The 204,775-nt window shown below is 39.6% G+C and overlaps 6 protein-coding genes across 6 annotated transcripts; 4 read left to right on the top strand and 2 right to left on the bottom strand.

Annotated features, from left to right (window-relative positions):
- Window positions 1-7,129: 7,129 nt before the first annotated feature.
- On the bottom strand, window positions 7,130-15,131 carry LOC122985393 (fibulin-7-like). Its single transcript, XM_044356006.1, has 8 exons — window positions 14,501-15,131; window positions 12,062-12,221; window positions 11,688-11,858; window positions 11,511-11,598; window positions 11,317-11,435; window positions 10,749-10,886; window positions 10,509-10,644; window positions 7,130-7,629 (listed from the first exon to the last, which is right to left on the bottom strand). The coding sequence occupies exons 1-8, from the start codon at window positions 14,582-14,584 to the stop codon at window positions 7,269-7,271; spliced, it is 1,257 nt and encodes a 418-aa protein (XP_044211941.1). The 5' UTR covers window positions 14,585-15,131; the 3' UTR covers window positions 7,130-7,268.
- A 6,268-nt stretch (window positions 15,132-21,399) lies between these two features.
- LOC122985367 (RNA-binding Raly-like protein) lies at window positions 21,400-91,858 on the top strand. The gene is made up of 8 exons (XM_044355965.1): window positions 21,400-21,506; window positions 35,586-35,658; window positions 58,116-58,166; window positions 79,897-80,096; window positions 82,933-83,046; window positions 85,624-85,775; window positions 87,178-87,229; window positions 89,190-91,858. The coding sequence occupies exons 1-7, from the start codon at window positions 21,470-21,472 to the stop codon at window positions 87,214-87,216; spliced, it is 666 nt and encodes a 221-aa protein (XP_044211900.1). The 5' UTR covers window positions 21,400-21,469; the 3' UTR covers window positions 87,217-87,229; window positions 89,190-91,858.
- Window positions 91,859-92,604: 746 nt separating this feature from the next.
- Window positions 92,605-97,222, top strand: LOC122985389 (5-hydroxyisourate hydrolase-like). Its single transcript, XM_044356003.1, has 4 exons — window positions 92,605-92,920; window positions 94,720-94,850; window positions 95,251-95,386; window positions 96,741-97,222. Exons 2-4 carry the CDS (start codon window positions 94,726-94,728, stop codon window positions 96,828-96,830), a joined length of 351 nt encoding a protein of 116 aa, XP_044211938.1. The 5' UTR covers window positions 92,605-92,920; window positions 94,720-94,725; the 3' UTR covers window positions 96,831-97,222.
- A 1,118-nt stretch (window positions 97,223-98,340) lies between these two features.
- LOC122985323 (AFG3-like protein 1) lies at window positions 98,341-112,352 on the top strand. Its single transcript, XM_044355893.1, has 16 exons — window positions 98,341-98,623; window positions 100,235-100,319; window positions 101,273-101,361; window positions 102,826-102,975; window positions 103,346-103,417; window positions 103,572-103,696; window positions 104,434-104,704; window positions 105,269-105,406; window positions 105,491-105,644; window positions 105,726-105,833; window positions 107,037-107,162; window positions 107,463-107,573; window positions 107,754-107,869; window positions 109,078-109,278; window positions 109,480-109,674; window positions 109,802-112,352. The coding sequence occupies exons 1-16, from the start codon at window positions 98,492-98,494 to the stop codon at window positions 110,027-110,029; spliced, it is 2,301 nt and encodes a 766-aa protein (XP_044211828.1). The 5' UTR covers window positions 98,341-98,491; the 3' UTR covers window positions 110,030-112,352.
- On the bottom strand, window positions 110,613-195,871 carry LOC122985392 (voltage-dependent calcium channel subunit alpha-2/delta-4-like). Its single transcript, XM_044356005.1, has 40 exons — window positions 195,197-195,871; window positions 184,312-184,393; window positions 176,478-176,594; window positions 175,449-175,508; window positions 172,551-172,713; window positions 171,668-171,799; window positions 170,805-170,865; window positions 169,396-169,546; window positions 168,592-168,666; window positions 167,464-167,553; window positions 167,158-167,271; window positions 166,045-166,123; window positions 165,810-165,943; window positions 165,536-165,553; window positions 163,716-163,793; window positions 163,434-163,514; window positions 163,247-163,321; window positions 161,901-161,987; window positions 161,267-161,338; window positions 160,321-160,382; window positions 159,644-159,711; window positions 158,628-158,673; window positions 158,196-158,293; window positions 157,905-157,995; window positions 157,433-157,525; window positions 156,497-156,618; window positions 156,293-156,361; window positions 135,278-135,339; window positions 131,416-131,430; window positions 130,898-130,942; window positions 130,754-130,816; window positions 120,869-120,939; window positions 119,017-119,092; window positions 118,604-118,656; window positions 117,953-118,008; window positions 117,187-117,207; window positions 116,922-117,039; window positions 115,726-115,841; window positions 114,189-114,271; window positions 110,613-113,138 (listed from the first exon to the last, which is right to left on the bottom strand). Exons 1-40 carry the CDS (start codon window positions 195,283-195,285, stop codon window positions 113,037-113,039), a joined length of 3,288 nt encoding a protein of 1,095 aa, XP_044211940.1. The 5' UTR covers window positions 195,286-195,871; the 3' UTR covers window positions 110,613-113,036.
- LOC122985347 (leucine-rich repeat and transmembrane domain-containing protein 2-like) lies at window positions 141,883-153,689 on the top strand. Its single transcript, XM_044355929.1, has 4 exons — window positions 141,883-142,315; window positions 150,385-150,524; window positions 151,235-151,918; window positions 152,258-153,689. The coding sequence occupies exons 2-4, from the start codon at window positions 150,479-150,481 to the stop codon at window positions 152,731-152,733; spliced, it is 1,206 nt and encodes a 401-aa protein (XP_044211864.1). The 5' UTR covers window positions 141,883-142,315; window positions 150,385-150,478; the 3' UTR covers window positions 152,734-153,689.
- Window positions 195,872-204,775: the final 8,904 nt, after the last annotated feature.

Below are 204,775 nucleotides of genomic sequence, written 5' to 3'. Positions count from 1 at the left end.
TTAAGGTGATCATGTGATCAATAATGCAGATATAAAGACAAACAGCTGCTCATGATCCTTTAACTGTAAAGCAGCGTCTCAGAAACACGAAGGCTTTACGATGATATCGAGAAAAACCAAAATCTAAGTTGGTCTGATGTTGTTTTATATCACTTTATCAAGTCTGCTCAGTCATATCAACGTGTGCAACGTCACACACAAGAAATAAACCGGAAACACGCGGACAAAAACTAAAGCAGCTGGTCAGCAGTAAACGAAGCTGTTAAAACCTTGAACTAGTCTGGTTTGAAGGGTTCAGTAAGCTTGAAATAAAACGTATTTCTACCTGCTCTGAATGGTCATCCTCTAAGGTGTGTCTTCATAGTCTCGATATGATGAATTGTATAAATGAGGATACCGGTGAGCGCTAACAGTCTCTTCTCAAAGATATTAAAGGTGTTGCTCTCTACTGTTCACACGAAGAATGAGGAATAAAGAGTTCAAACCCCGCCCACGTCCACACCTCCACACACCTGGCCGATTACTGGTGAAAGTGATTGTGATGGTCGTTGTTTTTTTTGAACTGTTTTGTACCGTTAAATGTGTGCTACCTGCTGCGCCGTACAGTCCAGCAGTGTCAGACGCTGTTTGCAGATCCAACGTACACTTTGTCTGAAGCGTACTGAGGGTTCAAGGTCACACAGGATGCTTTTTTTTTCTAATTATTTTAAATGAGTGAACTATTTTGTGTGCAGTTTTTTGGGGGGTTTTTTTGCACTCCAGATTACTTTTTTTTTTTTTTTTTTTTTTTTTTTTTTATCTGCCTGCTGCAAACTGAAAAGTCACATTATCTAAGCTGTCCAATCAGATGGAAACGGCGGCAGGTAGAGATGCTTCACACTCAGGTTTCCAGACTTAATACACAACTTCCTGCATTCAGATTTCGACAAACTCAAACCTCTTAACTCGCACAATGTCAGATTTTAAGCGACTGAACAATTTTTTTGAATTTTTTTTGTTTTTTGTTTTTTTTTGGGTGAAGCAACAGGAGAAGCCATTCAACTGTCTCGATCATTTACGATTGAACTGAAATGATGGATTTAGGGTTTGTCTCTGTGATTACTTCAATGAAAAAAGGAGCATTCCTGTTTCTGGATCTGTTTGTTCTGCTCTGCCTGCAGGTTAATGCCCGGAGGAAGAAGAGAGGGGTTTGTTTGTTTTTTTTGGTTTAATCGTACGTCAGATAGTCACAGTGTCGTCGAGCTTTTTGGTCTCGGTGTGAAGACATAAATATCCTGCTTGAAAAAAAAGGTCTCTGAAGACGTGAAGCGAGAAGCTCTCCTCTCCCAGCTCATGTGTACATGTGTACTATACTGAGTGACTACATACTGTAAACTACGTACCGTGCAGTTTAGACTATACTGTTTTATTATTTTTTTTCTAATTGTTGAAGCTTGGTGTGGTGAGCGCTGCCCTCCCTGCTTGTAAATGAGACGTTCTGATTCGTTGAACTGCCTTCACTTCTTCTTTTTTTTTTCTCCATCTGACGTTTTTTTTTGTTTTTTTTTTAATCAAAAGCGTGCCTACTCACCGTCCCACCGAGGGATCCCACTGTACAGAACATCCCAGAATATCCCCTCTGCAGCACCCAGCAGAGGAGCATGTGGGCGAGTGTGTTTGAGTGTGTGTGTGTGTGTGTGTGTGTGTGAGATGGATGATGTGTTTGTGTGTATTGCCCACTGATCTCGGACTGCGAGTTTCCTCCACAGGATGCTGTGCGACACTCCGGTCGGTTTCCTCGCTGTTCTTGTTGTCCAGAGTAATGATGACTAGAACGTTTGACTTTTAAGTTTGTGCTGAAACGGATCTTTTTTTGTAAACGATGTTTTGTGTCCATGGAGCTTCTGATCATCTGAATAATTTTTTTCCCCTGTCCACTTTTTTTGGTTTTTTTTTTTTTGTTGTTCTGTACAGATGAAAATCGGACAGTTTGTTAATAATAATAAAGTCTGCAAGGTTTCTATTCTACCGTCTGGTTTGTTTATTTCTAAAACATCTTAAAAGCACAGCAGCTGTTTCTTTATTGTCTGTTATACATCTTATTCCTCTGTGCTGTAGTCCTCCGTTGTCCAAAAACTATTAAACACATCAGTGAGCCGCATCGCCGCACTGGGTCACATGTTCCTTCATCACCATGAAGACACACACTGTAGTTTAATTTTGACTCAATTCCACACACGTCGTCCTGCGGCCAGAAATACTCACTAGAGCAGCAAATGTTTATTCATCCGCTGCTGAAAATAGTCCCCAAAAATTGCGCCATTTCCTCCTGTTTGAGTAACGTTTGCTAAAAACTACAGTGGTCAGCTGAAAGCATATACAGTACTGTGCAAAACATTTAGACACTGAAAGTAAAGTGAGGATGATTTGAGTAGTTTTTATTGATCCGTTAACTTGATACAAAGTTGAGTAAACGGCAGAAACTCAAAGTAAATCAATATTTGGTCTTTAAAACAGCAGCAGTTCTCAGTGTTTCAGGTTCTCGGCAGGTTGGTTGTTGCATCTTGGAGAAGTCGCCACAGTTCTTCTTCTTCTGTGGATTTCAGTGTCTCAGCTGCTTCTGTCTCTTCATGTTAATCCCAGACTGACTCCATGATGTTGCGATCAGAGACCGACTGTTGCAGGACTCCTTGATCTTCTTGTAGCTGAAGATAGATCTTCATGACTCTGGTTGGATGTTTGGACTCGTTGTCCTGCTGCAGATGATCAGACGCCTCCATGATGCTGCTGCATTACAGAGAAGAATCTCAAGTGTCTGAAACTTTTGCACAGATTTGTATTTGTGAGCTTTTTTAAAAGTTTGAAGTAGGAAGGGAAGTTTGAAAATAAATCTTGTCCTTTTAAAAATGGCATGTATGTACGTGTATACAGTATATGTGTGTATATATATATATATAATATATATATATATATATATATATATATATATAATGTACATACATATACGTATGTGACTGTATTTCTGCATGTGTGTTGTCTGTTTTCATGTGTGTGTTCTGTCTGGTCTGTGGAGGCTTCAGACTGTCTGACAGATCAGTGTTAAATTCTTCAGACTGAAACATGTCAACCTCACAGCTTCTATTGAACAAAACTACAGTTTAGGACTCATTTCAAAACACGTGAAAATACCTTCCAGGAAGATTTAACACAAGACGCAGAACAGACATTATAACCTGCACATGACACAGTGTCGGGGTAAACATGTTTATTGTACGTGTTGAACAGAGTTGTTTTAGCAATAAAATCAGAATAAAAAGTTAATCTGGAAAAAAAAACAACAACAAAAAGAGCAAATACTGACTCATAAATACTCCCAGTTTGTACCTCTGTTATTGTTATTACATTAAAGTCACAGAGCTGAGCATCAGTTTTCTGAAAGATAAATGATCCTGATGATTTTTCAAAAAAAAACAAACAAGAAAACAGGTTGTTAAATATTTCGTGCTGTTTTCCAACTATCTGCATTAAAAATCTTCAATCTACAGAACAAGTTGTGACTGTTTGCTCTTTTTGAATAAATGATTAACAGATTATTCACTCTGAGAACATTTGAGAGGCACAAACTGGGGCGAACCAGAACTACAGTGGATCTTGAGTATGAAACATCTGAGATGTTCATGGTCAGCTGTAAACACTTTGAGTACACAACAGTTAAAGTGGATTCTAGTAGTACAGAGGTTATATTGCATTCACCAAAGAAAAAGATTAAAGCAGTTTATTGAAATTATGAGAAAGCGATCTCATAATTACGAGATCTTCATTTCATAATAATGAGATGTTGAGATAGCGATGAGATTATGAGATCCTCCAAATTAAACAACAAAATACAAAAACCTGCTCTCCAGATTCCATGATTCTGATCTGATGCCTAAATCAGCAGGGGGACATTGTTTGTTTGTGGCTTTAAATCACTGTTGAGAAATAAATACGTTTCATGATGTGACAAGGCTATGGTTAGAGGAGGGGTTCACAATTTTTCAAGTGTAAAACAGCAGTCAGGTGTCCATATGAACAGTGAAAGAGGTTTTCCTCGCTGTAATCATTCCTCCTGTTCATACTGGATATTAAAAGATCCTTCAAATGTGCTTTCAATGGAAAATCCACAGTGTGTCCACACAGTCATTTAAAAGTCTCTGTGAAGCTTATATGAGGCTTCAGCAGTCTGAGTTAGTCATATCAAGTGGATATCTGACACATTTACAGTCTTTTTAGCATCAAATTCCCTCTTTGTGTTTCCTCGGACAGTGTTTCCCTGTTGAGCTGCAGGTGGAAGTATAGTAACAAAAAGAGGAACTTTGGCACTAAAAAGACTGTAACGTTGAAAGATATCTACTTGATTTGACTCATTTGGACGCTGAAGCTTCATATTAGCTTCAGATAAACTTTTAAATACATTTTTGCACAGAAGGAGGACTGTGGATTTTGTCCTCCATCACTTATGAAGGGATCTTCTAATGGTCAGTATGAACAAGAGGAATGATTACAGCAAGAAAAACATGTTTCAATGTTCATTTGGGCTCCTGTTTTAAGACAAATTTGAAAAGTTGTCTTTTAAGCTTCAGTCACCATCTTTCTGCCTTCAGTCCAGCGAAAAAGCACCACAAAAAATACATGATGTCATTGGTCTGAGACAGGTAATAAAGAAACAGCAGAACACTCATTGGTTCAGTGCTGCTGTTTTAATATTATATACAGTAGGTGATTTGAGGGGGGATGCTATCGCTCTTGTTAGCATGTTTCTGAAATATCAGCAGCCTAACTGTGCTGTGTATTGATAAATCTATGGCGCTGTCCGTGGTGCTGAAGTAGCAGACAGATTTGTATTTGCGCCTTCTTCTCTCAGTCCCGCCCTTCTGTCAGTTTTGTCTTGGATCTATAATAATCTCTAAACTATATACTATAAATACTCAATTCTACACTATATTGTAGCCTGTATGGTCTAAAGAGTAGTGACATCTTCATGATCAAAATGACAAGTAGCAACATGTAGTCATGAGAGAGTGAGAGTGCAAATCTGTCAGCTGGAGGAGAATTATCATTCTTGAATTCGTCAGTAAAGACCTAAATTGAAGTCAAAGAAAGACGGACTGGTTCAAATATGACCTTTAGTCTAAATTCTTGCTGCAGTTTACTGATTATTACCTCCTATCACATAAATGTAACTTTTACCTCAACAAAACACCAGACAGAAGCCAGTTCTCCTGACCAAAGGACAAGATTATTTACTTTTACTACTTGTGATACTGAAAAGCTTCTGTTGGGTTAAACTCCTACACACTAAATATTCTACAGAAATGTGGCTACAGTATATACAGTTATAGTTTTACAGAAGAAGTTTAACAGACACAGTAAGTTACCTACAAAGAGGCAAAAAAACACAGTGGTTCGACACCCCTCCCGCCCGCTTCATTCCCAGAAAGACTTGGTTATCCTGCCCTGCAATTATTACATAATCGCCTTCCTCTGATACAGTCAGAGGTCTTTTTTTATTCACTTTAAGATCAGAGACAGAACATTATGATATAAATTCCCACCTGTGACCTGGTGTTTCTGATCTGACTGCCCTATATTGATTACATAAGTCAGATTGTTTTTGGTCCAACTCAATTTTCAAACTTTAAAGTCCAACTGAAATGAAATAGCATGATTTTCTTATTGCTACAGCATACCTTTGTGCTCCACAAGTAACATGTCCTTTGCTCAGCTTTGAGGAAAAAGAAACAGCACAGAAGAGACGAAGAAGATGTCACAAAAACTTCAGACAAACCAAACAAAGGCGAGATCTATAGTATAGTTTGTCAGAAGTGTTTTCAAACTGTATGGTTTGGTTTTACATAATAAAAGACTTCAGGGATGAGGACTAAGTGACTAGTTTGTCCAGTTTTATAATTAAATATATGTCTGGTAAACCACTCAAAAGCTTGGAGGCTAATGGTTCAACATTTTAAAGTCTGTGACAAAATACATTTATTTAAAGTCACCCTCCACTCAGAAATATGTTTTTCTTCTTGTTTCTGAAGTTGGATGTTTGAGCTTCTCTGTGCAGAATGATGTATGTACAGAGTCTGTTTCACCTTCATCTGCTAATCTCTGTGTTCACTAGAAATCTCAGTTTAAGGCGTGCACCTTCGAGCATGATTTGTGACATCACAACTAGTTTTGGGGCCAGTCGTAGTCCTGTATGCAACTTTTATACAAGTGTGATGTGGAAACTGTGTGATGTGGAAGGAGGAGACATCTTTTGTCCAGCAGTTAAACCTCTGAAATGAAATATATTTGCATATTCATAGATTCCGAATTTTTAATGAGGGAGAATGATAGATATTATTTTAAGGATTTTAATGAGCATTTAGCAGCCCTGTATTAGCATTAGCTAGTTAGCTTGGTTGTAATGTTTGCACTTCCGCATTGGCTTGGCCGCTTGGTAAAAGCACACACAGTGGCGGCGTTATGCCGGCTTTGTTTGGTTCAGTGTTAAAAAGCAAAGGCAGCTTAATGACATATCTTCTTTATGGCTGTAATGCAGGATCTCTGTATAAATGAGACTACTACATCACCAAGATTCTGGCATCATGTATTTTCAAAGACATTTACCCTTTTTTTCTTTTCACAAATAATAAATATTAACCATATATAAAAAATACACTTTGACCTGATTTCAGTTAGACTTTAAAACTCTTCCTTACTGGGTGAATCAATACTGTATTTCCTCAAATAAAAGAAACTCCTAGTGCCTGCTGCCTGTTATATATAATGTGAATGCCAGTTAAGCATAATGTACATTTCCATCGCTTTAATTTAGCTGTAAATATTTTAATAATAGTGGCAGCAGCAACACTTCATGAGTAAGCCGGCGAGCATACATCCGTGAGCATGCTACCTGCATGCTACAGCTAAGTGGTGCACTGCCAAAATGTTCCGGGTGGAACTCAAGTGCTAGAATTATTGTTCCACACGTTGGAGTAAGTGGATTACCGGTAATGCAGTAAAAAAATGTAACAGAGCAAACAAAAGCAGATGAGAAAACATGGAAGCTTCATAATAAAATATGAGCACATATACTTATCAAACAGAGGAAACTAGAAATAAAGGCCTGGTACCCTCTGATGTTGAGGTAAATAAAGGCCGCGGACATAATTTGAGGAAACATGATATAATGGAGTAAAAAATCTGCACCAAACCGTAATCAACCCTGATGAATATGAACCCTCCACCTGCCCATCCTCGCCTTAAAACTCGTACGGAGACACGAGCAGGGTGACCTTGGTGAGGTAGCGGCCCAGCAGCGAGTGGCCCTCCAGCTCGCTCATCTCCACCTCAGCCTCCAGGGTGGCGGGACCCTTGACGGGCGTCACCAGGAGGAGGGTCCCTGTCTGCCGGCCCGAGCGCTGCACGCTGAAGTGTCCTCGCCCACGGCTGCCAGCCAGGCCGAATCGCAGTGTGTCGCCCAGCACACGAGCCGCCGACACACGGAAGAGGACGCGCGGGGCGGACATGTTGGACACCACAGGCAGGAAGTGGAAGGAGATTGAGTTTGGCGCCTGAGTGCACGCCTTGTCTCCCAGCATGCATGGGTTCCTCTCACAGCGCCTGGAGGTGAAGGAAACACAAATCAGGTGGTGAACAACAACAACAACAACACAGAATAAGCAAAAACACTCCAGGAACTGGTGCTAGTTGAAAAGCCATCAGAATGATCACATTTCTATCTAATGGGAATGTGTGAACCAAATTTCATGACAATCCAACCAAAAGCTGTTGAGACATTTTACTCAAAGCCACAAATGTCAACCTCATGGTGGTGGCATGATAGAAAAAAATCATGAGATCCCCCCCAGTCTTCAGGATTCAGACCTTGAATGTCTGCATTATATGTCATGTCAATCTATTCTGTGTTTGTTGACATATTTCAGTAAACAGCAGATTGACCCCTAGAGCCACGCTGCTAGCATGGCTAAAAGGCATTTATGAGTATTTATATACCAAAATTAATCTCTCAAAATGAAAACACTTGGGAGCACTTGGTGATTTACAGTGACTAGCTAATCATGGACCCCAGGAAGAGTAGCTGTTGCCTTGGCAACAACTGATGGGGATCCAAATAAACAATGTACAACTGCTCTTGACCTTGACAAGTCGTAGTGGTTAGCGGAGCAATATTATGGGTTGTAAATGTTGTTGTCAGTCAGCAAACAGTGCATGTCTGCGGTCGAAGTGGCTGGAATTCATATTCCTTTCTCCTTCCTCCACAACTTCCTGTCTCCTCAACCATTGAACAACTCTGAACCATTGTTATGTCAAATCCCTCAGCAATGTAATCAAATCCCTCCTGAAATTAGACTGGTCACATACTGGGTTTCATTCAGAAATAGTTCAAATTATAGAATCTAAAACGGTCATTTCATTGTGTCTTTAAGGGTACATGTTATTTTATTCTCAAATTAAAGTCCCTAATTTATACAGAGAGGCAAAGTGAAACCAGAACTTCCAGGTTCTGTTCCAGACTTAAGAAAACCTCATTTTAAAATCACACTGATGGTTTAAAAAACACAAACAACTAAAAATCCAGCCCTGGAACATGACATTACTCAACAGCAGTGGTGGAAAGTAACTAAGTACATTTACTCAAATACTGTAGTTAAGTACAGTTTCGGGGTACTTGTACTTTACTTGAGTATTTCCATGTGATGCTACTTTCTACATTTCAGAGAGAAATATTGTACTTTCTACTCCACTACATTTATTTGACAGCTTTAGTTACTTTTCAGATGAAGATTTGACACAATGGATAATATAACAAGCTTTTAAAATACAACACATTGTTAAAGATGAAACCAGTGGTTTCCAACCTTTTTGGCTTTTGACGTCTTACAAAAAGCAGTGTGTAGTCGGGGTCACATTTCACATGTCTATGAGTTGTTAACAGCTCCACCAAATAGTGATTTTTCCCTCTAAACTTCTCACATGCTTTCATTTCAATAAATGTTCAAATGATCCAATATTTCAGCAAAAATCAAAGATTAGAGAAAAAGTCCAAAAACTGAAAACAGATTTGTGTATCAGAACTTTGTTTTTTCTTCTTTCCTCTCCCATTAATCATCTCACCACCCCTCAGATTTATCTGCTGACCCTTTGGAGGGGCCCGACCCCTAGGTTGGGAACCACTGGACTAAAGTAGCTAACTGTATATAAAGTAGTGTAAACTAGCTCCACCTCCAGCAGCTACAACAGTAACATGCTGCTCTAACACTGATGCTTCACTATTAATAATCTAATGATGTCATATATAATAATATATCAGTCAGAGGGACCAAACCACTACTTTTACTGCAATACTTTAACTACATCAAGCTCATAATACTTATGTACTTTTACTGCAATACTTTAACTACATCAAGCTCATAATACTTATGTACTTTTACTGCAATACTTTAACTACATCAAGCTCATAATACTTATGTACTTTTACTGCAATACTTTAACTACATCAAGCTCATAATACTTATGTACTTTTACTGAATCTGAATACTTCTTCCACCACTTCTCAAAAAACAATTGAATATAGTTAATTCAGTATTTCTATTTTTAGCAATTTTTCATAGATCATAAATCCTAGATTGAAGGGAAAGAAGCAGTTTTTGACTTGAAGTTAGAGCCAAGTGCTTCTCAGGCAGATCGAAAACCAAACATAACCCCAAACCTGACCCTGCATGTGGTGGAGCTGCCGCCCCCCCCCCCCCCCCCCCCCAGGGGTCTGTCAGTCTGCATTACTGCAACATAAACTCATGATTCAGCTGTAGGGATAAATCAAAACTCCATAGCTGCTTTGGCAAACACGTTTAGTTCCTGTCTGCCACCATAAACATGCTTCACACCTCTTGACCACCATCAGCTGATCAGCTGACTGGAGTCTGAAAACCCCAGCAGGGCGTCTGAAGCCAAACCTCAGTCTGTCTCACAGCCCAGTTACTGTTCGAGGGAGGGAGGCTAAATGACGGGGTGAGGAGGGAAGTGGGTTATATGGAGGTAAAACTCATTGTTCTCAAATCTATCTCTGTCCCTCTCATTTTGTCTCCTGAGGTGAGATGTTTATATGTTCTTTGTCGTATCTGCCCAGTTTGAATTCCTTCTCTACTTGCTTTGTTTGCGGTTTGATTGTTTTATTCAAACTTGAGATGTGATTTCACTGTAGTTTATTATAAAGCTGTTAGCCTGTTAACTGCTAGCTCACGTCCAGAGGCTCAGTGAGTGAATCTTTTCATAAACATCTGTTGACCCACCAGGTTTTTAGGCTAATTGCAAAATTACTGACATCTGCAAATGTGGTGTAGAAATCTGCAGCGCTGCAGAGGTGAAACAAACATTCTTGTGACTTCAGTACATGATAGAAAAGGCCAGAAAGAAACAAACATCTCTGGATGAAACTACTGAATCAGCAGAGGAAAGAAGATTTGACGTTCTGCTCTTACATCGGTGATGTCTTGATGTACGTGGCGTTTTTCATGTGAGGACACTCCACCGTCACGCACCGGAAACCTCCGTAGGTGTTCACACACAGCTGATCCGCTTTGCAGTTGTGCATCCGGTTTTCACACTCGTCGATGTCTGAGGACAGAAAGACAGCAGAGACGAGAGTCACAAACACACACATACACACACACCTCTAACAATTCCCCCCTTAACTGACGAGACGAGCGTCGACCTCTGACCTGCGCAGCTGCGGCTGTCCGTGGCGAGGTCATACCCAGCTGGACAGAAGCAGTGGAAGCTGCCGGGTGTGTTTACACACTGATGGACGCAGAGCCGGCCGGGCTGACCGAGAGGAAACAGACGGCACTCGTCGATATCTGAAACACACAGCGTCAGGGTATCTGCAGGAAAAGTCTTACACAAAGCATTGACTTCAGTTCCCTCACAAAAAGTTCTTTAATATTGTCTCTGTCCTGCAGTAAACTGTAACATCAGTTGAAAGTTTTCTTGTATGTGTTTGCAGGCTGTCAGGAGACTTTCTACATCTATAAACTACAGTGAGACTGTGGATTGTGCAGCAGGAAGCTGTTCAAATCTTCATCTGGAAGTAACTAAAGCTGTCAAATAAATGTACAATATTTCCCTCTGAAATGTAGAGGAGTGGAAGTATAAAGCAGCATCACATGGAAATACTCAAGTAAAGTACAATTACCTCAAAATTGTACCCAAGTACAGTACTTGAGTAAATGTATTTAGTTACTAGTAGAAGCAGGAATTATAAAAAATGTGTTCTTATATATTTATTACCTGTGCAAATGTTGTTGTCGCGGCCTGATATGGTGAAACCCACATCACAGGTGCAGCGGGTGGAGCCCAGGAAGTGAGTGCAGTGAGACGGACGGATGGAGGAGGAGGGAGAGGAGGATGTAGGTGAAGATGCTGCTGCGGTGGAGGATGAGGAGGAGGAGGAGGAGGAGGAGGAGGAGGAGGAGGAGGAGGATGCTGACAGAGCAGCAGAGATGGGGAGGGAGGAGGAAGCAGAAGCAGCAGGAGAGAAGGAGGGCAGAGAGTTTCCGGTGTTGTTGAAGCCTGAAAAGAAAAGTTAAAAATAAAACATCACACATATACTGAACCAGTATCAGTATTATATTCACTTAATGCTCGAGTATCTTATTTACGTCTGCACATGGGCTGCTGGCCGCTCCACTTCAGAGACTCCAGGCACACCCGGGTCCTCGGGCCAATCAGCTCGTAGCCTGGCTTGCACAGGAAGTGGACCTCGTGTCCGACGTCAAACACCCGACCCAGTCTGCGGCCGTTGGCGGGGGTCTCTGGTTTGGGGCAGGATACTGGGAGACAGACAGAGACGTGTTATTTCAACTTGTGAGCTGATGTCGATAGATATCATAGATAGAAACGGCTCCAAAGATTAAAAACAGTGTCAAGTTTTCCTCTTCCTGACATTGAGTGACAACAACGCTGTTATTAGTCTTTGGAGCCCTAACCCGCTCTCTCATCAGGATAAATCACTAAACAAAGTGTCGTTCCTCACCGTTCTTGCTGATCTTAAAGATCGCCATGGTGCTGTTGTGCAGAGCGCTCAGCTTCTTCCTGAGGGAGCGCACGCCCTGCTGGTACGACGCCTCGTGGGCCGCCAACATCTTCTCCACCTGTCGCAGCGAGGTCAGCAGGTCGTGAGTGGACGGACAGTCCTGTGGGTTGGAACGAGGAGAGGTTAGAGGTCAGACTCTGATGGGTCCACATTAGGGATGTGCAGAGATCTCAGTATTTGTATTTGTATCTGTATTTGTTGAGGCAGCAAAATTATTTGTATCTGTATTTGTATTTGAATAAAAGTGGAAAGAGGCTTAAAAATCCTGTTTTTGTTTTTCAGACACTTTTAATTTTAGAAAATCAAAGTGTTACAATAAGTGTTCATGGATAAACTACCTATGAAGGAGGTCCCCACATCGGGTTTTGAACTGGAGTCTCCCAGATCATAGACGACTGCGCTGATTACTGAACTAAAACTGTACCCATCGCCTCATTGCAGACAGACCTCTACCTATTTATACACCCATAACACAGAGACAGCACAGCATGTAATGTGCAAGGAGGAACTTCAAAGGTGATTATTGCTTTGCACTTTTCATTTATTACCTATTTTTTATAACCTAACTTTGTGGAAAGGAGAAAGGGATCAACAGGTTATGGAGAGTCTCTTGGGACGCTGAAGCTTCATATTAGCTTCAGATAAACTTTTAAATACATTTTTTGTACAGAAGGAGGACTGTGGATTTTGTCCTCCATCACTTCCATTGTAAGGTCATTATGAAGGGATCTTCTAATGGTCAGTATGAACAGGAGGAATGATTACAACAAGAAAAACATGTTTCAATGTTCATTTTGGCTCCTGACTGTTGTTTTAAGACACTTGAAAAATTGTGAAACCATCATTTAAGATGTAGATTGTAGGAGTTCAAAATGTAAATCAGACTTGCTTATAATAAATCCTCGTTAAATGTCACTCATGTTTTCTCCAAAACCACAAATGTGACTGATTTACCGTCTCATTGAGGAGGAAAGACAGTTACGCACACTGTCTACATTTATTTGTATAGTTATATCCAGAAGAAGAAGAAGACGACTGACTGCAGTCTGTCTCTGTGGGTTTCAGGTGTGAGGTCTATACATAGAGGTGAGGTTTTCAGAGCCGCGGCCTGCTGCAGTAACACCTGGGTGAAAATTGGACATGAGCCCGCCGCTGACCTCACACTGTCGGATAAAACACCTCACTCAACATAACACAGCACAACGCAGCTGCAACATAATGAACTTCTGTGTTTGTGTTTTTGGTGAAAGGAGGCGTTTCTCTGTGGTTTGATACAGGCCGTCACCCAGCGGTGCACATAAAGGAGGGTGAACTCCAGTTCAACCCGTTTGGACGACTCTCACAGTACAGTCAAGCACAGTTTTATTTACTGAAGGAAAGAACAAATTAAACTACAATTAGATTAAATAATACAGCATGATATGTTATGATGTTCCTGACACATGAAACATGTTTCATAAGCCTGACAACATCCTAGAATACGTTTATATTATCTTATATCAAGGTAGCAGCATTTATTTTAGTTAGTAACATATTTTAAGCAAAAGATCACAATGGAAAGAATGAAATTAAATATAAACAATTATACAAAGAAAGATAGAAAGAAAGAAACCTATAAAAATTGAACTGGAACAAAATTTGTTTCAAAATAAATAAACTTAAAGCCAATAATAATATTAACTACTAATATGCTAATAGAAGCTACTTGATTAAAACTGGTAGTACATGGTACTTTCAAATTAATTAATTTACCATTTTTAATTGATTTATAAATATACTGTATAGACTTATAGAAGAAATGAAAAAACTACAAAGTTGTAGTTTTTTAGTTGAGTTGCAGGTGGAAGTATAGTAACAAAAAGAGGAACTTAAGCACTAAAAAGACTGTAACGTTGAAAGATATCTACTTGATTTGACTCATTTGGACGCTGAAGCTTCATATTAGCTTCAGATAAACTTTGAAATACATTTTTGCACAGAAGGAGGACTGTGGATTTTGTCCTCCATCACTTCCACTGTAAGGTCATTATGAAGGGATCTTCTAATGGTCAGTATGAACAGGAGGAATGATTACAGCAAGAAAAACAGGTTTCAATGTTCATTTGGGCTCCTGACTGTTGGTTCAAGACAGACTTGAAAAACTGTGAACCTGTCCTTTAAAGAATTTTTATTTTAATGGTCCAAAGAGCTGAAAGTATTCAGTAAAAACAGCAACAAAACTGAGAAAAGAAAGAAAATATAACTTTTTTTCTTGTCTCTTTAAATCATCTTGTAGACTCAAAGAACGTGTTGTAGGACTCAGTGAAACCACAGTAAATAAAAACTAATCTACCACTAAATATAACTGATCTCACTGTCATATGAAGCTGTTGTTCTCACCTGTGCGGAGGACAGCTGATGAAGACATGTCATTGCCATAACGACCACAACAAGCTCCATCCTGGACAAAACCTCCATCTTCATCCTGATGAACTTTTCTCAGCTTGTCTGTTTCTTCTTCAGCTCCTTCTCAGCGTCTGCAGATCTAAATCATCTCCTCTGCTTCTGGCTCTTTTCGAGGGCACTTGCCAAATTTCTCCTCCTCCTCCTCCTCCTCCTCCTCCTCCTCCAATCCTCCATCACATATTTTTGAGGCTGAAGTTTGAGGAGGAGAAGGAAGGAGGAAGAGAGAACGTCTCCCACATCTGGAACACACTCCCACTCTTTTGATCCATCAGCATCCCCAGAAATAGATTCACAAATTATAAGGAGAAGTCAGCTGACGGAGGCGTCTTTTAATCATCACCTGCAACACAAAGCAGCTAAACTTTGGTGTCTATTTCTAATTCGCTCTCCAGCTGAGGAATGTGACTCTTGCTCCAATTATAGCGGCCTAAAGTTCCAGTTTATTTTTTAAAATACTAAACCTGCCATCTTGCAGGATAACGTTGTGTGGTTCCTAAATGACAGGGCGGCCATATCTGATAACCTCGCCTGGATTATTATCCCCCAGTAGGAAAACAGCTGCAGGGATCCTGGAAGAAATGTTAGAAAGACCCTGAATGCACCATCATATAAAGTCATATATATATAAGCAGTGGTGGAAGAAATATTCAGATCATTTACTTAAGTAAAGGCAACAATACCACAATGTAGAGATACTTCATTACAAGTAAAAGACCTACATTTAAAATCCTACTTAAGTACAAATATAGAAGTTAAATGTACTTAAAGCACTAAATTAAAAACATTCATTTTGCAGAAATGATCCAGTTTGAACTAGTTTGGTCATAAGAGTCATAAAATATATCTGAAAGGTCTTGAGATGACAGACTGGGTATAAAAAAGAACAAGCGTAGCTGTATATATCTGGATTATATTTCCTTAATCTTTTGAGTTTTTGTGAAATATTGGAGAGTTTTACTTCTTTGGGCCTCAGAAAGTTATTTATTTGAAACCATGTGGGGGGAAACATCTCTTTGTAAAGGCCCGCAAGCCAAAAAGTTTGGGAATCACTGGTTTAATGTTTAATAATACAGTATATTTTATAAACTCATCATTATGTTATTATGTTATTTGTAGAGCTTTGTCTTAAAATGACTCTATAATGTAAATATACAGTACTGTGCAAAAGTTTGAGGCACTAAAAGTAAAGTGAAGATGCTTTGAATAGTTTCAATTGATCAGTTAAGTTGATACAAAGTTCAGTAAACAGCAGAAAGTAAATCAATATCTGCTGTGAGCAGCTTTACCTTTAAAACAGCAGCAGTTTTCCTCTGTACACCTGCACATAGTCTTTCAAATATACCATAATTCACTTCCTTGAAGGATTGTACTTTTGAAGACTAAAAAAGCACAATCAAAATCAATCAAAAGTTTCCTCACAGATCAGTAATCCTGCACAAAGTGATAACAAACAAGTAATATAAAAGCATTAACTGAAAGGAAGGGTTCACAATTTTTCAAGCATCTTAAAACAACAATCAGGACCCTTACGAGTCTTTTTAGTGCCAAAGTCCCTCTTTTTGTTACTATACGTCCAACAGGGAACAGGGAAACACTGTCCGAGGAAACACAAAGAGGGAATTTGATGCTCAAAACATGCTAGTAGATTAGCTTGCTAGCAGAAATGCTAGCTTGGCTACGTGGGTTAGTCACATGACCCTCACCTTGCAAGTCATAGTTGTTTGTCAAGAGTCTCCTCTAGAAATAGCTAAATCACCAGAATGATGTTTGACCTTTGTGTGTTCGGTCCAACCATAATGTGCAAAACACCAGTCAATCAATCAATCAATCAATCAATCAATCAATCCATCCATCAATCCATCAATCTGAATGTGTCACCAGCAATTGGTGAGATTGCACAAGTTAAAATATTTAAAGGCATGTTAAAATAAAAATAAATAAAATCATAAATATTTACAGTAGGTCTTGGTTGGGTTTATGTGCTAATCTCACATTTAACTCACAGTATTTTATATCATGATAACGGTTGAGTATGAGTTTAACATTTGAAATGGTTTCAGTTTGATTGTGTGGTTTCTGTGTGCAGTGTGCCGGACGTCCACCAGGTGGTGCTTCAGTCTTTCATTTGAACCTTTGTGTGTTGCAGAAATGTTTTGTGTTTTTTTTTACAAACTTTTAGCTGCTGTTTTAATCTGAACCCAAAGAACGTTTCTTCAGAAACACATTTCTTCACATGTGGCTGAGCTGTATTTAGCAAAATTATTATTTATGTTGGTGAAGTCACTAATTACAGTCTGGAGCTTTGATTCTTGATTGATTCTTGCAAAACCACATGAAAGCCGAGAGGTCTGAAAACATTTGCTGTCATGGTTCTGTCGTTGACTCTGGAGACTCTTGCGGGTCTCTTTGGATTCCTGGGTCGCTGTTGTCCACCAGATGCCCTCAGACTTCTTCTTCTTCTTCTTCTTCTGTTTTGTGTGTATTGGACTGTGAGGGACAGGGCTTATATTGAGTTGGACTTTCTGTTTGTTTTTTTAGACTCTTTGTGTTTTTGTTCTTTTGGCTTTTCTATGTTGTATTTATGTTGCCTGGTCATGTGGTTTTTCTGTGTTTTCCTTGTGTGTTTCTTCACTCCTCCTGTGTTCATGTGCTCCTCCTCTCCCCGGTCTATCAGCTCCCGGTCTGCCCGTCTGTTATGTCACCTGTTCCTCATCTGATTACTTTAGTTCCTGTTTTATTCTTGAAATGTTTTCTCCTTGTGTTTTGTCACCTTTACTTCCTGTGTTTTCCCACCTTTGTTGATCGCCTCACATGTTCCACCTGTGTCTCGTTTTACTCACCTGTGTTCAGTTTGTTAAGTCTTGTTCTCGGTTCAGTTTTTGTCGAGTCTATTGTTAAATATTCTGCTGACTGCCTGCTGTCTCCTGTGTTTGAGTCCACCTGCTCTACTCACCTTATGACAAACACAGTTTCTGTTTGTTTCTCAAGTTCATGTAGATTTGTTTGACTCGTGTTTGGTTTATTGTTGCTTCTGTTAAAGTGTTAAAAAATGACAGTCAGCTTTTATGAATACTGCTTTGTCGTCTTCCAACGTATACTAAGGTCTTCTTGTACCCAGAGTTACTTTTATGCATTTTGTTTATTTGTGCATTTTTTTTCTTTTTCTCCAACATTAGAAAATGTCTAAACTCTAAAAGTGTATTTAACTCATTTTTGCTTTTTTATGGATGCTTTATCTGTGTGTGCGATAACTTTTATACAGGTGTGATTATTCTGTACATGTGTGTCTGTCATAGGCTACTTTCAGGGACAAATTTCAGACTTCAGACCAGTTAATTGTTCTATTGGGCCTTCAAATGAGGAAAAAGCAGATTTTTTTGGGTCAGTGGTTCAGGTGAGGGTTAGGGTAAGTCTCCAGGTAATGAATGTAAGTCTATTTATTGTCCCCAAAAGTGACCTAGAACAACATGTGTGTGAGTGTGACTGACCTCTATAAGCCTCCATTAAGCAGAGGGATTAGCTGCTTGGACAGTGACAGTTGGATTAAGTCGAACGGTGGCTCTGAATTGTGTCGAAAAGCAAAATACACCTTCATCACACTGCAGGTACTGGAGTTACCACGGCAACAGGACTGATGATTCAGCTCCATCCATCCGAACAGGTTTTACAGTGAGCTTCTGGAAGATCGTCCTGTTGGTCAGTTTGTTCATAGTCAGTTTATTTATCTGAGCAAATATTACATAGACATGATTAGATTAAACTTGCGTGTTGCAACAGGACGCAACAAATAAAAACGTAGTTCTAATAAGAATGGCTTAGTTATACACTATGTTACTGTATGTATGATTCATGTGTTTGTGTTGTGAAAATTTCAAATATGTTGAACTTTGTGGACAACAAAATCACTTGTGCTTCTGAATTTCCAGAACTGTATGACAACAAATTAGCTTCAATCACCAGATTTGTAAGTTTGAGTTTCTACTGCTAGCAACTTTAGCATTGTAGCTTGTAGGTTTTATTACAAGTCGGTCCATCAGGTAATCAGATGAGATAAAGGTGAACCGTACAGAGCTGTAACTTGCTGTGCTGACTGTAATGTGAACAGACCTTTACTCTCCAACAAGTCCTCCAAATTAAATGAGCAGATACGTGGTTTGATCATGTGACTCCAGAACGACACATAGGAGCGTTTTCTAATCTGGTGCCTCTATCGGCAGTAATCAGCAGGACGACATCATGTGTCTGTGTTTTCCAAACTGTTAAACAATTATGATGTTTAATGATGTGACGGCGCTGTGGTTCAGGTCTGGTTAGGTTTAGGGAAAGATCATAGTTTGGGTTAAAATGATCACTTCGTTAAGTTTAGAGAAACATGTGGTGGGTTAAAGTTACTACTTCCTTAAAGTTAAGCCACCTTTGTCATCATGGCTACAATAATAACCACGGGGTTAAGGTTAAGGGACGATTGTAGTTACTGTGTTTAAAAAACTGTCCTGACTCGAGGTTGGAAACAGGAAACAAACAGCAGATTGTCAACAAATCTCATGTGTAGAGACAAACCAATAACTGATCTACTATCAAGTATTGTGTTTGTATTCAAAGCCTGATGTATCTTATTCCTCCATTGTTAAAAACACATCAATAAGCCACATCGCTGCACTGGGTGACATGTTCCTTCATCCCTGAAGACAACAGTTACTTTAGTTTGTTTAGAAACGGCTCCAAAGAGTAAAAAGTGATAATATAAAATATAGAAAACCCCCCAACATATCCCTCAAAGAAGATGATTATGTTTGTTTTAGTCTTCATCTCATCTGTCCAAACTTTGCCGTCCTTATTCATAAGTGCTGTGTCACATGTGATCATATGATACTACACACCATTTTAACAGGGTTTTGAACATGTAGTATCTGTTTACAAAAGAAAACAAAGTTATTGACACACAAACATGTCTGTATGCGGACTCATATAATCTGATTGTTGTGTAGGGATGTGTAGAGAGTCTAGTATTTGTATTTGTTGAGGCAGCAAAATTATTTGTATTTGAATAAAAGTTTAAATTGGCATAAAAATCCTGTTTTTGTTTTTATTACACTTTTAGTTTTAGGGTATTAAAGTGTTCATCAATAAACTATCTTCTGAGGCAGGTCCCCAGACCGGATCTCCAACTTGAGTCACTTAGATCGTAGACGTCTGTGCTCACTACTGCGTTAAAGTTCAGCTCCACACTGCTGCACAGACAGACCTATAACTATTTATACACCCATAACACACACAGCACAGTGTTTAAGGTGTAGAGAAAAGCTTCAAAGGCGATTATTGCTTTGCACTTTTCATTTATTGCCTATTTTTTTTACAGCCTAACTTTGAAGGAAGGAGAACAACAGGTTATGGAGAGTTCTTTGAAAGTACTTCACGCGTGTCTGTAGCTCAGTAAAATATTCATAAAAATCCACTATTTGTGCTTTTCTGAATACCGTATTCAGCTCCAACCCTAGTTGTGTGTGCTGTTAGGAAACAAACAGGAAATGAATGAACTACTCACAGCTGGTTTAAAAACTGTGTGCATGAGAGATCTCAGACAAACAAACGATTATTAAATCTGTAGACAAATATTCTGCTTCCTCTTTCACTTTCCAAATTTGACATCGCCAGCTGCAGCTTTCCAGAGTCGCGGTTTGATTGACAGCTGGCTGAACTGGTTCATACACTGCGAGCATGTCAAGTAATAAAAATAAAATACATGCAAATGCTGGAATAGTGTTAAATGGAGAACAGAAACAGGTGAATTTTTGATGTAAGAAACAGGATTTGTAACCTGTAAACACCTGTGTGTGTGTGTGTGTGTGTGTGTGTGTGTGTGTGTGTGTGTGTGTGTGTGTGTGTGTGGCACTGCCCTGTGGTCTGATGGATAGACCCTCATTCAAATGCATGCTGGGAAGCTGTTAACTGGCTGCTGATGGAGGTTAACTCCAAGATAAATGAGGAAGCCCAGGAGACGCCCCGGCTCTCCTCATCATCATATCTTAATTAGATAGGACAGCTTTAATTAAAATGAAATCGTTTAATGGATTTTGTAATTAAAACAGAGTTGGATGACGGCCGGTCGGTCGGGCCATCGGCGCCTTCTCCTCCTTCTGATCAGGGTCAAATAATAAACACTGACTAAACTTAAACTTGGCTTTCATCAGTCCATCCTTACCACACTTTAAATAAAAACACACTTTATTTATATAAGTTAAAATTTTATTGATTGATTGATTACTTGTGTGATTGGTAAAATGTCAGTAAATCGCACGTTCTCAGAGACCATAATTAATTTTCAAAATGTCGACCAACAGTCAAAAACTCAAAGATAATAGTTTTTTATTCAACAGGAATATGAAAACCTGAAAATTTTCATATTTGGTGAAACTGGAACCAGTGAATTTTTGCTAGTTTTACTCAAAAATAGCTTGAACTGATTATTCAATCATCAAAAACGTTGCTAATTAATTTTCTGTCGGTCAACTAATCGATTAATCGACCTCCGGTATCTCTTATAAACACTTTTCTATCAGATTATCAAAGCAAATCTAAAAGTTTTGATGTAAACTATGAAAGTCAAAACTTCAGCTTTCATCAGGGGGCTAAATATTTTTTTTACCTAACAGAGCTTTATTTCTCACCCCCCCCCCCCCCCCCCCCCCCCCATCCTGCAGATAAATGAACTGATCCCCCCTCCTCCACCCCTCTCGGCAGAGTGTTAGATGGTACATCCCACTGCCATACTCAGCGGTCACCCCTCTGCCTCCCTCTCTCCATCAGTGAGGGAGGATTCAGTCAGACACACACACTCTCTCTCTGAGTCGACAAGTCTTCTGTTCCTCCTCCTCCTCCTCCTCCTCCTCTTCTTCTGTTGTTATGACCCATTTCAGGAGCGACTGCCACAGAGACAGACGTGAGTAACACACACACACACACATACACACACACATCACAATACACTGTTAAATCCAAGACATGCAGATGTGTATGTGTGTGCCAGGTGAGTGCATGGCTGCGCCTGTTTGCAAGTGGTTTGGAGTTTTTCTTTCTGTGTGTGTGTGTGTGTGTGTGTAGCTGATTCACTAAGGCGACTTCAGCTTCATCATATGTGTAATCATGTGAGGACACAAGTATAGAAACAAGAGCTGTGTTGAGAACAGACAGAATTGTCCTTTAAGCTGAGATGTGGGCTGTGCAGAAAGAGGATCAGCTCACATGATAAAGATATTCTCAGTGTAATATTTCATTCATCAGGAGCAGAGCATGAGGGGATGTTCCTCTGTTAACTGTTGGGACCCTGCAGGGGAAAGCCACACACCAGATACTAGAGTTCTGAGGTAGATGCTTATAATATCATATGACAATGACATACTGGCACATATTAATTTTTTACACTGATGCATTTTTGATAAAGTCCAACTGAAATTAAATTGCCTTTTTCTATCAGCTCTGTAAATCACTTCTCATTTGAGAAAAAAAATCACAAACCGAAAGGTATATATTTATATTTTAAATTCTTTGATTTCATGATGGTGCCCCTTAGTTTTACATTATTTGATTAAATACCATTATGTTGCCACACCTTACGTATCTGGAGTCCTTATTTCCATTAAGCAAATCAAATCTTTGCATAAAGCGATAACGTGTCGTTCTGCCATCAGCAGAGCAGATGGTCACACTGAGCCTGATTGCATCCTGCTACTCAACACAAGAGACACAGAATCTAAACAACAACCCACATTAGCTTTCCTGCTAAAGTCTCCTTCTTATCTAACTTGCAAACATGAACACACATTCTGTCCTGCAGCTTAATTTGTTGAACAAGCCACTAAATAAACATTCACCACTGACGTCAGTTAGCAGGCTGCATAGCTAATTAGCTGCTCAGCTGCAGCACATTACACAGCATGTAAACATACCTGCAAATGTCTCGTTCTTACTCTTCAATACCACTGCTAACAACTCACTGTCTGTCCATGACTTGTAGCTACAGCAGTTTGTTTACTTTGTCTCTTTTGTGTATGTGACATCAGTAGCCTGACAGCTGCTGTCAATCAAACACAGATGCTGACACGCCCCCTGCTGTCTGAGACAAAAATGAGCATTTCTGATATTTCCCCAAAGACCTTTTTTCTTCATTCCAATAATACAAAACTATTAATAATATATTTTTAAAAAAACATGATGGCATTATTGTTGACTGCAAAGAGAGATGATTAAATGTGATTTCAATTGGTGTTTTTTTAGTCCCCCTCCATTGAAAAAATAATCTTTTTCCTTCAGTAGGATGTTTGAGCTTCGCTGTGCAGAATGATGTACTGTATGTGCTGAGTTTGAAGGATGTTTTCACATGTATCTGCTGGAAAGTTTCTCTGTGCTTATCAAAAAATCTGAGTTTAAGGGACAGTCAAGATCATTGAGATTTTTGAGTAGCACTTTGTAAACTCTGTTTTTAAAAGTGCTCTATAAATAAAGTTATTATTATTATTAATGTGTGGTTTGGAAGCCAATCCTGGTCCAGTATGCAACTTACACAACTGTGATGTGGAAACCTGAAGCCTCCAGTGCACAAACACTGAGAGTAGACTTTACAGTGAAGGAGGAAACATCTTGTGTCCAACAGTTAAACTTTTGAAATGAAAAATAATTGTATATTCATAGATTCTGGATTTTCGTTGTGTCGTTTTAAGAAATTTAATCAGGTAATTTGTGTTTTTTAATAGAAAAAAAACATATTAGACACATCTGTCTGTTTCTTTGAAGGGCTGTTGAGGATTTGGTTGGTTTCAGTAAATGAGGAATCCACAGATTTAGCATTGCACTCATATAATATTATCAGATGTACAACGAACAATTTTTAAAAAAATGATCAAAACTGATGCAAAGGTAATTTCTTTGATTAAAACTGTTCTAACCGTGATGAAGATTAGATATCCACTTCAGCCTCCACACTCATTACCAGCGAGTCAAGTTCAAGGTTCTGTTTATTCATCCATAAAATTATGGAAATGTCAGCGCACACATCCTCGTCATCCAAGGTCACAGATGAAGAACAATATCAGTGTTACAGTTTCCAAAACAGGCTTGAATGTAGCTGCTAACATTTCAGCAGAAGCTGTGATCACCGGGGTGTGAAGAAATGTCCCTGAAACTCTTTTACCGCTGGAAGAATGAATGCATCTGGAAAGTAGATCTGACAAGCAACCCTTAGGACTAAACGGTTGCTGGCTGAACGTATTGTCTTAGGTTTATTGAACTTATTATGTCAGGTTCAGTTAGCTCAGTTTTAAGAGTGAGAATGTTCGCTCATTTACAGACGGAACTGTGCGCAGGCTTTAAATCTATTATAATATAATAGTCTAACAGTCATCTATGAAAACAACGAAGCGCTTTAGTAATCAGACTGAACACTCTGGCTGCATCACTCGAGACGACGCCACAGTTTGAAAATTGCATTTGAACTTTAATTTTTGCTGGAGAGGCTTTGTGAATCAAAGCAATCAAATCAATACAGACAAAACACTACAGGACACTTAACACAGCATCATATTGTGTAAAGTGTCCCTTAGTGTCAACTCAAGAATTATGGCTGCAACTAACAGTTATTTTCATTATCAATTAATCTGCTGACTGTTTTCTCAATTAAACGATTAGTTGTTTGATGAAAAATGTCGATCACTGTTTCCCAAGATGACGTCTTCAAATGTCTTGTTTTGTCCTGACCAACAGTCCACAACCCAAAGATACTCAGTTTACTGTCATAAAGGACTAAAGAAACCAGAAAATATTCACATTTGAGAAGCTGGAATCAATCAATTTTACTATTGTTTCTTAAACAAGACTGGGAGGAAGCAAAAATTACAACAGCTTTTAGCAAAATCTCCGTCATTACTGACAGGTGGTGCGAAATGCATTCTGGGATACTTGGCTGTCCCGAGTTTAGGCGACTTTCAGCCAACCAATGGTGTAACTTCATCACTCACTGAGTCAGTTTTTATTGAACTTTTATTCGAAGAAACCTGACCAATGAACGATTTAATACAGCAGCAAACCCTCCCTCATCATCAACACACACCAGACGTTAAAAATGACACAGAGAGAAGCACATTCAAACAGCCAGAAACCCTTTATGCTGATCTTTTTAAAAGTGGAGAAATGAGTAATCTCATCTTCTAAACTGACAGACCTGAAGCCTGGCACAGAGCCTTTATCCACCATCACCCCTCAGTGGCAAAAAAGGGCAACAAGGAGTAGTTGCAGTTAAAGATCAGGGACTCAGAGGACTCTAACAGCATAATGACAGCTGTCAATGTTTATAGAAGTGGTAAAGTCATGTTACAGGGGTATCTCAAGCCTTTCCAGGACAGTTTCCACCTCTCCTATGGATCACAGACCCTCCAACCGTCTCTACCATCCCAACTGAGGAGGAGCACCATGATGACACAGAGCAGACCCTGACTCCTCCACATACGACCTCCTTTACAGACTTGAAGGAGCATTTCACCCAGTTGGAAGTAGAGCTGGTGCAGCTCAGGAAAATGGTCTTGAATCAGACAGACAAAAACTCAGCACAGCTTTTACAACAACAACAGATGGAGCAGATGAGAAAAGAGCAATAAATCGTACAGACAACCCATCAAAAACAATTACTTAAAGACAGAGAAAACCACAAGAAAGATCTATTCACTCTGACAGAACAAGTGAGAGAGCTACAGCAAGAGAAAGAGAGCCTGATACGAATGAGTGAGCTTGTTGAATTGTCAAAATATTGTCACAGGAGAGCGTTTGCTGCTCTATCAGAACTTCTGGGAGATCTGCAGCTGCAGAGCCACAAGATTCAACTTGTTGCTCTGATAAAGGAACTCAAGGAGAGAAACAAAGCACTGGATAGCTTAAAGGAGCAGGCGACTTCCCTCACTGAGTCTGAGCCACTGAGGACTGACCACAGTCAACACCCAGCAAGATGATCCCCTCTCTCAGCCAGAGCAGCCAGAGTCCAGCAGCCACTAAGATGTTCCCATTAGACCGGATGGTCCCACTGCAAAAGCAGCTATTGTGTTACTAATTGACTCAAATGGAAAATTCATTGATGAGAAAAGGCTTTTCCCCCGGCACAAGGTGGCAAAACTTTGGTATCCAAACACAGACGCAGCCATTGGTATTCTCTCTGAGTCTCACACCCTCATCCACACAGGTACAAATGATCTGAGGGCACAAATGGAGAGAGTGACCCTGTCTCGTAGAGCTGTCACTCAGAAGGCCGTTCCTAACTTAAAATAGTGATGTCCACTCTGTCACCCAGGAAGGATTTCCACCCATACACAATACAGAAAGTGAATGTCAGCATCTTTAGAGACTGTGAACCCCTTACCCCTCTCTCACTGTACAAGATCTTTATGATCATGTACACCTGAAAGACGTCACACTGAACCGAAGACGAACACTCAACAGGAGGAACAACACTCCAACAACAGAGAGGCACCTCCCAGGACCTGCCAACAGCATGCTGAGGAGAGCCTACCAACCAAGGCCCAAGCAGCAGCACCTACAACCATCACCACAGCTCAGACCTCAGGACAGCATCAGTCATACCCAGTCTGCACAAACCAACCCCAGACCAAGGACCTCGCCACCTCCCAGACCTTTCGCACCACCTCCACAGCAGCAGTAGGAACAGATCCAACCAGGCGGACTATCAGAGGAGCAGCAGGCTTGTCCACAGTGAATGTAGAGCCATCCAGGACATGCTGAGTACATTATGCTCTTATGGGAAACAGTCATGGTCAGTCTGCTGCAGTGGCAATGAAATCATTTAGCATATTTGTCTGCAATATTCAGGGTTGGCCCTAACTATAGAGAGTTTATAGTCCAATCAACAAAACTAAACCAGTCACCCACAACGGAGACCCAGAAGGAATGTTGATATGGTTTAAGTCAGAACTAGCAGACTCAATAGAAATAATGAAAAAGGGAAATATCACATTTGGTTAAAAAATGTATAAAGATATAATTTCTAGTTAGAAAACTATTTTTATGTGCTTTCATATTCCTCAAATAGAATCTCCATATTTCAATGAGGAGATTTTCTCCACCATAGAAGAAGAGATAAGTCAGTCCAGGACCAGGGATCTTATGCTGATCAGTGGAGATGTAGAACTGGTGAGGAGCTGGACTTTACTAGTCCTGAATGTGACAGTTACATCACTGGAGCCAACCTTAACTTTCCAATCCTTTCCACCAGGAATAATTATGACAAAAACAGAAACAAGAGTGGAAAACAAGTTTTGCAGCATTGCAGAGCGTTGGGTCTGTATATTGTAGATGGAAAGCTGTGAGGGGACTCCTTTGGACATTATATGTATTGTTCAAAACATAGCAGCAGCACTGATGGTTATGCTATGACAGATTTAGACCAAACCTCTTTGAGAGCCTTCACAGTGAAAGAACAAACACTTCTATCAGATCACTATCAGATCACTTTGTGTCTGAAAAGAGCAGACACAGCAAACATATGTTCTCAGCCCTTTAAGCTGTACAAAATAAAGAAGCGATACAGATGGGCACAAAACAGCCCGGAGCAGTACCAGGAAGCAATGGTCAGTGAAGAAATCCAGTCTCTTCTAGACTCCTATCTGGTCCAGATCTACCCTGAGAACACAGAAGGTGTAGAGCTGTGTCTGGTAAACATTAACCACATATTTGACCATTGGGCCTCATGATCCAACTTAAAATGCAAGACAGAACAACCAAAGAAAGTGAACAGGGAAAGGTGGTTTGATCCAGACTGCAAAACCATTAGGAAGACATTGAGAAAAGTCTCAAACCAAAAAACACAAGAATCCAGACAACCAGGAGCTCTGCCTTAGTTACTGCGAGACTCTAAAACAATATAAAAACACACTGAGAGTAAAAAAAAGAACAATATCTGCAAAACCATTTAAAATAATTGAAGAGTGTCTGGGGTCAAATAAATTCTTGGATTATTGGAATTTATTTACCAAGAAACATTACAACGAACAGTCCATCTCCAGTCCAAATGGAGATACATGGAAAAATCAGTTTGAAGGTCTCTATAGAAAACCTCCAAAGAATCAAACTCAAGAGCAGATTTCAGAAAAACTGAAAGATCTTGAAAGAGCTATTAATCTGCACTGGATTACCCAGTCACAGAATTAAAACTGGAGGACAAACTGAAGGTTCTGCAGCCTAAAAAAGCATCTTAAATCTGGCATCTTCAATTCAACTGGCCTTCCTAAAGATATTCAACTTGGTACTGAGTGTGTGTCATTTCCCAGAAAGCTGGAGTGAAAGGCTGATCACATTCATCTTCAACAATGGAGACACATTTAATCCCAACAACTACAGAGGCATCTGTGTAAATTGTGACTTGGGGAAGTTATTTGTCAGTTTTCTACATTCGAGAATTATAGATTTCCTCATCGAGCACAGTGTCTTAAGCAAAAGTTAGATTAGATTCCTTCCAAATTATAGAACAGCTGACCACATTTTCACCCCACACACACTAACTGGTAAATATGTAAATCAAAAATAAAGACACAATTCATGCATGCTTTGTTGATTTCCAAAAAGCTTTTGATTCAGTCTGGCTGGATGGATTACTTTTTAAACTAACAGAAAGTGGTATTGAGGGGAGTCTGTTGATGTAGTTAAATCAAGATATGAAAATAACAAATTGGAAATAAACACACAGACTTCCTCTCACAGAGTAGAGGGGTGAAGCAAGGCCGCAACCTCAGCCCCTCTTCAATATTTATATCAATGAACGTTGTTGTTAGAATAATGAGCAGCACCTGGTCTCACTCCTCAAGACACAGAAATCAAGAGTCTGTTTATTGCAGATGACCTGGTTTTATTGTCTCCTACTGAAGAAGGTCTTCAGCAGAACCTGGACCTTCTCCATCAGGACGGTCACACCTGGACCCTGACAGTTAATGTGAAGAAGACCAAAATTATCACCTTCCAAAAAATGACCCAACATTTAAAACAGGCAGAACCCAAATAGAACAAACAAATACTTATACTCACCTGCTGTGAAGGAACTCACAGAGAAGGCTAAAAGGGTTTTCTATGCCGTCAAGCGTTCAACTTAAATCCAAATTCCAATTAGGACATGGCTCAAAATATTTAAATCAGTTATAGAATCAACTGCATTGTATGGCAGTGAGGTCTGAGGCCCCTCACTTACAAAATGTTTGGACAAAATAGGACAAAAATCTGTTCGGCTACAAAGAAAAACCCCAAACTCTGCATACAGGCCTGAATTAGGCCAATATCTTTACGTCTAAGTATTCAAAGAAGAGCTATCAAATTTAAAAAGAGCAACCCTGTCTGTTACCATTATAAAGCTCCGGTCTGGCAAGACTTGAACATAGAAAGGAACCAACTGGTCTTGCAGCTGGCTGACCTTTCACCTTCTGACATCACAAACCACATCCAGCCTCAGATCAGTTACACTATCAATCAGAAGATTAGACCTGACCAAGTTATAACTACAAAAAAATGAAAATAAATCACTTACTGGAATGATATTACATGATCACAACACAATCTAGAAACATATTTGGCCCTAAACAGACAGTATACTGTGACTCCCCAACCACAGTAACTGATAAGAACCTGAGAAAGACACTGACAGTGACCCCAGTCTGGCAACAGAGACGAACAGATACAGACCTCAAAACTACAGAAATATTAGGGAGGGATTCTTTCGAAAATCTGGAAAAAAAAAGTCTGACAGAGGAGGGAGAAACGAGTCCTCATTCTGGGGGGAAAAGAGAGAATGTGCAGTGTTGGCTGCTAAATATGTCACTTCCTGCTACAACAAAAGAGACAACCAGCAAGACACAGACATACAGACAGACATTTATAAATATACTTGCACTTACCGTATTCTACTCACTGCCACCATCTCCTTTTGTTTTTTGTTTGTTTTTAATGTTGTTATTTATAGAGTGATGGCTGTCTTGTATCATGCCTACTATTAACATCTCATTATTTTGTTATCAGTAGATTTTCTTTTGTTATCTATTGCATAATAGATATCTTGTATTATTACCATATATTATGTATTCATTATCGGTAGATTAACACTTGCATTGTTTTTGTTTGTCTTGCATTGTTAAAGTCATGTTGAAATTGTACCAATACGACCTTGATTACCTCAAATAAGCCAATGTATGTCTATATAGTTGTTTTTAGTGACATTTCTTTCAGTTACTGAAGTGTAGAATCAAAGAAGGAAAGTGTCTGAGCTTGTATACAAGAGGTGTCTTTACTTCTGCGGTTGGTGTTCATTTTCCTTCAGTGTGTTGCTGACGTGCGTGGCTGAAATCTGTAGAGGTCAGTGAAGGCATCACTGGTGATGACTGTGGGAGGTTCATGGGTTCTGAATGTGTTGAGCTGAAGGTGATTGTCTGTGCATCAGGTTACTGTGGGACAGTGATGGAATTTAACTGAGTACATTTACTCATTTTTTGGTGTTTATACTTTACTAAAGTATTTCCATTTCATGCTGCTTGATACTTCCACTCCACTAAAATTCAGAGGGAAATGTTTTACCTTTCATCATTAGTTGTACTGTTAGTTGTGATGCGTATCATGTACTGTACTCAGTGCGTAGTTGTGGTTGCTTGTCACGTTTCAGATGTGTTGTTAGCAGTTTTTTCCCTCCAAACATCTAACATTGTTTCCTTCAAATGTCTAATTGATTCAATTTATTTCACAAAAAATCAACAGTAAGACAAAAGTACACAGACAAAAGAATCTGAATTCATGAAGCAACTTTTTTCTTCTTTCCTTTCACATCAATCATCTCATGACTCCTCAGATTTATCTTGTGACCCTTTGGAGGGGCGTGGCCCCTAGGTTGGGAACCACTGGACTAAACTAAAGCAGTTCAAACTGGCTCCACTTCCAGCAGCTACAACAGTAAAATGCTGCTTATGCTTCAGTATTAACTGTGTATTTAACACTAAATATATCTAATACATCAGTCACTGGGACCTATTTTCTCCAAAACAAGTACTTTTAATAATTTAATGAAATGCAGTGTTAATAATATTAAGTAAGTAATAAAAGATTTGAGTACTTCTTCTTCTACTGCTGTGTGGTTCTGACATCCACTGAGCTACAAAGCTCAGAGTTTTTCTGTGTTGCTGTGGAACGTTTTGACAGGTTGAAGATCAGACAAGTTTGTTCAGAGACACCATGTGGATGAACAGACATGCAGAAAATAATGAAAGCAGGATGTGGAGGAGATAAAAAAGAGTTCTGCAACAGGAAACTAAATGGATCCTAATCTCCACAGTGATTATCCAGATGGTCTGAATGATGAGCTCTCACTTTACTGCTTCCTTTAAAGGGGACATGTTCTGCTTTTTGTAATTTTTCTGTCATTTACATACTTTTATGATGTTAAACATGGTCAAACTTCCAAAATGGGAGGTGAACATATGTCAAAATGCTCCCTGTAAGACAAAGTGCAGGTTTCAGCTGCTCTGAAAGCTTCGTTTGTAATGTTATTTTTTTTTACTTTCCCCCACAAGATGAGGTCAGTGCTGAACAGAACAGAAACTTCATATTTCCATCACATTTCCACATAGTTTTCCATCGTTTGAGCTTTGATTGCCGCTTCTTTAATGACGTCGGGTCCGTCCCAATACCTACACTTATGTAAGTAGTCATGTGATGTATTTCTGGTGACTGTCACGGTGCCCAAATTCCCATTAAGACAGCGAAAAGTGTGGAGATTCATCAGAGCTCACTGAGATTGATTTATACGACTTCCTGTCACTCTCGCAAATACAAAATACTGTTCATGGCACAATCAAGCTCAGATGATTTGTTGAAGTAAGAGTACAATCAACCAAAGAGTGTTACAGTCAGATGAGTGTAAAAATAAAACACATTCAGGAGCTGAGAGATGAAATACAAAGCAATTAAATCAAGTTATCTAGAAGCACATAGGTTTCATTTAGGCTACATAAAGATAAATAATATAATATCATTTTGAATGGTTTCTATCTGGTAACATTTGTTTAAGAATGGAACATATTTCTTAAAATCATTGATATGATATTTAATATTTACCTTTACAGTGTCAGATATTATCAGTCCCATCAAGAACATTGTTAATATTACATGACACCATCAGATGTTCTGCCATAACTTAGTGTTCGGATATTAATAACAATATTCATGCAAAATCCAATTTATAAACTTACAGCTTCTTCTTGTCTGTAGATTTTTGTTGGTTCTGAAACCAGCCGACTGGCGCGCTACCGCCAGCTACTGGACGGGTGCTGCACAACATACAGTGGTGAATTGTGGGATACACTTAGAAACAGTATTAGGAGAAGTGTGCATCAAGCACGGGCTAAGTGTAACGTGTGTTGCTATATTTCGGATGTTGGACACGTTTACTTACTACCTGGCAGTGCGTGAACATGCAAGTGCTGAAGACTGCACGTTGGGATGCATCCTTCATCTCCTTTTGTCTTCTTCTTCTGCAATGGTTTAACGGCACCGATTGGACAATCAGCACCACCAACTGTTTATCCTGAAGAACCAACTCCTAATACAATAAAATTTGTGCTACATTTGGATGGAAATCTGGTCTATGTTGTACAGACAAAAGGGTCACAAACAAGACTTTCTGCTGCCACACTGATCTGTCGCTGATCCACCCACCTGAAATTTAAAATGTTGCTGTCAGTTTGTTTATTGAAAAGATTTTTGACACAGAATCAAAATACTGCAACATGGAGCCACAAAAACAAACTTTTAGCCTTTGTGCTGATGCTTCACTCGGACCAGATGATGACAATCCGTCTGTTCAGTCACTCTGAACTTTTCTGTGCATCAAAACAGACACAAATCCGGCGGAGGCGGACACATCATCATTGTCTTTGTACACCAAACAGATATTACCTGACAAACAGTTCAAAACAAACATAGATAGATGGACTGATGTGCTCATTGTGGCCTCATCCGAACGCCGGCAGCCGGCCTCTGCTCTGCTCCAGACTTCCTGCCAAACTTTGAATAGCCTGTCCCTGAAAACCAATAACCATAAGGGTGTGAAATTGTCCTGTCATCACTCTCTTTTTCCTTCCCTCCTCTCTCATTTTCTCCTTCTCTTTCTCCTCCCACATCCTCCGCCTTTCCCTCACCTCTCTCTGAAGCTGATGTGTCGTCCAAACAATGCAAAGCAATAACCAAGCAAATAGCTGCAATCACTCAGTCGAGGATGCACAATCACGCGTTCAGCACGCTGCGGGCGTTGTGGCGACCTGGCAGCCTTATCGATCTCGGGAGGGGGGTGATTAAAGGCACCCCGGCAGTTAACAGATGGTGAGTGACGGCGCTCATAAACCTCACACTAAAAGACTAATGTCCTACAAGCTGCAGCTGGCGAGGCAGCCACAAACAACCCTGCCACTGACTGTCAGCGCTGCGGGTGGGGAGAGGTGGATGATGGGAGGCGAAGGGCCAGCTGCTGCCTCGTGGAACATGGTTAGACGCGCGGGGGGTCCTCAGAGCTGCGACCGAGCTCTGATGGAGGTCTTGGAGAGACAGACTGCTCTCAGCTTTCAATTACAAAACCCAAATGGCGACTGAACGCTTCAACTCTGATTAAAGAGATGGAGGGAAACAGGCTGTGGAAAGCCTGAGCAAACGCCGGGAAAGGTTTTTTTGTGATTATTTGGAAGTCGCTTTATGATCTCAATAAAACTGTTATCATAATCTCACAAAATCATTATTTTGTGATCAGAAGAAAACCCTTAATTTACGCCATGCTAGTGGCGTGGCTCTATAGAGGTGGCAGTGTTGGTTGGTCCACTACTTTGCTCCAGACTGAAATATCTCAACAACTATTAGAAACAAACATTCATGGTCTCCAGAGAATGAATCCTACTGACATTTTCTAATTAGCACTGATCACAAAGTACAGCAGGTATTTAGTCATAAACCAAAGAAATCTGACAAGATGATGCCTCTAGATATAAAGTCAAGAGAGCAAAGTTTTTACAGTTCATATCAAATATCACGGCAGTCCATCCAATAGTATTAGTCACATTTGGTGGTGGTCCAAGAGGAAACCTCAGAGGATTCAAAGCCACTGGGATTCATCATCTTGATACCATGAATGTTTGTACAATCCAAAGGCAATCCGTCCAAAAGTGAGATATTTCAGTTTGGGCCAAAGAAAAAGCATCATCAGAGTCATTAGGATTCATCGTTTGGGGACCATGAGTATCTGTACCAAATTAAGTGGCAACCCATTGAGTGATTGTGAAATATTTCACTGGACGAGTGAAAACGTATCACCAGAGTCATTATCAACCAATTTCAATCAATTTTTTATTTATATAGCGCCAAATCACAACAAAAGTCATCTCAGGGCACTTTTCACACAGAGCAGGTCTAGACCGTACTCTTTAATTTATAGAGATCCAACATTTCCCCCATGAGCAGCGCTTGGCGACAGCGGTAAGGAAAAACTCCCCTTTGATGGGAAGAAACCTCAAGCAGAACCCGGCTCTGGGTGGGCGGCCATCTGCTTTGACCGGTTGGGTTGAGAGAGAGAAAGAAAGAGGGGAAAAAAGGGAGGAGGAGGGGGACAGAATAACAACAATCATAACAATAACAATAACAATAACAGCAGCAATAGTTATAGCTATAATAGAGGATTCATCCTCTGGTGATCATGCATGTGTAAACAAAATGTTCTGCCAATCTATCCAATAGTTGTTGAGATATTTCAGTCTGGACCAACTTTACCTTCAGACAAAGCACTTCAGCAGCAGCACATATTAGATTAAGATCCTCCAAAAGGAATTATATATAATGTTTAAAACGCTACAGCGACATCAGACTCACCAGTTAATTACTAAAGGACTTCAAGCTAAGACTGTTTTTCCCAAGATGATCTTAGAGTTATCAGGCCAGCAGGTCTTAACATCTCAACAGGGTAAATTTTGAGATAGGCATTATGTTGATAAATCATCAATATATTTGAAATCTAAATGGTTTATTTCTGGCCTAAAAAATCTAAACTTGTGGACACAATAACAAATTATAAGAGTAAGTTTGTTTGGCTCAGAGAAGAAGAACAACAGGAAATCCAACATAAACAGCAAAATAAACAATACAATTAGCTGAAATACGGCTAATGGTCGAATCAAAAACAAGACCAACTGACTATTGATAGCAGCTGTAAGAAAAACAGAATATTGAGAGAGAAAAGGTTTGAAGTTTATTTTGTGGATTATATCAGATCCATCAGAGTTAATCCGAGGAGGGTTTCCCACAATCCACCGCTGATCAATACGACTTGCCTCTACTGCTGATCAATGATCGATCCCGGAATGTACACAGTGTAAAATCAGAGGAGGAAGTGATGGAGAAGGTTCAAAAGCAGCATAGATGCAAGTGAAAGCACCATCGGCATCGGCAAAGTATTTTGAATAGAAAGTGATTGAGTTAAATATTTGAGTTGTGAAATTAATGGGTTTTTTTCACCGTTAATCATCATTAAGACTCCCAGGCTGACAGTCAGGTGCATGTTTGTTATTGGAAGCAACATGAAAGTGAAAGGAAATGAATTTCAGTCTGACAGATGGAGGCCAATTAGACTCTCAGGCCGCTCGTTAAGGTGGCCGGCTGAGCCTGCTGGGTCTGTGTGTGTGTGTGTGAGTGGAGAGGATGGGGGGGGGGGGGGGGGTTGGGCAGGGTTTTGTGAGTCATAAACCACAATGGTGTATGGGAGTTTGTTTGTTTCATGTGCAGTCGTGTGTGTTTGTGTGTGTGTGTGTGTGTGTGTGTGTGTGTGTGTGTGTGTGTGTGTGTGTGGGAGCCTGCAGCAGGGTCAGGCTGTGTTACCTGTCCACCTTCATCGCTGTCTCCCTCAGGTCAGGCGGTGAGACACACGGCGTCAGCGGCTAACCTGATCTGATGGTTTGTTTTTCAGACGCCGGGATGAACGGCGAGCTGAGAGCCGGTCGCACCACGACGACCAAGAGAGGAAGCGGCGCCCTTGACAGGTGAGTCTGCATCACGGTTCGGGTGGTAGAGCCGGAGGAGGAGCCGGTGTTGATAAGACTGACGTTAATACTGAAGTAAATGCAGCCGAACACACACAGAAGAGTGTAATTGCAGCCTGTAGTGATTTATATTTATACTGTTGAGCTCTACTACAATATCTTGGCATGATTTACAGTTGAAATAACTTTTCTGGGTTTAAATGAATCCCTTTCTGTTTCTCCAGTCATTAAGATTTTATTCCAAAGCAAGTCTTTTCAATAAAATTCCTTTCTCAGGAAATAACTATACACTCAGCTGAGCTTTGTCTCTATTTTACCTGGCACGAGTGTCTCAAACAACCTCAAACAATCTCAATCCCTACAAATGTGTCTGGGATAAATGGGATAAATCTTTAAAGCAGACTTTGGTTTGGCAGTAACAGTTTTTATTGTAGCAGCCAGACTTATTTTAAGTAGTTTGAAGAGTCCACATACACCAGCGTGTGCAGAATAGGCTCATGATGGAAACTGCTTCTTTAGAATATTTGATTGCAAGAGTGAATAATGTTCAAAGCATTAACTAACTAAATCTGGAGTGATTTTCTGACATACATTAAAGGGGACATATTCTGCACATTTCCAGCTCTATATATATATATATATTCTGGGTCTCTACTGGAATATCTTTGCATGACTTATAGTTAAAAAGCCCTTATTTATCTTCTACTGGTCCTTTATGCAGCCCCTCAGTTCAGCCTCTGTCTGAAACAGGCTGTTTTAGCTCCTGTCTCTTTAAGGCCCGCCTCCTGATGAGCCCGCTTTGTTCTGATTGGTCAGCTTCAGGAAGCTACCTCGGGCTCCAGAGGCTACGTAAACAAACTATAGTGGCAGGATTTCACTTCTTTTTCTTGTTCTTTACTTGAAATGGTAACTTCTCAAATTTATCCGTACATGTTGGAGCCTGAATCAGATCCAGAATATAAGAACAGACCATAGACTGTATATAAATATGGGCGTAGTTATCGTGACGTCACCCGTTGGTTTCTGAAGAGCGGTTGTGAAGCTCAAAGTGAGCCGCTCCGGCCGTCGCCATTTTGGCAGTACGTGACGCTGCCTAACTCCCAGCCAATCAAAAATGGGCAAAGAGGCGGGCCAAATGGCTGAAACAAGCCACCAAGCGGCTGGCGGACCTGTCACTCAAAGCAGCCATGTCCTTCATTATGCAGAACTTTACGGCTTAATAAAATTTAAACGAGTGAATTATAAAAAAATCCCCCCCCCCGTACAGTTGTCATGAAAGAGGAAATTATCTACAGAGACCAAAACCGTTGTTTGTACCAGACTGTAAACATGTTTATTTCTGCTGTAAAGTTGGACATTTTAACATGGAGGTCTATGGAGATTGACTCACTTTTGGAGCCTCCAGTGGTCATTCAAGGAACTGCAGTTTTTGGCACTTCTGCACTGGCTTCATTTTTCAGCCCTGGAGGTTGCCGCTTCGAACAGACACACATTTATGGACATGCCGTCTTACTTCAGGCCCGTTAGATGCTGGTGTGGATCTTACTCTTCAGTACCACTGCTAACAACACACTGTCTGAGCAGTTTGTTTTCTTTGTCCCTCGCCGCCAGCTGCTGTCAATCAAACACAGACACCTCCCTCCAGCTGCTGGTGACAAAATGAAACATTTCCCAACACTGTAGGGTTTTGTGTTTCTTTAATCATAAATAATAAAACACTATTATTTTGATTACAAAAGGGAGGACTATACAGCACCGGCCTGGTGGGTCTGTATAAATACACCACGTACTTGACCAAATTCAAGATGCTTTGTTTCTGTTATTGTTTAGTTATTTTTCAGACACAGTTATTTTAACACACATTTTTAACATTAGTACTCTTCACAGTAGCAGCAGTATTGTCAGTGGTTCTGCTGTTGGTGTTTGTGTGAAGCATCTAAAGCCAAACTGTCCTCCAAATCCCACCTCGGCCCGCTGCTGGACGGATTAAAGCCGGGATGAACATGACTCTGCGCCGGCCAGAGCTTGGATTTACAGCCAGGCAGCCGCACAGCCAGCCCCGCCGGGACTGTGAGGATGTGTGGAGAGAACTGCTGGGAACAGTTCACTCTGCACACATCGGCACTGTTCCTGCTTTCACATTACTCATTTACTGCAGCGCTGAGAGACAGCAGGCTCATATGAGCTTTAATTCTTGGATCATCACTGTTGTGAGAAACTGAAGTCAAAGGTCAGAGGTCACAGTCTGAACTGAGATTGTTTGTAGATGATGGAGTTAATCTTGTGTGAATCTGCCAAAATCAGTAAAGCAAAAAATTCCACCACAAATTACCTACCAGCTGTAGCACAACACAATTTATCCCATAATACTTGAAGTGGTATTTTAGTAATCTGAGCATTTTTTTTACAACTCCACCTTAGTTTTTCCTTGTTATTTCTTCTCTGTTGTGCTGAGAATTAAGGAGGCTGCAGAGGAATTTATTACAGAGAGCTCTGAGAGCAATTTGGGCACAAATTCAGAAGGCTGCTCTACGCAGGGACCCGTTCAGAGGAGAGAGCTCAAATCCACCAGAAGAGTAAAACTCGAAAAGAGATTCTGCACATTTCCAGGTCTATATATATATATATATGTATATACTGGGGCTCTACTGGAATATCTCTGTATAATTTACAGTTAAAAACCCCTTATTTATCTTCTACTGGTCCTTTATGCAGCCCCTCAGTTCAGCCTCTGTCTGAAACAGGCCGTTTTAGCTCCTGTCTCTTTAAGGCCCCGCCTCCTGATGAGCCCACTCTGTTCTGATTGGTCAGCTTCAGGAAGCTTCCTCCTACGTAAACAAACTATGAAACAAACTATATTAATAGGATTTCACTTTTTTCCCCCTGTTCTTTAATCTAAATGTTAACTTCTCAAATCCAATCGTAATATGCAAGTGGAAAACAAAAACAACCTCAGCAACAAAAATTACAGAATGTACGAACGTTTATGGACAAGCTGACGTCATCTCATCGGTGTGTGTATGAATGTCGGTGTGTCCTGTATGGATGTCCTTCATGTAGTTATGTTGTGGATGTGTAATGTATCTATGTATTCATGTCAGGCTCCGTACAGCCTGTGGCAACAAATTTCCTTGAAGGACAATAAAGAATCTATCTGTCTATCTAGTTAGCAGTTGTTGCTAAGAGTTTTGTCTGAAATTATGGACCACACTTTCCCTTTCACTTGAACAAGAAAGTGTGTCTAAACTTTTGACTGGTACTGTGAGTAGCCTGCTAATGCTCAGTGTACTTGCTCAGTATTGTAATACACTGTTAAATGATCCCTTCCTGTGTTGTGTTCCCACCCTTCATCTGTTTCACGGATCTATTCAGGCTGTGATGTATTTGCTTTTGAGCATGTTTTTGCATTCACATAACAGCTACCAACATATCCTGCATTTTTTCAGTGTTGGTTGTTCCCAGTGGTAGAAAGTAACTAAGTACATTTACTAAAGTACTGTACTTCTTGTACAATTTTGACGTACTTTACTTGAGTATTTCCATGTGATGCTACTTTCTACATTTCAGAGGGAAATATTGTACTTTCTACTCCACTACATTTATTTGACAGCTTTAGTTACTTTTCGGATGAAGATTTGACACAATGGATAATATAACAAGCTTTTAAAATACAACACATTGTTAAAGATGAAACCAGTGGTTTCCAACCTTTTTGGCTTTTGGCGTCTTACAAAAAGCAGTGTGTAGTCGGGGTCACATTTCACATGTCTATGAGTTGTTAACAGCTCCACCAAATAGTGATTTTTCCCTCTAAACTTCTCACATGCTTTCATTTCAATAAATGTTCAAATGATCCAATATTTCAGCTAAAATCAAAGATTAGAGAAAAAGTCCAAAAACTGAAAACAGATTTGTGTATCAGAACTTTGTTTTTTCTTCTTTCCTCTCCCATTAATCATCTCACCACCCCTCAGATTTATCTGCTGACCCTTTGGAGGGGCCCGACCCCTAGGTTGGGAACCACTGGACTAAACTAGCTAACTGTATATAAAGTAGTGTAAACTAGCTCCACCTCCAGCAGCTACAACAGTAACATGCTGCTCTAACACTGATGCTTCACTATTAATAATCTAATGATGTCATATATAATAATATATCAGTCAGAGGGACCAAACCACTACTTTTACTGCAATACTTTACATCAAGCTCATAATACTTATGTACTTTTACTGCAATACTTTAACTACATCAAGCTCATAATACTTATGTACTTTTACTGCAATACTTTAACTACATCAAGCTCATAATACTTATGTACTTTTACTGTGATACTTTAACTACATCAAGCTCATAATACTTATGTACTTGTACTGCAATACTTTAACTACATCAAGCTCATAATACTTATGTACTTTTACTGCAATACTTTAACTACATCAAGCTCATAACACTTATGTACTTTTACTGCAATACTTTAACTACATCAAGCTCATAATACTTATGTACTTTTACTGCAATACTTTAACTACATCAAGCTCATAATACTTATGTACTTTTACTGCAATACTTTAACTACATCAAGCTCATAATACTTATGTACTTGTACTGCAATACTTTAACTACATCAAGCTCATAATACTTATGTACTTTTACAGCAATACTTTAACTACATCAAGCTCATAACACTTATGTACTTTTACTGCAATACTTTAACTACATCAAGCTCATAATACTTATGTACTTTTACTGCAATACTTTAACTACATCAAGCTCATAATACTTATGTACTTTTACTGCAATACTTTAACTACATCAAGCTCATAATACTTATGTACTTTTACTGTAATACTTTAACTACATCAAGCTCATAACACTTATGTACTTTTACTGTAATACTTTAACTACATCAAGCTCATAATACTTATGTACTTTTACTGTAGTAGGATTTTTCATGCAGGACTTTTACTTGTAATGGAGTATTTTTACATTACTGTATTGGTACTTTTACTTAAGGGTCTGAATACTTCTTCCACCACTGATACACACACGGTATGCTTCTGTATGAAGAAGAAAGGGAGAAGAAAGAGGAACACACCTTTCCTCGTGTGTGTGTGTGTGTGTGTGTGTGTGTGTGTTTTCCTGTGGTATTTTCCCATCTGAACACACCAGGTTGTGTTCCAGATGGGTTCGGCCTCCTTCTCTGTCTTCTAATCAAAACTAACGACACCAAACCTGCTCTGAGCAGCCAAGAACTCGCCTGATATAAAAACATCCCGGATCCCAGCGAGGATCCAACATTAATCAATGACACGAGTATTTACAAGTTACAAGCAGAAACTTGTAGTGTGATGTACCAAGTTTCATCAAAGTCAAAGTTTGTTTCATGGTTTGTTGACGTTGCCTCCCGAGCGGCTGGAAGCCGGCCGGGACACAGCTTCCTGAAACTGACCAATCAGAACAGAGTGGGCTCATCAGGAGGCGGGGCCTTAAAGAGACAGGAGCTAAAACGGCCTGTTTCAGACAGAGGCTGAACTGAGGGGCTGCATAAAGGACCAGTAGAAGATAAATAAGGAGTTTTTAAACTGTAAATCATGCAAAGATATTCCAGTAGAGCCCCAGAATATAAATATAAACCTGGAAATGTGCAGAAAATGTCCTCTTTAACAAGCTCAGAACTTTTTAGAACAGTCTGTTCGACCTCAGGTCTGTAAAACTCTCATTTCCTCATAACTCAATTCATAAATTCAGTGATTATTGTGCTATGAGTTCTCCTTCAGTCCCCCACTCCGTCCCTGATCCTCCACAGCTTCGTCTCTCAGTCTGAAGCCTTCAGAGAGCCGCCGGTCGCTCCGTCCTGCATTTTAAATCTCCTTGCAGACGTCCTTTTATGTTTCTAAGAGAAGCTTTTTAAAGCAGCGTCTGCAACTCTGCGCTTCAGCCTGACTCTGAGCTTCAGAGGCAGAGACTCTGAGGAAACTGAACTCTGGTCTGAGGTGAAGGAACAGCGCTGTGTTGGTGTGAGTTACACTCAGTCAATATTTCACTGCAGTGCTGTTGTGAAGTCAAACAGCACTCAGAGAAACATCCCTCCCTTTAGCCCGTCTCTCCCCTCTATGCATCGATTTTATCTTTGGTACAGACATTTTTTGTCAGATGGCCAAAATAATCAGTTATGTATGTATCCCTCTAAACTTCTCACATGCTTTCATTTCAATAAATGTTCAAATGATCCAATATTTCAGCAAAAATCAAAGATTAGAGAAAAAGTCCAAAAACTGAAAACAGATTTGTGTATCAGAACTTTGTTTTTTCTTCTTTCCTCTCCCATTAATCATCTCACCACCCCTCAGATTTATCTGCTGACCCTTTGGAGGGGCCCGACCCCTAGGTTGGGAACCACTGGACTAAACTAGCTAACTGTATATAAAGTAGTGTAAACTAGCTCCACCTCCAGCAGCTACAACAGTAACATGCTGCTCTAACACTGATGCTTCACTATTAATAATCTAATGATGTCATATATAATAATATATCAGTCAGAGGGACCAAACCACTACTTTTACTGCAATACTTTAACTACATCAAGCTCATAATACTTATGTACTTTTACTGCAATACTTTAACTACATCAAGCTCATAATACTTATGTACTTTTACTGCAATACTTTAACTACATCAAGCTCATAATACTTATGTACTTTTACTGCAATACTTTAACTACATCAAGCTCATAATACTTATGTACTTTTACTGCAATACTTTAACTACATCAAGCTCATAATACTTATGTACTTTTACTTAAGTAGGATTTTTCATGCAGGATTTTTACTTGTAATGGAGTATTTTTACATCACTGTGTTGGTACTTTTACTGCAGTAAAGGAAGTGAATACTTCTTCCACCACTGCCTAAAAATTTAAATATATATTAGTTTTGTTCAATGAAGAAGTTTTCAGTTCTGTGATGTTTGCCGGCTGCAGCTGGTTAGTTAGTTGTGTGATACAGCTGGAAGTTGAGAGCTGCAAGATCATCAAGTGGAGTATCTGCCATATCCTGGTCTTTCACTCTTCATCACAATAACCCACTTTTCATTAAAAACACACAAACCTGGCTGGCAGCTCTGCACAAATCATATTGGTAATAATATGTGGAGTTAAAATGGCGAGATCATTTGAGATCAGTAAAAAATATTGGTGGGGATAAACCCAGATCTACGCCTCTGTGAGACATATTTGACTGAAATTAGATTTTTATGACTTTGATGCTGCAGCTGAAAACAAGCAGGCAAGTTGATGTTAGTGTAAAAGTTTTTCCTGAACATTTCACTCATGATGATGCAGGCAACATTATTATCTCTTATTGATAGGAATGACCAAATCTGCTGAAAAGGAGACGGTCGGACCTACAGTTTGTCCTTTAATATCATCATGAGGAAAAATACAAAGCATGATAAAAAAATACTATAAAAGTAATGTAACTGTACACTAATCTAAAACAACTCCAGTCTCTTTAAAAGAGCCAAAGTGAAACTATAATAAAAACTGCAGTTTGTATGAAGAAGTGTGATGATCTTGTGATGTTTCAGTCTCTTCTGTCTCTTCGTGTGTTTGTTCAGTTTGACTGAGTGTGTTTGTCATCATGTTGGATGATCTGTGTCACAGAATCCAGCAGCTGTTAGCTTAACATGACATGATGTCTTCAGTCAGAGCCGCTGCCCTGCTGAGAACACACACACACTAACACACACACTAACACACACACACACACTCACACACACACACACACACACACACTTTGTTGTGCTATGCAGTGTTATGCAACCACTCTCCACAGCTTCAATAAATCACTCCGGTATGATCGATGGCTGCGTCCTCACTGTGTTCGGTATGCAGAGAGACGCATAAACACATTTGTTCTTCTATACTTGTGAGGACCCTCACTGACAGATACAACACCGAGCCACCGAGCCCCAGCTAGCTCCATACTTTAACCCTCAAACATCTGTTTTAAGAAGTGAGAACTGGATAAAAACCTCTCAATGGGCTGAAATATCCGTGAAATATCCCAATTTTCCAAAATTGTTCTCACTTTGCAGAATTTGTCCACACTTTCTAAAAACGTTAACACTTTTCAAACGTGTCTTTAACTCTCAAGGTGTAAACCTGAAACAACACACAGAAACAATTTGGTCTTATTGGTCTTATTCTGGCTGAGAGGTTCGTCTCTCATCAGTTTCGGGGATCTGAGGACGGCTGCTGGCGAGGCGGCAGCTCAGCATCCAAACACACAACAATAGTGCGACCTTTGACCTTCATATTGCAGTTTGGCTGCAGCAGAGAGACTGAATGAGCATCTGGGCATCAGAAATATTAGTACTATTACTGATACTACAGTCTTATCAGTATCAGAGGTTATGAAATATTGTATTTATACTATATTCATATACAGGAGGCTACTGTGGATTATCAGTACTGATGGTCCATCTACTACTTTACTCACACTGTTATTACTACTGCTTCTACTACTATTACTACAGTATGATCATCAATATCTGATGATACAAAGTCTGATCCGATACTTATGTAAGATATCCATGATTTGATATATATATATATATATATATATATATATATATATATATATATATGATATATATGCATCTGACACATTGAATTAACAACTGTAGCCTTCTGACTTTAGCACACATTTTTCACCAACTACTTAATCCACAAACAATTCTCATCTTAAAATTATTGATGTGATATGAATGAAAGTTTAACTGGAAGGAAGGAAAGAGACACGATCCTCTAGAGAGAAGACGTCTCACTCTGTTGGAGTCGTTAAAAACTACTAAAACGAGGACATGGTTCTCGTTGCAGTAAACAATCACCAGTTTTTTCACGCTTGTTGTATCGATCAGACTCTGTGACCCAGACACCATCACCCAGACTAGCAGAGCGACTCACTTCCTGATGCAGGAAATACTTTTCCAGAGAGTGAAAACTTGATGCTGTTTTTTAGTGTTTGGAGCCGTTTCTAATGAAGGAACATGTCACCCGGTGCAGCGGTGTGACTCACTGATGTGTTTTTTATCGTTTTTGACAACAGCAGAGGAATCAGATATATCAGGCTTTGGATGCAGACACAGTACTTGTTAATAGTTCATTGCTGGTTCGGATCCAAACACGAGATTTGTTGACAAGAAGAAAACAGACAATCACTAACTTTCATGAGTTCACTAGTACTCTGTGTCGGCTACCAGCACAAATACATCTCCAACTATTACTTCTCATATTTTTTGTGTTTTGTTTTCTTTCTGTCGCTAAAGCCTCAGAAACATCACAGACGCGACGCCCCCACCTCACCTTTCACAGCATGCACGGACACCTGTGAGTTGCTTCCCACCGAATCCATGTGAATCAGTGTTTAATTAACTGATGAGGAAGCTTCCCAGCCTCCCAGCAGGGTTCACTTCGTACAGTTCTCACATCGATCTGCGGGTTCGTGTTCGAGGTGGACTCTCCCGACTGCATAAACTGTGTTTTTACCACCTCCTGATTAACTTCACATCAGCCGAGCAGGGATGCAGACACAGAAAAATCAAAGGAGAGACAGAGGACAAGAGAGAGAGAGAGATGGAGAGATGGAGAGAGATAACAGTGTCTGTGTGGGAGAGAGAGAGAGAGAGAGAGAGAGAGAGCGACCGGCTGTGCAGAACACTGTAATTATGTCTTCTTGTCCCTCCGTCGCCCTGCTGAGATGAGCGTTTAGTGTAAAGAGATGAATCAGCGTTTCCTTTGAGGAGAAATATAACAGCTTGATAAAGAGGCCGCGCAAAAAAAAAAAAAAAAAGAAGAAGAAGAAAACAAAGACCATTAAACCCACTAAACACACACACACACACACACACACACTCAGGGAAGATAAACTGAGAGAAAACTAAACGGCCTCCTTGTTTAAATTTAAATGAAGCCTTTGATGGAGCTGCGATGGCTGTTTTCTCTGAGTTCACCTCTGAAATGACCGAACGTGTTTACATGCAGACAAAACATGCAATTTAAATATAATTAAGATAATAACACAGACAAGGGTTGAGCAGATGCACTGTACTGTTGTGTTGCTCTTATTTATAAGCACTGCAGTCACGTTTCTCAGATTCTCCTGCTTTGAAACAACATGTAAAATGAGATTTATGTTACTTTTTTAGGGCTATATTTTTCTAATCTTTTGATAAGTAAGAAAAAAAAGGTTTCCAAAAGGTTGAATACCATCCATTCTGGATTAGCTGCAGGGGTGTGATGGCAGACGCAGGGGCTCCAGGCAGGGGAGGACGAGCGTGTCTGGATGAGCAGCTCCGTGGTGACGAAGGGCACGAATCCTCCTGATGTTGTAAAGGAGGAATGGACAGAACAGGCTACCGCTGCGGTGTTTGCCAAGAACAACTATTTGTTTTCCAGGGTCACTCCCATGTTCCAGTTGCTTCTCGTAAAAAATCCTCAAAATCCAGATGGTGTCTTCAACCTTTATGTGGAAGTGTGTTTATCCAGCTGTGCGTCTCTAAACAGCGTGAGGGTGGGAGGTTGTGCACTGACAACAAAGATAGTTAGTTATTTAGGAACTTTATTGTCCACGTTTCACTACAAGGCATTAAAAACAATATAATACAGGATTATTGACAATACAGGACAATGAAATCAACGAACGACACAAAAACACAAAAATAACATCAAACAACAAAAATTCCCATTAAATTCGGATTTAGTGACCTTGGACGAGGCGGCCATGTTTGTTTGCCTTTAGGCACCTCTAGTTTTATATGTCGGATCTTTCAGAATAATAGTTATAGTTAATAGTTTCTCAGTAGTAAATAAAACTTCTATGTTGACATGAATGTTAGTTACAAGTCTGGTAATTACAGTAACTCTTAAACCTGCATTAACTGTTTTTTGGCCACTAGGGGGCAGTGGAAACAAGTTGTCAACACAATATTGACATATAATCACCTTTTAGAAAACAGTTGCTTATTTATTATATTTTATTTAAGCTTGAACACTCATTGACCCTAAACCTGCACTGTTTTTTGCGAACACAACTCTGACTCACATATCATCAGCTTTTGAGTTGATATGTTGAACTTGTTAGCAAACAGTTGCTTATTTCCACATCCAGCAGTTACGGAGCAACATTATCATTCATGTGGAGTCGTGTTTCTGTCCACCTGGTGAATGTGAGTCCAATATTCACTCTCTTTTAGCTTCTGTTTTTACTCTCTACCAACTCCTGAGGGAAATATCTGGCTCTTTAGCTGCTAAATGCTCCACTATGTTCACCAGCTAGTCTACAGTTAACTGTGTCTGTTTGGTGCTGAGCAGGTAGTGTACAGCGGCTTTTTACAGCTTTTTCTCTGAAAACGACGCTATGAGAGCGCTGAGAGTGAACTGAAACAGTAAAAGTTGGAGCCAGACAGATAAACAACGAGCTGAAACTCACTATAAAGCTCTGTAAAGCCGAGAGGAGCTGCAGATAATTATCTGTAGGTTCATCACTACGAGAAACAACCAACACACTGTCAGTTCTTAGATCGGTATTTAAAAATATATAACACAAGTTCCCGTCTTTACCCTCTACGCTGACTCTGTGACCTCACAATGACCTCAGAGCTCGCAGCAACCTGAGGTCACCACCGAGCCACACGACCCGCCTGGACCCGCCCCCTTCGGTCCGAGCCGTGTGAGCTGAGGTGGCAGGAACACGACTGAGCGGCCCATTAACTTCCGTCTCACCGCGTCACGCTACACTACGCCGCCGCTGATTTATGACACTGCAGCAGGCTGGCGAGGGTGAGCGGTAAATCAGAATAAATGGATGTGGCGGTGCACACGCTGCTGTGAGCGAGTCTCACCTGCTGCCAGACGCTCACCCCGGAAAACATGAATATGTATGAAGACACACACACTTTGCTGTTTGGTGTGTGTGTGTTGGGTGAGGGGGGTGGGGGTGGGGTGGGGTGGAGGGGGGAGTGCTGAATGATATCATTAGTGTTGGAGGGGTTGAGCGTTAAGTAGCAGCTATATAAATGCAAATTCCTCATCATTTCCTCGCCGCGTCTCCTCTCATTTTGCTGCGTTCAAGCGAGCTCGGCACGTTTGCTCCTCTGCTCACCTCAAACTGTAAATACTCGGCTCGGCAGAGTGCGAGAGAAGATCTCCCTTCCACTGGGTTCCCAACACTGAGAAAACTCTCTGAAAAAAACAAAGCAGACTTCTCATATCGCTCGCTGCGAAATAAAGACCAGATATTTGAACAGATCATTGATTCCTCATCCCTCTCCACAAACGCTCTCTCTAAATGTGTTTGTCCGTGGTGTTTATTGACGTTTCTTGCTGCTGTGTAATTATTCCCAGCAGAGGGAGAAGCCACGAGGTTCTCTAATAACACCATTAAGGTCTACAGCAGAACAGCGCAGAGCAAATTAAAACCCTTATTAACACCTGAAAGGGCTTCTTCACTGTGATTAGTGGCACAACACTGACACAACTTCACAGCTAAAGCCTTCAGGGGTTTTTACACGGCAGCTTTTATCCAAAACAGAGATAAATGGAGGATAATTTTATTTAGGAACAGAATTAAATTGTAGAAGGAAAATTAAGGTTGTTTGACTTCATCTCAAAGCCTAATCCTGAACAAGGTTGTAGAATCGATGTCTGTTTTATTTCATCTGCGGTGTTGAATCCAACATAATTCTGCACATTACTACTCAGATAGTTAAGTGTTTACCTCCTGTTTGCGTTAATTAATAGAACAATAACAGCCTCGTCAGATCAGTAGTAGATCAGAGTGGCGCTGGAGTTAAAGGTGCAGGCTGTGAGTTTTGATTTCTGGTGGATCAAATACAAACTTCAAATTCAAACAGTAGAACTTTTTTTTTTAATAAAATATGAGAAATGCTGGATGGAATTAACTTAGACTTGCAAAATCAGTATCTTCCTGCCTTTAAATTGCTCTTGAAAACTCATTTTTATTGTATAATTTTTATTATTTATAATCTTATTTTAACCTGTGTGTGTGAGGTTGTGTGTGTGTGTATGTCACATTGTTGGCTTCTTCTGTCTGCTTTTTGTTTATTCAGACAGACATGACAGAGACACCATTGTGACCATCGTGAGCATGGGGGACGCTCTCCACAGCTCCTCACAGTAAATCCACCGATACATTTTTGGTATCATAATTTCATCATTTAACGTTATTAGAGAGCAAATTTGTTTTTGCATGTTTAAAGAGTCCCACATGCACAAACACTGGCAAGGCACATTTATCTGTATTAGCACATTTCAACAACAAGGCAATTCAAAAGTGCTTTACATAGAACATAAAAGGCATCAAAACAGAATAGAAAAGCAACACAAGTAAAAAGACATAAAAACAATTAAAAAGTGTTAAATTTGGAAATAAAGAGAAGCTAAAAGGGAATAAGACAGATAAAACAAGAGAATAAAAGTTACGGCGCAGTGTAAAATATTAACCCTCAAATTTGGTTCCAGCCCTGAACGACAGGATGTTAAAGGATGATATGGATACATCCCCAACAACTCTTGGAGAAGTTAGAATAATTAGACCAGTGGTGCTCAAATACACGTCTCAGAGGTCCACTAACCAAATTCCCTCCATATGACAGGATCAGTATGGTTGCATTACTATATATGATGATAAATTTGAATTCCAGAGGCTCCAGACCTACGTGCACAAACAACATTTCTGTATTCATGGGAGAGGTGACATCGTAGAGTAAGCAAATGCTTAAAGGACATAGAACATATTATGGTTTTTGTAATTTTCTGTTATTTACATACTGTTATGATGTTGAACATCTATGTTAAACATGGTCTAAGTTCCAAAACTCGAACGTATGTTTTCTACCTTGCTGACAAGCTGACGTCAGTTTGTTGTACATCCCCATAAACAGCTGTCCGTTCTGTAGCCTTGGTTGCTAAGGTTGTTGCTAAGGTAGTTTGTGTTGTTCACTCTCAGATTTCGGATCAGATTTTGGCTCGAAAATGTATTTGAGACATAGGACATATTATGCTTTTTGTGTTTTTCTGTTATTTATATGCTGTTATGATGTTAGATGTTGAACATGGTTTCAAAACTTGAGGTGAACGTTTGTAGAAACGCTGCCTGCAAGTCAAAAGTCAGGGCTTCAACCTGCTCTGAATCCTTTGTTTGCAACAGTTTTTTCTACCAACAAGCTGACGTTGGCTCTTCACGCATGTCCATAAATAGCCGTCCACTCTGTAGCCTTGGTTGCTAAGGTTGTTGCTAAGGATTTTCCATGTGTTGTCCACTCTCATATTTTGGATCAGATTTCAGCTCGAACATTTTGAGTAAAGAACAAGACAAAAGTGAAATCCTGCCACTATAGTTTGTTTCATAGTTTGTTGTCGTAGCCTCCCGACTCGGCCGTGACACAGCTTCCTGAAGCTGACCAATCAGAGCAGAGTGGGCTCATCAGGAGGCGGGGCCTTAAACATGGTCAAAGTTCGAAATAATCCTGCAAGTCAAAAGTCAGGGCTCAATCTGCTCTCAATCCTTCGTTTACGACATTTTTTTCTCACCTTGCTAAAGAGCTGACGACAGCTAGTCGTATATGCCCATAAACGGCCTTGGTTGCTAAGGTTGTTGCTAAGGTTTTTCTATGTGTTGTTCACGTTGTCCACTCTCATATATCAGATCAGATTTTGGCTCGAATATGTAATTATGTATTTGAGAAGTTTTTTTTTTGAGTAAAGAACAAGAAAAAATAGTGAAATCCTGCCACTATAGTTTGTTTACGTAGCCTCCAGAGCCGGAGGAAGCTTCCTGAAACTGACCAATCAGAACAGAGCGGGCTCATCAGGAGGCGGGGCCTTAAAGAGACAGGAGCTAAAACGGCCTGTTTCAGACAGAGACTGAACTGAGGGGCTGCATAAAGGACCAGTAGAAGATAAATAAGGAGTTTTTAACTGTAAATCATGCAAAGATATTCCAGTAGAGCCCCAGAATATAAATATAGAGCTAAAAATGTGTAGAATATGTCCTCTTTAAGTTGCTACTCTCATTCAGTTCCTTTTTGTTCACATATTGTATGAATGAACATTGAAAATATAAAGTGCTGGTCTGATTATTACTGTATTACTTGTATGAGGGATTTTTAACTTCTGCTACAGTCACACAGCAAAGAGAAAACTAGTTTTTATAGATTGATCTGATATGAAAAGATCGAACTCCTCAGTGCCTTAAATTTGTCTCTTTTTCAGTGTTTTCTAGTTTATTAAACCGATTTTGTGCATAAGAAATGATGATTGAGTTTACAGTTAGAACAAGTCGTGCTCTCATCTGGCAGCGTTCAGTTCAGACTTGTGTCGTGTTCAGAGTGTTACAGAAATGTTTCAAATCCGTCTTAATTAAATTACCGTCGTGACTTTTACATAAAAATGACTCCTTTTTCAGACTGAAGCCGACATGTTAAGTTGCCGTCAGGTAAAAGGATGCATGTCTGAAAGGGACTTAAGTGTATTTCTCTGTACATGTACAGTATATACAGTATGTATGTGGGAAACTTTATCATTATTTTTATTTAGTTTTTCTTTAACATCTTTCTTTTTTTTATTTTTTCCTTCTGTTGTTATTTCTGATGTTTTTTTCATGTGAATCTTGTGGGTAAAAATAATGAGATTATTACTATGTTTTAGTTTTTGGAGGAGTCATACGTGTCCCTTTGGGGCTCTATGGATGATGAAACATTTTGGTGTCTGATCAAAGCAGTCTGAAGCTGATTGTAAAATTAACCAATTCTTAATGCTGCAAATTAGGTGTTTATTTGTCAAGAAATGCAAATTACAATTTTTTTAATTCTCCTCGAGGGCTCTGGAGAATACGTCTCTCTGCCAAAACTGTTACTATTAACTCCCAAATGCATAATTCCTGTCACTTCTAATTTAATTTAAATTCGGTTCTTGACCCTGCAAACATCCCCTCAGGATTACATTACACTGAAATTCATATCTCCCAAAATCTAATTAGCTCCTCGTGGCCGGAGGCTGATCTGTCATCCAAATCTCATGAAAGCTGTTGTTTAGTTTGTGGGATTTCTCACCGACAGACAGACAGACGGACGGACGGCAGCAGCTTAACCTCCATGGTGAAAGAGGTGAAAATTACCAGAATACCTTCGAAAAAAACGGAAGTAAACCTGCTGAATACAGGGTTTTTATTTCTAAACACTGCAGACTGATTGGATGTTTAAACCCTATTCACATGGCATCACCTCAGATCCTCCTGTGATTTGTATCGACCGCAGAGGTCGAGTGAATCTGCCACGTCCACAATCAGGAAAGTAAACAGGACGCTGCAAATTATTTAAACACTGAGGCTGTCTGATAACAACCATCTGATCTGTTTATCTAAATCACAATTTATGTTCTTTTATTCTTTTTGCAGGGACATGTTTCAATATTTTTATTCTTAACTCATTCGGTTAAGTTTATGCATTAAGCTCCTGCCAGAGTCTAGTTTTTAAAGCGTCGCTATTTTCTATAACCTCACAGTCTGATGTGTCAGTGTGTAATGTGTTTGGCTCGTAGTGATGAACCTACAGAGAATTATCAGTGACTCTGCAGCTCCTCTCAGCTTTACAGAGCTTTATAATGAGTTTCAGCTCATTGTTTATCTGTCTTTACTGTTTTGGTTCACTCTCAGTGCTCCCGTAGCATCGTTTTTCAGAGAAAAAGCTGTAAAAAGCTGCTGTACACTATGATCAGCACCAAACAGCAAACAGACACAGTTAGCTGTAGACTAGCTGGTGAACATAGTGGAGCATTTAGCAGCTAAAGAGCCAGATATTTCCCTCAGGAGTTGGTGGAGACCAAAAACAGAGCTAAAAGAGAGTGAATATTGGACTCACATTCACCAGGTGGACAGAAACACGACTCCACATGAATGATAATGTTGCTCCGTAACTGCTGGATGTGGAAATAAACAACTGTTTGCTAACAAGTTCAACATTTCAACTTAAAAGATGATGATACGTCAGTGTTGTGTTCACTTAAAAAAACCAAATAGTTAATGCAGGTTTAGAGTCGACAGGTGATCAGGATTTTGCTGTAGTGGCACGTCAGCTTTGTAGCAGTTTTCCACACAAACATGTTGGTGTGTTGAGACTCAACATGTGTCTGCTGGAGACCAGAGAGAAACTTGGTTTTTAAATGTCTCTCTGTTCTTTTCAGTTATCAGACTTATTTGACTGTTTCCTGATCCACCTTCAGCTGTATCAGAGATGTGTTCAGTTACTGTACTACTGATGAAAAGCCGACATTTCCTGCTGCTGCTGCTGCTGCTGCTTCATTTTAAAAGCTTTCAACTGATAAACAAACAGGTAGCTTGTATTGTAACGACATTAAATATATTTATCACTGAATCAGCAGAGACATGTACCTTCACCACAAAGATTACGGATACGTTTGTTAGTTTAGAAACAGCTTCAGAGACTAATAACAGCGATCAAGTTTTCAGTCTCTGGAGAGTAGTTCTGTGTAAGGTGGACGCCACTGAGCATGTGCAGGAACACGGCTCTGTTTACAGAGGTTTGCTAGCTTGTTGTGCTACATATCACAACCTCTTGATCTACATTGTAAAGAGGTTGTGATATGTAACAGTCAGGAGCCCAAATGAACATTAAACTTGTTTTTCTTGCTGTAATCATTCCTCCTGTTCATACTGACCATTAGAAGATCCCTTCATAATGACCTTACAATGGAAGTGATGGAGGACAAAATCCACAGTCCTCCTTCTGCGCAAAAAAATGTATTTAAAAGTTTATCTGAAGCTAATATGAAGCTTCAGCGTCCAAATGAGTCAAATCAAGTAGATATCTTTCAACATTACGGTCTTTCCTCTTTTTGTTACTATACTTCCACCTGCAGCTCAACAGGTAAACACTGTCCGAGGAAACACAAAGAGGGAATTTGATGCTAAAAAGACTGTAAATGTGTCAGATATCCACTTGATATGACTAACTCAGACTGCTGAAGCTGAATATAAGCTTCACAGAGACTTTTAAATGCATTTTTGCTTAAATTAGAATATTAAAAAAAAACTATATAATAGACACTAAAATAGAACAATGTATGTAAATGTGGCACTAAAGGAAGAAATAAGAAAGACAAACTATTATATTTACAAGGGAGATACACGGTTAAAGTTAATTTATGTTAAATTTGGGTGAAACACAGACTTGTTTATGTTGTGTGAGGAAGTACATTTTTAAATCACATGAGGACGCCGTGTGGATACTGCTTTATTCCCAAACTGCCTGGAGACAAATGGAGTTTTTAAAAATGCAATAACTTTAAAGCTAAACAACATCTTCATTTGATTCCTATAACAGGAAGCCCTTTAAATGCTCACAGAGCTGCTGTGAGATGAGTAAGGTGAGTGGGTTTATTAAAGCGCTCCTTCAGCATTGATGGAGGTTAGAATAAAAGGACTTAGAAGTGAGTGTATGTTAATTTTCCTAAACGCACTGCAGTGGACGCGAGCCCAGGCGGTTGTATATAAAATCCATAACAGCCTGAAGGACATTTTTTACAGGGATTATGAGGACTTGAGCAGCCGCTTGTGTGGTCTGTTATGTTCCCATAATCACAGCGAGGAGTGTCCTCTCAGGTGCTGCTTCTGCTGTAATATCAAACCTAATTACACAGATAAACCAGCAGTGTGAACCATAAAAGAGTCGTTTAGTGTGATCCCGGCTCAGAGGAGCTGTGCCGTCCTGCAGATCAATAGTCATGTTTAAAGGTTTGCTCCTACACAGCTCGATCGCGAACGCACGGCTGAGCTGAAGCTCGGAGTCAGCCCCCGGATCGATACCGTCGTTAAATGCTGATTAATACCCATCACAGTTGATGAAGATGAATGGTAGCAGCAGCAGCAGCAGCAGCAGCAGCAGGAGCGACGATATGGCTGCTTACAAAAGGGTGGGAGGATATGAGTTCGGCACCAAATCCCTTGTTTCTCCACCAGAGTCATTACTTTTCTATCTGTCTCTACCTTTATCTGTTCATCCCCTGCGGCTGCCCCTCTCTATTTCCTCCTGGCTTCTCTTTATTAGTCTGAGCCCTCAGTTAGAAAGGCTTGTTTCTGCTGGATGTGTGTGTGTGTGTGTGTTCGATGGTTATTGATTTCTTCTCCTCGGTGGATAAAGAGTGCCAAGGTTTTTTTTCAGGAGATCAGTCTCCATATCTCTTTCCTGATCCAGCGAAGAGAAAGACAGTGTCTTCCTCTTTCTATTGAAGTTTGACCCATAAAGATAAATGTATATAAAAATTATATGGATACATCCCCAACAACTTTCAGGGAAGTTAGAATATCTAGACCAGTGGTGCTTACATACACGTCTTAGAGATCCTACGTACATGAACAGCCTTTCTGTATTCATGGGAGAGGTGACATCAATGAGTAAGAAAATGCTTAAAGGACATAAAACATATTATGCTGTTGTGATTTTCTGTTATTTACATACTGTTATGATGTCGGATATCTATGTTAAACATGGTCAAAGTTCGAAATAATCCTGCAAGTCAAAAGTCAGGGCTCAATCTGCTCTCAATCCTTTGTTTGCAACATTTTTTTCTACCTTGCCAAAGAGCTGACGACAGCTAGTCGTACATGCCCATAAACAGCCTTGGTTGCTAAGGTTGTTGCTAAGGTTTTTCTATGTGTTGTGCACGTTGTCCACTCTCATATATCAGATCAGATTTTGGCTCGAATATGTAATTATGTATATGAGAAGGTTTTTTTTTTTGAGTAAAGAACAACAAAAAGTAGTGAAATCCTGCCACTATAGTTTGTTTACGTAGCCTCCGGAGCCAGAGGAAGCTTCCTGAAGCTGACCAATCAGAACAGAGTGAGCTCATCAGGAGGCGGGGCCTTAAAGAGACAGGAGCTAAAACGGCCTGTTTCAGACAGAGGCTGAACTGAGGGGCTGCATAAAGGACCAGTAGAAGATAAATAAAGAGTTTTTAACTGGAAATCATGCAAAGATATTCCAGTAGAGTCCCAGAATATAAATATAGACCCAGAAATGTGCGTGATATGTCCTCTTTAAACTTGGGCTCAAAAGGTGTGATGGTGGCGGAGAAACTGGTTTGTGAGCTCTAAAGTGTTCATTAGTGAGTTCTTCACTACATTCATTGTCGAAAATGTTGTTGACTTTACAATTATCCAGCTGGAGTCCTGATATCACGATTTGTTCTGACTGGTTCAGTTTTGTGGTTCTTACCTTCGTGTTTTTGGGATATTTTTGTTCATAATGGCGTTTTATGCTCTTACTCTTCATTATGGCCGCTGTTTTATTGCAACTAAAGCACAATGGTCTCATACTTTCCTCAAGCAAAATGTGTATTTCTCAATCTACTTATCCTTAAACATAGTTTTCACATTAACCTTTCTTTTTTTTGTATCAGCTAGTTTTGAACCATTTTGCTTAAAATTTTCATTACTCTGGATTAACTTGTTATTCAGTCTGGATTTGTACCATAGTCCGCCTATTGAGTGTGTTTGATCTAGACTGTCTGCTAGATGACATCTGTCACTCAAACATAACTAAATGTTGTTTTTGGACAACTGACACTATGACCTGTTGTGTCTTTTTTCTTGGGAGGACAGTTTCCTCTTAACAGACGTTGGCTGTGATGCTCAGTTTTGTTTGATGAGAAGAGAATTAGCTGTTTTTCTGTTGTTTAAGGTGTTTCTCTGTGGGAAGACGCTGTTTTCACACAAAAATATTAGATAGATAAAAGTGTAGATTTAGTCTGAGAGTCAGACACCAAATTAAGGTGATTTACTTGTTTAGCATATAGTATGTTGTGTAATGGTAGCCAATTAGCATTAGCTTTAAAGTGTGGAAACATGAACTTGTACCAGCCGTCTGTGTTTTTATTGACCTGATAAAACTCTTTCTGGGTGAGCAGAGTTGTCAGTGTCAGTGCAGACGCCGCCGCCGCCGTGTGCTGCCTTGCCCAGAGGCTGTTTGGCACTGTGATAAGTAGGTCTGGCTGCCATCTGCTCGGTTTAGCCTGTGGAGCTGCTCCTCAGCCGCCAGACTGCTGCAGGGAAACACTACAGAGAGTTTAAAATGATTAATAATGATAATTTATTCACATAACCGTGTAACATTGTCTATTCTGGTCTACTCTTGTGCATTCTTGTTGTATTCTAGTTTTTTCTAATTGTTATTTCAGCATTTTTTAGTCTGTTTTGTTCTCTTAATAGAGTACAGCACAACAGGAAACAAAACAACTTTTACATTTTATTCAATTTTATTCTACTGGTCAACAGTAGTGTGGTTCTTTTTTCTACTCTGTATTTTATAAGCCTTTACTTGCATCATTTTTGTCCTCTTCTGCATTTAACTCAGTTCTATTGTACGAAGAATCATCACAATCATCAAGATACAAGTTTTACAGGTTTTAACCAGACTGATCTTATATAGCTGCTGGGGGGCAAATATACAGTACTGTATGTAGTTTTGAGGCGTTCTCTAAAATGACTTACTTTTTGTAAGACGTCAAAAGACAAAAAGGTTGGAAACCACTGGTTTCATCTTTAACAATGTGTTGTATTTTAAAAGCTTGTTATATTATCCATTGTGTCAAATCTTCATCTGAAAAGTAACTAAAGCTGTCAAATAAATGTAGTGGAGTAGAAAGTACAATATTTCCCTCTGAAATGTAGAAAGTAGCATCACATGGAAATACTCAAGTAAAGTACAAGTACATCAAAATCGTACAAGAAGTACAGTACTTGAGTAAATGTACTTAGTTACTTTCCACCACTGAACTAAGGATGTGCAGAGAGCACATTCGTATTTGTATTTGTATTTGTTGAGGCAGCAAAATTATTTGTATTTGTATTCGAATAAAAGTGGAAAGAGGCTTAAAAATCCTGTTTTTGTTTTTATTACGCTTTAGTTTTAGAAAATTACAGTGTTACAATAAGTGTTCATGAAGCGTGTGTCAGTAGTTCAGCTTTATATCTGGGGAACACCCCCAACTCTGGGAGTGATGTCCAAATTAGGAAATGTGCGTCATGTAGCAAGTGGATGTGACTCCCCTCACTGAGACCTGCGGATAGACGTCACAGCGGAGCAGAGGAGAGACTCTGAGATAGTGATGTAACTGACCTGCATGCTGGTATTTGACATGGTTTATTTTTCTTCCTGTTTAAAATATTTGTATGAAACAAATATTCGTAAAAAAAAAAAACAAAAAAAAACCACTATTTGTGCTTTGCCGAATAATGTATTTGTATTCGGGCACACCCCTACTGTGAACAACAAACAAACACACTGAAAAAATGCAGGATCCACTGACGTTTTATCTGCTTATCTGTGGATTTCTAACCATCGTTTCTTTCTCTCTTCAGATCTGACTATGAGATGGAGTATGACAGATACCCAGATGGCCACTATAACAGGTGAGGTTAACTGCCTGGTGCATGATGGGACAACTGATGTGATGTATTCAGGATCATCACGTCAGCAGGGTCATTTTTGGATTCTCCATCTCTATCATTATCAACATCTGAAAAGAGAAAATGTTGGAGCTGTAGGCGACAGGAAAAGAGTAAGAAAGTAGATGTATATACATAGACAGATAGATAGATAGATAGATAAACTGAGCTGATATTTTGGTGCAGGCTGCAGCTCTGACGTCATCTCAGGGTTTCAGCTACTACATGTTTTTTGAGTGACTCAGACTGCACATTTTCAGTTGAGAGGAGGAAATTGGTTGCCTTTCAAGAACATGAACTGCCTCGACTCTCCATTTGTTTCTGGCGCTCAGTGGAACGGCGATTTCCTGTTTGATGACAGCAAATGCTAGACACTGAGGTTAGGAAATGATCCTCCTCTCTCAGATAGCTGGAAGAGGAAACTATTAGTGGATACCAGTTTGACCTCGACGTGTTCAGCTTTCAGCCAGTTGAAGAGTCATTTTGTGTGGATGAGCGCAGCTGTTGGCCTCCCCTCTGCTCCCTCCATCCATCCCTCCGTCCTCGGCTCAGATTATTCTGCAGAGCGATAAAAGACATAAAGAGAGTAGTATGCATGCAGAGACAAAATGCAGCCACATGAGGAAAATATAACAAACAAATGAAGAGAAAATGACAGATATGATTCACAAAGATTAAAATAACATCACAAGAGGAACAATCTGCCCGAGGAAATCATGTTGGTTGAGTCAGTGAATTCTTTTAAATGTCTTCTTAAAACAGCCTTTTATAGGAGAGCCTCTCCTGATTTTACTTGGATTTGTATTTTCTTTGAACTGTCATTCATTTTATTTTTATTATTTTTAAAAATTCTAAATTTCTGTTTTTTTAAAATCTAGCAAACTTATGATTTTCCTGTTTTATTTTGCTGCCCCTCTGAAGCTTTATAAATAATAATAATTATTATTATTATTATCATCTCAGGAGAAACAGAAGAAGGTAAGAAAAAGAGTGATTAAAATAAAGACATATTAAGGAGAGGTATGAAGAAAGAGAGTGATGAAGATAAAAAGATAAAAGAAGAGAAAGAAGAGTTGAGATGGATACAGAAAGAAAGAATCATGGTAAAGAAAAGAGAAGCTATCTTGTGCTACCAGCAAGTCCTCCAAATGAAACGACCAAATACGTTTTTTGACAATGTGACACCAGATCGACACATAGGAGCGTTTTCGTGTGTTAATTACCGCAGTAATTAATGTGTGCATACTGGAGCGAATCATTGTCTAGTCGGTGTGGTGTTGTAATTGCTCCCCGACACTATATGTGGGCGCTGTGGACTAATCTACAGGGAGCACGCAGGACGGTTCCTGTAGAAGAAGAAAGCAGGAAAAACAGAACCTTACAGTTCTTATTTAAAGGTCCCCTCCAGACATGTTTTACGATGTATATAAAATACTCTTTACTTTGAATAATAATTTGTGTCTGATCTGCTTCTTCTCAGATTAATTACCACATTAAAATCCTTAAAAATACATCTGTTCTTTCTCCCTCATTAAAAGCTCCAGAATCTATGAATATGAGAATATTTTCCATTACAGAGGTTTAACTGCTGGATACAATATGTCTCCTCCTTCACTGTAAAGTTCATTCTCAGTGTTTGTGCAACTGGAGGCTTCAAGGTTCCACATCACACTTGTGTAAGTTGCAGACTGGACCAGGATTGTCCTCCAAACTGGTTGTGATGTCACAAATCATACTCATAGGCCCGCCCAACGTCATCTCATGGGATGGCGTATAAATAGCACACCACTTTAAGGACATTTCACATGTCATGTCTATGCATTTTAAGCTTTTAGTGTGTCATTTAACGCCGTTGGTTAGGTTTGGGCACAATGGTGAAAGTAAGTACGGTTTAAACTTACTCATCCTTCCAAAAAAAAGGCAAGTTATGAGTGAATGCCAGATAAACCAGGAACTCCTCACACATAAACGATAATATAGCCTTATAAACAATCCCACCACTCCACAAACAATTCATGAGTGTTGTCTGATCTGCAGCCTCGATGGTGGTGACATTTAGAGAAAGACTGCGGTTAAAAGACACCGACCTTGACTGTTGGTAGGAGCCGAGATGCAAACAATGTTCTATAACAATGTTACAATGACAGCAATCGTCATTTGCATGACCACAAGAGCTCGGTTATTATGAAAACGTGACAAGAGTTGTTTTACGTGATTGAATAAATGATGATGCTGTCGTCTCCCTGGTGAGGACGGCGTCAGATTGTCCCACAGCAACTGAACCACAACTAGAGCTGCACTGTGCAAATGAATCATGTGGGCTTCTCTGTCGGGGTGTGAAACGGGCGCATGAGTAAAGGAATATGTGAGAAAAAGAGAGAAGGATGACAAGTGAACAGAGGGAGGGAAGGAGGGAGAGAAAACAGTAGGAGAGAAGTTGTGGATGGAAACTGAGTGGAGCGTTTATCCGAGCGGCTGCCGGCTGCCAACACACTCGTTTTTCATGCTGTCAGCCTCTTCCTCTCTTCGCACTTTGTTCCCTCTGTCCTCTGCTCTTCTCTTTCATCTTCTGTCTCTTATTGTACAGCATCCATACAGTTATCCTCCTCCTCCTCCACCTGTCCTTGGCTGCATGCAGTGATCTGTGTTTTGTAGCCCGTGGCGGGGCGGTCAGCTGCTGTCAGTCCACTGCTGTTGGGAGGAGGAGTTTTTTTTTTTGGCATTTTAGTTAGTCATTTATTTTTTAACCTTTATCTTGGGAAAGTCAAGTGAGCAAGTGAGGTTACTGTTTTTTAAAATCACCTTGTTTCACATTCACTACGAGCACATAAAGACTTTTCCCCTGCAGAGAGTTGGTGCAGTGCTGGAGCAGGTTCTCAAATCAAACCAAGAATCATTTCCACCTGCAAAAATCTGAGACTGTCGTTTCAGCAAATGCCCAAAGCGACATCTGTTTATGTTCAAGTAACAGCGCTCTCTGGTAATTATGACAGGAGCAAAGACGAAAATGACGTTAAGGTTTGACGTAATAAATGATATTATAGAGCAACAAACTACAAGTAAGGAGGAGGTCGGGGTGGACAGATGGATCATCAAAACATCTGACATTAACACATGAGATCTCTGTTTCCAGTTTCCCACAAGCGTATATGGTAAAAAAAAATATGGATGTAGTCACCGTGACATCACTCATTGGTTTGTGGACTGCCACTTTGAAACCTTGAGTTTAGAGATTTGACGGTCACCATCTTGGATTTGACCGTCGCCATCTTGGATTTTTGGAACCAGAAGTGACCATATTTGGACGAGAGGGTGGAGCTGACCCTAGCCCTAGCTGCTAGCTTGGTTAGAACAGTACATTTACAGTCTATGGTTAACTGTGATAATGCTAATGCTAATTTTTGCCAGCAAAAAACAGGCCTAGAACCATTAAAACTAAATGTACTTACTGGAAAAACTGACCAGCTGACTCCTTAGTAGGTCTTTTAGTACAACCAAACACTGAACAAGACTTATTTAGGTGACCAAAATGTTACAATTAACTTTCATGAGCTGAAAACACACCGTGAAATAGTGCCAGCTATGCCTATACTCTGTGAATCTGGGATACGCCACGGTTACATTAAGTAATCAACGTTGTCACCATGGTAGCAACTTGTCAATCACAAGGTAGACACACCCTAAAGCATACGCTGCTTTAACGTCTATTTTACTTTAAATGGGACCATCATTTACAAAATGAACATCATGCTGTATTGAAGAAGACTTGAAACTAGCCATTGGGACCATTAACTCATTAGGAAACTGTTTACTGGGGTAATAAATATCATTGACTTCCATACAATTGGACTTCTTTTTGCAGCCAGTGGAGTCGCCCCCTGCTGGCCACTAGAGAGAATGCAGGTTTAAGGCATTTCCGCATTGGCTTCACTTTTCAGATCAGGAGCTACCTGCTTGTCTGCAAGTCATTTTTTACACCATGACCATGAACCCTAAAGCTGCCAGTATGCTTCTTCAGAACTGCTTCAAACTGGTCAAATAGCTTTAGAAACCCCCTCCCCCTACACCTGTCCGACGCTGGATTGCAAGGGGTCGTGTTCCACCATTTCTATAACTTGTAAAACCAACGATCCAACAGTCACTCCCCACTTCATGCCGTGATTAGTCAGCTGTGTGGAGGTTGGAAAGTAATCAGGGTTTGAATGTGTCTCTCGTTTTTCACTCTTTACACTATTTCTGTTACTTACATTTTATACAACCGAGTACAACACTATGAATGCCTTCCTAGACAGACTCTCGCAAAATGTGCGCCGTTATCCCTGTATTTGAACAATGTTGTGTTTATTCCTGTCTATGATTGATGACATTTCACTCCGCCATCGAGTGTAGCCATTAGGGGTGTAATGGTACATGTATTCGTCCCGAACTGTTCGGTACAGGACGTTCGGTTGGTATGTGACTTTCCTCGTCTAGGTATGCTCCATGAAAAAATAGTTTTATAATCCACTTACTCCGACATGCAGAAGAATAATTATAGAGTGCGAGTTCCATCCGAAGCTTTTTGGCAGTCCAGCACTTAGCTGTAGCATGCTCATGGACGTATGCTAGTCGGCTTAGCTGTTAGCCTTGTGACCTGGTTACCCTGGTTACCATGCTCACGTAGTGTCACTGCAGTCAATGACAAACGAGAAACCCGAGCTGGACGATTCTCCCATGACATTGATGGAGTGCAACACAATGACTGCCTTCCAGGTGAGACTGTCTTAAAATATGTGCCGTTATCCTCGTATTCAAACCTCCCCTCTCTGTGACAGTCGTCTCCCCCGTCCCCCTCCCCTCTCTGTGACAGTCTTCTCCCCCATCCCCCTCCCCTCCCTGTGAAGGTCTTCTGCCTCATCCCCCTCCCCTCCCTGTGATGGTCAACTTTTCAATCTGCCTTTGAGTGAAGCCACGTCATAAGAACCAGGTCTGAGCGACCATAAATCATCATAGAATAGCTGTCAGCGGGTGTCCTGACTCCTCGCAAAGAAACAGAAAGGTTGTTTTCCTTTTCTGCTGCAGCACAACTAAACTGTTTCAGTTGTAGTTATAACCGATGTGCCATTGTTGTTCAAAATAAAGGAAAAAAAATATTTTCTACCTTTTTTTTGTTTGTTTTCTCTGTTGTACCAATAACATACTGAACCATGACCCCAAAACCGAGGCACATACTTAGACGTGAATTTTGTGCATCGTCACCTTCACCCCTTGAAGCGATTCCACTCTGCTCCATGAAAAGACCAAAACCAACAAAAATCTAGCGACTTTTTGGGCAGACCATTACTTCCACTTCCTTGAGGGAAAAGGAGATAAAATCCCTCAGTGAACATGCTGTCATTATTTATTTGTCCGTCTCTCAATACTTCATGACTTCCTTTGCTTTTCTGTGGCTCTCAGCTCCAAGTCCATTGCTCTCTACTGAAGATGAGAATCTTTAAAAACAGCTCACAGATATATAGCTACATTTTTAAAAAAGCTCAGTGATTTCCTAAAAGAGCTGGACACTGGAGGAAATAATGCATTTATATTTAATTGCAGGCTGTGGAAAGCTTGCCTGTAACTGGTCAGTGTGTGACGGTAGAAGCATCCAAATCTGAATTCCTGTTTGTTATTAAGGGTGTGCCGCAGGGATCCATTTTGGGCCCTCTTCTATTCACAATTTATATAAATAAGATTGTCCCATCCAGATAAAATTCATCTTTATGCAGAGGCTACAGTTTTATATACGTGTGTCTGATTCTGTACATTTAGCCTCTTCTTTAATACACTTTTTCATTTTTTTTTAGCGATTTATATTTTATTGCTTTTGCTGTATGAGCAAACACAAAAATTCTCTGCTAAGAAAATCACACATAATAAAAATATTGGCAAGAGAGTAAGGAAAAAGCACTTTAAATTGTACTTAATGAAAATAAAACAAATATCCAGATCAACAGATATGAGCTGCAATAAAATAAATATTTCCACTATAACAGAGCACAAAATATCTTGGCACTTGGCTTGATAAGAAATTTACATTTAAATGATGAAAACCTTCTTGGTAAACTGCGACTGAAGCAGCTTCTGTCTGTAGAAAGAAGATTGTTGAAGAAGTGTTGCTCTGAGTTCTGGATTATGTGGCTGTCAGATGTACCGACATGCTGCTGGCTCCACTTTTAGGCCTCTACACTCCATTTACCGCTCTGCCTTCAGGTTCATTACTGTAGATAATTACCACACTCATCACTGCTCTCTGTATGATCAAGTCGCGGGTCGGGTGGTTCTTAGCTTCCGTGTCATCCATTACAATCCTGGAACATGCAATTTATATAGTATTGCTTACTTGGCCTTCCCAGTCTGAGAGACGTAATTACCGCCGGTACTTATTTATCTACGAAGTCCATGTATATCTCATCACTGCTGCTCTGACACTCGGGTCCATACTTAACCTGCTGCAGTGATTGGTTGATGCTCCTGGAGCCTCGAACCAGAACTGATCTTGGGAAAAACTGTTTGCTATTAGTGCAGTGGTCTCATGGAATAACCTGCAATGTCACCTAAAAATCTAAACCTATAACTCTTTGTAACTTCAACAACATTCTCAATAACAGTTTTCTGTCTGTGCTTGCTTCCACTCAGCCTGAACCTTGTTTACAGTCATTTTTCTATTTTATTTATTGCCTCTGACTCTATCTGTTCTTATTTTGTGCATAATTTTCTACTTAACTGCAATGCATTGCTGTAAAAGTATAAAAAGCTTATGCTCAGCTATGAATAAAGGTTAAATAAAAATAAAGTAAGTCTGTTGTGAGCTATTTTAGTTGTCGATTAAACCGCATTTGGTACTCTAGGGCATTGGTTCCCAACCTGGAGGTCGGGACCTCCACAAGAGGTCGCTGGATTAATCTTAGGGGTCGTGAGATGATTGGACAGGCTAGGATAACAAAAACATATTGTTGACACACAAAATTGTTGTTTTTTTGCAAGTTTTCATTTTTTCTTTATTTATTGTGAACTGCTATATTTTATATCCTCAGGCATCTAAAAGTTATTGAAATAAAATAAAAGCAAGTAATCTTTTATTTAACTGGTAGACAACGTAATGTGTAACAATGGGTACCGGGTAGCCCGTTGGGAACCAGTGCTGGCGGGTATTTCTGACAGGGAGGCAGTTTATGTGGGACTGTCTCTTAGAAATTACATTTATATACAACTTAATTGCAATGACAAATACATTTTTAAGTAAATGAAATACCGTCTGAATTACATTTTCTGTCCACATAATGAGAAAATGTTGTTAATTAACAAATCTAGCAAGTCACAAAAATGTTGATAGTGAACCTATCAGTAAAATGTTAAGTAACAACATGTTTTATTTGTTTAATGTCTGATGTCGAAGTCAGATATGCACCAGTAGTAACTACAGCAGTATTAAACTCCTTATGGTTTGCTTTTAGATGCTGGCAGCACTTTGTTCTTTGGAGACGTTTCTAAAAAAACAAAGTAAAAGGGGTGGGGTGGGGGGGGGGGTTCAAAAAGTTTATGTGGTCAGTCATGATCTTTCCTGCTCTCTTCAGCGTCCTGCAGGGACGGCAGGTTGCATCCGATCACCTTCTCAGCACAGCATATGATACACTGCAGTCTGCTTTTGTCCCTAAGAGTAGCAGCAGTGTACCAGATGGTGATGGAGGAGGTGAAGATGGAGGAGGTGATGCCGGTGTAGAAGTGCACTATCATTGCCTTTGGCAGGTTGAATTTATTCAGCTGCTGCAGGAAGTACATCCTCTACTGAGCCTTCTCGATGAGGTTGCTCATGTTCAGCTCCCACTTGAGGTCCTGGCTGATGATGGTTCCCAGGAAGAGGGAGGACTCCACGGTGTCGACTGGGGAGTCACACAGGATGTGATATTATAATATTATCATACTGTATAAGAATCACAGGGTTTGCAGTCTAAGATTGAGGCAAATCTAAGAGACAATTAAACAACCTCCTGATGTTTTATGGTTCACTAAAACACTTTTGTGGCTCATTTAATTTTCATTTTAGTTTCCTTCATATTCTGACTTCACAATGTTTAGTTTTTCTGTTATTCAGTTTTTCTTGGCAACAGTACTGTGCTAAAATGTAGGCACTAAAAGTAAAATAGGGATGCTTTGAATAGCTTTTATTGATCAGTTAACTTTATACAAAGTTGAGTAAAGAGCAGAAACCTTAAAGTAAATCAATATTTGGTCTTTAAAACAGCAGCAGTTCTCAGTGTTTCAGGTACTCGGCAGGTCGGTTGTTCCTGCATCTTGGAGAAGTCGCCGCAGTTCTTCTTCTTCTGTGGATTTCAGCGTCTCAGCTGCTTCTGTCTCTTCATGTTAATCCCAGACTGACTCCATGATGCTGAGATCAGGGCTCTGTGGGGGCCAAACCATCTGTTGCAGGACTCGTTGTTCTTCTTGCTGCTGAAGATAGTTCTTTATGAATCTAAATGACTCTGGATGTTTTGGCTCGTTGTCATGCTGCAGAATACATTGGAGACCAATCAGACGCTTCCCTTATGGTGTTGCATTATGGATAAGAATCTAAACATCTAAAGCGCCTAAAACTTTTGCACAGTGTATCTTTCCAAAAGAATCACTGCTCTCTTTATTTCAGTTTATTAAAATGTTTATTTCACTCCAACATTGTTGGTCACAATTTTAGACCAAGTTCAATTTATTCTCAGCAGCAGTTCATAAAACAGCAAATGCAGGAGTCAGAAAATAATCTGTTGCGGCCTAAACACATTTTTATAGGAGTGCTGCTGCTTATTCACAGCCTGTAAAACTCCCTGACAGCAGTGAAGGTGACACGGCTCTTATTTGTGCACACAGAGGACTCAGCAAATTCTAGACAACAGAGAAAAAAACAAGCAACACTCTGCCGGTGTCTGCCGGGGAAATGTGCCACTACGGCAATTCAGAGTGAAAGAGATGACAATTCATTGAAAGTGGGAGTTGAGTTGGTTATAAATCATCTCCTCTCTCTCAACCTGTAATTCTTCCTCTATCAGCCGCTCTGAACACACCTGAACTGCTCGCTGTGTGCAACTGAAATCACAGCGAGGCTGCCAGATAAACCAGAACACACGCTGAGAGGCAGAGTGATTCAAAACCACAGCTCCGCTTACACAGCAGAGACCTCTCAAACCACTGAGACGTTCAACACCTAGTGCATGCTGGGAAAGCAGGTGCAACATGAGCAAAAATACCTTCCATCACTGAGTGATGCGCTGGAAGGAAGGATTCACTATAATCTCCTCAGGATATGATTTATCTTCACAAGACACAAATGTTTCCCAATTAATACTTGTATTTCTCTTTTGTGCAAACTGGACACTTTGGGGGCTGAATAGAGAGCTGAACTGAAACCTGAACTTCCAGGTTCTGATCCAAACGTAGGAAAACCTCATTCAAAGTCCCACTGACATTAGTAGTGACCATAGCCTGGACACACAGCACAGAATCACAGCTGTCAATCAACACTCACATGGTACACATCAAACCTACTACTGTATAAATTTTAGTAACGAAGCAATAACTTCCAAAATGACCACCAGCACACTTATTAGAGGGCCTGAATTTAGAGATTGAGGCCATAATGACGTGTTTAAAAAATGATTGACTTAGTATTTCTAGAGAGAAGTTGAGGCTTTATGAATGGGAGTCAGTTGGAGCATCTAGCGGCACTTTAACGCCCTTCACCCTCAATCTGTGGTTGTTGCCGCTTTGTAGTGACACAAATAACTAAAAATCCAGTCTTGAAACTTATCTTACTCACAAGCGAGTGTTCACGACTAGGATTATTTTCATTATCATGATCTTCAGATTGTTTTTTTCCGTTAATCAATTAATTGTTTTGTCTATAAATGCAAGAAAGTGGTGAAAATACCCGTTATAACTTCCCAGAGTCAACGGTGACGTATTCAAATGTTTAGTTTTGTCTGACCAACAGTCAGGATATTCTACTGCTACCATGTATGACAAAAAACTGCATCAAATCATCAAATTTTAGAAGGTGACACCAGCAATCTTTTGCATTTTAGCTTAAAATATGACTGAAACAATTATTTGATAATAAAAATAGTTGCTTTTCTGTTGATCGTCTAATCGTTGCAAATGTTTAGACAACATGTATAGAATAAAACAATCCATTAACATTGTTTATTCAATAGTTCTGTTTTTAAAGGCCTTTAAAGAACTGCATTTCCCATAAGCACACAGACCAGTTGTACATCACAGCTTAACAAAAGAGGCGAGTTCGTGGATGAGACGTGTGTCTGATGCAGTTTGTAAGATCAGTTTTTTAATCGTAATCTTTAGTTTTGTACGTAACAGAATTTTAAGCTCTGTGTTTGAACGTTTCTTGCTGAAATGCACCTTGGGACTTGTAGTTAACTTGTACCTTGAAGTTTTTATGTCCACAGTCTTGTAACTTGTAGCAGATATTTTCTAACACAATAGTTCATCTTTTGTACTGATGATGGAGAGTTTCATGTCGATCTGAGACTTGAAGAGCTCAAACTGCGAGTCACGTAACGCTGTCTGTAGGAGAAATGAATTATTACATTTACCTCCTGAACCAGGGGAGCCAAAATAGCTCTTTGCAGCTCCACACGTTGCTCAATAATTCTTTACTGCCAAACACTGATTCTGGTTCTTTAACTGAGCAGCAGGAAACACTGCAGTGGTTCTGCTACACAAAACACACACACACACACACACACACACACTGAAACAGTTCCTGTTTGCAAACTCGACATGAAATCACATTATGTGACGATTTCCCATCATCCTCTGCTGTCAGTCAGTCAGTCCTCACATGGTTGCTCTCTCTTCTTCATTGATTTCACCTCGTTCGACCTTCTCTGTGTTTACTGCCTTTTCTTATTGATTTTTTAAAATAATTTTCCATCAACGACTAAAAACTAAACAATAATGTGAAAGACAGACGAATGGAGGACTGTCTACTCGCTTGGTGTTATCATAATGTCTCCCATTCATCTCAAAAAAATCACGTTATAATTACAATCCCATTATCCGTAGTGCTATACAGATCTGGAGAGGAAGCTTAGAGCTCTCCGTCCTTTACTCCTTCGACTATGGATGGGTGGAGCCTTTGATCAATGGAGGGAATTAGAGCCGTATAACGTTGGGGGTTTATATATTCATGGTATGTTTGTGTTGTTTTGGCAGCTTCAAGAGAAATATGTTGATAAAGATTTTTCAGATACATCCAGATGAGACACTTTGAGAGCTGAGACCTGACAAGCTGGACCAGTGTCTGAGAGACTGTATAGTAGAATATAGATATAATATTTCCTTTATTTATGACATATTGCAAAGAGTCGGAGGGTCCATGATGTTGTGTTTTTTTGTCTTTTATACTTTTTGCCCCCCCCCTCCATTGTACTCTTTGTCTTTTATTGTCATACATTTGAAATGAAGCGTTATATCCACTCCAGAAAATTCTGTATTCTTACTGCACATATGCTTCACAATAAAAAATACAGATAGATGAATGGATGAATGAACTGGTGACTATTTGAATGTGAAGTTTTATTGAAGAAGCATCTGTGGAATCAAACACTGTAGCTCCTGATTAGTAAAACAGTTTCCTCCAGCAGCCAATTATATCTCTTGTTCAGAAGTTGATTTAGCTGTTTGACCCGTTGCTTTAATAAGAAGCATCTTCATCCAATAACGTTCTGTCTGTCAGTAATGTTATCTGACGTTACAGATTTATGGACTAAATTCATCTACAATCGTCTGAGAATTAGACAAGAAGCAGCAAAAAAAATTAAAGCTGTAAGCAGCGTTGGTCGGGACCTCGCACTCTGGCCCGTCGGGATCAGATCATTTTGCTTTTTAAAAATGAGGGATATTTCTTACAAGTGTGGTGTGCTTTTATTTTGAAAGTTTGATTGACATGTGTACTGTCAGGTGTGTAGAGACAATAAGTAACTGCAGCTGGACACAGAAAAATATTTGAATGGAGAGTGTGAGCGAACCCACACGTTTTTGAACATTTACTGCTTCCACATAGTTTTAGATACAAACTTCATTTAAACTTTAAATGAGTCACGAGACTTTGACCTACAGATCTTGAATTTACATGTGCCCGTAGATTGCGTCCCCATTGCTTTACATTGTAAGGTGTGATGTGGCACTGCAACTTTCAGGGCTTATAAAATCCAAACCGTTCAAGTTATTACAAAGTTTTTACAACTTTTTTTCAGCACAGTGTCATAAGTCACGTATTAAAGTTTGAAGCCGAAACCATTAACACCCCCAAAATTGGGGCAAAGTCTTATTTTGAAAATGAGATTGCGGACTTCCTGTTTGATTTACGTCAGGGGTGTCGGTGTATAATTTGTAGGTCTTGATGAGACGAATAATTGAGTTTTGGTTTGATCTCCCTACGACATTCCTACGGGCCGTGGCGGCCATTAGGTGGCGCTAGTGAGCACATTTTGGCACTTTAGGGGTTAATTTTTATATTTTATCAAATTATTCACCAGACCTGATGTGCGTGCCAAATTTGGTGAGTTTTTGAGCATGTTTAGGGGGTCAAATTTAGGGTTTAAGTGGCGTAATAATAAAGAAACAAACAAACACACACAGCAGGGCCAAATTCATAAAAAGCTAAGATAACGTAACATTATCAAGCTAACGTTACTTCCAGTACTTCTGTTGCTATCAGAAGGAACGGGTCAGTGCCGATTAACGCTGGCAGTCGACCATCTAAATCTTCCTCAAGATGTTCACTAAAGAAATATCACAATGTTTTCCCATGTTTGAGCTTCTCCTCTCAAGATAAACCCAGATGATGAGCAGTGTTTTAGTGGACAGGTGAGTGAATGATCAGCAGCGTTTTCTGTTCAAACCAATCAGAAGCTGAAGTAAATATGGAAGCACCTTAAATTACCAACTGACTCCCATTCAGAAAGCCTCAACTTCTCTCCAGAAATACTGAGTCAGTCATTGTTTTCAATGAGTCATTCTGGTATCAGTCTCTAAATTCAGGCCCTCTAATAAGTGTGCTGGTGGTCATTTTAGAAATTATTGCTCCGTTAATAAGATTTGAGGACTTATAGTAGCTTTGATGTCTGCTGTATGTCTCTCGCCGGCTCCAGGACTCACACTATTGTTGCAATATTTAAGTAAGTTAAATGTTACTTGATTACTTGATACGTCTGGGCAAACTCTGTGGTGCAAACAGACAAAACTAATGTACATTTTTGTTAAAAGACTACAACAAAATCAAAATAAGGTGCCAAAATGAACACTAACCCTCTTTAACTCAGTTTTCTCTTCTAAGTTTCTTCTTCCTTTGTCCTCTCTCACCTCCTCTTCCTCCCTCAGACTCATTTTTACCTCCGTCCTGTTAAATCATTTCATCCCTGCAGCCGATCTGCTCTGTACTCTGAATGTCACGTTAATGAGAGGAAAGACGAGAAAATTGATTAAGTTATAAAGTTAAATGCAAAAACAAAAAGCTTTGTAAACAAAAAAAGTCAAAAGTGATTGAAGCAGCTTGTAAACACACACACACACACACACACACACACACACACACACACAGACACACACACACACATTTCTGCTTTCCCATTTTCTGCATCAGGACTATTTTAATTGAATGTAATTTATTTAAAAATGTTCAGTTAGACACAAACACACTTCATTTCCTGCATCAGTCATTTTAATTCAGTTCAGTTTAGTATAAATTCACACACACACAGTTAAACACACACACTTTTCATTCAGTTTCTGTCTCTGTTTTAACACATATTGATGTTATTTCCTCTCACATACTGCTGTACAGTCATTGAAAGTCTTGTATAATCCAGAACTTTTATTTGTTTCTTCTGTCTTTGCTTCTTTCTGGCATTGAGTTGTGATGATCTGAAGTCTGTGGAGGTCGGTTCAATATAGTGAGCTCATAGTTCAGTATGATACAATAAAGCCGTCACAGTTCAATAAACTCAGAATATTTCAAACACAGTTGAATATTGATGGTACAAATATATTTTTAATTCCTCCTTTGGCATGAAATGTACAAAAAAATCTGTTTTTCCATTTTTCCTTTTTTTTTTTTTTTTTTTTTTTTTAAGAAATAGACTTCCTCCAGTGATTTCTGTTTGTATATTTCATAAAGAAAATGTCCTCAAAAGAAAAAGATCAGTTGTTTCAGCAAATCCCCAAAACGACATCTGATCACATTCAAGTGACAAAGTCACTGCAGGAATTATAACTCTTGTTTGTTGGGAGCAAAGGAGGAAACAGTGTGACGTTGTTACAAGTCCTCAGAGGTCGGGTTTGACGGATGTGTCAACAAAACTACAACAAAAATGATCAGGCTGCAATTTTCTATATTTTTCTTCTTGTCAACAAATCTCATGTTTGGATCCAAACCAAGAATGAACTGATTTACTAACAAGTATTGTTTGTATCAAAGTCTGATATATCTGATTCCTTCTCTGTTGTCCAAAAACTATTAAAAACACATCAGTGAGTCTCACCGCTGCACTGGGTGACACGTTCCTTCATCATGAGGAGTTTGGTCATATTAGTTTGTTTAGAAATGGCTCCAAAGACTAATAACAACATCATGTTTTCAGTGTCTGGAGAGTAGTTTGTTGTACTAAATTATACATTTCTAAAAGAGCTTCAGTAGAAAATCAAGAGATATGTAGCACAGAGACTGTTGTAATATCATAACAAGTCGTAATGGCAGTCACCCAAAAACATGTAGTTACGTTTGCGTGACCATAGTAACTGTGAGGCGGAGCAGTGGTTCAGCTCAGATGACGTATATATACGTGGACACATTTCCTCATTCAGAGGAGGAGGATGGATGGAGGCTTTAACCCAACGCTGTTCATTTCCTGTTTCCTACTGCAAGTTGGGACAGTTTTTTAAAACTACGATCATCCCCTTACCTTAACCCCGTGGTTATTATTGTAACCATGACAACGAAGGTGGCCTAACTTTAAGGAAGTAGTAACTTTAACCCACCACATGTTTCTCTAACCTTAACAAAGTGATCATTTTAACCCAAACCGTGATGTTTCCCTAAACCTAACCAGACCTGAACCACACAAAACATCATTATTGTTTAACAGTGATGTGTGACGGTTTTAGAAAACAGACAAATGATGTTTTTCTGCAGATTACTGCTGATGGAGGCACCAGATTAGAAAATTATGTGTTGTTCTGGAGTCCCACAGTCAAATGAACTTATTGGTTGTTTAATTGAACCTTTTTTCTTCCTTTAAATAATACAAAACTCTTAACAATACATTTAAAAAAACACATTGACACCATTTTTGACTGCAAAAAGAGACGATTAGATGTGTTTCAGTCGGACTGCAACAGTGTTTGTTCAGATGCAAATGAATATTTGACCCTTCCAGCCAGCAGAAGTTCAATATTCTCTGAAAAGCTTCAACAAATAAGTATTTTATTTACCTTCTTTTTTTTTTTTCCTTTTTTACTGGAGAATGAAACCCGCCTGTGAGCGTTTTGTGGGTGTCGCTGCCCTGTTCTGTATACACTGAGACTGGATGTGAAGCTGTGGAACTCAGCCGTGTCAACACCGCCGTCCTGTAAATATTTATTATCTGCTGGCCTGCGGATTATCAGCTTAGCAACATACAGTAGCCCCCCACCCCCCCACCCTGACCAACACAAACACACCTCTTCTTCACACACACACACACTCACCTGTTATCCTGATGTGTTGAGGCTGCAGCAGCCACGAACACAGCAGGAGGTCTGAGCGTGTCAAATCGACATCAACTCAAAAAAGTTGCTGATCACATGTCGATCCGCTGCTGTGCTTCTCTGTCTGTCGCTGCAGTCAAGTTGTTTGTTACACACAGTTCTTCCTCATAAGAACAGGAATACTGAAGTGTATGAGAAGCAGATAAAAATAAACCCTCCGTAAGGATAAAACCAGATCTCTCAGGCACCGTCACACCTGCAGGCAGTGAGTTTCTGACTAACGAGACAATAGTGCTGCTCCCTTTGAAAGAGGAGTTTTCTGTATTTTTAGCTTTTCTTTTGCCTTCTGCACTACCTCTCTTTTATGAAAACTTTTTTACAGAGCTTAAAAATTGTATTAACTGTGTTTTTAAACTTTCATTTTTGGATATATAATATAAGTGTATGATTTAGGTTGATTTTCGTTGGTTGAATCTTTTATTTTATTTAAGGCTTATTGAGATTTATATCTTTTCTCATGTGTGGGAGGAACAGATAACTGAATATATCACAAAATCAGCTTTAATCAAAAAATGCAATTAAATAAAATTATAAAATCATGAATAAAATAACTTTTGATGATCATATAATGGATCACAGCCTAGACACAAACTATGAGCAGTATAAAAAAACATAAAAATAGATAGAAGTAATTTAGCAAACAATGAATAATTAACATCTAGAGTCTAAAATATCTCAAAGCATCAGCAGCCAGAGGAGAGAGCGTACAAGTTTCTGCAGCAATGATTTAAAGTCACAGAGACAGATGAAACTTAATGCGTAACTTAAAGTCTCCGTCCACTCAAAAATGTGTTCTTCTTCCTTCAGTTGGATGTTGTTTTCTTCTCTGAGCAGAATGATGTATGTGCAGAGTTTGTTTTCTCTTTCATGCGCTGAAGGAGGAAAGTCTCTCAGTTTAACACGTCTACCTACGAGCTTTATTTGTGACGTCACAACTAGTTCTGAGCCAGTCGTGGTCCAGTATGTGGAAACTTGAAGCCTCCGGTGCACAAACACTGAGAATGAACTATTCAGTGAAGTAGGAGACATCTTGTATTCAGCAGTTAAACTCTTTAAATGAAAAATGTTTACATAATGTACATATTTACATGCCGATTAATTTTCTGTTGACTGACTAATCAATTAATCCACTAATCGTTGCAGCTCTACTTATATGTCTTAAAACATGTCTGGAGGGGATCTTTAAATTATTCTTTAAGTTGTCTGCTTTCTTTTACAACATAAAGTGCTAATTAGTTTTTCCAAATTTCACAGAAAAAAAAACACTATTTTCCTAATTTAGCAATTTGTGTGATTTTCTTTGTTGAATTTGTTTATAATGTTTAAAGAGCACCTATTATGCTTTTCCATCATATATATGATGTTACAATGTCAGATGTTCATATTAAATGTGGCCAAAGTGTCAAATAATGAGGTAAACGTATGTAGCAGTAATCCCTGTGATCTGTGCTCTGAACACTCGGTTTCCAACGTTTTTTTCTACTTTCAGCCTGAGCTGAATTCAGCTTGTGACGGATTTCTTTATATGGTCGTCTGCTCCACACACAGTGCACCAGTTCACTGCTCTGCACCACTAACATTATGGTGTTTTCCATTTGTTTTGGGGGTAGTCATGCCGAGCCATGACTCCATTACACAAAATAAGTTGTTTACCTGTTGAAGCTGTGCTGGTCGTCTGGAGCTCTTCATCAAACATCATCATCACTGTGGCTGTTTCTGCTTGTACTGTTCCTCCCTGCATTGTTTCTGACTGATCTGCTCAACAAACAGCTCCAAATATCTCCAAATGTTGTTGTTTTGACCAGTTCTTATTGAAAAATAGTGCTGCTAATGAAGCTCTGCTAATTCGGTCAAGAACACGTTTCATTTCCTGTAAATTCTTCACAGTAAAAATCTCCTGTTATTTAGTCATTTAAAAGCTTTTAATATGAAGCAGTAAAACAGGAAATGTTGGGTTTTCATCAGCAGTAACTTAACACGACTCTGATACGGCTGCCCCTCGGCAGACTTCCTGAAAGCTGGCCAATCAGAACAGAGTGGGTTCATCAGGAGGCGGGGCATTAAAGAGACAGGAGCTAAAACTGCCTGTTCAGAGACAGAGGCTGAACTGAAGGGCTGCATAAAGGGCCAGTATAAGATAAATAAGGAGTTTTTTTAAACTGTGAATCATGCAAAGCTACTCTGGTGGAGTCCCAGAATAAAAATATAGAGCTGGAAATGAACATAATGGGTCCACATTAAACATATTTTATAACTATGTGGTTTTATCTTGATTGATTTAAGAACACCAGAGCAAAATGTCTGACAGTCTTTTATGAGTAAAATATTCTTTTTCTTCTATCATCCATCATCCTCCAAAGGTCACATCAATATCTGTGACCTCTGACCTTTTGACTGTCGGTTTCTTGTACAGTAATTAGACTCAGGCTGCTCTGTTGCCATTATTGTTGTTTTACTAGAATAAGCTTTTGTCCTGTCTGAAATGATGAACAAGCATAATGCAAGTTGAGTTTTTACATACTTATTGTAGAACTGATCAATATTGACCTGGCTGTCTGTGAGGGATTCTAATCAGAAATATTCTAATCAGATTGGTCAATTCAGTCTCCAATGCCAATATTATTTTAGAAGCTTAATAAAACTCTGTATGAGATGCTGAAACATTCAGAATATTTTGGCAGTAAAGATCTAAATGTATTGTACGAGCTGTTGGTAGCTTTAGTTGAGAAATATTGCAGCATCCAAACCTGCTTTAACTGCATTTTTAGAGCTTTTTCTCTGAAAACAGCTGCCCGCTGCGGCCGAAAACGACGCAATGAGAGCGCTGAGAGTGAACCAGAACAGCTGAACAGCCAAACAACGAGCTGAAACTCACTATAAAGCTCCGTAAAGCCGAGGAGGGCTGCAGAGTCACTGATAATTAATAATTTATCACTACCTCAATCTATTACTTTTACTAAAGTAGGATTTTTCATGCAGTATTTTTATATTGCTGTATTGGTACTTTTACTGAAGTAAAGGATCTGAGAACCTCTGGTTTCCTATTAAATTAACGGATTAATGGTTAACTGGTTTGGTCCTGACTCACTGGTTGTGAGTCAGGACCAAACCAGTAATTTAAATAGTTAAATAAGGGAGTTATACATGTTTGAATTCCTCACATCTTGTGGCACATCAGATATTGCTCCTCCGTTGACTTCATCTGAATTCACTTACAGCACATGTATTATACTCGAGCTTACATGTTCTGACTGGCAGCATCAGTTTCACTATGCTGAGAAATACGTCTGAATCCAGATCTGATCGAGCTCCAGACAATCCTCGTCTCATAAACCTCAAGCACACGGAGAATTCCTCTAACCCACAGAGCAGAGCAGCCTCAAGTCTTTCATTTCAGACAATAACATGAAAATCCCCCAACACTGCTACATATTTTTTCACGGCACGTATGTTTATCATTTTCCTCAGGCCTTTTGAAATGTAAATGTATTTTTTCCGTACGGCTAAAGCATCTATTGAAACGAGCCGAGCGGGTGAGTGCAGGTGTGTGTTTATGCGCGTTTATTGGTGTGACAGTGAAAGAGATGGAGTGCGTTCCCCCTGCAAGTCGATCCTCCTCCAGCTGTTGATGGCTGCTGTGATAGACAGCAGAGGTTGACAGGGAGAGGAAAGGCTGCTCGTCGTCTTCCCCGTCGCCTCCTCTATCTCGCTCGCTGCATCAAATTGGAGCTGTCAGTCAGCTCTCACCCGTAGCACAACACACTCTATCAGACCACAACAAACCGTGGGAGGAAACTGTGTCAGCAAGCGGCGACGCCTGTTAGAAAAAAGGGGATACGCTGGGAACTCTAAAGGGAGAGAATGTCGGATTATTTGATGAAATGAAATCAGTGCCAGTTATCCGTTTTTATAAGATAAATCACTCTGTCCTTCAAAGAGTTTCGGCTCACCTCGAGCAGGTAACTCGCAGCAGAGGTAACAGCTGTGCTGCACGTTTAAGACCAAATTCACTTTCAGTTGACTTTCAACTGCAGCTACATAATAATGACGGAGCTTTCATTCTCAATTAATTTCCTTATAGATCATTTTAATACTTTTATAATAATTAACTTCATCTGCAGGTCTGAGCCTAACTACAACCGGGGGGTTGGTGTGGATGTGTGAGACAGGAGTTGCTCAGTGACATCAGAGAAAAATGATAACAATAATAGTAATGAGAGGAAGATATTTAAAGGTTCTATATGTAAGAATCTGAATTTCCTTCTCATTAGTGACATCTGTGGGCGTTAAGTGAGCTGCAGTCAACATCCTGGTGCTCACACTCATGTGAGATTCATGCAGGTGATGTCTTTTTCCTTGCTTACACTTCTCATAATTACATAAAACATCTCTAACGTTGTGTTTTGCACTGTGTTTCAGCAAAGCAGCTCTCACTCCCAGTCAGTCAGACCCCCTGCTGTATGTATGTGCGCTCGCTCGCTCACACACAAACACTCACACACGGGGGCTCCTGCCGCGCTGTGGCCGCTGAGAGCCAATCTGAACTGCACGACTCAAACAAATATGTGTTAATCAACCACCTGAACCCGTGTTTACTCAGCACCAGTAGGCTCAGTGAGCTGTAACGAGCTGTGGTTTTGTTGTGACATGTGTGCTTATTACGACTTTTGGACTGCCAACAGGAAAAACAAAAGGAGTGAACTATGATCTGCTATCACTCTGGAGTTTGTCTTCTGCTCCTTTGTTTAGGAAATAATGCCGATGACATGTCATTGCGGGGGTGTTTTATTGTGAAATGCGTAGCGGTTGACGGAGGCAGCTAGCTGTTTAATTAGCTGGAGAGCTAATATCTGCAGGGTGTTTTTGGTCAGATAGCACCGTTTTTGTTGTGGTAGATGCCTGTTGTTCGCAAGGCAACAGGCATGTGAGGCAAGGCACTCGGGAATGTCACTTCCGTTGGATTGTCGTGGAAAATCCTGCCCAGGTCCTCACATCCACAGTCTGTTACAGACAACTGAGAAAGTCGGGGAAGGTCTCATTTTATATGTTACATTACTACCAGTTCACTCATTGGCAATGAAAACGATTAATACACATAAATTGCTTCACAATCCTTAATATAGAACCTTTACATTTTTAAATAAACCTGTCCTGGTTTATTTTCACATGAAGACAGTTTTAGCTTCAGCAGCTAACAGCAGCGTTGACCTGCTGGAGGAAATCTCTCCATCTGTGACTGTCCGCAGGAGGAAACGCTGCCGGCAGCCACAAAAACAGCAGAAATCCCTTTTCACATTTTGTCCTGTAGCTCTTTAACTCTCCGGCTGTCTCTTCCTGCAGTTATCAGCTGATAAAATCATGTTTTAAAACATTAAATTGCGGTGTAACCGAAGCTCCACCAACAGACAACTGGAACACGAGATGGGATATTTTAAAAATAAGAGAAATATAGAGTATCACCAGACTCATCCTTTAAAAAAAGGAGAGTCATTCTGCCCACAACATGTCTTGTGGTGGATTTATTTTATTCCTTCGGTCAAAAGCAAAGAAAATATCAACGTTAATGAGCGCAGTAGTTCTGAGAGGCACATGTGCATCCTTTGTACTTCCTGTTAAACTACATGAATCACTTCACAGACTCACCCCACAAACTGAACTGCTCCTCAGTTCACAAACATAAAGATTAAATCTATTCATGACATAAATTACCTTCCACTTCATTACAGTAATAAAACAGCCGAGACACAAACAAGCAGCATGTTGCTGCGGAGCCTCAGGCAGTGATGCATCATGGGACTCATGTCTGCGCCGCCGTCTTTGATGATGTGTATGCGTATGTTTGTGTGTGTGTTTTTTTCAGGGTGTTTGACTACCAGCGCGTCCCCACCTCCGTCCCGGTGGATCCCAGTCCCATCAAACGCACCCGCCCTTCATCCTCCTCCTCCTCTTCTTCCTCTTCCACAGCAGCTCTGAGGATGAAGAGCAGCAGAGCGTCCAGCAGGAGCAACAATACGCACGCCACCTCCTCCTCCTCCTCCTCCGGCAGCAGCAACGCCAAATGTAAGAAAATTTTTTTTTTATCAACATGACGACGTCCATATTTTCACAAATGTTACTGTTGTCACCCTGAACGTTCCTTTAGTGTCTCCATCAGGCCAAACGTTGGGGAACATATCCATGAAATGTACTAAAGCTGTCAAATAAATGTAGTGGAGTAGAAAGTACAATATTTCCCTCTGAAATGTAGTGGAGTGGAAGTATAAAGTAAAGTACAAGAACCTCAAAAGGCTCTAATAGCAGCACAATCATATGTTTGACACATTTATGGCAGGAAATAAACATGTCTGTCTGTTGGAAACGCCAGCGGTGAATCGTACAACATCACACGTTTCCCTCCGATGGGAATCTTTCACAGATTCTTTTTAACTTCAGCTCCTCTTTGGCTTCTAGGAACCCAAAGGGGGAAAAGAAAACAAAATCAACAAAACACAGCTTGATACCTACATGAAATTTTGAGGGCTTCATTGATTTCTGTCCACTTCTTGTCTTCTTCATCCTCTAAATTGTGGTAAAACTACATCCAATAAGAACTCTTTTTTTTTTATTTTTGCTCCACTGATTCTCCTCTTCTTCGACGAGAGTGCTGGTGCTTCCCCACCAGCACTGCCAATCACCTCACTCATCATCAAACACCTTGAAGAAACAAAAAAAAAGACACATTACAACACCTGAGTCCAGCACCCGCAGCTAAAACCGTCTGCAAAACTGTGAGGAATTGCAGGAAATAAGTTTAACAAGCACCTATTTTGGTGCAAAAGCCAGAAAATTACATCCCCAAAATAAACTGGAGCTGTATATTTTGGAGTTTATCATCACAAAAAAAGGTAGGAATGAGTCCAAACTTCCTGCAATTTCCTGTAAAACGCCCATTAAGAGGCATCGAGTCCATTCTTCTGTCCACGGTAACTACATGTTTGGTCTCTTATCTCCACAACTTTCCAGAAACTTGATTTAGATGATTTAGATTATTTTTGAACGCTTTCGTTTTTATTTGAGCACAAAGAGTTTTATCCACATGATCGTTTAACCAAATGAATTCATTTTAACCAGGGTTATGACCGTAACGCTGTTGAGTTTAAAGGACGAATATAAATATTATGAGCGCGGGTGTGCGTCGTGTTCAGGCAGTTGTGTGTGTTTGAATGTTAAAAAGCTTTTAACCGGTGACGGCTGAGACACCAGGACCCCCGACGATGGCAGAGGTCGACACGCAGGAGTGTTTAACACCTCGACCCTCTCAAATTAACAGCTTTTAAATTTCCAACTCACACGAAAGCCTCGGCCTGGACGTTCATGTTTGCTGCTGTAATATTTTCTTTTTTGAAATTGTTAAAGTCTTCACTCCGAGGATCTTTCTGCTCTGAAATCTTGTTCATGTTGCCTGTGTGACGGCTTGCTTGGCTCGGGTGGTAGGGCCCCGGGGGTACTGGAGAGGAGGCGTGTGGAGGGGTGCCAGATGGTCTCTTCATTAAAAGCTTCTGTACCACGGGGCTCTCCTCCCCGCTATAACCTAGCCGAGCCTATCAGGGCTCGCAATTAGACTGAGTTAATAGTGCATGGCAAATAAGAATTGTTTATACTAGTTTATTACAAGCCTTAATAGTTTTTACTGCGCCCCATCACGAGGAAATTAGATTGCCTTTGCAAGCTTCCGAGGTCGAAAAGCTTTCAGGAGTGAAGTAGTTTTCAGGGTCGTTTGGTGCTTTAGGTGGCGCCGGCGGTCCATTACAGAGCACAGCGAGGGCACAGTCTTCTGTGGTGGAAGGAGGTGGGAGTGCAGCGCTCGGAGTAATTGATGATGCGGGACTACATGCTTGATGACTGCAGGGATCACAGGATGACATTTGCCTCTGCATGGAGCTGTGAAACTAGACTCTGGTCCAAACTGTTTTTCAAGCTAGCTTATAAAGGGAAATACTCCTAAAAGACATCAACATACAAGAAGAATCTGGGATGTTGATCTGCAGGATGTTGTTGTTGTTGGGTGTGTTTGTCCCGGTCCAATGGATAACTAAAAGAAAATACACCATGTTGGAACCAACCACAAGAACATTAAAGGCTTCAGCAGTCTGAGTTAGTCATATCAAGTGGATATCTGACACATTTACAGTCTTTTTAGCATCAAATTCCCTCTTTGTGTTTCCTCGGACAGTGTTTCCCTGTTGAGCTGCAGGTGGAAGTATAGTAACAAAAAGAGGAACTTTGGCACTAAAAAGACTGTAACGTTGAAAGATATCTACTTGATTTGACTCATTTGGATGCTGAAGCTTCATATTAGCTTTATATAAACTTTTAAATACATTTTTGTACAGAAGGAGGACTGTGGATTTTGTCCCCCATCACTTCCATTGTAAGGTCATTATGAAGGGATCTTCTAATGGTCAGTATGAACAGGAGGAATGATTACAGCAAGAAAAACATGCTTCACTGTTCAACTGGGCTCCTGACTGTTGTTTTAAGACACACTTGACAAATTATAAGTGTGTTTACATGCGTATTAGTATCCCAGTTATGTGTTGCACGTGTTAACATCATATCTCGGTTTGGAGAAACCTTGATATGCTAGCTGGAGTACTCCAATAGAAACCAGGATGTGTGGCATGTAAACACCTGATCCAGGTTTCTCAACATTCTCTGTTGGTAGAGAAATGAACAGCTGAGATGTCCAGAGTGTGATCAAAACAACAGTACTCATGTGCATGTTAACACACTCATTGATTTTGGGTGATAAAGTCTGGTTCACAGTTCATCCTGAAGGCGTGTCCACATACTTTTGGCCATATAGTGTATCATTCCCCCCCCTCTATCTTAAATTATTTTCTCTGTCTCTCTGCAGTGAAGATGGCGGAGCTTCTGGCCATAAAGAGGGAGCTGACGGTGATCAAGGTTCAGATCGACGGCCTGCTGGACTGCGTAGACAAGATGGACAGACAGAGGAAGGACTGCTCAGGTAGAAACGGCGAGCAGCTGGACGGCTTCCTGTCTGTGTGTGTGTGTGTGTGTCTACTCGCTGTCGCTTTGTGTTTGTTCCATTTTGTAAAATCTGACAGACATTTTTACGACTCTGCTGAGACCAAACCTCCAGATTTGGAGCCATAAAGACTCTTTGAGTTCAGAGCTTGACTTTGGATTTGGGAGACAGTACATTTTCAGCTACTACTCAATATTTAGGATATACTGAGAGGAAAAAGTGTTTTTCAGTCATCACATTACAGAACAAAGACGTAGATACATTTTTATTGGTTAAATAGCTGCCTATCATTATTATGTACATGGATTAAGTGTTCAATTAGGGGAAATTATTAGGTGTAATCAATAGTAAGCGGTTGAGTGAGGGTATGTTAGCAAGAAATAACTATCTGCTATACTAGAACATTCAGGCTAACTAGCTCTACCCTGTAATATATGATGAACGATGGAGCTCCTGACTAGATGCTGACTTTTTGCTGGGACATGTAGCTTTAGCATAAATATTAAAGTGCAACACAATCCCTTTCACACACATCAGTTTATGCCTGTAGCACACACTGGATGTCATACAGTCAGAGAGAGTAGTCAAGGTGCAATGACCAGTGAGGGGAGTCAAAAAAATGATGGTGAAGACCAACAGGAAGCAAACAAATTCAACAAAATCCTTGCTTGTGGCTCAAAAGTTAGCGAGATGCTTACGTGACAGTTGTACCAAACAACACTTTGTTGTTTTGTATGCATCTGTAGTCTCGGATGTGTGGGAGAGGAATCCCAACCGGCGTTAATAATCTAGCAATCTGTCAAAGTGAATCATGTCCATCATGCAACAGATTTTAATAAACAAAAAGAAACAATATCAGTTTAATATCCAGGTCTGATCCAGGTTTAATCCACCCGGAGAACGACTGAACTGGGGTTTATTATTGCAAGTGATTTGTCGGGGACTCACACACTGTGGCGTTCAGTGATGCGGAGAGAGTGTGTGTGTGTGTGTGTGTGTGTGTTTACCATCAGATGTGATCCGCTATCACGCTGCATCTGTGAGTAATGGTTCAATGACAGAACTGCCGCCAGTGGAGCGTGGATTATGACAGCGAGGTAAACAGCAATAAACACCGGCCTCATAACCTTTCATAAGCTCCCCTTCAGCGCTCAGGAGTTATCTTGTCGTCGACCCACTGTCTGTCTGTGTGTGTGTGTGTGTGTGTGTGTGTGTGTGTGTGTGTGTGTGTTGGTTTTATTTCTCTACCTTGGAAGAAGAAAATTTCCTCGAGAGGATAAATAGATGAGGAAATTATCCAAAGTGACATGTTGACAGTCTTTACTGATTTTTTTGACACTAGAATTAGAAAACTGCTGCAATAAAGGGGTTGAAAACTTATGTCTGAAAGCCAAACATCCATTAATTTAACAGGTAGATGAACCCAACAATGTCACAGATTCCATATCTGAAACCCCACAGGCAATGATTTTGTTGATGTGTGGGTCTTTATAGTCCAACTACAAGTCTGGAGAAAAGTTTATTCTTTAAACAGAAGCTCCGGAAGTCCGACTCAGTGTGAGTCCCGGCGCTGGAGTAGAGCAGCAGGTGAGCCAACTGTCAATCACAGCTGTCAATCAACGCCCACACGGCAGACATCAAAGTTACTATAAGTCTTCAAATTTATTAACAGAGCATTAATTTCCAAAATGACCACCAGCACATTTATTAGAGGGACTGAATTTAGAGATTGAGACCAGAATGACTCATTGAAAACAATGACTGACTCAGTATTTCTAGAGAGAAGTTGAGGCTTTTTGAATGGGAGTCTGTTGGAGCATCTAGCAGCCGTTGGTGGTACTTTAAGGGATTTTAGCCTCAAGATGTGGGAGCTGCTGCTTGGTGATGGTTGGTATAAGAGAACTGCTTGACAAACCGTGTCTGACCATTTTTCTGTTTGACTTTCCAAAACCAACTTTCTGAAATTCACAGCTACTTCTCGATTGATGAGGTTGCCACGATGATGCAGCTATAGGGATATATTAGCTTCCCTGAAATTTGGTGTCTATACCAAACATACATAAATCTATACAAAGACAGCATAGAACAAGAGAAGGAGGTCCGTCTGTAAAAGGTAGAACTAGTCTAAAAAAGTCCAAAAACACACCAGGGGCATATGACACGCGTCAAAACAGTCAGCTGTGTTTTTTATGTGAACCTACACCAAATACGACCGTTTCCTACTTTATGTCATTGGCCGTATAACTCTCACAATAGATGAGAGCAAACTCATGATTAAGTTGTAAAATAAAGTGAAGTCTATGAGCCAAGCTATAAGACACGTCCCGCTGAGGTGATAGATCGGCTCTCCCTGCGAGGAATCAAATGAAACGTCCCATAAAAGACTGAATTCAGAGCAGAGTTCACATCCTGCTCCGAAGTAGCTTTCATGGTCAAAACACCTGCCGGGTAAAATGCAGCAATTTTCTTATTCAGTCGGAGAATAAACATGATGTCAGCGATGGTCCTCACAATGACAACAATACTGATGTGTGTGTGTGTGTGTGTGTGTGTCAGAGTGTCCTCAGAGCAGGGAGTCCAGTATGTCGGATTCTCCTCACCGAGGTTCAGTCAGCAGTCTGGAGAGAGAAAGTCCTGAACCAGGAGAGGCCAGCGAGGACGAGCCGCTGCATTACCAGCACTACTACCCCCACAGCTACCCCCACAGGGTAAATATATACCCCTACTGCCCCCACAGGTCAAATAGATATACCAACTATCTTCACAGGGTAAATATATACCCCTACTACCCCAACAGGTTAAATATATACTCCTACTACCCCAACAGGGTAAATATATACTCCTACTACCCCAACAGGGTAAATATATACCCCTACTACCCCAACAGGGTAAATATATACTCCTACTACCCCAACAGGGTAAATATATACCCCTACTGCCCCAACAGGGTAAATATATACCCCTACTGCCCCAACAGGGTAAATATATACCCCTACTACCCCAACAGGGTAAATATATACTCCTATTACACGGCAGTGTAAATATATACCACTACTACCCCCACAGGGTAAATATATACACCTATTATGCCCAAAGGGTAAATAGGCTATACCCCCGCATGGTAAATGTGTATACCCCTAATACCCATAAAGCTACCCCTACAGGGTATATACTGCATATCTACAGCTACTGCACAATGTAAATATATACCCTTAATAGGCCCACAGGGTACATACAGTATGTCCCTTTAAAACCTCTACATGGTCAGTAACAACCCGCACTACCCTCCAAGTATTAGCGTAGGATAAACATACCCCTAATACCCTTCGACTTCTCCCACGTAATATATACAGTAACTCACTACGGTACATCCTAACCTGCACCGGGTAAGTAACTACCTCCATCTCCACTGTAGAAGGTAATGTAATACTGCCCTCTTGTGGATAATCCATTATTAACACCAACTCCTATCAGCTCAGATGAAACACTGAAATCAGGGTAGAGACTATTAACCTGCCTCAGTCCATAACTTCCTCAGTCTGTACGTTCACCTCCGTTATGAAGACTATCATTCCTCCACACTGCACACAGTTGCAAAGAGACAGTTTGTATAATCTGTGGTGGACGACATGTCTTCCGTTGCCTTGCAGCACCTTTTCATTCAGCACCTCACCGGTATGAAGCAGATCAGCCGAGCAGGGGAACGGTGCTGTCGGTGCTGTTTGCTGTTTCTTTACAGGGAAACATAATGATATAGAATTAGCCTGCAGGTTTCCTACCTGCCAGACAGAGCGAAGCTGCCTCATTAATCTGAGCGGAGGCAGAGAACAGACTGGCCCTTAATCTGCTGCATTGTTCCCTGCCATGAAGGAACCGAGTGTGTGTGAATAAAGGAGAGTGTATTTGTAATTACCCTTTGTCTGTGTGTGTGTATGTGCAACACAAGTGTGTTACTATGAGCACAAAATTAGCCTTTTTGTAGAGTGTGGGGATAAATTACTTCCAGTGGAGATGAGGCTGCAGTTATGATGATGATGATGATGAAGAGGAGGAGGAGGTGTGTTTTTATTGACCCACTGTCTCGTTAAGAGCTTCTTCCTCTGTTTCCAGATAAAGCAGCATCAGTCTGATCTGGAAGACGACCTGTGATGCTGCAGCTCAGGTATGAACTCTCACACCGGACGCTTCAAAGAACCAGAGCAGCAGTTTTAGATGTTTTAGCCCGTTAAAGGACGAAGCTGGTGTCATATTCTATATTTGTCACATAGTTAACAAATGCCATTACTGTAAATGACCAAACCCAACAATGTGTCTGTCCAGGTCCATTGGTTCCTATGAAGACACAACAGCTCACAATATATAGTTTCATTTTAGCTTGCTAAATCCTTTGGTGTCCTTTGACCTTTCCTCTAGCACCACCTAAAATTGGTACATTCAGAGGATGAATCCCAATTACTTGGTGATTCCCTGATATTTCCTCTTGCACCACCATGAAGTTTACATTTTTTAGAGGGAAATCTCAACAACTATTGGCGACAGATTGTCGTGAAATTTGGTATTCATGTTCCCCTCATGATGAAGTGTCAAAACTTGATCACCTGACTTTTCATCTAGCATCATTGGTTTATGACCAAATACCTGCAAAACTAATGATATTCCCATCAGCCTCAGCTATGCTTTGTGTTTAGTGCTAATTAGCGAATGATTGCATGCTCAAATGCTAAGCTAAAGTGTTGAATATGGTAAGCATTACCTTCTAAGCATCAGCATGTTAACATTTTTATTGTGAATATTTTAGCATGCAAATGTTAGCATTTAGCTCTTAGGCTTCTTACTCAAAACTCTCCTAAATCAGCTGAGCACTGCAGTTTTTGCTAACCATTGCTCAAACAGGAGTGCAATTGTTGGGGATTAATTTCATTGGTGGATTAATACACATGTGTTGCATCTTTCAATGAGACAGTTTTTCAATAAGCGTAACTATGATTGTGTCCTAACCTTAACCCCGTAGTTATTATTGCAACCATGACAACAAAGGTGGTTTAACTATAAGGACGTGGTAACTTTAACCCACACCACATGTTTCTCTAACCTTAAAAAAAGTGATCATTTTATACCAAACCATGATCTTTCCCTAAACCTGACCAGACCTTAACCACAGCGTTGTCACATCAAAAATCATTATTTTTTAACAGTGGTGTTGATGGTTTTGGAAAACAGACAAATGATGTTGTCCTGCCGATAAGGGCACTAAATTAGAAAAAAAATCTATGTGTTGTTCTGGAGTCATGTGGTCACACAACGTATTTTGTCATTTAATTTGGAGGAAATTACACCGTTTTTAGGTTGATTTCCAATTTTCCAGGCAGCTTCTGGTTGCAGTTAATTTCATGGAATCAATTTGACAAGACTTGAAACTTTCTACAGATAATTTGCCAGTTGAGAGCTGAGACCATTTTCAAAGCTCTCCTTGGTGGTGCATATAAGGAAGCTTGGACATATGAGATTTTTTTTGTGTGTAAAGTATTACAAAAGGTTGCTGTTCAGCAGCAGACTCAGATCTTGCTCACAACTATGTTACCATGTAAAAAATAACTTTGACAAAATTAAATTAACATGACAAACTGTTTACTGTTAAAGATTAGCTGTTTGCTGATAGTTGCTGTTCATAGAGCAGTGAAATGAGCGGAAACCAGTCGCTGTTTGGAGGTAAAAAGCTGATAGTACAACAGTAACGTAAAGTACTGTTTACACTATTTGAAGTTAATTAGATCTGAGGGGTATTTGTCCATTAAGTATCCAATGCTACATTGAAGACAGAACACAGATCAGAACCTTTTGGTTAAACTTATTTGCTTAAATACATGTCTGGTGTAATAGAAATTAGAAAGAAAAAGACTTAATTAAGCTATCTTTGAAGAGTATTACATCACACTCGTCATCAGACTAAACTGATGCTCAAGTATTTGCAGGTACATTCTGTAGTTAAAATGTATTGTTTGTATTGATATACAGTAAGGTCTTTTGCCTATATGGTAATTTTTCATACTTCTTAGTCTCTGTTTGTGTCCCAGAGACCCAAAGACATCTTGTTTCAGACTCCTCTCCTGTTCGCTTCCCAGATCCTTCCAGAAACAGACGGTGCGGTTGGTGACAGCTGGGATGAAAGATGCTTCAACGAGGCGTTGGCAACATGAACTGCATTGGACTGACTCGCCTGAATCTGTCCGTCACTGTCAGTTTCATTTTTATTCTGTTGCACCATCTCGGGTTTTGGTTTCCAGTCCACAATGAAAACAAAATCCCCACTGGGGTTACACATGGGACTATATAGCTGAACTTGTGTTTTTTAAAAACCACCCTTATCTGTGGTTTTATGTAGTTTTTAGATGGTTTCCCACATTTCAGGCAGCCGTTGATTTGAATTACAGTCATTTCAGTACACTCTAAAAGCTTGCAAAGACTTGAGAATTTATGTGAGCAATTTATTTAATTTAACTTTAGTGCCCCAACATCTTAAAACGAATAGTGCGCCTACCTAAATAAGCATTTAATTTATGAGTTATTTGGAAGATTTCTAGTAATTGTCACACAAATACGATTGGTCCCTGAAATCTTTATGTTACAATATTCTATAATTTAGACTATTTTACTGTATAAATTACACCCAGATTGAAAAAAAAAAATACATTTTCCTCACTAAAAAGGGTAATTTTGGCCCCATTTATCACCATAATCTTGCTTCACATGTTGGACTCCACTCTGATCAATGTTAATAAAGTAAATGTGGCAGCAGCTGGCAGCTCCTTATCAAACGGTTTATTTTCATCAAGCTTGTTTTCATTATGTGACCAGCTGTGTACAGAACTGCATTACAGTTCTGCATTAAAGGCCCAGTGATCACAGTTTTATGACTCTCTGAATGACACTGTTTGATTCACTCAGGAAGTCATGTACGAAGTGAAATATAGACAGTCTCTAACAATTTCCTGAAATAAAAATTACATGTAGTGGATATAAATGGGGAGATTGCATATTTCCTCTGTGATATTATTAGATTAATGATTGCAACATTTTCAGCAGTCTGTCCCATAAAGCTGACAGTTCCATTTATTAGCTTGTTTGGACAGATTTACTTTATCAAGTAAAATGGTTTGGTACAGGTTGAAGGTTAGGTTTAAGGTTTCAGCTCAATTTTGCAGTTCAAACAATCTGCAGTTTGGTTTAGGTTAATTAGTAACTGAAAGTATTTTGTATCGGTTACTTCTTTGTTTATTTGGCACTTAAAACAGGTTAGCTAACAGATCAGTTTACAGTTTGGTTTAGGTTATCTAGTGGATCAGTTTAGCAGAAAAAACATTTTGGTCTAGGTTAGCTAGTTCAGTAGCTAAAGCAGTTTGTTACAATTAAGCTAATGGAACAGTTTAGCAGCTTTAGGTGAGCTAACAGATTAGCTTGGTAGCTTAAACAAATTTGCTTCGGGTTTGCTAACTAATCAGTTTAGCTGATAAAACAAGTTGATTCAGGTTAGCTGACAGTTCAGTAGCTAAAACAGTTTGCTACAGTTGAGCTAACAGAACAGTTTAGCAGCTTTAATAGTTTGGTCAACTAACGTAATGAATCAGTTTGGCAGATAAAACAATGGACCTCAGTTTTCTAACAAAGTTAAACAGATAACACAATTTGGTTTAGGAAAGGTAACAGTTCAGAGGCTAAACTTAAGCTAATGACACAATTTAGCAGGTTAAACAGTTTAATTTAAGTTAGCTAACAGATTTAGCAGACAATTAGTTTGGTTCAGATCAGTTTACAGATAAGTTTGGCAAATAAAAAGTTTTGTTCAGGTTAGCAGCTAAAACAGCTTGGTCGAGGTTAGCATTAGGTTTTATTCCAGGTTCAATCAATGAACTTTACTCCCAGAAGAAAATTTATCAGCATCATCAGCTGGAGACTGAAGGTAAAGTACCAGTATTGCCCCAGTATTTCCCCTGACAGATGGTAAAGCCTTGTACTGGATTCTGGTACCCAAACATCTAATACATTTCTAGCATGAAAACAATGCGCTAACTGTGCAGCATTCCTGTTTTAAGATATCCACACCATATCATTTTTAGTGGCCCCATCACACCATTAAACGACAATTAAGCTTTTGTGCTGCATTGTATTTTTATTGAGACAATGCAATTAAGTATATATTACACATTAAGTTTATAATATTCAGTGTGTTTACACCATTACGTTCTGCTGCAGTGATCCAATGTCATACCAATTCTTGTTTTTAGATGCGCCACCACTGTCATATCTTGCTTTATTTTATGATCATTTTCATTTTACCAGATTTTGGGTGATTGGTTTTATGGAGAGCACAGTCTGTTTAGAACAACTGTCACCAAGTCAAACACTGACTTTTCCTCTATAGCATCTTTTCCCAGCTGGACAATATGGACAACTGTTACTGACTGTAAATATGTTGAAGGCGTTCATGTAAAATATCTGTTGGGTTAAAAAAAAAAAAAAAAAGACTCTTGAAAATATTTAAGTGTACAATAGTGGCTCTTTATACTTAATACATTATTTCAAACTTTTAAAAAGTGACACTAAAATGTTTTAATAAGAAATCCTGTAACTGCAGATACAGAATAATTTTGTAAATATGACAATATGACACTTCATTTGGCTTCACTGTAGTTTCTGCTGTTGGTGTTTTTGTGTTTGTCCTCAATGCTGAATGTAATCTATTTCAATGTAAGTGTAGTAAAGGTATTTTTCATAAAATAGAGGTTTGGTTGGAGCTTTGCACGTGTCTATTTCTGTGTGAAGTTATTGAAATTATTGTGGTATTATGGTTTAATTAGCACTGTTTGTTCTTCCATGGATGGTGATTGGTCTTCTTCTTCTCCACCTCCAAAGGGAAGTCAGAGATCAACCAGCTTAGTTTAGGCATCTATTACTCTTAAATCTATTTAAAGTCTCCCTGTGCTCAAAAATATGTTTTTCATCTTGTTCCTTCCCCTTGGATGTTTGGGCTTCACCTTGCAGATATGTGTAGAGTTTGACTCTACAAGGTTGCATCTGCTGAAGATGGAAAGTTTCTCTCTGCTTATTGAAAGTCTGATTTTAAGGGGCGAGCCCACAAGCATGATTTATACAAATGTGAAGTAGAAACTTGAAGCCTCCAGCGCACAGACACTGAGAACTGACTTTTCAGTGAAGCAGGAGACATCTTGTGTCCAGCAGTTAAACTTATGAGATGAAACACATTTGCATATTTATAGATTCTGGTATTTTTAATGAGGGAGAAGGAGTAGATATCATTTTAAGGATTTTTTCTGAAAAAACAATATCAGACAGACACGCATTATTGTTCCAAGCAGAGTATTTTTGTATGTCTTAGTACATGTGTGGAGGGAATCTTTAAACTCTCAGGCAGATGTGAGACAATATAAAGAATAAAGAAACAAATGTGTCATACAACACGTTAAAAATACTGAAACAGCAACAATTCTGCTGCAGTAAGAAGTTAAATCAAATAACTTTATATAACTATATAACTTTCCATCCAGGCTTTATTAAACTGTTTTAATTAAATCAGCAGAACCTTATCATGTAGGAACAAGCACAAACACTAAATCACATGTTGTTGACTGAAGGAAAGCTGCTCTCTCTCTCAGTCCGTTTTAGTGATTCATTAGAGCCCAAGACAACCTTTGACACCAGGTCTGTTTGCAGTGCATGCTGGGTAAGTGGGTAAGTGAGCAGTGGGTGTGTGAAGTGACACCACAACTGGTTGGGTGGGTTTTGGGAGCTGAATCAACTTGCTGCAGCAGAGAGAGAGTGAAACGTTCACACAGAGGTAAGGCTTCTCTTACAACCAACCATAACACTGAAACACAGCGAGACACCAGCTTTCCAGGCTTCAGACTGATGCATCTTAACTTTATTAAGATTTACAAAGTGTCTCCAGTACATGAGTGTTTTGTAGACAGTTGATTTAAAACATTTAAGCTTTATCTCCTTCCTTTTTAAAGCTCATAATGTGATTTTTTTCTGTTTTGTTTTGGCTTTTCATTCCCGTTTTCTGTAGTTTTTAGTGTACATGTCAGTTTGTGACCCTCATTACTCTTCAGTTTCTCACTCTCTGGATTGGGACCCCTATTGTTGTCTCTCAATACGCAGAAAACGAGAGACAGAAGAGATTTCTGAGACAAATATATTGATATTTGTTTACGTTTTTCATATAAAGTAACTATCTTCTTAAATAGAACATACAAAAATGCCAGACTCACATTCACATGACAGCTCGACATCTCTAATTGTGGGAGATTGTGAGTTTTTGGGCCAAAAAAACAAAGAGGGTCAACGGTCAAATAGTGGCTGAAAGTTCAGTTTGACTGAGAAGCACAGAGCTTTATCTGCTAGTCCACCATCGATTTACTTACTTTTGGAATTCACTGAATAGATTGAATATTAGATTTCTTCTTCCCCGCAACATGAATTAAATGTGTTTTAATATATTTTTTTCTGTGGATCATTTTTTCAACAAGCTAGCAGAGAGTGAAAACTTGATGCTGTTATTGGTTCTAAACAAACTGAATTTATTTATTTGACAGGGACGATGCATGTAAGCATTGTTATATTTAAATAAAACGTGACTGATGCAATGAATAGGACTTCTAGCCATCGCTAATTTGCAGTCCTTGTCTTCTGGTTAGGCTTTTAAGGGATAAAACACATAATACAACTCTAATACAGACATAGAGACTCACAATAAAACAGACAAACAACCAATACAATCAGTAACTGAGACAACAAAGACTACAGATGACAATTAAGAACAACAAAGGAAAAGAAAGAATGTATGCTATATAAACCCACGTATCTCAGTGTTCACAGATTTGCCTTTGTTTAAACCATAGTTTTGCTGTAGTATTGAAAACTTTAAAATCAGCTATTGTTTTATTTCTGATGGCAGGGTATTCTGTATCTGTGGATAAGAGGATTGAAGAGGTTGTTTTGCTGGTTTTCAGTCTCCACTAACTGTACCCCTCATAGCGGCTCCCTTTGATATTATATTTTAAAACCTTTTGACTGACTTGTTCTGGGGCAAGGTCATTCACACACTTACAATCAATTTTATAAATGAGTGAGAGATTTATAAAATTCTCAAAGTTTAGTAAATTTTTACAACGGTGCCAGTTCATTGGCTTCTGATCCAATATATTAAAGTAACTGTACTCTTCGGGGACAAGGAACACGTGACTCATTGATGTGTTTTTAATAGTTTCTGGACAACAATGGAGGAATAAGATACATCAGGCTATGGATACACACACAATACTTGTTAGTAGATCAGTTCATTGTTGGTTTGGATCCAAACATGAAATTTATGATCATTTAAGCAGCCAAACACAATCATCCATCCTTGTTTCTCTCGGTCGTTGCCATATCTGTGTTGCCTTAAGAGTTCAGTAAAGATCATTAATCACTAAATGATGCTTTAAATTACGTTAATTAAAGATGCTGTGATTGTGATGGTACAGCGTATGTTTGCCAAAGATGAACTGATACTGAGGAAGGTTTCTTCATAATCTAGTTGAGACCGTGACTGTAAATGAAATCAGGTGATACTTAACGTGTCCAACACCCATCCAGCAGATCATGGCAGCCTGCCCTCTTACCACTCACGTGCTGAACACCGGCGATGGCGTCCCGGCAGCCAGGATGGCTCTCAGCCTGCACCGACTCGACTCCAAGCTGATGATCTGGAACATGCTGACCGTCGGGTAGGTTTGAACCCATCAGAGTGATTTACAGAATGGTTTTGAAGTATTTAATCAAGGTTTTATATTGGATTGAATTACACTGCACAGGTGTTAATAAATAGCTAATATAATAAAAAAGCTAATAAAGCCTGATGAGGATGATTTAAGTCATTTTAAATATTCTCGACACCACATGGCCAAATTTGTGAGAAGAGATGCTGAATTTTGATATTTAAAATGTGTGATGAGCCTGCTTCACGATGTGTTCTTTGTCAGAGAAGATCAGGAAGATTAAAACTGCCAGGAAAAGCTTAATGAGATAAAAGTAGAAGGAGTAGAGACTTAAGTTAATCGTTTAAAACCTTAAGTCCTTTAATGAGCTTTAATGAACATCCTCAACTCAGCAGTTTCATGTTTTTAGGACTACGAACGAAGATGGCCGCTGCCCAGGACTCATCAACAGAGAAGCTTTCACTCCCGGCATGTACAAGTTACGCTTTGAGACGGGTTCATACTGGGAGAGTCTGGGTCAGAACTCCTTCTACCCGTATGTAGAGGTGAGCTTCAGAGTTCAAGAAGCATTATTGATCTGTATCAGGATATCACCTACATATACAAAAGAAATGATGTTCATTGTATTTAGACATGTGTTGATGGTAAATCTGCAATCAAACAAACATAAATCTCCTTGTTGTAGTAATCTGTTGTGGGAAATCTTCAGATGAGCCAGAGATCTTCAGATCACCCACAACTTAGGAATTAATTCACCATTTGTTATGAAAAAGACTCAAAAGAACACACTGGAAACTGGAAGAGTTCAATGTGAACAGGTTTACTGTGCATTAAAGTGAAATACAGAGTAATTATGAAGTGGTTTTTGATTGGTTCAGTAGCTGACGTCACAGTCAAATGTTTTCTTTGTTATTTTCTTCAAACTTCCAGCTGTTCTCTACAAGAGAGGAAAAGGTCAGATAGTTAAATCAAGAGCACAAATTTGTTTTTTTTCTTCCGCGGCCCCTCCCGGGCTCCGTAATTTCCTTCTATAAAATGTTTTTTTCCCCCCTATTGAGATGCTTAACGGTGTGTTGCTGCTCTCTACAGCGACTTTTGAAAACACTTCAGAAATGACTCATCAAAATCTGACAGAGCAGAAGTTCTTCAGAATGAAACCCTCAAAAAAAACCAAAACTGCTTGTTATCATCAGTTTAGACAACATGTACCGTATCACCATATGTCTGTATCATTACATCATCACAATATGATTCTACTGACAGATAATAAACAGTAAATTTGATTTATTTCTCATGTATCTATATTATGAGAAAACAAGTTACTTTGCCTATTTCAAAAATCAGACCACAACTAAAGTGTTTGGAGATATTAATCCATAAACTGAGACAAATTAAAAGGTTTAAGCCCTGGTAGCCTGCTGGTTAAGATATATACGCCAAAACTCATTTACTCATACACTAAGGTGACTTTAAAGAGAAATAATCTAGTTTCAAGCATCTTTATTCTGAATTTCTGACAGTTCGTTTGAAGCCAAAAGTCATTTTTTAAAATTAGTTTTAAGGTTAGATCGTGTTTGATAGTGGCTAGATTATTATGCTAGTTTAAAGAAAACTTATTAAGTCTTTTTTTCTTACCCCATGGGCAGCTTTTCTTGCTTGAATGATCAAAGTTCAAAGAATATTTCTAGCAGGGGAGTTTTTGCAGCATAGCAACCAGAACCAGCACTAATAAAAACGCGTCATCGGGTTTGTGGACATCAGCAGGTTTTGTCTGTTTGTCGCTGCCGTGGCATGTTTGCTATTTTAAGACTGAAAGAATCTGTCCTGTGATTGGACGGTCAGTACTTTTTTTTCACCATCAGCACCTCTCTGTGTGTTTGTGTGTTTTTGTATGTCCAGGTTGTGTTCACCATCAGTGACCCGGGTCAGAAGTTCCACCTCCCTCTGTTAATGAGTCGGTTCTCCTACAGCACCTACAGAGGAAGCTGAGAGCTAAGAGGAAGAGCGGTGGCAGCTTCAACACACTGTGACCACAGATAGAGACGTTTCCTCTGTCCTGAAGTAGATTTTATGACGTGAACTCATCCACTGGTCTTAAATCATGGCAGTTTCTGAGAGTCCAGTTGTAAATTTTTGTTACATTTACTGACTGACAGACAGAGAATACAATGTGTTTTTATATATGTACAGCTGGTGTGACATGAGCATCTTGTCATCATCATCATTATTAATGTAACTGTAGATTGTGTAGCATAAGCAAATATTTAAGATTTCACTTTTGTCCACTAAAGATCAAGTGATGTTTTATTGCTTAAAGGATGGATTCACAATTTTTCAAGTGTCTTAAAACAACAGTAGTTGATGCTAAAAAGACTGTAAATGTGTCAGATATCCACTTGATATGACTAACTCAGACTGATGAAGCTGAATAGAAGCTTCACATCAACGTTTAAATGACTGTGTGGACACACTGTGGATTTTGGCCTCCATCACTGACATTGAAAGCACAGTTGAAGGAGATCTTTTAATATCCAGTATGAACAGGAGGAATGATTACAGCGAGGAAAACCTCTTTCACTGTTCATACGGACACCTGACTGTTGTTTTAAGACACACTTGAAAAAATGTGAACCCGTCCTTTAAAGTTATTTCCAACATGGTCCCAAGCTGTTAAAAGACAAAGCAAAAGATATGCAATATAAAACCAATCAACCACAGGCTTTGGGAGGGTGTGATGGGTATTTACACTATTTTCTGGTGACCAAACAATTAATTGAAGGAGAGGAAAAAGTATTCAGATCCTGTGCTAAGTAAAAGTGCCGATACATCAATCGAGTCCTTGAAATGAAGTGGAGTGGAAGTATAAAGTAGCATGAAATGGAAATACTTAAGTACAAGTACCTCAAAAATGTACAGTACTTGAGTAAATGTACTTAGTTATATTCCACCACTAATTAAATGATTGATTGAGAAAATAATAGACAGATAAATCGACAATGAAAATACTTGTCAATTGCAGCCTAAACTGAAAATGTTAAAGAAAACACTTTCTTTGTTTATTTTTTTGTTTTTTAATTCTATATATTTGTTTCTAATGTTGTTGTCACTTTTATTTCCTCTTACAAAGAGCTGCATTTCAATGTTCTCGTCTTGTTAAATTTGATTAACCGTGTTTTTTTTTTTTTGCATAAAGTGGAAAAACGCACAGTCATGTTTTGATAAAAGTTACAAGACGTTGAAGAAGAGTGCCTTTCTGTCTCCGCCAATCAGAGAGAAGGTGTGATGTGAGGTCCTCGTTGTGGGCCTTTCTGGTGCCTGAACGTAATAAAGTGATCATAAAACCAAATAAACCCGTCTACTTGTATTAAATTAGGAATACATTTTATCTTGCAGTATAGAGGCTATAGTCTGATATACAGTGAGCAATATAATTTAATACACCAGTTTTTTATAGAATAATTTCCTGCAGGCGATCGAAGACAAAGACTTTCGGACCTTTACATCATCCTCCCGTTGACATTCTCGCCGCAGCACTTATTCAATAACACTTCCAGCATGTCGAGGTTTAGAGGAAGGAACTAAACACGATTTTCAAGTGTGTTTATTATTATATATTTTTACTAAAAGATTGAGCAGGCGGCACAGGGAGGATGTCTCAGCTGCTGAGGCTTCTCTCGGCGGCCGCTCTGCCTCTCTGCCGGGCTGGAGGTGCCCGGACTCGGCTCTCCGCCGTAGCGGCAGGTCGACTCTTCACAGCCGGACTCCGGAGCTTCGCTGCCCCGGTGAGTTTCTGCGGTAGCGTCTCTGGATTAAATGCTGTGTATAAAATGTACCAGGCGATCAGTGACTAAAAGACTCGAATTAGCTAACCCACATGGTTCTTAAATTAGATTAAACCTTTTAATTTGATTATCTAGAGGCAGTAACATTTAGCTAACCCGACTGCTAGCCAAAGCCCATTCAAAAATCATTCAGTTCAAGGGTGTTTTGTTAAACAACAAGATATCATATCTTTTAAAACTCTATTTGATGCCGCATGTGCCTGATTATAATCTAATATTACATTCGGCATATATCTAATCCAGCAAAGATAATATATTTGAAGATTTTTGGGGGGAATAACAGGTAAAGAGTCCCATTTACATCACATTGAGATGTTTGTTCTACAACCAGGTAAATTCTGTAAATGTTGAAATGACAAGACATTCATTTAATAGAAATACTTGCTAAAGTTCTGAATGAGTCTTATCTTCTCACAAAGCAATTAGTAACAACCGTATCGGTGTTTAGTTTGTTACCCGTACCTGAAACTCAGGTTTATGTAAGTAACGTTAACGGACAACAGCTAACCGCTAGCTCATCTGGAAAATGCCTTTAGGTGAAATATCGCTGTCATGTATCTGTAACGATACTTATACCAGCATCTTAGTCTGGATTTGATATCAAAATGATGTTTTTCTTCATTAGCATTGACTGAAAGTTTAGATAGGAGTAATACTCAGATCCTTTAATTATGTAAAAGTACCAATACAGAAGCGGTACACAGATCCTCCTACAGTAAAAGTATTGCAGTATTATGAGCTTGATGTAGTTAAAGTATTGCAGTAAAAGTACATAAGTATTATGAGCTTGATGTAGTTAAAGTATTGCAGTAAAAGTAGTGGTTTGGTCCCTCTGACTGATATATTATTATATATGACATCATTAGATTATTAATAGTGAAGCATCAGTGTTAGAGCTGCATGTTACTGTTGTAGCTGCTGGAGGTGGAGCTAGTTTACACTACTTTATATACAGTTAGCTAGTTTAGTCCAGTGGTTCCCAACCTAGGGGTCGGGCCCCTCCAAAGGGTCAGCAGATAAATCTGAGGGGTGGTGAGATGATTAATGGGAGAGGAAAGAAGAAAAAACAAAGTTCTGATACACAAATCTGTTTTCAGTTTTTGGGCTTTTTCTCTAATCTTTGATTTTTGCTGAAATATTGGATCATTTGAACATTTATTGAAATGAAAGCATGTGAGAAGTTTAGAGGGAAAAATCACTATTTGGTGGAGCTGTTAACAACTCATAGACATGTGAAATGTGACCCCGACTACACACTGCTTTTTGTAAGACGTCAAAAGCTAAAAAGGTTGGAAACCACTGGTTTCATCTTTAACAATGTGTTGTATTTTAAAAGCTTGTTATATTATCCATTGTGTCAAATCTTCATCTGAAAAGTAACTAAAGCTGTCAAATAAATGTAGTGGAGTAGAAAGTACAATATTTCCCTCTGAGATGTAGAAAGTAGCATCACATGGAAATACTCAAAGTGCAGTACTTGAATAAATGTACTTAGTTACTCTCCACCACTGGTTTGCAGTGTACTAACAGCAGCTCTTTGGTCTTTTCCAGAATGTCTGTCGGACTCCAGTTAACTTCCTGTCCTGTCGCAGGTTCCAGTCAGTTCAGAGACGACTTTACTCCACTGAACCCAAAGGTGAGAGCCGCTGCACGACACATATTCACTCATTTTCATCTTTCCAATCCCTTTAATGTAAATTCTCGTCGTTTTTACCTGCATTCATCAACATTAGATAAACGTGTGACTCAGTTCAGCAGGTTCATTCACTCACATTTAATTCCAGACAGCAGCGGAAACAACTGCAGGTGAGGAATTACTCACCTGCAGAGAAATAAAACTTGAAATTATGTGATGTTCAGTGTTTCCCCTATTATTTAAAAATCCCTAAAGAGTCGAGGCGCAGGACGGCATATTTACGCGGTCGGGTGCTGCAGCAGCCGGTCTGCAATTTATATTTTCATTCAAACTTTTGTTTTCTCAGTATATTCAAGACTTAAAACAAAGCGATCACAAGGACGGGATGACTTAACAAGCTGCTTCTCTCCCTTCTTCCTCATCGGTGTTTTTACTCGGCTCCAGATTAATATATTTGTTTGTCTGTCACCCGCGTTAGAACTTTTTCTCTTTTTTATTAGCTAACCTGCATCCTGTATGCTCGCGCTCTGCAGTAAATTAAAGGGACTCTGATGGCAGCGGCACTCGCATCACATCGACAGTTTCCTAGGCAACGACACAAAGGTTGTCTCATGTTTTGGAACAGTGTCGCACAGAAGCTCTCAAATACATATGATTATTGATTTCCAAATGAATGGATGTTTGGTGTTATTTTTGGCAGCAGTGACCCACCAGACCTGTATGATTAGAAGAGAAACACTGATTAACTAGTCTAGAAATGTGAGTCTGTGTGTCTGTTGATTCCTAATCAGTGTTTTCAGCCTGAGTCTCAGAGGATTAATAGTATTTAAACCAGAAAACAATAATAATAAATGATCATGTCACTGAAAACATGGAATGACATCTGATACTGGAATGGAAGCGAGAGAAGAAAACGCTTACAGATGTTTGATCTGACCAATCATCTGTTTCAGATGGAAAAGGTGGAGCAGGAGGAGGAAGGTCAGGCGGAGGGAAGAGAGGAGGAGGAGGAGGTAAAGACTGGTGGAACCGGATTCAGAAGGTTTGTGGCGTGTTTGAAGTCAAAGCCAAAAATGATATAACATCACATTCAAATCATGAAGATGTTCATAATTTCAGTATGAATAGTAACGGATGCAGACGTATTTTAATATGTATAAGATGTTCCGAGTCTGGTTTGGTGATTCAGCTAAAATGAAAAATTAAAGACAGAAGTTTTAACTCTTGTTCTTACAGATTTGATGTCGATGGTTCATTATAAATGTCGTTCTGTATGTAGGTGATGTTGAGTCCAAAGATTCAGCTGCTGTTCTTCTGAAAAACATCTGTACATCTACTTTTTTGTTTTTCACTGTTGTGATATGAAGCTGATTTAATACATGGTCGGTTTCTTTATGGTAAATCTGAATCTGGAAAAGTGTGATAGAAATATTTGTCACAGAAAACAAACCTGAACACAGACCAGATGTTCGCTGGCAGTTTGTTTCAATCAACACATTATAAGAATAAAAACATCAGCTCATCTGCAACGTAGAAAAAAACCCCGTTGTAAATGAAGAGTTGAAGTTAGAGCTGCAACGGATCAGTTTTCAGATCTGCAAAAAAAAAGATGGAGACAAATAAAACTTTGCTTTCCGTTTATTCTGTAAAACACTTAAAACATTCAAGATGTCCAGTGTTTAAAGAAAATCTTACAATATATAAAATATTCAATATTCACTTGTTAAATTAAAGTGCAGTATGAGGTCTGACAGCTTCTTCCTGTAAACATGGTGTTGAATGAAACAACAACTTGATGATACTTACAAACATGAACACGTCTTGTCCTGCAACTTGTTGAACGAGCCTCCAAACAAACGTTCACCTCTAACATCAGTTAGCAGTTAGATGCTAATCAGCTGCTGAGCTACAGCACATTAAACATCATGTAAACAAACCTGCAGACGTCACTTCAGACCTGTTAGATGTTAGTTTGATCGTTTGCTCTTCTAAACCTCTGTTAGCAACACGCTGTCTGTCTGTGACTTGTAGCTGCAGCAGTTTGTTTACTTTGTCTCCAAGGAGACATTCAATTTTGCAGTTAATCTGCAGTTCATATGCCTGCTGAACCATTGGGATCAACTATGATCCACCACTAGTTGAAGTCTTGACTTTTGACTTACAGGAAGCATTTCTACATACGTTAACATCAAGTTTTGGAACTTTGAAGCATCTTTAGCCGAGATATCAAACCTCATAATAGTATATAAATAACAGAAAATGACCAAAATGATTATATATGTCTGCTTTAATGTCTGATAAAGTTACTGCTGCTCCACTACTTCACTGTTAGCTCTGTAAATAACTGTTATAATAATATAATAATAATATCTCTCAGACTGCGCTTGTAGATTTGTAGATTTGTTTCTTTTTTTAATCTGACTCAGTGAACCACACAGTGTGTATGTGGTGATAATAAAGTGTCTCTAGTGTATAAACGTGCAGCTGTGTGTCTGCTGCTCTTCAGGGTGACTTCCCCTGGGACGAGAAGGATTTCCGCTACATGGCGATCACGGCGGCGGGAGTCAGCTCGGCTCTGCTCTACTATTACTTCAGAGACGGCGGCAAAGAGATCAGCTGGAAGGACTTCGTCCACCGCTACCTGGGCAGAGGCATGGTGAGGAGCATTCTGGGAAGTTTAGACTGGGGCATCGGCTCGTATATGAACGCTGGGAAATTTATATTTGATGATTTCAGGTTCTCAAATATGATAATTTTCTGCTTTTCTTTGTCTTGTATTGTAGTAAACTGAATGTCTGTCAGTTGTGGATTGTTAGTTGGACAAAATGAAGAATCGATGACACTTTGGGGTCTAGAAAATAGTGATTTTATAGTGTTTTTGTAATGTTTTGTAGACCAAAAGTTTGACTATAATAATGAAAATAATCAGTAGTTGCAGCAGCTTTAGTTAATAAATTGACAAGACGATGAACAGTGAAGATATTTGAACTCAAGCTTGTTGTTTTTTGTTGTTTGTTTGTGTGCAGGTGGACCGGTTGGAGGTCGTCAACAAACAGTACGTCAGAGTCATCCTGGTGCCGGGAGCCGACACGGAATCGGTGAGAAGAAACATAAACGTCTCCTAAAAAATCAAACCTGTCTCCTTTAAACCAGCAGCTGAAGTTCCTCTCATTGGACTCGGTAGCTGCATGTCCTGCATGTTTTTTTTTTGAAACGCCAGCTGAGTGAAATGTATTGTGGGACTTCCTGCAGAGCTACGCCTGGTTCAACATCGGCAGCGTCGACACGTTCGAGAGGAACCTGGAGGCGGCGCACATGGAGCTGGGTCAGGAGCCGTCGCACCGACCCGCCGTCATCTACAGCACGGAGAGCGACGGGTGAGTTCAACACGAAGACACGTCTGCTTTTCTTATCATCATCGTGTGTGTGTTTATGTAAATTCATAAGTTAGTTTTCAAACTAAAATGTCAAACAGCTGGTTGCAGCTCGTCAAATGTGAGAATTTGAATCTTTTTTTGCGTCGTACGTGATCGTAAATTGAATGTCTTGGGTTGGGCGTAGGCTGCTTCTGGGCGCTAAACCTGGCCTTCTATTGGTCGGGGGATTTTATGACAGAGAGCAGAGGAGAAATCTGAGAGCAGAAGTTCCCACGAACGCGCAGAAGCAGCCTGAGTGCGACGAGAAGAGCTGAGAGTGCAGGAACATTATATTTGAGTAGAAGCACACAATTTAAGCGGAAACAGAGCAACTCTAAGCACAAGCGGAGGCTGTTTGAGTGGGAGGGCAGGGTTTTGAGGGACAAATTACAAAATTTGAATGTGAAATCAATAAATCATGCTCTCAAATTGATATACCACTCTCTTGAAGGAAAAAGCTCCATATATTTTCTAGTGAAGTAAATGGCGTCCTGAGCAGAGAATGAAGTCACGCTCCCTCTCTGTGTGTGTTGTTATCTGAGCATCTCTGTTCTTTGTTTTGATAGTTTCCTCCCAGCATCCGTCTTCAACATGGCGGCTGGGTCATAAACTTTATCATAACTGTTAACTATCAAGCTGGTAAAAGTAAATAAATATTTCTACACTTTGCTGATAATCCTCCTCCTCCGTCCCTGCAGCTCTTTCCTGTTGAGCATGATCCCCACTCTGCTGCTGATCGGCTTCCTGCTCTTCACCCTGCGGCGAGGGCCGATGGGAGGAGGCCCCGGCGGCGGGAGGGGCGGGCCCTTCAGCATGAGCGAGTCCACGGCAAAGATGATGAAAGACAACATCGAGGTGAAGTTCAAAGACGTGGCCGGCTGCGAGGAAGCCAAGCTGGAGATCCTGGAGTTTGTTAACTTCCTGAAGAACCCGCAGCAGTACCAGGACCTGGGAGCCAAGATCCCCAAGGTACAAGACGCACACACACGCACGCATACACGCACGCACACACGCACACACACAGGGTTAGAGGACAGCTTGTACTGGATCAACTCTTCAGTTGCAGCCGTTTCTTTCGTTTACTTTTTGGGTATTTTCCTTGAATAATGATCTCTGGCTGAACTGTCAGCAGTTGAGTTGCATTGTGGGTAATGTAGGCGCCATGTTTTGGTTCCGCTGCATCGATCTGGATCCTTTTTTCAAATAAAAAAACAGTCTGATGATGTTATAGGAGTTAAATTTGCTAAAAAGCATGAAGGGAAATTCATTCAAGTCTTGTTTTGAGTCCACAATCCCAAAAGATTAAATCTGCTGTGATGTATAAGACAAAGAAAAGCAACAAATCTTCATCAAATCAGATATTTTTGCTTGAAAAATTACTTAAACAATTAATTATTATGAAAATAGTTGCTGATTCATTATCTGTCGACTAATCGTTTCAGCTCTAAATTGAGACGATATCGTCCAGCTCTTGTTGTAAATTGTTACGTCATTGTTGTGTGTGTGTGTGTGTGTGTGTGTGCGGTATCCCAGGGTGCCGTGCTGTCCGGACCCCCGGGTACGGGTAAGACCCTGCTGGCTAAAGCCACGGCTGGAGAGGCCAACGTCCCCTTCATCACCGTCAACGGCTCAGAGTTTCTGGAGATGTTTGTGGGCGTCGGTCCCGCCAGGGTGAGTGAAATAAAACCTCCGACAGATCAACAGCGTGTGTTTTTATAATCCAGGAGAAACATGACACCGTTTTTCCCTCCACAGGTGAGAGACATGTTCGCCATGGCGAGGAAGAACGCCCCCTGCATCCTCTTCATCGACGAGATCGACGCCGTGGGGCGGAAGAGAGGAGGAGGGAACTTCGGCGGTCAGAGCGAGCAGGAGAACACTCTGAACCAGCTGCTGGTGGAGATGGACGGTAGGTCTGCAGTCACAAGTCTTAAACTTTAAGGTTTATGTGACGTTTGACGTGATGATCGTCTGTTTTTTTTTTTTGTAGGTTTCAACACGGCGACTAACGTGGTGGTCCTGGCTGGAACCAACAGACCCGACATCCTGGATCCTGCACTGATGAGACCGGGACGCTTCGACCGACAGATCCACATAGGTAGAGTCCAACACACAGAGACGAAACTGTATATATATGTTATCTTCTGTTAACACATTTATACAAAACCCAAAGAAAAAACATGTTTATGGAGGTGAAACGACAGAAAATTAATCTTTTATATCAACATTTTTTGTTTCCAGCGTCTCTCTCGTGAGGATTTTCTGCTTTTCTTTGTTGTTTATATTTAAAACAGAATATCTGAGTTTTAGACTGATAGTCTGACGTTTTAAAGACCAAACGATGTATTGATTCATTGAGAAACTTAATTCTTCTTCCAGGTTTTCTCTCAGTAACTGGTTAATTTAAATGTTTAGATGTAAACAGCCAGATCAGTCTTTGTTTATCATCCGTATCAACAAAATCATTTTTCATTTTAAACAAAAGTTTCCAGTAAAGAATCTGATTGTCTTCATCACTGAAGTGGCACAAACCTGCTCTTAAATCTTCACTTTTAACATTAAAATCTAATAAAACAGCAGATCTCATCTTTGCTTCTTAAATGCTGTATAATTTATGAACATGTTGATGTTTTCTTAAGTAATAAAACACTTCAGCAAATCAGCCTTCAAGTCTTGAAAAGTGTTGAATTCACTTCCCACAAAAAAGGCCTCAGAAAGGTTTATAAAAGTCTTTCATTTTATTTATAAAGGTGTTGAACATCGTCTCCTTCCTGCTGTAAACAGTAACGTTAGTAGTGAGTCGGGAGACGTTTCACGTTTATTAACTACAGCGAGACAGACGATGGTTTGTGCTGCTGTGTGTCAGATTCACTAAAAAACTTCCATCATCCATCAGTTTTACTTCCACTTATCCTGCTCCAGATCACTTCAACTGATTAATTATATTACTTGGAATAAATGTTATATACAGCTGGGAAGTACAGACAAAAAAATATATATATATCAATAAATTCATACTTAATAAACAATTGTAGGTCTTATTGTCCCGACTGGTTTCCTGTTGTTCTTTGTCCGTTATGATGGTGAAAAATATGTTAAATTTTATCCTTTGTGGTAATAAAAAGGTCTTAAAATGTGGTGAACAGAGCAGAAACCTGCTAGAACAACATGCACATGATCCAATAATATCAAATAAATATCTTTATTGTCAGCCTACTTTCTTCTCTAAAGAGTGTTTAACATCTCCTCTATGACTGAGTCTCTTCTCTGCTGTATATAAATGTGTTTTGTCTCCTCTCAGGTCCTCCGGACATTAAAGGCAGGGCGTCCATCTTTAAAGTCCACCTGAGACCAATCAAACTGGATCCCAGTATGGACAAAGACGCTCTGGCCAGGAAGATGGCCGCCGCCACACCAGGATTCACCGGTACGTCACAGCTGTGTCATTCATCACCATTTAATGTTCTTGTAAAACACAAGAAACTTCAGACAATAAGTTTATTTACTTGTATAACAGTTTTCATACAGCGGTTGTAACTCAAGGTGATTAAACAGAAGAAAAACATTAAAAATAAGACTTTTAAAGTGCAAATGTGCAGTAAACATACACAGGTAGATGTTAGGAGGAAGTTAAGGACATACTGCACTAACAGAAACCAAAGTGAAGATGTTTATTGGTGAATAAAAACCTCTCATGTTTATTTCTTTCTGGCTGTGATTGAATCAGGAGCCGACATCGCTAACGTCTGCAACGAGGCGGCGCTGATCGCCGCCAGACACCTGAACCCGTCCGTCAACGGCAAACACTTCGAACAGGCCATCGACAGGGTCATCGGAGGTCAGTGTGACATCACAAGTGGAACCTCTCTCACTTTTATTTACCTCTTTAACGTTTCTTGTTTTTATGCCTTTTTTTGTGCAGAATATTAACCGACAGACGGCGTTACAGTGCCGACATCGATAGTTGTCGCTTTTCAGTACTGTTAGAGTCTCACTTCCTGGTTCTTCGTGGTTTCAGGTCTGGAGAAGAAGACTCAGGTCCTGCAGCCCACAGAGAAGAAGACGGTGGCGTATCACGAGGCCGGTCACGCCATCGTGGGCTGGTTCCTGCAGCACGCCGACCCTCTGCTGAAGGTACGAACGATGACTTCACACTACGATCGCCTCAGATTTGATCAACATCAGTCAACACATCAGTCATTTACATCCTGATAATCCATGAAACTGATTTCTAGAGAACAAGAACTTTGTGTTAAGTGTATCTGCTGCATTTTTAAAAGGCAGATAAATCATAATAACAGTTAAACTGAGATCTTACAGGACACTCTGACAGTAATGATGGTAAAGGAAACGGTTGGCGGTGTTGACACAGTCAGAATGTTTCACCGTTGTGTTTATAGTAGAAACGATGTTCCGGCACGTCTCTAATTAGCAGCAATGGAAAAATATTCAATATGTGTTTTCTACAATAGCAACCTGTGAGGAGCAGCATAATAAACGTTGTCGGCCTTCCAAAAACACATTAACACATAATTACTAACAGGAAACTCTTGACGCTAATAAATATCTGCACACACACACACACACACAACAGCAACAAGCAGCTTCCTGCTGCTCGTTAACAGCTGCTCGTTAACGATCTCACACAGACACCTCAGTGAACTACCAGTCCAGGAAATGTTCAGTCTAATTGTCTTTGACTGATGAATGATTCTTAAAAGTAAACGTCCGTATCAAGGAGGCTTTTCCACAGTTTCTTTACATGAAATATAAATCTGTCCCAACAGTAACGTTTCACCCAAAACATGCTCTTAAAATGTTTATTTTATTCTAACAGGAACAATAAAAAGTCTTCTTTACATAAAAACTCAAAGTAAAACTAATTCTCCATCTTCTGCCTCCATAAATGCTTTTAATCCGCCTGTAAGACTGCAGTGAAGGAGCAGCTCCCCCTGCTGGTTATTTTTGGTTACTGCAATAAAAAACTACAATATCAGCTAAAAGTATATTTCATCCGTTTCTTTTGCTGAGATACACAATTATACTGATCATCACATCCAAACACTGATAATTAAACCAAAGTTAATTAGTTACAGATTGATTTCCTGAACCAGTTATTTGATCTTAAACTCTTATATTAGTGTTAATATCATGATGTATTCAGATTTATAAAACTGCAAACTGTTCTGCTGCAGAACGTTTACCAAGAAATGACACAAAAATGTTCATAGTTTATTAAAATTATTCATAAAATAACCAAATTGTTCCTTTTTAAAAGTCAGATAAAAGGGACAAATTATTACAGCGAGACGTCGTTTGTTTGTTTGTGTGTTTGTGTGCAGGTGTCGATCATCCCGCGGGGGAAGGGTCTGGGTTACGCTCAGTACCTGCCCAGAGAGCAGTACCTGTACAGCAGAGAGCAGCTGTTCGACAGGATGTGCATGATGCTGGGAGGCCGCGTGGCCGAGCAAGTGTTCTTCGGCAGGATCACCACCGGAGCTCAGGACGACCTGAAGAAGGTCACACAGTCCGCCTACGCTCAGGTACACGCACACACACACACACACACACACACACACACACACACACACACACACACGCCTGCTGGCTCAGGTTCTGCTGACGGTTGATTTAAGGTTTTATAAAAACGAGTCAGCGCTGATTCTTCAGTTTCGGTGACTTTGCACTTTGACTGTTTCTGTCAAACACTCCTGTGTGACTGTGCCCTCCTCCTTGACTCTCAGGTGGTGCAGTTCGGGATGAGCGACAGGGTGGGACAGGTGTCGTTTGACCTGCCCCGGCAGGGCGAGATGGTTCTGGAGAAGCCGTACAGTGAAGCCACGGCCGAGCTGATCGACGAGGAGGTGCGAGGGCTGGTGGAGCGAGCGTACGAGCGCACGCTGCAGCTCATCCAGGAGAAGAAGGACCTGGTGGAGATGGTGAGACACTGGCAGCTATTTTGATAACCGATTTATTGATTCAGGCGAAATGCTAGAATAAAAGTCTTGGCCTCCTGCAGGAAAAGTTTGCACATTTTCCAGTTTTAAACCCTGATTTCATCCTCAGGTGGGGAAGCGTCTGCTGGAGAAGGAGGTCCTGGACAAAGCCGACATGCTGGAGCTGCTGGGCCCGCGGCCTTTCGAGGAGAAGTCAACGTACGAGGAGTTCGTGGAGGGGACAGGGAGCTTCGAGGAGGACACCAGCCTGCCGGAGGGCCTCCGGGACTGGAACCAGGAGAGAGGAGCGGAGGCCGAGGAGACGAGCGAGACGCGGGACAAACAGCAGGCCGCGTAGCGTCCCCGAAAAAAAAACCTCAGATAAGAAAAAAAAAAAACACCGAACACTTCATAAACCACAGCTGCAAAAAAAAACCCCCTCAGTGCTGACTCAGTGTTACAGAGCCGGGAGGAGATTTTATTAAAAGTTTCCATAAATTTGTAATAAACTCAGGTTAATAATTCAATACGATGAAATCACCTGCAGTATGTCCTCCGCTACACCAGACCTCATGGATTCACTACAGATAAGATATAAGAGGATAAAGAGATAATTCAAGAGCAGAATAAGTACAATGAAGGTTTTATCAGTTATGTTCACCTCTGACCTCTACCAGGCTCTGTACAGAATTTATTCTAAACATATTTATCCAGAGAAACTTATCTGAGGCTGCAGGAAGAAGGAAGAAGCTCCGAAACGCCTTAACAGTCACCGAACAGGAGACCAACAAACAGCAGACTCTCTCTCTCTCTCTCTCTCTCTCTCTCTCTCTCTCTCTCTCTCTCTCTCTCTCTCTCTCTCTCTCTCTCTCTCTCGTATTATTCCTGAACTCGGAGTGTAAATGATGCACCGAACGTGTGAACAGACTGATTTTTTTTTCTTTTTTTTCTTGTGTCGTATTTATTCAATAAAAACGGGATTTCTGCTTCCTGACTGACACCCGCCTTCCTGATGATGACGAGGAAGAAGACGAAGAACATTTTTACAGGTTTAAATATTTTAAGACTTGATGTGAAGTTTTTTTTTTTTTGGTTTCCTACAGTTATTTCAGACGCCGACACGCGCGTCTGTAACATCTCGACGACTGTTAGTTTGAGCTTTACAGAGTCTGGATTTATTTTCTACAAACACCTCGATGCTGTAAAAAAAAAAAAAGTGTCAGATAATCTCCTGTATGTGTTGATGATTGTATGACGTCTGTGTAATTATGACTTTGACAGGAAGCTGCTGCAGATTTCTGCTGATTTTAAAGGACAAAAAAAATCCTCTTAAAACATTAAAACAAAAAGTCGTTTCTGACAACTGCAGGCTTCTTTCTTTTTAAAAAGTTCAGCCTCAAAACTCTCTGATCTCTGTCTTATATCAGCAGTTTCCCCCCAAAGAGAATAAAACCAATTTAACTTATAAATAAGTTGTATTCTAACACATACTAATATCATTTATGCCTCCTAAATCTATTATAAACACATATGAGACGTATTGTTGTGTCTGTAAACGTCACACATCAGTTGTTGTGTCTTTAGTCCCCGAAACATCGTCTTCATCTTCTTCTTTTGGTTTAAAAAGCAGAGTGTGAACCACCATTTAGTAGCAGAGAGCAGGTTATTAAACGTTCAGGTAAACAGGTGTCGTTGTTATGTGAGATACGACAAAGATAGTAAAGACACTCTTCATGTTTTATTTATTAAAAAATACATTTAAAATTATATGGGTCCACAGAACGACTTGAATACTACTCAAGTCCATATTATGTCCTACAGCATGTGTAGTGTGTAAATGTAGATGCACAGTAGAGCTGCAACAATTCAGCTGAGTTCACATGACATGCATCAGATTTTCCTTTCATTTTTTTAACGTTTCATATTTGTTGGATATTTACGGAGAAGCCAAACTGGAATGAATTTAACTGGATGCGAACACAGTTTAGACGGTACATGAAAAGAACTGATATGACTAAAAAAAATCGTTAAGTTGAGCGTTAAGGCCTGTGATGTGAACGAAGCTTTAGTCGATTACTTGATCAGCTGATTGATAGAAAATTAACTGGCAGCTATTTTTATAATCGAATAATCATTTGTCTTTCGGGGTTTTTTTTTTAAAGCAAAAATGCCAGAAAATGTTCTGGTTTCAGCTTCTCGATTGTGAAGATTTGAAGCTTTTCTGATATTAAACTAAATATCATCTGATCATACAAAACAAGACACGTCACCCTGGTCTCTGATAAATGATAACATCTTTTTTTTCAGCACTATTTTCTTACATTTTATAGACAAAATGATGCATCGATAATGAAAATAAAGGTTAGTTGCAGCTCTTGTGCACAACAAACAGTGACAGTCTCAGGATCTTGTTGACTATTAATATCTCTGTACGTCTGGCGGGACATAAAATATAGAAAACATCAATACTGTCAATACATTCATGGTAAAAAAAAAAAAATCACATAAGCCACAGTTTGCCATTTAAACAGCAGCAGTTGTCATAGCGACCATTGAAGTGACTTTCTTGCACCTGTTGTCACCTTTTTGCATTTAAGTGTTTTATCAATAAAGTCATTGATCTGATCTGCTGGCAGCAAATGTGTTTAAATTGATAATAAACTGAATGAAACACAAATGTACCAACATGTAGAAGTGAAAAATGTTTATTGATATTTTTTTTGTTTGTTTGTTTTGGATTCAGGACAGTTTTCACATCTTTTTAACCTATAAAAACCAAAAACCATCAGACGTAGAAAAGAAATCGTTGGATAATTTCCTCCGCTACTGTAGCTACTCTTATCTCTTACCTGTCCTTTCAGTGTTTAAAGCTCAACCTTTTTCTTCCCTACATTTTTAAACAGTTTTGGTAAATCATTTGAAATGTAAAACTCTACTTGTATACAATATTTCTGTATCAAAAAAGCTATAAAGAAGCTACATTCTTGTCCGAGTGTAATGGCAACGTTTCTCCCTCTGCTCCATCGGGGGGCGCCGAGTTCCCGTTTAGAGTCTGCTGCTCTTCAAAACTTTGCTCCCCGTTCAGTTTATTTCAGGGTCAGTTTTTTTTTAAAACCAAAAAAAAGTAAAATAGCCCTTTATCTCCACTGCAGAGGGAGCTGAAGCTCGTCTGAACAGCAGGAAAGAAAGTCCGACACGAATCGTTCTCTCCGTCTTCTGCTGTCTCTCGTCGCAAGTTTTAAAAAAAACAAAAAAAAAAACATCCTTTGGCTACTGCTCGATGCTTTTTTTCTGGAAAGAATTCTACTTCCTGCTTCGCATCTCTGCTGCTGCCTCCCTCAGAGGATCCTGATTGGACGGTCAGTTTACGTCCAGCGCTGGAGGACCAATGAGACGACCAGAGAGGCCGAGAAGAGAGAGAGCGACAGGGAAATGGCCGCCGCGCCGCCACAGTCCTTCGCATCTTCCTGTTGGACAATTATAACATATCAGCGTCAAAAACAAGACAGGAAAAAAAAGTTGTTGTATCACTATTCACCTTGTATATGCGTCCTTTAGGTAATTTCATTAGGAAACACTCCGTAAACTTTCATTGTATGCAGATGATACCCGATTATATTTATCAATGAAGCCTGATGAAACCAATCAGTTAAACCAACTCCAAGCATGCCTAATGGACATAAAGACCTGGATGACCTGCAATTTTCTATTACTAAACTCAGATAAAGTTATTGTGTTTGGCCCTAAACACCTTAGAAACACATTATCTAATGATAAAGCTGCTCTGGATGGCATTACCCTGGCCTCCAGCTCCACCGTAAGGAATCTGGGAAGTTATCTTTGATCAGGATATGTCCTTTAACTCCCACATAAAACAAATTTCAAAGACTGACTTTTCTCACCGACGTAACATTGCTAAAGATGCAGAAAAACTAGTCCATGCATTTGTTACTTCTAGGCTGGATTATTGCAATTTCTTATTATCAGGCTGCCCTAACAAGTCTCTAAAGACTCTCCAGCTGGTCCAGAATGATAAAAAAAAGAAATAAAATCCAGAATAGAATTTAAACTTACTAACTTACAAAGCCCTTAATGGTCAGGGACCGTCATATCTTGAAGAACTCATAATACCGTATTATCCCACTAGAACACTGCGCTCCCAGTACGCAGGCTTACTGGTGGTTCCTACAGTCTTTAAAAGTAGAATGGGAGGCAGAGCCTTCAGCTATCAGGCTCCTCTCTTGTGGAACCATCTTCCAGATTCTGTCCGGGGTGCAGATACCCTGAAAACTTTCCTTTTTGATAAAGTTTATAGTTATATCAGCCCTTAGTTATGCAGCTGTAGGCCTAGACTGCTGGGGGACTTCTCTCTCCTCTCTCCTCCTCCTTTTGGTTATAATTAAATGATTTTATCAGATTTCATTGATTAACCATGAGCCTCCTGTTCTCAGACATTGATATATATACACGTCCTGAGTGTGTGTGTGTGTGTGTGTGTTGGCGGTCTCAGCACTGACCTTGGGATGGTAGGCGTGGCAGGACTCAGGACGCCGCCGCACCTTCTGGGATTTCATCCTGTTGCACTTCACTGTGGCGTTATGTTCACTGCCGTTAAGGAAAACAGAGCGCTCGCCGCTGGAGACGATAACTGGATATTGTTTGGATAATGTTTTTGATACCGAACGTCAAAGTTGTTAAATGTTTAAACAGAAGCAGGATGTTTCTACAGGTTTTAATACAACATAGAGTAAAAATTTAATGCCAAAGTATGAAAATATGATGGAAAACCAGCAGGGATGATATGACCTAGAATTATTTATTACAACACGTTCTTTCATTCCTTCCCAGCAGTGTATAACAATAACTGCTGATGATATAATTCATCAAATTAATGAGACTTGGACCCTCGTTGGAAGCTCATTAGACAAACAGATAAACTCAGTGGTCAAATGGAGCCTTTTTCCAGCTGAGGCCTTTATCTGAGTCCAAGTCCTTTATTTTTTATCATTTAATGATTCTGAGAGGGTTATACACGCTTTCATCTCGTCCTGACTTGACTGCTGTAATGCTCTTTATATTGATGTTAACCAGGCCTTCATCTCACGCCTACAGCTGGTCCAGAGGAAGATTAAAGCACTGGCTCTCTGTATGTTTTAAGATTGATTTTAAGACTTTATTATTTGCCTACAAGTCATTAAATGGGTTAGCTCCAACCTCCAACCTCTCTGACCCTTTACAACCGCAAGTCCCATCAAGGTCACTCAGGTTTGGCCCCCAAAGTCTGGAATGAGTTGCGTCTGCATGTTGACTTTTTAAATCCCGTCTTAAAACACATTTTTATTTCTTTTTACTCCGTATGAGAATCACATTGTGTTTGTCTTTTTGTCTGTTAAATTGGTCTTTGTGCTTTTATTGTGTTGTTTTATGGCTTTTGTTATTTTGATTGTAAAGCACTTTGGTCAACTTGTTGTTTTTAAAATGTGCTTTATAATTAAATTTGAGTTGAGTTGAGACCCAGATAAGTGGCAGGAAATGGATGAATGGATTAACCTACTGTCTCGCTGTAGTTTATAGATGTAAAACGTCTCCTGACAGCCGCAAACACATAAAAAAAACCTTCCAACTAATGTTACTGTCTACGGCAGGAAAGACAAAATATTCAAGATTTTGCACATGAGATTTATATCTTTTTAATACCTAGAAGGCTTTTTTTTCCAGGTAACTCCATTCAATGCTTTTTAAAGACTTTTCAAGACCTTCAGATACTTTATATTTAAGTTTTAGGTCATATCAGGAACTATCTGACCTAACAATAAGATTATAACTGCTTTTAGTACTTAATACTGTCAGATTGGTGCTACAAAACATTTTTTGACCACTATAAAAAAAAGGTTTTGAAGTTTAAAACCCTTTCAAGAGACAAACAGACTTAACTGTGCTTCATGAGTGACTCTCCGGGCTGCAGTGACTAGAACACGACCCTGAACTGTACCGATCCGTATCAGCATCAGACCAGATAAAGAGTTGGTTGTTTTCCAGTAAATAAAAGGATATATTTGATCTCTTTGGGGTCCAGCAGAATGGGTCCGTACTGACGAGAACAGTCGCAGTCGGCCTGAGTCACAACCAGAACCAGATTACTGTCAGGAATCTGCTGCACCACGAACATCCTGAAACACAACAACAATCCATCAATCATCAATGAACTGTATCACACACATAACACTCACTACTGATCAAAATACACATGAACAGTTCAACAATAACCTGTCGACTAACCCGCCGTGTCTAACAGCACAATATAATGAGCTCATATGAACATGAATAGCTTATAATGTCCCAGGAGATAAATATACACACAGTACAAACATAACATCATCAGTCCATGTCAGTTAAAACACTGTATTTACTTTATATCCTGCATATAGAGTAAAATATGAGTGATATTTCTCCTCCTATTCAAGCTGTAGAAATATATTCAGAAGACAACAAAATTATCAAAATGGTATTGATTTAGAGCTTCATCTAAATCTGTAACATGAACTTTTGTGTTGTAAATGAGGAAAACAAGAGAATTAAATGAATTTTGTTTTCCATCTTGTTCAGCTTATAATATAAATAATATTCACAGATTCTGTTATCTTCACCCACACACATCCGTCTCTCCCACATTCAATATGTAATCTTATCTGTATCTTATGTGCTTCTTCCTGTTTTTCTTTCTTGTAGTCATTAGTCAAGTTGATAAAAACAGTACAGGTCAAAAGTTTAGACACATTCTCATTCAAGTGAATGAGTATTTGTATATAACACATCCTTTGGCTCTATTCTAACTGTTAAACTGAGAAATAAGTGACTCATTGCCATCTGTATATGAACCAAAATGCTCAATAAAACTTCCACCCCAGATCCGTATATCTATCTATATATATATACACACAGCACTGTGAAAAAGGTTTTAGGTGCTCTAGATGTTTCTTATCTACAATACAACACAATCAGGGAGGCATAGGGAGGTTTACTCAACTTTGTATGAAGTTATCTGATCAATAAAAACTATTCATGGCTTTATTTTGAAACATCCTCACTTTACTTTTACTGCCTAAATCCTTTGTCCAGTTCTCACTTCTTCAAGGAGATGTTTGATGGTTAAGACTTGGTTTTAGGGTTCAGGTTAGTGGCAAAGGAATGTAGTGTGTGTGTGTGTGTGTGTGTGTGTGTGTGTGTGTGTGTGTGTGTGTTTGTCGTACTTCTGGCAGCGTCCACACTTGATGAGGCTGTTGGCTTCTCTGACAGACGAGTCGTACATGAAACCGGGATACGCCGTGTCGCAGGGCAGCAACGCCTCTATCTTCTTCTGCTTATGAGCTGAGACACACACACACACACACACACACACACACACACACACACACACACACATGCGTTATTAAAACCTGCAGGAACTAAAACTCATTTTCATCTGATCTCATTCAGTAAAGAGAAAATGAACATGGAGATGTTTGGTGGACTCACATGTGTGGTAGCCAGCCTTGGCTGAACGGATGAAGATGGATCACAGAGGATGAAGAACAGAACGAGGTGATGACGGTGAAGATGGGGATGAAGATGATGATGTCATCATTTTGAAGACAGATGTTTGTAAATGAGACAGAAGGCAGTGATGACATGAGTGATGGAGAAAACAAACACAACACCTGTCTGTCTGTCTGTTCACAGCTGTTCTGGCTTTTATGTTTTGTATCTTATTTTGAAGGCTGCTGGTGTTCTCTGGGATCTTATTTTGAAGGCTGCTGCTGTTCTCTTGGATCTTATTTTGAAGGCTGCTGCTGTTCTCTTGGATCTTATTTTGAAGGCTGTTGCTGTTCTCTGGGATCTTATTTTGAAGGCTGCTGCTGTTCTCTGGGATCTTAGTTTGAAGGCTGCTGCTGGGATTTTTCAGTAAATGTATCACGTCAGGTTGTTGTAAAGTTTGTTTACTATGTGTGATGTGAATTCAGGCTCTGCAGAACTGTTTTATCATGAGGAAGGAGTCTGCACATGTCCTCAATGACATGTTTAAATAAAATCTCAAACTGCTGAAATATGATGATATGACACCAAAACATCAAAACACAAAAGCAAAAAGAAAAACCAGCAGAGGATTGAGGATGAATACATGACTCAGTGCTTTACTTGGCAGAAAAATTCAAATTTCCTCACAAGCATAAATGTTCTGACTGAGTGGTTTGACCTTCACACTTGTGCAGCGAGCAGATGATCTGATCTAAACTCGTCTTACCGTCCACAAAGTAATCAGAGTGCCAGAGACCACAGAAGTTAAAGTCCAGCAAGAACCTGAACGGGAGAAACAAACAGAACGAACTTGAATGAAATTTCTTCATTTTCTGCAGTGACACAGAGAGTCGGGGTTTCTGGCACAACTTCACCTACTTCCACAGAGAAGGGAAAGAAATCTAAAGAGCTCAAAACTCCAGCAACACTTGTAGTATGTAGAATAAATTTAATGCTGTTAGTCATCATAAAACACATTACAAACTACATTGAAATAGAATAGGTTTGGTATGAAACAAAAAGGTAAAAAAATATAAAATACAACCAATCTTAGTAGATGCCCCGTTGGCTGATATGTCTGTGGATTTACATGATTGGTTGTTTTTTATATGTTTTTACCTTTTTCTAATGTGTTTTATTATGACTCTGTTTAAGGCCACAAGCCAAAATCTGTTGGTCTAACAATAAAGTTGATATATTTAAAGTATTTTACAAGTGTTGCTGTTGGAGTTTTGACCTCTTTGTTTTCTGAAATCTGTCTTCTTGTTCCTTCAGTACAGTTTTTTTTTTCCTATCTTGCCGACAAGCTCACAAAAGTCAAGACAAGATAAACAGAATCACATTATTTCCTTCAGATAAATGAGCCGCGGATACTTACATCAGCGCGTTGGAGAAGAACCATCTTATTAACGCCGCGATGCCGTAGAACGGCTGCAGGAGGAAAAACAGAGCAGTGAAAATAATGAGAACTGAATCATTGAGACTGAATCTTTTTTTCTTCATGAGTAGAGAAAAACATCTTATACAAGCTGCTTAAACACGTACAATTAAGATTAATTACGCACTTAATGAGTCACTGAGGGACACCAGAGTATTGAGCTTTATTTATCTGTTGTAAATTATTTTATAAGAATGTGTTTGAAACTCTGAAAGCTGACTTTTTTTGTGTAAATGGATTTTAGTTTTAGTTTTTATACCTGTAAACTCACTATTTTGCTGTTTCGCACCAGTTAAACAAACACACATAAAGCAGTGAAGTGTAACGTGTTGATCTGCAGTGATGAGACTCACGCTGAGCAGAGGTCGAGCGCTGTTGGCGTGATGATGACTGTTCTTACACATCGCCTGGTAGTCGAACAACGACACTCTATAAACAAACAAGCAAACAAACATTCAGATTAACTTCGGTAACATCTCGTAAGTTTAAATACAATAATAATTATGATGCTGAATTTCTTACAGATGTTTTCAGTTGACACATTCATCCAGAATATAAAGTGAGTCCATAAAGTCTGGTGATTTTCTATGTTTTTCTTTTTGTCAACAAATCTCATGTTTGGATCCAAACCAACAATGAACTGATCTACTTCCTGATATATCTTATTCCTTCTGTTGTTGTTGTTGTCCAGAAACTATTAAAAACATGTCACTGAGCCACACCGCTGCGCTGGGTGACATGATCCTTCATCATGAAGAGTTTAGTCATGTTAGTTTGTTTAGAAACGGCTCCAAACACTAATAACAGCGTTAAGTTTTCACTCTCTGGAGAGTAGTTCTTTGTAAGGCAGACGCCACTGAGCATGTGCAGGAACACGGTTCTGTTTACAGCTTCACTAGCTTGTTGCGCTACGTATCACAACCTCTTGACTTTGCTCTATTTTATAAATTTCTCAAAGAACTTCGCTGACATCTGTCGTACACAGAACTACTCTCCTGAGAGTTACGATCTCATCGCTGTTATCAGTCTTTGGAACCGTTCCTGAACAAAATAACGTGACCCAAAAATATAGAAAATCACCAGACATATCCTTTAAGACTCATCATTTTAGCCAAGCTTTTGATTCATGTTGTTTTTTTTTGTGCTTGTTTTCTGTATGTAAAGTGTTTGTTGGTCAAATGTTTAAAACCAACAGAAAACCAACCAGAGAAAAAAAATGATAGAAAAGTGACTGTAACAGACAAAAATAAAACTATTTCATCATTATATTAAAATTTAAGGGACTCAAAGGCAGCTGTATAAAGGTTCGAGTCTATAGCCGGGATTTAAAAGTGGTGATCGATGAGGAAGATCTGACAGTGAAGAGCATAGAGCATCTGTTATAAGAGCATAAACAGAGTATGTGCATCATTAACTCTGCACATCATCAGGTTGACAGAGCAGAGACTGGACACACAAACTGCTGTCTGACACATAGCAGTGTCCTTCATACGACCACCAGATGGCATCAACGTGTTTCAAACCCTCAAACACACACTGTGACAAAATTTGTCAAGTCTGTCTTAAAACAACAGCCAGGTGTCCAAATGAACACTTAAAAGAGAATTTGCTGGCTGTAATAATTGCTCCTGATCATACTGACCATTGAGAGATTCCTTCATGATGCAGTTTCAAAGTAAGAGATGGAGGATATAATCCACAGCTCTTCAAATAAATTCGCTCTTTGTGTTTTTATCACTTCACTGCAGCTCATTAAAGAAACACTGTCCAGGGAACAAAAGGGAAGGATATCTCTCAGACTGGCATTATAACTCAGATATATAACTCAGACAGCTGAAGCTTCATATTAGCTTCAGATAAACTTTTAAATACATTTTTGCAGTTTGTCTCCCATCACTTCCATTGTAAGGTCATTATAAAGGGATCTTCTAATGGTCAGCATGAACAGGAGGAATGATTACAGCAAGAAAAACATGTTTCAATGTTCATTTGGGCTCCTGACTGTTGAAATAAGACACTTGAAATATGTGAGTGTGAGCAGATTCAAATCAAGTGTTTTTTTGGGTTTTTTTTTTTGATGACACTGCTCTTGAGAAAACTGATTATTACTGATTACCTAACAAGCTTTCTAAACAGCAAACCTAAAAAAAGTACTTTTGTCAGATGTCAGTTTGAACTTCTAGAGCAGAGAACATTAAATCATACTTTTTGAACATTCCCATCTTTATCAGCGACGCCATGACGGAGCCGTCCACCGCGCCGAAGAAACGACCAATCTGGAAAAGACAAGATGAAGGTGGATATTTGTTATTCCAGTCCAGCGACATAATCACAGCACAGCGTCATCTGTCAATCAGCGGCGATGGACGTATCTGTCCGGTTGACAGTCGCAGCAGCGCTTGTCATGTCAGTGAAAGAAGCTTCTGAAAGGAAACATATTCTGCACATTTCCAGCTTTATATTTATATTCTGGGCCTTTACTGGAATATGTTTTTTATGGTGTCTTAAATAAAGCTTTCACAAATCAGACACTGTGTTTTAATGAGTCTCTAGAGTCTCCAGGTTAATCTAGTCCAGATTTGACAGGTTTAAGTACAGTGGTTTCTGATCTAGACCTGGTCTAATGTGGTCTGGATGTGAAAAAAGAAGTGATATCCCACTTTTTTTTGCATTTTCACAAATACAATAAAGGTTTTGCACAAATCTGAAACTGTGTTTTTAAGATACTTTAGCCTCTCCATGGTCATCCACAGTCTCAATGTTCGTTTGGGCTCCTGACTGCTGGTTTAAGACAAACTTTGAAAAATTGTGAATCTGTTGCTTAATGTCTGCAGGAAACATGTTTCCTGAAAGTCTCTTCTGGTCTTCCGCCCACAGAAAAGATGTTACATTAGAGGTGTAACATTAGAAAAACAACGTTTTGACTTAAAGAGAAAGTAAAAAGTGTGGCGTCGCAGTAAAAATACCAGGAAGTTGCAGGATGAATAAAACAGATGATGTGAAGTTAATTGTAATTTTAAGTCAGTGTGTGTGTGTATGTATTCCTCACGTTGTGGGGACAAAAAGCAAATCCCCTTAACGTAAATCATTAGTTTTAGGGTGAAAACTTTAAAGTTTAAAGTTGAGGTTAGTTTATGGTTATATTAAGGTTTGGATAAGTCTCCAGGAAATGAATATAAGTCGATATAATGTCCTCTGAAGTGATGGAAACATGACTGCGTGTGTGTGTGCGTGTGTGTGCTCAGTGTCCTCTCTGGCCCTCAGCAGCAGCAACAGTCTCTGAATTATTCAGATCGTTTTGTCTCAGCAGCTTTGTTCAGGTTTACAAGCTGCTCTCTGGCCACACTTTGTCTCCGTCTGGACGGGATTTTCCCAGCAGCCTCGGAGGACTCGCAGGTTGCTGAGCGTTAGCAGTTGGACGCTGTTCACACTTAACACTTGACCTTCTGTTTACCTGTCAGCAGAAGGAGCAGCAGCAGCAGCAGCAGCAGAGGCTAAACAAGCTGCAATAAACAAAAAATAAGAGCACTAAAAGTGTGAGAGTCAAACTGCTGCCAGGAGCAACGAGCAGGGAGAGACACACAGGTTCAGCTCTGCTTACAATCTCTGAAAGGCTTCGACCAGAGCGGGGTCATTATATTCAGAGATACACTAACAGCCTGACACTCAGTCGAGCTAAGAAATGGAAAAACAAAACAAATGGAAATGTCTGTCTGAACAACAGATGGAAATATCTCACCAACAACTGGATGGACGGAGATTTAGCTCTGATAGTTACGATCATAAGAAGATCAATCTTAATGACGTTGATAATCCCCAACAAATTAGCATGCTACACCAACATGCTACAGTAAATGCTATCATGGTAAACTTGTTAAAGAGGACATATTCTGCACATTTCCAGGTGTATATTTATATTCTGGGGCTCTACCGGAATATCTTTGCATGATTTCCAGTTAAAAGCTCCTTATTTATCTTCTACTGGTCCTTTATGCAGCCCCTCAGTTCAGCCTCTGTCTGAAACAGGCCGTTTTAGCTCCTGTCTCTTTAAGGCCCCGCCCTCCTGATGAGCCCACTCTGTTCTGATTGGTCAGCTTCAGGAAGCTTCCTCCGGCTCCGGAAGCTACGTAAACAAACTATAGTAGCAGGATTTCTCTACTTTTTCTTGTTCTTTACTCGAAATGTCAACTTCTCAAATACATCCGTACATGTTGGAGCTGAATCAGATCTGAAATATGAGAGTGGACAACACATAGAAACACCTTAGCAACCACCTCAGCAACCACCTTAGCAAACAAGGCTACAGACGGACGGCTGTTTATGAGCATGCGTGACGAGCCGACGTCAGCTCGTCAGCAAGGTAGAAAAATACGTCGCAAGTGAAGCGTTCAGAGCAGGTTGAAGCCCTGACTTTTGACTTACAGGCAGCATTTCTACATACGTTCAACTCAGGTTTTGAAACCATATTTAGTCACAAAAAGCATAACGTTACTATACCAACAACCAATATGTCAACATGTGGGACTGATGGAAACAATGAAGGGTTGAACCTGACAAACTGAGTCTGAGATGTCCAATAATCCCAACATAGCTAGCTAACATGCTAAATACTAACATACCAAAATGCCAACCATTACATAACATGACATTACATAACATGACATTTAACATGATGTTAGCATTTATTATGCTAACATTTGTTGTCAAGATGTACAGTCAACACATGCATATTGTAAACATGTTAGCAAGCTTACATTACCAGCTCAAAGCACAAGTGCAGCGCGAGTTTATCTTAAAAAGTTGAAAGTTTAATAGTGGCAATGTTATTTATATAGCACATTTCATTACAAGTAAGCTGAATGTGCTTTACATTGAAAAGGAAAATATAAAAATACGGGCATAGATATGAGAACATAGCATGAAGCATATCACACAGCAATTAAAAACCCAAAAACATCAACCCAATCAAATAGAAACCTCTGCCCTATCACACAGCCGCACATGTAAGCAGCTGTACAAGAAACAAGTGCTACTACACAGGGATACACACACACACACACACACACACACACACGCACCCAGTAATTAACTATAAGCCTGGGAGAAAAGGAGAGGTTTGAGTGAGTACAGTTGTGATGGACTGCAGGTCAGCAGGACCACAGTAACTGAAGGTAAAGCTGGAAGACGTCCACCTGATGACCTGAGATGACCTGATGGGAGACTGAGGAGCCAGAACCATTAAAGTAAGCGCTTTATAGACTATTAGCAGGATTTGGAAGGTGGTTCTGTGTTGTACCGGGAGCCAATTGCCAAGTGATTTCAGTTCCGCAGTAATATGTTGAAATTTTAATGTTCTCGTAAGGACTCTAAGCTGCTGCATTTTGAATGAGCTGGAGCCGTCCCACTGACAGTTTGAGTAATCCTGCAAATAGAGCGTTACAGTAGTCTAACCTGCTAGAGATGAATGCATGAACCAGTTTTCTCAGTCAGTTTGAGATATAAATGCTCTTTAGTTTTGATAATGATAATGTAATTTTCAAAATTGAGATCAGTATTGAAAATAATGCCGATGTTAAACTGACTGAGTCTGAGATGCCCCCAAAATCATCAGCACACCATTAAAACTATTGACTGAACTCCTGTCAGCCTCAGGTGCTTCAAGATAAATCCTAACATGGAGATTATTAACATCCTGCAGGCATTTTAGCATAATTAAAGCACAGCTGAGCCGAAGTACAGTGGTGGAAGAAGTACTCAGACCCTTTAATTATGTAAAACCACCAATACAGAGGAAGTACACAGATCCTACTGCAGTAAAAGTACATAAGTATTATGAGCTTGATGTACTTAAAGTATTGCAGTAAAAGTACATAAGTATTATGAGCTTGATGTAGTTAAAGTATTGCAGTAAAAGTACATAAGTATTATGAGCTTGATGTAGTTAAAGTATTGCAGTAAAAGTACATAAGTATTATGAGCTTGATGTAGTTAAAGTATTGCAGTAAAAGTACATAAGTATTATGAGCTTGATGTAGTTAAAGTATTGCAGTAAAAGTAGTGGTTTGGTCCCTCTGACTGATATATTATTATATATGACATCATTAGATTATTAATAGTGAAGCATCAGTGTTAGAGCAGCATGTTACTGTTGTAGCTGCTGGAGGTGGAGCTAGTTTACACTACTTTATATACAGTTAGCTAGTTTAGTCCAGTGGTTCCCAACCTAGGGGTCGGGCCCCTCCAAAGGGTCAGCAGATAAATCTGAGGGGTGGTGAGATGATTAATGGGAGAGGAAAGAAGAAAAAACAAAGTTCTGATACACAAATCTGTTTTCAGTTTTTGGACTTTTTCTCTAATCTTTGATTTTTGCTGAAATATTGGATCATTTGAACATTTATTGAAATGAAAGCATGTGAGAAGTTTAGAGGGAAAAATCACTATTTGGTGGAGCTGTTAACAACTCATAGACATGTGAAATGTGACCCCGACTACACACTGCTTTTTGTAAGACGTCAAAAGCCAAAAAGGTTGGAAACCACTGGTTTCATCTTTAACAACGTGTTGTATTTTAAAAGCTTGTTATATTATCCATTGTGTCAAATCTTCATCTGAAAAGTAACTAAAGTTGTCAAATAAATGTAGTGGAGTAGAAAGTACAATATTTCCCTCTGAAATGTAGAAAGTAGCATCACATGGAAATACTCAAGTAAAGTACAAATACCTCTAAATTGTAAATTAAATACAGTACTTAGTTACTTTCCACCACTAATCTGTCCACCATGTCCTAAAATGACCAGCATACAGAGGATAAAACCGTTTAATTTTGTAAACAACAATGTCTTTTCTCTGGGAAAACTTTATTTTCAGACTTTTTACTCCACTAGTGGCAAAAACCTGAGAACAGTGAAGTTGTCTCTCCATCCACTAGTGTCATTTTTTTACTGTGTAATGAACATCGCAGCCTCACATGGCTGCTAGTGTCTCTACATCCTGTAAGTTTAGTTAATTTCAGGACATTATTATCCATGTTCATCACTCTAACCTGTTTACAGCCCTGAGGATGAACAACGGACTCCTGCAGCAGCATCATTGATCAAACAGACGTTTCCTCTGCACACAGCAACCGATAACGAGCCCTGTGTTTTGCTTGGTCACTCTGCACACTACACTTTCCCTCCCCGTCTGACCCATTTCTTTTAGTCAACACTGACTTGATTTCTCTGCTGATTAAATATTTACCATGCCTCGCAACGCACCACTAGCTGCAACTTCACACCACAGCGGCGTTAACACCGGCGAGGATTCTGGGTGTTTCCGCGCAAACTTCCTGTAAAGTCCAGAGCTCAGCAAAACCGCCGGAGGAAGCACTTCATCATATCTGCTTAGTAAGGCCAGTGGGAACGCAGCAGACATGCAAATAATGAAAAATGAGCTTCTACAGTAAATGATTCCTGGTTTAGAGTCACTCTACAGCACAGTTTACTGCTGCTGTTTCCTCTTCTCATCAGAGTTTTTCCACAAGAAATTCTCCTCATGCTGTGAGATTTCTTAGTTTTACAATGAAAAGTCAATTAAATACAGACTTTCAGGTGACATAGTGCTCCCCTCTGGCAGCCATATTTGTAGTCCCTTCTGTTTCAGTTCATTTTCTTGAGCAGACATGTACATTTATGGGCTGTTTTTTTTTTTCTCCTGGGGAAAAACTTACCATTAAAGGCAAAGAAGGCAACTGCCTGGGGCCCCAATTACAAGGGCCCCGAACAGCTATAGATTTATTATGATGTTTAGATATGAAACATATTGAATTATGTTATTATTATAACTCATTATACACCAAAATTACTTACAAATGACGCCCAAAGCACTGAAAAAATATATGCAACTGTACACTTGCTACCACATTTACCTGACAGATACTGGTTATGTTTGCAGATTCTACTCATAAATATACCAATTACAATATGATGCATTATTATTGATGAAACTATCCAGCATTATATAACATTAAAAGCTCCATCCTGAAGAGACTTAAAGTAAATTTAAGTGCATTATGCTGATGATACGTCTCTTTCACTCTTCACTACTCAGTAAAAAATTGAAAGTAGGACTTTTACTGTGTTGTATTAATAATTTAACTTAAGAAAAAGCTTTGAGTACTTCTTCTACCACTGGCAATACCAACATTCCCAGTTAGTGAAAGGGTGAAAATAAAGCGAGAGTTTGCCAAAGGCCTCCAAATCACTAAATCCGCCCCCCTGGTGTAGATCAGCTTTTGAGCTGTTATCTGACCACAGCAGAGCCAACAGCAGCACCATGCATGGTCACTAAACATGTCCTGTAACACAAACTTCACAAGTCTGACCCCCATATCCTGCCCTCGTGTTATGTTCTGAACTAAACAACATGCTGGAGCTCTAGAGTGACTTAAATGGACTTGAACGTCTCAGCGGAGGAGATGATTTGGGGTAAGAAATGAGTGTGGTTGCTCAGCTGAGTGTGTGAGTGTGTGTGTGTGTGTTTAGGGTACCGTGGCGAACTCAGGATTAATCCTCGGTAATATGGCTCTTAACAGGCCGAGTTAATCCAGAGCTAACGAGCAGCTGTCAGGCGGACAGCAGGCTCGCAGTCTGCTCGTCTCTACACACATGAAAACAAATTTCATCTGCAATGTTTGGAGGCCTGTTTCCACCAGGAAGAGTTGATGTTAATATGTTCAGTGAGACTGTAAAAATGTTCAGATAGATCATCATGAAGCAATGAGTCAGATTTTGGATTTAAGTAAAAAAAAATATGAGATACTAATCTTAATTTTGACTTAGAGACATAAAGGTTGTTGTGATTTTTTTCAGCACTTGGGCTGAGTGGAAACAACTTGTGAACTCTGACACATCATCAGCTTTTAAGTTGATATGCTGAACTTGTTAGCAAGCAGTTGTTTATTTCCACATCCAGCAGTTACGGAGCAACATTATCATTCATGTGGAGTCGTGTTTCTGTCCACCTGGTGAATGTAAGTCCAATATTCACTCTCTGTTTTTACTCTCTACCAACTCCTGAGGGAAATATCTGGCTCTTTAGCTGCTAAATGCTCCACTATGTTCACCAGCTAGTCTACAGATAACTGTGTCTGTTTGGTGCTGAGCAGGTAGTGTACAGTAGCTTTTTACAGCTTTTTCTATGAAAACGACGCTATGAGAGCCGCTGAGATTGAACTGAAACAGTAAAAGTTGCAGCCGGACAGATAAACAATGAGCTGAAACTCACTATAAAGCTCCGTAAAGCCGAGAGGAGCTGCTGATAATTCTCTGTAGGTTCATCACTATGACATAACATTTAATAAACCAAAATATTTCTTTGATTGTAGTCAGGAAACCACTGATCACAGGTCAGCAAAGACATGATTTGTTGCTGCTGTTCAGACGCTCCATGAATTAAAGGATATGGTGATTTTCTATATTTATCTTATTGTCAACAAATCTCATGTTTGGATCCAAAACAAAACAATGAACTGATCTACTAACAAGTATTGTATCCAAAGCCTGATATATCTCATACCTCTGTGCCATAAACCTCTGTTCCTTCACCCTGAAGATTATAGTCACGGTAATTTGTTTAGAAACGGCTCCAAAGACTAATAACAGCAATAAAACTGTAACTCTCAGGAGAGAAGTTCCTTGTACGGCAGACACCACTGAGCATGTGCAGGAGCTACAATCTTATTGCTGTTATTAGTCTTTTGAAACGTTTCTTAACAATGTGACCATAATCTCCAGGGTCCCGATGCAGCGGTGTGACTCACTGATGTGTTTTTAATAGTTTTTGGACAACAATGGAGGAATAAGATATATCAGGCTTTAGATACACACATAATACTTGTTAGTAGATCAGTTCATCGTTGGTTTGGATCCAAACATGAGATGAAGAAAAATACATTAAAAAATCGCCGATATTACAGTTTTGACAGTTTCGTGCCTCGAGGAGGTTCAGATTTGTATGACCTCAGCTTGTACGTGTCAAATGTGGCGTGCATTTGGCAGCTCGCTCCGTTCCGGTTAGGCTCCGCCCACGGTCAGCAGAGGTCAGCAGGTGCAGCAGCTGCTGCTACGTCTGACTGCTAATGCACACAGATTAATACTGAAAATGTCCTGAAATCCTGTGAGCCATCCAGATGTTGTTTATGAGCACGTTAAATGATCCAGAAAGCTGCAGTGAAGCTGAGAAGTCACCTCCTCGTCCACGACACGACACCGAAACCTCATCCTGATTGTTCAAGGAATAAACTTCCTGACTCCGAGTAGTTAAACCGAGAAGCCTGAGTGTTTTCATTTAATCAGCTGAGGACTTACAGGAACTTATGTGCAATGTTGCATGTGTTTCCCGAATCATCTCATCAGGTTTCAGACAGTTTTTCCCTCCTTCCAGACAAATAGGTTTCAGTTTCAGTTAATTTCAATTAACAATGTAAATCAACTCAAAGAGAAATCAGCTGTCACAGCCACAAGGGGTCATAATTTGGTTATCGCAGTGTGGTAATGGAGTCGGGAGGATGGATTCTTTTTGTTGGTGTCGTCAAGGAAACTTTCTTTTCAGTTGCCGACTTCTTTTTAATATAAAATTTGCTAAATTCACACGATCCCTTTGAAAACATTCATGTTTATTTTTTTGTCCTCTGATAATGGATGTAGAGCTTTCTGGCTGCTGATATCTATAAAGGTGAAGTTTCAAAAAAACAACATAACTTTTAGCTAAAAAACATGAAGGTCACTAAATGTTGAAATTACCATATTTCCTCTAATAGTGGCCGGTGCCTTTATTTACCTCAATATGAGAGGGTGCCAGGACTTTATTGGAAGCAGGCTGATATTAGAGAGAGACCTTTATTTATAATTCTCTCTGTTTGATAAGTATATTTGTTCATATTTTAGTTTGGTACATTGTTGTTACTGCATTACTGGTAATCCACCGACTCCAACGTGCAGTTCAATAATTCTGGCGCTTGAGTTCCACCTGGAACGTTTTGGCAGTGCATCACTTCGCTATAGCACGCGGGTAGCATGCTCATGGATGTATCCTCGCCGGCTTAGCCAAGTTACCCTGGTTACCCTGGTTACCTGTGCTCATGTAGTGTCGCTGTTTTCATTATTATTAAAATATGCGCCATCATCCCCGTATTTAAACAATATGACGTCTCTTCCATCCCCCTCCCTTCTCTGGACATCCAGGCAACTACTATTTATGCTAAACTGGCATATAAATTATACGACAGGCACCAGTAGTTTATCTATCCTTGTTTTTACTCCCGCCTGTTGTAGGGGCCTTTATCTGTTCGTGTTGACAACACCTCCAGCCATTATCAGAGACTACTGTCATTACCGTATTGATGAAATACGGTAATGACTTCCTGGGAGAACGGAAATCAATCTAAAAATTTATGGATGATTTGGAGAATGTTCAGCAATGTAGAGAACACACAAAGTGCTGTAAGTGTAGTTAATAACACAAAATCAGCAGTATGATCCTTTAAATAGTCATGACGTCAGAATGTGGCGCGCAGCAGACGCATCATACAGACAGAAAAATAGTCGAGCTACGGTAGCCCGGATGTGCCAATCTGGGATTTTTATTTTGAAGTATGCAGGTCATGTTTCCTATGTTCCTTAAGTGTTGCTGACATGTTGTCAGTATGTTTTTATTCAGTTGTGTAAATAAGTAAATCCGGTTTCATGAAAAGATTAGACACCTTTTGTAGGACAGAGTCAGGCTAGCAGTTTCCCCCCGTTTTCATTCTTTACGCTAAGCTAAGCTAACAGGCTGATCTAGATTGATCAAGCTTCATATTTACTGCAAGATACGAGAGCGGTATGTATCTTCTCACCTAAGTAAGAAACTAAATGAGCATATTTCTCAAAATGTCAAACTAAGTTGAACTAAGTTTTGTGATTATGATCTCTATTCTATCTCTCTTTTGTCTGAGTCCAAAACCCCAAAATATTCAATTTACTATAATGTAAGAAAAACGGCAAATTCTCACATTTCCAAACATGGAACCATCATATAATGTGGGGGGCGGGATCAGGTTGTGGATCTCACCTCGTTTCTCTCTTTCGATAGCAGGATGAAGCCGTTGTTGTCGACCAGGAAACAGTTCAGATCCTGAACAGGAAGCAGCAGGAATTAGTGTCTGTTAAGGTTTTTTTTTTTTCAGTGTTCAGAGTTGAGCTGTTGGATACTTACAGCACTCTCACAGCTCAGAGGACACACTCCTTCGATGTTTGAACACTGAGAGGAAGACAGAGAAGACGAGGTGGTGAGCTTTGAGAGGCGAGATCATCAACAGGATGTATGACATCATCATAAACAACATAAACAAGCTGAGTCACTCATCGAAGCTGCTTTACAGTCCAGTTTAACCCAAAACCAGTTCACTGCACATGGGAGGAACTGTTTTTATCAAACAAAGAAAGATGATATCTGTGTATTTTTGTATATGATAATTGTATATTTTTACTAATATAATTATAACAATAATAATATATTATTAACAAAATTATTGAAAAATGATTATAAATTCAAAAATGATGAATAAACTATGATGTATAATTTTAACACTTGTGCAAAATAACTGTAAAAAGCTTCAAATCCTCACATTTGTGAATCTGCAACCAGCAAATTTTTAGCATTTTTTTTTTTTTTTTTTTTTAAAAAGATTAAAGTTATTATTTGATTATAATCAATAATTGGTGTTTACTTACGTCTGTGTCGCTGGGCTGGAAGCAACAAGAGTCGAGAAAGTTGGAGAGAAAAGAATAATAAATTTCAAAATAAAAATAATTGTATGATTATCATTAAACCACAAATTAATAGAAACATTTAATTACTGTAAAAACATCACAAAAATAATTTTCAATTTCCCAATTTCTTCAGCTTCAAATCAGGACCATGTTTTTGTGTCCTACCAGGTGTGATCTGTCACCTGAGGAAACTAAAGATGACATATATGTGTTTCAAAATAAAAGCACACCGTGTGAAAGTAGGATTACTCTCTGACAGTTAAAGCTGAATTAAAGCCCTCTGCAGTCAATGTCAAATAACAAATGAGAAATAAAATTATGTAAAAAGACTTTATGCTGTTGAAATCCAAATGTGTCGCTATATCATCTTTTTCAGTTCAGTTTTGTGCTATTTTACAGGCAATGCAGAAAACTCGGGTCGCTTTAAGGATTTAACTTGGTTTAAATGGTCACAGAGAAGTGTGGTCATATTTTCAAAAAAAGATTCATCTGCATTAAATAGCACTTTATGACCGCTGACAGCTACATTTTCCTCAGTTAATGAAACAAATACAACAGGAAACATATACAGAAGATAAATATAGAAAAGAATAATAATTTTCAAAATAAAAATAATTGTATGAGTGTCATTAAACCACAAACTAATAGAAACATTGAAACATTTAACCATTGTAAAAACATCACAAATATCATTTTCAATTTTACAATTTCTTCACACAAACATATTTTTACCTTCTATGTTTGTGTCCTACCAGGTGTGATCTGTCACCTGAAGAAACTAAAGATGGCAGCACTTAAACAAGCTGTGTTTCAAAATAAAAACACACTGTGTGAAAGTAGGATTACTCTCTGACAGTTAAAAGCTGAATTAAAGTAAATGCAGATAGCTCGGGTCGCTTTAAGGACTTAACTTGGTTTAAATGGTCACAGAGAAGTGTGGTCATATTTTCAAAAAACGATTCATCTGCATTAAATAGCACTTTATGACCTCCGACAGCTTCATTTTCCTCAGTTAATGAAACAAATACAACGGGACACATATACAGAAGATAAATATACTTGAATCCAGTTTCAAGGTCTCATTTTTCATTTTATAAACGTCTGAAAGTGTAAATCATTGACGACAGGATGTAAATGTGTTTCAGCGGATGACTCTGAAGTCACATGAGTTAATGTCATCAGTGAGGCGGTCTTGTGAAAGCATTAATCCAGCCTGTCACAGCTGTCAGCTCATATTAAAAACATTATCTGCAGCATCATCCTCTACAGGACATCTGCACACGTTCAGCTGCAGCTCTGCGTCTGTTTCACTGAACTACAGGACACACAATCACAAGGTCAAAGACCTGTAGAGTGTGTGTTTGTGTGTGTGAGTGTGTGTTTGCGTGTGTGAGTGTTGGTCCGCCTTACGTCATATGTGGGGACACATTTTGTAACAAGATCAGGGGTTGTATTTATCAAGCTTCTCAGAGTAGGAAATCGCTACTAAGTGGCCAAAAATTCTCGGAGACAATTATTTTTCCTTTTAGATCAAAGAGTAAAAGAATTTCACTCACTATCTTATAATATTTAGGAGCTCCAGAGGTGTCCTCACTTGTTAAGAGCGAGCTGCAACCTCTGGGGTTGTAAAATGAAGCCATTGAGGAAGTGCCACAAACTGCAGTTCCTTGAACGGCCACTTGAGGCCTCAAAAGCGAGTCAATCCCCATAGACCCTCATGTTAAAATGCCCAACTTTACAGCAGAAATAAACTGGTTTACAGCCTGGTACAAAAAACAGTTTTGGTCTCTGTAGCTAATTTCCTCTTTCATGACAACTCTACGGGGGGTGAATTTTTTTTTATAACTCACCCGTCTAAATTTTATTAAGCCGTAAAGTTATGCATAATGAAGGACATGGCTGCTTTGAGTGACAGGTCCGCCAGCCGCTAGGTGGCTTGTTTCAGCCATTCGGCCCCGCCTCTTTGCCCATTTTTGATTGGCTGGGAGTTAGGCAGCGTCACGCACTGCCAAGATGGCGACGGCCGGAGCGGCTCACTTTGAGCTTCAAAACCGCTCTTCAGAAACCAACGGGTGACGTCATGGTAACTACGTCCATATTTTTATACAGTCTATGGTTAAGAGTTTCCAGGAGATGCATTAAGGCAGAGATATTCTTGAAAGTAAGAGTAGGACGCTTCATAAATGAGTCTTAAATCCGACTAAGATTGGGGTATTTTTAGTCCTAAGTTAACTTTCGGTGCTGTTCTTAGGAGTGATTCCGAGAAGCTTGATAAATACGAGCCCAGGACCCTCAGAGTAGGACTTAAAGGTGCAATATAGGACATCCAGCCACTAGATGTCACATTATAGCGCCAGCATCTCAGATCAAAACAACTGTGTGCATCGTTTACTCAATGACGTCGAAAAAAAAGAAAAGAAAAAGACAGAGGCTCCTGAACTGACAACTCCCGAAACTCAGATCAAACTGTCAAACTAAGCAGTGCTGATCAAATACGGATCAAGATTCTGTTACTGCGTCGACTATTTCTCACCTCAAATGTTTCCAGAAACATATTTTAGTTGCAGTTTAGTTGTTATATGATAAAAATTTGTGACACAGCCGCCATGTTGAAGACGGACGCGGGGAGGAAACGGAGGGATTCGCTGGACCGGCTATCAAACAAAGAACAGAGAAGCTCAGATAACAACACACACAGAGGGAGTGTGACTTCATTCTCTGCTCAGGACGCCATTTACTTCACTAGAAAATAGTTGTTTGCTGACATCTAGTGAGGCTGAATGTTGTATATCGCACCTTTAAGACTCATTTATAAAGCGTCCTACTCTTCTCCATTCAGCCTTCATAGAGTACAGGTATCACAGTGTTTTCTTTCTTTATAACAGAGGCTAATTCATTTAGATTTAGATTATTGATTGTGCCTTTAAATGTCTGAATTTAATGTCTCAGCTTTCCCATAACTGTCAGTATTAGAGAAGAGGCCACTTAAATTGAATTATGAAAACTCATGAAAATGAGAGCGGAGTGAAGAGAACAAGAAATATATTCAGCTTTACTTCGGTCTATTAACTGTCAAATCCCATTGTTTTACTTCTTAATGGGACCTGATTGTCCGACGTTTCCACTTTAATCCTAAGATGAAAAGTCTAAGAGACTTAATGCATATAATTAATTGGATCCATTCCCTAATGAACATAAAGAAACAATGACCTCTGACTCCAGAGGATTATGTACTGACACATTCATTCAACTGACTCCTGTGTGATGACTGACTGCACACCAGGCTGCCTCCATTATTCCGTTATGACGCAGATAATATGATAGCGTCCGCCATTTTGGACTTTCCATTCCCATAAAGGTCGGCACTGTCGCAGGACTTCAAGACCAATCACACACAATCACAATATTAATTTTCTAACCCTGCATCCTCATCTCCAATAGAAGATCAGATAGCAGAGGTGCATACCCGAGGAATTAAGAATTCAGATTTCCAACATTTCCTTTGTTCTTCTCTACAGTACGTTTTTGGACGTCAGCATATTTAAGGTAAAAGCTAAATTTAGTTGAACTCTGGTTGCAAAAACTGATAAAGTTTATGTCCCCGGTTTAAATTACAGAAACTTAAAGGTATCCAGTGAAGTTTTTAACCACTAGTAGCACTATGGAGCAATGTTTTTAAGTTAAGGTCAGAGGTTTAGGTCAAACAGTTTGATACCAATCAGCTAAGGTCAAGGTCAATTTTAGCCTCTTGGGCATAAACACATAACAAGGAAACATCCCCAAAAATGACAACAGCATGAGTATGAGTGATTCCTCCGCTCACCTGCTTGGCGATGGCCCAGAACCTTTTTTCCAGCAAATCCAAGGACATCTGCAACCCGATAGCTAAAAATAGAAAACACACACACACACACACACAGGCAGCATTAAGACAGACGCAGGACAAGATGGACTGCAGAGGCGGAGCTGAACAGTTTGCTGAGTTTGTGGAGGAAAAAAAAAGGGAGGATGACAGGAAATCAATTCAACCCTGAGTTCACCTCTGTTGTGTCCCGATGCTAATGAAAGGATGTAAACACTGATGAGCCTGATGGCGCGTTCGCTCCCTGCAGACTGTGTAATGACACGTTGTTCGGTAATGCACTGTAGCAGCTTTATTACTGCGAGTATCAGAGGGAAGTACACAGCGAGCATTTAGAGAGATGTCGAACAGTAAATAGTTCAAACCGCTGTGTGAAATCCGATCCGATCCATCACTGCTGGGTTTTAGATTTTACTCACTACTGTCTAACAGATTGTTGGTTAAAACCCCTAACGTGAGCAGCAATAGCATGTTGAAGCAGCATTCATGGGGGTGCAGTGAGAGTTGGGAATACGCTGGAATAATCAACAATGGGGGGGAAACATGTAGAACAACACACATAACTACAGCATCCAGCTGCACGACACATGGAAAATATAGATGCACTAATTCAACAAGCTGAATAAAGTTTAACCGCAACACTAAAATGTTGCAGAAGATGTACTGAAACCCTCTTTCAGTCATATTTTTTGGTATCACCCAATATTGAAGACATTCTGGGAGAATTATGGCAAAGCCTTTTGATGTAGAGTTTGTATTATTGGATATAATGCTAACTGAAAAGAATGACGATTCTGGTGATATATATACACAGTGCTATGCAACAGTTTTAGGCCCTTCAGATGTTTAGATTCTTATCTATAATGCAGCAGCATCAGGGAGGCATCTGACCATCTGCAGCATGACAACGAGCCCGAACATCCAGTTATAAAGTCATAAAGATCTATCTTCATCAACCGGAAGAACAAGGAGTCCTGCAACAGATGGTCTCTGATCTCGACATCATGGAGTCAGTCTGGGATTAAAATGAAGAGACAGAAGCAGCTGAGACGCCGAAATCCACAGAAGAAGAAGAACTGTGGCGACTTCTCCAAGATGCAACAACTGACCTGCCGAGTAGCTGAAACACTGTGAAGAGGAGAACTGCTGCTGATTTAAAGACCAAATATTGATTTACTTTAAGATTTCTGCTGTTTACTCAACTTTGTATCAAGTTAACTGATCAATGAAAACTATTTTATTATGTTTGTAAACATCCTCACTTTACTTTTAGTGCCTAAAACGTTTGCACAGTACTGAATATTCATTTTTTTTTATAGTTTTTTTGTTTATATGATTTATTTATTGGTATGTTGTTTCTTTTCTTTCTCATCCTAACATGTCTTTCTTCATAAATGTTTCATCACAAAGAATTCTTTTGTTTCTGTTTTTATTCAAGACGACAATAAAAATGTAAAAAAAACAAATATCGAACACCTTTTAGGTACATTAACATACAAAGAGTCACTATGAGAGCAACGAAAAACAGGATCTGCCTGCAGAGATACAAAGATCCAGTCAGAGCTGCTGGTTAGTGGCCCAGCGGGGGTCATTCCACCCAGAACATCATAATATCTGCAACCGTGTTTGTCACTACAGTAATGAAAACTCTTCTTCACACAGGTAGTTGGTCTGTACACACACACACACACACACACACACACAGATGAGTGATACGAGGCAACATGTTGAGCCTCTTGTGTACTGGTGTTATTGGAAAAACAGAGCAGTTGTAAAACGTTTTATTTCTGGTCATTTCATGTTATGAGATTTTCACTGACTGCAGATTCTCCTCTGAAGCTGCAGAACAAAAAAAAAACAAAACCCACACTGCTGTCTGCTGAGTTTCACCAAAACAAAGATATTAACTTCATTACCTTGATCAAACGTTTTGAGCCTTTTTATCTTCATCAAAGCCTGAAATGTTAAATTTTCTTTATTGGCAAACATAAAGAATTTGATTTGTCCCTCTGAGATTTGTCTCAACTTGTGGTCAAAACACTGGAAACAATTTTTGACTCAACAGTGTTGGATGATACCATGACTACAGAGTGTAATCACTCTAAACACACTCTGAAGATGCGGCCATCTTTCAGTAACCGAACAGAGCTGAGAGCACATTTTATATTCACATTTCAAACAAGATCCTCGATATTACTGAACACAGAAACACAAGACTCTCCTGGATAATATAACAATCCTATAGATTTATATTTAAGCCATCATTTTCAATTATTTGAACTTTGTTTCTGAGTTGAAAAAGCTGTAAAAAGCTGCTGTACACTACCTGCTCAGCACCAGACACAGTTAGCTGTAGACTAGCTGGTGAACATAGTGGAGCATTTAGCAGCTAAAGAGCCAGATATTTCCCTCAGGAGTTGGTAGAGAGTTAAAATATTGGACTTACATTCACCAGGTGGACAGAAACACGACTCCACATGAATGATAATGTTGCTCCGTAACTGCTGGATGTGGGAATAAGCAACTGTTTGCTAACAAGTTCAACATGTCAACTTAAAAGCTGATGATGTGTCTTGTTTCTGCTGCAAAAATCAGTTACAGCAGGTTTTAACAGTTTCATGTTTAAGAGTTCAACACTCATTATGTGTTGTTCTTGATGTCAAGTGTACTGAGACATCTCTGTTAGTATGGAGAAAAAGGCTAAACAGTCATTTAAGAGTCAAGTTTGAAAGTGGGACACCTCTACAGACTGAAGCACGAGAGGGAAACGATGCGACATGACCTTTGGGTCCTTTAAACTTCTTAAGGCATCGCTCTCCTTCACTCCATTAAAATAGCCTCTGCAGACCCAGTGGTCTGCAGCTTTGCTCTGCTGTTTGATTTCATTTCTGTGTTTTTCTCCTTTCCTGTCAGCAGCGTCCTTATCGCCGCCCTTCAGCGCTGCAGCCGCACTGCTTCTGCTGCAGTCTGCAGAGTCCATGACAGGACAAAAACACGTCCGCCACATTTATTCTACTTTTCAGCCTGCAAGTTATTCACGGGAAGGTATTTGCACACTCTCAGGATTTGCTTTGTGCGTGAGGTATTAATGATTAGAAACAAAGAGTTCCTGCAGCTGCATTATTAGTCTCAGTGTGAATTTTATTTTAACTTCTCCCACATGATGCGACTGTGTGAGAGTGCTGAAGTCAGATATTTAAGCTGCAAAACTGAGTGCACCACTGAGAGGGTGTTGTATATTTTATGTCTATTTTCTCTGTGTGTGTGTTGTTGTACCTGCAGCTCTCACTGATCTATATTTTCATTTCTACATCACAAGTAGGGTTATGGGTTAGGATTTTGGGTTAGGTGTTAGGGTTATGGGTTAGGGTTATGGGTTAGGGGTTAGGGTTATGGATTAGGGTTATGGGTTAGGGTTATGGGTTAGGTATTAGGGTTATGGATTAGGGTCATGGGTTAGGGTTATGGGTTAGGTGTTAGGGTTATGGGTAAGGGTTATGTGTTAGGGTTATGGATTAGGGTTATGGGTTAGGTGTTAGGGTCATGGGTTAGGGTTATGGGTTAGGTGTTAGGGTTATGGATTAGGGTCATGGGTTAGGGTTATGGATTAGGGTTATGGGTTAGGTGTTAGGGTTATGTGTTAGGGGTTATGGCTTAGGGTTATGGGTTAGGGATTAGGGTTAGAAGTCTGTGTGGTGTTTCTTCTAATTGTCTCTGTTGTTCAGTGCAGTCGGTGTTTCTGGACCCTGCTGAAAATTTGCTGCAACAAGCCAATATTGCCACAGTCATAAAAAAACATGACAATGCAGTAATCACAACACACACAGAGAGACTGTTGTTTGCAGTTTCTCCGGCTTATAAAATACTTGAGCTTTTCTTGTCCTGGCTGATACCCCTGTAGTTTAGACTCTGATGATCTGGTCTCTGTATACAGTATCTGTCTGTTGTCTTGAAACTGACAGCGATGCTAAAAAAGATGAGAGATAAAAGATTTGATAACAGATTTGTTAGCGTTGGAGTGAATCGTATTTTGCCAAACCCGGAGTGACTGAATTTGGCCTGAAATATCTCACAAGTGAAGGAAACACAAGATGCTATTTCTGACAATACAAAATGCTTACATTAGTAAATGAAACAATCACTTTGAGGAGAAACATTTAGATACATTTAAGATATACAGATAATATTCCAGTTAGCAAAAAAAAAAACAAACAATAAAACTTACAGTCAGAAAGTAAAATTGATGGCTGCAGAGGATTAAATCAAGTTTAGGATTATTAGGGATGTTCTGTCTGTGCTCGGTCACATATTGTGTCTCTATATATGCTGCACATAGAATCTGCTTTCTACTTTCATCTTATTCCCTGAGATTCGGGATTAAAGGATAAGGCTGCTGACATTCTACATCTTATTGTCTACCAATCTGATGAGAAGCCTAAAACCAGTAAGGAATTGATCCCAACCACAAGTATTGTCTGTAATATATTTCTTATCCTTCTGTTGTTGTCCAGAAACTATTAAAAACACGTCAGTGAGCCACACCGCTGCTCTGGGTGACATGTTCCTTCATCACCATGAATACACACATCGTTCTGCTGCCAGAAATACTCACTAGATCACCAAATGTGGATTCATCCGCTGCTGAAAATAGTCCCCTACAAATGCACCACTCATTCCTGTTTGAGTAACATTTACTAAAAACTACAGTACTGAGTTGTTTTAGGAACTGATGAGCACAGACAGAGAAGGGAAGTCAGAAGTATTGAGAGACATGTTGGTTTTGGTCTCATCATGGGATTTGTTTGGCCTGGTTCCAGACTTCTGAACCAGAGATCCAAATAGATCTAGTGTTGTGCTCTGTGGGGACTGCATTTTGTGCCAGTCATAAAAATGCAAGTGAAGATGAGGTTGACTGATGCAGCTGCACAGGTTGTTCACTTAACGGAGAAACGCAGCGGCTCCTCACTTTGAGCTGGATGTTGGGCTGGCGTTAAACATGTTGTACTACTCACCACTAAAAACATCTATAAATAGTTTCTCAGCAATAAAAAAAATCTCAACTGATCAGTAACTTAATGTGTTTGCTGGCGGTGTTGCTGTTGGTAGTCAGCATGACTGAATAGACTGGAAGTGTTGTTGGGAGGATTGTTATTGTTAGAAAAATGTTGTTGGGTTTTTTTTCTGTCACTACTATCTAATTTTCCTTAGTGTGCTATGAGATCTTAATCATAAAGGGGACATAACATGTTTTTTGTGATTTTCTGCCATTTATATACTGTTATGATGCAGGATGTCTATATTAAACATGGTCACAGTTCCACAACTTGAGGTAAACGTAACTAAAAATGGCACCTTCAAGTCAAAAGTCAGGGCTTCAACCTGCCCCGAATGCTTTGTTTGCAAAGTTACCTCTACTTCCTCCTCATGATGACATCAGATTATTTGCAGATGCCAATAAACGGCAGTCCGTTCCGTAGTCATTGCTGCTAAGGTTGTTGCTAAGGTTTCCCCATGTGTTGTTTGCATTGTCCATGTTTGTATTTTGGATCAGATTTCAGCTCAAACATGTTTGATGTAGAAGTTCATATGTGGAGTAAAGAACAATAAAAAATAGTGAAATCCTGCTACTATAGTTTGTTTCTGTAGCCTCTGGAGCCGGAGGTAGCTTCCTGAAGCTGACCAATCAGATCAGAGTGGGCTCATCAGGAGGGCGGGCCTTAAAGAGACAGGAACTAAAACAGCCTGTTTCAGACAGAGGCTGAACTGAGGGGCTGCATAAAGGACCAGTAGAAGATAAATAAGAAGTTTTTAACTGGAAATCATGCAAAGATATTCCAGTAGAATATATATACACACCTGGAAATGTGCAGCATTTGTCTTCTTTAACATGTTTTAAGGGTTAACTGAATGCTGAATTTGACTAATATCTTATTGCCTGGAGTCACTTCTGTGTCCTGATCAAAATACTTTTTTATGATTTTGAAGCTGGTTCTTTATATTTAATGATATGTATTCTGTACACATTTTAGATTTGGTCGACAGAAAAAACACTAAAACATCTTTGGAAGCTGCAGTGGTACGTTTACACCACAGGGTGGCAGCAAACACGGTGAGTATATTTCCACCAGGGGCGGAGTTACACATGTAACCCCACCCTGACATCCAGCTTGTATTGATAAAACTGTTTTACCCTTTGGCAAATCAAATTTCTTAGTCCCTCTTTCATATGTTTTTTCTTTTTGTCTAATTCATATTTGCTCTGTTGGCGTGTGCACAGTTAAGTACAATACTGCAAAGAAAGAGGAGTGCACACAGCCTCTTCATTCATTCAGAGCTCAGCCTGCAGCTGCATCACACTCTGTTACTATTTCTGTCAAACTCCGCTTTAATGCACATTACACACTCAGTACAACACAGAGAGGATGGGCTGGCACACACACATTCAAAACACACACACACACACACATACACACACCATTAGTGGCAGCATGTGGCTTCTCTAGTGCTCTCTCTCTCTCTCTCTCTCTCTCTCTCTCTCTCTCAGACATACACAGAGGCTCGCTCGCCCTCAGTTGGTGGCTGGGTGTGTGTGTGTGTTGGACCGAGCGCTCAGATGATGATGAGAGGGAGCTGAGAGAGCAGCGATGTGGAGGAAGAGGAGGACGACAACAAGCGGTGTTTAATCCGGAATAAAACTCCAGTCCAGCTTCTGGTTTCTGGTTCAACACGAAGCTTCCAGATTCAACCTTCAGGAGAGGAATCGAGGATTTGATTTTGGGCTTTATTTTTAAGTCGAGATCAATTTCTGTCCTTGAAGACAAAACCTGTGTGTTTCTGGGCTCAGATTTGAACAACAAATCCAGATTGTGGTTTAATAAGAGGACTCTGTGGTTTTACAGACAAAATCTGGATTTTCAGCTTCTGTTCTGCAGATGAAGGAGAAGAAGAACAGTTTCTCTCCTCTTTCTCTGTTTGGAGGCTGAAGCAGCAGAGCAGATGGTGAGCGGCGAGTGTGTGTGTGTGTGTGTGTAAATACTGTATGTACAGTAACATGCATGTGAAAGTGAGAGAGTGTTTGCTTTCATCCGTTCACCTGTATATGTGTGCATGTACACTATATGGCCAGAAGTAAGTGGACACCCTTGTCTACATTAGTGTACTTTTGGTCAGAGTCTGTTTTTTCTTTTTTGGGTCCCTTGGTTCAAATGAAGGGAAATTAATGCTGAAATACACTAAACCTGCAACTAATGATTATTTTCATTATCAATTCAATCAAAACAATGAAAGGATTTGTCTATAATATGTTAGAAAATAGTGACAAATGTTGTTTTGTCCAACCAACGGTCCAAAATTGCTTTAAAATGACCTACTTAATAAATTGATTATCAAAGCAGTTGCTCGTTAATCTTCTTTCAATCAACTAATCGGCTGAGATTTTAGACAATAGTGTGCTTCCACAATATTGTGTCAACAGCTTATGTTTGTCTCTTTCCTGTTTTAACATGACAATGCTCCATAAAGAACCCATCCAACACCTTTGGGCTGAACTGGGACACTAAGTCGGAGCTAGGCCTCAACACCCAACATCAGTGTTGGACCTCACTGATGCTCTTGTGGCTGAATGAGAGGATCCAACATCTGCTGGAGAGAGTGAAACCTTAACGAGTGGAGGCTGTTATAGCAGCAATAACATGTTAAACGACATACAGATGGTTGTCCACATACTTTTGGCCATGTAGTGTACAAGGAGAGAGTGAGTGTGTGTGTGTATGCTTTTAAAATAGAGACTCTAAAAGCATGTGGGAGTGAGCTTGTGTGTGTGTGTCGGTTGTTTATTTGCTCTTCCTACCTCCACCGTGGATGCTGCAGTGTGTTTGTGCTCTCGGCCTTTTGGACCAAACGCTCGGCTGCCTCGTTCTCAGGCTGTTTGCAGGAAAAGTGCAGCCACAGGGGGGGGGAAAGCCTGACTGTCAGAGGCCATTAAGCAGCTAGCGGGAAGCCACGTTAAAGCCCAGAAAACTGGAGCGATGCAGTGCAGATGAAGCAGGGAACATCGCGTCGGCAGGACTTCAATGACAAAATCCAAACGGCAGAGTTTGAAAATCGAGATAATAGTCCAACACTTTTCCACATAAACACATGGCTGTTTTGCTGCTTTTTATATCACAGTGTCAACCTACATACAGGAACCAGGAGGATGAAAACTTGGTTTGAATCCCTGAACCATCTGGAAAACCATTAAAAATGTTATGAGATGATTTACGGTCATCCTGATCAGTTACTAGAGCAAGAAAAACCTGATTTGATCGAAGAGAGACCCAACAACAAACTCAAAATTAAAAGAAGTGAAATTAGTTTCCCCATTCACTTCAATAGAAGACGACAGTAACTTCTTCAGCAGCAGCAGCTAGTGGGCACCAGAGGAACTGAAGATTAAGGTGCTAGCAAAAAAATGCTGGCTCACATCATGTGATAGTAGCTGTTTGGAAAATGCACAGAGAGAAAACAGGTAGGTAGGTGGCGTTACTGTCCACCACTGAGTTAGTTTAACCCACAGGGGGATTGGTCTGACCCATCAGTCGTATTATTTTCAGCCAACACAGAAGGTGCGGAAGATGTTGTTTGGGACAGTTAACTTAAAGCAGCTATAATTGATATTTTTACAACACTGTCTGAGATGTCAGTGTGTAATGTGTTGGTCGTGGCTCGTAGTGATGAACCTACAGAGACTCTGCAGCTCCTCTCGGCTTTACGGAGCTTTATAGTGAGTTTCAGCTCATTGTTTATGTGTCCGGCTGCAGCTTTTACTGTTCTGGTTCACTCTCGGGGCTCTCATAGCGTCGTTTTCAGAGAAAAAGCTGTAAAAAGCCACTGTACACTACCTGCTCAGCACCAAACGGCAAAGAGACACAGTTAGATGTAGATTAGCTGGTGAACATGTCAACTTAAAAGCTGACGATGTGTCAGTGTTGTATTTGCGTCGTTCCCCTTCTTCTCAATCCTGCCTATAGTGTATCGCCAATATGGACAAACAAAAGAGCATCAGAGTTAGTTAGTTAGGCTGTTCAGAGCCACTGTTGGACCTCCAATTATGGCCGCCAGAGAGTGCGTCATACTACGATGGTTATCAGATAACACATGAAGCACGTGCTGTATGATGTAATGGTGTTCCTAATATTTTGTCCACATCATTAACATACATGAGGGGGCAAAATATTAGGATCACTTTTCAATATAAAGCTCCAGCACACCAGCACCACCCTCGACCCTACGACCTCAGTAATCAACATAAAGTAGAATTATCACCTTTCTGACAATGTCGACAAAAATTGAAAATGTAAAAGTTTCATAAAAGTAGAATTTATGGCAGAACTGTTGTATTGGACTGCACAGGTGTTGCTAATAAAGAGGCTGGCGAGTGTATTTACTACTACTGGTCTCGATTAAAGTCCTTTGAATGAAATCTCCAACAAAACAGCAGATGTGTGATGATGACACAACAGTAAAAACAGAAAAAAAAGAGTGAGCAGGTTGGTGATGGCTGGTAGGGGAGGGCCACTCTGGGACCAGTTGTTCCAACACCATCTGGACTCCAGAACAGGCGTCTGTCCTGCTCAGGGATTGAAATCACAGTTTTTAATCTGTGACCCGTCACTACTATGTGGGCGGCATTTAATCTGGCTGATGGTGCTTTTGACAAGCCGATTGGTCCCAAAACATCCATAAAAGTAACTTCTAAAAGGTACTGAAGAAATTACTCTCTTCACTTTGGACAACTGGAAGTGTGCTACAGGTGTTCTCTTGGAGAAGGAGACGTGGAGCAACATAAAATCTGCGATAGAAGTCACTACACTAATTTGATTATTTTAAATAGAATCTGGGGAACAGAAAATGAAGAGCTTTAATCAAGGTGATGCGCTTTAAGGAGGAATCTTTGTGTGATTGGTAGAGCTTTTAAAACTGGAACAAGCCTCTCCTGGCTGCATCTAAGCGGAAGTTCACAGGTGTCATTCGGAAAACTTTGTGTCTGTAAAAGTATAAAAGTAGCAGCCACACGAAGATCTTTTTTCCCTTGTTATGGTTCTGATCCCGCCTCCTGACAGAAAGTTGGGTCACCAAAGTTATTACAATTCATCCTGCGGGGGACATGAATATCACAATCCAGTTTTGAAAAAAAGTTTTGGTGGCACAAGAAGAAAAGTCAGGTGATCACCGAAGTCAGTACGATGCATCTGGCAACCATGAACATCTTGGTGCTAATCCATCCAGCAGATGTTGAGCTATGTCACAGAATAAATGGAAACCTGCTAGATATAAAAGTCAGGGCCAAACCTATAGTTGGTTCACTCCGGTCTGGTTCAGTTATTGTTCATACAGGGAAAAATCCAAGCGAACCTGAATGTCTCTGTAAGTTATTAGGATTCATGAGTGTAAAAACTTTTATGGAGATCCATCAAATGGCTGCTGAGACATTTCACTCTCGACCAAAGTGAACCGAACGACCGACAAAGACTCGCCGCTAGCATGGCTAGAAAAGGTTTTAAGGAAAAACGTTTTTATATTTCTACTTATGAGGAATTGAAAAAAACGTTGGTATCAGTACTGAAACTCAGGTATTGTAGCGGCAACGGTATCTACATTTTTTAAACCAAACCTAGTGAGTAGGCTGGTAACCAATCAATCAATATCATCTAGGGCTTGCACTTAACGATTACTGTCATTAATGATTTATCTGCCAATTTTTTGTCTATAAAATGTCAGAAAACAGTGAAAATGCCTGTTATAATTTCCCAGAGTCAAAAGTTACATCTTTAAATGTCTTATTTTGTCTGAACAACAGCCCAAAACCCAAAGTTATTCAGTTTACTGTCATCTATGACTAAGAAAAGCATTAAATCCTCACATCTGAGACGCTAAAACCAGCAAATTCTTGGCATATTTGCTTAAAAAAATGACTAAAACAATTATTTGATTATCAAAATAGTTGCCGATGAATTTTCTGTCAATCAACTAATCGATTAATCTACTAATCGTTACCTAAGTTACATCTTATAAGTTACTCAAGATAAGAGCGCCACTTACATCCTAAAATAAAACAAATACAATCTATATAAAAGACACCCATCAAAGATCGTTCTTGGCCTTGAAAGGTTGGTAGACTGTACTTTACAGATAAACCTGCCGGGTAAAGTTTGAGTTTAGGTGGATCTGACGTCTTCAACCTCCATCCGGCAGCCTCGGCGCTCGCGGTGTTCTTAAAAGTCACCAATCCAAAGAAAGAGACGCCGAGCGGGGCAGAGAGAGAGGAGGGGAAGCTCCAAGAGACGACCGAATGAGAAGAGAGATGGTGGATCGCGGGAAAGCAGCCCAGAGCGACTTCAGTTCTTGATGAACGGAAGATGACATACCAGCCCCCCTCTACGTTTGATTTTGTTTTTGGTCCTCGGCCTGTGGCTGTATGTGTGTGTGTAAGTAACAGTGAGATGGTGTCCATTAATCCCAAAGTAAAACTCTCTAGGATGAAGACATCACCGGATTCTGTGTTTATTATTCGTCTGAAGGATTTATGTAAAGCGAGATCATGTTCGTCTGTAAATCCTTCTTGTGACATGATTCTCAATGTCCATCTGTTGTTACAACCATCTGATACAGTGAGGGGTCAGAGGTCGTCTTCTCTATAAGACACTCTGGGGTCTAATAACGACCCCGCTCATCCTCTTACGAACTGCTGTAGTAGATCTAATATGACTGACAGCTGTCCCTCATCTCACTTCTTCTTCTTCTTTTATTTTCTTTCACAGCCTGTTAGTTAATGCTGCACCTATATACTTATAGGACAAGGAAGATTAGTGTCCATGCTTTCTTAAATGACCCACCTGGAGCTGATCAAACTCTTCTTCCATTAGTAAAACTCTCAATTATCCAAAACAATGAAGCGGCGTCTGGTGGTCGGAGGTTTAAACATAAATAATATAAATATGGCTCCTACGGCACTGTAGGCACTCGTTACAAAGACGTTGAGGTAACTAAGATAAAACCAGGTGAAAATTGTCTCAGTGACATTTAAATTAGTACATTTCAATGCAAAGCTGATCCTGGCTACACACTGAAATATAGTCATCAGAATCTGTTGGGACAATGATTGTATGTACGCCAGAAATCTAGCAGTTAAATGCACAAGTGAGAGCTAAACTTCTGCAAAAAAAACTCCCCAAAAAACAAAAATGATTCTGCATACCACCCAAATCTTACAACTCAGCTTGCAGCAGCAGCTCACTGTGGATCAAGCAATCAAACAAACTGAAAGCATTTTTGAGCCCTTTTGTGCAAAGTCGATGCAAACTGCAGTCTCAAACTAACCCCCGATCTCCTCCATAAGAGGTTTTGCGGTATTATAATATCACGCTGCTTCGCCCTCGGTTGCTCGTTATCCGCACGACTGCAAGAGGTCACGTCCATAAACTTTGTCATATTAAGCTTTTAAGCAAATGACCAATGCTGTGGTGAGAGCAGTCTAAACCTCCAGATACCCTGAGCATCACATCAGCACTTATGCTCTATACATATGTAGAGGATTTGCTTGTGAATATCATCCAGGAACAAAGGCTCTGACGTAAACTGACGTCAAATATTCTTTGGGAGTCACGTTGGTGTCCCTCCATATGTCCTCCCAGTGTCTCACTCCTCTACCTGCATTGTAATTCCTCTTGTTCTGTAATGTCAGTTGTGGCCTGAAGGCACCTTACTGCCTCACGCACTCTGCAGCAGAGTGACTGGCATCTTTGTGCCAACTTAACAAAAGAAACACCTGCAACAAAAGAAGGACCTTGAGGCAGCGTTTTTCTGGCTCTTTATAGCAGCTATAGACGGATGATGGAGTGACAGCACTTTTCTTTTCCTCTGCGGCTTTATCTCTCGTGCACACTTCCCCCCCCCCGCCGTGTATCTGAGCGCCCAAAACTGCCACATATCAAGAAAGGGAAAAGTGAGCAAATTAAAAAAAGGAACTAATCATCAAAAAACAAACAAATTCGTGATTGTATAAGTGAAACAATGCTGACACTGAGCTGTATCTGCGGCGTACAGGAATTGCGAGGGGGCGTTAAGAAGACAGAAGTTGGCATTGACTTTTTCTCCTGTTTTTGGTGATGTTGGATGAAAACATAGAGGATTATTTCACTTCATCACGAAGCTCCTTGTGTGTTCTCTCTGAGCAAGAAAGAATGAAAAGGATTGAGGACAAGTGAAATGCTGTGAATTAAAGCACAACTCTAGCCTGTAATGCCAATATACTGTAGACCAGCTCTGCTAGAGACTAAGCTGTTGATGTTTTTTTAATCTACGTACTCCACTTAATCTTGCATATTGCGAGTTGCACTCTTTGTGGTGGCTGAGAGGTTTGAGAAACAGGCTTGTGACATGAAAATCAGCAGTCTGAATCTTTGGACCAGCTGGAAAGTGCAAAGCACGGAGGGTGAACGAGTAAATCTCTCATCTCCTACCAACAAGATGAGTGAAAGTAACAACACACAGAGCTGAAAGAGAGCAAAGTAAATCTAAACAAAGCTCACAAAGGATTATCGTTTACAGTAGAGCAGTGAAGTGGGATGAATTATTTCAGTCATGCAGGAATCAAGAATGAAACTCCAGTGCATTTTCTCATGTCTCATAGACAATGTCAGGTGACTGACAGTTGGAGCTCTTCAAGGTTGAGAGGAAATGAAACTGCTGGTTGACTTATCATAAACAAACTGTTAGGAAATATCTGTTTTTTTTAAATAAAAACTCAAAAGGTACAAGCTTGTGGACATAAAAACTGCCACCATTTCAGTAAGAAACATCCAATCACAGAGCTTAAAGGGGACCTATTATGGTTTTCCTTGTTTTCAAACATATATATATATTGTTAAAATGTCGGATGTTCATGTTAAATGTGGCCAAAGTGTCAAATAATGAGGTATGTAGAAGTAATCCCTGTGAACTTCAGAGCGTCAGACTGCTCTGAACACTTGGTTTCCAATGTGTTTTTCTGCTTTCAGCCCGAGCCGACGTCGATTTGTGAGGATTCCTTTATATGGTCGTTTGCTCCAAGCATAGCACGCCACTTCACTGCTTTGCTCCGCTAACATTATGGTGTTTTTCCATTGTTTTGGGGGTTGTCACATTGACCATGACTCCATTACACAGCACAGCAAAGTAAAATAAGTTGTTTACTTGTTAAAGCTGTGCTGGTCGTCTGCAGCTCTTCATCAATCATCATCACTGTGGCTGTTTCTGCTTGTATTATTCCTCCCTGCATTACTTCTAACTTATCTGCTCAACAAACAGCTCCAAATATTTCCATACCTTGTTGTGTCGACTGGTTTTTAGCGCCATTAACGAAGCTCATTGAGGAACATGTATCATTTACTGTAAATTCTTCACAATAAAAGTCATTTAAAAGCTTTTAATTTGAAGCAGCAAAAGCAGGAAATGTTGGGTTTTCATCAGCAGTAACTTAACACGACTCCGATATGGCTGCCCCTTGGTAGGCTTCTGAAAAGCTGGCCAATCAGAACAGAGTGGGCTCATCGGGGAGGGGGGCCTTCAAAAGACAGGAACTAAAACTGCCTGAGAGACAGAGGCTGAACGGAGGAGTTGCGTAATTGGCCAGTATAAGATAAATAAGGAGTTACTAGAATAATAAATGTAGAGCTGGAAATGAGCATAATAGGTCCCCTTTAAAATGTCGTCTGGCAAGCAATTTTGTTTGAGTGTGAAATTGAGTGTGCAATTGATTTGTCTGCACAAATCAAGATTATTTTACAGCTGTAAAATGTCATGCTCAATACATATCTTGATCAAATTTAAGGGACCTTTTTTAAAAATGTATCAATGTTTGTTTTTTTTAATCTCTGTTACTTTTACTTTGTAATTCTATGTTGAGAAACACAGAGATTATCATTAAAAGAAATCTTTAAAATGTCAAGTGGCAGTCGGGAAAAATAACTCAACAACCAGCTGTGCTTTTCCACAACACGACCCCAAATAACATCTTCTCCTTTCTTTCTGTCTTTTCTGTTTTTCAGGAAGCTCTCCACAGCTGGACGTTAGTGTGAACCGGCAGAGAGCGAGGACAGCTGGATGCCAGCCTGAAGCTGCAGCAGTGTTGATGTGACAGACATGAAGAACCTGGACCAGTATGGACGAAATCACCTGGAGAGTCTGTGTGAGTCTGGACGGATGCTTCATCCTTCATCTTTCTCATACAGACAGAAATAGATCATTATTCCATCTGCAGTCCAAAAAATGTTGATCTGCTTCCATAGTCTCCACAGGTGTTTAAGAAGCAGACAGTAACCTGTTTTTCTTCCTTATTTCTATTTTCCATTTGGTGTTGCAGTGTTGTTCTGACTTCTTTCTCTCAAAGCTCAATGAAATTTGTAGAAAAATCTCAGGAAGATGTAAGTCAAAAACACTGAACTGTTTGAATAAAGAGGTTTATGAAAAGAGCAGGTCTGTGTGCTGTCCTTCTACTCCAAGATAAATTGGATACAAAGAATCATCAGGAAACAAGATTTATTGAAAATTTGAGGTAGCAATTTAACCATGTTTTCAAAATGGGACACTTCCATTAACAGCACATTTGGTTGGTTGCTGTCTGGGTACAGACGAGTTATTAGCTCTGTATCTTGCTGACTTTTAAGCTTGAGTTGCTGATGAGTCAGACGTCTGGTTACATAAGACAAAAATCTCCAGACTTCAATTAAAAGCCAAATTCAGGCAACAGACGGAAGCCGGTTTGAGTCCACAGATGAAAAAGTGCAGTGATAGATTAATTCATTAAAGCATTAAGCATTAAAAACAAGGAGGTATTGAGTTTTGGAAGTTTTAAGGACGCAAATTAAATGCTTGTTAAATGTTTCTCGTGTCTTCCAGTCTGTGCAGCCCTGTCCAGTCTGTTGTTGGTTCTACTGGGACTGCTGGGCTCGGTCCACGGCTGTCCCAGTGGATGCACCTGCTATGGTAATACCACTGACTGCTCTGCTGTCGGCCTCCTCTCTCTGACACCGGTCCTGGCACTGCTGGACCAGGACTCCCTGATCCTCCGCCTACCCCAGAACAACCTCTCCTCGCTGGGCACAGTGGAGCTGTCCAATCTCAGCAGCCTGGAGCTCCTGGATCTTTCCCAGAACCACTTTTCCACCCTGCAGCCTGGAGCGTTCTCAGAACTGAGCGGCCTGCGCTGGCTCAACCTCTCCACCAACTACCTCGGGGCGCGCCTGGCCCCCTCTGACCCCAACAACAGCTCAGAGGCTGCCCAGGGCTTGAATGGAAGTCATGGGAGCACTGGCCTGAGCAAGGAGGTTTTCAAGGGGTTGAGGCGGCTGCGAGGGCTTGACCTGTCCTCCAATGGCCTCCTGTGGCTGCCTAAGGGCCTGCTGGATGGGCTTCACAGACTCGCCTGGCTGTCCCTGGCCAGCAACCAGCTCACAGCTCTGGACAGAGTCACCTTCGAGCCCCTGGTGGGGCTACAGCAGCTCCAGCTGGCGGGAAACCCCTGGGAGTGTGACTGCAAGCTGAGGGACTTCAAGCACTGGATGGAGTGGTTGATTTACAGGGGTGAGCGAGGCTGTTAGCCTACCTCTTCAAATCTCAAGTACTCTGAAGTTGATAGTTTTGGCAGCCGGCTTACAGTGTAAGATCGTACTAGAGCAAATCACTTTGTATTTCCAGTCTGTACTTCAAAAGCTGCCTAATCGAAGCAATTAATCTCTGCTCTGCAGGATGGATGTATGCTGAGCACAGACATCTAAGAATATAATGACCTCTGTCTCTTTCAATCCTCCCCTTTCTTCCCTGTTTCTTTCTTCCTCGTACCCTCCACTTCATCTTCACCCTCCCTGTTCTTTTTCCCCCCTCTCTCTTTTATTGTTTCCCCTCTCCCCGTCTGTTTTATAGATGGGCAGGTAGATGCGATGCAGTGCAGTCTCCCGGGGGATTTGAAGGGCAGGGACATCCGCAGCGTGCCGGCAGAGATGTTCAACTACTGCCTGCAGAGCCCGACCAAGGAGGGCTCGTCAGGTTACGCCACCCGGCCTCCCTGCCCGCCCGGCCGGGTCAGCAGCAATGAGGAATGTGTTCGCCAGCGCTACCGGCCCATCAGCGTTCGCCGGGCACACGGCACGCAAATTGTTGCGGGCGTAGTTTGCGGCACAGTGTGTGTCATGATGGTGGTTGCGGCGACTTACGGCTGCGTCTACGCCTCGCTGATGGCGCGTTACCAGAGGGAGATGAAGAGCCGCGGCCAGCCTCTGATGGCCGAGTCCGGAGCCGACACTGACCTGGAGGACGGGCAATCCCCGACCTCGCCAGAGGAGACGCCGCCTAAAGAGGCCTGCGGCATCGTCCACGGGTATCGAATCAGCAGCTTCTGACCCGCCGCTGATTTTAGATCCTTCCAGAGCGTTCTGGCTGCTTCTGCTCTCCTCCACTCTCATCATTGATGAAAGAATGCCTGGGGAAACCCTGCAGCTCTGTGATTGTGCAGGAAATCTCTGGGCGGGGACTGATTGTACATCTAATGGACTGGACTTAATTCAGTGAAAGTCGAATGCTGCAGCACTTCTTTTAATGTATGGATGCTCTGTGAATTGTTATTCCCTGCGCTGCATCTCTCAGCCAGCTTTTAAACTCCTCTGAAGCTGCTGTTTTGCACTTCTGCACCTTGACTTCCCTTCATATGTGTTTTCATTTCTTATTTAGTAATATGAGTCTCTGTCTGTCTTTGTATCTGAGCCCAACAAGCACAAGCTCCAAAAGTTCAAATGTCTGTGAATCTGTGAAATGTGACACTTCTCCTGATGTTTGCTGCACAAAATGTATTTTCTCTTGACCAGTGACTTGTATTTTTGTTACCTTTAATATTCCCACTTTGAGAATTAAGTCTTTGTTCCTCTGTTAGGTGGATGCCCTGTTGAATTCTCTCCAAATAGCACTCTTTAAGTTATAAGAGAGTCCTACTGCAGTCAGGGAAATGCTGCTTTAAGCTTCATCACTGAGGTAAACTGCATTTAAACAAATACTAGAGCTGTACCGCCACCTACAGGGCAAGCTTTGACCTACAACAGCTTCCAATCCAGCACAAACTCTCAAGCTCAACGGCAAACAGTTAAGAGAACAACTATAGTCCCAACATAGCAAAGTAGAAACTGAACAACAGTGTCGCTGCTATAAATGCAGATGTGAGGCTATTGGTCAACATGTAGTGTAACCTCCAAATGTGTGTTTTAATTTATTTTGTCCACATTTTCTGTGAGGAGCACATGAAAAATGGTCTCAAATTTGAGGACTGTTAATCATGCCTAAAATAATAAACTCTATATTTATCTAACTGTATTTTTTCTTATCTTCACCAAAATCTGACAACCAGCCACACAAAAAAGAAAGTTCATATGATCCTAAATTCAGACTTTTTCACTAAATCTAACCCGGATGATACAAGAGCAGCTGGGAAATCAATAAAACATGGATCAAACCAATAAAAAAGCAGACAAGGTGTCCACACTTGGGATGAAATGGTGAATGTTTTGGGATTAAGACAAAACAATATTTTATTCCTTCGTGTTGAACCATACTGATGAAATTCATAAACTCCCTGGTGAACTCTATGATCATCACAGTCTCACACTAAGACCATAGACTGTAAAACAATATGGACGTCGTCATGGTGACATCACCCACTGGTTTGTGGACTGCCATTTTTAAGCTTTAGGTTTGGAGATTTGACGGTTGTCATCATCAGATTTGACCATCACCATCTTTGATTTTTGGAGGCAGAAGTCACCATAGTTGGACGAGAGGGTGGAGCTGATCCTAGCGCTAGCTGCTAGCTTGGTTAGCATGGTGAATTTACAGTCTATAGTTGAAGGTAGAATTGTGAAATTTACTTGTATTAATAGTTTTTTATTGCCAATGAGTCAACAGGTAGTAATGTAACGTATAAAATTAGACCTTCCCCGACTTTCTCTGTTGTCTGTAACAGCCTGTGGACTGATTTCTATATAGAGGATCTGCGCCGGATTTTCTGCAGAAGTCCAACGGAAGTGACGTTTTTGCGCGCTCCCGAGTGCCATGCCTCTCTCCAGCTAACGTCAACAAATGATTGACATAACGACACAACAAAAATGGTGCTAAAAACACCCTGCAGATATTAGCTCTCCAGCTAATGAAACAGCTAGCTGCCTCCGTTAACCACTACACATTTCACAATGAAACATCCCCGCAATAACAAGTCGCCCACCCCTAAGCACACACAGCTAAAACAACATTTTTTCCTCAACAAAGGAGCAAAAAACAAGCTCCAGAGCGATAGCAGAACATAGCTTACTGCTTTTGTTTTTCCTGTTGGTAGTCCAAAGGTTGTAATAAGCACACATTTCACAACAAAACCGCAGGGCATAGCTGCCCAACCACAGCTCACTGAGCCTACTGGTGTTTAGTAAACACGGTTGATAAAAAAAAGTTGTATACAGAACCTTTAACTCTTATAATGCTAATGCTAATTTTCAGTAGTGAAAAACAGGCTTAAAAACATTAAAACACAATGTACTTACCAGAAAAACTGAACAGCTGACTCCTTATAGGGTCTTTTAGTACAACCAAACACTGAACAAGACTTTTTTAGGCGACCAAAATGTTACAATTAACTTTCACAGACTGAAAACACATGACTACTTTACGTAATCAATGCTAGCGACTTGTCAATAACAAGGTAGCCACACCCTAAAGCAGGCTTTATTGTCTATTTTACTCCAAACAGGACCGTAATTTACAAAATGAACATCATGCTGTAGTGGAGAAGACTTGAAACTTCACTTTTCAGACTGGGAGCTACCAGAGCTACCCACTTAACTAAGACTCAGTGAAGAATATCACTCTATATCATCAATACACTCTAACCTTGTTATATTAGCAAATAAGATTATTAAAATATGAAAAAAGTAACCTCTACTGTGCGTTATGATGGGGATGGAGAATTGGATGCTTTTAAAATCACATTAAAGCGACTATAACTAACTTTTTCTGTTCGCTAGAAGGTAAGTCAGACTCCAAAACAAACTCAGCATCAGTCACTTCTCACCCCTCCCGTCCTGTTTCCTGAGCCCCTCCTAACTACAGACGCCTGGATACAACACAACATCACAACATACAACTTCTAGGAGACAAAGAGGAGCTGGAAGACAGCGAGGTGGAGCCGGCAGAGGGAGAGGAAGGAGAGGCAGACAACATCACATCACCGTCTAGTTTCAGTCCTTTGGCTTCCTTTAATGCTCTCCATTTCCCAAATGCCAAACCTGTTTATCCTTGTTTCAGTTCTTTCTCCGCCACTGCTCTCTTTTTTGCACAGGAACATCGTCTTTTCAGTTTAATCAGTATTGTTTGGGATTCGGTCTAGTGGCTGAAGGATCATCCATCACCGGCGGAACAGTCTGTCTGGCCGCCGTTTAAATCACGACACTTTATAACCTCTGTTAGATTGCGGGCAGAGTTACGCACCGTACTTTGACAACAGCGGGCACACAGGGCCAGAATAACAACAGAAAGGCTGCAGGCAGCACAGTGTGGCTGAGAGTGACAGTACTGCTCATTATACATATCAGATGTTCATTTGATCATAAGTAAATGTCTAAAATCTTAATTTACACACCTTTAAAGTTGTCTGATACCTGAAAAATCCTTTTTATTTAATGAAAAATCTTTTTTTCTTGTTTAAAGGATGTTTTTTTGTCAATTTAGAAAGATTACACTGTATACCATGTACAGTATCTGGTCTTTTACCACCCAAGAGTTGATCAAAAATGTGACCAATTAAGGAAACAGTGCAGAACAAAATCAATAAGCAAAATCAATAAAAACAGCAACTCACAACATATGTCAGATGTCCTACAGATGAGGTTTTCTGCTTTTTTAAGAAAATGAGAGTTTGAAACTCACCTCCAGCCATGGCGGTCCTTCCTTCAGATGACACCGTCACCGCTGTCGTCGCCATGACGTACTTCACTCCTGTTGACAGAGAATTTACTTTACTAAAGACGAGCTGATTAGAGATACATTTAATGACGATGATAATAATCTTCCCACAAAAAATATACTAATAGAAATAATGAATGAGGGCTAAGGAGATGGTCGGAGACGGACCTTTGTCGTTGACGGGGTAGTAGTAGAAGCTTCCAGGAGTATTCTCCACAGCCAGGCGGTACCACAGCGGGAAATGATCGATGGTGAACAGGTTGTCTTTATCAGCTGGAGTCAGGAACCTCCTGTTGAGTTTAAGTTTAACATCAGACAACGTTTTCCTTTGAACACGTATCAACCTTTGTTTAATGTGCTGAAAGAGCACCAAACTACTGAAATGTGACTTCAGCGATTTTCCCCCCTCAGTGTGGGCTTCCAGGCTTTTGGAGCTACAGTTGGCTGGAAGGTCTGTTCAGCAGACTGTAGTTTTAGCCTCAACATGGTCAAAAATATCAAAACCAGCTCAGTATAGTTTAAAATGCATCTTTTGACAGCAGCCATGTTGGAAATCAGATTAAGGAACTTTCTGACCTGCCAGTTAACTGAAAATTGTTAGAACAAGACAATCATTCTGGCAGAAATAAGGCTCCATTTTTAAAATTTACAATCTGGGGTTAAAAATCTGTCTTAAAGGACAGGTTCATTATTTTTCAAGTGTGCCCTAAACCAGCAGTCAGGTGTCCATATGAACAGTGAAAGAGGTTTTCTTCGCTGTAATCATTCCTCCTGTTCATACTGGATATTAAAAGATCCTTCAAATGTGCTTTCAATGGAAGTGATGGAGGATAAAATCCACAGTGTGTCCACACAGTCATTTAAAAGTCTCTGTGAAGCTTCTATTCAGCTTCAGCAGTCTGAGTTATTCATATCAAGTGGATATCTGACACATTTACAGTCTTTTTAGCATCAAATTCCCTCTTTGTGTTTCCTCGGACAGTGTTTCCCTGTTGAGCTGCAGGTGGAAGTATAGTAACAAAAAGAGGAACTTTAACTTGAAAAGTGTGAATCTGTCCTTTAATCCGTACAGCGTCTGTCCAGCTGTGAGTGAACATTACTTACTTTGCCACTCTGGTTTCCACTCCTGCGTATCTCATGATCCTCATCAGGCCGGCACGAGTACCAAGGAAGGCCGTCTCAATCCCCGGCTCCACCCTGTGCAACACACACACACACACACACACACACACACACACACACACACACACACACACGGTGAAAGGTGATTTGCAGCTTTATAACAGAAATAATTACCATATATAAATCAGTGATTTTGCAAAATAAAAATATCTAAGCCAAAAAACATATTTTCCACTTTATGTCTACTGTTATCTAGCCGAGCAGACAGTTGTGTATTTATTTGTCCAGGTTTTTTGGATCTCTTACGTCTCTGCTGCTATATCATAAAGATGAAGTGAATTTTGTTTATGGTGCTCAAAGCGCTGAATATTGAAAATCTTTGTATCTTTAGTAGAAAATATCTCCCAGTTGTTTTCTGGGTCAAACATGAGTGTGAGCGTGTCTCCTGTCTCACCTGTCGTTGAGCATCAGGGCGTTCCAGTAGGCTTCCAGCGGAGCCGTTACCACGGCGTCAAACAGCGTCTGCTGCAGCAACAACTCGTCACCTAGGTAACGGAAAGGCTTGGTCAAATGAAGGTCAACCACACACTGATCACTTTTAAATCAGACCCTCTCAAATGTTGTCAGGTCCAAGACTCTGAGATGCAAATAACAGCAGGAAAGAGACGACGTTAAACGCCTTTGATCAGGAAATTTAAGACTTTTTAATACGTTTTTTTTGTTGGAACTAAATTCAAAAACATACACTCGAGGTCGGGTTCCTTCCCCAGCAGGTAGCGGATGGCGGCCTGCAGCTGAGAGTACTTTCGGTGAGCGGGGTCGATGTCTGTCTCACAGTAAGTCCTGAAGAAAAGAGGTTTATTAAAAAGGTTTATTAAAAACTGATTTTAGAGATTTGTGCAAATCCTGAATCTCACTTTATTCACATGGCTCTCATCTTCTTCCATTCTACTACCTGGACGCCCATCACACATATATGATTTATGTAATTAAGCTTTGTAGATAACAGACCGATATTATAATATTATTTGTCATTTGCTGATCTATTGAACTCATTCATTTGTGTCTTCTGCACAAATAAACAGATTAAAGGTCAAATTGCTGCATCCTGATGAAATCTAAACGTCTTAAATATCAGTTCACGTTTCACAATGATGTGTTCTGGTTTCAGACGTACCACTCGGAGGCGATGAAGAGGTCTGGGGAGGTGAGATCATGCAGCCCTGCGGAGGAAAGCAAAAAACACAGTGAAGTCTGTTCAAATTGAAAACATATAAGATTAAGAGTAAAAAGCCGTTTAGCCTAAGGTCAGGTGTATGAAGTTCTTTTACTTTTGCCAATCAACAGCAGTGTTTCCACCAGAGGAACCAGGGTCTAAATGAAGTTCCAGGGAGATTGTTTTACTCCCCAAAAATGTCCCTGCTCGGAGGGGAAGGTGGGGTTTGCAGGGATGACCATCACTGATTGGTGTAGTTGTAATAGGTGTACCGCTTATTCATAAACCAAGGACGTGCTCTAGTATCGATTTAGGACGAGGAGAAAACATTCCTCTTTGTTAACGTTAAGAGTAAAGTTTGACTTTGCTGTCGGCCTCCAAAGGTAGGGAGTGAATGAGAGAGAGAGGTGATCACTTCATAGCAGTTACGTTCTAGAGCAGAAATAAATAACCGTCAAACACTCAACAGATGATTCACTGTGGAGTTTTCAGTCTTTTCCTCCTCTGCATTTTCATTCATTACATCTATAACTCAAAACATCAGAATTATACAAACAGGATGACAGTTGTTTTCTTATGTGTTAATATTGCATTTTTAATTCCTCATGGGTCTGATCTGCAGGATCTAACTGGTTCTTCAGATGTGGTGGAAACACAAACAGGATGCACAACAGTGACTTTTAGTTCCAAGTTTAGTTCCTGAGGTTAGTTCCTCTGGTTCCTGGAACTTTTTGATCAAAATGGGGCTTAATACATCTATCACGGCAGCTTGGTGAAGCTCTGTGATGCATTGTGGGTATAAAACCAATGTGCACATGGCTCTCGGAGGGCATGTGACCACAGGTTTACAACAAAACAAAAAACAATATACAAGCTGCAGAAATCATCAGAGAAAAAGAAGGTTAATTATAGGGAAGTGTAGGGAGTGATATAACTGAATAAGTAAAACTCATGCAGGGGATTGTGGGAAATCCTACCTTCCTCCACAGACACATTTCCAATATACATCAGACTCCCGTGACCCTTCGTCAGCGCCATGCCGAAGCTGCAGACACACAGAGAGGAGAGACTGAATCGTACTGTGTAACAAACATGCTGCCCTCTAGTGGTCAAGCCACACAGACACAACTGAGTGTATCACCAGTGAAAACAAAAACCATCAACTTCGATGTTCCTCTGACTTTTTCATCTAGCGTCACCATCATGTGATGAGGAATTTGTCCAAAACTCTGGTTTATAACTAAATACCTGCTAAACTAATGACATCCCCATCAGCCTCCTACTTAATTCTAATTTTCTTTACCTCCGTGTCTAAAATCTGTCTGTCTTGTCTTGTTGTTTTTGTTGATTGAATAAATCTCGCTAATCTGAATCTTCCTTAAAATGTCAAATGTTACTGTCTAGTACTTTAGATGCTCTTTTATCTTATGATATAGACAGAAAACCTTTTGGATTTTTAGTACAACCCAAGAAAGAAATTATCTGAGAAAATACAACTTTAACCTCTAACACCAGAATTAATTTAGATTTTTTTGTTTTAAAGATGCATCCGGGACACATGAAGGATCTTTTTTGTGTCTGTGTCGTCTTTCTTCTTAGAAAGAGAATTTAAAAATGTTAAAAAAAAGACTTGAAGAAAAAACATAATATTTACCTGAAAGGCGTCTCATCAATGTTTGTGTAGAAATAGTCATTGATGAGGTACAGAGGTCTTTTCTGTTGGAGGAGAAGAGAAACATGTTACCATCAGAGTCGAGCCTTTAACAGTCAGAAGCCCAAATGAACACTGAAACTTTTTCTTGCCGTAATCATTCCTCCTGTTTATACTGAACATTAGTGTAAAATTCCCTCTTTGTGTTTCCTCGGACAGTGTTTCCCTGTTGAGCTGCAGGTGGAAGTATAGTAACAAAAAGAGGAACTTTGGCACTAAAAAGACTGTAACGTTGAACTTGATTTGACTCATTTGGACGCTGAAGATTCATATTAGCTTCAGATAAACTTTTAAATACATGCTGTACATTTTTCTGCTAATAATTATACAATACGCAAAAAAAAGGTGCTTTTACTTAAGTAGGATTTGCAGTGCAGGACTTTTACGTGTAACGGTGTATTTTTTAATTATGGTGTCGCTACGGTTACTTGAGCAACTTCCTTGTTGATATTCTTACTGGATTTATAGTTAATGGAGGATTTTATTAGTGATATAAGACGAACATGCAGACATTCAGAGGGAAAAGTTTGAGCAATGTCTTTAAACTTTTATTGATCTTCTCTCTTATGTGACGTCATCTTATTTTAAAGCAGATATGAAAGCGGCCTTACAGAAACAAGTTTCTGAGAGTATAGAGATATATTTCAACATAATTTCCCGACACATTAGTTTCTCAGTACTTCTTCCACCACTGAGTGTTTCAATGTTGAACCACAGCGTCCAGTCAGGCCAGTAATAAAAGTCTTATTTATAATTAAACACCATTATTAAGAGAATCATCCCAAGATTTTACCAAAATTGACGAATGTGATGAAGACGAGTAAAACCTTTAAATAAAAACAATTATGATTAATATGATTAATTAGATTAATTTGTGTTGATCCCTCACCCCTTTATCCACTGATGCTCTGATGTTCAGACTGATGCGGCCCGTCTCTCCCTTCACCATCGCTGTCCTCAGCTGGAAGTTTAAGACAAGATACAGAATCAAATACTTTTCTCTTATATTATAACATTTGTTTAACCCTTTCATGCATGAATTATGATAACCTCAGTCAGGAGGGTTTTTATTTCTCTTTAGGCATGAAAAAAAATTTATAAAACACGCATTTTTCAAGGAGTTTGTTCAACTTAGTGGACAGATGATTAATCGTCATTTTCTCCCAACATAAAATCAATACTTGGACATTTTAACAATTGTATTACTCCTTAGTTGTTACTTGATGTTACAAATTTTATTTACCTGCAAGGGTCTATTACTATAGAAGGATTGGCAAGATATTCCTGAGCTGTTGAGCATTTCCAGCCGGCCGGCGGCCATCTTGGTTTTGAGAAATTTGTGTTGCACTTACAAAGGCTGGCCAATGGATGGCAGCGTATGTGACGACACACTAGAGTCCACTGTGGTGGCTGATGTGCAACCGTACCATTAAAACCCCATGCATATATAAGAAAACGGCTTTCCACTGTAGTGACCACTATGCATGAAAGGGTTAAAACATGTGAAGGTTTTGACTTCTTACCATCTCCTCCGTATCCTCCCACTCCACCTCAGACAGATCCACACTGTTGTAGTTTGGCTTTGGCTTCAGTTTCTTTCCATCTTTGTACTGTTGGGCAAAGGAGACGCTGTTACTGAGTGTGTGTGTGTGTGTGTGTGTGTTATAAATATTTAATACCTATATCCCCTTAATGTACCCTTCAGGACTTCTGCTTTACTGTGACAGTACATTATCTAGTAAATCAGAGCTGCTGCAGGGCTCTAAATTTATCACTTTGCACTGCAGCTACTTTCTGTCTGATGTAATTTATGTTTGTAGTATTTTGTTCTGTTGTTTGGTGTCACATTGTGTTTTGTTATATACAGCTGCGCTCATAAGTTTACACACCCTGGTAGAATTTGTGAAATATTGGCCATTTTTTTGAAAATATGACTGATGATGCTGAAAACTTTTTTTTAAATTTAGGGATGGTGGTCAGGTGAAGCCATTTATTTTCACATAATTGTGTTTGCCCTTTTTAAATCCCAATTATAACTTAAATCACCAAAATGGCCCCTGATCAAAAGTTTACATACCCTTGAATGTTTCACCTGATAATAAACAAACAAGTTGACACACACAGGTTTAAATGGCTATGAAGGGTAAGTTTCCACACCTGTGACTGGTTTGATTGTAATTAGTGTTTATGTATTAATAGTCAATGAGTTTCTCAGCTCTTGAGAGACTCCTGAACATTTCATCCACTGGATACTGAGCCATGAGGAAAGCAAAAGAACTGTCAAGGACCTGCGAGAAAAAGGGAGTTGAACTTTATAAATCAGGAAAAGGATATAAAAAGATATCCAAAGATTTGAAAATGCCAATCAGTAGTGTTCAAGCTCTGATGAAGAGGTGGAAAATTAAGGGTTCTGTTGATACCAAACCACAGTCAGGTAGAACAACAAAGATTTCAGCCACAAGTGCCAGGAAAATTGTTCAGATTGCAAAGAAAAACCCGCATGCAACTTCAGCTGAAAGTTGCATGTGGCTGTTTGAAGATGCATAATAAGGAGGTACTTGAACAAAAATGGACTGCACGGTCAAGTTGCCAGAAAAAAGCCGTTACTGTGCCAACGCCACAAAACAGCCTGCTAACAATCTGCCAAACAGCACCGAGACAAGCCTCAAAACTGCTGGAACAAAGTTATTCAGAGCGATGAGACCAAAACTGAGTTTTATCATCACAACTATAGACACCATGAATGGTTCACATCTTACAGATTCTGGGGAAGGGGAATGTAAACTGATGAGCACAACTGTATGTGAAATAACGAACGCCTGGGAAAACATGACAGGTTTTAGATAAATAAGGGGTACGGAGAACTCACCAGAGGTCGAAGGTCAGGGTGAGCCAGGATGTAACCGTTGTTGGTGATGAGGAAGGCGTAGCCGTGAGCTCCCAGCTGAGGAGGAAGAACATCTCGACGATGAAGCTCGTACTGTAAAAACTCTTAAAAAGATCTTTAAAAAAAAGGATGTAGATTTAAACATTTATTTAAACTAAACTGAACTCACCATGTATCTGGGCGCCAGTTTCATCACCTCCATCAGCGGAATATCAGAGCCGACTACGCCCAGCAGGATCCCATGGGACAGCTGGAGAGACAGGCAGCAACATTTAACTCAGTTCAGACGTCTGAAAGGCTGAAAACGTCCCTTTGCTATCATGTATGTTAATGTTATGAAATATAAGCCTTAATAAGCTTCGTAAAAGTATAAATTATAGCAGATCTGTTGTATCGGATAACATCAGATTGCACAGATGTTCCTAATGAAGCGCTCGGGGAGTGAATGTACCGTCTCCTTCTTCTTGCTGAACACCGGCATGGCCACTGACGTCATCAGGAGGAGACTCTGAGCTTTGGTGGTGAAGAGCTGAGACGCAGAAACACATTATTTAAAAAAAAAATACATCCAACATAAAAGACGTTCAAGTTGAGACGTTCAGTGTGAGAATGTCTGCAAATAGTGTTTCTCTTCACATTAACAACCACTGATATAAAGCAGTAGAAGAAGTATTGAGACTGAAGTAAAATTAGCAATAACAAAAGTAAAAATCTTTGCATTTACTTAAAAGTAGGAGAATTAAATGCAAAGTTTACTTAAAGTATCAAAAGTGAAAAGACTTTTTATGCAAAATGTATTTATATCTGCTGTCTATACAAATATAAAGTATTCAACTCTCTTCAATGTTTTCATGTTTTATTGTTTTAAAAACATGAAATTAAATATTTAATGTGACTTTTTTTTACTCTGATCAACAGAAACAGACGCTTAAATGTGACAACAGACCTCTACAAAGTGATCTAAATTAACTACAAATGTAAAATACAAACATCTGAAAACTAACTAGTAACTACAGCTATGAAACAAATGTAGTAGAGCTGCAACGATCAATCAATTAATCGATTAGTTGCCAACTATTTTGATAATCGATTAATCATTTGGAGTCATTTTTAAAGACAGAAATGTCAAAATGTTTTCTGGTTTCTTTAGTCTCTTTGTCAGTAAACTGAATATTTTTTTGGGTTGTGGACAAAATGAGATATTTGATGACGTCGTCTTGGGTTTTGGGAAACACTGATCAACATTTGTCACTGTTTTCTGATATTTTATAGACCAAACAAATAATCGATTAATTGAGAAAATGATCAACAGATTAATCGATAATGAAATGTTCTGCAGCCGTAAAATGTAGAAGATTAAAAAGTACAATAACTTAAATGTGGTGAAGTGTATAAAGTAGCATAAAATGGAAATACTCAAATAAAGTACAACTACTTCAAAATTGTACTGAAGTGAAGTACTTGTGTAAATGTACTTTACTGAAGGTTCAATCCTGCTACCAAGTGTTAATGTGTGAAGACGAAGTACTATGATTGTTTAGATGTCGTCACAGAGGAGTAAATGAATGAATGAATGAATGAATGAATGAATATGACGTCATAAACCATTCACACCTCTCAGATTAGAGTCAGAACTAAACATGAAGCAGCATCGTTCAGTTTTTATTCTCCACAAACCCAGAACAAACTCCCAGAAAACTGTCAGGTCTCATGTTTTGCTGCTGCCTTTTATTTAAAGTCCTCCTCCACTCAAACATGTGTTTTCTTCTTGTTCTCTCACTCAGATGTTTGATCATCACTATGTGCAGAGTTTGACACCAGAAGATTGAGGCTGTTTGTCTTGGTGTTATATCAGGTTTTACTGTCTGGTGTTTGTGATTTATCCATATTTTTCTTATTGAACATGGTAAAACTGAAGATGTTGCACGTCTTCAGTTATCTAAATATAATCATTATACATATTATCAGTGTTATATGTTGCAGCTCTGAAGTTGAACTGCAGGTGGCGATGTACAACTGTTTAATATCTGTTTAATATCAATCACTACTATGTAGGCCAGCGGCTCTCAGCTCGACTGTTGGGTCAAACCAGCAGGTCATGAAGTCACTTTTATTTAAAAGAGATGGAGCCAAACAATATTTAACTATACAAGTTTTTACTCTTATCTTTAACTTAAGAACTAAACTCTGTATTTCCAACTAACGTTTCTGTATTTGCAGCTGCTAAAACAGACTATTCATCTAAAACTACAACTTCTTCTTCTTCTTTACCTCTTTGGTGTTGGGAAGCTGCCAGAGTGATGAATGGGGAGGCCCAGAGGATCATGGGAGAGTGAGGCAAGAATCAGGGAGGAAACAGACACACAGATGAAGATGAAGTGATGATGATGATGATGATGTAGAAGCAGTTAAACCCAAATGTAAATGCAGAAAATGACTTAAATACATGATAGATGCTTAAAATATGAATCTCTAGTGTATATATATATATATATATATGTTGAATCGCTCCTTTAAGCTCTCTGATTGGCCCCGCCCAGCTCACCACGGTGTCCATGTAGGCTTCGGTCCAGATGATGTCATGGTCGTGGTTGATGACCATCGGCCGGCTGAGCACGTGCAGGTACTCCATGACGTTCTCCTGCACGTCGGCCAGCGTGGAGATGTGTGTGTAGTAACCTGAGAATACACAACGGAGCATGCAGTAGATATACACACACACACACACACACACACACACACACACACACACACACACACACACACACACACACACACACCTTTGTTGTTGCAGGCGATCCACTTGGTGTTCTGGGCGAAGGTCATCTCTCTGCCGATCAGGTAGGTGAAGACTCGCACCTGAACAGAGAAACACACCTGTTTACCTCACTGACGTGTTTCTGTGCTTCATTCTAGATCTGACGTTTTTTTTGTTGTTGTGTTCAAATTAATAATAACACAGACTTGCAGATAATTATTAAGGAAATGGTCTTAATTTAAGATGATTTCTTTGAGCTCAGCGCTGCAGGTCTGCTGGCTGACTGAAATATCTCTCGAGCTGCAAAATTAGTCGATTAATCGATTAGTTGTCAACTGTTAGATTAATCGCCAACTGCTTTCATAACCTATTAATCGTTTGGAGTCATTTTTAAGAACAAAAAAAGTCCAAATTCTTTGATTCCAGCTTCTCAAATGTGAATATTTTCTGTTTTTTTTAGTCTCTATGACAGTAAACTGAATATCTTTGTGTTGTGAACAAAATAACGCATTTGATTTGTCATCTTGGGCTTTGGGAAACAGTGATTTTTCACCATTTTCTGACATTTTATAGACCAAACAACTAATCACTTAATCAAGAAAATAATGAACAGATTGATCGTTAATGAGAATAATTGTTGGTTGCAGCCTTATAATATCTTAACATCTATTTAACGGATTGCTATAAAATCTTAAATACAGACATTCATGGATTCCAGATGATGAATCCGTCTGACTTTGGTGACTTTTCCTCTAACGCCACCATCAGGTTGACTTTTTAATTCTTTTATGAAATTATTCTTAAATTGTTTGCTGTGAAATTTGCTTCACGTTTCCCCGACGGTGGAATGTAACTGATGAGCTTATAAATGATGCCGCTTTGTTAAAAATTAAACTCTCAAACTTTTTGGCTTGTGGCCTTTTATAAAACATCAGTGTGTATTTGTGTCTTTTTGTTTCAGATGTCTGAGTTGTTCACAGCTCCACCAAACAGACGTTTCCCTTGAGGCCCAAAGAGAGAAAGTTCCTCAGTAAAACATACAGCGGTTCTCAGCACACGCAGACATAAAGGCTCAAAAATAGACATAATTTTCTTGGTTATTTTTGGTGAGTAACTGGAAAAGGATGAGTCTCACCCTGCGATCAGGCCAGTTGAATTCCTCAAAGACTGACTCAAAGTCCTCCATGGCTCCGTCTGTGATCAGCATGATGGCCTGGTTACACATGCTGCCCTGACCGTTCACCCTCGCCTGCAAACACACACACACACACACACACACACTGACAGTCAACTGAGGGTTTATTTCATAGAGGAGCAACAATCGAACCAAACCAAGCAAACCGACTTTTATTTTGTTTAGGATGGGAAGTCATTCACACACACTTAAACATGCTTTTGTTCAGCAGGAGAGTTGACCTCTGACCTCGGAGCGACACGTTACCTCATTGAGGATTTTGAAGGATTCCTTCATGGCGTTCTTGATCTTCGCTTCTCCTTTAACATGGAGCTCCTCCACCAACACCTTAAAGTGCTGAGAGAGAGAGAGAGAGAGAGAGAGAGAGAGAGAGAGAGAGAGAGAGAGAGAGAGAGAGAGAGAGAGAGAGATGAGTGTTTTATATCAGCAGATTGTTCTCTGAAGACACTTATGTTCATTTATCCGTTATTTACCATCTAACCAAGTACATATGTAGCACAAAAAAGCACAAAAACGTGTCTTTTTAAAAAGTTGGAGACTGAATTCGTGTCCCCATATGGGAGGTAAATTCCAACAATATGAGAGTTTGAACAGGTTGTTGTCCCCACAGTGTGATGTATGCATGTTATCTATTGCAATATATTAATGTAACATAACATGTTCACTAGCACCTCCCCTTTACGTCAACCATCACAACTACATCTGTATCCCCTAATCTCATCCTCTCGTTCCCTCCACTGTAACGCCGACACTCAACCTGTCAGCTGCTGTCAATCAAACACAGACACCGACACCCCGTCCAGCTGTTAAAACTGTTAACATTAAATTTAAAAAAAACACATGTTGACATTATTTTTGACTGCTAAAAGAAAGATTAAATGTAATTTCAGTTGGATTTTATCCCTTTTAAGACCGGAGAGACAGACAGAACGTCCTCTCTTTCCAAAAATGTATTTATTTATTTACATAATTTAACAGGAACCATACAGATAAACATTGTTACATACAGAATGCAACATATGATATAAGGATGTAAGATGCAACATATGTAGGGCGTCTAGCTAAAGCTAATTTGCAGCACTTTTTCCTGGTGAGGCTTTTAAAACTAGGTTTGAAATGTCGTCAAACTGGTCCTCACAGAGATATAAATACAAACACACACACACACACACACACACACACACACACACACGGAGCTCCAGGTTGACTCGGTGGTTTCTGATGTCGTTCCAAGAAGTAGGCCAAGAGGTTGATCTGATGATGACGCTGAGGGTATTCCCTCTGCATGTGTGTGTGTGTGTGTGTGTGTGTGTGTTGGCTGCTAAGACATCTCTTCAGCTCTTTAAGCCTCCATGAAGCAGATAATGGTTTTACCTCTCTGTTGTCCAAGTCGGCCTGGACCAGAGTGCCTCTGAAACACGGCTCCACGTAGCGAACGTAGTCCGTGTACTGCGGACAGGAGGAGACACACAGCGCAGGTTCAAACCCCTGATCCTTCACACCGGGGGTCAGTTTGTTTCACTTTAATCCAGCTGATCACATGCAGAGCGCTACTGTCATTTAACTACAGCTGCAGCTATTCTCATAATCAATTTGAGAAAAAAAAATACAAAAATTCTGATTCCAGCTTCTCAAATGTGAATATTTGCTGGTTTCTTCAGTCATCAATGATAATTAATTGATTATCTTTGGGTTTTTTGGACTGTTGGCTGCATCAAAACAACATTTTAAGACGTCATCTCAGACTTTGGGTGACAGTGATCGACATCTTTCACCATCCTCTCACATTTTATGGACCAAAGGACTAATCATAAAAATAATTGACACATTAATCAATAATGTAAATAATCCTTAGTTGCAGCCCTAAATATAACATGTATTTGGATACTGAGACATCTTTCTCTGTCATATAGAATATGTGTGTTAGAGCTGCAACGATCGGACGATTCACTATTCTGATGATCCAATAATCATTTTAGTCAAATCAGCTGGTTTCAGCTTCTCAAATGTGATGATTTAATGCTTTTCTTTGTCATGAATGACAGTAAACTGAATCTCTTTGGCGTTTAGGACAAAACCAGACATCTGAAGACGTCACCCGTGACTCTGGGAAACCGTAAACGGTCATTTTACATTATTTTCTGACATCTTATAGAATGGAACAGTTAATCGTCTCACAGCGATGACGTTGACGAAGTCGTTCTCTCCCAGTGTGTCCAGGATGGTGTTGATGGTGTGTTTGGCGATGGTCATCTTCAGCCCCTTCATGCTGCCGCTGATGTCCACCATGATGATGATGTCCTTCGGAGACGTGGCGGCCTGGATGTACCTGCGCACAGTTTTTATATATTGGCCTTTAATTCGTTATACAAAGGCTTTTAATGTAGTTATTTTAATTTATTTAGTTATTGTTTTAATTATTTAATATGTATTTGATGTGCTTCATTTTCTCATTGTTCTTTATTTGTCTCTGAAGCCCTTTGTACACTTGTTTCTGAACAATGTTATATATTTAAAGGTTATTATTCTTATTATTATCTGCATTGAACAAGGCTCAACTTTTACTGCGATGCAAACCGATCAAATACATGCAAACACATCCCTGGTTTATTATTTATAACAGCGTATTTCTACTGTTTACATTGAGCATGTTTCAACCTTTACTCTTATATTAAGGTTCAGTGTGTAGTTGCTGATATTACAGCACATTCATTAAACAAAAATCTAACATCAGATACTTATATTTAAAGGCCCACTCCTTCATTTTTAAATCATATACATTTGAGCTGAGTTTAAGAAGAACTTCATGATAAAAAAAGATCATTTTGTGTTTCTAATCTGATCAGAATTTAAAGTACAGACTCATGTTCCCGTACAGATCACATCCATTACTCATGTAAACAAAAATAAACTCCCTCGTTACTCTAAACAGTCTAAACGCGTCACTCTGAGTTTTTTTTTTTTTTGTGTTTCCCAGCAGATGCATGCAGCAGCTTTTCCAGCTCAGCTGCAGTAACGCAGCATGACGAGGCGTTCGGGGACATATGCAGCGCTCTGGTATTATTTAGAAATGCATGAACAGTCGCATATGGTGCCATGTGGGCTGCAGTGACCCGGCTAAGGAGCAGCTTATCGTCTTTTCCAGAGGATCAGGGATCTCAGCCGACACACGGCCGGCGGCTCGACGGTCTCCGTCTGACTGAAACTCAGAGAGGGCGTTGTAATGTTTTCTCTCCGCATTAAAATATCAGTTTAATGAAGCTCTTAAATCAGAAGGAATGACTCAACTCAATGGTCATGTTTGAGATTTTAGTTTGTAATTTGCAGAAGTGGAAAGTTCAGGCTTTGGATACAAACACACAATACTTGTTAGTAGATCAGTTCAGTGTTGGTTTGGATCCAAACATGAGATTTGATGACAATAAGAAAAACATAGAAAACTTTACCATCATCCTTCTGCAGGATTTATTTGTTTTAACCTTTATTTGCTCAGATCTTTCTCATAGAGGTGTCAGAACAGAAAACAGTTGAATGAGTCAACAACAACCTGTTTTATTGTTCAGATTCGGTTGTTTGACTGAACTCACCAGTTTCTGTTCCTGCAGTCGAAAGCTGCCACGCCGTTGGTGTCTGGAGTCCATTTAATACCTGACAGAGAAAAAAACACGGAGTCAGTCCACAAAACGATAACCTAACCCTCTTCAAACCACATCCTGATTATCTCATAATCAGAGGAAACACGTGGTTATATTGGACTCATTGATAGACACTTTTACTGATCATGATAAAACATTTGACAAAACATGATAAAATACATGAAGTAAAACCACTTTAACCTCCCACAGATATTAATAGTACTGTGATTTTGCCCTTTTATGTGTTTACTATGTGAGGAATGAACAGAAGCTGACTGAGCCCTGAGAGTAAGACAATAATATAATCAATAATAACTATAGCGACTATTTTGATTATCAATTTATCGTCAATTCATGTTATTTTTAATGCAAAAATGCAAAACATTCCCGAGTTCCAGCTGGTCATTTATGAGGATTTGCTTCTATTCTTGGCCTCATATGATCATAAATAAATATTTTCAGATCTTTGACTGTTGGTTCTTGCTGTTTCCTGGCATTTCACAGATCAAGTGATTAATGGATTTATCAATAAAGTAATCACCAGTTAATGAAAATAACATTGGTTGCAACTATTTAAAGTAAAATAATTTGATTTGCTGAAGTCTCCATCTAATGTTATGATAAAGGGCTCTGATATACATTTCATCATTTTGGCTTCTGTTTTTTTCTAAGAGAACACATGACACGCGACTTAAAGTGTAAATGAATGCAGTAACAGAAAAAAAACATGGGATTTAATTTCAGTTGGACTTTAAATTCACAGAATTTGTAAACAGAATGAAGATGGCGTCCAGCTTCAACCACCGTGAACTCACCAGGGTAGATCCTGAAGAAACCGGTGGAACTGCCGAAGTACTGCCAGGTGAGCGTCGGATCCTTCTGGAAGTTACCGATGAAGACGTCGTTTAACGCCTCCGAGTTGTAAATGGCATTAAGGATGTTGGGATCTGCACACAGAGGACACGAAGGAAACATTCAGACCTTCACCAACAAACAAGTCCCAGTGCAGTGTTGGAAAGTAATGACGTAAATATACTCAAGTACTGTATTTAAGTAAACAGAATGGACTGCAATGTTTCTATTTGCACCCACACACTTTTCCCTCTAAACTTCTCACATGCTTTCATTTCAATAAATGTTCAAATGATCCAATATTTCAGCAAAAATCAAAGATTAGAGAAAAAGTCCAAAAACTGAAAACAGATTTGTGTATCAGAACTTTGTTTTTTCTTCTTTTCTCTCCCATTAATCATCTCACGACCCCTCAGATTTATCTGCTGACCCTTTGGAGGGGCCCGACCCCTAGGTTGGGAACCACTGGACTAAACTAGCTAACTGTATATAAAGTAGTGTAAACTAGCTCCACCTCCAGCAGCTACAACAGTAACATGCTGCTCTAACACTGATGCTTCACTATTAATAATCTAATGATGTCATATATAATAATATATCAGTCAGAGGGACCAAACCACTACTTTTACTGCAATACTTTAACTACATCAAGCTCATAATACTTATGTACTTTTACTGCAATACTTTAACTACATCAAGCTCATAATACTTATGTACTTTTACTGCAGTAGGATTTTACATGCAGGACTTTTACTTGTAATGGAGTATTTTTACTGTGAGGTTTGTGGATTATAACAAAGACACTGTTTCTGCAAACACACAGAGGTGTAAAGGTCGACCTCTGACCTTTGTTGTAGACGTTGGTGGGAACCTGGATGTTGCTCTGCTGTGTGTTCACCAGCAGGTTGTTGAAGTGTTCGTTCTCCTCCAGGGGAAACTCTCCGCCCAGCTCCACATAGTTCCCGTCCTCGTCCGCCGTGTTGATCATCATGGAGTTGTAGTAATCGAACTGAGAGGAGAGACAGGAAGAGGACATGAATCATCTGGAGTCTATATCTCCCCTCACTCAATCACCTGAAACCACCTGGATCACCTGAAAACCCCCAAAACTGAATGAGACAGGTGTCATTTCCAAAATAGGATTCAAAAGAAATGACATCAAAGAACAACAAACAAATCAAATAATGTGGATTTAATACAGCATAGTAGGGAAAAGACTGGATCTTTAACATCCTTTTCTTCTATATTAAGTTTTTTAAAAATTAAAACAGTTAAAGCTTTAGAAATAAAACTGGACCAACAGAAAACCTCCCTGCAGTACTCAGGTATCACATACTAGGATCACAGTACTCCAGTGGAGACTTCTACTGCACATTAGAAGTAGTTTGTACAACAGAAACTACTTTGTATTCATGACACTCATGATATAAATATTTATAGAGTCAGTGTGACTCACACTTCCTGAGAATATCATCATCTCTGATGTGCGTTGCAAATAAATAAGTCCATAAATCTGCTTCGAAATCCTTAAAAAAAGACGCTCCTTTTAATTCAGAACTTGCCTGAGAATCGTCTCGTTTTTCAGTTTTCTTCAGTATCAAATTAATCCAGTGATAGTTGACTAAACATCCATCATACACTGCAAACAGGAAGTGCTAATAGCTAATTCGGCAAACTTTAAATGGTGTAATTTCGCCGAAATGTCAACAAATATAGGCTAAAAATACGGTGCGCAAGCTGTAGTCCACAGCGGTTTATTTTCCCCAAAGCATTATGGGAAATGTAGTTCCAAAACTGAGAGCATGATTTCCCTCCTAATTAAAGTAAGACAAGGAACAAAAAATAATAATAAGAGTGACAAAATCTGTTAATATTAGTTTTCTTCCATGTTGGACTATCAATATCAAACACTCCTCCATCCATTCATATAAGCTACACATATTTACCCTGTGTTGGAAATCTTTGGACAAAAAGACAAAAAAACTCTTAAATTAAAACGATGGGGGGTGTTGGGGGATGTCTCAAGTTTGTCGAGGAGTGTGGTGGACTTCAAAAACCTCTGAACTAAAAGAATCCATCAACTGATTCAGTTGAACAGATAACCTCCGGTCAAACATGTGTTTTAGTGTTTTAGTGTTACTTCGTTTGGATGTTTGAGCTTCTCTGGGCAGAGTTTGTTTTCACATTCATCTGCTGAAAGTGGAATGTTTTTCTGTGCTCAGTGAAAACCAGATATTAAGTCATGATTTGTGACATCACAATTTATTTGGAAGCCAATCGTGGTCCAGTATCCAACTTATACAAGTGTGATGTGGAGACTTTAAACCTCCAGAGCACAAACACTGAGAACAGACTTAACAGTGAAGGAGGAGACGTCTGGTGTCCTGAAGGAAAACTTTCAATATTCACAGATTCTATGATTTTTAATGAGGTAGAAGGAGTAAATGTGATTTCAAGAATTTTAGACACAAATTACTACATATTCAGATTACTTTATATACATCTTAAAACATGTCTGAAGGAGATCTTTTATGTTGTATACACATGATAATATTACAATCTTTGCATTGCCAGAATAATCTAAAACTGCAAAAAACAAACTGGATGGTTTTCAGAGTGACTGGAAGTTTGCATCATCTTAGCAGGAAAATAAAACAGTACAAAGTCCATATTGTTTGAAAAATCTATTGATAAGGTACAAGTGAGGTTGTTTAATTAGCAGAAGAGGGAGAACTGCAGGTTCGGTAAAGTGATTTAAGTTTCTCCATTCAATGGAAACACAAGAAGAATTAATGATTAAAGAATAGGTGCAGATTTTTTCAAGTCTATCTTCATATAATACTAACATGTCATTATGTAGGTGGAAATAGGTCTTGATCGTTGTAACATCGCTTCCTACTCTCCACACTGACCCTGAAGGTAAATACAGTGTAAGAGATGGGAGGGGATACAATCTGGTAGTCACTGTTTGTTTGTTGTCGGTACTGGAAACCAGCTTATTAGTCATGTGTTACCAACAGAGTGGAACACAAACACAGTATTAACTTGTAGTTATGTCAGTCTTTGAAATCGAGGAGGAATTTACAGCGTATGACGAAGCATAAGTGTATGCACCAGAATTTACAGATTATATAATGAACTCCAGTACATCACCACCTCCCACTACGACCTCAATAATGAACTAAAACAAAAGTAGAATTATCACCTTTCTCAAAATGTCAACAAAAAATGAAAATGTTTAAGCTCTGTAAAAGTAGAATTTATGGCAGATTACATTAGATTGCACAAGTGTTCCTAATAAAGTGATCGGTGAGTGTAGTTTCTCGAAATTATGCATCTATGTCACACTGTAACTGCTCATATGACCTTAATGTGCTACAGTATGTACGTCCTGTGTGTCGTTTCCTTGCTGTAGCGTCGACCCAGTTCCCTCACAGGATCAGTGAAGTTTGATCTGATCTAATTTCAGGTGTCAGCTGAAGCTTTAAAGCTTCTGCCGACTGGCCGGCTGTTACCTCTGACCCCCACACACACAGTTAGCGCGCTAACGTTAGCATCCAGCTTAGAGCACAGCTGAGACTGTAAAAATCACACAGACCATGATAAAACCGTGATGATGTATTGTTGTGTTTCTCTGCAGGTTTATTGTGCAGTAATGTGAACATAAAACTACTAACTGGCTGGACTGTGATGTCAACATGTAAACAGCTGCAACGGTTCTTTAAAAATAAGAAAAGCACCAACCTCTAAAGTAGCGTTGAATTCGTGGTACAGGTCAGCGTCTTCTGCTGATTCTGCTAACCTCTGAGACAAGAGACAGAAAATAATATAATAAACCAAACAGACCACACAAGCACAACAAATAAAAGTGTTTCAAATGTTTTGGGGGAGAATTATAAAACATTTAAGTACCATGTGAGAGATAATCCACAAAAGGTTCTGCAGCCTCTGACTAATGGTTCTCAACCTTTCTGGATTGTGTGACTGTAGGTAATGCACTTCAGTGTTGTCACAGATGAAGACTCATATAAGCTTCACATCAACTTTTAAATGACTGTGTGGACACACTGTGGATTTTATCCTCCATCACTTACACAGAAAGCACATTTGAAGGATCTTTTAATATCCAGTATGAACAGGAGGAATGATTACAGCGAGGAAAACCTCTTTCACTGTTACTATGGACACCTGACTGCTGGTTTAAGACACACTTGAAAAATTGTGAAGTCATCCTCTAAGATTTAGGTAAAACCATGAGCTGAGAACAGTAAAACCAAAGTGATTTTTTTTCTTGTAATGTTTTTATAATGTTTAATTTGAGGCTTGGTGACGTAAAACTGAGAGAAAATCTGTAAATCTTTCAACCCCTCAGATTTACCTTTCTGATAAAGCACCCATTATAAAGAGTTTATAAATATTAATTAATGGCTTAATTAAAGATTAATAATAAGCATAATTTTGGGGAAAAACCCTTTCTTTCTATACCACCATAACATTTGCTTAATCTAATTCTTTAGGACGACATCTCTGATGTTCAACCAGAACGAGCTGCAGTTTCTTAACATTTATAACTGCATCAGCTCATCAGTCCTGCAGTTATAAATGATTATGAATCATTAATAAAGGGTCTGCAGTTATATTTAATAAGTCACTAATGAAAATAATTAAAATCTGAAGTTATAAATTGTTAATAAATGGGTTTTCATCTGGATGCTCTGCAGTTCTTACCAGAACTTCATACATTTAGACTAAAGTGAGCTTCCTCATCCTCACCTTCACCGACTTCATCTTGCTTCCCAACATTCGCTCGATTTCGTCGGAGTAATCCTTCACCAAGTCGCCTCCGTCCAGCTCCACAATCTTAATGATGGACTCCACATCCTTCAGTTTCTGAGAGGAGACAAAAGCAGATATTGATCAGTGAGCTTCACTCACTTGTATATTTGCTCTACATGAGTCGGTGTTTGCAGGTGTGTCCACATACTTTAACAATATAGTGTCATTTTATATCCACTTGACCAGATGTTGGAAGCTGCGTTTGTCAGTGAAACGTATCATATTTGTCTCTTTAGTGTTTCTATATTTATATGTAGAACTGAACTCCATCAATTTAGCTTTTCACTCCTTTAACTTTATCAGACTCATGATGGACAGTTACTAAAAAAAAAGGTTCAAAATAGATGCAGCAGAACTACAGATAAAGTTTTTTAAGCCCCACAAAGTCCCTAAAAATAATATTTTATTATTTTACATGCACAGTATATGAGTCTTTCTTTTATTACATGTTTTCCACCATGAGGTTTTACTTATAATCTCTTACTAACCAAGATAAATAACTTTTATGCTTTGAAATCTTTAGCCTGGCTTTTCATTAATAATAACTTATAGACATTATTTACTTTCTTTAAATCACTTATTTTATTGTATTCATGTTGTAAAATATTCTTTCCTCCTTATTGATTTTCCAGATTGATTGATTGAAACAATAATACCTGAATATATAAGACAGTTTATACTGTACATGTGGTGTCAGGCTAACATGAAACATAAACACATTCACATCATGAGACACATATACGTTCATATTTTCAAATATTATCACAGTAATATTTATATGGATCATGTTTGCACAAGTTAACATCCATATCTCACGCAAACAAGATATTAAGTCCATCTTGTTAGTTCATTATTATCTTGTAGGGATGTGCCCGAATACAAATACATTATTCGGCAAAGCACAAATTTGTTTGTTTGTTGTTGTTTTTTTTTACGAATATTTGTTTCATACAAATATTTCAAAAATTATTTGTTTTCAGGAAGAAAAATAAACCATGTCAAATACCAGCGTGCAGGTCGGTTACATCACTATCTCAGAGTCTCTCCTCTGCTCCGCTGTGACGTCTATCAGCAGGTCTCAACGAGGGGAGTCACATCCACCTGCTACATGACGCACATTTCCTAATTTGGACATCACTCCCGGAGTTGTGAGTGTTCCCCAGAGATAAAGCTGAAATACTAACACACGCTTCATGAACACTTATTGTAACACTTTAATTTTCTAAAATTTAAAGCGAAATAAAAACAAAAACAAAAACAGGATTTTTAAGCCTCTTTCCACTTTTATTCGAATACAAATACAAATAATTTTGCTGCCTCAGTACAGATACAAATACAAATACTGGGATCTCTGCACATCCCTATTACCTTATATGCATTACATATTATTTTGTGCACATTAGACCCATTTAAAAGCACAAAAAAAGCACAAACACACAAACTAAAGTAACTGGTATCACTATATGATGAGTAGTGATATCTCTTCTTAAAGCATCAATTTTCAAGTTATTTTTCAAGTTATTTTTGGAATCCTTTTGATGTAGACTCGTAATCTCGATCTGACCTGTTTTATTTCAGGATGTTTCCAGAAAGTGAAACAGATGAGACAGTGAATCTGATCTCATGCTGTTGACAGATTGGCTTGTTTTTTTATCAGTGAGACTCACTCTCAGATTAAATCAGCTGCTGTTATATGTGGATGTGGGTTTTTTTTGTTTTATTTTGTTTGTTTGTTTTTTTCACAGCGAGTCTCTCTGAGGTAATCACTTTCTCTGGATCAAGAAGCTCGATGTGGATCAGCCGGCTGAGAGTGAGGAGGGACGGCCCAGTGTGGTTATTTATACTCTCAATCACTCGATTAAGTCATTCGCTAATTCCAATTAGTCCAAGCAACCCAATTACTGAGGCAAATACATGAGCAGAGCCAAACATTTAGTGTTACCTCAGCGGATCTCTGCTGTCTCATCTGACCTGCATCATTCAGACAGAAAACACCTGAAACTTCACATCAGACTGTGAGTGATGCTTTTTACAGGTTGACAAATCTGACATATTTGTGGATTGAAGCTGCTGAAGAAATACACATTTACAACAGAAACATTCTGCATAATTAAAATGTAATTTCTAAAGTAATTATAGTGTTCTGCCAGCACCTAAATATAACCATCAAAAGGGTAGAAATGAAATACGTCATCATTGAACATTTTACTCATTTGTTCAGTATCAACAGTGCATCAGTCACCATTAATGCCTGATATTCAGTTGCTATGTCTGTGATTTTACTGTGTAATGTCCAAGCAGCAACCTCTGGGGCTGTAAAATGAAGCCAAAAACTGCAGTTCCTTGAACGGCCACTTGAGGCTCCAAAAGCGAGTCAATCCTCATAGACCCCCATGTTAAAATGCCCAACTTTACAGCAGAAATAAACATGTTTACAGTCTGGTACAAACAACGGTTTTGGTCTCTGTAGCTAATTTCCTCTTCCATGACAACTGTACGGAGGGTGAATTTTTTTATAACTCACCCGTTAAAATTTTATTAAGCCGTAAAGTTCTGCATAATGAAGGACATGGCTGCTTTGAGTGACAGATCCGCCGGCCGCTAGGTGGCTTGTTTCAGCCATTCGGCCCGCCTCTTTACCCATTTTTGATTGGCTGGGAGTCAGGCAGCATCAAGCACTACCAAGATGGCGACGGCTCACTTTGAGCTTCAAAACCGCTCTTCAGAAACCAACAGGTGACGTCACGGTAACTACGTCCATATTTTTATACAGTCTATGGTTATGTCCTGTCAACCTGTGTCGCTCATGTTAAATACATTTCTTTCTGTTGTTTTGTTTCTTTCCATTTATACGTTTTTTTCTGTCTGACCTGTTTGGTTCCTTTAAGGCTGAGCATGTTGTGTGTAATGTTTATAGTCACTATGAGCTGATATTGTACAAAAAAAATTGTTTGTGAGTTTCTTTAGTTATTTTTCTTTGTTATGAATTTCTTTTCAGATGTCTTGTAAAGTGTCTTTGAGTGTCTTGAGAAGCGATCTATGAATAAAATGTTTAAAATCCCATATTGTAATCAGTAATCACTCCTTCAGTGGGGGGAGGGGTAGAAGCATCACTGGGGTCATCAGGTGGGAACTCTCCTTCCCTGGTGTTTCTTTAACAAGCCCACGACACCTCCAGAGGGCTCAACGGTGACCTCGGGCGTCCCGGTGCCCCCCCCCTCTGCTTTTACCCCTCCTGCTCCCCTTGTTGTTTCTTTTCAGCCAAAGTCAGTTGCTGCTTCGCTCCGCAGCCTCTGCCAGTGACTTGACAGCCTGACGGAGGGTTTGTCTTTCAGCAGCTTAGTGGTTAATATGACCACAAAATCCCTGCGGCCGACCTCCACAGGGAGCAGCTGTGTCCTCTGGACCTTTTTTGTTTGTTATGAATTGTATTAAGATCAGATATTTTGGTGGTTGCTTTTGACTTCCTGGCTCAGGAGTCAGTGGGCGGGGCTAGAGAGGACGTCAGGGAACTACCTGCACCTGGATAGTTTACTTTAGTTTTGTTTTGTTTTGCTTTGCTTGCATGCATCACATACTTCATCCATACACTGCATTCATGACTGATTTAGCTGACTAAAATTATTATATTTTATATTAAGTTTTAAAAGCTTTATTCATGTGTGATTCCCTTCTTTGTCACTGACTCTGAGCCAGTTTGTGACAACTGATATATTCAAATATGTTCATTTCCTCATCAGTAGTATATAAACATAATTTCTAGGAAATAAAGTTGCTGAGAAAGACTAATTTGCCATTAATTCAAACTAAAAAAACATGGCTGACTGAGCTAACTTTTACTTTATTGTCCCCATGTGGAGATTTGTCTTGCAGCTGAAACACAGAACAGGAATAAAAAGTTGGTTGTAAGAAACAGTTCATCAAGTCTTTGCAGACTTTTTTTCTGTATTAAACCAAAACCATGATCTTTCCCTAACCTTAACCAAGTGCTGCCAGAGTGTAAGCATCACCATAAAAAAGTGTAATAATGCAACCAGCCAATACTTTACTGCAAGATTGGATATTATTATAACACGTTGTCACTTATAAGATTCGTTAATTATGAACATTTTCGTATTATGTCGACAGAAAACATAATCTGGGCAGAATTATGTTTCCTTTAAAGGGGTAATATACTTTTTGTGATTTTATGTTATTTATATCCTGTTCTGATGTCAGAAAGTTTCAAAACTTGAGGTGAACGTATGTAGAAATGCTGCCTGTAAGTCAAAAGTCAGGGTTTCAACTTGATCTGAACACTTCGTTCGTGTCAGTTTTTTCTATCTTGCTGGCGAGCTGACGTTGGCTCATCACACATGCTTATAAACAGGCGTCCGGTCTGTAGCCTCGGTTGCTAAAGTTGTCGCTAAGGTTTTTCCATGTGTTGTTCATGTTGTCGACTCTCATATTTCAGATTTGATTTGACATTTCAAGAAGAGAATGTGTAAAAAAGTAAAATGGTAAAAGTAAAAGTAAAAAAAAGAAGTGAAATCCTGCTACTATAGTTTGTTCACGTAGCCTCCAGAACCAGAGGAGGCTTCCTGAAGCTGACCAATCAGAGCAGAGTGGGCTCATCAGGAGGGCGGGGCCTTAAAGAGACAGGAGTTAAAACGGCCTGTTTCAGACAGAGGCTGAACTGAGGGGCTGCATAAAGGACCAGTAGAAGATAAATAAGGAGTTTTAAACTGTAAATCATGCAAAGATATTCCAGTAGAAATGTGCAGAATTTGTCCCCTTTAAAGCATATTGGTTGCTATTGGTTTATTGTAAAGTTTAATGTTGTTTAGAGCCGTCCACAGGTCTAAAAATACTGACAAACATTACCATCACTTTGCCTGTGACACATGAGAGAAAACAACCACATGAAAACTAGAAAGGCAGAAAATTACGCAATCACAAGTCATTACCAAAAAAGCGTTCCTGTTTTAGGATTTAGTTTCAGTCCAGACGTGTTGTGGGCTTGTTTGTTCTAACTACAGGGAGGTGGTTGTGTGTTTGAAAGCAGCCAAACTGCAGACTGTCCCTGATAAATCTAAATCTGACAGATAAATGGATGAATGTCTAAAATCAGAGCAGGCCACAAATCCTGACGCCAGTAAAGCAGGCTCGGTCCTCAATCTGGGCATTACCATGATCCCTGTCTGAAGGCTGTGTGTGTGTGTGTGTGTGTGCGCCTGTGTGTGTATGTGTGTGTGTGTGTTCCCTGGTAAACACACATGAATACACCCACACAGGCAGACGCTATCACACACACACACACTCAGTTAAAAGCAGACAAACGCACATTAGAACACACACAAAAACATACAAACACTCCCTTGCACTCTCTGTTCCCAGTCCAACCAGTCTGGAGAACCAGTTTGAGGTTTCTTTTACTGTTATCTATCTACTAAAGGAAGGAATCTCTGCATGTACAGGCCTGAATGTTTGACCCCTACAGTGAGGGGGTCTGAGGGCTCTGTTATGCTTTGGGGGGCATTTTGCTGGCATGGTTTGGGTCCACTTGTCCCCTTAGAGGGAAGGGTCACTGCTTATCAATACACAGTTGTTCTGAGATATCAGCTTTATCCTATGATGAAACATTTCTATCCTGATGCGAGTGGTCTCTTCCAGGATGACAATGTGCCAATTCACAGGACACGAGGGGTCACTGAATGGTTTGATGAGTATGAAAATGATGTGAATCATATGTTACGATCGTCAGAGTCTGGGTCTAGGACTGACATGTTAGACAGCGCTCTCCACTAAGGATGTGCAGAGGGCCCAGTATTTGTATTGGTATCTGTATTTGTTGAGGCAGCAAAATTATTTGTATTTGTATTTGTAATCGAATTCAAAGTAGAAAGAGGTTTAAAAATCCTGTTTTTGTTTTTATCACGCTTTTAATTTCAGAAAATTTAAGTGTTACAATAAGCATTCATGAAGTGTTCCCTTGGGAGCACTTCACTTGTGTCAGTAGTTCAGCTTTATCTCTGGGGAACACCCCCAACTCCGGGAGTGATGTCCAAATTAGGAAATGTGCGTCATGTAGCAGGTGGATGTGACTCCCCTCGATGAGACCTGCTGATAGACGTCACAGCGGAGCAGAGGAGAGACACTGAGATAGAGATGTAACTGACCTGTGAACTGGTATTTGACATGTTTTTTTTTCTTCCAGAAAACAAATAATTTTAAAAATATTTGTATGAAACAAATATTTGTTAAAAAAAAAAACCCCACTATTTGTGCTTTGCCGAATAACATATTTGTATTCGGGCACACCCCTACTCTCCACCACCATCATCACAACACCAGATGAGGGAATATTATATATATATTCTACAGTCTCTGACGAGCAGTGGTGGAAGAAGTACTCAGATCCTTTACTGAAGGAAATGTGTCACACACATCACAACGTAACAATACTTCACTACAAGTAAAAGTCCTGCATTTAAAACCATACTTAAACAAAAGTACAAAAGCATTTCCAGCTAAATTTCCTTAAAGTACTGAAGTAAAAGTGCTGGTTTTACAGAAAATTGGGCTGTTATTGGACTGATATGTTAAATACATTTAACAAAGTACATTATTAATACTGATGAGTTGCTGCATCAGCAGCATTTTATAGCTGTAGCTGCTTCAGGTGGAGCCAGTTTGAGCTGCTTCATGAGGGCCACAAGATAAATCTGAGAGGTCTTCAGATGATAGATTGGGAAAGAAAGACGAAAAAACAAAGTTCTGCTACATAAATTTTGATTAATTATTCAGAACTTTTCTTTAATCTTTGAAATACTGGAGAGTTTTACCTTTTTGGGCCTCAAACAGTTATTAATGTGAAACCATGTGAGGGGAAATGTCTCTTTGGTGGATCTGCAAACATCTCAGAGACGTCTGAAACATTGGGAACCACTGGTATCATCTTTAACAAAGCAGCGTCATTATAAATTATTATTATTTTATGTCAATTTTAATCTGAAACATAACTAGTAACTAAAGCTGTCAAATAAATGTAGTGGAGTAGAAAGTACAATATTTCCCTCTGAAATGTAGTGGAGTGGAAGTATAAAGTAGCATCACATGGAAATACTAGTAAAGTACAAGTACCTCAAAATTGTACTTAAGTACAGAACTTATCAGTTACTTTCCACCACTGATGATGAGAAGCTTCAGCAGAAGGTGGGATTTGGGTAAGAAGCAACTTTCTCTTTTTCTAGACTAACGACTAAGGCTGCAACTAACAATTATTTTAAATATCGATGATTATTTTCTCTATTAATCAATTAATCTTTTGATCTATGAAACATTAGAAAACTATGAAGTTCCTGAGGCACAATATGACATCTTGAAAGGTCTTATTTTGTCTGACCAACAGTTCAAAACCCCAAAATATTCCCTTTATTATGACAGAACACCCAGAAATGCAGGAAATTCTTACATTTCAGAACATTTAAAGAACCTGGAACCATCAAATATTTGACTTTTTTGCTTAAAAATGACTTAAATGATTAATCGATTTTTAAAAATAGTTGATTATTTTTCTGTCAATCGACTAATCATTGCAGCTTCACTAAGGACTTTTTCAAACCTAAAGCTTGTTGGTCTCAGTGGATGAGTTGGTAAACTTGATTCAGTTTCTTTTCACACAGAAAAAAATTCAAGCGAACCAAAATGCATCAACAAAAGCCAGATGAGAACGTTCTCTCCTCTCATTTTCCTTTTAAACCTCCAGTTTACTTAGTTTAAGTCAGTTTACCTTCTGCAGCAGCAGAGATCCGGAGTATTTGGTTGTCAGTTCTCGAAGCTGAACAGAGAACACGGACGCCCACTGCTGCACCCTGAAACACAGACAGACAACATCGTTACTATCTGTAGTGATGGCAAACATGTAAACACAACAGTGGACGGCAACACAATGAAAGTTGCATAAACAATCTCAGAAGTCTTTCTGTTTCCATGTCGACAGTCCACAACCCAAAGATATTTAGTTTACTGTTATAGAAACTAAACAAACCATAAAATATTCACATTTAAAAAGCTGGAATCAGAGAATTTGGACAAAAAGACTCAAAGCAATATAGTTAGTGATTCATTTTCTGTTGATCTATTGAGTTACAAGATACCGATATACTGTATGAATGATATCAAACAAAAATACAAACTATTTCTCCACCCAGTTACAACCTAACACTTTCCTTTAGAGCACAACGAAGGACAACAATGATGGAGACACACAAACAAACACTGGATTGAAATCTGGACTCAGCTGTGCAGAACAAGCAGGAACATGAAGTCTTTTCCTGCCTCTGGATTGGATTAAACACTGTGAGGTTAAAGGACAGGTTCACAGTTTTTCAAATCTGTTTTAAAACAACAGTCAGGAGCCCAAATGAACAGTGAAACCTGTTTTTCCTGCTGTAATCATTCCTCCTGTTCATACTGACCATTAGAAGATCCCTTCATAATGCACTTACAATGTAAATGATGGGGGACAAAATCCATAGTCCAGAGGGAATTTGATGCTAAAAAGACTGTAAATGTGTCAGATATCCACTTGATATGACTAACTCAGACTGATGAAGCCTCATATAAGCTTCACAGAAACTTTTAAATGACTGTGTGGACACACTGTGGATTTTGGCCTCCATCACTTCCACTGAAAGCACATTTGAAGGATCTTTTAATATCCAGTATGAACAGGAGGAATGATTACAATGAGGAAAACCTCTTTCACTGTTCATATGGACACCTGACTGCTGGTTTAACACACACTTGAAAAACTGTGAACCCGTCCTTTAAACTGTAAGTTTGCAAATAAACATTTTTTTCAACATGAAACTGCAGACGGAGGAAGCAAGTTCAGTTAAAAAAATATCATGTTTGCAGCAGCAGTTACAATTTGTGTCACGGCAGCTGTAGTCATGACAACAGTAGTAGAAATGATGGTAGTAGCAGTAACAGTACAGTAGTAATGATGGTTGTTTGACTATCAACAGTAGGTATAAAGTAGTACTGGTGGTAGCAGTGATGTCACCTGATATTAAACTGTATACACAGCGTACTGTATGTATGTTGGATGTAAACAGCTTGTTTATCGGCTGTGTTTCTGTGATTTTTTGGCTGTCTGTTGCCGTGGTAACGCTCTGCAACGGTGGTTAGTTACGACAGAAAAAAGGCCGTTAAATATGACAGTGATGAAAGAGCTTTAGATAATCTGCTCTTCATCTGGGTCACAGCACAGAGCTGCAGGTGTCTGCTCGGCACAAACTCACAGTCACACAACAACGCAACACAACACAACACGACACAACAACACAACTACTCATAGCTGCAGACAGTGTTTGAATCACAGGGAAGTCAAGTCTCAAGAACTGAAACCAACAAAAGTTTATGTTTTGCTGTGTCATGACAATAAACTGACACATAATCAAACATGACAGGTGTGTTTTCATGGCAGGACAACTCAAAGATTCCCTCCAGACATGTTGTAACACATAAAAATACTCTGCTTGGAACAATAATGTGTGTCTGATATGTGTTTTTTTTCCACAAAAAAAAAGTATAATTACCATAATTAAAATCCTTAAAATGTCATCTACTCCTCCTCCTCCTCCCTCATTAAAATTTCCAAAATCTATTAATATGCAAATATATTTCATTTCAAAACACCAGCCACAACTGAGTGGAACGCCTTACCCGATGATATGAAGAACTGTAGTTCAATCAATACATTCAAGGCCAAATTAAAAAATCTACTAAAGACCAATCAGCTGTGTGACAAGTTCTAATTGACATTGTGGGTGTATGGTGTGTTTTGTGTGTGTTTTTTTTGTTTTTTTTGCTTTGTACTGTTTGTTGTTGTGCTGTTGTATGTTTTTTGTTGGGGACTACAGATGCAAACTAGCTTCAAGCTAACTCTGGTGCATCTTCATGTAACTATGTCATGTTTCACCGACCCGGTCAATAAATCAATCAATCCTCCTTCAATGTAAAGTTCATTCTCAGTGTGCACTTCAAGTTTCCACATCAAACTTGGTTAAGTTTAATATTGGACCAGGATTGGCTCAAAAATAGTTGTGTTGTCATAAATCCCGTTTATAGTCCTGCCCTCTTAAAAATCAGATTTTCTATGAGCTCAGAGAAACTTTCCACTTTCAGCAGATAAATGAAAACAACAGAAGAAGAACAACAACATATTTGAGTGGAGGGAGACTTTAAATAAAAGTGAAAATAAACTTTTCCACTTTCACTTTCTCCCACCTGATGAAGGAGTTTTTCGCTGATGTTTAAAAGACAAAACAGATTGTGAACAGTAACTCGTTCCACAGTTTAGCAGCAGTGACAGTAAATGTGGTCTGTCATGGTTCTGGTCTAGATTCAGGAGCAGCGAGAAGAGCTTTTTTTTTTTTTCTGCTGACCTCAGAGTCGCTCCTGTACGTTTGGGTTCAGTAGGTCAGAGATATAGCTCAGAGTTAATCCATTTAACACTCTGTAAGTAAATAATAGAATGAAGAACTGTATTCTGGACGCTATGGTTGTGTTGATGTCTTCGCTTCTGGTGGTTGAAGCAGAGAAGCTGCAGACGATCTGGTGCTTTTTGTTTACTGAGTGCTGAATATGATGGTTACAGGATGACATAAAGACAATAAAAGAAGGAACATCCTCCAACTGCAGGGTCAGAGTTCAGGTTTGAGGTCAAATCAGAGGAGCATTTGAGCTGCTCAGGTGAGACATGAGGAGACATCAGCACAGAGAGATAATCCTGGTTACATGAATATTAAATAAAACAGATTATGGGTTTAATATTTTTAAATTTATGAACAAAGCTACAAAAATAATATAAGGACAAAAAATAAGGGGGAAAAAAAGCATGTTGCATTTGTCTGGTGATCTTCTATGTTTCTATTATTGTCAACTAATCTCATGTTTGGATCCAAACCAACAATGAACTGATCTACTAACAAGTATTGTGTGTGTATCAAAGCCTGATATATCTTATTCCTCTGTGCCGTAGACCTCCGTTGTCCAGAAACTATTAACAACATGTCAGTGAGTCACACCGCTGCACTGGGTGACATGTTCCTTCATCATGAAGAGTTTGGTCACGTTAGTTTGTTTAGAAACGGCTCCAAAGACTAATAACAGCGTCAAGTTTTCACTATTTGGGAAGTATTTGTGTCAGGAAGAGGCCACTGTGCATGTGCAAGGATGTGGGTCTGTTGACGCCACTCTGCTAGCTTGTTGTGCTACGTATCCAACCCAGTCGCCAGAAGAAAACGTTGGCGTTGAACGTTTCTGCAAACTACAGAAATGTTGAATATCTACGTTTCAACACGTGTAATACATATCATATCAACATTTCTACAAATGTAGCATATTAACATTTCTACCTGTTGAATAATGATGTTTTATGGTGTGACAACGCTGTGGTTAAGGTCTGGTTAGGTTTAGGCACAAAGACCACTTGGTTAGGGTTAGGGGAAAGATCATGGTTTGGGTTAAAATAAAAATAAAAAATAAAATAAAAATGGCCGATGTCTCACTAAAAAAAAAGCCGGATTCTCACCAGTAAAACGGCTGCAAATGTCCTGACGTCTTGCTAAAAACACCCACTTTTGTCAGTTGAAACGGGAAGCGAACATCGGATTCGAGGTGGTCTCGAACCGTGTTTTCTGCTGATTTCCAATTTACTAACCATCCACCTGCTGCTCCTCCTCCTAGAGAGGAAAGATCAACTCATATAGATCACATGTGAACTACGTCACTTCACAAATGTTGAGATGATACGTTTTGTTGAAATGTTAATATGATACGTATTCCACGTGTTGAAACGTAGATATTCAACGTTTCTGTGGTTTGCAGAAACGTACAATGCCAACGTTTTATTCTGGCGACCAGGCTGACGTATGAAGTCTTGACTTTGTACTAAACTTTTTTGAGAAATTTATAATGTCTGGTTGGTCTGATCAATATGAGGAACGTGAAAAAATTGTGCTTGTTTACTGTAAAGAGAACTGCATCCTCACACATGCACGGTGGCCTCTTACCAACACGAAAATACTTTCCAGAGAGCGAAAACTTGATGCTGTTATTAGTGTCATTTATTTGTTTCTGCTCCTGCATTAACCTCTCTGCCTCGCCTCCTCTATTTAGTGTGTATAATCTGTTTGTGTGTGATGAGTTGCAGGTGGTGCTCCTTGATTGGCTCAGGTGACGGGATAGCTGCCGGCTGATTGGCTAAAGCAGATGATTTAAACACCAGCTGCCACCCCCCCTCTCTCTCCTCTCCCGTTCCCAACAACAGCAGCCCTCCTGCTAAACCCTGGAGCTGTGTGTTCGTAAATACGTTTTGCAGCTAAGATGTCAGCCAGGTTTGTTAGATATTCCTCCTACCATCAGATGGTAGATCATTGTACACTGTAAATAGTTAAAGCTCGGTATCAGTCACAGTTAGTGGGAGTGAGAGGCCGTTTTCTTTTTGTAAACTCTTTTTCTCCTGTTTTTTTTCTATTAGGAGTTAGGTTAAAACTTTGTCTTTTGTTTCAACTTTATTTTTTTGTCAGGGAAGTTTACCCCCAAATTTTTGCAAATAAACTGCTACGTTGTGAACTTTGATGGGTGTTGGGTTGACCGTTCTTGGGATTGGGAAGAGCAGGAGGCTCTAAGCATGTTGTGTCCAGGTTTCTTTTAGACTGGAGACATAACATTAATCTGTGGAGCCATAAGATATATCAGGCTTTGATACACACACAATACTTGTTATTAGATCAGTTCATTGTTATTTCGGATCCAAACACGAGATTTGCTGACAGTAAGAAAAATCATCTGCCTTATCCTTTAAGTAAAACAGCGTATGGGTTAAATGTTTTCACAGCTGATAAAAAGTACAAACTACAAAAATAACATAAGAACATAAAATAAAAGGGAAAAACATATCAAGTTGCATTTAAACCATTTTGTTGTTTTAAAATATCAGAATATGATCACAATGATCAGAATATTTAGTTCCAGGTGGTAAATAATTAAAATAATTACACAAACAGGATGAAGACTGTGTGAAGTCAGCAGAAAGTCCGTAAGTCACACACATACACACACTCTGCCGATTTAAAGTGTGTTGTGAGGACTCGCCTCCCTTATGGGGACAAAAAAGCAAAACCATTTAATGTAAATCATTAGTTTTAAGGTGAAGACTTGGTTTAAAGTTAAGGTTAGTTTAGGGTTACATTAAGGTTAGGATTAGGGGGGGTGCGGTGGTCATGGTTAAAGTTAAAATAAGTCGCCAGGAAATGAATGTAAGTCAATATAATGTCCTCTGAAGTGATGGAAACATGACTGTGTGTGTGTGTGTGTGTGTGTCACTCAGCATGTGTTGAAGAATGGAGGAGTTTATTGGTCCATCTGTTCTGGACATTAATCCCCTGAGTTCAGTGCAGACGTACACACACACACACACACACACACACACACACACACACACACACACACACACACACACTATGTGTATATGTCTGTTTAAAAATACATTGTGGGGGTTTTAACAGGTTTCAATAAAATGACAGACGTTCAGTCTTATCATCGCTGTGACAGTAAACAGCTGTTAAAAGCAGAATTTTAAATTAGTCTTAAAACAAAATGATTCCTTTTTTTTGTACAAAAACAACACAGCTTCTCCTGCATGCTGTCTCACTCTGGACACATATCTGATCCTACAATGAATGAAGAACGACAAAATAACATCAAATATAAATCAAATCAAAAGACTATTACGACTTTATTTACAATAAAGATAAAACTTTTTGAAACATATTTTGTCATTCATGGACATCTTGAAAAATAACGAGCTTTAAAATATAAAGCACTGACAGAAATAATGTCATTTAAATGTCCAGTAATCTATTTTTGTTTACATATTTTGCTAATTTCCTCTCATAATTAAACACAAGAAATATATAAATATGATCTGGGTTCATTTTGACTCAGAGCTGCTGCGTACTGAAACATTTAATTAGATTTAGCTGCGTTAAGACTGCAGCGGTTGGGTTAATGTTTTATGTTTTACATTTTTAAAACTCTAGTGGACACATCAGTGATGTTGGTGTTTGACTTGCAGAGAGAAGTAAGTCTGGGGCTTCCTGTGTTGTTTGCAGGCCGACGTACACGGAGCCGATGAAGAGACTCGAACCCGTTGTCTCTCGGTTTCAGGACGACCTCTCAACAATCCCTCACAAATCCCTCTGTGTGGCCTTCGGCTCTCTACAGATTTACATTTTAGTCTTTTATCTCATGCTCTTATCTTAAGAGCTCAACAGCAGAAAGAGCTTCAAAATAATTTTCACGTCACAAACTAAAAAGACTTTGTTCATGTTAAGTTAAGCTCTCAGGACGTCGACCTACGACAAATATATACCTGCTTCCATCTGTCTCCGATTCCAACTCTTTATAAATATATAAAAAAAACGCACCAAAAATAAATCCTCCATCAAGATCACCTCTAAAATCTAATCAGCTGATTCTGTGCGCTGAAGGCTGATCTGTCCGACAGATTGAAGCCAAATCTATATAACGTGGACACAAAACATGATGAACGCAGACAGAAAGAAGGTCAAACAGTCAGTCGTCCATGCAGACGGAAGTGACCTGCAGGGTCAAAGACAAACATCATCAGGAAGTTCAGACGAGAAGAAGAAGAAGAAGTCCAGAGTTTAGAGAGAGAAGCCATCTTGGGAAGAGAAAGTCTCCATTGAATGCAAAAAGATCAATCAAGACAATCCTTATGTCTTTATTTTTTTCTTAATCAAGATGAAAAATCTAGTAAAGCACCATTTTCTTTCAGTTATTAAACTCATTTTAAGGTAACTGCTCTTGTGTCTTTGATTATATCATAAATATCTACCAGGAGGAAACTAGATTAACCGACGTTTGTGCTCCAACAGACAGAAGAAATGAAGTCATATCATCATTTGCTCCTACATATACTATAAACTTAACGGAATATAAACCAAAAAGTTCTCTAAACTACATGGAAAAATACACGAAACACTTTAGAAATATGATTCTTGTGAACATCGGGGCTGCAACTGACGATTATTTTCATTAGCGGTTAATCGTTTGATCTATAAAATGTCAGAAAATAGTGAAATAGCTGCTCATGATGGCGTCTTCAGATGTCTTGTTTTGTCTTTGATCAACAGGCTAAAATCCAGTGGAATTCAGTTTGCTGTCATGTACGACACAGAAAAGTTAAAAAATCATATTTTTGCTTGAAAAATGACAAAAATGACATTGAATTTACATTTTGTCATTTGGCATTTCATCACTTTGAGCCAAAGTGAGGTTCTTCTCCTTCCCGTTCAGGGTCAGACTCTGGTTCATAGACCACTACAGACCATCTTACGTCTCATTAAGACGCTCGTTAATAATGCAAGTTAGGAAAGATGGATTTAGAGAAATGTAAACAACTATTGGTGAATGAAATGTCACAGATATGTTTAAAATAGACTCAGTATTTATAAAAATCAGTCAAAAAGGGCCATAACATCAGATCAACAACATGGTCTCATCATTGTTCTTTTGAGACTCTAAATCAACTTCAGTGATCAGTTTTTGTTATCTATTAATATTCCATCTGTCATAACATATTAGTCAATCAAACTTGGTGATATATGTGATTAAAGTCTAAAAGTGTGTCTGTAAATATGTTTATTTGATGTAGAGATTTATTATTTGAAATATTGGAGGTTCGTCACACTTTTTCTATCTTTCTTTATGGTGTGTGTCGGAGCAGATGAGGCTGTTCTGCAGGGGTTTTGTATCCAGGTGATGTGGCGGTCTCTGTGCAGGCCCGCGGCGGTCGCTCGGATGGTGAATGTGGGTCATGGGGGGAAGGTGACCGGGCTAACGGGGCGTGGCCGGTGGCCGGCGGCCAGCGAGCCATGCTGGACCACAGATGGTTGATGGAGGAGGGAGAGCGTGTGTCCTCCAGGAAGCTGCAGAACTGCTGAACGTCCTGCTGCAGGGAACCGCTGCTGCTGCTTCAGGCTAATGAGGCCGTTAGCATGAGCAGCAACATGACTGACACCACGTCCACACTAAGCCGGCTAAAATCGTAAACGCATCTTTTTCTCTCCGCTTTGGCCCTCCGTCCAGACCTCCAGAGTGTGTAAATGTTGTAGTGTGTTCTAGGAAAACAAAGCTTTGTAGAAATGTTGTCATATTGCTGACAAAACAGATGGTAGTGCAGCGTAGAACGGTTTCATGCGAGTGTTATTCTCTTTATTGTCTACTTTGACAGCTTGTTTAGCGTTAAACGTGGCTATCGACCACCTTTCTCTGCTCAAACTGTTAGAATCTGCTTCAATAAACTAAATGTCAGGAAGCCGCTGCAGAAACGGAAATAGTATACTGTTTCTTCTTTGCTGAAACAAGCTGAACTTCGTCGTTCATGCTTGAAAACAGCTTTTTAGAATTTAGTAGATGCAGTCTGAGCAATGGATGTATTAAGAGAAGTGATTAGTGGCTGTTTTTTTTACAGGTGGTGGTCTCGTCCCGCTCAGATACAAATTCTAGAGAAGGTTGTTTGTGGTGGGAAAGTGATCCGACCCGACTACGAGGCTGCAAGTTTGAGCTAAAGGGGATGCGGATGAGCGGCGTTAACAGTTGTTAGCAACTAGCCGGAGAATGAACCGAGGTCCGACCTGGACTAATAACAAAGTAAGTTGCCTTCTTGATATTTGGACAGATAGGACCTTCTTCCTGTGTTTGAAACTTATAAAACAAATGTTTCCCTTTTGGTTTCTTATAGTTTCTCAAAGGAGAACACAAGAGAGCAGATATGTAGACAAATAGAAAAAAAAATTCACTTGGATTTAAAACCACTAGTTTTCATCAGAAACAACTGACTCATCATCAGCTTTTAAGTTAATATGTTGAACTTGTTAGCAAACAGTTGTTTATTTCCACATCCAGCAGTTACGGAGCAACATTATCATTCATGTGGAGTCGTGTTTCTGTCCACCTGGTGAATGTGAGTCCAATATTCACTCTCTTTTAGCTTCTGTTTTTACTCTCCACCAACTCCTGAGGGAAATATCTGGCTCTTTAGCTGCTAAATGCTCCACTATGTTCACCAGCTAGTCTACAGCTAACTGTATCTGTTTGGTGCTGAGCAGGTAGTGTACAGCGGCTTTTTACAGCTTTTTCTCTGAAAACGACACTATGAGACGCTGAGAGTGAACCAGAACAGTAAAGTTGCAGCCGGACAGATAAACAATGAGCTGAAACTCACTATAAAGCTCCATAAAGCCGAGAGGAGCTGCAGAGCCTCTGATAATTCTCATTACTTACCTTAATATTATAAAAATATCGATTGTAGCCGCTTTAAGATTAGAGTTGAAGGTAGTGATGGAGCTGTGATGGTTACAGTTAACAGTGACAGCAGATATTAGATCATTTGAAGCAGTGTTGTAACATATAATAACTATTTACATAATTCCAGTAACTGATTCAAGGACAGAGACAGAAGAGAGCAGATTTCAGTGAGTCCGGAGGGAAAACCGCCGCCTGCTGACACACATTGATTCCCTCAGGAGGTTCATGAATACACAGTGCACTCTGGGAGTTGCAGCTTCATTTATCTGGAACGAGGCCTGTCTGGGCTGGAAGCTTCTCGTCTACACAGACTGAACAGGGAGCTGCGTAGTTCTCCAGGAGGTTCACCGCCTTGCTCAAAAGCACATCAACAATAGTTTGCCCAGCAGCTGCAGGGATTTGAACCCAACACTTTCTGTTCTACAAGCCCACTGCAAAACCGGGAACACAACAGACTCCTGAAAGAAGAATTGCTCCACGTTGTTCCATGTTATGGACTGAAATGAATAAGTGAACAGCACGACGACAGCTGCTGATGGTTTTCATGTGAATAAAACATTTCTGGATTCATTTTTTGAAGCATAAACTTTATAAACTGGATCCTTCAGATTTCAGAGATATGAAAGATTGTGAATTTGTTGGGGTTATTTGTTTGAGGTGGACTAAAGTTAAAGACGTCACTTCTGACTCTGCTAAATTATAACCACACTTTTTTCATTATATTCTGAAATTATGTAGAGCAAATGATTAATCGATTAATTGTCTGTAATCCAACAAATCCTCCAAATTAAATGACCACGTTGGTCATTTGTACCATGCACTCCAACGCTGTGGTTAAGGTCTAGTTAGGTTTAGGCACAAAAACCACTTGGTTAGGGTTCGGGAAAGATCATGGTTTGTGGTTAAAATGATCACTTGAAACGTGGTTAGTACTTCCTTAAAGTTAGGCAACTTCGTCGTCATGGCAACAGTAAACACCAACACCATGCTACGTCCACTTTTTGCCATCTAACCAACTATCTAATCATCCACCCAACCCGCCTCCTCCTCTGAAGAAGGAAGTCACCTTAGACTGACGTCATCTGAACTGCGTCATAATTACTACAGACGTTAGATGGCATCTGTCACTCAAACCTAACTATGGGTTGTTTTTGGCGACTGAATTTACGACCTATACTATCGTTTTCTCTATGGATATGAGAAGATGGATGACAGACGGAGCTGAGGCCCAAGAGGAAGAAGAAGAAGAAGAACAGAAGGAGGACACTTACGTCTCCGGTGGGATCTTCATCTGAGCTTGAACTGTAATCCATAAGCAGTAAATTCCCACAATCCACAGGAGCTTCCTCTTTCCCTCCATCCTGCTTCCAACTCCTGAACTCAGATCCTCGCAGCTCAGATTGTAAGAGGCAGTCCCACAAAACTGTGATCAGCTCTGACAGTTCGGGAGGATCATAAAGAGTTTGTAGGAAACGGCTTCCTCATGTTGGCTAAAGCGAGTAGATGATGATGATGATGTTCACGGCGGTGAGTTTTTGACCCTGAAGGCTTTCAGTCATGTCCAGATAAACCTGTCCCGCTGCCGGCATCTTCTCACCGCTTCCTGTTTTTAGCTGCTCATCCTTCTCAGAGAATCCTCCTGAAGATCTTTCATGACTTTTAAGTCATTCAAGAGGAACTGATGGAGATGAAAAATCTAGTTTTGGCGCAAGAAGAGAAAGAAACTCTGCAGGTTGACAGACAAAAGTTTCCTCTACACCTGCTCCAGGTTTCCTCCAGGTTTCCTCCAGGTTTTTCCAGGCTGCTCCTCATGAAACAAGGACCAATAAGTGGGTTAATGTCTCCAGCTCATAGATATTTAAGAGAAGAGAACGCTGGCAGTCTGCAGCAGATTTTGCAGCCGCTCGCCTCCACTGTTGCCCAATTTGCAACGTAATCCACTTGGATTAAAAACTCCTCTTCCCCACGGAGAGAGAGAGAGAGAGAGAGAGAGGAAGAGAGAGAGAGAGAGAGAAGGGGGGAGGGAGGGGAGGGATTGGAGCAGGGGATTGGACGAGAGCTCTGTTTTATCTAAGAGGATTAGAGCGATTTCTGGAGACAGACTCTCCTGTGACCAATCAGAGCCGCTGAAAGGAAAAAAAAACAAAAAAAAAAAACGAAACCCTGAAGTTCAGTTTGGCTGAAAGAGAGAAAAAGAGAGAGGGAGAGCGGCCAAGAGTGACATGATGCCCGAACACACACACACACACACACACACACACACACACACACACACTCAGGCAATAAGCTGAATAATCACACGGTAATAACTGAGCACACACACACACAGCTCTGTGTACATGTTAATGACACATGACTGAGTCCTGCAGGGGGATTCGTCCTCTGTGTTCGACTCATCTGACCCTCAGAGGAGCAGCGGATCTGAGGTCGGTGCCTGGCTCAGCGGCAGCGGCAGGAGGCAGATTTAACTGAAACATGAGCTGCATGCATACAAGAATAACAACAATAACAACAACAATAAGCACAAACAATCATTTGTGCAACAGTCAAATCATAAACACGGATGACATGATGTGCTAGAACTCGGTTACGATAAGTTCCCTCCACTTTGGCTTCTCCATAAATGTCCAACAAATCTGAAACTTCCTCGTCTCTCCGTTGATCCGTCGCTGTTATTGATCTCCTCCATGTTTATTTATCTGATTCATATCTGAACTCTGACTATGCGACTGCTGTCAGATCAGAGTTTATGTGGTTTTTTTAACGTCTTTGCATATATTGCTCGTTTTCATCAGTCAGTGTCGGCTGCAGAGAGGCTGCACAAAGGTTCCAGTATAAGATAAATAAGGAATTTAACTGTAAATCATGCAAAGATACTCCAATAGAGCATCTATTATACAAATATAGACCCTAAAAATGTGCAGAATGTGTCCTTTTACAGTTTGGAAGTAAAACGAATCAGCAACCAAAAACAACAGAAATTTGTGTGATGAAGCTAAAAATCACAAAGAGACTCAAATGACCAGGTTTCAATCTGGGATTTTAAATCTAATCTGATAAAAAAAACTCAATTGGAGGCAAAACTGTTGACCAGTTAATGCTCACCATCATCTCAGTGTCATCATCAACAGTAGAGAAACACATCCGACGTGCAGGACTGTCCTCACAAGCTGAGACAAAATGCTGTTTGAATAAAGTGTGTGTCTATCTGTGGAGGCTAAATTAATTAAAATCTACGCTGTGTCTCATATCGCGTACTTCTGTACTTACACTTCACATTTTGAGCGCATAAGTGCGTTCACACTGAGAATTATGGGAAATGCAGTGCACTGTGAGTACCCGGATGGTGCACTCAGAACGGTCAAAAAGTTGAGTGTAGAACTGTGGACATTTCTCACCCTCAATGGTCGCCATCTTGGCTACATATAAGCCATCAGTATGTTTTTTGGGTTAATTTAGCAGTCTGTAATGATTTGATAGCGCGAATGCTAATGCTAGCTAATGCTAATTTGCGATCGTCATTTCCAGTAAGTGCACAACGGCTGTGTTTGATTGGAGACGACACTACCCTGTAGAAATTCGCACACTACACCAGTAAGTACATAGTGTACTACATGAAAGTGTACTTTAGTATGTGATTTGAGACACAGCTCTAGTCTTCTGTTATTTATGCAAAATATCATTTGGATTAATGCACCACACTTGTTTTGTGAACACATACTGGGTTTTTGTATCTCTATAATACACATCAGGTGAGCATCTGCTGCCTGGAATATTCTCCTTATAGACATTATGAGACACATCACAAGTAGATTTTCTTTCAAAAAATCATTAAAACAAAAATTGAAGAATCTTATCATAGATGTTAATTTTAATTATTGTGGTTTTGGAACCTTTTTGATTATTTTTCCCATTCTTTTAGTTTAAATCTTGACAATTTTCTTCTTGTTTTTGCTGTAAGTTTGTATTTTCAACCTTTTGAGCATATATTTACGTATTTGGCTTGTTGAGCTTTTTCTTGTTTTATTCATCAGTTAGTATCCGCTATAGAAACACATCTAAGCACACGATAAAGAACATGGATAGAATTATCACCAGATCATAACTCTCCACATTAGACTCACATATACACACATTTCACAAGCAATCAGGATCACAGATGACCCTCTCCACCCAGCTCACCATCTTTTTCAGCGTCTCCCATCTGGCAGAAGGTCACTGGGAGGCACGACTGAGCGCCCGGAGCTTCTTCCCCAAAGCAGCTGATGAACACTCTAAAGATGGTCTAATTGTATTGTAGGGTACGTGGAGCAGTGTAGGCTACTGCATGCTACTTCCTGTATGTTTGCACTGGTGTTGTATGTGATGTATTGTTTCCACCAGGTTGGCTGAAGGAACTTGAAACAGTTTGATTTTATTGAAATTGTTGTTTGTTTTTATTGTTGCGGTCATTTTGTGGACCTCAGGAAGACTAGCAACCACTTTATGAAAGCTAACAAGGATCCAAATAAAGAATAAAGAATAAATCCTCCTATCAGTGTCTTATCAGTGAGCTTCTCTGAGAACTTCATGTGTTCAGATGTAAAAAAACAAATCACACTGAACTCTACGTGCAGGTCTGCTAACAGTTTGGTGGTTTCATGGTTCACAGACTCTCATTTATTATTGATCAGAGTCACAAGAATAACCACAGAGTGATCAATAGATCATCAGAGTGTCAGAGAAGATCAGACCTTCCTCGCCGTTACCGACTTCATCATCACGATCACACTGTGTACTTATAACAATGACATTTACTTTATTATATGTATCCATACAGCATTATAGTGAAAAACGTCAACATTAAACCTAAATCAAATCCAATGTAACTAGAGCTCCAATGATTAGTTGATTAATTTAATTTAATTTAATTTAATAATCGATTCATCATTTCAGTCACTTCTTAAACTATAAAACCAAACTTTCTTTGGTTTCAGCTCCATAAATGTGAGTTTTCTTTGTCATACAGGATAGTAACAGCTGTTGGTCAGAAGTCACCTTGAACTCTGGTAAATTATAACAAGTATTTTTCCACATTTTCTGACATTTTATAGACAAAATGATCAAAAAAAAAACTGATCAGCAGATTCATCGATGATTAAAATCATCGTTAGTTGCAGCTCTGATCAAAAGACAATCTTCAAAGGGTGGATTGAAAATAATAAAGGATGTAACAGAGTTCATTTCCCTTTTAGTAGCAATAAAATTAAAGAAGAAGAAGAAGCTAATTTCAAATTAATTCATAAATACTATGTCACAGCAGTCGGGATGAACAAGCTCTTGTTCTAGCAGTATCTAGCAAAATCAATGCTAGATACTAAAATTCAATTAAATTCTTGTTTATTTTATTTAATTCAACACCAAATCAGAATTTTGATGAATTAAAGATAATGAATAATGATGAAATGTGTGGACTGCACTGCTTACAGTATTGACAGTTTGATGAAATGGAAAATAATAATGAAAATATACTGAAAAAAAGAGAAAATAATAAAGTATAATAATGGTAAATCTTTAACTACCTCTATTTAGCACTTATAGGCAGTAGATAAACATTTAATAGATGCTATAACTCATTTCAATGAGTTGTCAGCCGATATAAGCATTTATTAATGTATTATTATTATTAATGTATTATAAATATAACTCCTCCTGTGATCACCCATAAGTAAAGGCTGCTGTATAAACAGATAATACATGTTAATATAGTAGCTGTAATAATGTTAAATATGTCTATAATATGATTAGGAAACGTTATAATTGTTGACACATACTGTACATTACTTAAACTTTATATCTGCTTATAAACTGTTAGATAAATGTTTACATAGTGCTTATAAATATGCTAAATATGTAGAGTTAAAGTAACTGTAACTCTCATGTTGCTGCTTTATTATAGAAAGAATAATGAGTCAACACCTCCCTCTAGTGTTCAAAGATGAAACATACAGCTCACTGACAGACTGCTTCCTCTGACCCCAACCGGAACCTAAATCTGTACTTCTAACCCTAAAACCAAAAAGTGTTCCTAATATTTTGTCCACCCCATTAACATACATGAGAGAAGACAAAATATAATGCACTCCACCACCCACTATGACCTCAATAATAAACATAAAGTAGAATTATCACCTTCCTGACAATGTCAACAAATACTAAAACTGTAGAAGCTTCATAAAAGTGGAATTTATGGCAGAGCTGCTTAATTGGATTGTAATAGATTACACAGGTGTTCCTAATAAAGAGCTCTGTGAGTGTATATACTTGATCTGATAATAGGAAAGAACTACATGTTACATCTGTAGGAAAGAAATTTGCACATCTTGTATTTATAAGGACTTAATAATATGTACAGGAGAACATTCAATATCTATCCATCCATTAATTAGGATCTATATACAGTATATGTTATCTCATGATGTGGACACATGATTTGTCGTGTAGGGGCAGCTCAGGTGATGGTTATGTATTGCTGTGAATGTCTGGAGGGAACTGGTTGTACAGGCATGTCAGGAGCTTCTCATATACATGATATTTATATGTAGCGTGTTGATGGATCAGGTTTTAACACACAAACCACCTTTTCATCTTTTTAATGATCCTGGTCACGAAGTTCAGTCGTCTTTCGACCACCGAGCCCGAATCTGCACATCAGCACATTCTCCACTGAGACTTCTCAGAACTCTGTGTGTGTGTGTGTGTGTGTGTGTGTGTGTGTGTGTGTGTGTGGGTGTGTGTGGGTGGGTGGGTGCTGTAAGGTGCTGATGAGGTGGGTTCCAGGTCCTCGGGCTGGCATGGAGGATCTGGTAACAGTGTGGTCTCAGTGTCAGAACTGGGAGTAAATTACTGGGAGTCAGAATGCTTCACTGACACACACACACACTTACACACACACACACACACACAGACACACACACACACACACATACACACAGTTTGTGCAGCTACTGTATCCTTGTTAGGACATTGCATTGACTTCCATTCATTATTGTGAACAGACAGACCCAAACCTTAACCAGGACCTCAGAAATTATGTTTTGTGTCATTACGACCAGGCTTTGGTCCCCATGACGACTACTGGTCCACACACACACACACACACATACACACATACTGATTGTAGGTTTGTTAATGGTGGAAATGTGTGTTTGAGATTTTAAGTGTGAAGAGTGATGACAGTGTAAATTTTGTGTTTGTCCTTCATCACTTACATTGAGAGCACAGTCAGAAGGAATCTTCTAACGGCCAGCATGACAGGAGGAATGATTACAATAGAATAGAATAGAATAAACTTTATTGTCCATCCAACATGTCCACAAGATAAAAACATCACATTAACAGAACAAAGATCTCTCAGTTATAAAACATCAGTGCAGCCTAAACTGCCATGTTTAAATTTACTGTAGTTTGTTGACCACATTAATTGAATTTGTAATAAAAGAATGCTTGTAGATCTTCCTCTTTGCTGGGTTATTCTATAGCGTTGCCCTGAGGGGATGTGTTTTGTCATTGATGATTGACAGGGCTTTCCTGTGTACAGCTGTGCTGTAAAGGTCATCTAATGACTTTTGTCAGAGGCCTACTATCTTCCCTGTTGTCTTAACAATCCTGGTTTTTAATTACTAAAGTCAAGTGTCCATACCAGACAGAGATATTAGACACAAAGACGCTCTCTAACGTCAAGACTGACCTCAAACCCCTTCAGTTTCCTCATTAAAAACAGTCTCTCACTAGATTTCAGATACTTGCTGTAAAACAGTTGACAGTTTAACAGTTTGGTCTCATAGTATCAGTGATGACAGTGAGTCTGCTTAGTTCAGAATAAGTTCCTTTGTTTTTCCAACAGAGCTGGACTTACACCACTGTTCTAACTTGGAAACAAAATAATCAGACATCATCATTTTTATGGGAGTGACCCACTAAAAACCATGACATCAGCATATTTAAATAGCTTTAAATTGCTGTTGTGCAGCGTCATTTCATTGGTGTACACAGAGAATAGTACTAGAGATAACTCGGGGACTCGGACTCTTTGTGGGCAGTCAGTTAAGAAATCCTTGACCCAGTGCACCTCTAACCCACCGCTCACCCCTAAGTCTAGAAGCTGTTGCAGGGGAACATGAATTTGCGTTGTGTTAAAAGCCGAATTAAAATCAACAAATAAGTGTGGCATCCTCAATCCCTTTGTGGGTTTTATGAGCAAACTGTAATGGATCCAGTTGTTGTGCTGTAGATGAGGTGAGATGTTAACTGACAACTCTCTCCATGCAGAACCTGGACCCTGGCTTTTAGGGTACTGGTCTGATAATAGATACCCTCAGTGTTTTAGGCAGGTGCAGGTTTGCAGTAAAAGCTGGAATAGTTTAGTTAAAAGTGACGTTAACTGGATGGAGCATGCTTTCAAAACACGTCCACGTAGGCCATCAGGTCCGGGTGCTTTATGGGGTTTAATCCAAGAGAGGCAGGTGCCAACCTCCCTCCTCGGACAGCTGGATTGTGGGGTTTCTGGGCATGTCGGTACAGATGGTGTTACTAGCACCTGTGGTGTCAAATCTTCCATAAAAACTGTTAAGTTCATTCACAAAGGAGAGGCTGTCCGTAGAGGTATCCTCTTGTCTTTTGGGCGTTCTACTCATCATTATGTTAAGTCCCTGCCGTGCTCGTCTGTGCAGAATCGATTCTCTACTTTGTTGTTAAAATCAATTTTGGCTCTGAGCTCCTTTATTTTGTCTTTGACACCTTTAGTCTCACCCCTAAGCCTATGCCACCTTTTTGTCATTACAGTAAGAAAAACCTGACATTTGACTTGAAAAATGCTGAACCTATATCCTTTAAAACTATCTGTATATAACAGCCCGTCCTCCCATGAAAAACAACAATAGAGGTCATAAATCCAGTCGCCAAAAACAACCTATACTCACATTTGAGTGACAGATGCCATCTAGTGGCCGTAGTAATTATGACCCGGAGAAGTGACGCAGTTCAGATGACGTGGTTGGGTAGATGGACAGATAGCAAAAAGGCAAATTGTTTTCAACAATAATTTTTTTTAAACCCTAAACCCTTTTAAAACCCCCACACCGCATTTCAAATGATCATTTGAACCCAAACCATGATCTTTCTCTAACCTTAACCAAGTGGTTTTTGTACCTAAACCTAACCAGACCTTAACCACGGTGATATCACACCATTTTTAACAGTGATGTATAACAGTTTTGGAAAGCACAGACACATGAAAACGCTCCTATATGGTACAAACAACCTATGTGGTTGTTTAAAAGTCCCTGTAAAAAGTTTTCATCCTCTGTGGAACCTTAAAAGCTTTAATATCTTATAGCATTGAATCAGATTTCTACAAAGTGATCTATATAATGTTCCTTCTGATACCACTTCAGTATTTAGTAGATGCACCTTTGGCAGCAGTTGCAGCCTTGAGTTTGTGTGGATTGGTCTCTGTCGCCTTTGCACATCTGGACGCAGTGCTTCTTTGCAAAACATCTCAAGCTCTGTCAGATTTTATAGCGAGTGAGTGATCAACCTTTTTCCAGTGCAGCTTTTACCTGCAGTACCCGTCGTCACATCAGCACGGTGACTCAGCTGCTGAGGACGAACAGCTCGAGGCAGATTTACAGCTGTGCCAAACTCTTTCTTAACGTTTGTTTTAACTTTACACCAACAGGTGTTCAGTGACATGAACATTTTTCTTGCATGAATCCCGACTTGTGCTTTTTGAATCACCTTTTTGCAGAGTTGCTTGGAGTGTTTGTGTTCATCTTCACAATGGAGGTTTGCCATTTAACGTTGGACCTTCCAGATACAATAACCAGATATTTATGCTACAATAAAGTGAAAGTGCAAACAACCAACTGGCTGCACAACTGATAAGTATCCTGTTACATGGATTGAATAGCAGGGCTGCAACTAATCATTATTTTCAGTATCGATCACTGCCGATTATTTTCTCAAATAATCGCTTTGTACAAAAAATGCCAGAAAATGGTGAAAAATATTGGTTATAATTGGATGATGTCATCAAATGTCTTGTTTTGTCCGACTACAATTCCAAAACTTAAAGATATTCAGTTTATTATCACGTTCAATAAAGAAAAGCAGGTAATTTAATTAAAAAATGATCAATTGATTATCAAAATAGTTTAACCGATTAATGTGCTGTTTATATCTGTAATTAATTTAGATCCCTTTGTAGAGATCTGTTTTCACTCATGAAAATATCACATTAAATCTGTTAAAGTTGCAAAACAATGAAACATGAATATCTCCAAGAGTATTGATTACTTTTTATAGGCACGGTAAAACATTTGGGGAAACTCCTCTGCACATGCTCAGTACACATGCTCGGGAACGGTCGTGTACATAACTGCGACACCTGAGTTGTGTGACACGTAGCGTGACATGCATGAGTGTCATCGGGCTCCTCTTGACACCCCCACCCCGGGGTCAGAGGTCAGGTGGTATCCATAGCAACGTGACAGTTACATAACCACCCATTCCCACACACACACACACGAGAGGCACTTTCCCTTTCAGTAAATACTGATCAGTTTCACAGTGAAGTTACGTAACACAGATGTTTGTTCCAAACTGAGCGTGACAAACATGTTCAATAAGGGACGATACGTCTTTATTTTTTATAGGTCATCAGGTGATTTTTTTGGTGACGGTGCTTTGAGCTATTTTAGCCGGTTGAGCCTTGTTTGACTGATGTGTGTTGAGAAAATTATTTTATAAATGTCATGTGTTGCATTAAAAGAATAAACTGATTTAACATCCCCTTCAACATTGCTGGACTC

The sequence above is a fragment of the Thunnus albacares genome, chromosome 7, assembly GCF_914725855.1.
Source record: "Thunnus albacares chromosome 7, fThuAlb1.1, whole genome shotgun sequence".
Classification (NCBI taxonomy): Eukaryota; Metazoa; Chordata; class Actinopteri; order Scombriformes; family Scombridae; genus Thunnus; species Thunnus albacares.
This window is presented reverse-complemented; position numbering and strand designations above follow the sequence as displayed.

Bases quoted from the DNA above. Each gene is read 5' to 3' on its own strand.
- LOC122985393 (XM_044356006.1), bottom strand. From the start codon at position 14,584: ATGAAGATGGAGGTTTTGTCCAGGATGGAGCTTGTTGTGGTCGTTATG. The intron at 11,436-11,510 runs ATCCTCCTCCTC...ATCTTCACCTAC, and splicing joins ATCTCTGCTGCTCTGTCAGC to ATCCTCCTCTCCCTCCTCCT. The intron at 10,887-11,316 runs GTAATAAATATA...TGTGTGTTTCAG, and splicing joins CGACAACAACATTTGCACAG to ATATCGACGAGTGCCGTCTG.
- LOC122985367 (XM_044355965.1), top strand. From the start codon at position 21,470: ATGACCCATTTCAGGAGCGACTGCCACAGAGACAGAC. The intron at 80,097-82,932 runs GTAAGAAAATTT...GTCTCTCTGCAG, and splicing joins CGGCAGCAGCAACGCCAAAT to TGAAGATGGCGGAGCTTCTG. The intron at 85,776-87,177 runs GTAAATATATAC...CTCTGTTTCCAG, and splicing joins CCCACAGCTACCCCCACAGG to ATAAAGCAGCATCAGTCTGA.
- LOC122985389 (XM_044356003.1), top strand. From the start codon at position 94,726: ATGGCAGCCTGCCCTCTTACCACTCACGTGCTGAACACCGGCGATGGC. The intron at 94,851-95,250 runs GTAGGTTTGAAC...TCATGTTTTTAG, and splicing joins TGGAACATGCTGACCGTCGG to GACTACGAACGAAGATGGCC. The intron at 95,387-96,740 runs GTGAGCTTCAGA...TTGTATGTCCAG, and splicing joins CCTTCTACCCGTATGTAGAG to GTTGTGTTCACCATCAGTGA.
- LOC122985323 (XM_044355893.1), top strand. From the start codon at position 98,492: ATGTCTCAGCTGCTGAGGCTTCTCTCGGCGGCCGCTCTGCCTCTCTGC. The intron at 107,163-107,462 runs GTACGTCACAGC...TGATTGAATCAG, and splicing joins CGCCACACCAGGATTCACCG to GAGCCGACATCGCTAACGTC. The intron at 109,279-109,479 runs GTACACGCACAC...CTTGACTCTCAG, and splicing joins CACAGTCCGCCTACGCTCAG to GTGGTGCAGTTCGGGATGAG.
- LOC122985347 (XM_044355929.1), top strand. From the start codon at position 150,479: ATGAAGAACCTGGACCAGTATGGACGAAATCACCTGGAGAGTCTGT. The intron at 150,525-151,234 runs GTGAGTCTGGAC...CGTGTCTTCCAG, and splicing joins AAATCACCTGGAGAGTCTGT to TCTGTGCAGCCCTGTCCAGT. The intron at 151,919-152,257 runs GTGAGCGAGGCT...TCTGTTTTATAG, and splicing joins GGAGTGGTTGATTTACAGGG to ATGGGCAGGTAGATGCGATG.
- LOC122985392 (XM_044356005.1), bottom strand. From the start codon at position 195,285: ATGGAGGGAAAGAGGAAGCTCCTGTGGATTGTGGGAATTTACTGCTTA. The intron at 160,383-161,266 runs GTGAGGGATCAA...CTCCTCCAACAG, and splicing joins GAGCATCAGTGGATAAAGGG to AAAAGACCTCTGTACCTCAT. The intron at 118,657-119,016 runs GTGAGTCTCATC...TTCCTCCTGCAG, and splicing joins GCGCTCGACCTCTGCTCAGC to CCGTTCTACGGCATCGCGGC.